Source organism: Xenopus laevis, chromosome 6L, assembly GCF_017654675.1.
Source record: "Xenopus laevis strain J_2021 chromosome 6L, Xenopus_laevis_v10.1, whole genome shotgun sequence".
Taxonomy (NCBI): Eukaryota; Metazoa; Chordata; class Amphibia; order Anura; family Pipidae; genus Xenopus; species Xenopus laevis.
In genome coordinates, this window is record NC_054381.1 from 163,531,050 (window position 1) to 163,787,975 (window position 256,926).

At 42.1% G+C, this 256,926-nt stretch overlaps 9 protein-coding genes and 1 long non-coding RNA gene across 16 annotated transcripts in view; 4 read left to right on the plus strand and 6 right to left on the minus strand.

Moving 5' to 3' along the window:
• Nucleotides 1-1,014, minus strand: part of nrbp2.L (nuclear receptor binding protein 2 L homeolog) — a 42,952-nt gene extending 41,938 nt beyond the window's left edge. For all 3 annotated transcript variants that reach the window (XM_041565584.1, XM_018266732.2, XM_041565583.1), the window contains exon 1: nucleotides 1-1,014. This exon is cut by the window's left edge and continues 814 nt beyond it. The gene's annotated coding sequence lies outside the window, so the exon portion shown is untranslated.
• A 139-nt stretch (nucleotides 1,015-1,153) lies between these two features.
• LOC108718623 (epiplakin-like) lies at nucleotides 1,154-33,492 on the minus strand. Its single transcript, XM_041566758.1, has 3 exons — nucleotides 33,413-33,492; nucleotides 24,558-24,635; nucleotides 1,154-23,848 (listed from the first exon to the last, which is right to left on the minus strand). Exon 3 carries the CDS (start codon nucleotides 23,790-23,792, stop codon nucleotides 1,779-1,781), a length of 22,014 nt encoding a protein of 7,337 aa, XP_041422692.1. The 5' UTR covers nucleotides 23,793-23,848; nucleotides 24,558-24,635; nucleotides 33,413-33,492; the 3' UTR covers nucleotides 1,154-1,778.
• A 43,765-nt stretch (nucleotides 33,493-77,257) lies between these two features.
• Nucleotides 77,258-99,505, minus strand: dgat1.L (diacylglycerol O-acyltransferase 1 L homeolog). Its single transcript, XM_018268376.2, has 17 exons — nucleotides 98,933-99,505; nucleotides 92,174-92,261; nucleotides 89,698-89,738; nucleotides 88,902-88,987; nucleotides 88,629-88,681; nucleotides 86,436-86,541; nucleotides 85,306-85,434; nucleotides 85,107-85,181; nucleotides 84,928-85,031; nucleotides 84,668-84,706; nucleotides 84,424-84,465; nucleotides 80,724-80,768; nucleotides 80,443-80,555; nucleotides 80,236-80,301; nucleotides 80,073-80,160; nucleotides 79,510-79,572; nucleotides 77,258-78,295 (listed from the first exon to the last, which is right to left on the minus strand). Exons 1-17 carry the CDS (start codon nucleotides 99,064-99,066, stop codon nucleotides 78,149-78,151), a joined length of 1,419 nt encoding a protein of 472 aa, XP_018123865.1. The 5' UTR covers nucleotides 99,067-99,505; the 3' UTR covers nucleotides 77,258-78,148.
• A 314-nt stretch (nucleotides 99,506-99,819) lies between these two features.
• On the plus strand, nucleotides 99,820-110,049 carry tbc1d20.2.L (TBC1 domain family, member 20, gene 2 L homeolog). The gene is given in 9 exon segments (NM_001093485.1): nucleotides 99,820-99,925; nucleotides 103,021-103,209; nucleotides 103,679-103,759; nucleotides 103,974-104,160; nucleotides 104,591-104,692; nucleotides 105,103-105,244; nucleotides 105,728-105,912; nucleotides 108,605-108,847; nucleotides 109,271-110,049. Coding segments are annotated over 8 exon segments (1,167 nt in total). The 5' UTR covers nucleotides 99,820-99,879; the 3' UTR covers nucleotides 108,840-108,847; nucleotides 109,271-110,049.
• Nucleotides 110,050-113,462: 3,413 nt separating this feature from the next.
• LOC108718624 (cytochrome P450 11B, mitochondrial) lies at nucleotides 113,463-121,777 on the minus strand. Its single transcript, XM_041566759.1, has 9 exons — nucleotides 121,281-121,777; nucleotides 119,430-119,585; nucleotides 118,342-118,541; nucleotides 117,547-117,750; nucleotides 117,143-117,297; nucleotides 116,524-116,690; nucleotides 115,999-116,077; nucleotides 115,700-115,891; nucleotides 113,463-113,779 (listed from the first exon to the last, which is right to left on the minus strand). Exons 1-9 carry the CDS (start codon nucleotides 121,568-121,570, stop codon nucleotides 113,669-113,671), a joined length of 1,554 nt encoding a protein of 517 aa, XP_041422693.1. The 5' UTR covers nucleotides 121,571-121,777; the 3' UTR covers nucleotides 113,463-113,668.
• Nucleotides 121,778-139,464: 17,687 nt separating this feature from the next.
• Nucleotides 139,465-175,532, minus strand: LOC108706170 (transcriptional repressor scratch 1-like). 2 transcript variants are annotated; one of them, XM_041566761.1, is made up of 2 exons: nucleotides 174,268-175,532; nucleotides 139,465-144,079 (listed from the first exon to the last, which is right to left on the minus strand). In XM_041566761.1, exons 1-2 carry the CDS (start codon nucleotides 174,377-174,379, stop codon nucleotides 143,355-143,357), a joined length of 837 nt encoding a protein of 278 aa, XP_041422695.1. In that variant the 5' UTR covers nucleotides 174,380-175,532; the 3' UTR covers nucleotides 139,465-143,354. The 2 variants fall into 2 exon arrangements, with proteins under 2 accessions (XP_041422695.1, XP_041422694.1); XM_041566760.1 differs by lacking the exon at nucleotides 174,268-175,532 and adding an exon at nucleotides 159,706-160,767.
• On the plus strand, nucleotides 174,881-185,661 carry LOC121394772. The gene is made up of 2 exons (XR_005962015.1): nucleotides 174,881-175,009; nucleotides 185,223-185,661. It is a non-coding gene; the product is annotated as an uncharacterized LOC121394772 (long non-coding RNA).
• A 21,189-nt stretch (nucleotides 185,662-206,850) lies between these two features.
• LOC108718625 (F-box/LRR-repeat protein 6) lies at nucleotides 206,851-220,601 on the minus strand. Of its 2 annotated transcripts, XM_041566762.1 has the most exons (9): nucleotides 220,276-220,601; nucleotides 219,722-219,880; nucleotides 215,565-215,628; nucleotides 212,692-212,823; nucleotides 212,429-212,536; nucleotides 210,958-211,071; nucleotides 210,064-210,295; nucleotides 209,656-209,890; nucleotides 206,851-207,964 (listed from the first exon to the last, which is right to left on the minus strand). In XM_041566762.1, the coding sequence occupies exons 1-9, from the start codon at nucleotides 220,599-220,601 to the stop codon at nucleotides 207,805-207,807; spliced, it is 1,530 nt and encodes a 509-aa protein (XP_041422696.1). In that variant the 3' UTR covers nucleotides 206,851-207,804. The 2 variants fall into 2 exon arrangements, with proteins under 2 accessions (XP_041422696.1, XP_041422697.1); XM_041566763.1 differs by lacking the exon at nucleotides 212,429-212,536.
• Nucleotides 220,602-220,756: 155 nt separating this feature from the next.
• Nucleotides 220,757-235,208, plus strand: slc52a1.L (solute carrier family 52 (riboflavin transporter), member 1 L homeolog). 3 transcript variants are annotated; one of them, NM_001094871.1, is given in 7 exon segments: nucleotides 220,810-220,898; nucleotides 225,124-225,208; nucleotides 225,429-225,534; nucleotides 227,931-228,064; nucleotides 230,452-231,307; nucleotides 234,645-234,768; nucleotides 234,911-235,208. In NM_001094871.1, coding segments are annotated over 4 exon segments (1,317 nt in total). In that variant the 5' UTR covers nucleotides 220,810-220,898; nucleotides 225,124-225,208; nucleotides 225,429-225,534; nucleotides 227,931-227,940; the 3' UTR covers nucleotides 235,124-235,208.
• An 8,736-nt stretch (nucleotides 235,209-243,944) lies between these two features.
• LOC108718626 (solute carrier family 52, riboflavin transporter, member 3-B) lies at nucleotides 243,945-254,884 on the plus strand. The gene is made up of 4 exons (XM_041566764.1): nucleotides 243,945-244,027; nucleotides 245,968-247,719; nucleotides 249,705-249,828; nucleotides 253,591-254,884. Exons 2-4 carry the CDS (start codon nucleotides 246,731-246,733, stop codon nucleotides 253,801-253,803), a joined length of 1,326 nt encoding a protein of 441 aa, XP_041422698.1. The 5' UTR covers nucleotides 243,945-244,027; nucleotides 245,968-246,730; the 3' UTR covers nucleotides 253,804-254,884.
• The last annotated feature ends 2,042 nt before the right edge of the window (nucleotides 254,885-256,926 follow it).

Genomic DNA, 256,926 nt, shown 5'->3' on the forward strand with positions numbered 1-256,926 from the left:
TAACAGGATGCACCTAGAACCCATAATATGGGTGCATCTAGAACTCAACTGAAACCAGAGCACCGGTTCCCCTAAAAAACAGCTGAACCCAACATAGATACACACAGAACTCTGAGGAACCCAGAACATGGATGCACCTGCAACCCAGCAGAACCAAGCACACCTAGAAGTTTGCTGGACCGAGAAACAGTTGTACATGTAGAACTGAGCTGAACCCAGAAAGCTGGCACACCTAGAACTCTGGATTCCATTGTACACTAAATACCCAGTCAGGGGCCCCACAATGAGAAATCTTCCCTATAATGTGTGTGTGTTGGAGAAGAATGAACTGAAGGGGCCAGAACCAGTACCAGTACCTAGAGACATGTTCTAAGAACTAACCTGAACCTCATTGTAGTGTTTGGTACCACTTGTAACATGAGTGTCCCCCTTAACCCACTTCCATCTGAGACTTGGATGTTATTGACAATAGTCATTTCTGCCATTCAGTGACCTCGTGACCTGGGCTTGGTCCTTTACATTTTGCTCCATTGCTGGTGCTTTAACCCAAGTCCAAATGAAGTGGGAGAGCTTGTGTATTGGGGCTGAGCTCACAGAAACAAGATGGCAGAAACCCAACCTCCATTGGTCTGTATTAACCTGGGCCTAAACTTCACGGGGCTGTAGGAAAATGGGGCAGGAAATGAAAAACTACAAATGATGTTTGTTGCTAAGATCAATAACCCTGGCAACCAAAAGATTGTGAAGCCCAATGTCATATGGAGCATCCACGGAAGTGACCCACAGAGATTTGTGGCTAGTAGGTGGCACATGCCAACACCCTGTTTGCCGTAGCCCCATGCCTTTTTATACAGTGCGGCCCAAGTGAACCCCTTTCTCCACAAACACAGCAATTTATAGAGGATACCGTACCCCAATACCGCATGATTCTGACTTGGAGCTCTCCTGTGGGGGCAATGGAATAACCTTCTCAATTTACTGCAGCCCCCGGTGGGATTTTGTTTTCATTGGGCGTCATCTGGATGTGAGATCTGAACTTCAATCAGGATCAATAATATTCAGAAGCGCTGCTCCTACAAACTGAATCCTTTTCCTATGAATTCCATGTAGAATGAAAAGTATTGCCCCGGGGGGTATTTAATGACAAAGGACATTTGCTGAGACAGCAGTTTATTTATACAAAACAAAGAAAGTAGAGTCTCTTTTACTCCCAGACAAGGAAACTCCCAGGTGTCTCTTCCTTAACATTCCTTCTCTGTACATATGTATTTATGTATAGGGGCCGCCATTTTGTTTCCATAAAATGGCTCAAGCTAAATGTAGGCTCAGAATAGGAATAACATGGCAGCTCCCACCCCACAGGTACAAATACACAGGGAAGGTATGAGATCCTTATACATTATTACATGTTCCTGCTAAGAAACAAACCACCCTTGTTAAAGGCACATTACAATCTTCTCCCAACATGCTAATTATTATTATACACCAGCGTAAACATTGTAAAGAGTAATTGAAGTCGTTAGTGGAGACGGGATCATTTTCCCAGTGCAATTGCTCCCAGAAGATCTCCCATGTGAGTAGGAATTAGTTCATGGATAGGGATTGATAGAGATATAGAGAAAGAGTCCAGTAAAGAGCAGTGTTGTCCCCGCACAGAAGATCCCACCCAATGCAGGCATCACAGAAAGATCTAGAAGGACTATCTCCTGATGGCTAAATTTGGGCAGCCTCAGTCTCATGACAGTGATGGAGACATCACCAAATGTTTTCTATGTAATTTATTTTGTGTTGACCCCCAGCATAAACAGCTCCGTGTCTGGGTCTTGGACACATCTTTGGAGGAGCTGCATGTAGGTGAGGTTCTCATGGGTATTTGGGTCAAAGAAACCTTTGGTGTCATCCGTGGGATCAGAGAGTATTTGGTTCATCTCTTCATCAAAGTAACCACGTTCGTAGGCCACTTCCACCGGCACACGGTGACTGTGAACTGGGTCGATGATGCCCCCTGTTGCAATCTGAGCTTCTAGGAGCCTGATGCCGTGGTCTTTAACAATGAGCTCTCTCTGCATTGCTTGGAAAAGAGAAATTCTTTGGCTGGTGCTGGGGTCATTGTAACCGGTTACGGCTTTCTCCGCAGACAGAAGCTTGGCGTGGAGCTCTTGTCCTATTACCCCTGAGGCAGCTGCTTCATCCACTGAAAGTTTTATGTTCTTAATGGGGTCAATGACAAAACCAGTGGCTGCTTGTGCTTCCAATAACACAAGGGCAGTCCCCGGCCTCAGGATACCCTTTAACATGGCATCATAGATGCTCATCTTCACCTTCTTTGATGGGTCAGTTTTAGAAGACACTAAAACACCAGCAATGCAGCTTGTTCCCTCTAAGTATCTCTTTACTGAATCCATCTCTGTGACTTCAGCCAATGTCTTTTTTCCCAGTGTCAGGTCTATGAGGGTGTCTTGATCAATGATTTGTGACTGGAGGAGCTCAGATGCTGAGACCTGCTTCCTGAGACCCTTAAACTTGAGGTTCCGACCCCTCTCTTCTGTCTCCTTTATAATAGTGACAATTATTTGGAAGATTTCTTCCCATGTCAACATTTTGGACTCAAACTTTTCAATAAGTTCCTTCCTCTTCTCTGGGGTGATGTATTTAGAGTGTAGAAGCTCCCAGAGTGAATGAGCTTTGCCTTCTACCTTAAATTCTCCAATAGAAACTTGAACAGTTACAGACTTTAAAAATGAAGCTGTTTGACCATATTGCTCCAACGATTGCCCTTCAGAGGTAGGAAACAACTTGTTGAGCACTGCAATGACCTCTTCAATTGTGAGCAAGTATTTCTTCAGCATGTTCTCTCTCTCTGATTTGCTGATGGCCTTTGAGTGAAGTATATCCCACAGAGAAACACTGGGACCATGGAATTCATCAGTGGAAAGGAAGGTCGATAAATGGGTCAGGGACTGAATTATTGGTCCTGATGGGCAATCATCACCTGCCTTTCCTGATTCCGTTACACCAGCTTCATCTGAACCATTTATGACAGTTTTCTCTGCTTCCACCATGATGGCTATGATTGACTGCATGAGCTGTTCAAGTGTTAGGGTTCCACTTTCATACTTATTAAGCAGTTCATTTCTTTTCTCATCTGTGATATATGAAGAGTTGAGAAGCTGCCAAAGGGAACTCTTTTGGCCTTTGAGATGGCCGGCAGTCAATTCAACCTCCACAGACTTCAGGAAAATGTGCTTCTTTTTTTCAGTGTCCTCTTTAGAGGCCTGGGTTAAGGTGGAGCTTCCTACTGTAAAGCTGCTTCTCTTCTCTTCAGTCTTCTCAACTAGTAATGCAAGCTCTTCCATAAGCTTCTGCACAGTGGTTGATCCAGCTTTGTACTTCATTAGAAGGTCTTGCCTTTCCTTTTCAGCTTCACAAAGATGGTGAGAAGTGAGAAGTTCCCAGACAGAGATATTCAGACCTTTGTACTGACCGACCCTAATGTTCATAGTCTGAGACTGCAAGGAGGTTTGTATTGTCTTGTCAACCTGGAAAAGTGGTGACTTCCCATCCTTCACCTCTAGCATACTCAGCCCAGTGTCTGGGTCTTGAATGCACCTTTGTAACAGCTGCATATAGGTGAGATTCTCATGAGTGTTTGGGTCAAAGAAACCCTTGGTATCATCAGTAGGGTCACAAAGAACCTGGTTCATTTCTTGATCAAAGTACCCGCGCTTGTAGGCAACCGACACAGGGACACGATGACTGTACACAGGGTCTATGACACCTCCCGTGGCAATCTGTGCTTCTAGAAGACGGATACCATGGTCTTTGACAATGAGATCCTTCTTCATGGCTTGGAAGAGGGAAATCTTTTCACTAGTGTAGGGATCTTTGTAGCCAGTAACCGCACGTTCTGCAGATAGGAGTTTTGCATGAAGCTCTTTTCCAACCACCCCAGAAGAAATGGCTTCATCTACTGACAGTTTTCTGTTGTTGATTGGGTCAATTATAAAGCCAGTTGCAGCTTGAGCTTCTAAAAGCACCAAGGCAGTGCCTGGTCTTAAAACATGTTTCCGCATAGCTTGGTAAATACTCATTTTCTCCATCTTAGAAGGATGTTTTTTTGAAGGGACAAACACTCCAGCTATGCAGCTTGTTCCTTCCAAATATCTTTTCACAGAGTCCATTTGAGTTATCTCCTCCAGGGTCTTGCTTCCTTTGGAGAGATCGTCAAGGGTCTTTTGGTCAATAATTTCAGAGTTCAGCAATTCTGCAGCCGTAACCTGTTGTCTGAGCCCCTTGAAAATAATCTTACTAGATCTTTCTTCAGTCTCTTCTATAATGATGGTGATGATTCTTATAATGTCCTGGATAGAGGAGGATCCGGTAAGATATGCCATTAATATTTCCTTTCTTTTCTCAGATGATATGTATTTGGAGAGAAGAAGGTTCCACAGTGACATCTTTTGACCTTTGAATTCACCAACAGAAATTTCAGTTGTTGTATTTTGTAATAACTTCTGTGTTTGCTCATCAACAGAAAAGGTTTCAGTTGAAAACTGTAACTCTCCACTTCCCTGGATGAGTTTGATGCAGCCACTCAGAACCTCTTGTATTGTGTTTTTACATCTCTGTAACAATTCTTTTCTTTTCTCATCAGGCAGTTTCTCACTTTGCAAAAAGCCCCAAATGGACACACTGTCTTGTTTCTCCCCTTCAGTTTGTTGTCGGGACACTTCATATGGAATAGCCTCCAAAGCTTTCTGAAGTTGCTCTTCCGGGGGCCACTGGCTAAGGTCATTAGATTTCTGTTTTATCTCCTTCCTCGGAACTTGAGTTGTCGTGGTGACACTTTTTAGGGTCTTTGTTTCTTTCTCTGTAACTACAGTGACAATAAACTTGATTATTTCTTCTAAAGTCAATATCCCAGCATGGAGCTTCTCTATTAGATCTTTTCTTTCACTCTCAGAAAAGTAATCTGAACTTAAAAGATCCCAGATTGTCATTGATTTTTTCTGGAAACTCCCGACAGAGATATCAATAGTTACAGATTTTAGAGTTGTTTGGATTTTTGGATCTTCCTTTGTTACGACTGCAGCTTTTGCTTGCTCTGTTTCAGAGATGATTGTGATAATTAGAGTTTCTAGATCTGTAACTGAGAAACTTCCCGATGAGTATTTTTTTAAAAGTTCCTCTCGTTTTTCCTTTGAAATATAATGAGACTGCAAGAGTTCCCAAACAGACACATTCTTGCCCTGGTATTCACCAGACTGGATATGAACAGTTTTAGACTGCAGTGTAGTTGTGTAGTCTGTTCGTACAAGAGAGGCTTTGGTGTCTTTCACATCCAACATGAACATCCCTGTGTCTGGGTCTTCAACACATCTCTGCAGAAGCTGCATGTAAGTGAGATTCTCATGAGTATTGGGATCAAAGAAACCTTTTGTGTCATCACTGGGGTCAGAAAGTATTATATTCATTTCTTCATCAAAGTAGCCTCTCTTGTAGGCCACCTCTACAGGGACTCGGTGACTGTGCACAGGGTCGATGATACCACCAGTGGCAATCTGTGCTTCTAGGAGACGGATACCATGGTCTTTCACAATCAACTCTTTCTTCATGGCTTGAAAGAGGGAGATTTTGTTTCCAGTGTAGGGGTCAGTGTAGCCTGTCACTCCTCTTTCTGCAGACAGAAGTTTATTGTAAATCTCAGGGCCAATTAGTCTAGCAGTTTGAGCTTCCTCAACAGAAAGTTTTCTATTCTGTATAGGGTCAACCACAAACCCAGTAGCTGCTTGTGCTTCAAGAAGAACCAATGCTGTCCCTGGCCTCAATATTCTTTTTAACATGGCATCATAAATGGTCATCTTCTCTCTTTGTGAGCCTTCTTTCTTAGAGGTAACAAAAACACCAGCTATGGGACTAGTCCCCTCAAGATATCGTTTCACTGAGTCCATCTGAGTCACTTGTTCCACTGTCCAAATGCCTTGAGTCAACTCATTCATGGTATTCTGGTCAATGATTTCAGATTGGAGAAGCTCGGTGGCTGCTACCTGCCTCCTGAGTCCTTTGAACTTTAACTTGTGACTTTTCTCCTCAATCTCCTCAATAATAGTGATGATGATTCTGAACATTTCTTCCAGTGTCAATGTCCCTGATTTATATTTTTCTAAAAGTTCTTTTCTCTTCTCTTCAGAGATATATTTTGAGTAAAGCAAAACCCACAAGGAAACTTGTTGTCCTTTAAATTCACCTGCACTCACATCCACAAACTTCTGCTCAAGTGTTTGTTTCACTTCCTCATCTCCCTTCACTTCTTTGTCTTCAATCAGTTTTATTAAAACTCCCTTTAATGCCTCTACTGTGGCCTGGTGCTTGTTGAGTTGATCGTTCCTTTTATCTGATGAGATATATTTTGAGTTAAGAATTTCCCAGAGAGACACTTTCTCTTTCTGAAACTCACCAGCCGGGACTCTAACTGTAATGACATCCAGAGATTTGTGGAGTTGCTTATTTGTATCTGTGGTTGAATGGAGAGAAACTGATGAGCTTTCTGTTTCCTTTGCCTCAAGTTTCTCCCTATTCTCTTCTACATCAGCAATGATTGTTGTAATGATCTTAATGATTTCTGCTAGTGTCCAAGCCCCTGAGCTGTACTTCTGTAGGATCTCTTTTTTCTTCTCTTCTGTAATATATTCAGAGTTCAGGATCTCCCAGACAGAGATCTTTTGGCCCATAAACTTGCCTTTAGAAACCTGCACAAACTCAGAGCTCAGTACAGTTTGCTGATCCAACTCTTCATGGACTGATACATTCAAATGCATAGTCTTTTTACTTTCCAACTCTTCAATTGTATTTATAATGATTATCTGCAACTCATTAATAGTGATGGCACTTGTTTTGTATTTCATTAGCAGCTCCTGTCTCTTCTCTTCTGAGAGATAATGTGAATTGATAAGTTCCCAGAGGGAAACATTCTGCCCTTGGTATTGGCCAATCTTTAGATGGACAGTGAGGGCCTTTAATCTGCTTTCAAAATTGGTCTCTGCCTTGAAGTGAGTAGACTTGGCCCTATTAACCTCTAGCAAGTAAAGTCCAGTATCTGAGTCCTTAATGCATCTCTGGAGCAGCTGCATGTAAGTTAGGTTCTCATGGGTATTTGGATCAAAGAAGCCCTTGGTGTCATCAGAAGGATCAGAGAGGATCTGGTTCATCTCTTCATCAAAGTAGCCTCGTTTGTAAGCAACATCCACTGGAACACGGTGGCTGTGCAATGGGTCAATAATACCACCTGTAGCAATTTGGGCTTCAAGCAGACGAATGCCGTGGTCTTTTACTATCAGGTCTTTCTGCATGGCCTGGAAGAGTGAGAGCTTGTCACCAGTATAAGGGTCCTTATAACCAGTTACTGCCCGTTCTGCAGAAAGGAGCTTTCCATGGAGTTCTTTGCCTATGACACCAGCAGCTACTGCTTCATCTACAGAAAGTTTTGCATCATTTATTGGATCAATGACAAATCCAGTGGCTGCCTGAGCTTCTAGAAGTACCAGAGCGGTTCCTGGTCTCAGGATGTTTTTCTGCATAGCATTATAGATGCTCATTTTGTCTTTCTGTGAGGGTTCCTTTATAGATGGCACAAGAATTCCTGAAATGCAACTTTCTCCTTCAAGGTATCTTTTCACTGTATCCATTTTAGTCACCTCTTCCACAGTTTTCCTTCCCTGAGCTAGTTCTCGTAGAGTGTCTTGGTCAATGATCTCTGAGGTGAGCAGTTCAATGGCAGTCACTTGCCTTCTCAGTCCTTTGAACTTCAACTTGTTACTCTTCTGTTCAATTTCTTCAATAATTGTGATGATTGCTTGGATAAGTTGATGCACACTAACAGTCCCCTGATTAAACTGCTCAAGTAGTTCTTTCTTTTTGTCTTCAGATAAGTATTTAGATGTGAGTATGTGCCACAGAGAATTCTTCTGGCCCTTAAATTCTCCTATAGAGATTTCCATTGTCTCCATCTGTAGAACATTGAGTGCTTCCTCAGTCATGTTGTATTCTGCATGTAAAGGTGATTTGCTGCTCTTCTGTTCCACTAGTTGAACAACAATTGCTATCAAGTCTTGAACAGTCAACTCATAATTACCAATCAGTTGCTTTCTCATCTCTTCACTTATATATCTTGAGTGAAGTAAATCCCAGACAGAAACATCGTGACCTTGAAATTCACCGGTCCTGACATGAACATTGATATTTTGAAGTGATTTCTGGATTTCATCAGCATGAACTGCAGGATCTGATTTTAGACCTTGTTCAACTGACACCTGTGGATGTTGTTGCACCATAATACTTATGTTTTGCTCAGTTTCTTGGATGATATTGATTATAATTGTAAGAGTTGCTTGGAGAGTCAAAGTCCTTGATTTCACTTTGCTTAATAACTCCCTCCTCTTTTCATCTGAGATATAATGAGAATTAAGAAGTTCCCAAAGTGAAACACTCTGTCCTTTGAAATCCCCCACTGACATGGATACCTTTTCTGATTGGAATAATATCTTAATTTGATCATCTTCATTATTACTGTCAGTTGAGTCTTTTGATGACACACTTGCCTCTGTCTCATTAATGATGGTAATAATAATAGTTATGAGTTCGTCAGTGGACAAGCTTCCAGATCTGTACTTCTTTAAGAGATCCTCTCTTTTCTCAGCTGAAATATATTTAGAACTGAGAAGTTCCCAAACAGACACATTCTTGCCCTGGTATTCACCAGACTGGATATGAACAGTTTTAGACTGCAGTGTAGTTGTGTAGTCTGTTCGTACAAGAGAGGCTTTGGTGTCTTTCACATCCAACATGAACATCCCTGTGTCTGGGTCTTCAACACATCTCTGGAGAAGCTGCATGTAAGTGAGATTCTCATGAGTATTGGGATCAAAGAAACCTTTTGTGTCATCACTGGGGTCAGAAAGTATTATATTCATTTCTTCATCAAAGTAGCCTCTCTTGTAGGCCACCTCTACAGGGACTCGGTGACTGTGCACAGGGTCGATGATACCACCAGTGGCAATCTGTGCTTCTAGGAGACGGATACCATGGTCTTTCACAATCAACTCTTTCTTCATGGCTTGAAAGAGGGAGATTTTGTTTCCAGTGTAGGGATCAGTGTAGCCTGTCACTCCTCTTTCTGCAGACAGAAGTTTATTGTAAATCTCAGGGCCAATAAGTCTAGCAGTTTGAGCTTCCTCAACAGAAAGTTTTCTATTCTGTATAGGGTCAACCACAAACCCAGTAGCTGCTTGTGCTTCAAGAAGAACCAATGCTGTCCCTGGCCTCAATATTCTTTTTAACATGGCATCATAAATGGTCATCTTCTCTCTTTGTGAGCCTTCTTTCTTAGAGGTAACAAAAACACCAGCTATGGGACTAGTCCCCTCAAGATATCGTTTCACTGAGTCCATCTGAGTCACTTGTTCCACTGTCCAAATGCCTTGAGTCAACTCATTCATGGTATTCTGGTCAATGATTTCAGATTGGAGAAGCTCGGTGGCTGCTACCTGCCTCCTGAGTCCTTTGAACTTTAACTTGTGACTTTTCTCCTCAATCTCCTCAATAATAGTGATGATGATTCTGAACATTTCTTCCAGTGTCAATGTCCCTGATTTATATTTTTCTAAAAGTTCTTTTCTCTTCTCTTCAGAGATATATTTTGAGTAAAGCAAAACCCACAAGGAAACTTGTTGTCCTTTAAATTCACCTGCACTCACATCCACAAACTTCTGCTCAAGTGTTTGTTTCACTTCCTCATCTCCCTTCACTTCTTTGTCTTCAATCAGTTTTATTAAAACTCCCTTTAATGCCTCTACTGTGGCCTGGTGCTTGTTGAGTTGATCGTTCCTTTTATCTGATGAGATATATTTTGAGTTAAGAATTTCCCAGAGAGACACTTTCTCTTTCTGAAACTCACCAGCCGGGACTCTAACTGTAATGACATCCAGAGATTTGTGGAGTTGCTTATTTGTATCTGTGGTTGAATGGAGAGAAACTGATGAGCTTTCTGTTTCCTTTGCCTCAAGTTTCTCCCTATTCTCTTCTACATCAGCAATGATTGTTGTAATGATCTTAATGATTTCTGCTAGTGTCCAAGCCCCTGAGCTGTACTTCTGTAGGATCTCTTTTTTCTTCTCTTCTGTAATATATTCAGAGTTCAGGATCTCCCAGACAGAGATCTTTTGGCCCATAAACTTGCCTTTAGAAACCTGCACAAACTCAGAGCTCAGTACAGTTTGCTGATCCAACTCTTCATGGACTGATACATTCAAATGCATAGTCTTTTTACTTTCCAACTCTTCAATTGTATTTATAATGATTATCTGCAACTCATTAATAGTGATGGCACTTGTTTTGTATTTCATTAGCAGCTCCTGTCTCTTCTCTTCTGAGAGATAATGTGAATTGATAAGTTCCCAGAGGGAAACATTCTGCCCTTGGTATTGGCCAATCTTTAGATGGACAGTGAGGGCCTTTAATCTGCTTTCAAAATTGGTCTCTGCCTTGAAGTGAGTAGACTTGGCCCTATTAACCTCTAGCAAGTAAAGTCCAGTATCTGAGTCCTTAATGCATCTCTGGAGCAGCTGCATGTAAGTTAGGTTCTCATGGGTATTTGGATCAAAGAAGCCCTTGGTGTCATCAGAAGGATCAGAGAGGATCTGGTTCATCTCTTCATCAAAGTAGCCTCTTTTGTAAGCAACATCCACTGGAACACGGTGGCTGTGCAATGGGTCAATAATACCACCTGTAGCAATTTGGGCTTCAAGCAGACGAATGCCGTGGTCTTTTACTATCAGGTCTTTCTGCATGGCCTGGAAGAGTGAGAGCTTGTCACCAGTATAAGGGTCCTTATAACCAGTTACTGCCCGTTCTGCAGAAAGGAGCTTTCCATGGAGTTCTTTGCCTATGACACCAGCAGCTACTGCTTCATCTACAGAAAGTTTTGCATCATTTATTGGATCAATGACAAATCCAGTGGCTGCCTGAGCTTCTAGAAGTACCAGAGCGGTTCCTGGTCTCAGGATGTTTTTCTGCATAGCATTATAGATGCTCATTTTGTCTTTCTGTGAGGGTTCCTTTATGGATGGCACAAGAATTCCTGCAATGCAACTTTCTCCTTCAAGGTATCTTTTCACGGTATCCATTTTAGTCACCTCTTCCACAGTTTTCCTTCCCTGAGCTAGTTCTCGTAGAGTGTCTTGGTCAATGATCTCTGAGGTGAGCAGTTCAATGGCCGTCACTTGCCTTCTCAGTCCTTTGAACTTCAACTTGTTACTCTTCTGTTCAATTTCTTCAATAATTGTGATGATTGTTTGGATTAGTTGATGCACACTAACAGTCCCCTGATTAAACTGCTCAAGTAGTTCTTTCTTTTTGTCTTCAAATAAGTATTTAGATGTGACTATTTGCCACAGAGAATGCTTCTGGCCCTTAAATTCTCCTATAGAGATTTCCATTGTCTCCATCTGTAGAACATTGAGTGCTTCCTCAGTCATGTTGTATTCTGCATGTAAAGGTGATTTGCTGCTCTTCTGTTCCACTAGTTGAACAACAATTGCTATCAAGTCTTGAACAGTCAACTCATAATTACCAATCAGTTGCTTTCTCATCTCTTCACTTATATATCTTGAGTGAAGTAAATCCCAGACAGAAACATCTTGACCTTGAAATTCACCGGTCCTGACATGAACATTGATATTTTGAAGTGATTTCTGGATTTCATCAGCATGAACTGCAGGATCCGATTTTAGACCTTGTTCAACTGACACCTGTGGATGTTGTTGCACCATAATACTTATGTTTTGCTCAGTTTCTTGGATGATATTGATTATAATTGTAAGAGTTTCTTGGAGAGTCAAAGTCCTTGATTTCACTTTGCTTAATAACTCCCTCCTCTTTTCATCTGAGATATAATGAGAATTAAGAAGTTCCCAAAGTGAAACACTCTGTCCTTTGAAATCCCCCACTGACATGGATACTTTTTCTGATTGGAATAATATCATAATTTGATCATCTTCATTATTACTGTCAGTTGAGTCTTTTGATGACACACTTGCCTCTGTCTCATTAATGATGGTAATAATAATAGTTATGAGTTCGTCAGTGGACAAGCTTCCAGATCTGTACTTCTTTAAGAGATCCTCTCTTTTCTCAGCTGAAATATATTTAGAACTGAGAAGTTCCCAAACAGACACATTCTTGCCCTGGTATTCACCAGACTGGATATGAACAGTTTTAGACTGCAGTGTAGTTGTGTAGTCTGTTTGTACAAGAGAGGCTTTGGTGTCTTTCACATCCAACATGAACATCCCTGTGTCTGGGTCTTCAACACATCTCTGGAGAAGCTGCATGTAAGTGAGATTCTCATGAGTATTGGGATCAAAGAAACCTTTTGTGTCATCACTGGGGTCAGAAAGTATTATATTCATTTCTTCATCAAAGTAGCCTCGCTTGTAGGCCACCTCTACAGGGACTCGGTGACTGTGCACAGGGTCGATGATACCACCAGTGGCAATCTGTGCTTCTAGGAGACGGATACCATGGTCTTTAACAATCAGCTCTTTCTTCATGGCTTGAAAGAGGGAGATTTTGTTTCCAGTGTAGGGGTCAGTGTAGCCGGTCACTCCTCTTTCTGCAGACAGAAGTTTATTGTAAATCTCAGGGCCAATAAGTCTAGCAGTTTGAGCTTCCTCAACAGAAAGTTTTCTATTCTGTATAGGGTCAACTACAAACCCAGTAGCTGCTTGTGCTTCAAGAAGAACCAATGCTGTCCCTGGCCTCAATATTCTTCTTAACATGGCATCATAAATGGTCATCTTCTCTCTTTGTGAGCCTTCTTTCTTAGAGGTAACAAAAACACCAGCTATGGGACTAGTCCCCTCAAGATATCGTTTCACTGAGTCCATCTGAGTCACTTGTTCCACTGTCCAAATGCCTTGAGTCAACTCATTCATGGTATTATGGTCAATGATTTCAGATTGGAGAAGCTCGGTAGCTGTCACCTGCCTCCTGAGTCCTTTGAACTTTAACTTGTGACTTTGCTCCTCAATCTCCTCAATAATAGTGATGATGATTCTGAACATTTCTTCCAGTGTCAATGTCCCTGATTTATATTTTTTTAAAAGTTCTTTTCTCTTCTCTTCAGAGATATATTTTGAATAAAGCAAAACCCACAAGGAAACATGTTGTCCTTTAAATTCACCTACACTCACATCCACAAACTTCTGCTCAAGTGTTTGTTTCACTTCCTCATCTCCCTTCACTTCTTTGTCTTCAATCAGTTTTATTAAAACTCCCTTTAATGTGTCTACTGTGGCCTGGTGCTTGTTGAGTTGATCGTTCCTTTTATCTGATGAGATGTATTTTGAGTGAAGAATTTCCCAGAGAGACACTTTCTCTTTCTGAAACTCACCAGCTGGAACATTGACTCTTATGGATTTTAGGGCTTTGTGGAGTTTCTCATTTCCAGGTATAATATCAAGAGATGCTTCTAGCTTCTGTATATTCTCTTCTACATCAGCAATGATTGTTGTAATGATCTTAATGATTTCTGCTAGTGTCCAAGCCCCTGAGCTGTACTTCTGTAGGATCTCTTTCTTCTTCTCTTCTGTAATATATTCAGAGTTCAGGATCTCCCAGACAGAGATCTTTTGGCCCATAAACTTGCCTTTAGTAACCTGCACAAACTCAGAGCTCAGTACAGTTTGCTGATCCAACTCTTCATGGACTGATCCATTCAAATGCATAGTCTTTTTACTTTCCAACTCTTCAATTGTATTTATAATGATTATCTGCAACTCATTAATAGTGATGACACCTGTTTTGTATTTCATTAGCAGCTCCTGTCTCTTCTCTTCTGAGAGATAATGTGAATTGATAAGTTCCCAGAGGGATACATTCTGCCCTTGGTATTGGCCAATCTTTAGATGGACAGTGAGGGACTTTAATCTTCTTTCAAAATTGGTCTCTGCCTTGAAGTGAGTAGACTTGGCCCTATTAACCTCTAGTAAGTAAAGTCCAGTATCTGAGTCCTTAATGCATCTCTGGAGCAGCTGCATGTAAGTTAGGTTCTCATGGGTATTTGGATCAAAGAAGCCCTTGGTGTCATCAGAAGGATCAGAGAGGATCTGGTTCATCTCTTCATTAAAGTAGCCTCTTTTGTAAGCAACATCCACTGGAACACGGTGGCTGTGCAATGGGTCAATGATACCACCTGTAGCAATTTGGGCTTCAAGCAGACGAATGCCGTGGTCTTTTACTATCAGGTCTTTCTGCATGGCCTGGAAGAGTGAGAGCTTGTCACCAGTATAAGGGTCCTTATAACCAGTTACTGCCCGTTCTGCAGAAAGGAGCTTTCGATGGAGTTCTTTGCCTATGACACCAGCAGCTACTGCTTCATCTACAGAAAGTTTTGCATTATTTATTGGGTCAATGACAAATCCAGTGGCTGCCTGAGCTTCTAGAAGTACCAGAGCGGTTCCTGGTCTCAGGATGTTTTTCTGCATAGCATTATAGATGCTCATTTTGTCTTTCTGTGAGGGTTCCTGTATAGATGGCACAAGAATTCCTGAAATGCAACTCTCTCCTTCAAGGTATCTTTTCACTGTATCCATTCCAGTCACCTCTTCCACCGTTTTCCTTCCCTGAGCTAGTTCTCGTAGGGTGTCTTGGTCAATGATCTCTGAGGTGAGCAGTTCAGTGGCAGTCACTTGCCTTCTCAGTCCTTTGAACTTTAACTTTTTAGTCTTTTCTTCAGTTTCCTCTATTATTTTAGTGATTATTTGGATCAGTTCATGGATGTTCAATGTTCCTAGATTAAACTGTTCAAGCAGTTCTTTCTTTTTATCTTTAGAAAAGTATTTTGAGTTCAGAAGTTCCCATGCAGAATATTTCTGACCTTTAAATTCACCAACTGTCATTTCAGTCTTCACGGTCTGTAACACGTTGAACACTTCATCGCGCAACTCATATCTGCCACTCTTGGATTCTGTGTCTTTAACCGTCTGAGTGACCGTCTTTATGATTTCCTCAATGGTCAGTCTGTAATCCCCTATTAATTCTTGTCTTGTTTCTTCTGTTAGGTATTTGCACTGAAGGAGATCCCAGATGGAAATTTCCTGACCTTGAAACTGCCCCTTTGTCACATGAATGCTGATATTCTTTAGAGCCTCCTGGATGTCGTTGTCTTGGAGACACTGGTTAAATGGGTCAATCTGCTGCACTTGCTTAACATTTTTCATTTCTGTTTTGGTGATGATAGTGATGACAATGGCTATAATTTCTTCTGTGGTTATGCTTCCCAATTTCATTTTTTCCATTAGTTCTTTTCTTTCATCCTCAGAGATATAGTGAGAGTTGAGAATCTCCCACAAGGATACACTTTTCCCCTTGAAATCCCCCATTGTCACATCAACCTTTTCAGACAGGAACAATGTTTGGATTTGTTCATCTTGTTGGACAGCATCGGTGGTATTTGTTGGTTGGACTGTTGCTTCTCTCTCATAAATGATACTGATAAGGATTGTTATCAGTTCCTCAATGGACAAGGTGCCTGATGTATATTTCTTTAGAAGTTCATCTCTTTTCTCTGTGGAAATGTACTGTGAATATATGAGATCCCAGGCAGAGACTTTCCTGCCTTGGAACAGTCCAGTTGTCATCTCAACAGTCTTCTGCTGCAGCACGCTTTGTTTGTTAACAAGAGAGAACTTGCTGTCAGATATCTCTAGCATATACAGCTTTGTTTCTGGATCCTGAACACACCGTTTGATCAACTGCATATAAGTTAGATTCTCATGGGTATTGGGGTCAAAGAATCCTTTGGTGTCATCAGTTGGGTCAGAGAGGATCTGGTTCATTTCTTCATCAAAGTATCCACGTTGGTAGGCCACTTCTACAGGAACACGATGACTGTGCACTGGGTCAATAATGCCCCCTGTGGCTATTTGGGCTTCTAGGAGACGGATCCCATGTTCTTTCACAATTAAGTCCGTTTTCATTGCTTGGAAGAGGGAAATTTTGTTGCCAGTGTAAGGATCAGTGTAGCCAGTCACTGCTTTTTCTGCACAAAGGAGCTTCTTGTAAATCTCATAGCCAATCAGTCCAGCCTCAAAAGCTTCTTCTACAGCGAGTTTCTTATTTTGTATGGAGTCAATTATAAATCCAGTGGCTGCTTGAGCCTCAAGCAGAACAAGTGCAGTTCCTGGTCTCAGAATGCGTTTTAACATGGCATTGTAAATGTTCATCTTCACCTTTTTGGCCGGGTTCTCTATGGATGGGACAAGCAATCCAGCAATGCAACTGGTTCCTTCAAGGTATTTCTTGACAGATTCATTTTGAGCTACATCTATTATAGTGTGTGGTTCCTGCTTGAGCCCCTCTAGTGTTTCTTTATTGATAATCCCGGCACTGTACAATTCAGAGGCCGTCACCTGCTTTCTCAATCCTTGGAACCAAATATCACTTTGAGTGGTTTCCTTCTCCTCAATGATGGACACTATAGTTGCTATCATGGATTTAAGAGTTGCCATAGTCTCTGTTTTATATTTCTTTATGAGTTCTTTTCTTTTCTCTTCAGAGACGTAGATGGAGCATAAGATATCCCACAGAGAAATATCTTGGCCCTGGAAATTTCCAGCATGCATTTTTAATGTGGTAGATGTCAGGATGTTTTTGGTTGGGTTATCAATGTAGAAGTATTCATCCCTTTTTTTCGCTAGTTGAAGTAAATAAAGTCCAGTTTTGGCGTCTTTTGTGCACCTTTCCATCAAGTTTCTATAACTCATTCTTTCATGGGTGTTTGGATCAGTAAATCCTTTCTTTCTGTCTGATAAAAAGATATAAGTATCTTCATCCATAAACCCTTTCTTATATGCCACACCTAGAGGAACTCTGTGGCTTGAAAGTGGATCGATTACACCTCCGGTGGACAACTGGGCCTCCAGCAGATAAAGTCCATAGTCTCTATTAATTAAACCCTTCATAATGGCTTGTAAAAGTGACAGTTTATTGGCAGAGACAGGATCTGGGAATCCAGTAACTGCCTGTTCTGCAAGTTCAATCTCATTCTGAACATCGGTACCAATAAGACCAGCAGCCAATGCTTCAGAAGCAAAAAGTCTTTGATTCTTTACTGGATCTATAAGGAACCCAGTGGCTGCTTGGGCTTCAAGAAGTGTTAAGCCAATATCTTTAGGTAGGATTCCTCTCCTGATGGCTTCATACACACTGACTGTTTCATTGTCTGGTACTAAAAAGGCACCAGCTATGCAGCTTGTCCCCTCCAGATATGTTTTTATGGAGTCCAACTGAGCAATGTCCTGCACTGTTTTTTTGCCAGCCCTCAGGTCATCTAGGGTCTTTTTGTCAATTATCTCTGCATTAAATAGTTCTGTGGCAGATACTTCACCCCTTATCCCCTTGAACATTAATATGTTACTTTTGCTCTCATAGTCCATAATGAGCTTGTTTAGAGAGGATATGAGATGTTCCTCTGTCATTACTCCCTCTGTATACAGCCTTACAAGTTCTCTCCTCTTGAGCTCTGTGATGTACTGAGAAGAAAGAATTTCCCAGATGGATACTGTTTGGTTTGTGAAATTTCCATGATGCATCAGCACATGTTTTGACCGTAACTCTTCCTTAACCGTATCAGTGATGTAAAAGTAATTCTCTCCCTTCTTCACAACTTGTAGGAGATACAGTCCGGTCTCAGGGTCTTGGATGCATCTTTCTACCAGTTGTAGGTAAGTTAAGTTCTCATGGGTGTTTGGGTCAAAGAATCCTTTGGTGTCATCAGAGGGGTCAGAGAGAATTGTATTCATTTCTTCATTAAAATAGCCACGCTTATAAGCCGTATCTACTGGAATTCGGTGACTGTGCACTGGGTCAATGATACCTCCTGTAGCAATCTGGGCCTCTAGAAGGCGGATTCCATGACTTTCCACAATCAGTTTCTTGTTCATAGCTTGGAACAGGGAAATCTTTTCTTCATTGTGTGGATCTCTGTAACCAGTCACCGCTTGCTCGGCTGAGAGCAACTTCTTGAAGATCACCTGTCCTATAAGTCCACAGCCTAATGCTTCATCAACAGACAACTTCACATTTTTCACAGGGTCGACAATAAATCCAGTGGCTGCTTGGGCTTCTAAAAGCACTAGGGCTGTTCCGGGTCTGAGAATTCCTTTGAGCATGGCCTCATAGATGCTCATCTTCTTGTTGGTGGCCTGTATAAGTACCCCTGCGATGCAGTTTGTTCCTTCCAGGTAGCGCTTGACATTGTCCATCTCTGTGACTTCAGTGATTGTTTTCTTCCCGAGATTAAGGTCATCAAGTGTCTGTTTGTCTATCACATTGGAGAGGAACAGGTCACTTGCTGAAACTTGCCTTCGGAGACCTTTGAATTGTATCTTTTTGCTTCCTTTCTCTGTCTCTTCGATGATGGTTGTGACTGTTTTTATGAGCAACTGGAGAGTCTCAGCAGTGCTTTTATTGTAGTAGGTTAGCAACTCCTTTGCTTTGCTTATGTGGATGTATTCAGAATTAAGAAGTTCCCAAACAGAGACAGTTTGACCTTTAAATCTTCCTGCCTGGACAGTGACTGTAACAGATTTCAGCACACTTATAATGTTTCCATCAGCATAAAGGGCAGGACTTTCTGAGAGTGGTAATAATAGGAGACTTGTCTCTGGGTCTTTATAGCATTTCTCTTTTAGCTCCATGTACGACAGGTTCTCTTTGGTGTTTGGGTCAAAGAAAGCTTTTAGACTGATTGTTGATTTGGCCATGTCAATTTCATCATCCTGAAAACCAAGTTTGTGAGCCATTTGTAATGGGAAATAATGGCAGTGGTTTGGGTCAACAATTCCTCCAGCTGCAAGCTGGGCCTGGAGAAGTGGAACTCCTTCATTATGTGGAAGTAGATTTTTGCCAATGGCTTGCAACAGTGAAATCTTGTTTCCTGTATAGGGGTCGAGGAACCCGGTCACAGCACTCTCAGCTGTCAGCAACTTCTCATGAACTTCTGGTCCCACAACACCAGCCTTAACAGCACTATCCACTAAGTACTTCTGATTGTTTACTGGATCGATTAAAAACCCTGTGGCAGCCTGAGCTTCTAAGAACAGTAACCCATTGGCAGGCATGATGAGGTTTCTTTTAATTGCCTGATAAAAACTCATTTTCTCATTGGTTGACTGTAGGAAGACCCCAGAGATGCAGCCAGTTCCTTCCAGGTATTTTTTTACACTCTCCACCTTAGACACTTCCTCAATTGTCTTCAACCCTTGCAAAAGTTCATTCAACTCTGTCTGACTTAGAATGCCCAGATCCAGCAGATGTATTGCTGGGACTTTCCCCCGAAGGCCTTCAAAGCTGATATGAGTGGTCATTTTGATTTCATTATCTTTGACAAATTGCAGAATCTCAATAGTGACCTCTTGCAATGTTGCTTTCTTCAGTTTGTATCTCTCCAGGATCTGAGATCTCTGTTCCTCAGTAAAGTATCCATGATGTATCAGGGACCACAATGTTGTGTTCCTTTCTTCGATCCTTGTGTTTTTGAATGTCTCCTTTACTTCCTCATCAGAGTAAATATTATCTGTGGGAACCTCAGCAAAGCCCTCGAGCAGTGGAAACAAACAGAGACCTGTGGATTTATCCTGCTCTGAGCTACTGACCAGTTCTGAGTAAGTCACCATTTGTTTGGTGGTAGGATCATAGTAGGATTTTATGGCATCTGTAGACAAGCTTTTATGCAATTCATCATTAAATAAACCATGTTTATTGGCTACAGAAAGTGGGAGATGTAAGGCAGTCTCTGGATCAATAATGCCTCCTGTGGCCAGCTGGGCATCTAAAAGCTGGGTGGCACGCTTCTCATCCACAAGTCCTTTTCTCATAGCCTGGTAGAGGGATATTTTTCTCCCTGTAAATGGATCTTTGTAGCCCGTTACAGCTTCTTCAGCTGTCAAAAGTTTATCATAAAGCTGTGGATCAATCACTCCGGCTTTAAGAGCTTCATCAACAGTCAGTTTCTGGTTGCTTGATGGATCAATTATATGGCCAGTAGCAGCCTGGGCTTCAAGTATTGGGAGAATTGTACTGGGGAGCAAAATTCTTTTCTTTGTTGCCTCCAGGAAGCTGATTCTTTGGTTAGATGGTTTAAGGATAACCCCACCCAGTATATCAGAACCATGCAGATGTCTTTGGGCCTTTTCTGATTTCAGTACATCTTCTGCCTTAATGTTTCCATCCAGGACCTGCTGAAACAGCTGTTTGTCAATGATCTCATACTCCAGAAGATGGTGAATATGGATTTGCCCCCTAAGAGCAGGGAATCGGATGTCGGCCCACTTGTTCATTTCCTCTTGAATTAGAATGGTTATCTCCTCAAGTGTCTTCTTCCGCAGTCTGTACTGTTCTATGATGTATCTCCTTTTCCACTCACTGAAGTACTCAGAGTTTATTAGAACCCAAGCAGAGACTGTTTGTCCCCTAAATCTTCCATATCTTACATAAATGTCCAGATTTCTGAGTGAGTCCTTAATGTAGTCATTGATACTAAACAAGTTCTTCTTACTGTGCAGAGGGAGGAGGCAGAGGTTGGTGAGCGGCTCAGTAATGCACTTCTCTTTCAGTTGTAAATAGGTGAGATTTTCATTAGTGTTTGGGTCAAAGAATCCTTTGGTGTCATCGCTCGGATCTGAGAGGATTAGGTTCATTTTTTTGTCAAAGTAACCCCGCTTATAAGCAACCTCCACTGGAATCCTATGGCTATTTATTGGATCAATGATGCCTCCACTAGCTATCTGGGCTTCTAGAAGACGTATTCCATGATCCTTCACGATCAGTTCTTTGTTCATAGCCTGGAAGAGGGAGATTGTCTCCCCAGTGTAAGGATCTTTGTAACCAGTCACAGATTTCTCTGCCGAAAGCAGCTTCTCATAAAATTCTGGCCCAATAACATTTGCTTTAAGGGCCTCATCAACAGAATACTTCTTGTTCTCCACAGGGTCTATGATGAATCCAGTTGCAGCCTGGGCTTCCAGGAGGATCAGTGATGTTCCTGGTCTGAGCAGGGCTTTTCTCTTTGCTTGATAGACACTCATTTTCTCTTGAGTCTCAGTAAGAATCAGTCCACCAATGCACCCAGTACCCTGAAGGTATTTCTTTACTGTGTCCATGTTTACTACGTCCTTTACTGAGGCTTCGCCCTGCTCCAGCTTCTCATACAAAGTCTTGTCTATGATATCAGAATTCAGGAGCTGTCCGGGGGTCACGCGCTCCCTAAGCCCTTCAAAGGAGACTTTGGTGCTTGATACTATGTGCTGAATGCTTGTATTGATCTGGCTGGATAACTCATCCAGTGTTACAGTCTGGCATTTAAACCGATTAACTAGTGAAATTCTTTCCTCAGTGGTGAAATAGTCTGAGAATAAGAGTTCCCAAATGGAGATGTTTTGAGCTTTGTATCTCCCAGAAGTCACAGGCATTTTAGCTGCTTTTAGGGTCATTTTTGTTTGGTAGTCTGTTAGAGTATTTGGAAGTTTGCATGCTTGAAGAGTCTTATCAAAGATTGGAAGAAGATATAGGCCTGTAACGAGATCAACAAGACACCCGTGCAACATCTCTCCATAACTCAGATTTATTTCTGAGTTTGGATCAAAAAATCCCTTGGATTCATCCTTCATGGCAGATATTCTCTTGTTCATTTCATCATCAAAAAAGCCTCGCTTGTAAGCTATCTCATTTGGGACACGGTGTTTGTGTAGTGGGTCGATGATGCCACCAGTGGCCACCTGCACTTCCAGGAGCTGAATACCGTGATGTCTCTCTACAAACCCACTTTTCATAGCTTGGAAGAGGGAGATTGTCTGTCCATTATAAGGATCTTTGTACCCTGCTGTAGCTTTCTCAGCAGAAAGGAGTTTTTCATAAAGTTCTGGCCCAACCAAGCCATTTTTCACAGCTTCATCAACAGAAAATTTTAGGTTCTTGACAGGGTCCATCAAAAATCCAGTGGCTGCCTGGGCTTCCAGAAGAGCAATGGAAGTTCCTGACAAGAGATAATGTTCTTTCATTGCTTGATATATACTCTTTGTCTCACTGGAAGATACTATGGCCACACCTGCGATGCATCCAGTGCCTTCAAGATATTGTCTCACCATCTCCAGATCAGCAACTTCTTTAGCAGATGTTGTTCCCTGCTGTAGGTCTTCAAGCGTTTCTCTATCAATTATCAGAGAGTCCAACAGTTCATCAACAGTAACTTTGCCTCTTATCCCTTGGAAGGTGAGTTTTAAAGGGAGAAAGAAGAGTTTCGTTTCTGGATCCACAGTGCATCTTCCCTTTAGCTCTGCATAAGTTACAATATCATTGGTGTTCGGATCCAAGAAACCTTTGGGGCCATTAAGAGGATCTGATAAGAGATGTGTGAACTCCTCATCAAGCAATCCTCGCTGGTAAGCAACTTCCACGGGAACATAGAAGCTGTTAATTGGATCAATGATACCCCCTGTGGCTATCTGGACTTGCAGCAGATTCATGCCTTGGTTCTTGTCAATAAGTTCTTTCTTGATGGCTTGGAACAGAGAGATCCTGCTGTTGGTGTATGGGTCATTGAATCCAGTCACAGATCTTTCAGCAGAGAGTAGTTTCTCTATCAGTTCAAGTCCAATTAGCTCCTCCTTGATGGCTTCTGTAACAGTGAAGGTTCTGTTGCTCACTGGATCTATTATAAAGCCTGAAGCAGCTTGTGCTTCCAGCAGAGCAGTTGCCACATCTGGTGGGAGAATGTTCTTCTTCATGGCTTGGTAGATGCTGATTTTCTCTTTGGTGCTCTCTACATAAATTCCACCAATGCTCCCCAATCCTCCCAAGCACTGCTTGACTTCATGGTGCTCCCCAACATTTTCTAAACGTTCTTTGCCTTGCCTTATATCATCATATGAAGCCTGGCTGATAATATTGGCCTTCAGCAGTTGTTCTGCAGTCACAGGCTTCCTTAGCCCTTGAAGGGTTTCCTGCAGTGGAAGAAGGAGTAACCCTGTCTCAGTATCGGTGGTGCATTTGGCCAAAAGCTGCTCATAAGTTACAGTTTCTTGTGTATTGGAGTCTAGATAGCATTTGACCGAGTCGCTGCTTTTAGAGAACATTCTAGACATTTCTTCATCAAGGAGATTTCGTTTAACGGCCTCTTCCAAAGGCACTCGCTGACCATTTGTAGGATCCATGATACCACCAGTGGCCAGTTGAGCCCCCAGCAGTTGTACCACATTCAGTTGACTGACTTTGCCTTTCTTGAATGCTTGAAACAGCGACAACATTTCATCTTTGTCCTTGTAACCTGTCACTGCCTTGGTTGCAAAAAGCAGTTTTTCTTGGAATTCCCGGGGAACTATCCCCTGATCAACGGCATCCTCCACTGTCAGTTTTTGGTTGCTCTTTACATCAATGATATCACCAGTGGCGGCCTGGGCTTCCAGCATTGGCAATGCCACTTCCTTGGCCACCAGTTTTTCCTGCAGGGCTTGGTAGATACTGATCTTCTCCTTGCTTTTCTCCCCAAAGAACCCGGCAATGATTGGTGAGACCTTGGTGGGCTCAGCAGCCAGTAACTCCTGTTGATTCTTGGCCCAGTGAGAACTTTGGGAGGTCTCTTGGCTTTGGACAACTCTTGTTTGCACGGTGCTCGTTGAGTGTACGGCTGTGCGAGTGACTACAGAGCGTGTCACAGTGCGACTGATTTTGTTCTCCATGTTGTAATATTTGACTTTATCTTCTCCCGTCTTCAAGTCCCAAAACACAGAACGTTCTGCAAATAAAAGATGAACGAGGGTTATATTCGGCCAGACCAATATGTGAGGATCATCATCTCCGTGCTATGTGTGAGATTAAGTAACTGTTACTAGGTGTAGCATTGATAATACAGAAGCCACCCCTGGTTATCTCATAGCGAGGCCAAGGAAAGCTTAATTTTCAGCCAACCATCCAAGAGAAGCTGCAACCCAGTGCAATACACCCAGTGCTTGTGGAAAGAGAGGAGCCTGCTTGCTATATTGAATCCATACCCTCGGTATATCCATATATGAATAGAAATATACACAAAAAGACTATTATATGTGTACAGTAAGTGCAGCCATCATACTGTACTTCTGATGATAATCAATAGAAGCCACTCCTGTACTATACGCAGGCAGGGGTATTACAGATAATGCTCACAGTACCCACGCCTCTCTCTATTACTGGATCACACAAATGACACATTGGGGTATATTTATCAAAGAGTCCACTAGAGTAAAATTCCACCACTCTCCATTCATTTCTATGGGATTTTTAAAAGAGTATTTATCAATGGGTAAAAGTGAAAGTTCATCCTTTGATAAATACGCCTTTCAAAATGAATGGAGAGTGGCGGAATTTCACTCTAGAGGACTCTGGGCCATCTCCAACTTCACTCTTTGATAAATATACCCCTGGAATTGTAGTCTAGGAACATATAACTGAACCCTGCAGTCACTTACTCTTTGGCTCCTGCTGCTGTTCCTCTATATCTGCCCTGTAGGTGGCGCTGAAGATCCACAGCTCTGTAATCTCTGTACCTGCAATGAGAACAAAGTGTATCTGTGTTAAAATAGTTAAATGTAAAAAAAAAAACACAATGAAGTTGCCCTTTAAATAAATTGCTGATGGCAGTTGATATCTGACTGGCAGGGAAATGCTGGGAATTGGCAGATATTTCTAGGGCCACGGGTGCAGCTCTGTATTTTCGTTGGCATTGATGCCCTGAGGTTTAGAGTTAATACCCCGCCTGTCCTGTTCTAAACCGGTCCTACTGGAATCCAACAAAGGGCCGGTCGGTCTCACGACTAATGAAGCCTAATTATCAGCAAACGATTATGTAATAATTTCCTTCTGCCCATATAACTGCCAGGCACAATCATCAGCCTAAACCCAAGTACAAATGGTGGTCTCGTGCCAGGCAGGGTGCCCCATGGGCTGTGCCAGTCACACATTCCTACAGCATAATCCACTCTGGCACCCCCAGGCACCCCCTGGCACCCCCAGGAATGGGAGAAATGTTCATTCTACACTGGGACCCCAATTCCCCTGCACTTTGTAAGTCTGGCATCACCAGAGACCCAGTTATCATGACTAGTGGCACAACGTGAAGTCTCCTGGGCACAGGGGCAGCCACAATTTACTTGGCACCATAATGTGAATTTAATGAAGGAAAGGACAAGATCATCCCCTGCCGCTCCTTCCTTACTTCTCTCTGACTTTATCAACAAATCCAACAATGCTGGAGCTGCCCTGCTGATGTGCCTGGCCTATACCTGCCCCCGGGTCCCACCAGTACCCCCTATTATTCCCTATACTGATCCCCCGGTTACCTATAGAAACTCACACCAAACGTGGAAATTGTGCAAATCATTGTGCAAGGAAAGGGTGCTCTCAGGGGGAGATCTCCTGGGATACAAAGGGTGCATCCTCTGTGCCCCACTCTGCCCCTGCCCTGTACCCCACTCTTTTCCTCCTCTGTACCCCACTCTACTCTTCTTCTGTACCCCACTCTGCCAGTGTGCCAATGCTATGGGTGTCAGAGCTCTGGGTGCCAGAGCTATAGGTGCCAGTACTATGGGTGCCAGTGCTATGTGTGCCAGAGCTATAGGTGCCAGTAATATGGGTGCCAGTACTATGGGTGCCAGTGCTATGTGTGCCAGAGCTATAGGTGCCAGTACTATGGGTGCCAGTACTATGGGTGCCAGTGCTGTGTGTGCCAGAGCTATAGGTGCCAGTACTATGGGTGCCAGTGCTATGTGTGCCAGAGCTATAGGTGCCAGTATTATGGGTGCCAGTGCTCTGTGGATGGGACTTGGCAGGGGGGTACATTTGTAACTGGAGGTAGGGTTTCTACATTCCAAGTATTTTACCAGTCTGGCCAGTAAAAATGATTCTAGATCACAATGTTATTAATTGCGATATTCAGACATTCCAGAAAAGGCATCACCCCTAATTGGAGGGAGGAGCTTAGAATGTGCCGATGCCTCTGACTGGTTGGATTTTCCCTCCCTCAGCGCCCAAACCCCCCGTTGTGCCCTCAGCGTGTCCCTCTTCTCTGATGAAATTTCAAGTGTAAATGAGAATTTAGCAACTCCCCGCAGCCCTGCCAGATGGAACAAACAGTGTTGGCTCCCAGGAATCCAGCACCTTACTGACAGTGCCCTCCCCTCACAACCAGCACCCCCGACTGGGATACAGGAATGGGGGCTCCCTGTCTGTGCCTGTCCCTTTAACTGAAGAACCAGGAAATGCCCAATGCTCTGAGCGGCAGCAGGGGGGGGGCGGCACACACATTGGCACTGCCAGGACCTGAGGAATTAAATGGTGCTACTGTTCTAATGGTCGGTCAATAATGACCATAATCCCTGCCAGGCACCAACAGGTTAAAGGAGCATGTGTTAACCCTTCATCCCCGTGCTGGGCAGCAGCGGAACATTCCATTCCTCTGTACTTTGCCAAACAGCTGGGGAAGTGTCTCAGGGTGGCATGGGAGTGGGTACGGCTGCCACATTCTGCCCCATCAGCACAAATACTTGGGAGTAACCCCACTTATAAACTTATATCACAATTAGTAGAGAGGGACCCCCAAACCGTCATACCTGCCAGTCACCATTATACTGCCTTTGGACCCTGAGAGCTGCTGGGCCCCCCGCGTATAATATCAGTGTCCCTGGAAGATTCTTGCAATTTCAGCTGACAAATTACAAAATAATTACTTTCAGTGACCCCAGATCCCTGTCCCAAAACCACAGTCTGCTTCTTAGAACCACTGAATAAAGATGAAACACACATAACAGTATATTTCCTGGTACTCATGTGACTGTCTCTACTTCCTTTCTACTTCCTGCTGTTTCCATCTTGCCCTATTGTCTCCATCTTGCCCTACTGTCTCCATCTTGCCCTACTGTCTCCACCTTGCCCTACTGTCTCCATCTTGTCCTACTGTCTCCATCTTGTCCTACTGTCTCCATCTTGCTCTACTGTCTCCATCTTGTCCTACTGTCTCCATCTTGTCCTACTGTCTCCATCTTGTCCTACTGTCTCCATCTTGCTCTACTGTCTCCATCTTGTCCTACTGTCTCCATCTTGTCCTACTGTCTCCATCTTGCTCTACTGTCTCCATCTTGTCCTACTGTCTCCATCTTGTCCTACTGTCTCCATCTTGTCCTACTGTCTCCATCTTGTCCTACTGTCTCCATCTTGTCCTACTGTCTCCACCTTGTCCTACTGTCTCCACCTTGCCCTACTGTCTCCATCTTGCCCTACTGTCTCCATCTTGTATTTATATTAAGGCTTGGGGCGGCAGGTTTTGGTTAAAAAACAACCAAAGTCCATCAAGTTCAACCCCAACAAATACACCCAGTACTCACACTGACCCCTCCCTACTGTCACATAAATTCTATATACCCATATCTATACTAACTATAGAGTTTAGTATCACAATAGCCTTTGTATTATGTCTGTCCAAGAAATCATCCAAGTCCCTCTTATAGTCATTAACTGAATCATCACCCGGCAGTGCATTCCCCAACCTCACTGTCCTCACTGTGATGAACCCCCTACTCTGTTCCTTTAAATGAAACTTCTTTTCCTCTAGTTCAGTAATGCCCATACTTTACTAACGTGGGATCTTCTTTTAGTGATGTTGTCCCATTATGATCCACATCCATAATAGCATTGCTACCATTTTGTATTGCTTAAATATTATATTGATTTATGGGTAAAGTTATATTGCTATATTTAAGAATGTTATTGTTTATTATTATTATTATTATACTGTATTATTATTCTGTATTATTATTATTATTATTATTATTATTATTATTATTATTATTATTATAATAGCAAAGCAAAGTCTAAGTAAATCACATCCACTGCCATCCCAGAATCAAGGTCTCTGCTCACCTTCTCATAAAAAGAAATTAAGTTAGTCTGGCAAGACTTAAACTCATAATATTGTGATTTTCAATGTAGTCAAGTATCTCATCCCTTATTACCCCTTCCAAAACCTTTCCTACCACTGATGCCCCTATCCCCCCCCCCCCCCGTTGGAATGCCACAAATCCTTTCCTTAATGACAAACTTTATTTACATGCTAAGCCCAGATACATGCCCCTATTCTTATTGCCCAATGGGGTTAACTTCCTAGGGGTCTCCTATTGAACAAATCTTTTCAAATATTTTGGTGATCCCTCACTCACTGTATTTAGGGAATCTCCAACAGAGTAGCAGCCCCGTCAAGCCACAAATCTTCCAAATCAGCTTCAAATAAACTCTGGGGAACCACAGCAGTTCAATGTGTCTTTATTTTCCACACAACATGTTTCGGATATAGATATCCTTCCTCAAGCACCTGATGAAGGATATCTATATCCAAAACATGTTGTGTGGAAAATAAAGCCACATTGAACTGCTTTGGTTCCCCAGAGTTTATTTGAAGCTGTCTCCTTTTGAACCACTGAAGGAACTAAATGTGAATCAATGGTTTTGCCCCTCCGCACCAAGGCCAGGGAATTCAACTTGACCACGTAGGCATATGCCCAAGGCAGTATGTGCCAATACTTATGCCAAACTGCTGCCACCTGTTTTCTTTATCGCCATATTGGTTTACAAAGACCACCCTTGGGGGCATCATCCTTGTTTTCTTGTTTAATGACAGGCACCCCTCTACTGCCTAAATCCTTTAGAAGGCTTCTTGTCTGTTGAATATGGCTACTTCTCACTTCTGGGGCGCTGGCTGATAGGAATGTGATGGGCAGAGACATGACAGGAGCAGAGCAGTCACTTTCCCTTTTGCCCACTGGTGGCCACATTGGACCCATGGTTAAAAACACGTCCTCTTATGTGAGGCCCAGTGGATAATTTTGGGAAATGCTGGGGCGGTCAGTAGTGCCGGATGAGGAAGAGAGGGTTTGGGTCACACCTGATGTGTCCAGTCTGTACTTCCCAATGCCTCATTCCGGTGGTTGGATGTTACATGGACAACATGGAGAGCCATATTTATAGAAATGCTGGAAATTAATAATTTTTTTTCACAGTATTTATTTTCCTTGCAGTTGTGTGGAAGAGCGACAGGAATCAGCGTCACCCTGTCTTTGAGATAAGGGGGAGTCTAGTGGATTAAATAACTGAGTTCCCTTCAGCCACAGGGAATCTATAAAGATGACAGTTGGTATATAAAGATGACAGTTGGTATAGAAAGATTGTAGTTGGTATATAAAGATGGAAGTTGGTATATAACAATGACAGTTGGTATAAAAAGATGACAGCTGGTATATAAAGATGACAGTTGGTATATAAAGATGACAGTTTGTATATAAAGATGACAGTTGGGATAGAACGATTGTAGTTGGTATATAAAGATGGAAGTTGGTATATAACAATGACAGTTGGTATAGAAAGATGACAGTTGGTATATAAAGATGACAGTTGGTATATAAAGATGACAGTTGGTATAGAAAGATTGTAGTTGGTATATAAAGATGGAAGTTGGTATATAACAATGACAGTTGGTATAGAAAGATGACAGCTGGTATATAAAGATGACAGTTGGTATATAAAGATGACAGTTGGTATATAAAGATGACAGTTGGGATAGAACGATTGTAGTTGGTATATAAAGATGGAAGTTGGTATATAACAATGACAGTTGGCATAGAAAGATGACAGTTGGTATATAAAGATGACAGTTGGTATATAAAGATGACAGTTGGTATAGAAAGATTGTAGTTGGTATATAAAGATTACAGTTGGTATATAACAATGACAGTTGGTATATAAAGATGACAGCTGGTATATAAAGATGACAGTAAGTATATAAAGATTACAGTTGGTATATAAAGATGACAGTTGGTATAGAAAGATTGTAGTTGGTATATAACAATGAGAGTTGGTATATAAAGATGACAGTTGGTATATAAAGATGACAGTAGGTATATAAAGATGACAGTTGGTATAGAAAGATTGTAGTTGGTATATAAAGATGGAAGTTGGTATATAACAATGACAGTTGGTATAGAAAGATGACAGCTGGTATATAAAGATGACAGTTGGTATATAAAGATGACAGTTGGGATAGAAAGATTTTAGTTGGTATATAAAGATGGAAGTTGGTATATAACAATGACAGTTGGTATAGAAAGATGACTGTTGGTATATAAAGATGGCAGTAGGTTAGGGGCAGTTTGATTACAGAGTCATTGCAGAAGCCAATTTATATTACCTTTCTTATTTACTGTACACCTGGGTGGGACCCTGAGCATTTGGAATAAGGTTCTGTGACATTTCCCCTCAAGGACTTTACTAAGCAGATAATGTTACACTTACTTTTGGTTCTGTTAGTCACTAAAGGGCCCATCCGGGCTCCAATGTTTCATGCCATTTATGTTAATATATGTTATTTTCATATTCTGTGTATCTAGCTTTCCTTTGTATGTACAGCCCCATATATATATATATTTATATTTACAGTAGAACCTTCATTTTATGTGTTTCAGGGGACCATGGAAACAAAGATAAAGTAAGGGAATAGGTGTAGTTCCCCTTTAAATTAACTGTTAGCATAATGTAGAGAGGGATATTCTGAGACAATTTTTGAATTGGTTTTGATTTTTTATTATTTGTGTTTTTTGACTTATTTAGCTTTTTATTCAGCAGCTCTCCAGTTTGTAATTTCAGCCATCTGGTTGCTAGGGTCCAAATTCCCCTAGCAACCATGCATTGATTTGAATAAGAGATGGGAATATGAATAGGAGAGGCCTGAATAGAAAGAGGAGGAATAAAAAGTAACAGTAAAAATTCATTTGTAGCCTTACAGAGTATTTGTTTTTAGATTGGGTCAGTGACCCCCATTTGAAAGCTGGAAAGAGTCAGAAGAAGAAGGCAAATCATTACCAAACTATTAAAAATAAATAATAAAGACCAATTAAAAAGTTGCTTAGAATTAGCCATTCTGAAAGTTAACTGTTTAAGAACAGTAAAATGTGACCAATTGAAAGGAAACAGGCAGAGGAGTCAGTTTTCAAACTCACATTGTGCTGCAGAAAAGAATAAATGGGCAGCAGTCCATCCCCTCTGAAGCCACTCCCAGTACTGATCACTAGTTCTAATGCAGATCCACTAGTTGTGCAGTCACTAGTTCCCCAGCACTATTCACTATTCACTATTATCTGCTGAACTCAGGGGGATTTGTAGGTAGAAATAAAGTGATTTTCTAGGGACAAGCAAGAAATAATGAGAGAAATCAAGTGTAAAACCAAGAGTAGAGCCAATGGGAAAATGCAGAAAACCTCCCAATGCAGAGACATTAATCCAGCTTTTGACTATTTATATATGTATTCCTTTATACTCACAGTCCCCTATATAAATATACACACACATATATATAAATATACACACACATATATATAAATATACACACACATATATATAAATATACACACACATATAATACACACACATATATATATACACACACATATAATATACACACATATAAATATATACACAATGTTACAGGTATGTGGTGTGAGTGTAGAACTGATACAGCCCCAGTCACTAACTGCCCCCCCACACACATAGACACGTGGTCAACTGAAACTGAGGGGTGTGGGGGGGACAGCAGTGAGAACATCAACCCCCCCGCCTGACACACCCCTCACATTATCATTCATACGCCCTGAGTACATAAACTGAACAGCAGCAATAAAATAAACACTGATATTATACATGTGACTAACTGATATATTCTGTGTATTTACATCATGTGCTGGAACCTACATATATATATATGTATGTATAACCAACATCCTTATCCTTTACAGTAGGGGGTACATTATCCCTTATAACACATGAGTGATACTCAGAGTTCCCTGTATAACTCAGCCTGCAGCCTTGTGTCTTTATATGGTCACAGAACAACCCCTCAGTGACTTCTAATATCCTTATCATTTACAGTAGGGGGTACATTATCCCTTATAATACATGAGTGATACTCAGAGTTCCCTGTATAACTCAGCCTGCAGCCTTGTGTCTTTATATGGTCACAGAACAACCCCTCAGTGACTTCTAATATCCTTATCATTTACAGTAGGGGGTACATTATCCCTTATAATACATGAGTGATACTCAGAGTTCCCTGTATAACTCAGCCTGCAGCCTTGTGCCTTTATATGGTCACAGAACAACCCCTCAGTGACTTCTAATATCCTTATCATTTACAGTAGGGGGTAGATGATTAGCACCTCTATATTGTACAGCACCTCTTCCTCTTGCCATTTATCCTGTTACTGATATTTTCCAGAGCCCCATAAATGTGAGTGGTCTCTCCCGAGTCACATCTGTTGGTATATGTGGGAGTGGGTGAAAGTGGGGAGGGGGGGGAGTGTTGATCTCAATGTGTCTATAGTGGGTGCGGATCAGACTCACCTCAGGGCGGGGGGGGTGAGATTCCTGTGATACAAGTAATTGTGGGTGTCACACAAATAACAGGGCTGGTCGACGTCACATTAGGGGGGGCAGCTGAGGAATATTTGGGAGGAGAGGAATGTGGGGGGGGGGACTGTGCAGTTTATCACATTGGGGGGACAATTGGGATTTATTATGAGGCCCCAGTGTTACAGTGACAGACACAATGTATGAACCCCCACTTGTGTACAGGAGCCCCCCCTGTGCTGGTGAATGTGAGGGGGGGGAGCAGCAGAGAAAATACAACTGTCGCTCAGTGTGAGTGTGAGTGTAGGAATGTGGGAAGGGGACAGTAAGTGAGTGTGGGGGTGGAATGTGGGGGCACAGTAAATAAATGAGGAATATCAGTAGGACACAGTGAGGGTTAAATACAGAGTCACCCCCAGAACTCACATCTGATCATATAAATTCCAACAATTGCCCCAAACTGTGTAATGAGGTGAGACTGGGGGAAAGGGGCAATTAGTGGGGTGAGTGTGAGCGTAGGATAGTGAGTGTGAGTGTAGGATAGTGAGTGTGAGTGTAGGATAGTGAGTGTGAGTGTAGGATAGTGAGTGTGAGTGTAGGATAGTGAGTGTAGGATAGTGAGTGTGAGTGGAGGTGCTGGGGGACAGTAAGTGAGTGCAGGAGATATAATATGGACAGTGAGACAGACAATAAAAGGGCAATAAAAATAATAATAATAAAGTAATAATAAGAGGAATAATAACAATAATAAAGTAACAATAATAATAATAAAGTAATAATAAGAGGAATAATAACAATAATAAAGTAACAATATTAATAATAAAGTAATAATAAGAGGAATAATAATAAAGTAATAACAAGAGTATAAGTGCCACACACTGACCTGTTACAGAGGAGACTCCGGAGTTTGTTCTTCTCCCCGTGTCCCGAGCTCAGTGACACTCCCTCCTCTCAGCGCACCCGCCTGCAATATATAAGCTCCGCCCAATCCCTCCCAGGTGAGACACGCCCCGCCCCACTGACCCACATGTGCCTGTGACTGGTGGGCTTAGTGTGAGGGGAGGAGTCTGACTGCCCCTGGCTCTCCTGTTGTGTCTCGTGTTGTGTCTCAGGTACAAGACTAACACTTGAGCAAATATAAAGGTGCCCGGGAGTTGTAAGATATCAGTATATACCAGTGTATATCAGTGTATATCAGTGTATATCAGTGTATATCAGTGTATATCAGTATATATCAGTGTATATCAGTATATATCAGTGTATATCAGTGTATATCAGTGTATATCAGTATATATCAGTGTATATCAGTGTATATCAGTGTATATCAGTATATATCAGTGTATATCAGTATATATCAGTGTATATCAGTGTATATCAGTGTATATCAGTGTATATCAGTATATATCAGTATATATCAGTGTATATCAGTGTATATCAGTGTATATCAGTATATATCAGTGTATATCAGTATATATCAGTGTATATCAGTATATATCAGTGTATATCAGTGTATATCAGTGTATATCAGTGTATATCAGTATATATCAGTGTATATCAGTATATATCAGTGTATATCAGTATATATCAGTGTATATCAGTATATATCAGTGTATATCAGTGTATATCAGTGTATATCAGTGTATATCAGTATATATCAGTATATATCAGTGTATATCAGTGTATATCAGTGTATATCAGTATATATCAGTGTATATCAGTATATATCAGTGTATATCAGTATATATCAGTGTATATCAGTGTATATCAGTGTATATCAGTGTATATCAGTATATATCAGTGTATATCAGTATATATCAGTGTATATCAGTATATATCAGTGTATATCAGTATATATCAGTGTATATCAGTGTATATCAGTGTATATCAGTGTATATCAGTATATATCAGTATATATCAGTGTATATCAGTGTATATCAGTGTATATCAGTATATATCAGTGTATATCAGTATATATCAGTGTATATCAGTATATATCAGTGTATATCAGTGTATATCAGTGTATATCAGTGTATATCAGTATATATCAGTGTATATCAGTATATATCAGTGTATATCAGTGTATATCAGTGTATATCAGTGTATATCAGTGTATATCAGTGTATATCAGTGTATATCAGTGTATATCAGTGTATATCAGTATATGTCAGTGTATATCAGTGTATATCAGTGTATATCAGTGTATATCAGTGTATATCAGTGTATATCAGTGTATATCAGTATATATCAGTATATATCAGTGTATATCAGTATATATCAGTGTATATCAGTATATATCAGTGTATATCAGTATATATCAGTGTATATCAGTATATATCAGTGTATATCAGTGTATATCAGTGTATATCAGTGTATATCAGTATATATCAGTGTATATCAGTGTATATCAGTGTATATCAGTATATATCAGTGTATATCAGTATATATCAGTGTATATCAGTGTATATCAGTATATATCAGTGTATATCAGTGTATATCAGTGTATATCAGTATATATCAGTGTATATCAGTATATATCAGTGTATATCAGTGTATATCAGTGTATATCAGTGTATATCAGTATATATCAGTGTATATCAGTATATATCAGTGTATATCAGTATATATCAGTGTATATCAGTATATATCAGTGTATATCAGTGTATATCAGTGTATATCAGTGTATATCAGTATATATCAGTATATATCAGTGTATATCAGTGTATATCAGTGTATATCAGTATATATCAGTGTATATCAGTATATATCAGTGTATATCAGTATATATCAGTGTATATCAGTGTATATCAGTGTATATCAGTGTATATCAGTATATATCAGTGTATATCAGTATATATCAGTGTATATCAGTATATATCAGTGTATATCAGTATATATCAGTGTATATCAGTGTATATCAGTGTATATCAGTGTATATCAGTATATATCAGTATATATCAGTGTATATCAGTGTATATCAGTGTATATCAGTATATATCAGTGTATATCAGTATATATCAGTGTATATCAGTATATATCAGTGTATATCAGTGTATATCAGTGTATATCAGTTTATATCAGTATATATCAGTATATATCAGTGTATATCAGTGTATATCAGTGTATATCAGTATATATCAGTATATGTCCGTGTATATCAGTGTATATCAGTATATATCAGTGTATATCAGTATATATCAGTGTATATCAGTGTATATCAGTATATATCAGTGTATATCAGTGTATATCAGTGTATATCAGTGTATATCAGTGTATATCAGTATATGTCAGTGTATATCAGTGTATATCAGTGTATACCAGTGTATATCAGTATATATCAGTATATATCAGTGTATATCAGTGTATATCAGTATATATAAGTGTATATCAGTGTATATCAGTGTATATCAGTGTATATCAGTGTATATCAGTGTATATCAGTATATATCAGTATATATCAGTGTATATCAGTGTATATCAGTGTATATCAGTATATATCAGTATATGTCCATGTATATCAGTGTATATCAGTATATATCAGTGTATATCAGTATATATCAGTGTATATCAGTGTATATCAGTATATATCAGTGTATATCAGTGTATATCAGTGTATATCAGTGTATATCAGTGTATATCAGTATATGTCAGTGTATATCAGTGTATATCAGTGTATACCAGTGTATATCAGTATATATCAGTATATATCAGTGTATATCAGTGTATATCAGTATATATAAGTGTATATCAGTGTATATCAGTGTATATCAGTGTATATCAGTGTATATCAGTGTATATCAGTATATATCAGTATATATCAGTGTATATCAGTGTATATCAGTGTATATCAGTATATATCAGTATATGTCCATGTATATCAGTGTATATCAGTATATATCAGTGTATATCAGTATATATCAGTGTATATCAGTGTATATCAGTATATATCAGTGTATATCAGTGTATATCAGTGTATATCAGTGTATATCAGTGTATATCAGTATATGTCAGTGTATATCAGTGTATATCAGTGTATACCAGTGTATATCAGTATATATCAGTATATATCAGTGTATATCAGTGTATATCAGTATATATAAGTGTATATCAGTGTATATCAGTGTATATCAGTGTATATCAGTGTATATCAGTGTATATCAGTGTATATCAGTATATATCAGTGTATATCAGTGTATATCAGTGTATATCAGTGTATATCAGTGTATATCAGTGTATATCAGTATATATCAGTATATGTCCGTGTATATCAGTGTATATCAGTATATATCAGTGTATATCAGTATATATCAGTATATATCAGTGTATATCAGTATATATCAGTGTATATCAGTATATATCAGTGTATATCAGTATATATCAGTATATATCAGTGTATATCAGTATATATCAGTGTATATCAGTGTATATCAGTGTATATATCAGTGTATATCAGTGTATATCAGTGTATATCAGTATATATAAGTGTATATCAGTGTATATCAGTGTATATCAGTGTATATCAGTGTATATCAGTGTATATCAGTATATATCAGTGTATATCAGTGTATATCAGTGTATATCAGTATATATCAGTATATGTCCGTGTATATCAGTGTATATCAGTATATATCAGTGTATATCAGTATATATCAGTTATGTATATCAGTATATATCAGTGTATATCAGTATATATCAGTGTATATCAGTATATATCAGTATATATCAGTGTATATCAGTATATATCAGTGTATATCAGTGTATATCAGTATATATCAGTGTATATCAGTGTATATCAGTGTATATCAGTGTATATCAGTATATGTCAGTGTATATCAGTGTATATCAGTATATGTCAGTGTATATCAGTGTATATCAGTATATATCAGTGTATATCAGTATATATCAGTGTATATCAGTGTATATCAGTATATATCAGTATATATCAGTGTATATCAGTATATATCAGTGTATATCAGTGTATATCAGTGTATATCTCAGTGTATATCAGTGTATATCAGTGTATATCAGTGTATATCAGTGTATATCAGTGTATATCAGTGTATATCAGTGTATATCAGTGTATATCAGTATATGTCAGTGTATATCAGTGTATATCAGTATATGTCAGTATATATCAGTGTATATCTCAGTGTATATCAGTATATATCAGTATATATCAGTGTATATCAGTATATATCAGTGTATATCAGTATATATCAGTGTATATCAGTGTATATCAGTGTATATCAGTGTATATCAGTATATATCAGTGTATATCAGTATATGTCAGTGTATATCAGTATATATCAGTGTATATCAGTGTATATCAGTGTATATCAGTGTATATCAGTATATATCAGTGTATATCAGTGTATATCAGTGTATATCAGTGTATATCAGTGTATATCAGTGTATATCAGTGTATATCAGTATATATCAGTGTATATCAGTGTATATCAGTGTATATCAGTGTATATCAGTGTATATCAGTGTATATCAGTGTATAACAGTGTATATCAGTGGGTGAATGTGCCATAGTCAGTGGGGTGACTATAGACCAGGGATCCCCAATCTTTTGAACCCGTGAGCAACATTCAGAAGTAAAAGGAGTTGGGGATCAACACAAGCATGAAAAATGTTCTTGGGGTGCCAAATAAGGGCTGTGATTGGGTTCCCCTCGGAAGAGTTTTTTGTGGTGGGGGGGCAGTGCCACTGGCCATTTTCTTTCATTCTACCCAATGTGCCATTAAACATGTAGCCCAGGGACATAAAGACCTGTGAATATTAATGGGGGTGTAGATGGAGTAAAGAACATAAGAGCCCCCTTTCCTGCCCCCCAATATCCAAGCTGAGTGTCAGAGAGCACAGGGGGTAAGGGCAGGACTGGTCTGTGTCCACTGACTCCATGTTCTGCACCTCCAGATTATTTATTGTATGGGTGACAGAGTGCACCCCCCGGCACAACTGCAAATATGGGTGTAAATATGGGTGTAAATATGGGTGTAAATATGGGTGTAAATATGGGTGTAAATATGGGTGCTCTGCAGTTATTTGCATTGGATGCAGCGTAGCGCCTGTCAGGGATCTGTAAGGGCCCCAATATCCCGACCAATCACAGACAATAAATAACTCGACCATCGACTCCTCTTCTTTCTCTGGGGGTTTGCGGGGAAATTTCCTTTTCACTACTTTTACTAAAAAAACAGAAAAGAACCTCAAAAAAGTTCCCTATATTCCCTGTATGAACCCCAACACCCGCCCCCCACACACACACAGCAGGGCCCATAATGTCATTGTGTCACACAACAGGGCTAATTATGTCAAAAAAGGAACCCCCCCCTTCATTGCATTGTGATGTATGTAACTCCATATGTTCTATGTATGTAATTCATGTCATTTAGTTGTATAATCACATTTACTTTACAGTGCTACGCAATATGTTGGCGCTATATAAATACATGTTAATAATAATAAAATTGCAGCTGAACAATCCCCCGCCAGGTGCACTCACCCCCCCCCCTTGTAACTACACATAGATCATGGCCACACCCACATACCTGTCAACAGCGCAGGAGCACAATGAAATCTGTGTCAGACAATAACAGGTTAATCCCCTGGGGCTGTTGTGACTTTTACATTAGTGGCAGAACCTGCCAGATTGGGGGGGGGGGGGGTTTACTAATAACTCATTGTTTGCATTCCTAACCCCTTAGTTACATTCCATCCAGTGTTACAAATGGGAGAAGCAAATACAAGGGTCCTAGTGATGTGTAGGACAGCTCTCTTGCCTCTACTGTCCCAATCTTGTCCTACTGTCTCCATCTTGTCCTACTGTCTCCATCTTGTCCTACTGTCTCCATCTTGTCCTACTGTCTCCATCTTGTCCTACTGTCTCCATCTTGCCCTACTGTCTCCATCTTGTCCTACTGTCTCCATCTTGTCCTACTGTCTCCATCTTGTCCTACTGTCTCCATCTTGCCCTACTGTCTCCATCTTGTCCTACTGTCTCCATCTTGTCCTACTGTCCCAATCTTGTCCTACTGTCTCCTTCTTGTCCTACTGTCCCAATCGTGTCCTACAGTCTCCATCTTGCCCTACTGTCTCCATATTGTCCTACTGTCTCCATCTTGTCCTACTGTCTCCATCTTGTCCTACTGTCTCCATCTTGTCCTACTGTCCCAATCTTGTCCTACAGTCTACATCTTGCCCTACTGTCTCCATCTTGTCCTACTGTCTCCATCTTGCCCTACTGTCTCCATCTTGTCCTACTGTCTCCATCTTGTCCTTCTGTCCCAATCTTGTCCTACTGTCTCCATCTTGTCCTACTGTCTCCATCTTGCCCTACTGTCTCCATCTTGTCCTACTGTCTCCATCTTGTCCTACTGTCCCAATCTTGTCCTACTGTCTCCTTCTTGTCCTACTGTCCCAATCGTGTCCTACAGTCTCCATCTTGCCCTACTGTCTCCATATTGTCCTACTGTCTCCATCTTGTCCTACTGTCTCCATCTTGTCCTACTGTCTCCATCTTGTCCTACTGTCCCAATCTTGTCCTACAGTCTACATCTTGCCCTACTGTCTCCATCTTGTCCTACTGTCTCCATCTTGCCCTACTGTCTCCATCTTGTCCTACTGTCTCCATCTTGTCCTACTGTCCCAATCTTGTCCTACTGTCTCCATCTTGTCCTACTGTCTCCATCTTGTCCTACTGTCTCCATCTTGTCCTACTGTCCCAATCTTGTCCTACAGTCTACATCTTGCCCTACTGTCTCCATCTTGTCCTACTGTCTCCATCTTGCCCTACTGTCTCCATATTGTCCTACTGTCTCCATCTTGTCCTACTGTCTCCATCTTGTCCTACTGTCCCAATCTTGTCCTACAGTCTACATCTTGCCCTACTGTCTCCATCTTGTCCTAATGTCTCCATCTTGCCCTACTGTCTCCATCTTGCCCTACTGTCTCCATCTTGTCATACTGTCTCCATCTTGTTCTACTGTCTCCATCTTGTTCTACTGTCTCCATCTTATCCTACTGTCTCCATCTTGTCCTACTGTCTCCATCTTGTTCTACTGTCTCCATCTTGTTCTACTGTCTCCATCTTGTCCCACTGTCTCCATCTTGTCCTGCTGCCTCCATCTTGTTCTACTGTCTCCATCTTGTTCTACTGTCTCCATCTTGTCCTACTGTCTCCATCTTGTTCTACTGTCTCCATCTTGTTCTACTGTCTCCATCTTGTCCCACTGTCTCCATCTTGTCCCGCTGCCTCCATCTTGATCTACTGTCTCCATCTTGTTCTACTGTCTCCATCTTGTCCCACTGTCTCCATCTTGTCCCGCTGCCTCCATCTTGTTCTACTGTCTCCATCTTGTTCTACTGTCTCCATCTTGTCCTACTGTCTCCATTTTGTCCTACTGTCTCCATCTTCTCCTACTCTCTCCATCTTGTCCTACTGTCTCCATCTTGTCCTACTGTCTCCATCTTGTCCTACTGTCTCCATCTTGCCCTACTGTCTCCATCTTGTCCTACTGTCTCCATCTTGTCCTACTGTCCCAATCTTGTCCTACTGTCTCCTTCTTGTCCTACTGTCCCAATCGTGTCCTACAGTCTCCATCTTGCCCTACTGTCTCCATATTGTCCTACTGTCTCCATCTTGTCCTACTGTCTCCATCTTGTCCTACGGTCTCCATCTTGTCCTACTGTCCCAATCTTGTCCTACAGTCTACATCTTGCCCTACTGTCTCCATCTTGTCCTACTGTCTCCATCTTGCCCTACTGTCTCCATCTTGTCCTACTGTCTCCATCTTGTCCTACTGTCCCAATCTCGTCCTACTATCTCCATCTTGTCCTACTGTCTCCATCTTGTCCTACTATCTCCATCTTGTCCTACTGTCCCAATCTTGTCCTACAGTCTACATCTTGCCCTACTGTCTCCATCTTGTCCTACTGTCTCCATCTTGCCCTACTGTCTCCATATTGTCCTACTGTCTCCATCTTGTCCTACTGTCTCCATCTTGTCCTACTGTCCCAATCTTGTCCTACAGTCTACATCTTGCCCTACTGTCTCCATCTTGTCCTAATGTCTCCATCTTGCCCTACTGTCTCCATATTGTCCCGCTGCCTCCATCTTGTTCTACTGTCTCCATCTTGTTCTACTGTCTCCATCTTGTCCCACTGTCTCCATCTTGTCCCGCTGCCTCCATCTTGTTCTACTGTCTCCATCTTGTTCTACTGTCTCCATCTTGTCCTACTGTCTCCATTTTGTCCTACTGTCTCCATCTTCTCCTACTCTCTCCATCTTGTCCTACTGTCTCCATCTTGCCCTACTGTCTCCATCTTTCCCTACAGTCTCCGTCTTGCCCTACTCTCTCCGTCTTGTCCTACTGTCTCCATCTTGCCCTACTCTCTCCGTCTTGTCCTACTGTCTCCATCTTGTCCTACTGTCTCCATCTTGTCTTACTGTCTCCATCTTCTCCTACTGTCTGAGAGTGAGTCAGGAAACAGGACACATGAATGAGGTATATAGATAGAGGTAGGTGAGCTCCTATTATAGTTCCACTCTAGGAGTGTGAGTCAGGGAGGGGGACCCCATGAATTATTATTGTTATTATTATTATTATTATTATTAACATGTATTTATATATATACGTTATCGAGATAGAGGTGGGGGTTATGGTACAGACAGACAAGGAATACAAAGTGGGGTAGAAAGAGCAATTGTGACCCCAACATAGGAGGATAGATTGGGGGTGTCTCTCCCTGCTTGTTAGTGTAGGGATCATAGTGGAAAGGGAATGAGATTTCCCTGGAGGCTCCACTGGTGATTCAGATCCACTAAAAGGTGTCACAGAGATGTAGTGGGATCCTGCCAAGTCTGTCTCTGGGGGTGTCAGGGGGTGATACTCTGTGTAACTTAATGTGCCTCGACCCCTTTATCTCAGAGCAGCAGGTACTGCGAGTACTTTTGTGACTGTTAATAAATTGATGTTTTTTTAAGAACTCCTGGTGTCCAGAAATCCTGTTTTGAGCAGCTGAGAGTTACAGTTCTGCAACAGAATTCCCCTCCTGCTGTATTGCAAGGGCCCAGCTGAGGGGCTGATGTACCAGATTGTGGAAAAATAAGGGTTAATTACCCCAAATCAATAATAAAAAAAACATTAACCTTGAAAGGGATGAGTGAGAGGGAGAGGAACGGGGGGTGGGGAATTAAAGGGACATACTGGGACTGGTTTCTCTGGTTGGACTGGATTTGGCCTATCAGGTTGGGTGGACAATGGGGATCCACAACTGTATTTTTGTTTTGAGTGTTTATTACACACAATGGCCCCCAGTGTCATGGAATTGTATTGGACAACTTGGATATGAGACTCCTCAGCGGTGACATCAGGAATTCTGGGGCCTCATTCTGGAACATTAGCAGGACCCTCACCCAGGGGGGGTTCGATTATTGGCTCAATGGTCACCTGGGATCCCTTGGTAATGGCTGCTGCCAATGGGGCCCCCAATGTAGACCTATACCCTGTCCATCATCCACCCAAACCCCACCCACTCATATAAAGCCCCACCCCTTTAATTTCTGCCCATTTACACTTTTCCATCTCCTCCTTTGTCATGGGACCCTGATTGCTGGACCCCTGTACCCCCAATGGCACTCCTTATACTTTGTACGTCTGCACTCCCTGTATCTGGGGGGGGGCAGTCCCAATACAAACATTACTGACAAGAGAATAACACAGGCTTGGGGCCATTAACCAGAATGAATTAATTACAGCCTATAATTACCCCCCAGAAGCAATGCGGGGAATGGACTATCCTTTATCTACAGTATCGGGTGGAGCCCGGCAGTTGCAGGGAGTTGTCCGGTCACATGACCCCTCTGTGCTTTCATTTTAGGGAGTTTTCATGAGGGGGGGCATTTGGTTTGGGAGAATAAATGAGAATAAAATATTGAGGTGAGAGGGGTTGAAATCTGATAAAATGTGAAGTCCCTGGGGTAAAAGTGCAGATAATAGAGGGAGCAGTGGAGAAACATTCCAGGACCCCAATGAAAAACAATGTTCCCAACCCCCTCACTTCATGCTCCACATTATCCACCCAAATCCTTGTTCTTCACTTGTTTCACTTTTTATTTCAAATACTGTTCATCCTTATATTTTCTATATAATTCTTTTCAAAATACTATCAGACAATTGATTTACCCTACAAGAATGTAATAAAATGAAATTCTAAATGATTTCTCTTATTATTTCCATCCACATTTATCTAAAGATCCACCAAACAGAGTAACGGAGGCTAAAATGGGCCAATGGTCTTACTTTGACATTAGCCCAGTTTTAATCAACTTCCAAAACACTCAATTCTTATATTCCTTGGACATTTCCCTCTCCTTTAGCCTCTAGAGCTGACGTTCTATTATTAATAGAGGAGAGATGGAAAACATTCCTGAATGAACATTTGGAAAACTCCTCGGGATTATGGGACACCTGGAAAAGGATAATAAAACGGAATATCAGAGATGAGACAATGGCTAAACATGATGGACTCTTATTTTAGTACTAAGGGGCGTAGTGTTTATGAACCTCTAAATATATGTATGTTTTTTGCTGTATTGTTCTAAAACTATAAAAATTCGAGATTAAATAAGTGTAAAAACCACAAAAACTCAAGTTCAAAAATTCACCAGATAAAAGCCGTTGAGGTCCTATAGAAGTCCAAGGAGCTGCCCTGATCCTATTCAACTATTTTTAATCATTTCTGACTTTTAGAAGTTTTATGAGTTTTTTTCTTCACTATTAATTGGGATAAACATTTTTTTTTAGTTTTTTTTGTATTTTTTTTCCGCATTTCCAGTTTTTCTTTATATTTAGATCCTTTAATAACTTTCATGGCATTTGTGATGTCAGGCCTGTAAGAGTTAATAAAGCCGGTCAAGGTATCGTGAAATAAAGTGGACCAGAAAGAGATAAATACCAGGCCTCTGTTCACTAAGGTCTGGAATCAGCCGTCTAGAAAGGGGTCACAACGTGTGGGGTCCTGCTCTAAGCCCTGGCTCATAACTGATAAAGAGCCATTCCATGTGGGTGGAGGTGAAAGACCATGGAGGGGGAACTAAGGGCGTTATTTACTTAACCCTGGTTTTTTGAGGCAAAAACTCACATTTTTAGAGATAAAAAAACACACATTTTTCTAGATTTATTATACCCCGAAGATGCTAAAAGTCAGAATCTGAAAATCCATCATCCCCTTTCACAATATGAAGAAATCGTGATCTATACTGGGTTTCATCAGATAACCCGAAAAATATGGGATTTTCAGGCGATAACTTGAATAAATCAAGCGATTTCTGCATCAAATCCAGAAAATTCCTGCGATTCAAGTTTTTACTCAATTTTATCGAGTCTTTTCCTGACCCGACTTTTTTGAGTTATTTTATAGATAAATAAGATAAAACAGTGGATGGGAGCTTAGTGAAACCTGATATAATAAAAAGAAGAGATAAATTTCGGTTTTAGTAAATAACCCCCTTAGAGTCACATTAAGGCTCCTCACAGGTGATGTTACACAATATAAAGTAACTCACATACATTTATTATCCCAGAATTCAGACCTGTTGTAACACTATAAAAAAAACTTTAATACAATATCAGCTTTCAAATGAGTCCAAACATGACCAGGTTTAGCTCTCGCTTTATAAAATGTGAATATCTGGGCAGGTCCCACGTATTGATGTTTAGTATCTAATGAATCAGTGGGAGGAGCTATAGCCAATCATTATGATATCATTTCTCCACTATGTTCCTATAAGGAGTTATGGTCATTATATTCTTGGTCCAGTTCTTACTCACAAGGTCAGAAAAACTCAATCTGTGTCCTGCTAGGCCACACCCCTTACATTCCAGTGGGAGGGGGGAGTGTCCAATTACCTGATACCCTGAAATCACTGATAAAATGTCAGCTCTTCTGACTAAAAATTGGATTTACTTGGGAGGACCCATTTCCATGGGGGTTTATCCTGTTGGTTTCCCCTTGCTTCTAGGACCAGGATATTCTATATTTGGCACTAAGTATAGGGTTTCCGTGTTTCTTTTTTCTTTTATTTTACAAGCTGTTTGTATTTTTGAATGTGTGTCTTTTTGTTACATCTTTGTGTTAATTTTCACTGTTTTTGCATAGCTTTTATAATATTAAATATAACATTTTATAAGATGGTCAACATTTAGAAACTAAGAAAATAGTCTGTTTTCCAATCTAACCAAGGTATGGCATAACCCAAAAAATCATATGTCTTTGCCGGACAAAACAACTGATTCCAAGAAAAAAATGTAAATCTTTAAAAATTATTATCAAACTTTACATCCACCAATGGAACAAAATCCAAAGGTGAGAGATTTTTTTTCGTTAACAAAATATCTTTAGCACATATGTCCTTAGATGACCTCGCTACCCCCCATCACACGCACAAATGTACAACAAGTGACTAACAAGATAAATATTTACAAAGCTGGAGGCCCAGATGGATTCACAGGTAAACTCTAGTAGATCTATTTAATACAATTCTTTAGAGTATAGGAATGCTAACGAATATAATTTACCATGTACAAAAAGAACAAGATCCCATGCACCTTTACTGCTCAGCTAGAGGACAGGTATTGGATAGCGTAGAAATTTCAAAACTCTTTTATTTTCAAAGAGGTACAAGACAAGGGTGTCCCCATTCACCCCTTTTATTTAATCTTTTTCTTAAATACTTGCTTCGATATTTGAAAAATATTTCATTTCAAGACATTCAAATCCATAGGTCAGAAGTAAAATGTTCTGTGTTCACAGATGATATACTTCTCAAGTATATCAAAATCAAAGATCCAAAACAATCAGTACCACATATAGATGTAATATGCGAAAAAAATCTTAGAATCAGATTATGTAAAATTGAGGTTTACTGTATTTATTCCCCATTTCTCTTGGGTTCCTATGGGGACCCTGGAAAACCCAAAAGACATACACATGTTAGAGTGAATGTGATCGGGACCTTAAACTGCAAGCTCCTTGGACTGATGGGAATAAAGCTATATTAATAAAGGATAAGATGCTGCCACTTGATTCTTCATGTTCTGGTACAAGTTGGGTGTGGGTTTATGTTGGTGGAGCTCAGTGTGCCGTGGGCACGGCCGGCTCTCTTCACCCTTCATATAATTCAGTAATTATTATTGTTACTAACTGTACCCACTCCCAGTCCTGCACTTCTGCCAGGAACAGTCTCTCAAGTACCCACAAATATTCAGCATCAGAAGCAGCTACTGGAGGAGGGGCATGATGAGAAACCAACTTTAACCTGCTTCTGTCTGAAATGAGAGATAAATTGCCCCTGGGGATAAATGCACCAAATACGCCTCCTCCTTCTGTGGGGTTACAGGGGATCTGTTCTAATCTTTATTGGGTAACAGGAGCTCATGGGGAATATTATTGAGTTTCAGGTCCAATTCCATCTTATTGTTCCCTGAAAAATCAGCAGCCAAAACCTGCTACCAGGGTGCCCCACAAATAAATACCCTGAGAATAATTACCCAGTAAAGCAATGATCTAATAAGGGATATCACTATTAGTGCCCAGGATTGAATCTGCCTATAGACTGAGTGGGGAGGACAGGCAATTGAGTGCTATGGGGGTACAGATATTATTATTATTATTATTATTATTACCCAACCAGAGAGGCATACGAGTCTGATTTACCTCCCAGAACTGTGTAAGAGTACAAAGGAAGTCATTAAGGCATTGTCACAGTATAAAGGCAATTTCATGTACTTCACATACAATATGAGGGTAAGGACACACCCTGTTGACCCTCTGTATATTTCATGTACTTGTGATCCTCACTGTCACTCACGCTGCTTTATGGTTATGTCAGTGCAGGATTCCACACCTTCCCACTGGGGCTACTGCAACTCCCTGTGTCTGGTTTGTCTCTGCCTCTCTTGTCTCTCCCAACAGCCGTATCATTAACCTACTGATAACCCTGTCCAGTCACTGTCATCTCCAGCCATAGCCCCCACTTGTCTCATCAGCTTTGCCTCCATCCCCCTTACCAAATCCCAGCTTTACCCTCCCCATACAACTGCACCCACCCCTGGTATGTGTCACCTCCTTGTCAGCCCTGGCTCATTAGCAGCTGCTCTCACCCCTGTGCATGGGAATTCCTTTCCCCAAATGCCTGTGCAATGCTATCAGCCTTGTCTTCTCTGTCTCTATCTTGCCCTACTGTCTCCCTCTTGCTGTACAGTCTCCATCTTCTCCTACTGTCTCCATCTTGTTCTACTGTCTCCATCTTGCGTTACATATGATGAGCTTCCTACACTGCTGCTCTGACTTTGTGAGAGGCCCATGGAGGGGTCGTTTTTCTGACCCTCTTTTAGACAGCTCTGCCTTTTCGTTATGAGCAGATTTACTTAGAGCTTTGGGGTTTGATTTATCAGATAACAGTGGATCTTCAGCCTATTGTTTTCCAGTTACTGCTGACTTTATGCTGGTGGCAGTTCTAGTTCAGCAAGATCACTGCATTAGAAGAACCAAAATACACAAGAGCCGCCTGTTTCTCCAGGTTCAGATGAGCAGGTTTCTCTGGGCAGTTTCTCAGCAATTAGAATAATGAATGTGAGAATGTACAGGACTCCCACCCTGAGGGGATTCACAATCCCTTTATTGTGACCTCTGATCCCCCCCAGCTTTGTATTTCCCGCACCTCATTAGCCTGATAAGAGTCTCCATAAAAGCGTCTCTCTCAGAATATAATAACAACCCCACCCCCTCCTTTCACCGGAATTTCTGAACCAGCAAAAGATTTTTGTGAAAGTAAAAAGCAGCGAAACCAACTGGGAGGGGATTAAAGTGTCACCCTGAACTTTCCCTTATTTCCCTATTTCACTTTTATTAAAGCCACTCCTATAAATGTCCCGTTTCAAGGAAATCACAGGGTAGGTATTTCCACAGCCCTGATAAACTCTCCTCTTATCTCATATATGAATCCTATTAATGATCTATAATCTACAGTGTTATACAGATAGCTAGAATCTCAGCTGCCATAAAGCAGGACAGGACTGCTGCTTACAATGGGGATCAGATAGGATCTGTGCAGCCACTGGGACAGAATGTTCTGTTATACAGATAGCTAGAATCTCAGCTGCCATAAAGCAGGACAGGACTGCTGCTTACAATGGGGATCAGATAGGATCTGTGCAGCCACTGGGACAGAATGTTCTGTTATATAGATAGCTAGAATCTCAGCCATAAAGCAAGACAGGACTGCTGCTTACAATGGGGATCAGATAGGATCTGTGCAGCCACTGGGACAGAATGCTCTGTTATACAGATAGCTAGAATCTCAGCTGCCATATAGCAGGACAGGACTGCTGCTTACAATGGGGATCAGATAGGATCTGTGCAGCCACTGGGACAGAATGTTCTGTTATACAGATAGCTAGAATCTCAGCTGCCATAAAGCAGGACAGGACTGCTGCTTACAATGGGGATCAGATAGGATCTGTGCAGCCACTGGGACAGAATGTTCTGTTATACAGATAGCTAGAATCTCAGCTGCCATAAAGCAGGACAGGACTGCTGCTTACAATGGGGATCAGATTGGATCTGTGCAGCCACTGGGACAGAATGTTCTGTTATACAGATAGCTAGAATCTCAGCTGCCATAAAGCAGGACAGGACTGCTGCTTACAATGGGGATCAGATAGGATCTGTGCAGCCACTGGGACAGAATGTTCTGTTATACAGATAGCTAGAATCTCAGCTGCCATAAAGCAGGACAGGACTGCTGCTTACAATGGGGATCAGATTGGATCTGTGCAGCCACTGGGACAGAATGTTCTGTTATACAGATAGCTAGAATCTCAGCTGCCATAAAGCAGGACAGGACTGCTGCTTACAATGGGGATCAGATAGGATCTGTGCAGTCACTGGGACAGAATGTTCTGTTATACAGATAGCTAGAATCTCAGCTGCCATAAAGCAGGACAGGACTGCTGCTTACAATGGGGATCAGATAGGATCTGTGCAGCCACTGGGACAGAATGTTCTGTTATACAGATAGAATCTCAGCTGCCATAAAGCAGGACAGGACTGTTGCTTACAATGGGGATCAGATAGGATCTGTGCAGCCACCCGGACAGAATGCTCTGTTAAAGAAGTTTTCGTACAGCACCAATCAATTTAAAATGCCTTTATTGGTACATTTTATGGCAAACAGCCTGGTCTGCGACGTTTCAGGCCTTTTATCAAGCCATTTTGGATCAATGGTGGAGGATGGACCACTGATGGTACGTGCACCTTATATCGCTTTTATATTAAGGAATCCAGCTGACTCAAGCATATAAGTATTGCAGAATGCTCTGTTATACAGATAAAATCTCAGCCATTGTGTCTGGATATAAGGGCTGTATGGCAGGAATGGGAGAGGAGGGAATAGGGGGCTGGACATGTTTCCATGGAAACGTCAGTATCAAGTATCAGAAGTACAAGCCAATGGGCCTGACCCTGCAGAGAAAACATTAGACAAGTTGACTCCTGCTCTGCCGCTGCTTCTGGGGTGTCACTCGGCAAGTTCAGAATCTCTGAGAGAAAAATTATATCTTTTATTTTGTGAGATGCACAGACGCCCCCAGGTGTAACCCCCCCCAGGTGTATCCCCCCCAGGTGTATCCCCCCCCAGGTGTATCCCCCCCAGGTGTATCCCCCCCAGGTGTATCCCCCCCCAGGTGTATCCCCCCCAGGTGTATCCCCCCCAGGTGTATCCCCCCCCAGGTGTATCCCCCCCAGGTGTATCCCCCCCCAGGTGAATTTGTGCAGGTGCAGGAGATATAGAGGGAGCTGCTCTTCTCTGGCTCGGGGGGGGGGGTAATTCTGCTATTGGTCAGTCCACTTCTAAATGAGGCCAATTTGCTTAATAACCCCCAAGCCCCACCCTCTGTGGTACTGAATGACCCCCCCATGTGTTGTTGCCCCAGTAAAGGAAGGAGGGGCTATTGTCTTACCTCTAGTTGCACCGGGGGGGGGGGTATTTATTTCCAGAGTCAGTGAAGGCTCTTGGGCCCTGGGCTTATAGTGGCCCCATGGGCAGATAATGTTCAGAGGAAATGGGAAACTGAATGGAGGAAATAATATATTTCACTATTTGCAGTGAGAGTGTGTCGAGCTGAACTACAACTCCCTGCGTTGCACTGAAGCCTTTTCCTGTCCCAGACATTCTGGTTCTGTCCATAAGGAATCCCTGACCTGCTACAGGTGAGACCATGAATATCTGAGCAGTGACCTGCGGGGAATCCCATGATGCTCAGCCAAATGTGCATGCGCCAGTGCAGTCCCTGCTTTAATGCAGCTGAGAGATGCACAGGCTCCGGCAATGAACAGGTGTGTGGGGCATTTGCAGCACCCAGGAGGCAATTTCATGCAGGAGGCTTGGGGCAGATTTATCAAGGGTCGAAGTGAATTTGAGGGAATTTTTAAAGTAAAAAAATTCTAAATTCAATGTCATTCTTTATACTTCGAATGGGATACTATGACTTCAAATTTACTTCGACTTCGATTCGAAGTAAAAATCGTTCGACTATTCAACTATTCGATAATCGAAGTATTGTCTCTTTAAAGAAACTTCGACTTGAATACTTCGCCATATTAAACCTGCCGAAGTGCTATGTTAGCCTATGGGGACCTTCTACAGCATTTTTCTACGTTTTTGAAGTCGAAGTAAAAATCATTCGAACGTACAATAAAATCGTTCGATTTGAAGGATTTAATTGTTTGTTTTTATTTTAATTGCAGAATAGTCAAATTCGATGAAAAAAACTTTGAATTAGATATTCGAATTCGAAGTATTTTAATTAGATGGTCGAATTTCGAAGTATTTTTAACTTCGAAATTCGACCCTTGATAAATCTGCCCCTTACTGTAATTGCCCCTATGATGGAACCTACGGAGCTAACGTAATAGGGTCTGAGAGTGGGAGGAGTCTTACAGCTATAAAGTGATAGGGTCTGACTGTTGGAGGAGTCTCACAGCCTTTAAGTGATAGGGTCTCAGAGGGGGAGGAGTCCCGTAAATCAGTAGGGCCTCAGAGTAGCTGCAGACCCAGTATTATAAAGTAAAAGGCCTAGAGAGAAATAATACAAATCTTTATATATCTAGGCTGATAATCTGTTTTGTAGTTGCCAGGCATGGCTGTCCCTAGCAACCAGATGGAACACTAATATTCAGGGCTGAAAAGATGAACATTAAACTTCGACAGAATTGCAACATTGACAGAAAGCATATAAACAAGAGCAGTGTATTTAACCCTTTAACCCTTTAGTGCCGCACCATCTCAGCCAATAAACACAGAATCCTTGGCTCATACGGGACATTGATGGGCAGATTGTCTGCTCTGTGGCAATAAAAGGGTTAATGAAGGGTCCAGAGACGCAGCGACGCGTTTATACATTTCTGACCCCCCTTATATTCCCCTCAATATAACAGAGTGACACCCCAGGGGAAGCGACGCCGTATTGCCCCCCCCCATCAGAATATAATGTATTTATATATATATGTGCCCCCCACTCTATACTCACATCATTATCTCTGGGAACAGAGGCCCCACATCTCATATAACCCCCCCCCCCCGGGTTTCACTCCCTTTTCTGCAGAAATGATTCAGCCCCAGGCCCAGTGATTAAATGACATGACCCCCCCTCTTTCCTCAATGGGAAGATCCAGCATTTCTGATGTGTAGGGGGGCCATTGTTCCTGTGAATCACACGAGCGCCTGGGGGGGAATCTCTGCACAAATTCTTCCCCCCCAAAGCAACTTTATTTATTTACTGGATTTAATCATAAAAACCTCAAGTTGGAACCTGAACTTCCCATTGGTTAATGAGTGGCGTGAGTGGTGCCCCCGGGTCTGGGGTGTGAACACTTAGGGGCCCATTCACTAAGCTCGAGTGAAGGAATAGAGGAAAATAGAGGGGAAAAAATTAGATTTTCGAATGTTTTTTTTGGCTACTTCAACCATCAAATTGGCTATTTCGACCTTCAACTACGACCTTCAACTTCAAATTGAACGATTCAAACTAAAAATTATTCGACAATTTGATAGTCGAAGTACTGTCTCTTTAAACATTTCTTCGACCCCCTAGTTCGCCACCTAAAACCTACCGAGGCCAATGTTAGTCTATAGGGAAGGTCCCCATAGGCTTCCTAACAATTTCCTGTCGAAGGAAAATCCTTTGATCGATGGATTAAAATCCTTTGAATCGTTCGATTGTGCAAAATCCTTCGACTTCGATATTCAAAGTCGAAGGATTTTAATTCGGCAGTCGAATATCGAGGGTTAATTAACCCTCGATATTTGACCCTAAGTAAATGTGCCTCCTTAGTGAGGGAGTCCCTTTACCCCTCAGCACATTCCCCCCCGGGGGCAACAAGTCTCCTGACAACTAAACTCCTGTCTATAAACTCACTCAGCTCCCAAACTGCACTTGTTCTGTCTGTTTCTTCTGCAACATTTCATTACCTGCGTCTCACAATATCCCTTATGTAACTGCCAACAACTATCAATGTATAAGGGGATATGATCACTATATATAAATATATAAGGGGGATATGATTACTATAGGGGATATGAATCACTAGTATAAAAAAAGGGGGATATGATCACTATATATAAATATATAAGGGGATATGATCACTATTATAAATATATAAGGGGATATGATCACTATATATAAAATATATAAGGGGGATATGAATCACTAATATATTAAATATATAAGGGGGATTATGATTACTATAATCTAAATATTATAAGGGGGATATGATTCACTATATATAAATAATATAAGGGGATATGAATCACTATAATAATATATAGGGGGGATATGATCACTATATATCTAAATATATAAGGGGGAATATGATTACTATATATAAATATTAAGGGGATATGATCACTATATTAAATATATTAGAGGGGGAATATGATCAGTAATATATAAATATATATAGGGGGTATATGATTACTAATTAAATATATAAGGTGGGATATGATACTATATATAAATTATATAAGGGGATATGATATCGATCACTATACTATAAATATATAAGGGGGATATGATCACATATTATAAATATATAAGGGGGATATGATTATACATATATAAAATATATAAGGGAATTATGATTACTATATATAAAATATATTAAGGGGGATATGATCACTATATATAAATATATAAGATCGGCACAGCAATATCGAATTACTATATATAGAATATATAAGGGGGACTATGATTACATATATATACAATATATAAGGGGGATATGATCACTATCATATATAAATATTATAAGGGATAATGATTCACTATATATAAATATATTAAGGGGATATGATCACTATATATACAATAATATAAGGGGGAATGATTACTACTATATAAAATATATAAGGGGGATATGATCAACTATAATAAAATATAAGGGGATATGAATCACTTATATATAAATAAGTAATAACGGGATTATGCATCATATATATACAATAGTATAAGGGGGATATGATCACTCATTATATAAATATATAAGGGGTATGATCCACTATATATAAATATATAAGGAGATATGAATACTATACTATAAAGTATATAGGGGATATGATCACTATAATATAAATATAATAAGGATATGATCACCACACACCTTCACATATAACAAAACTATCATAACCACACTGGGCATAATGCATCACACATCCATATAAATAAATATATAAGGGGGTATGATCACCTACCATATATAACAACTGATATAAGGGGATATCGATTCAACTATAAATATAAAACTAGTATAACGTCATAAGGGACTTAATGATCGAACCACCGCACAGATACGCAGCACACTCGACCATCACACACACAACTAGTATAAGAGGCGATTATACCATACTAATCAACATATGATACAACTATATGAAGGCGAGCTATAACTAAACCCGTGAATCTACTAAATACGTCACCCTACCATATACAATATCTCATAGGGCGATATGATACACTAGTATATACTAAACAAACTCTAATAAAAGGGCGATATGATCACTATAATAAAAATTATATAAGGAGGACATGACCCAACCTACAAATAAGAATAAAGTAGTATAAGCGAGCGCGGAATGGATCACTATATATAAAATATATAAGGGAGACTATGATCTACCTATACTATAAACTATATATAACAGGGCGACGGCGTAGAATCGACTATATATTACAAACCTACATCTCATCTCAAAGGAGGCACTAAGCTTCCGTCACTCCACACACACATACAGCTCATATATATAATAAGGGCTACGCACTCATGATACACCTACTCATATAATATCAAACGCAAGCGGAGAACCGTCATCCAATGCATTTAACTATATATACAAACTACACGCAATCAGAACTATACAATAGGAGAGATACTATGACCACACTAGTACTATAAATACTATAATGGACTAATGCATCACTACTATATAAATCTATCGATTAAGGGCACGGATGATGATCCACCTATATAGTACAATATTATAAGGGGAATAAATGCATCACTACTATATAAATATATAAAGGGATAATGAAATCACATATATCGCAAATATATAGAGGGGAGATGATCACTATATAAAATAAATATATTAAGGGATATTTGATCACAATATATAACTAATCATATAAGCGTCGCATATGAATCCACTATATATAAAACATATAATGGGTGATTATGCATCACTATATATAAAATATAAGGGATAGATCACTATATAAAATATATAAAGGGGATATGTCACTATATATAAATATAATTGGGGATAAGATCAATGATCCACTAGTATAATTAAATAATCATAAGGGGGATATATCACTAGTATACTACAATATAGTAAGGGACTATGATCACTATATATTTAAACTATATAAGCGGATATGATCACTATATATAATATATAAAGGGGATAATGATCACTATACCTAGAAATCATCATAAGGGGCATATTGCATCACGTATATCATCAAATAACTCATATAAGGGGGCTATGATCCACAATAATATACTAAATATGTGATAACCCGGGGATCATGATCACATATATTAAATATATACAAGGGGATATGATCACGTATTATATAAATATATAAGGGGGATATGATTGACATAATATCATAATATATGAAGGGGCGATAATGATCACTATATCTACTAAATAAAATAATAAGCTGGATCAAATGCGATGATCACCCCACAACCCACTATACTATAAAACTATATCCAAGAGGGATGATTGATCACTAATATAACATATATAAGGGGGATATATCAACTATATATAAACTATATAAGGGACAGGACTGATGCAGTCACATATCATAAAATATATAAACGGGGATATCACCACTATATAAAATATATAAGTGGGGATATGCATTCACTATATAATAAATATGATAACGGGGGATATGATTAACCATATATAAACCTATATAAGGGCTAATATTCATTACTAGTATATCAAATATATAAGAGGAGATATGATCAACTAATAAAATAATATAATGCGGATATGATCACCTATATACTAAATTAACTCAATAATGCGACGGGGACTCAGATCCACTATTACTAATAAGAAATAATAAGGGCGGCGATCATGCAATCTACTATTATATATATAACCTCATAAGGGGATATGATCACCTATTATTATAACACTAATATAAGGCGGGGATATGATCACTATATACTAAATATATACGAAGGGGCAGTAAATGATCACTAGCTAGATATAAATTATATACAACGGGCGGATAGTGGATCACATATCTCTTAGACTAGTAATATATAAGCGCTGGGGACTATCATCACTGTATAACTAAAATGATCAAGGGATATTGATCAGCTATCTAGAATGAAATTATACTGAAGAGGAGTTATAGACACAATATAATATAAATACACTAAGTGAATATTGATCACTATATATAAATATATAAGGGATCGATGATCACTATATATAAATATATAAGGTGGCTATGATTCACTATAACTAAACTAATATAAAGGGGATATGATCACTATATCAGTAAATATATTAAGGGGATATGATCCACTATATAGAAATATATAAGGGATATGATGCACATCATTATAAAATATATAAAGGGGAATATATCACTATATATAAATATTAATAAGGGATGATCACTATAGATCAAACTATATAAGGATATGATCACTATATATAAATATATAAGGGGGATTGCAATCACTTATATATAAATATATAAGGGGGAATATTACATATATAACAATATATAAGGGGGATGATGAACTACACTAATCATAACCATATATAAGGATATTACTCACTAACTATATAAAATATTACAATAAGGGGATATGCATCATATATATAAATATATAAGGGGATCATGAATCACCGTATATATAAATAATATAAGGAGAATATGAAATTACTATATAAAATATATTAAGGGGATATGATCACTATATATAAATATATAAGGGGCGAATGATCACTACTATATAAATATATAAGGGGATATGATTTACTATAATAAACCTATATAAGGGGGATATGATTACTATATATAAATATATAAGGGGAATATGATCACTATATATAAATAATATAATGGCGATATGATCACTATATTATAAATATATAAGGGGGATATGATCACCGATATATAAATATATAAGGGGAATATGATTACTATATATAAAACTGATATAAGGGGATGATGCATCACTATATATAAATATATAAGGGGATATGATCCTATATATAAAAATATAAGGGATATTGATCACTATATATAAATATATAAGGGGATATATCACTATTAATATAAAGTATATAAGGGGATATGACTCACTATAATATCAAATACTATTAAGAGGGGATATGATCACTATAATAAATATATAAGGGGATATGATCACTATTAATAAATATAATAAAGGGGATATTATCACTAGTTATATAAATATATAAGGGATATGATCCACTATATAATAAATATATACAGGGTATTGATCACTATATATTAAATATATAAGGGATATGATCTACGATATTATAAATAGTATAAGGGGATATGATCACTATATATAAATAATATAAGGGGGATAGATTACTATATATATAAATAGATAAGGGGATATGATCACTATATAATAAATATATAAGGGATATGATCACGTATATATAAATATATAAGGGGGATATGATCAACTATATATTAAATATATAAGGGGGGATATGATACAATAAATAAATATATAAAGGTGTATGATCACGTATATATAAATTATATAAGGCGGATATGATCACTATATATAAATTACGTATCAAGGGAGATTATGAGTTACTATAATATAAATATATAAGGGGATATGATTACTATATATACTAAATATATAAGGGGGATATGCATTACTATATATAAATAATAAGGGGGAATATGATTCACAATATATAATATATAAGGGATATGATCACTAATATATAAATATATAAGGGGATATGATCACTATTATATTAAAATATATAAGGGATATGATTACTAATCACAATTCAACATAAAATAATATCAAGGGGATATGATCACTATATATAAATATATAAAGGCGGATATGATCACTATATATAAATATATAAGGGATATGATCACTATATATAAATATATAAGGGGATATCATCACTATATATAAATTATATAAGCCGGGATATGATCACTATATATGAAATATATAAGGATATTTGATCTCGTATATCATAAATATATAAGGGGATATGGATCACTAGATATAAATATATTAAGGGGATATGATCATTATATATAACATATATTAAGGGATTATGATCCACTATATTTACTAAATTATATGAGGGATTAATTGATCACTATATATAAATACTATAAGGGATATGATTACTATATACTAAATATATAAGCGGGATTATGATCACTATATATAAATATATAAGGATCATGCCATCACTATACTATAAAATATATAAGGGGGTATGTCACTTATATTATAGAATATATAAGGGATTATGATCATAGTATATAAGTGAATATGATCACTATATATAAATATATAACGGGATGAACACATATATATAAATATATAAGGATATTGCATCACTATATATAAAATATATAAGGGGGATATGATCACTATATATAAATATATAGGGGAAATGAAGGAGTGAATGAACAAAACTCTACACCAAGAAGAGGTGATAGAAGCATTTGGGTCAGGGCCGGATTTACATAGTGGGAGCCCCTAGTTCCACTGCCATTCGTCGTCCCTTATTTGTGCAAATTGTCACTATCTGGACTGGAGCAATGGGGATTGGCGCATGACAATGTAACACATGATGGGATCTCTAGCTCCTCCCCAGTGAACTAATGGGGGTGTGGTTGGGCAGCATGCCACCCCCCTAAAATCTTGCAGCCCTAAGCCATAAATCCGGCCTGATTTGGGTGCTGCAGAGGGTGGGGGTGAGGGTGCTGTACAAGGGATCACATAAAACAGTCCGTATGGGACGAGGCAGGAGAGGAGGAATGTGATTGGTGCAGGGAATAAGGTTCATGAGGAGTTTGGGGCAATTCAGTGCAGGGAGTTGTTGGAACAGGCAGATGTGATGTAATAGCGACTCACTGTAGAAATAATAATTAATAGGAAATGACACTGGAGCTGGAATTAATCACCCCAGGCACCCACACATGCACCCCATTCACTGTAACCCTCTATCTGCACATGATCTGTATGGGAGGGGGTCTGGGTGTCACTGTACAAAGAGCTCAGTGTCAGACGTTGGGCTGCACCGCTCACAATACCTGTTCATTATTTTAAAGGGGAAGTTCTCCTTCAATTTATCTGTCAAACATTGGCTGTTTGGCACAGAACACTGGGTATTACTCATTACTACCCATTGATATAAACTGGTTGAGTGAGACATAAAGTTGGACCATAACACAGAATTCTTTATGTCTGACTTTTTAAAGGGGAACTCTGCCCAATCTAAGCAGGTTTCCAGTGTAAATCAGATTATTACAGAGTTTTCTAAAAGTGCTACTGAAACCAGAAAGCTATTGTCTGCACTGCTGGTTGTGCCTATTGAAACAATGTAGTAGAAAGCAACTGATTAATAGACTCAGAGCAGAACAGACTACATTGTTTCAATAGTCACAACCAGCAGTGCAATATATGGTACAGTCACCAGGATGGCACCAGTTGGTGGTATTTTATATATATATATATAGTACAGTCACCAGGATGGAACCCATTGGGCTGCTGTTAAGAGACCAAACATTACAAAGCCCTAGGACCCAGTGTTGGGGTGAGGGGGTGCAGGAGCCCCACATTTACAGAGCAATTTTAAGGTTCTGGCAGCCCAGGCCCAGACTGTGGGTTGAGGCAGAGGGACTGAGAATGTCGGCGAATATTTTGGATCCCAGTCCAGACCTGCACCACAGCACCTTCCCATGATCCCTTGCAGCAATGAGATGCAGGGAGTTAAATCTCTCATTGGGATCTAAATGATAAATAGCAGAAACCCCGGGGTTTGGGGCCCAATGTCAGTCCCACGCTCCTCTCTGCACCTGCTCCTCTCGGCCGAGTCTTTCCCTCGTGGGGATCACCTGGAGCTGCAGCATCTCTCTGTCCCATTCATTCCTGGAACCCTGTGCCCATATATGTATCATCCTTCAGCCTGAAGTTAACCCTTACTGTGCTGCCCATGCAATTCATCTGACGCTCCCTTCTGCTTCTGACATACCAGCAAGGGTTAAACATGCAGCTCATTATCCCTGGAATTCCAAGACATTCCAACCCCGACACAGAGCCGAGCATATCTGTCAATGAAAGGGTTAAATTAGGGTAGATATTGGGGGGCCGCACATGCAGTGTTTCTCTAGCAGCACCCCAAAATCATTATCCTCTGCACTTGCTTATCTGCCTAAGGTTCAACTGATTTGGATGGGACAGGAGGGCACTGAGGGGCACAGAAGGACAGTGAGGGGCACAGGAGGGCAATGAGGGGCACAGGAGGGCAATGAGGGGCACAGAAGGACAGTGGGGCAACGAGAGAGGCGGCATGCGTGAGAGGCACAGAAGGCACAGTTGGAGGGGCACAGGAGGGGCAGTGAAGGGGAACAGAGAGGGCAGTGAGGCGGCACAGGAGGCAGTGAGAGGCACAGGAGACCACGGGTAGTAAAGGGGCCAACGTCCCCATAATAGGACATTGTGTGTTCTCTATAACACTGGTCACACCACTAGTCTCTAGGAAACAGAGACTTGATTGGCACTGGAAATGGGCCCACAACATTGTTACCATTATATTCCATCCATTGAATTTACCGCGCCAGAGGATTTTCAAATGCCAGGCATAACCCCATGTACTCATACTCATCACTATGACATCATTCTTACATCATCACAGTGATGGTCTTGTTGCAAGCTTGAACCCTAAAACTCATTCCATGCACAAAAACACATGCCAGAACACCAAACAGTGTAACATACTGCCATACAGTGCTCTCATACACAGTGCTCTCATACACAGTGCTCTCATACACAGGGGTCTCATACACCGGGGTCTCATACACAGGGGTCTCATACACAGTGCTCTCATACACAGTGCTCTCATACACAGGGGTCTCATACACCGGGGTCTCATACACAGGGGTCTCATACACAGGGGTCTCATACACTGGCACAGGGGTCTCATACACTCACAAAGGGGTCTCATACACTGACTGGCACAGGGGTCTCTCATACACTGGCACAGGGGTCTCATACACCGGCACAAAGGTTCTCTCACCACCTAAAATACGGCACAGTGGTCTCTCACTACACCCGGCACAAAGGGGCTTCTCATTACACCGGCACCAGGGCCTCATACACCGGCACCAGGCGGTCTTCTGGTTCTTATACACCGGCACAGGAGTCTTTTTATACACCGGCGCCAAGGCGGTCTCATCACCGGACAGGGTCTCTACACTACACCGCAACAGTTTGGTCCTCCCTCACCTACACCGGCCACAGCGCGTCTCTCATTACACCGGCACAGGGGTCTCTCATACACCGGCACAGGGGTCTCTGGTTCTTATACACCGGCACAGGGGTCTCTTATACACCGGCACAGGGGTCTCATACACCGGCCACAGGGTCTCAACCACCGGCACACGGGGCGGTCTCTCATAAAACCGGCACAGGAGGTCTCTGGTTCTTATCACACCGGCCACAGGGGTCTTTTCTTATACCACCAACAGGCGGTCTCATACACCGCACAGGGGTCCTCACATACACCGGCACACGGAGTCTCTCATACACGGCAACAGTGGGTCTGCTGCGCTTTCTTATACACTGGCACAGGGGTCTCATACACTGGCACTGTTGGGTTAATGTTGCCTTGCTATAAGTTGATGTTTGGGGTGATTCTCCTTTTGACACACAAGACACATTACTGGGAAGGGTGGGTGAGTGTATGTGGGGCTCACAGTGCTGCACCCCACAACCTTGTACTGCACCCAATATGCCCCTGGGGTGACAGTTGCAGCTAAAAGGGCATTTGCTCGCGGGGCAATAGTATGAAGCTTACTGGGCTGCTGGCACAAGGCAGTGTATCCGTATGGCAGCGTGGGGTGCTGTGACCCCATTACAAAATGATCCCAAGGCCCCTGGAACAAATACCTTCTCCAGCTGTTGTTGAACTACAACTCCCAGCAACTCCTGACAGACCTGACACCATCTTGTGTTATTATACCTGTAATACAGCAGCCCCAAAAAAGAAGCAATAAATCTATTGGGACCATTGGAATGTTGTAGTTCCATGTGCGTCACACACAGCAGCTTCTTGGGCCCCCGGGCAGGGTGGGTGTTTATATAAGGCTCTTGTAATCAGGAAATAATTCCTACTGAACCACTGGAAGGCCTGAGATTATTCAGTAATACTGACTGCCATCTACACTTCATACAGGGTACTGCAAGTCAAATGGTAAGTGACGGCTAGACTGATATATAATGATATACACTGATATACACTGATATATACTGATATACACTGATATACACTGATATACACTGATATACACTGATATACACTGATATACACTGATATACACTGATATACACTGATATACACTTGATATACACTGCAATATACTATGAATAATACAAACTGCAATATACACTGATGTATAACATCTGCATATATAAACTGGATATACACACCGAAATCACTATCAACTGAATATACTAGATATACACTGAGACTATACTGATATTACACTGATATACACTGAAAGACAATACACCTGCATATGACACTGATATACACTGATACTACACTGATATACACTGATATACCACCTTGAAATACACTTGATAAATATACTGATATACCACGACCTATTACACTTGATATACCACTGATATTACACTGATATACACTATATTACACTTGAATTAACCACTGCATATACACTGCAACATACACTGAGCATATACACTGATATACACTGATATACACTGACATACTACACTGATATACACTGCATATAAACTGAGATTACACAAGATTGATACTACAACTTGAATATACACTGATTATAACAGCTGATATACAACTGAAATATACACTGAGATATACACTGATATACACTGATATAAAACTGATATACACTGAATGACTACTGATATACACTGCATATACACTGATAATACACTGATACTACACTGATAATACACTGATATCACACTGCAGCACAGTCAATACTGATTATCACAGCTGATATACACTGATATACACTGAATACACTGATATACACTGATATAAACTGATATACACTGATATCACACGGATATACCACTGGCATATACAGCTGATATACACTGATGATACCAACTGAGATACACTGAGTATACACTGATATACACGCGATATACACCTAATATACACTGATATACACTTTGATATACACCTGATATACACTGACATACACTGAACACGATACCACTGAAATATACATAAAGAGACTATACAACCTGAACACCATATACACTGATACACAACATCATTATACACTTGATATACACTGAATACCACTGAAGATATACACTGATATACACTTGAATATACATGATATTACAACTGACTATACACTGATATACACTGATTACACTGATATTTTAGCCACTGGATATACATGATATACACTGAATATACACTGACTATTACACCTGATATACACATATAAACTGGAATACACATGATATACACGAATATACACTGATATACACTGATATACACTGATCATGATATAATGAACATAACAAACTGAATATACACTGAATATACCACTGATATACACTGATATAAACTCCGATATACACGGAATGATAATACACTGCATTATACATGACAGTATACACTGATATACACCGTGATATACACTGAATATACACTGATATACACTGATATATACACTGATATACACTGATTATACACTTGAATATACACTGATATAAAACTGAGATTACACTGATATACCACTGATATAAACTGAGATATACACGGAATATACACGGATATACACGGATATACCATGATATTACACTGATATACACTGATATACACTGATATTACAACTGATATACACTGATATTACACTGATAATACACGGATACACTGTATACACTGATCTATACACTGATATACATCATATACACTGATATATACTGTGATATACACGGATATAACAACTGATATACACTGATATATACTGATATACACTTATATACACCTGATATACAGCTGATATTAACACTGACTATACACTGAATATACCCTTGATATAAACTGATATACACGGATATATACACGGATATACACGGAAAATATACACGGATATACACGGATATACCACTGATATACACTGATATACACGGATATAACTGATTATACACTGATATACACTGACACTGATAACTACTGATATACATGATAATGTACACTGATATACACTGATAATACACTGATATCAAACTGATATACACTATATACACTGAAATATACACTGAATATACACTGATCATACACTGATATATACTGATATACACTGATATACACTGATATACACTGATATACACTGACTATACACTGATATACCACTGAACTATGAACAAATATACACTGGATATACACTGATATACACTGATATACACTGATATACACTGACTGATATACACGGATATACACGATATACATGATATACCACTGAATATACACTGATATACACTGATATACACTGATATACACTGACATACACTGATATAACCACTGATATACACTGATATACACTGATATACACTGATACTAAACTGATATACACTGATATAACACTGATATAAACTGATATACACACGGATATACACGGATCATACACGGATATACACTGAAATATACACTGATATACACTGATATACACTGATATACACTGAATACACTGATATACACAATACACGGATATGATATCACTGATTATACACTGATATACACTGATATATACCACTGATATACACTGATATAAACTGATATACACTGATATACACTGATATACACTGATAAATATACTATACACTGATATACACTGATATATACACTGATATATACACTGATATACACTGATATACACTGATATACACTATATACACTGAGATATTACACTGACTATACACTGATATACACTGATATACACTGATATACACTGATATACACTGAGATATACACTGATATACACTGATATACACTGATATACACTGATATACACTGATATACACTGATATACACTGATATACACTGATATACACTGATATATACTGATATACACTGATATACACTGATATACACTGATATACACTGATATAAACTGATATACACTGTACACTGATATACACTTGATATACACGATATACACTGATATACACATGATATACCACTGATATACTGTATACACTGAGATATACACTGAATACATGATATACACTGATATAAACTGATATACACTGATATACACGAAATATACACTGATAGTACTACTGACATACCACTGATATACACTGATTATATATCTAATTACACTGGGTATACCACCTGATTATAGCACCTGATATACATGATATACACTGAATATACACTGATATACCACTGATATACCACTGAATATACCACTGATATAAACTGATATACACTGATATACCACTGATATACACTGATATGACACGGAATATACACTGATATACGACTTGATATACACTGATATACACTGATATACACTGATATACACCTGACCATATACTGACCATACCACTGAATACCACTGAATATACCACTGGATATGATACTGACCATACACTGATATACACTGATATACACTGATATACACTGATATACACTGATATACACTTTAACTGGCATTTGAGGAATGGAGATATGTGCTTGAGGGTGCTAAACATCCAGTCATCGTATATACGGATCATCGAAATCTTGAATATTTACGTTCTGCTAAACGTCTCAGACCAAGACAAGCTCGTTGGGCAATGTTTTTTATGAGATTCTGTTTTCACATTACTTATCGTCCAGGCAGTAAAAATGTTAAAGCTGATGCCATTTCTCGCATGTTTTCCACAGATCCAACTCCAAACTCCTCTTCTGAAACAATTTTGAAATCAAGTAATTTTTTTCTCCTTCAAGAATCTTTAATGGATCGTTTAAAGAAAGCATCATCTTCTCTACCTGATGATATCTCCGGTCGATATTTCTTGTCTCGTAGGTCTGATCTATTATTTTTTGGAGCAAAGATTTTTGTACCAAGTGATGTTCGACTCGATGTTCTCAAGACTGTTCATGATACAAAACTTGCTGGTCATCCAGGTATAAAAAAGACTATTATTTCAGCTAAGAGATTCTTTTGGTGGCCAACTCTAGCCAACGATTGCACGGCCTTTGTATCATCATGGGAAACGTGATAGATTCAAGAATCCACATTCCAAGCCAGTGGGTTTACTCCAACCTCTTCCTATTCCCAATGGGTCCTTGGGGATCGGTTTCAGTGGACTTTATTTCTGAGTTACCACCTTCACAAGGACAAACTAGGATTTTTGTTTGTGTCGACAGATTAACCAAGATGGCACAATTTCCATCATTACCTAAATTACCTTCGGCTGCAGTCACTGCTGAAACATTTATTAGAGAAGTGATTCGTCTACATGGGGTTCCTGATGAGATTGTGTCTGATCGTGGTGTTCAGTTCACTTCCCAATTTGGGAGAGCATTGTGTAAGGCACTTCAGATTAAAGTTTCTTTATCCTCTGCTTTTCATCCACAGTCTATTGGACAAACAGAAAGGACAAATCAGACCCTTGAGCAGTATCTACGATGTTTTTCATCCTTTGCTCAGGATGATTGGGTAAACGTTATTACCTCTGGCAGAGTTTGCCTATAATAATGCTCATCATTCTTCTATACAACAGTCACCATTTTTTGCCAATTTTGGTCTTGATCCTGCTATTTTTCCAGTTTCCGTACCTGAAGTACCTGTTCCTGCAGTCCAGGATCGTCTTGCTTTATTGTCTTCAAATTTTAAAACTCTACAAGAGACAATGGCCAAGGCCAATGATTAGAAAGACTATGCGGATCGTAGACGTTCTTTAGGGCCAAAGTTCAAAGTTGGAGATAAGGTATGGTTATCTTCTGTCAATCTGAGACTAACTTGTCCTAGTAAGAAGTTGGGTCAGAAATACCTGGGACCTTTTTCCATTGTTAAACAGATTCATTCTGTTACATTTCAACTTGAACTACCGTGCTCATGGAAGATACCTCCTGTTTTTCATATGGCTCTTCTTCAACCTGTGATTCCTAACATCTTTTAAGAACATATTATCCCTCCTCCTCCTGCGGTTCTAGTTGATGGTCAGGAGGAGTTTGAAGTTGAGAAGATTTTGGATTCGAGATTCCAAGGCAAACAAATTCAGTATCTTGTCAAATGGAAGGGGTATGGTGTTGAAGAGAACTCTTGGGAACCTGCATCTAATCTTCATACTCCCAGTCTTCTTCAGAGGTTTCATCGGGCTCATCCAGAAAAGCCAGGTTTGTCTCACGTCCTGAGGCCGCTCCTTGGGGGGAGGCACTGTAAGGCCACTCACCGTTGTGCAGAGGGGATGTCCGGTTCTGTTCGTCCCTGCAGGCAAGTAGTTGGTCACAGTCACCAGAGAAGACACGCCCCTGCGTTCGTGCGCGAGTGTGCGTCTTGATGTGCGTGTGTCTTGTCACGTGCTTACGTTCGTGCGCGATGTGCGTTGCCCTGCGTTTCTGAGCATGTGAGTTAACGCTGGGCCTATATCAACTCAGTTGACATACAAACAAATTGCTGGGTTATCTTAGTTCATTTCCAAGAGACTCCAGCATTGTTGTACTTGATCTCCTGTTGTTGACCCGGCTATTCCTGACTCACATGAACTCTGCCTGCATCTGACCTTGGCCTGATATTGACTACGAATCTAATCTGTCTGCCTCTGACCTCGGCCTGACTTCACTACAAACCTGATCTGCCTGACCCTGACCCGGATCTGCTTGACCTCGTCCATCTTACTTCGTCCGGACTCTCCGGCCTCTTTTCACATCGCATTCTGCCTGTCTCACCTTCAGATTAGTCTGTCGCTGGCGGAAGCTGCTTGTGAGTCCTCCTCTACAATCTGTATCAGACTGGAGAAGGAATTGCAGAGAGGAGTAAAATGAATCCAAAATCTTTTGTTAAATAGATAAATAGTAAATAAAAAAGCAACAATGGACAGGACCCTCATTATCAGACGGGAGTTGTTGGTTGATGAGAGCAGGGAAAAAGCAGGAATCTTGTCTACACAATTGAGAAAGCACTAAATGAAATATTCCTTTGTAATCATCCCAATTCCAGTAAAATAACTACTTACTGTATACTTGGGTCACTCAGGAGGAGATTCAAAAGAACCTGAACAGGTAAAGGGAAACAAACAGGACCAGACTGTTTTCATCCAATGGTACTAATGTTAAAATGATACGGTCATGGGAAAACAGGTTTTTTTTAAAAACATCAGGTACTAGTGCTGCTCCAGCAGAATTCTGCACCAAAATCCCTTACTGCTGTACTGCAATTTCAAGTGATATCACCCCCAACCTCCCCCCCCCCAGCAGCCCATCAGTAGAACAATGGGAAGGTAACCAAATAACAGCTGCCTGGTAGATCTAAGAACAACACTCAATAGTAAAATCCAGGTCCCACTGAGACACATTCAGTTACATTGAGTAGGAGAAACAACAGGCTGCCAGAAAGCAGTTCCATCCTAAAGTGCTGGCTCTTTCTGAAATCACATGACCAGGCAAAATGACCTGAGATGCACCTACACACCAATATTACAACTAAATACACTTGTTGGGTTAAGAAGGAAGATTTTTACTTAAAATCCGAACTATCAGTGCAGACCACTATGGGGTTAAGTATCCACCTTCGGAGGCAGGACAGAACAAACAAGATTCTAGGCTCCACCTCCCCTCAGTTTGCTTTAACAGCTCAGTTAGGAGGAATCGAGTAGAAGAGTAGAGCTGATAGAGTAGAATAGTAGAGCAGATAGAGTAGACCAGATAAAATAGAAGAGTAGAGCAGATAGAGTAGAATAGTAGAGCAGATAGAGTAGACCAGATAGAGTAGAAGAGTAGAGCAGATAGAATAGAAGAGTAGACCAGATAGAGTAGAAGAGTAGAGCAGATAGAGTAGAAGAGTAGAGCAGAAGCAACAATACATACTCAACAATGTACCAGAACTATAATCAACTTAACTGGACTAAAAAGGGTGGGGCTAACTGCACTGACAGTTTGGGCAATCTAGAATGTATCAATCTATTTTCCGGTAAATAAAATCCTCATTTCTCAAGACCTCACTACACTGGACTCCGTATACCACATTGCTTTGTTTTTCTTTAGGTGTTGGATCCTTTGGGTGTACCAGTTTTTGTCTCAGTGTGTTGCTAAGTTGGAAAAACACAGAGACTTGGTGTTTGTTGAAAATCCTCCTGAGTTTCTCCTACACTCCAGCTACATATGGGATGACTATGTTTCACCTACTATGTGTCTCCGTGCAGTTATTTCTATTGGTGTTCCTGTTGGGCTCGGTTGCTGCTGTTTTGACAAAGGCCCAGTCTGGGGAGCCACACGCTTTCAAAGCTCCTCTGAGATGTTTTTGCTCTTTGTCTTTGGACTCTGTATCAGTTGCCACACATTCCACCCTGTGGTGCAGAGTTCTAATGACACCCAGTTTGTGTTCCAGCGGATGGTGGGAATCAAACAACAGATATTGATCCGTATGAGTGGGTTTCCTGTATACTTCCGTCTTCAAGTTACCCCCCTTTTGGATACATATCAAACAGTCCAAAAAGGCAAGTTTGTTCTCATGGACATCTTCCCTTGTGAACTTGATGTTATTGTCCACTGAGTTAATGTGTTCTGTAAAGGCCGCCACTTCATTGGATCTGATTTTAACCCAAGTGTCATCCACATACCTGAACCAGTGAGTCGGTGTAGTTCCCTGGAATGTAAGTAAGGCCCCTCCTTTCCACCTCCTCCATGTACAAGTTTGCTACAATGGGAGAGACTGGAGAACCCATTGCACAGCCATGTTTCTGTCTATAAAAAAGGTCCTTATACTTGAAGTATGTGGTGTTAAGGCACAAATCTAGCAACAAACAAACTTGGTAAGGATTGAGCTTCATTCTGCTGCTGAGGGTGTTATCTTGTTGCAGTTGGTTTCTTATAGTCTCAATTGCCTCTGTAGTAGGTATACATGTGAACAACGAAGTGACAACATATGACACCATTGTTTCTTCTGCCCATGCGATAGTAGGAGCACTTACAGGTACACAGCCAGGCTTCTGCGTGCTGCAACGTCCAAACCGCTATCCCAAACGGCAATCCAAGGCAGAATCTATGTAGAGGAATGGAGCACCGCAGAGCCAGAATAATAGATTCAAAATGTATTATAAATCCATTAAAAATGACAGTAGCATATCTCCTATAGGGGCTGCCCGCTTAACGCGTTTCGTGGCTCTCTGCCAATTCATCAGAAGCTCATCGTTTCTTCTGCCTCTAGTGTAACACCGTGAATCTTGGTTAAAAACTCTTTGCCATTCTGGATATGATGCACTGTATTGGCTACCAACGGGGCTAAGATGTTAGCCAAGAATTTCGCAAAGTTGTAGGTCACTGAATTTATGCTGCTGACAATGGGTCTTAGTGGGGCTCCTTCTTTGTGTATCTTGGGGAGTCTGTATAAACGTGGTGTGGCTTCTCTGGGGCACAGGCGGCGAATAAAACTCAATCGATGGCTTTCTCCTTTTCAAGATGTATTGCTATCACTGAGTAGTGTGGTTATCTTGGAGTGATAGTCAGTTGTGTTGAGAACAACTGTGTATCGTCCTTTATCTGCTGGTAGGATAGTGATGTTCAGGTCCTTACTCAGAGATTGAGAGCTCTCCTCTCTTGTGTAGTAAGGTTAGAGGGAGGTGTTCTGCCACTTGACAAGGCAGCTGACACTTTTATTCGGAGATGTTCCGCTTTTTCCTTTTTTATGTGATTATTATTGATGGCAAACTCTGTGGCTGTGATGAGTTCAACTACTGGGATATGTTGTGGTGTCACCGCATAGTTCAACCCCTTGGCTCACACGTCCTTTTCTGGCTGAGTAGTAGCCTATCTGATAGGTTCCTAACCCACGTTCATTGGTGTTCTTTGGTGTCTCATCTTTCTGCCTTCAGGTTAGCTCTTCTGTCCTTTTCCAACTGCTGCTTTGTGACAGTAACGTGATGAATTTGCTTATTTGTCTCTCCTTACCCTTTATGTGTTGGGCCATCTGTGCCTGTTCAACAAAAACAACCCCCCTTCCCATAGTTACATCAGGTAGTTCTTTTGCCAGACTCTTTTTCAGATGTTCAATTTCCTGCTTAAGGGCCTCAATGATAAAACTGATCTCTCTGACCCATTCATTTAGTAGATGTTTTTGGGCTTTTTGTAAAATCTCGTTGGCGCTGTGACCTTTTATGGTGGAATCCAGGCGTAGGCTACAAGGGGTGATTCCCTGATGTCGGCTTCTGAGATTAAATCATAAATGGTTTCGACAGTCTGCCAGTTTTCTTGCTGTTCTTTCATATTCCCGAACCAGTTTTTTGTGGTTGGTTTTCTTACCTTCATCAGAATGACAATGGCTCTTTTGAAGAACCCCATAGAGCACCACAGTTCAGATTCAATAGCCAGGTCATCAAATTTAGACGTGGCAAGTTGTCATGTATTTTTGGTTTCTGTGTTAGCAAGTCTGGTCATAGAGGTAGTTGCCATGGTGGAGCTGCCAACATAGTTACAAGTTCTGAGTACCATGCTCTCCTTGGCCAATCCGGGGCAATTAGAATAGTTATTGTCCCCTCCTGCTGAATCTTCCACAGAAGTGCGAGCGAAGAAAAAGCGTAGACCTTGTTGAAGGCCTACAGTATGACTAAGGCATCTATATATGCTGCCCCAGGTCCTGTGATCTGGCTCAGTATGTAGGAACCGTGAAATTGGGTTTGGATGCCAACATGTCTATGTCTGGCCTCCCCCATCTGGCTACAAACACCTTGAATATTTCATGATGAAGTGCCCACTCTCCCTGGTCTCTTTGTTTCCGGCTGAGGTAATCTGCCTCCCAGTTTAGTACTTCTGGTATAAAGACTGCAGAGATGGCCGGGACGTGTAACTCTGCCCAGTATCTGAGGTACCTCCCGCATTGCTCTGGTGCTGAGTGTACCTCCTTGTTTGTGTAGATAGGCCACTGCTGTGGTGTTGTCGGACTGAATTCAGAGGAGTTGATTCATCAATTCCTGTGACCAATGTAGCATGGCATTGTGTATTGCCCTGATCTCCACTACATTTATGGGAAGAAATGACTCCTCCGGTGACCAGATCCCTTGGTACATACGGGTGGCAGTGTCGCCCCTCACCCTGCCAGGCTGGCATCTGTGGTAACTACTGACCATTGGGGTAAGACCATGAACCGTAGGTACTTTTGGGACTCTCTCCTGATGGGCACATGTAAGTGAGCACCTGAAGGTCCAACTTTGTTATGTAACATTGTTTTGTCATAGACATTAACACTGAATGAATTGATTCCATGCGGAATCTTTGTTTGGACACAAAAGGATTTAGGGGCTTCACATCGGGCACTGGTCTGAAGGTGACTTTCTTCTTTGCTACGAGGAAGACGTTTGAGTAGAATCCCTTGTAGTGTTCCTAAATGGGAACTGGTGTGATGACGTTGTTGATGTACAAGTTGTCAACAATGGCTACGAGGGCATTTGAATGTGTGATGTGGTAGGTTGTTGAACGAGATTCTGTACCCTTCGTTGATGATGGAGAGTACCAAGTTGTCTTGTATGTGGGTCTGTCAAATTTGGATGAATTCTTGAAGACAACCGCCTAACCCTCTTGAATGTGGTCTGTGAGAGTCATGCCAATGTGGTCTTTTGGGGACCTGGTTTCCTGGTGTGTCTAGATTGATTGGACCCGGTCAATCTGCCCTTCTTGGTGTCCCCACTAGATTGTAAAGGTCAAAAGGAGGTCTAGGGACTCAAAGGGTTAATGTGCCCCTATGGCTTTAAATCCCTATATTTCCTGATCTCCCTAGTTGCTGGGCAGATGCCCATGTAGCTAGTTGTAATTTACATATCCCAGATATTGGCATAGAGGTGTTGGCACCACTTCCTGTCACACTTTGGTATAGTGAGTGAGAAGGGGTGGAGCTTCTGGTTGCTGATCCAGCTGGGTCTTTCCAGGGAGTCTGGGTACAAGAAGGCCCAGTAAAGCCATGTGCCTAGAGGGAGCTGAACCTCTAGAGAGATAAGTCAGGGAGCAGGGACCCCGTGAATGAAGCCAGTGAGTGTCAGGAATATAATGTTATAGAATTATAGAAGAGACAGTGAGGGAAGAGAGAAATAACAAGGAGGTGTAACAGGGAGAAGCTTCCCAGGCTGTAACATTTGCTACAGTGAAGGGACACTGGGTCAGATCCAGACCATGTATAAGATATTTCTGCCTGGAGGTGCTGCACTGCCTTCACTACATCCTCAGGGAATGTACCTGCCTCTGATATACTGTCTGACACGTGTGCCTATATATTCTGTATCTGATATACTGTCTGACACGTCTGATACTATATATTCTGTATCTGATATACTGTCTGACACGTCTGATACTATATATTCTGTATCTGATATACTGTCTGACACGTGTGCCTATATATTCTGTATCTGATATACTGTCTGACACGTCTGATACTATATATTCTGTATCTGATATACTGTCTGACATGTGTGCCTATATATTCTGTATCTGATATACTGTCTGACACGTCTGATACTATATATTCTGTATCTGATTTACTGTCTGACACGTGTGCCTATATATTCTGCAAATGCCTCTGTACTGATGTAAGTACCTGTGGGTCATCTGTCTCTGACTAATAAAGTTATTTTGTTCTGTTTCCTTTGCAAGAACCTCCTGGCACCCAATTATTTATTGGTTAAAGCACAGCCCTGCCTTAAGTGTTAGAGTCCAGTGTAACCCATGCTCTAGTTTACTAGCTGCTGATTAACCCGGCTGGTGGAAATATCCCAAAAAATGTGTTACAGAGGAGTTCCGGAAGGAATGAAAGGTGCGCCCTTGGGAACTCCATTGTCTATTGTATGGTCTATTTGAGGCTTCTGACCTGGCGTTTTGCCTGATGGTAAGAAAGGTCCATTCTAGGGAAATTCAATTTTATTATTTGCAGTGTAATTTAGAAATAAAAACTACACCATTAAAATCATGCCAGAATCCCTTTAACTGCTAATGTGGTGCTGCTATTCAGAAATATATCCTGCTCTCAGCCTGAAGACTATAGGCTGGTAAGTCTGACATCAGAGGTAGGAAAGCTTTTGGAAGGAGTAATAAGGGATAAGATACTGGAATACATTGCAAATCACAATACTATTGGGGGCAGATTTACTAATTAGCATAAATTTGCCAGCGTCCACTTCGTACCCAGCACAACACTTCGCCAGGTGAAAATTCGCTCAGACAACGCTAATTCAATTAAATGTGGCGTTTCATTGTGGGCACCAAACGCTGGCGACTTTTCGCTAGTGTTAGTTCGGCAATGCGAGCATTTGATAGTGAAGGTGCGCTAGCGCTCATTTCTGCCTAGTGAAACTTCGCTAAGGATCTTGAGCTCAGGTCAATTTGCATACGGTGGGAAATTTAAAGTTGTATGGACGTCTTTATGTTAAATGTGCATATACTTACAAATTACACTTTCTAAAGTGTCCAGGGAACCTTAATAAAGACAATAGAGTTGTTATAATGCCCTACACATGAGCCCACTGTATAGTTTATGTTCCATACGTTAGAAAACGTATGAAGAAAACTGGTTGCCAAAAAGTTTTTTAAGGCCTTTTGCAGCCACTCACAGAATATGATGTATGAGGAACAAGTCTGCCAAAGACAAGTCTGCCAAAAGCGGTAACGTTCAGTAAAATTTCGCATTTTAGTGAATTTATGGAGTAACGTCCATTCGCCAGAGCAAATTGTGGACTGGCGATAGAGTGCGAATGACAGCGAGCGCCCGTCTCTTTCACTAGCGAATTGTCACCTGCACTCATTAGTAAATTGGCAATGTCCCTGCAGGCTCTTGCGCTAGCAATTTAACGCCACTTCGCCCTTTAGTAAATCTGTCCCTCGGGGTCTAGTAATAAAATTCACTATTTCGCCAGGTGCAGTAACCCATAGCAACCAAACAGCAGGAAGCATTTCTGGTCACCTGTATAAAAGCAACAACTTATAGGTTGCTACAAATTACTGCATCTGGGAAAACTCAGCACCTTTGATTATATATGGGGTAAGAGTCTGAGCCAACATGTTCTGTGTAACAGATGTCACCAAACTAATTTAATTGCCTTTTATGAGGAGGTGAGCAGAGACCTTGATTCTGGGATGGCAGTGGATGTGATTTACTTAGACTTTGCTAAAGCATTTGATACAGTGCCACACAGAAGGTTACTGGTTAAATGAAGGAATGTTGGCCTGGAACATAGTATTTGTACCTGGATAGAGAACTGGCTAAAAGATAGACTACAAAGAGTGGTGGTAAATGGAACATTTTCTAATTGGACCAGTGTTGTTAGTGGAGTACCACAGGGCTCTGTACTAGGTCCCTTGCTTTTCAACTTGTTTATTAATGACCTGGAGGTGGCCATTGAAAGTACTGTTTCTATTTGTGCAGATGAGACTAAATTGTGCAGAACTATAGGTTCCATGCAGGATGCTGCCACTTTGCACAGTGATTTGTCTAAACTGGAAAACTGGGCAGCAAACTGGAAAATGAGGTTCAATGTTGATAAATGCAGGTTATGCACTTTGGCAGAAATAATATAAATGCAAGTTCTACACTAAATGGCAGTGTGTTGGGAGTTTCCTTAAATGAGAAGGATCTTGGGGTCTTTGTAGATAACACGTTGTCTAATTCTGGGCAGTGTCATTCTGTGGCTACTAAAGCAAATAAAGTTCTTGTATAAAAAAGGGCATTAACTCAAGGGATGAAACATAATTGTGTCTCTTTATAGGTCCCTGGTGAGGCCTCATCTGGAGTATGGGGGCAGTTTTGGACTCCAGTCCTTAAAAGGGATATAAATGGAACAGAGTAGGGGGTTACAGAGAAACAGAGTAGGGGGTTCATCACAGTGAGGTTGGGGAATGCACTGCCGGGGGATGATGGGGGATTCTATTAATGCCTACAAGAGGCGCTTGGATGATCCATTACACATTCCTATAAGCCCAAGTGTGTCTCTACTCTCTGTACATTCATCCTGAATACCATTTTGGTTTCTACACCATAGAGAAGACAGACCCAGGGGCCAGTAATATGGAGGTCAGACTGAGGCCTATTTTCATTGATGGTACTTGATGTTTAAGCAAAGTTTATTGAACCAGGTTTCTTCTGGTCCCTTTGGATGAGCAGCAGCTGGGCAGGTATCACTTTTTCAACCTCAGTAACTATTAGGGCACACTCTTCTGTACTCCACTTACTACATAGAGAGAAGAGCCGCTGTATAGTTCAGGGCTACCAGACATTCCAGACTTCTTGTGAAACATCAGACAATTTGCCCACAACACAGACCCTCTATGGGCTTGATAAATAGGCAAGTGAATAAAGGTCATGCAAAGCCCATTGGTTTGTGATTGGCATCAGGTCTCCTATGTGTTGTGCCCCTATGCTGCTTGTAAAGAACCAGTAGGTGAAGCTCTGCCATCACTAAGCCTGGCACTGCCCCTGTAGACAAGGAACTGCACTTCATTAACTAAAGTGTTTTGTTCAAGTTCAGCCTTGGGGTGCCCTGGGTACAGTTCTTATCTCCCGGGGTTTCAGGAACCAGCCCTATATTGTGGGCTACATGTCTGTGTAAATTACTAGTGCAAGCTAGTAATGAACTCTGGGGCATTCCTCAGCAGTTACAACCAGCAGTGACACCACACTGGAAAAGAAAAAGCTTTAATTGCTCAGCTTTACCCAATCCAAACGTCTGAGGCTTCATATCAATCTCTTGAAGCCACAGAACACAATTGAGGGACATACACAGTCCATGCACTCAACACATAGATTAGAACATACCTACAGCATCACGTGTGATTGGCGTGCCGGAGAAGCACAGTGCAGTGTGGGGGGCGGAGTCATCATGGGGTGGAGTCAACACTGGCCTCTTGAACAACTGCCCCACAAGTACAGGACCTGGGATAGGATAGGGGGCTCTAGAGCCTCAGAGGAGAAGCACAGGCCATTGTCTGTAGGCAGAGGGGGTACTAGAATCTCAAAAAGGAGGGTCAGGGCATTCAATGGATAGGGGCCACTACTGCCTCATGGGCTCAGACAGGAGTTGTTTGGGATAGGGGCAAGGATTGCACTGGTGTTGGGGGAGAAGGGCAGGTTGGATCAGTAGACAGAAGCATGGAGTAACTCTAGAGTGAGAAGGCTCTGGGTTGGACGGAGAGGAGACTGTAGAGGGACTTGTAACTGATAGAGAATTGGTTACGGTCTGAGTCTGGTCTGTACCCCAAGTCTCCAGCCCAGTAATTATGGGTAGCGGATTAAGGCCAGACTGTTGTGCAATAGAAAGTGAGGTGATCTGGTCTTGATACACGAGGAAACTCTTCTCATTCTACTAGACAATGGGGAACCCCATTAAGAGCTAACAAGTCATACAAATTAATGTCCATCACAATAACACCATACCCCTCCACCAATAGTGCAGCTCCTCAGCAACATGATTGCATTGATTGGTTGATTGAAAGGATTCAGCAACAGGAAACAGATCATGGCGCAATCTTCCAACTGCTGTGAGACCTGTCCCTTGATTGGCTCAGGAGGCATCAGAGGACCTTCTCATGGTTCAGGATATAGTAGTCATGGACGTACATAAGAACAGCGATCGGCTGCCCAATTATCAGGGAAATCCACACCGCCGCATTGCCGTAATTACCTCGGAGGAACCGCCCCACAAACCAGGCCAAAGGGATCTGCACAGGGTACAAACGGGTTAGTTTGTCAGTCACTCAGGGGAAAAGCCAAACTACAGAGGGAATTATTGGAAAGGAAATGGACAGACAGGACTTCCCTTGGGTTCACCCTAGTCCTCATTTGGGTAGGACAGACTGACCAATAAAACAAGACCTATAAAAGGGCGGGTCGAGGACTCCTCTTTTTTTTTTATAGCAGAGTTGGCCAATGGGGAAACACACAGAGAACCGGACATTTATATAAAGGGACCCTCTCTTTACCAAAAACAACATAGAACCTTAGGGGATTCAATTCCTTCGCCAACTTGCTACAGCGACATATGGACAACCCATGGGCACCAATTGATGCACTCCTTCCCTGTCCCACCAGAGATGTACGTCTGACCAAATGCCCCCGGGCCCTCACAGCCAGGTCAACTAGTTCAACTGATCCGTTAGTGGAGCAGATCAGGTGAGGGAGGCGGGACATGTCATGAGGGAGGCGGGACATCCATTAGAGGAAGTGGGGAATCTGGTAAAGGAGGCAGGAGATGTGGGGGAGCAGGATCACAGTGGTGGGAGGTTGACCAACACACTATGAATCAGTGGAAATGGAGCTGGACCAGAGGCAAATCCCTTGTTACAGGTCAGAGTAGCAACTGACTGAAAGAACTGCCAGGCACCTCCATTGCTGCCTTGGGTGAAAGTAACTATTTGGGAAATATATGATCCACCATAAATTCTAGCACCCCCCCCCCATCCTATGCCTGACTAATAATCTGTACTGAATTATGGGCAACCGCAGCACCAGGGCCCCGAGAAAATACAATTTTATGTACAGGAGAGTCAACCCCAAAGGGAGGGACCTGCCTCTGTTATTATTTGTCAGTCTGTCTGTCCAACCCAGGAGTGATGTGTATGAACTGAGGGATGGAAAAGACACCTGGGAGGCACCAAATTCTGGATTCGTTTTGGGATTCAGTTGAATCCAAGACTCAGCAGAACCCATGTGCCCGAGAGAACTGAATCCAAACCCGTATTTGCATGTGCCTGTGACTTATTTACATATATTTATATTTACATATACAAATGAGGGTTCGGTGGAGGGTTCGGGATTCAGCCAATTCCAAAATAAACATTCAGTGCGTCCATTATGGGCAGGTCATTAAAGAAGGGGAGACAGGGGCCCAACAGAGAAGAAAATGGGGAAAATGGGCAGATGATCAAATACAAACCTGAGACATCATTCCCATAAAGGCCCAGAGCCTGAACATCTTCAGGGGTACACTCACCAGATACTGGGGGGCAAGCAATGAAAACAAAAGATTAGCCTTATGGCATTGCTGGCCAATTATATATATATATATATACTTATATTTGATAAATCCATAGAATCCATTTACTCTCTTCCTTATCAGCCGGTCTATACAGGGTCACTACACCGACTCCCCCAATCCCACCACTTCTGGAAAGGTTCTTGTTTTTTTTTCCCCAATAAATTTGTGAAAATGAGAGAAGAATGAATTAGTATCTTTTCCCCCTCCCATAGGAAACAATGGGGCTTTGTCCGAGCAGCAACATCATCAGTATTTTGTCCAAAATAAAAGTTCTCCTCCCCACACTGCTCAGATCTGTTCTTCTTCGCTCCATCATGGACTCATTGGCTCAGTTCACGTTCCAGCCTGTCCTACCAGCGCCCAATAGCTCTCACCATACAGGTAGGTAGATCTATAGATCTTGTCCCTATACACATACGCTCAATACAGGGGCCACTATTTACTTGCGACTCAGCACTGACCTCATGGAAAAAAGCCGATGCCATGAACACCGCCGCCTGTGCCGCCCATTTGGACACGCCTCTTCTTAACATTGGCTTGTAAAAGTGCCTGGAAAAGAAACAGTAAGTGGCCCCTCCAATACCCATCATGCCCACTGCTCATCCCCCTTGCCCATTAAAGTACCTGAGACACCATCTGTGCACGGGGATGTTCCAGTTCTGCCAGAAATACGTGACGGTTTCAGAGTTCCTGTAGAATAAGGAATAAGAATATAGAGAAATCTATATTATATAGTGTATATCACTGCACTCGCCCACAGCTGGGGGTTCTCTGCGGGAAGAGGCGGCTGCCAAGGGAACTCACCAGTGCCCAGATAGAAAGTCCACTTACCACCAGTCCTGATAGAACTCACGGTCTCCGAATCGCATGATTTCAGCCACAAAGTTCATGGAGGAATGGAAGAACCAGTAAAAGAAGATCAGCCAGATAAGGTGATTGGGAACCTATGGGACAAAAAAGTCAAGTTTGGGGGATCCAAAAGGTCTCTCCCCCTATTTGTGGGGGAGAAAACCGGGTGGGAAGGTTATAGCTAATTCTATGGGAGGGGGGGGGGAAGACAAAAAGAATGGGAGAAGGAATGGGACCCAGAGTTACAGAAGCACAAGACTTACTGCTAATTTAAGGAGACGCTCAATGATCCGGGAATAGTCCATGTCCTGGGGGAGAGAAGAACAAGTTGAACTCATGGTATTTGTGCTGAACCCACCAGGTACATGGCAAATATATGTCTGAGTTTATTCCATTATTCCTTCCTGTGTTGGAGGTGTTTCCCCCCAAACTGTCCATGTCCAGCTTATAGGTACTGGGATGTTCCTTCATGATGAAAATGATAAGTAGCAGACTTCTCTTCTCCCACACCAGCAATATGGGAGAAGCAAAGGTAGCCAGACGGCATTTAGTAGTTCTGCCTGCAAATGATGTCAGGGTTGGGCACTAAAATATGTGGGTTACAGCCAGGCAGTCTCTGGGATCTTCAATGTTTATTAAAAAAAAAATTTGGAATTCTTGGTAGCCGCCTTTGTAAGCCAGAAAGTTAACAGCCCCTGTCGTAAATGCAGAACAGGACTTGATTCCTTCTGCCAATCACAAAGTCAGCTTCCAGAATGGACCAATTACACGGCATCCCAGGCGAGTCATCATAGGGACCAGTCCTGAATCATGATTAGAGCCAATCACAGCTAATACTGCTGGGCCAATGGCGTGCCACTTGGTGAGCATGCCCAGTTTAGTTAAAGTAGAGGTTACAGACAGTGCAGACAGGGGACCCGGGGCCAACTATGTGTATTGTATTGCTTGTTTGCCCTCACAGTGGGGGTCAGTTACCCTGGAATGTAGATTGGCTACACTTGGAGGCTACCAGTGGAAATGCCATTTGGTGCAACAGTACTGGGAGACATCTGAGCAAGTCGACAGCTTATTGGCCCATGTGTGGGGCCATCCAAAAAAACGGCCAGATCTCGATCGGGCAGGTTAAAAAATCCCGTCAGATCGTGGCCGCATCTATGCGCATATGCGGTCCTGCACTCCGACCGCCGTATCGGATCCATTATAATCCCATCGTTGGGCCCTAAGGACACTTCAATGTGGGCATATCAGGGAGAGATCCATGAAACGAGCAGATCTCTACGTCTATGGCCACCTTAAGAGCTGACATTTTCCCCTGCAGATTAAAAGCAGTTAATCAGAACAGTAACAGGGAGATGCCACTCAGATTCCACTCAGCCACAGAGAGACATGCACCAGAGAGGAGCGCAAGTACAGAGAGACATGCACCAGAGAGGAGCGCAAGTACAGAGAGACATGCACCAGAGAGGAGCGCAAGTACAGAGAGACATGCACCAGAGAGGAGCGCAAGTACAGAGAGACATGCACCAGAGAGGAGCGCAAGTACAGAGAGACATGCACCAGAGAGGAGCGCAAGTACAGAGAGACATGCACCAGAGAGGAGCGCAAGTACAGAGAGACATGCACCAGAGAGGAGCGCAAGTACAGAGAGACATGCACCAGAGAGGAGCGCAAGTACAGAGAGACATGCACCAGAGAGGAGCGCAAGTACAGAGAGACATGCACCAGAGAGGAGCGCAAGTACAGAGAGACATGCACCAGAGAGGAGCGCAAGTACAGAGAGACATGCACCAGAGAGGAGCGCAAGTACAGAGAGACATGCACCAGAGAGGAGCGCAAGTACAGAGAGACATGCACCAGAGAGGAGCGCAAGTACAGAGAGACATGCACCAGAGAGGAGCGCAAGTACAGAGAGACATGCACCAGAGAGGAGCGCAAGTACAGAGAGACATGCACCAGAGAGGAGCGCAAGTACAGAGAGACATGCACCAGAGAGGAGCGCAAGTACAGAGAGACATGCACCAGAGAGGAGCGCAAGTACAGAGAGACATGCACCAGAGAGGAGCGCAAGTACAGAGAGACATGCACCAGAGAGGAGCGCAAGTACAGAGAGACATGCACCAGAGAGGAGCGCAAGTACAGAGAGACATGCACCAGAGAGGAGCGCAAGTACAGAGAGACATGCACCAGAGAGGAGCGCAAGTACAGAGAGACATGCACCAGAGAGGCGCACATGTACTCTGAGAACTTACCAGGCAAAAAGCACAAAGGACTGAAACCCAGTCCCAACTGGAGAATGAAGCACAGAGAGGGAAGTGTTGACTGGAGAACAGACACACAGACACACGGCACAGATGGCAGGAGACAAAGACACGGCACAGATGACGGCACAGATGAGCGAGGCCCAACACCACATTAGCAGAGAGAAAACTGGCATTTAGTTGGGATGAGGGAGTCTGAACACTAGGCTACAGTTGCTGTACGGTGAGAAGGGATATAGTGGCACTTGCCTGGAAATCTTTTTCTCGTAGACACAAACTGTCAGTGCAGATGTTAGGGGGGGGTGTCTATAAAATAAACCTTTGGCTAGTTTAGAAGTGTAAACCTGTAACTTGTAAAACTCAATGAAAGTATTTGGGGGACAACCATGTAGCCTCCCCGCAGATCTGACAGCCCTTGTGGGTCTTGGCTTTTGTTCACTTACCCTTTGTACTCAAGAGTTACAGTAGAACCCCAATGTTATATTTCCCATGGGACAAAACAGAGTCAATTCTGGGAAAATGTTCGATCCGGGAAAGAAAAAAAAGCAGCTTTCCTGAATGGGCACGAAATGCATCTCACCTTCACCTGTATGTCCTAATAAATGGTTTGAACTTTTAATTACATTTTTTGGTCATTTCTCTTGAAGAAAAACTCGCAACTTCTGATTTTTGACAGTTCACTTTCCCTTTGCTCAGAAACTGAGATCAGCAAGGAAACACCCAACTGGTTAAAGGAACAGCAACATCAAAAAATGAAACTGTTTTAAAGTAATAAAAATATATTGCAGTGTTGTCCTGCACTGGTTAAACTGTTGTGTGTTTGTAGCCATGTGCTTGAATGGCTGCCCCCATGGCTACACAGCAGCTTGTTTATATAAACTATAGTAGTACTTATCTGTTATCTACTGTGTATCCTGTGCTTGAATGGCTGCCCCCGTGGCTACACAGCAGCTTGTTTATATAAACTATAGTAGTACTTATCTGTTATCTACTGTGTATCCTGTTCTTGAATGGCTGCCCCCATGGCTACACAGCAGCTTGTTTATATAAACTATAGTAGTACTTATCTGTTATCTACTGTGTATCCTGTGCTTGAATGGCTGCCCCCATGGCTACACAGCAGCTTGTTTATATAAACTATAGTAGTACTTATCTGTTATCTACTGTGTATCCTGTGCTTGAATGGCTGCCTCTATGTCTACACAGCAGCTTGTTTATATAAACTATAGTAGTACTTATCTGTTATCTACTGTGTATCCTGTGCTTGAATGGCTGCCCCCATGGCTACACAGCAGCTTGTTTATATAAACTATAGTAGTACTTATCTGTTATCTACTGTGTATCCTGTGCTTGAATGGCTGCCCCCATGGCTACACAGCAGCTTGTTTATATAAACTATAGTAGTACTTATCTGTTATCTACTGTGTATCCTGTGCTTGAATGGCTGCCCCCATGGCTACACAGCAGCTTGTTTATATAAACTATAGTAGTACTTATCTGTTATCTACTGTGTATCCTGTGCTTGAATGGCTGCCCCCATGGCTACACCTGAGGTTGTTTTTATGAACTATAGTAGTGTTTCTGAAGCAAACAGATCAGTTTTATCAGTACATCATATTTTCATTACTTTAAACACTTTCATTTCTTGGTTTTACTGTTCCTTTAATATAGAGGTTTGTGGTTACTAACTGGCATCAACACCTACCCGGAATGGTTTCATGGAGTTCTGTATGGTCGGTACCATCCACTGTAAAACAAGGAGAAAACAAGGATAATAATGAGTCCATGCACTGACAGGCTTAATCACCAGGAGACTTTAGAGCGGCCATATTGGATGGCAGTATGAGTGTTGGGGCCAATGCTTGGGTTTATTAAGGGACATTATGGTGGCCATGAGTAATGCCTATTGGCTGACATATGTTGCATTGAGCCAATGACAGAAGACTTACCTGCTGTATGAGGCCAACCAGCAGCTGCATAATAAATAGCTGTGAAGAGAGCAGAGTGTTAGCTGCATGCGGGGGCAATATGGCTACTGAGTTGGGCTAAATGGAAGTGTAAATGTTGGTAATGGGGTCGGGGCACATACAGGACATTAAGGAGACACTGGCAGCAGTGGGGGCACAAAGTGAACTGGGGGGTAGTAATGTTCCACATACCCCGCCCACCTTTCCAAAGCCCCTCCCTCCCCACTGCACTTCCCGCTCACCATCTCCAGAAGGCGGCGCAGAAGGAACCTCTTGCGAATCCGGGGGGAGCGCGGGAAGTTCAGCTCATAGCAGAGGGTGGGGGCAAAGATGAAATAATAAATATCTGCAGGAGGGAAATGCAAAATTAGTCACCTGTGTATAAATGGAAAAGAGGGGGGCCCTCCAGCTCTGCTCTTACCTCTGTGCATCAGGTTCCCGGGGTACATCACCTCCTTTACCGTTACCTCCCCATTGGCTTTAGGAATCAGTGGAACTGTAACACACAGACAGAAAAGTGTGATAGTGCTCTGACTGTACACATTGGGGGGGGACAGCACTTGAGGGGAGCACTGGGAGACAAGACTAGGGGGGAAGAGTAAGGAGAACCAATAACTCACCAGATTGAGAGCGCCCCAGTGCCCGGGTCTGGGCCAGTCTCCTCTCCCTGCACCAGCGATTCACATCCATATAGGAGAAGAGTTTGAGGAAGAGCATGGTATAAACACCAAGGGCAAACACTGCCCCCACTGAAACACAAACACCCATGTCAGATACACCAAGCAGCCAAATCAATGAGAGATCCTAATTGGCCAACACTGATATGCCCCTCCCACTAGAGGGTGACACATACAGAGGGCTGCCTTTGCCCTTATACCTATATAATGATATTTATACTGTATATCCTATGGCAATTATTTACACTATTCTCTCCATTTAGCTTTGGAATTCCAGGGAGGTAAGTGCAACTGCTTGTGTCTGACTCCTCCCCCTGTAAACTGACCAATCACTATTTCCTGCTCCCTATGGGGCATTCGCTGGATACGCTCAGGGCCGCCATCAGAATTCACGGGGCCCCGTACGGTAACATTTCCTGGGCCCCCATCCACAACAGATCCTGCCCCCAAGCCCCACCCCCAAAAAAAACATTTGTGGTCAGGGCCCCCCTACAAGTCAAAAAAAAATCATTGGTAGTCAGGGCCCCCCTATAAATTTAAAAAATATATATATATTGGTAGAAGGGCCACCCATAAAAGTTTTAAAAAAATCATTAGTGGTCAGGGCCCCCCTTATAAGTTAAAAAAAAAAAATTCATTGGTGGTCAGGGGTTCAATAAACTACAAAAAAACATTAAGTCCCCCCCTGCTCTCAGTGAGCTGCAGAATCGGGTAGGGTGGGCGGAGCTATAGTGCTTAGTAGTCCCGGTAGATCTACACAGGGATTGGATAGGCTTATCCAATCACCATGCGGCTCTAGGGAAACTACCAATAGTTTAGAAGCTGGGGAGGGGAAAGATGTGTAGAAGAAGCCCCCGCCCTCCCCACATGATTCTGCAGCTTCCTGAGAGCAGTGGGGGCCTGGCTACAGTGTGAGTACAGCAACCGGGCCCCCCTAAGACCCAAAAATTTCTCAATACACAGCCATCCTTCCTATCAGCTGGAAGATGGGGATAAAGGGAAGGCAGAGAAAAAGAGGGGTGTCCCTTTACTCCTCCCTTCCTGCAGCACATTCCTTTGCCATTGGCTGTTACCTGGAGTGATGGAGACGACTGTGAGAACCACCAGCACCGGGAGGCAGAGGATGGTGAAGAGGAGGAGGGTGTAGAGCAACCGCCCAAATCGCTCAGAGAGCTTGGCCTGCAGGGAAAGCAGAGACTCGGATTACCCAGAATGCTCAGCAAAGCCCCAACCCCACTGCCTGCTCACGGATACCCAAAGACAGAGCTCTGAGCTGAACTGGCCAGTAATAAAGGGCAAGTAACACCAAACAAAATGGCACTGTTCCCTTGCTCTGGAAACCAGTCATGTGCTGATTTGGTTTACTAATGGCACCAACATCATATTTATGGGTCAGTATCTCCTAGACTCCAAAAAACAAGTGGATAAATAGTATATTAGTAAGTATAATGTATATAGAATACAGCATGATAGAGACCTCTAGTGACCAAACTGAGGTAACACACGACAAAAAAAGAATTTTACTCTATATTCACCCTGATAAAAAGTAATTTATTATATTAAATTGAAATACATAGCATTTCCCCACATGGAGCCTAACGCGTTTCATGCTTACCCAGTCAAAGGCAATCTTAAAGACCAGAACACATCTCTCCAACTATATATATATATTACCAAATAAACCCTCCCAAAAGGTCATAGTTTCATCTGCCCCTCGTTAGGGTGTTTCAGACCAACCCACTTGAATATAAAACCATTAATTTGTTAATTAAGTTACAAATAATCCATATATAGGGGTAAAGTTAAACGATACAGTATAAACATCACTCTCTTATAATAAATACAAATTACTTTAGACAAAACAAGTCACCTCAAATATAAAATTCAATCCCAAGGGTAAATGTGTCTCTAAATAGAATATCCAATAAACTTCTCTTTTATGTAATAAAGACTAATCTCCTCCGCTAATGCCTATTTGTATCTCTTCTATTACCTGTTCTGAAAAATCTTTCAAATTTCTATCATTATATTCCGTAAAGTGTCTAGTAACATTGGTTTTGTTACAATATTTACTATTACTAATTTGGTTAATATGTTCCCTAATTGCCGCAATGCAGACCGCATCGTACAGCCTATATATTGCTTATTACACTTTTTGCAAGTTATTAAATAGATCACTCCTGTACTGCTACAATATTATACATTTTTCCTGTAACTGTAGATGTTAATTCTTGTGAAACTTGCAGATATTTACAGGTAATGCAGCGATTACTGCCATATAAAATAACAGCCTTTTAGATTCAGAAAATGGCCCTTTTTAGTTGTTCTACGTGTGTATAAACTGGGTGATCTCCCAAAGTGTATGCTCGCCCCTTGGTTTAGAAAGCTGAAATACTCTTTATCTGTATACATTGGAAGGAATCTTTTTATAACCTGAACTATTTTTTTGTCTGTTGTAATAAGACACCTGTAATAAAAGACCCCTTATTGGCAAATTGTCTCTTTTGTTCTTTAATTCATCTCTATCTGTATTCACTTGTACAATTATAACCTCCCTCCCTAAAACTATGTATCATATCTCCTGCTAGGTTATAAATCAGTGGAGCAGATCCTTCTCAATGATACAAAGTGTCCCACTGGTATCCCCCCACCAGATTCTTAGGGTGACATGAGCAGTAGAGTCTCCCCACTACATTGCTTGCGATAGATCGTGGAATGGATTCCTTTTTCTTTCGACAGTTTCACATCTAAAAATTCTACTTTAGTCTGGGAAAACTTCTGTCAATTTCAAATTTAGATAATTGTTATTATTAATGGTTTTAACAAATTCACTATATTGTTTTTCACTGCCCTCCCACATCATCAATGTAGTGGATATATAATATACCTGGTATGGAACGAGCCGCTTTAAAACAATTACTTTAAATCAGCATAAATATAGAATAAAATTCTTTTTTTGTCAGTATCTCCTAGACCCAAAGTCTACTAATGGCAATGACATGTTTATGGATCAGCCCCCAGTAGGGACAAAGTGTACCTGAGCTAGCTGCTACGAGTTTGATGCAGAGTAGATTGCTAGCTCATAGGACACACCCAGCTGTTCAGCCCATATAATGGAAACTTAGAGAGCACTGTTACGGGGAGATTTCAACCCAAAAACAATGAAATGGTGTGGCATGGACATAAAACGTAGCTCCTTGTGGGTTGTACGGACACTGTAGAAGTGGTGTGAATGAGTGTGAGTGTGAGTGTGAGTGTGCACTTACCGATGCCAGACGCCGCTCCATATGCAGAGCACAAACAATGAATACGTTTGAAGCTGAAAGAGAAACCAATTTAAATTCAGTTTTGGGAATTCTCTCTTTTTTTTTATTAGGGGGCGGTAGGTGCCTGTTGTACTGGGGGGAGAGGTAGGTGCGCAGTGGCAGTATATTAAAGGGGGGAGGGCAAGCACTGGGGGGCTCAGAATAGTGAGTAATAAACAGGGCATTAATTCTAAGACTGATATGAGGCTTTGTAAGTCCCACAGAAAGACATACCCAGTAGAAGGCAGAGTGCCGGCCAGCTATAGGGGTCCTGAACAAAGAGCGACACCACCTGGATAGGATCCACCAAAATCCCGTACCTGGGGGAGGAAAAAACAGGCATCAGTCACAACCACCCCACATGTGGGTATAATCAGCTCAGCAACTGCACCTCAAAACCAAACAATCCCACTAGCCATTCAGTGGCCTCTGACCCAATACCCATATAATCCCACTAGCCATTCAGTGGCCTCTGACCCAATACCCATATAATCCCACTAGCCATTCAGTGGCCTCTGACCCAATACCCATATAATCCCACTAGCCATTCAGTGGCCTCTGACCCAATACCCATATAATCCCACTAGCCATTCAGTGGCCTCTGAACCAATACCCATATAATCCCACTAGCCATTCAGTGGCTCTGACCCAATACCCATATAATCCCACTAGCCATTCAGTGGCCTCTGACCCAATACCCATATAATCCCACTAGCCATTCAGTGGCCTCTGACCCAATACCCATATAATCCCACTAGCCATTCAGTGGCCTCTGAACCAATACCCATATAATCCCACTAGCCATTCAGTGGCCTCTGACCCAATACCCATATAATCCCACTAGCCATTCAGTGGCCTCTGACCCAATACCCATATAATCCTACTAGCCATTCAGTGGCCCCTGACCCCAACCCAATACAATCCCACTAGCCATTTAGTGGCCCTCTGCCCCCAAACCCATACAATCCCACTAGCCATTTAGTGGCCCTCTGTCCCCAAACCCATACAATCCCACTAGCCAAAAACTCACTTTAGCAGGTTCTCCAGGAACAGACGTGCGTTGCTCAGAACCTGCAAATAGAATCAGAATGAATAATGATACATTTACCTTCTCACCCCTCCTAATAAATTTGTCACCCCATCAAGTGGGACGTACCATCTATATATGACATACACCCCCACATCTAGTGGGACGGACCATCTATATATGACATACACCCCCACATCTAGTGGGACAGACCATCTATATATGACATACACCCCCCCATCTAGTGGAATGGACCATCAATATATGACATACACCCCCATCTATATAAGGCATACATCCCAATCAATCCCATCTTGGATCCTTCCATGTGCCAATGTTGTGCCTAGGTGCAATGTGATTGGCTCAGAGCTGCTGTGTCAAATAGTGGCCAATGAGAGGTGTATGTGTAGAGGGCTGGTGTGTGTCAGTCTCACGTGTGTTTGGCCAATGAGAGAGGAATGGCACAATGTGTCAGAGGGAGGGGCAATCTCTCCCAGATAGTGTGACCTTTGGCAGTAGATAAGGAGTCAATGACACACGGGGGTATTCAGGGTGAGGGTAGGGCCACACAAATGGCACAATATGACACAGGGAATACTTCCCCTTATTGAATATGTTGCACTACCATTAGTCACTCTCTTGCTACAGACTAATGGGTCACATGTAGGACCCAATGGCACCTGGAATAGTCTTTATATCCCTCAGTTGACTCTAGGGCAGCACAGAAGTGGATACTGCCCCTATACACAGGCAGCTGGATAATATGGGGGTCTGCATTAGTGATGTACACACCCCCCCCACCCGCGCCTGACTTCCTTTTATAGACCCACCCCCACTGATGACATCACAAAAGGGGCAGGGCATGCAGGTGCACATCTATAAAAGTTCAACCTGGAAGTTGGAAGGCAGCATTTGTACAGTCGTGGGCGGGAAGAGCAGTCAGAAGAGCTCAACCTGCCCGTGACCAGGAAAGGGGGTGTGAGGACGGCCCGAACCCGCCCGTCCCGCAGTTATTAGGCCGACCTGCACCTCACTAGTCTGAATACCTACCCCAGTGCTTATCCACAACTGCACCACTGGGAGGCGCTGTCACACACAGTCTACATACAGTCTGTACTCCTGAGCTCAACACTCTCACCCAACAGCAAACTGCTCTTCTGCCCTAGGGACATACAGTTAGGCCCATAGATATTCAGACAGACAACTTGGTTTTCTAATGTTGGTTCTGTACATGACCACAATGAAGTGTAAATGAAACAACTCAGATGCAGTTGAACTGCAGACTTTCAGCTTTAATTCAGTGGGTTGAACAAAAAGATTGTATAAAAATGTGACAAAGTAAAGCTTTTTTTAACACAATCACTTCATTTCAGGGGCTCAAAAGTAATTGGGGCAATTGAGTCAAAGGCTATTTCATGGGCAGGTGGGGCAATTCCTTGGTTATATCATTATCAATGAAGCAGATAAATCCCTGGAGTTGATTTGAGGGGGGGGGGTGTATGTGGAACAGACAACATGGGGACAAAGGAGCTCTCCATGCAGCAAAGGCTTTTCTACCAACTATTAGACATGAACATTTGATATTTGCACTTTTTTCATTTGTACAATTGCTTTTGAGCCCCTGAAATGAAGTGATTGTGTTAAAAAAAAAAAGCTTTAGTTTGTCACATTTTTATACAATCTTTTTGTTCAACCCACTGAATTAAAGCTGAAAGTCTGCAGTTCAACTGCATCTGAGTTGTTTCATTTAAACTTCATTGTGGTCATGTACAGAAGCAAAATTAGAAAAAAGTTGTTTGTTCAAATATTTATGGGCCTAACTGTGTACAACATGTTGTGGGAAGGCAGATGGATAGTTGGCTGGGTTGTGGGGAAGGCAGCTCCACAAGGGCATGTATCCAAGCTCAGTAGCCATGTAACTAGGCATTAGTAATGTGCATAGACCCTAACCTGCCCCAGCAAGTCACCTGTATTTATAGACGAGCACCCGCAAACCATCAGTCTTTGACATCATGATGGGCAGGCTGAAGCAGATGGGGGCCTATAAAAAAAAGATTGCTGGAGGGGGAAAGGGTTGGCCGGCACCCACTCATCACTACTTGCCATACCACTTTGTAAGGAAGCCAGCATCCCCCTATGGGGTAGTAGCCCACTGGGAACAATGGGACACACACACGGGGGTGGTACACGGAGCTCCTTGTAATAACACATGGTCCACCCTTCTCTTTGAGCTAAAGTCTTCATGGAATATATTACCCCAACTCCCAAAATCTGATTCCTTCCCATGCCCCAGTCACAGTATCCCCCAAACCAATGGCAGCCCAGTTATGTCCCCAGCCACATGGCTACCAGTTCCAGGGCAGAGATTCTTATTCCCAGTCACCCACCTGTCAGTTCCTTCCCCCCACACATTTAGTATTTACCCCTCCCTTATACCCACCTAGAGGTGAGGGCACAAGTACTGGTGGGCTCTACTTACCAGCATCACCACGCACCAGTTCAGGACCCCCCGGTAGTTACTGTACCCGCTGGCAGAACTTAGAAGAGACTCCTGGACCCGGTGACACCTGGAATAGGAAAAGAACATGAGTAAAAGAGGGAGTGGCAGGGGGCACGTCCTTCAGGTGCAACAATAATCTGCCCCATAGGGCCGTCACCAAGAACATTAGCCAATCAATTCATTCGACACCCAGGCACTTGGGCAAATTTGTACCATACAGACTAGTGCATGGGGCAAATGGAACTCAGAAGAGCCTGAATTTATCTACTAACTGACCCGTTAGTGGGTCTTCCTGCACTTACAGGGTTAATAGGGAGTGTCACTGCCATAAACAATCCACTAGTCTACAGCCAACGTCTGATGGATTGTGAGTTACATATTTAACAGCCCATTTGTGGCTCAGCCAATCACTATCCCTGCTGCCAACGACTCAAACTAGCAGGAGACACTGTGTAAAAAAAACAAGAATGTGCCGGTGCATTAAACTCTTAGATATAGAAGTTTAAAAAGTTGTTTCTGGTAACTTTATTGTAAATTCTGCAAAATCCCAACTAGTCCCGCCCATCTGTTCCACTGCTGATTCCTTTACCAGCCTGTGCAGGGGGGCGGCGGCATACAGCACTGTAGGACAGGAACCAATCAGCAGCTAGCAGGACCTGATACCTGAAGCCTGTCTGTGCTTGTGTGACTGCAGGGCTGTGATTGGCTGGCAGGGACCATTAGGACACTCCCACCCCTCATGTGAAACAGGGACCAGTGAACATCTATAGGGAGCTCCAATAAGGTAACAAGATAATATTAATTAACCAGCACCATATAATATACTTTATTTCCTACAGAATCATTTAACCTACACGTCTCCTTTAATTAGTACTTACTTAATTAGTGACTTCATTGTCCCTGAGTCTACATTGGGGACTTAACAGCAGTTAGGTCTTGCTTTGTGCACTGTACATATGTACTCGACACACCTGTTGCACTGGCTCCTCCCTCTGGCACCTGTTTGTTTTCTGTTGCACAATTCCATTTACTAGCCCAATAACATGGCAGCCTACTGAAGCACACGCTCACTACTGAGCCTGTCCCTTTAATTCACTTACAGCTACAACATCCCCAGCCTAAAGGTGCAACAATGTTCCAGACTGCCCCACAAACTGCTACAAGTAACCCCATATTTTCCTATTAACCCCTGCAGTACATAATGGTGCAACAATGTTCCAGACTGCCCCAGAGACTGCTACAAGTAAGTCCACCTTTTCCTATTAACCCCTGCAGTACATAAAGGTGCAACAATGTTCCAGACTGCCCCACAAACTGCTACAAGTAACCCCAGCTCTTCCTATTAACCCCTGCAGTACATAAAGGTGCAACAATGTTCCAGACTGCCCCAGAGACTGCTACAAGTAAGTCCACCTTTTCCTATTAACCCCTGCAGTACATAAAGGTGCAACAATGTTCCAGACTGCCCCAGAGACTGCTACAAGTAAGTCCACCTTTTCCTATTAACCCCTGCAGTACATAAAGGTGCAACAATGTTCCAGACTGTCCCAGAGACTGCTACAAGTAAGTCCACCTTTTCCTATTAACCCCTGCAGTACATAAAGGTGCAACAATGTTCCAGACTGCCCCACAAACTGTTACAACCCCAGCTCTTCCTATTAACCCCTGCAGTACATAAAGGTGCAACAATGTTCCAGACTGCCCCACAAACTGTTACAAGTAACCCCAGCTCTTCCTATTAACCCCTGCAGTACATAAAGGTGCAACAATGTTCCAGACTGCCCCACAAACTGCTACAAGTAACCCCATATTTTCCTATTAACCCCTGCAGTACGTAAAGGTGCAACAATGTTCCAGACTGCCCCACAAACTGCTACAAGTAACCCCATATTTTCCTATTAACCCCTGCAGTACATAAAGGTGCAACAATGTTCCAGACTGCCCCACAAACTGCTACAAGTAACCCCATATTTTCCTATTAACCCCTGCAGTACATAAAGGTGCAACAATGTTCCAGACTGCCCCACAAACTGCTACAAGTAACCCCATATTTTCCTATTAACCCCTGCAGTACATAAAGGTGCAACAATGTTCCAGACTGCCCCACAAACTGCTACAAGTAACCCCATATTTTCCTATTAACCCCTGCAGTACATAAAGGTGCAACAATGTTTCAGACTGCCCCACAAACTGCTACAAGTAAGTCCACCTTTTCCTATTAACCCCTGCAGTACATAAAGGTGCAACAATGTTCCAGACTGCCCCACAAACTGCTACAAGTAACCCCAGCTCTTCCTATTAACCCCTGCAGTACATAAAGGTGCAACAATGTTCCAGACTGCCCCACAAACTGCTACAAGTAACCCCAGCTCTTCCTATTAACCCCTGCAGTACATAAAGGTGCAACAATGTTCCAGACTGCCCCACAAACTGCTACAACCCCAGCTCTTCCCATTAACCCCTGCAGTACATAAAGGTGCAACAATGTTCCAGACTGCCCCACAAACTGTTACAAGTAACCCCAGCTCTTCCTATTAACCCCTGCAGTACGTAAAGGTGCAACAATGTTCCAGACTGCCCCACAAACTGCTACAAGTAACCCCATATTTTCCTATTAACCCCTGCAGTACATAAAGGTGCAACAATGTTCCAGACTGCCCCAGAGACTGCTACAAGTAAGTCCACCTTTTCCTATTAACCCCTGCAGTACATAAAGGTGCAACAATGTTCCAGACTGCCCCACAAACTGCTACAAGTAACCCCAGCTCTTCCTATTAACCCCTGCAGTACATAAAGGTGCAACAATGTTCCAGACTGCCCCAGAGACTGCTACAAGTAAGTCCACCTTTTCCTATTAACCCCTGCAGTACATAAAGGTGCAACAATGTTCCAGACTGCCCCACAAACTGTTACAACCCCAGCTCTTCCTATTAACCCCTGCAGTACATAAAGGTGCAACAATGTTCCAGACTGCCCCACAAACTGCTACAAGTAACCCCATATTTTCCTATTAACCCCTGCAGTACGTAAAGGTGCAACAATGTTCCAGACTGCCCCACAAACTGCTACAAGTAACCCCATATTTTCCTATTAACCCCTGCAGTACATAAAGGTGCAACAATGTTCCAGACTGCCCCACAAACTGCTACAAGTAACCCCATATTTTCCTATTAACCCCTGCAGTACATAAAGGTGCAACAATGTTCCAGACTGCCCCACAAACTGCTACAAGTAACCCCATATTTTCCTATTAACCCCTGCAGTACATAAAGGTGCAACAATGTTCCAGACTGCCCCACAAACTGCTACAAGTAACCCCATATTTTCCTATTAACCCCTGCAGTACATAAAGGTGCAACAATGTTCCAGACTGCCCCACAAACTGCTAGAAGAAACCCCATATTTTCCTATTAACCCCTGCAGTACATAAAGGTGCAACAATGTTCCAGACTGCCCCACAAACTGCTACAAGTAACCCCATATGTTCCTATTAACCCCTGCAGTACATAAAGGTGCAAAAATGTTCCAGACTGCCCCACAAACTGCTACAAGTAACCCCATATTTTCCTATTAACCCCTGCAGTACATAAAGGTGCAACAATGTTCCAGACTGCCCCACAAACTGCTACAAGTAACCCCAGCTCTTCCTATTAACCCCTGCAGTACATAAATGTGCAACAATGTTCCAGACTGCCCCACAAACTGCTACAACCCCAGCTCTTCCCATTAACCCCTGCAGTACATAAAGGTGCAACAATGTTCCAGACTGCCCCACAAACTGTTACAAGTAACCCCAGCTCTTCCTATTAACCCCTGCAGTATATAAAGGTGCAACAATGTTCCAGACTGCCCCACAAACTGTTACAAGTAACCCCAGCTCTTCCTATTAACCCCTGCAGTATATAAAGGTGCAACAATGTTCCAGACTGCCCCACAAACTGCTACAAGTAACCCCATATTTTCCTATTTACCCCTGCAGTACATAAAGGTGCAACAATGTTCCAGACTGCCCCACAAACTGCTACAAGTAACCCCATATTTTCCTATTAACCCCTGCAGTACATAAAGGTGCAACAATGTTCCAGACTGCCCCACAAACTGCTACAAGTAACCCCATATTTTCCTATTAACCCCTGCAGTACATAATGGTGCAACAATGTTCCAGACTGCCCCAGAGACTGCTACAAGTAAGTCCACCTTTTCCTATTAACCCCTGCAGTACATAAAGGTGCAACAATGTTCCAGACTGCCCCACAAACTGCTACAAGTAACCCCAGCTCTTCCTATTAACCCCTGCAGTACATAAAGGTGCAACAATGTTCCAGACTGCCCCAGAGACTGCTACAAGTAAGTCCACCTTTTCCTATTAACCCCTGCAGTACATAAAGGTGCAACAATGTTCCAGACTGCCCCACAAACTGTTACAACCCCAGCTCTTCCTATTAACCCCTGCAGTACATAAAGGTGCAACAATGTTCCAGACTGCCCCACAAACTGCTACAAGTAACCCCATATTTTCCTATTAACCCCTGCAGTACGTAAAGGTGCAACAATGTTCCAGACTGCCCCACAAACTGCTACAAGTAACCCCATATTTTCCTATTAACCCCTGCAGTACATAAAGGTGCAACAATGTTCCAGACTGCCCCACAAACTGCTACAAGTAACCCCATATTTTCCTATTAACCCCTGCAGTACATAAAGGTGCAACAATGTTTCAGACTGCCCCACAAACTGCTACAAGTAAGTCCACCTTTTCCTATTAACCCCTGCAGTACATAAAGGTGCAACAATGTTCCAGACTGCCCCACAAACTGCTACAAGTAACCCCAGCTCTTCCTATTAACCCCTGCAGTACATAAAGGTGCAACAATGTTCCAGACTGCCCCACAAACTGCTACAAGTAACCCCAGCTCTTCCTATTAACCCCTGCAGTACATAAAGGTGCAACAATGTTCCAGACTGCCCCACAAACTGCTACAAGTAACCCCATATTTTCCTATTAACCCCTGCAGTACATAAAGGTGCAACAATGTTTCAGACTGCCCCACAAACTGCTACAAGTAAGTCCACCTTTTCCTATTAACCCCTGCAGTACATAAAGGTGCAACAATGTTCCAGACTGCCCCACAAACTGCTACAAGTAACCCCAGCTCTTCCTATTAACCCCTGCAGTACATAAATGTGCAACAATGTTCCAGACTGCCCCACAAACTGCTACAACCCCAGCTCTTCCTATTAACCCCTGCAGTACATAAAGGTGCAACAATGTTCCAGACTGCCCCACAAACTGTTACAAGTAACCCCAGCTCTTCCTATTAACCCCTGCAGTATATAAAGGTGCAACAATGTTCCAGACTGCCCCACAAACTGTTACAAGTAACCCCAGCTCTTCCTATTAACCCCTGCAGTATATAAAGGTGCAACAATGTTCCAGACTGCCCCACAAACTGCTACAAGTAACCCCATATTTTCCTATTTACCCCTGCAGTACATAAAGGTGCAACAATGTTCCAGACTGCCCCACAAACTGCTACAAGTAACCCCATATTTTCCTATTAACCCCTGCAGTACATAAAGGTGCAACAATGTTCCAGACTGCCCCACAAACTGCTACAAGTAACCCCATATTTTCCTATTAACCCCTGCAGTACATAAAGGTGCAACAATGTTCCAGACTGCCCCACAAACTGTTACAAGTAACCCCATATTTTCCTATTAACCCCTGCAGTACATAAAGGTGCAACAATGTTCCAGACTGCCCCACAAAGTGCTACAAGTAACCCCAGCTCTTCCTATTAACCCCTGCAGTACGTAAAGGTGCAACAATGTTCCAGACTGCCCCACAAACTGCTACAAGTAACTACATATTTTCCTATTAACCCCTGCAGTACATAAAGGTGCAACAATGTTCCAGACTGCCCCACAAAGTGCTACAAGTAACCCCAGCTCTTCCTATTAACCCCTGCAGTACATAAAGGTGCAACAATGTTCCAGACTGCCCCACAAACTGCTACAAGTAACCCCAGCTCTTCCTATTAACCCCTGCAGTACATAAAGGTGCAACAATGTTCCAGACTGCCCCACAAACTGCTACAACCCCAGCTCTTCCCATTAACCCCTGCAGTACATAAAGGTGCAACAATGTTCCAGACTGCCCCACAAACTGCTACAAGTAACCCCATATTTTCCTATTAACCCCTGCAGTACATAAAGGTGCAACAATGTTCCAGACTGCCCCACAAAGTGCTACAAGTAACCCCAGCTCTTCCTATTAACCCCTGCAGTACGTAAAGGTGCAACAATGTTCCAGACTGCCCCACAAAGTGCTACAAGTAACCCCAGGCTGGGCTGTTCCTACACATTGAGCAGAGAGGAAGTAGCACTTCCTATTAACCCCTGCAGTACATAAAGTCCCATGAGGAAGTGTCAGAAGAAGAAAGTGAAGAGTGTTGATACAGCAGTAAGTTTGTATTCCTATATTCCCAGTGATATGGAGAAGAAGCCGCTCAGTAAGGTTACAATGGGCAGTGAGAAGCTGTAGGAAGAGATGGGACGTTACTGACTGCGCTGGAGGGCGGATCACTGCCAGTACTACTTCCATTAAAATTGGGGGATTAGAGGAGACTCCAGAGAACGAGCTGAACTCCCCCTGGGACAGTGTTACGGGGTGTCCCTGGGCAGAGGCGCAGGAATTAGAGGAGGGGTCGGAGAGGGGTCGGAGGAGGGTGGGGTTACCTGAGATCAGCCAGTCCCCGGGGGACCTTGTCGGTGTCCCCGGCATGTGGGGATTTGTCGGGGGGACAGTGACTGACACTCAGGACACGAGTCGCTTTCTTCCGTCTCACTGGGACTGGACTCGGGTCGGTCATGTCCGACAATGGACGGAAAGAGCCGAACAAGCTCGGGCCCCTCAGTAGAACACTCGGCTCCTCCCCTCGGTGTCACACGCTGAGCTTTGAGCCCGGGACCAGATGCCGCTTTTGTGCCAACGAGAGTCTCAGTCGCCCATGTCCACTCACAGCCGCCACGCCCCCTGCAGGGTCTTCCTGTGTCTGTGCCACTCCCTCGTCAGGGCGCCAGGCTGTACCGCACGGAACACTCGTGGCAAGTGATTGCGAAAGGCCAGTGCGGGCGGGTCGGTGTCACAGGAGAAGTTCCCTCAGGTTTCTCTGGGATATCTCCGCTTTACTTCTGCCAACCCCGCCCCTTGGCACACTATTGTCTCTCGGGGACCAATGAGCGCACGCACAGCGGAGACACACAACCACCTTGCGCCAATCACCACTCACTGCAACTTTTATCTCCCGCCCCCGTAACCTCGAAGGACGAGAAGTGTATCCAAGTTGGGGCGGAGCACAACTAGAATTTCCCCTCCCACGTTCCGCCCACAAACACATGCCCTGCGTTTTCCCGCCCACGCTCCAGTACTGCTGCGCCCAATCAGGTCTCTGGGAGCAGAGAGGGAAGCGCAAGTGACGCTGGGTAGTGTAGTCCTGCTTGAGAGCTACGTTTCCTACGGAAAGTCTCGCGGATCACGCGATTGGTCCACGGCGACATCTGAATGCGCACTGTTGATTGGTTGGAGAACGAGTTTGCGGCGTTGATTGGCTGAGCCGGAGATAGCGGGCCGGAAGGAGTTGGCGCTGTCTGAGTGAGGGGAGACCCGGCTGGAGCTGAGCGGAATGAGTGGCCCCGGGGGGAGGCGGCGGAGACTGGGGCTCAGGGGAGGTGAGAGACGGGACGTACCATTCTCTGCTCGTGTCTGAGACCTTTGTCATTGTCGCTCATTAGCTCTGCGCCGACTGCTGCCCCTCCCCCTCACATAGGACATCGCTGTGTGGCCTTAAATTAACTCTCACACTACTGGCTCTCATTCCTTTTATTATTTCTGCCTTTTCACTTATTTAGCTTTTTATTCAGCAGCTCTCCACTTTGTGATTTCAGCCATCTGGTTGCTAGGCTCCACATTCCCCTAGCAACCATGCACTGATTTGCAATTGGTTTTCATGCTTTATTATTTATTATTTTTGATTTATTTAGCTTTTTATTCTGCAGCTCTGTTAGTCAGCCATGTGGTTGCTAGGGCCCACATTCCTCTAGCAACCATGCCCTGATGTGAATAAGAGTTGCACTGGGAGCATGAAGTCAATGAAGAAGCAATGCATTATATGCACAATATTTCTGAGTTGCTGAGGCAGTTGCTGCAGGTTCCTGTAGGGATGTAGGAAGAAGCTGATTGGTGTATGAGGAGTCTGTGCAGAGGGACAGCCAATCAGAGCTGCAGGGGCAGAGATCACGTGCAGCAATACAGCAGCTCTATACACACAGTAACATGTCATGTTGGAGGAACAATGATATAGAGGTAGAAGTGCGGGGCCACAGCTTGAGTTTCTACATTTCTATATTGATGTATAGAAGCAGAGCAATCCATTCAGTAAACTACACTTACAATAAGGAGTAAGAGCTTCATGCCATAGAGACAAGTGGGTGGAGGTCCCTGCCCTGCAGAGCTTACAATCTGCTAGGTGGGAGGGTAACAGATACAAATATGAAGTGCTGCACTTTATACAGTGGCTGACACTACATTATAAGTGACTGAACCTCCACCCCTGCTTCTATTTTTGAAAGTGAATCCCACCCACATACATCGGGGTGACCCCCATTCCTCAGGTTCAGGGATAATGATCAGCTCTTTGCTCTCACACACACTGGGCTAATGAGAGGGGCAACCCCATTCCTTGCAGTGCAGTTTAGTGGCCACTAGGTGGCACAGTGCTGTCGTTCTGCAGGAAGGTTCCTGTTGTCTCACTGAACCGCAGAGGTGCCGACGGCTGGAGCAAGTGGATCTGTTTGGACTGTCACTGCTGTGGAGTTTGTGTCCTCACCTACCTGTCCTACACCTGTCTTTTACCTATTCTTTACCTGTCCTCTACCCCTCCTACACCTGTCCTCTACTCTGTTGTATCAGTATAGTGTATGAGAAATATAGAGTCCACAATTTACCACAGCCAGGTAAAAGATGCAACCAAGGTTCCCAGAGATGAAACGATTTATTCAGACTATCCAGCCCAGAGACAGCAAATGATACAGAGATCTTTCAAAATGTGCCCACAGGTCATACTTCCTTCCTTCTCTCTCTCCCTCTTCTTCCCTTCCTCTTCTCCTCTGCTTCCTACTCTCCCCTGCTCTCCTTCCCTTTCTCTTCAGCCCTCCTTCCCCTTTCTTCTTCTTTCTTCAGCCAAAAACCAACTCCATTGTTCTACTGTTTCTATGCCATTGACCCAATGGGGAATGGTTCTGATTGGCTGATGACAAGTTAAACAGGAAAATCAGCTAATTTCTTTAGATGTCCCTTTTACCAATAACAACTGTACAAACAGTTCCTCTTTGAAATGTAAAAGACCCTCTTCAGATGGTCTCTTGGAATGTGTCCCACCTATTTCTTATCTTGCATTTTATTACAAGACAATGAGCTCCTTTGAAGGAGTCATAAAAACTCAGGATACCTTCTACCTAAGGATTAATTACAATCGGTCTATATATATTACTACATACCCGTCCTCTACCTGTTCTCTACCCATTATTTACCCGTCTTCTACCCGGCCTACACCTGTCCTCCGCCCGTTCTCTACCTGTCCTCTACCCATTATTTACCTGTCCTCTGCCCGGCCTACACCTGTCCTCCGCCCGTTCTCTACCTGTCCTCTACCTGTCCTCTACCCATTATTTACCTGTCCTCTACCCTGCCTACACCTGTCCTCTACCCTGCCTACACCTGTCCTCTACCTGTTCTCTACCTGTCCTCTACCCATTATTTACCTGTCCTCTACCCTGCCTACACCTGTCCTCTAACCGTCCTCTACCTGTTCTCTACCTGTCCTCTACCCATTATTTACCTGTCCTACACCAGTCCTCTACCTGTCCTACACCTGACTGCTGTCTCCTGACCTCGCTGCTCTGATGACATCAATAGAGGTGAAAACGTGAATATCTTGTGCCGGTAACTGGGTTCCATTATATTTCATCAGCCAAATGCATGATCCAAAATGAAAGCAAAGCTGTGGTTGGTTGCTATGGTTTGTTGCTATGGTCAGTTGTACTGGTGCAATTTAGTGGAGAGTGGCACAGTGGGGGAAGGAGGGTGGCACGTGCTATAGAGTCCTGTGCGGAACCAACTTGTTAAGCCCGACCCGCAACCCGGACCCGCAACCTGCATACTTACCCACTTGGACCTGCTACCCGACCCAACCCACAAGTACCTTATCCTCAACCCTCTGACCATCAAGAAACAGAAAGTGCTGTCATTGTAACCCAGAAGTGACATCATTAGAAGTAGGTGTGATCAGAAAAAAGGAGTAAAACTTGCTATTGAGAGACCCGCAAAACCCGGAGAACCACCGACCCGCATCTATACCCGATCCCGAAACTCCTACCTGCAAAGCACAGGGTACCAGGTCACTGCAGGACTCTAATGATGACAGGTCTAATCTCAGCAGGAATGTTGCACACATTTAGTAGTTAATAGTAGTGGTTCCCTGGAAGCTTCGTCCCTGGCCTCCTATTTGTATTAATACTGTATGTACAAATCTGGGAATCACACACACTATGAGCAGGATAACTGCAAATTACGCTTTTATTGTGCGTCCACACGACATGTTTCTGGCACCAAGGTTCTTGTGCAAGTGGGATTTAATCTAAGGTCTAATCTCAGGACAACAGGACAATGGCAGCAGGCAAGACAGGGGCAGATATTGAGCTTTATTAACATGGCGCTGGTACATATGGAATGTGCTCATCTGTCTCTTCCCTCTGTGTCTCTGCAGGAGAGTCATTGTCGTGGCGCAAGCAGAAATCACTGCACATACACAAAGCCCTGACCTCTGATCCTGTGGATATTGATGTGCTGAGGGGGGCAGCGCAGACTGACGGGGGGCTCTTAAGCCAGGAGATCCGCAGAAAGGTCTGGCCCAAACTGCTCAGTCTCAATGTCTTCCATCTCCCTCCAAAACCAGGTAATGTTCCAACTACTCCATAAAGTCCATTAGCTGTACACACCCAGGGGAGTCTCCCATTACACCTCTCTCATTCCAGGTGGTACAGACAGAAGGGAATTATGGAATATGGAGTCTCTCTCATTACAGGGTGGCACAGACAGAAGGGAATTATGGGATATGGAGTCTCTCATTACAGGGTGGTACAGACAGAAGGGAATTATGGGATATGTAGTCTCATTACAGGGTGGTACAGACAGAAGGGAATTATGGGATATGTAGTCTCATTACAGGGTGGTACAGACAGAAGGGAATTATGGGATATGTAGTCTCATTACAGGGTGGTACAGACAGAAGGGAATTATGGGATATGTAGTCTCTCTCATTACAGGGTGGCACAGACAGAAGGGAATTATTGGTTGTGGGGAGCAAAGCTGCTTTTCTCCCCAGCTGTTGGGGTACACTTTTTCTGATTTGTCTGTGTGTTCAGGCCGCTGGGTGCGCTGCAATCACCGAGATTATAACCAGGTTCAGATGGATGTGAGACGCTCGCTGAAACGCTTCCCTGCAGGTAATTTATGGCTGATTTTTATCTCTGGGGGTCAGTACCCTAAATGTGACCTTGGTTTTCCCCTTCCCTTATAGGTTCCACACCAGGATCCTTCCACAGTGATCCCTGTGCCATTCCCTTCCCACTGATCATAATACCCTTCCCCTCCTAGATTGTTAGCTCTTTGGCATAGGAAGGACATGTGACTGTGCAACAAGAGTTCTTTGTTTTGCAGGGATGAGTGATGCAGAGCGCTCGGTGTTGCTGGAGCAGCTCACTGATATGATTCTGTATGTGCTGCAGTCTCATCCTGACTTGCACTATTACCAGGGTTTCCATGATATCGCCGTCACCCTGCTGCTGACAGTTGGACTTCGACTAGGCACAGGCATGCTCTCTACACTCTCCACTCACCACCTGAGGTACTGAGCTCCCACCCTCCGTATACACCTGTACAGCCATTGGCTAGCCTTGTGTCTTCTTCCCTGGGTCATTACACTGTGTTTTACTATAGCGTAGGACTGGCCAGATATGGGATGAGTGTGACGTAGTTGTTCAGCTTAAATATATTGCAATATATGGACAAACAATCCCTGTTTTGTTTAAAGGGTAAGGCATATATAAGTAGCAGTAGCACAAAATGTCTCTGTCTTAAATATATTGATAATGGATGCCGGTGGTATGGGCAGCCATAGCGTGAGAGTCATTCGAGCTGGTGATTGGTTGGAGAGAACACTGTAAGCACCTCCTGTTGCGCAGCTCCTCCATGTTTAGTCTACAGCTCGTGTTGTTGGGGAACAGGTTGTATCATTGAGCAACATAGCTGACTCTCTTTTCTGCTTGGCTTTGCAGGGATTTCATGGACCCCACCATGGACAGGACCAAACACATTCTGAATTATCTCATGCCGCTGATACAGAGTGAGAATAGTGAGCTACACAAATTCCTTTTAAGGTGAATGAATGGGGTTGGGGTATCTGTGCCGCCAGTTGGGGGGCTGCTTATAACCCTACACTATGGTGCATATTTATTAACATTAGAGATAAGCATCACCAGTGGTGTTGCCCATAGCAACCAATTGCATCTTTCCTTTCGTTTCTAACTTGTGACTAATTGCTGATTGGTTGCTATGGGCAACACCACCGGTGATGTTTATCTCCAATATATATTTCTCTTTCAGAAGGACCAGCACTACATACTTCATGAATTCTACTGTTTTATTTAAATAATTTAGTATAGAAATGTCCGTCTAGACAGCTCAGTATGACAGTATAACTTATTGGGTGCTGTATTTCAGTGCCCTTCTCTCCCCTTTTATTCACCCAGCACAGACCACACTGATATTTTGCGCCCATCTTCCCCAGGTCAGAGGTTGGTTGTATCTTCGCTCTCAGTTGGCTTATCACTTGGTACAGCCACGTCCTCACTGATTACCAGCACGTCCTGCGTCTCTATGACTTCTTCCTGGCAACGCACCCCCTCATGCCTGTCTACTGCGCTGCCCAGGTAGGGCCACTATTTCTATATTTATACCATGGAGAAACCAGAAATATGATGGAAACATTGTTTAGTGATGTTATTACCCAGTATCTTTGCTGATGTGTGTTGGTCACAGAACAACCCCTCAGTGACTTCTAATATCCTTATCATTTACAGTAGGGGGTACATTATCCCTTATAATACATGAGTGATACTCAGAGTTCCCTGTATAACTCAGCCTGCAGCCTTGTGCCTTTATATGGTCACAGAACAACCCCTCAGTGACTTCTAATATCCTTATCATTTACAGTAGGGGTACATTATCCCTTATAATACATGAGTGATACTCAGAGTTCCCTGTATAACTCAGCCTGCAGCCTTGTGCCTTTATATGGTCACAGAACAACCCCTCAGTGACTTCTAATATCCTTATCATTTACAGTAGGGGGTACATTATCCCTTATAATACATGAGTGATACATTGTGTATGATGTGTTGTGTCCCTTCCAGATGGTGTTAATGAGGGAGCAGGAGGTGCTGGCGTGTGACTGTGACATGGCTAGTGTACACCAGCTCCTCTCCAAAATCCCCACAAACTTCTCCTATGAATCTCTGGTCTCCCACAGCCTCCGCCTCTTCCAAAGGCACCCGCCATCCCAGCTCATGAAACAGGCTTCTCAGCACAAGCACAAAAGGTAAGTACCTGGGGGTGGGGCTGCTGCAACAGTAACATAGGTAGCTGTCATGCTTGTTACTGAAGCAGGAAAGGGGCGTGGCTGTTGGTTGTTGCCCCCCCTATGGTCTGTCTGAACTGTGATGATTGGCATTGGCCATTGTTTTGCACTCTCTTACTTACCCCTCTGTCTCTCCTCCCACCCCTGCTCACTCTCTTACTTACCCCTCTGTCTCTCCTCCCACCCCTGCTCACTCTCTTACTTACCCCCTGTCTCTCCTCCCACCCCTGCTCACTCTCTTACTTACCCCTCTGTCTCTCCTCCCACCCCTGCTCACTCTCTTACTTACCCCCTGTCTCTCCTCCCACCCCTGGTCACTCTCTTACTTACCCCTGTCTCTCCTCCCACCCCTGCTCACTCTCTTACTTACCCCCTGTCTCTCCTCCCACCCCTGCTCACTCTCTTACTTACCCCTCTGTCTCTCCTCCCACCCCTGGTCACTCTCTTACTTACCCCTGTCTCTCCTCCCACCCCTGCTCACTCTCTTACTTACCCCCTGTCTCTCCTCCCACCCCTGCTCACTCTCTTACTTACCCCTGTCTCTCCTCCCACCCCTGCTCACTCTCTTACTTACCCCTGTCTCTCCTCCCACCCCTGCTCACTCTCTTACTTACCCCTCTGTCTCTCCTCCCACCCCTGCTCACTCTCTTACTTACCCCTCTGTCTCTCCTCCCACCCCTGCTCACTCTCTTACTTACCCCTCTGTCTCTCCTCCCACCCCTGCTCACTCTCTTACTTACCCCCTGTCTCTCCTCCCACCCCTGGTCACTCACTTACCCCTGTCTCTCCTCCCACCCCTGCTCACTCTCTTACTTACCCCTCTGTCTCTCCTCCCACCCCTGCTCACTCTCTTACTTACCCCTCTGTCTCTCCTCCCACCCCTGCTCACTCTCTTACTTACCCCTCTGTCTCTCCTCCCACCCCTGCTCACTCTCTTACTTACCCCCTGTCTCTCCTCCCACCCCTGCTCACTCTCTTACTTACCCCTGTCTCTCCTCCCACCCCTGCTCACTCTCTTACTTACCCCTCTGTCTCTCCTCCCACCCCTGCTCACACTCTTACTTACCCCTCTGTCTCTCCTCCCACCCCTGCTCACACTCTTACTTACCCCTCTGTCTCTCCTCCCACCCCTGCTCACTCTCTTACTTACCCCTCTGTCTCTCCTCCCACCCCTGCTCACTCTCTTACTTACCCCTCTGTCTCTCCTCCCACCCCTGCTCACTCTCTTACTACCCCCTGTCTCTCCTCCCACCCCTGCTCACTCTCTTACTTACCCCTCTGTCTCTCCTCCCACCCCTGCTCACACTCTTACTTACCCCTCTGTCTCTCCTCCCACCCCTGCTCACTCTCTTACTTACCCCTGTCTCTCCTCCCACCCCTGCTCACTCTCTTACTTACCCCTCTGTCTCTCCTCCCACCCCTGCTCACTCTCTTACTTACCCCTCTGTCTCTCCTCCCACCCCTGCTCACTCTCTTAATTACCCCTCTGTCTCTCCTCCCACCCCTGCTCACTCTCTTACTTACCCCCTGTCTCTCCTCCCACCCCTGGTCACTCACTTACCCCTGTCTCTCCTCCCACCCCTGCTCACTCTCTTACTTACCCCTCTGTCTCTCCTCCCACCCCTGCTCACTCTCTTACTTACCCCTCTGTCTCTCCTCCCACCCCTGCTCACTCTCTTACTTACCCCTCTGTCTCTCCTCCCACCCCTGCTCACTCTCTTACTTACCCCCTGTCTCTCCTCCCACCCCTGCTCACTCTCTTACTTACCCCTGTCTCTCCTCCCACCCCTGCTCACTCTCTTACTTACCCCTCTGTCTCTCCTCCCACCCCTGCTCACACTCTTACTTACCCCTCTGTCTCTCCTCCCACCCCTGCTCACTCTCTTACTTACCCCTGTCTCTCCTCCCACCCCTGCTCACTCTCTTACTTACCCCTCTGTCTCTCCTCCCACCCCTGCTCACTCTCTTACTTACCCCTCTGTCTCTCCTCCCACCCCTGCTCACTCTCTTACTTACCCCTCTGTCTCTCCTCCCACCCCTGCTCACACTCTTACTTACCCCTCTGTCTCTCCTCCCACCCCTGCTCACTCTCTTACTTACCCCTGTCTCGCCTCCCACCCCTGCTCACTCTCTTACTTACCCCTCTGTCTCTCCTCCCACCCCTGCTCACTCTCTTACTTACCCCTCTGTCTCTCCTCCCACCCCTGCTCACTCTCTTACTTACCCCTCTGTCTCTCCTCCCACCCCTGCTCACACTCTTACTTACCCCCTGTCTCTCCTCTCACCCCTGCTCACTCTCTTACTTACCCCTCTGTCTCTCCTCCCACCCCTGCTCACTCTCTTACTTACCCCTCTGTCTCTCCTCCCACCCCTGCTCACACTCTTACTTACCCCCTGTCTCTCCTCCCACCCCTGCTCACTCTCTTACTTACCCCCTGTCTCTCCTCTCACCCCTGCTCACTCTCTTAATTACCCCTCTGTCTCTCCTCCCACCCCTGCTCACTCTCTTACTTGCCCCTCTCTCTGATCCCTTCCATCTCTCTCCCCATCTGCTCTTTCCACACTCCCCGTCCCTCCATCCCCATTATTAATTTTCTTACCTCCCAACATCCCTTTTCATGCGTTTCTTTTCCTTTTCTTGTTTTCCCCTCAGTTTTTCCGTTGCATCATTTCATTCTCTCCAGATCTCCAGCTCCACTCAGCGGCCAGACTTCATTCTCCAGAGACAGTTGCAGTCGGAACCTCCTCGTTCTCTACCCCCTCGTGCACAGAACCCCCTAGTGAAACTTGCTGTGTGGGGGCTTTCTGCCTCAATTGGGGCTGCGGCATTTGCTGTGGCTCAGAGCGCCCTTGAACTGGGCCCCGAATTTCTAATGGGACTTTTCTGAGAATCCAGGTGAGTAAAATATGTTGTGTGAGTAACAGGTATATACTCTCTCTCTTGTATTCTCTCCTTCACTTCCCTGAGACCCCAGTGCTTAACCCCATAATTGCAGATAATTGAGTGCTTAATCACATTACATTCTCTTATTTCATGTACTGAATATCTAGGTGAATAACAGTCGCTGGGACGGCTTGATGTTACTCTTCCCTATTATATACTCCCGCTGCTCAACACATACTGAACTGCCATGTTGTTTCTGACAGATTGCTGATTGAAGTTGCTGCTTGGGGATTTTAAAGCTTCCAATGTTTTCTTGTGTAATTAGTATTAATTGTGCAAATAATGTGTCCCTGTGCCCAGCGTTAGTTTCGCTCTGACTGGGCAGTACCACTTGGTAGTACCACGGGCATCAACTCGTGTCCCTTTTTCTTCCAGATTGGGAGGATGAGCAGAAAGTGGAATTTTCATACCACCTCGTTCCCATGATTCCCTAAAGCATTGCTTCCTGTTGTGCCCACCCTAAGCCATGCCCTAGGTGTCCCATCAGAATACATGTTGTGCCCGCTATCCTGAAGGCACAATGCTGGTACCACTCCATACTGGGAACCTCCTGCTGGTACCACTCCATATTGGGAACCTCCTGCTGGTACCACTCCATTTTGGGAACCTCCTGCTGGTACCACTCCATATTGGGAACCTCCTGCTGGTACCACTCCATATTGGGAACCTCCTGCTGGTACCACTCCATATTGGGAACCTCCTGCTGGTACCACTCCATATTGGGACTTCCAGCTGGAAGCACTGGAGTTACCTCAATCACTGCAATCCGTCAGACCATTGCACTCCTGTTCCCAGCATGCCTTGTGCAACTGCCACACAACTCTTTCATATTGGACTTGTGACACACACACAGTGGCAATTGGTGCCAGGGCTACAGAAAGGGGTCCCACTGCTGCCGCTCCCAAACATAATAGGAATCAGTGTAGTGGGGGGGTTTGTTCTTCAGTCATCACTGTGCCCCCAAAATATCCTCACTGGTGCCAAATACACAGGGAACACTATGGGGCACTCACGAGTCACGTGGCATCTCCTGCATGGTTAGAGCTGCTTGTTTTTAAGGGATATGCCACCCCCCCCCCTTGTTCTCGGGGACAATACTGGGGGGCACTTTTCTATGTATTTCTGGTATATTTAATAAAAGAAAAATCAGTGAATGTGCAGGTAATGGTGTATTTGTCTCGTATGTGCCCCAGTAATCTGCCCCAATAGTCCTCACAGGCTCCTAAATGCGTCAGTGTTGCCCCACCATGTGCCCAGCACTTTCAGCTTTGATCCCTGGGTGCAGTCACTATAGCAACAAGCAGGGTCCTGAGCCTCGGGACATAGACCCAAATCTATTTGAAGCTGTCACATTCAGGCCCCCGAAACCAGTGTTACATGTGATTGAGTGGGGGTCTCAGTCCTGAGCAGTTCTGTTGTGTGAAGCAGATGCTGGTGTTTAATTAGTATATTAATGAATTATGTTCAAGGCACAGCAGCTGCCATTTACTAATGAGATGAGTGATTAACCCCCATGTGATATAGACTGACAGTTGGGAAGCTTTGGGCACAATAAAGATATAAAAGCACAAAAAAAAGCTGCTCATGTATTATAAGGGATAATGTACCCCCTACTGTAAATGATAAGGATATTAGAAGTCACTGAGCGGTCTGTGACCATATAAAGGCACAAGACTGCAGGCTGAGTTATACAGGGAACTCTGAGTATCACTCATGTATTATAAGGGATAATGTACCCCCTACTGTAAATGATAAGGATATTAGAAGTCACTGAGGGGTTGTTCTGTGACCATATAAAGGCACAAGGCTGCAGGCTGAGTTATACAGGGAACTCTGAGTATCACTCATGTATTATAAGGGATAATGTACCCCCTACTGTAAATGATAAGGATATTAGAAGTCACTGAGGGGTTGTTCTGTGACCATATAAAGGCACAAGGCTGCAGGCTGAGTTATACAGGGAACGCTGAGTATCACTCATGTATTATAAGGGATAATGTACCCCCTACTGTAAATGATAAGGATATTAGAAGTCACTGAGGGGTTGTTCTGTGACCATATAAAGGCACAAGGCTGCAGGCTGAGTTATACAGGGAACTCTGAGTATCACTCATGTATTATAAGGGATAATGTACCCCCTACTGTAAATGATAAGGATATTAGAAGTCACTGAGGGGTTGTTCTGTGACCATATAAAGGCACAAGGCTACAGGCTGAGTTATACAGGGAACTCTGAGTATCACTCATGTATTATAAGGGATAATGTACCCCCCACTGTAAATGATAAGGATATTAGAAGTCACTGAGGGGTTGTTCTGTGACCATATAAAGACACAAGGCTGCAGGCTGAGTTATACAGGGAACTCTGAGTATCACTCATGTATTATAAGGGATACTGTACCCCCTACTGTAAATGATAAGGATATTAGAAGTCACTGAGGGGTTGTTCTGTGACCATATAAAGGCACAAGGCTGCAGGCTGAGTTATACAGGGAACTCTGAGTATCACTCATGTATTATAAGGGATAATGTACCCCCTACTGTAATGATAAGGATATTAGAAGTCACTGAGGGGTTGTTCTGTAACCATATAAAGGCAGAAGTTATACAGGTTAAAGACATGTGACTGGGGGTGGTGGTTCCTGTGGGCTGATGCTGGTACACCAGGAGTTAAGTCTCAGCATTATTATATATGTAAGAATACAGCACACGTATGACCGGCTCATGTTGCCCCATTTACCCTTCAGTGAGAGGTGTAGATCCCCATATAAAGGAATGTTGGGAATATTAAATGGCATCTCCTAATAATTTGTAGCTATTGGAGAAGAGAAAGACTCAAGTAGTAGGGCAGCCTTTTATTGGTCAGATTTATTCATATGTCTGCACACATTTGTTATTCATGAACTGAAAGAGAAATAGAATAAAGTTGCTTATAAAGAGCACGGCCGGTTACCTGCCTCATTGGCACAAAACACTGGCTGAGAGAATGTATGGCAGTCACTGTGCCTCATTGCCTTAGTTATTGTGTGTTCCCTATGGGGCAATGCAGGAGTAGAACTGTGGGTAACCATTGCTTGACATGCTGTGCCCTGACACATACTTATTCTTCTTTCTGCTGCTTCCATGAACATAATGCTGACCTCTCCTTCATGTCTACACATCAGCTCTTGCTCTAGGTTCTTTTTAGATGATCGCACTTGGCATATATCTTGTTTCAGGATTGTTGTTGGAAGTTGTCTTGTTACAGGAATGTTCTTGGTACATTGTCTTCTTGTTAGACGGTTGTTGTTGGTAAATGAAGTCTTGTTAGAGGAATGTTCTTGGCATACATCTTGTTAGAGGGTTCTTCTTAAGGTATCTTCTTGTTAGGGGACTGTTCTTGGCATATGTCTTATAAGAGGGTTGTTGTTTGTAGACGAATCCTTGTTAGACTAATGTTCTTGCCTTACATCTTCTTGTTACAGGGTTGTTGTTGGTAGATGAATTCTTGTTAGAGGAATATTCTTGGCACGTCTTGTTAAAGGTTTGTTGTTGGGAGATATCTTGTTAGTGGATTGTTCTTGACATGTTTTCCTGTTGGAGGGTTATTGTTGGTTGATTAATTATTGTTAGAGGAATGTTCTTGGCATACATCTTCTTGTTAGAGGAATGTTCTTGGCATATGTCTTATTAGAGGTTTGTTGTTGGTAGAGGAATTCTTGTTAAAGGAATGTTCTTGGCATATGTCTTCTTGTTAGAGGGTTGTTGTCGGTAGAGGAATTCTTGTTAGGGTTGTTCTTGGCATATGTCTTCTTGTTAGAGGGTTTTTCTTGAGGTATCTTCTTGTTAGAGGAATGTTCTTGGCATATTTCTTTTTTTAGAGGAATGTTGTTGACATAAGTCTACTTGTTGGTATATCAATTCTTGTTGGAGGAATGTTCTTGGCATATGTCTTATTAGAGGTTTGTTGTTGGTAGAGGAATTCTTGTTAGAGGAATGTTCTTGGCATATGTCTTCTTGTTAGAGGGTTGTTGTCGGTAGAGGAATTCTTGTTAGGGTTGTTCTTGGCATATGTCTTCTTGTTAGAGGGTTGTTCTAGAGGAATGTTCTTGGCATATTTCTTTTTTTAGAGGAATGTTGTTGACATAAGTCTTCTTGTTGGTATATTAATTCTTGTTAGAGGAATGTTCTTGGCATATGTGTTCTTGTTAGAGGGTTGTTGTTGGTAGAGGAATTCTTGTTAGGGTTGTTCTTGGGTTATGTGTTCTTGTTAGAGGGTTTTTGGTAGATGAATTCTTGTTAGGGTTGTTCTTGGCATATGTCTTCTTGTTAGAGGGTTTTTCTTGAGGTATCTTCTTGTTAGAGGAATGTTCTTGGCATATTTCTTTTTTTAGAGGAATGTTGTTGACATAAGTCTACTTGTTGGTATATTAATTCTTGTTAGAGGAATGTTCTTGGCATACATCTTCTTAGAGGGTTGTTCTTGAGGTATCTTCTCATTAGAGGATTGTTCTCGCACATGACTTATTGTTTGATGATTGTTGTTGGGAGATGAATTCTTGTATGAAGATTGTTCTTGGCACATTTCTTCTTGTTAGAGAGTTGTTATTGGGAGATTCATTTATCTTAGTGGGATCTTTTCGGGAGATGAATTCTTGCAGGCGATTGTTCTTGGGAGGTACTTTGGAAGATTTGTTAGTGGATGGTTGTTCTCAGGGGATCAACTCCATTTAGCTGGTTTATTCTTTGCTGTAGGTTGATTTCTCTCTAACTTGGGGAAACTTGCGTTCGAGTTCATACAGGTCGGAACGTGAGAAGTGGAGGTTTTTCCGGCATTAAAATAAATCGAAAAACAGTCTTAATGTCGTCTTTACTAACAGTATTGATCTGGAAGTTCTTGATCATCTAGAAGGGTTAAAAGTGAGATATGATTACTGCTGCTACTAAAGAGGTTTTGGAGTCTTTGACTGTTCTTTAGTTTCCCCAATATAATCTCTTTTTACTTCTCCCCAGTACCTTATTAGTCACATAGTCACATTCTTTGCATTCCCTTTTCTGATTTTAGATTTTAAGCTCTAATGAACAGGGTCCTGTTTACCCCCTTGTATGTAAACTGTATGGTCAAATTGGGTTGATAAGATACCTCAATCCATCAAGTGCAACTGCTCCAAATGAATCCCAGTGCACAACACACATATATATATACAGTATATATACACACAATCATACAGACCTATCTATATACTCTCACACATACAGTTGTGCATGAAAGTTTGTGAACTCTTTAAAATGTTCTATATTTTATATGAATGTGACCTTTATATGAATTATTATATTTGGTCATGTGTTTATTTATTATCCACTAACATATGAGTGCAGCAATATCTGCAACTAATCGTTTGCGCCTGTAACTGTTGCACATCAGTCCTGCACATTGTCTCAGAGGAATTTGAGCCCATGTCTCCCTAAAGAACAGATTCAGCTCTTGGATGTTGGTGGGTTTCCTCACGTGAATTGCTCACTTTAGGTCTTTCCACAATATATCAATTGGATTAAGGTCAGGACTTTCACTTGTCCATTCCAGAACATTTACTTTATTCTTCTTCGACCATTCTTTGGTAGAAGGACTTGTGTGTTTAGGATCGTTGTCTCACTACATGACCCACTGTCTATTGAGATTCACTTCATGGACAGATGTCTTGACATTTTCCTTTAAAATTCTCTGGTATAGTTCACAATTCATTGCTCCACGATTGATGGCAAGCAGTCCAGGCCCAGATGCAGCAAAACAGGCCCAAACCAGAACACCCCACCACCCTGTTTTTTAGATGTGATATGATTCTTATGCTGGAATGCAGTGGGGTTTTTCTCCAGATGTAACGCTACTCATTTATTTCATCTGTCCACAATGCATCCTTCTGGTTTGTCCATATGATCTTTAGAAAACTGTAGACTGCAATATTTTTGGGGGGAGAGCAATGGTATTCTCTTTACTATCCTGGCATACACACCATTGCTGTTCGGTGTTCTCCTGATGGTGGACTCATGAACATCATCAGTTGCTTAGAAGTTACCCTAGGTTCCTCTGTAAGACACAGCCTTGCAGTTGAAGTTTTCTTTGATGATCGACCACTTCTGGGTAGTAGTCTTGAATTTCCTCCATTTGTCTGACTGTTAATTGGTGGAATCCAAACTCTTTAGAGATCGTCTTGTAACCTTCTCCAGCTTTATGGTCATCAGCAACTCTTTTTCTGAGCTCCTCAGACTCATCCTTTGTTCCAGCCATGGTGCGCATCCACAAATGTGTTGTAGGTGTCAGGCTTTGCTGGATCCCCATTCTTTAAATAAAATATGGTCTCTCACCTGATTGTCATCCCATTGACTGAAACACCAGACCTTGATTTCACTGTCAAATTATTTGATAACCCTAAGGATTCACTTCCTTTTGCCACATGCAGATATGTTATTGGATCATTTTTTCCAATATATATATGAACAAATATAATAATTCTTGTTTAATTAGTTTAACTGAGGTTTCTTCATCTACTTTTAGGACTTGTTTGAATCAGATTATGTTTTAGGTCACATTGGTCTGGTGCGGGTCGAGGTTTTCTCAACTCATACATAACTAGTTCACAAACTTTCACCCAAGACTGTACACACATACCTATACAGTCCTATCTATACACTCACAAATATAACTATATGTACTGATATCACTACTAGCTGAAGATCACAATAGCTGTGAACCTTATTCTTGTCCTTTACTGTACAGCGCTACAGAATATGTTAAGGCTATAGATACATGTTGCTAATAAGACTCACATGCATGAGGAAAAGCATCATCTCTGTCTCAGCGATCCTGCGGCCAATGCATTGTCGAGAACCAAATCCAAATGCCAGCGCCTTGAAATTTGTTTCATCTCTGCGCATCCAGCGAGCAGGGTCGTAATGCAGGGGATTGGGAAAGAGCTGTGAGCTGCGCCCCAATGGGTAGAGACCCACTTGCACTAGAGTCTGTGGATGGAAACAACCTTAGCTTAAAATTCAATAGCCCCTTTTCCTTAATATCCTATCAATATTCCAAAATAAATCTGTTGACTGTAGGCAATGTGGGCACTTACCCCTGCTGGGATGTGGTAATTGTGCAGAACAATGTCCTTTATAGGGTAACGCTGTACTGTGATCCCTACGGGGTAGAGCCTACGGAAGGGAAATACAATGTTTATACTGGACAAGTGTCTGCTTCTCGCCATTCAGGGAATACTTGACCGGGATTCAAGAGCTCCTCATAGGGAATACTAGAGAGGTTTGTACTGTTCAAATAGAAGGAAATGAGTAGGTACAGACAATATAAGTGAGGACTGAATGAAAAGAGTGGAGTGATCTCAAGGAACAAGATCATTAGAGTCAATTCACTGTTCAAGAAGGAAGAGACAGACTCCACATTGGAACAGCTTGTTCTTATGTCTCCTGGACATAGAAAATTCAAAAAGAAGGGGCAGAAGACGTATCAGTACGCCCTTTAGGGGTTTCAGAAAAGGGTGAAAGTTGAATAACGGATGGGGTACTTTCATTTATGTCTGTTTTATGGAAATGGGGCCAGGGGTCTTAGTTATGGTTCACTTGGAAGGCCTTGGGGTACTAACCTTAGGGTTTCTTTGATGGCACCTTTCAGAAGAGGCATTGAATTGAGTAACTGGTTCATATCTTTTGGATTCTGGCTTTCTGCTCTCTTTATCTCTGCTCTGAGTTCCTGTTGTACCGACGGATTCCGGGCCAGTTCAAAGAGAGTGAAGAGGAGCGGCATGGCTGTCTATAAACAGAGACTTAGGGTTAGGGGTATGGAAGGGACATGGGGGGATATTCCTAAATTCTAGAATGCACACTTACCAGGCTGAAGACTGCTGCTATTCAGCCCCTCCCCTATTTATCTTACAGTCTCTCATTCAAACTACTACATGGTTGCTAGGGAAAGTAACTAGATATCTTCTGCAAAAACCAAACTGGAAAGCTGCTAAACCAAAAACGAAATAACTGAAAACCCCACAACAAATAAATCAAGACCAGTGGCAAATCAAGTGCCATCAAACACCAGATGTTGCTCAAACATCAGATAGGGCCACAAATTCTGGGCTGAACGGGGATCAGGGCTGTGAATGGGCCATTGCAAGACATTGACTTTTGGGTCCAGGTGAAAATTCCTGGCACTATTTGCAGATATATCCCTATAGCATTGGGGTAGGTAACCCCTTGAGCCCATCTTACCGTGTCCACCCCTCCAGCCATCAGTTCTGTCACGTTTGCCTTGATGGAATCCAGAGGAAGCTCTCCCTGCAGTAACAGTTCAGCCATGATGCCTGAGTAGCCCCTCTCTTGCCCGAGGCAGAACTCTTGGTAGATATTCTGGATACATCTGTCCGCTGTAGAGAAAGAAGTAGGATCCAGAGTACAAAACATGATAAGGACTCCAGGAGTTGCCCCCAAAACCGTCAGTTAAACAGCAGCTGAAGGACAGTAGTTTGGACATCTCTGATTTTTGTAATTACAACCATTGTTAGGGGCCCTTTCTCTCAAAGTTCTGCATTCTGCATGTCAATGATTCTGAGCTCCCATGGATCTGGGAGAAGCCAACTAAAGCCATAAATAACCCTGAAAGTTCTCCATCTCACCTTGCTGGAATATAATGTCCCAAGCCTCCATGTGCTGAGTCCAGAGGGAACTGTCCATCAGGCGCAGGAGCTGGTGTGGCAGGTACAGCAGAGGTAGCGTGGTTTTTATCATTGTCTCAACAGCTCGGATGAAACGAAGAGAATCCTCATTGGGGTGTTCCTCCAGGAGCCCAAGGCGTTGCCCATACAGAACATAACCGCTGGCTGTGGGAACACAGGGCAAATGCTTATGTGGGGGGGATTGGGCTGTATTGTCTGGTTTGTTTCACTCACTGAAAGGTCCTACAGGCAGAAGGGACCCATTTCACACAGAGCCTGTGCTCCATCACAGTGTTACAAGGAACATGGGAACCCTCACCCTACCGGGCATGCTTTTTGCCACTCCCAGAGTTTTGGAGGTCCTTCACTCAATATATAGGGTATCATTAACAGAGTAGCAGCCCATCCAGCCACAAAACTTTTAAACCAGCTTACATAAACTCTGGGTCTCCAGAGTTTATGCACCTGACATGATAGAGTGTGATCAAGTACCAATAGATCTAAAGGGTAATCAAATAATTGTACCATAGGATATGGGTTTGCAAATACTGATGCAACAATTGCCGGTGGTAGGACTACTGGGTGGAAGTGGCATGGACACTGTCTATTTTCTAGCTGGAAAGGACTTGAGGGACCTTAGGGATCATGATAGAACAATAAGAAACAGAATGGGCAGATTATTGCAGAGGACTGAGAATTCTTTGGGTATTTGGGTGTCAGGAGAAGAAACAAATTACAGTAAAAAAAAACTCCAACCTTCCATTGTAAATCGGAATAGATCAGCATAAAGGTCCACTGTCAGTGTCCCCCGGGTGTTTTTGTTGATTCGTCTCATCAAAAAGGACACAAAGTCATTGGCCACCTCATCCAGAAAGGGAAGGAACTTCTTCACCCCAGCCAAGCTCAGCACCTCCTTGTTTAGGATTAAGCGATCTGAGCGCCACTCCTCTCCATTACTGAGTTACAGCAAAGAGGAAGAGGAGTAAGGAAAAGATGGTGAAGAACGTGTGGTGTATATAGGCTCATAAACAAAAAGAAGGGATTGATGGAACAGTGGAGATGAGACCAAAGCTGAAAGACTGAGAGAAAAATTTTATGTGCATACAGATTCCCCTCTGAAGCCCCCTGTGAAGTTACTGTTGGGCTTGTGGAGGATGTGGTGAGTTATAGAATATAGAGGTTGCACACAAAGAGGAGGGAAGTGATGGGACAATGGAGAGGAGAACATAGCTGAAAGATTGTCAGAAGATTAGTTTACTGGTGGATGATGTGGGAAAAGTATAGAAAATAGAGGCTGACCCACAAAGAACAGGCAAGTGGTGGAACAATGGAAATGAGACCATAGCTGAAAGGCTGGCAAAGTAATAAGTTATTGTTGGGTGGGTGGAGGATGAGGTGAAGGGTAGAATATTGAGGCTGGTACACCAAGAGAAAGGAAGTGATGGAACAATGGAGATGAGACTGTAGCTGGAAGCATCAGAAAATGAATGTACTGTTGGGAGGGTAGAGGATATGGGGAAGGTGTAGAATAAAGAGACTGCACACAAAGAGGAGGAAAGAGATGGAGCAATGAAGAGCAGCCCATATATGAAAGCTTGTCAGAAGATGGAGTTACTGTTGGGTGAGAGGAGTGAAGAAGGTGTAGAATAAAGAGGGACGTGATGGAACAATGGAGATGAGACTGTAGCTAAAAGAATCAGAAAATGAATATACAGTTGGGTGAGTGGAGGATGTGGTATAGACTATAAGGTATAAAATATAGTGGCTGCACACAAAGAGGAGGCAAGTGATGGAACAATGGAGAAGAGGCCAATGTTAACTACATGGCTTGAAGCTTCACTCACAGCAGGAAGACCCCACACTTGTGGTTGCGCAAGTCCCTGTGAGCTGCCCACACCCCGATCCCCATCCTGCGTGGAAATATGCCCTCTGATTGGAAGAGCCGTGCTACATCATGAGGATGGATGATATTCACACTGCTGTGAGTTCCAAGGTTCTCCCTGCCAAGAGACACAACATAAAAATGCAAAATGTGTAAGATGATGCTTCTAGCACATCACTAATCCAGAGTCACTAGCACAGACTTACTATTCCAGTAACTAGTGTACAATCACTAACTCAGAACTCAGAGTCACTAACACAATCACTAACCCTGAGTCACGAGCTCAGGCTCAATATTCCAGTCAATAGTGGACAATCACTAATTTAGAACCCAGTCTCTAGCACACAATCACTAACCCAGAGTCACTAGTACAGGCTCACTATTCCAGTCACTAGCAGACAATCACTAACTCAGAACCCAGTCTCTAGCACACAATCACTAATCCAGAGTCACTAGCACAAAATTACTAACCCTGAGTAACTAGCACAGACTCACTATTCCAGTCACTAGCACACAATCACTAACCAAGTCACTACCACACAATCACTTACCCAGAGTCACTTGCACACAATCACTAACCCAGAGTCACTAGCACAAAATAACTAACCCTGAGTAACTAGCACAGACTTACTATTCCAGTCACTAGCACACAATCACTAACCCAGAGTCACTAGCACAGACTCACTATTCCAGTCACTAGCCCACAATCACTAACCCAGAGTCACTAGCACAGACTCACTATTCCAGTCACTAGCCCACAATCACTAACCCAGAGTCACTAGCACAGACTCACTATTCCAGTCACTAGCACACAATCACTAACTCAGGACCCAGAGTCACTTGCACACAATCACTCATCCAGAGTCACTAGGGCACAATCACCCTGAGTCTCTAGCACAGACTCACTATTCCAGTCACTAGCACACAATCACTAACTCAGAACCCAGAGTCACTAGCACATAATCACTAACCCAGAGTCACTAGCACACAATAATTAACCCAGAGTCACTAGCACACAATCACTAACACAAACTCACTAGCACACAATCATTAACCCTGAGTTACTAGCACACAATCACTATTGCAGAGTCAATAGCAAATAATTGTTAACCAGAATAACTATAGTGTGAATTTCAATCCGCATGCACTCACCCTCTTACATCCATGGGTCCTAATCCACCAGTGCTACAACATATAAGGCGTCCCCGGATCCAGACGTATTGTACATAACTACAGTGATTAGGAATATGGAGCACACAGGTGGTTTGGAAAAATCACGCCTTCTTTATTGAAAAAGTAATGGTAAAATCATCCGTGCAGTACCAGAATAACTAGCACAAAATCACTCACCCATAGTCACTAGCACACAATCACTAATCCAGAGTCACTTGCACATAATTGCTAACCAGAATCACTAGCGCACAATCACTAACCCAGAGTCACTAGTACACAATCACTAACCCAAACAGACTAGATGATTGGGGGTAAATACTAATTTGGTAAATGCTGTTCTGTATGTGGCACCAGGCTGCAGTATAGGGCTTGTTCAATAAGGTTTGTATTGAAGAGGTAGGTACCAGAGTGTAAGTGCAACGTTAGAAGGTGTTCACTTAAAGATGAGGCTCAAGCATTGAACGTGACCCTCCATGACTATATGTATGTGCTGAAAGGGTAGGTTCAAGGTAGTTTGTACATGGAAATATTTAGGTGTCCACTTGTAGATGGGCTCAGGCTCTGAAGTGGCCTTCATTGATGAGGTGCCTGTTTTTCAGTGTTGGTTTTCAAAGAGTAAGTACTAGATTGAGGTGCTTACCTGTATATGGGTCCAAGGTTCTGGAAGTGATCCTCCATGACAAGATGCAAGTGTTGGAAGCTGTTGTTCTTCCAGTAACGGGCTAAGTTGGTCCAGGGGTTCCGCCCAGTGCAGGGAATATCTTTGAAGGGAAGGGTCTGGGCTTTGGCAGGGGCCAGGCTTTGGGAATCATGAGCAAGTTGAACTGTGGAGAACCTTGTGGCCTCAGTCCTGAGACATCTGACTGATTCCCAAGAGCCAAGTCCCACCACACAGGAGCGTAAGTGCCCAATAGCCCTGATCTCCAGCATGGCTGCAACGTGTGGTCCCTCAGCCCTGCCCTATGCTCTGCTCCTCTCCCTTGTCTCCTTTTTTATCTTCACTCTGTATCCATCTGCCTATCCCTTCTCCCCATCCCTCGGATGTGCTGCCTGGGTGTCCTGGTGTCCCGCTCTCTGATGTGTCTAATGCCTTTATCTCCTACTGAGATCTTTCCATGAGCAAATCCCCCCTCTCACCCTGAATCGCTTGTCTGACCTTGAGGCTCACACTATCTCATCACTAAATCTTTCATGATACAATTCCACAGGATCACTCAGCCAGGCACTGTATCCACTACCTACTACTTTCTCCTTGGGGCTTCTACAGGGTGGGATAGAAATGTCCCCAGTAACAAAGGTGTTTTATCACCTGATTACGAAGGGACCTGCCAACCTGAGTGTTTCTTTATCCCAATGACTGAGAACTGGGAATAAAATTCTTTACCAAGAACCCTATACTTATAACTATCTGCCATTCAGCTGATCATACAGAGAACCCACTGGATGTCCAAGGATTATTCTTCTTCTCTTTTGAATAAAAGTTCACTTATACGTCATAGTGTGGCTTCTTCTAAATGTCTTTCCCTATAGACTATACAAACCTAGAAACAACTTGATGTTAAAATATTCAGCTCTTCTAGGTACTTTTTGTTGTGATGTTGCTCTGATCAAACAACGGATTTTTATTCCAGCTCGTTCAAGAACCTACTAGGAATAACTCTCTTTTGTACTTGTAATAACTAACAATACTGAACTCATCTCTAACATTTGTGTGGGTGAGGGGCATTTAGGGAATAGTGATCATAACATGGTCTCCTTTGAGATTCTGTTGCAGAAGCAATTCTATAAGGGACCAACTAAACACTAAGGGGCATATTTATCAAGGGTCCAATTTCGAATTGAAAAAACTTAAGAAAATTAAGAAAATGAAAATTAAGTCAAAGTTTTTTTTTGGTCAAATAGGTCAGTTTTCGATCAAATTCGGCCGAATTCGAATGGAAGTTTTTCCTCCAAAAAAACTTTGATTTTTTAAAGTCCGCCAATTGAAGGTTCTAGAGTTCTAGGAGGTCCCCCATAGGCTACAACAGCAATTCAGCAGGTTTTAGATGGCGAATGGTCGAAGTTGAATTTTCAAAGAGACAGTACATGATAAATTTTGATATTTTAATTTTTTTAAAATTCAAAATGAATTTGAACTACTCCCTAGTTGAAGTAGACATAAAATAGCTCGAAATTCAAATTTTTTTCATTCACCTCGACCTTTGATAAATCTGCCCCTAAATTTTATCTGTGTAAACTGATAAATGAGCTGGAGAGAGTGCAGAGACTTAGTGCAACTCAACTGGTTAGAGGGAGGGAAGAGTTAAAAAGAATGGAAGTGATAGAAAAATGAATCTTTCTCCAATATAATAATGAGGCTGATGTAGGAGAGAGAACGTTTATTGGTAAAACTCTGCTGAAGGATTTTCTGGGCATCTCAGCCGATGATTCTTGTTCTGGCTTTAGAGACAACGTCAACTTCTGGAAGAGCCTCTGTGACTGATGAGGAAGATTTGCTGCAAGAATGTAGAACAATTGTGATAGATCTCAGCATTTGCCCCATCAGATAAAGGTGTTTGTTTTTATTCTGGCCAGTCCAGACCCTGCTATAAGTGTGGGTCCAATAGGAACCTGGTCTATAGATGTGACAGCTCACAGTGTAACACTATGGGACACACCAAGAAGGACTGTTCATCACTTGTTCTTCAGGTAAAAGATGGGGCTCACAAGGTGGCAATGTGGGCAAATCTGAGGTGACTGATGACTCTAATGACCAATGGGAAGAGGGTAAGATTCATTGCAAGGAGGGAGCTGATACAGAGAATGTCTCAAAAAGAGTCTTTTTTGCTTCATACAAGAGACACGACTAAAAGAGAGTGGACTTTGGGGCCTTCCTATTGGTCCTTTGGATTAGGGGAATATGAGGGACAGGATTCTTGTGTAAAACAAATGATTTTTCAGTTGATAAAATAATTAAGATTCACCCTGGTTATTGTCTCCTATTAGATCTGACCTAGAAAAGTACCAGCTATTGTATCACTTAATGTTTATAGGCTGAGGAAAATCGCCCATAGGAAAGATCAAACCCTATTGTTTTACATGTAAGTTTTTGGCTATAGGAGGAGATTGTGTCAGCAGTACGGACAGGACCAGGGATCGTCTCTCACTATCACTATATGATGAACCACTTGGAATTGTCTTGGTAGGGGGATCCCTATGTTAGAGGGATCTGTATGGTAGGGGGGATCCTTATGGTTGGGGATCAGTATGGTAGGGGGATCCTTATGGAAGGGGGATCCATATTGTAGAGGGATCCGTATGGAAGGGGGATTCTTATGGTTGGTGGATCCGTATGGTAGAGGGATCCTTATGGTAGGGGATTCTTATGGTTGGGGGATCCATATGGTTGGTGGATCCGTATGGTAAAGGGATCCTTATGGTTGGGGGATTTGAATTTGTATGAAGAGAAAGTGAATCAGGAATGAACATTTTTATGATGATCGTGGGGCCTGTCTTGCCTCTGTGATAAAATCTTGTGGGAAAATGGAAAAACTGATATTAAGATTTATCAAAGGTCGAGGTGAATTTTCGAATGAAAAAAATTCTAATTTTGAGCTATTTTTTGTGTACTTTGACTAAGGAATAGTCCAAATTCGATTTGAATTTGAAAAAAAATGCGAATATCAAAATTTATCATGTACTGTCTCTTTAAAATTTTGACTTCGACCATTCGCCATCTAAAACCTGCCGAGTTGCTGTTTAGCCTGTGTGGGACCTCCTAGAACCTATTTGGAGTCAATTGGTGGACTTTGTAAAATCTATTTTTCTTTTTCTGGGAAAAATTTCAAATCGAATTCAATTGAATTCGCTATTCTTTCGATTCGTATGATTTTGGCCGAATAAGGACCTATTTGATCAAAAACAGACCTATTCAGCCTAAAAAAACCTTTGACTTAATTTCGGTTGGTCTTTTTGAATTTGAATTTCGAAGTTTTATCTATTCGAAATTCGACCCTTGATAAATATGCCCCTAAATGTAGAGCCAAGAGAATGAGCAGTGCTGAGTATGTGAGAATACAGAAGTATTTGGGACATGGCTTTAACCCTCTATTGGATCAGGAGACTGAAATGCCATTGTCTCTATCTAGTTTATTAAAGGTCACGTTGTGTTTGGTTTTTTACAAACAAATTGAGTTTTTCAAAGGTACTTTTACTAAAAAATATAGAATTTTTTGAGATTTTTTTTATGCCCTGAAACTGATAAAAGCCCAAATCCAAAAATCCTGCAGCTAAAACCTGTCTAATTCATGTAGAATCAGTGGCAGAGGAGCCTTCAACCCTCTGAAGATCTTTTTAGCCTTCATGATTTATGGGTCTTTTACTTTGATTTGCACTCGAAAACTTGATAAATTCAAGGTATTTAAGGTTTTTCCCCCTGATTGCATTCAATAGAGTTCTTTACATTTGGATTTTGTCATAAATAAGCAGACATTCAAGTTTTGAGTTTATTCGATGTAGAAAAACCTCCCAAACCTCCCAAACTTGACCTTTAATAAATAACCCCTATAATGAGACTTTGAGTGTCATTTACTTACAATCAAATTTGGACTTTTTCTCCATGAATCTCTAAAAATTGTGGTTGTGCTTTTTTCATTTATAAAAAAAAGTTTGAAAAATTCGAGATTTATGAAGTGTAAAAACCACGAAAACCACTAATAAAAAACCACACCAAGTGGTGGTAGACAGGGAGATCAGTTGCCTAACAAAGTCGCCCAAAGTCGCCTCACAAAGAAAATTCGGAAGAGTTCGGGATTCTCAAGTGCCGTCCCGTCAGCAATTCATATTGTTTCTGGCAGGAAGGCATTTCAGGGACACTAGTCGCTCACAGTAGAGAAGATTTTTTTTCTGGGCACCACCTAAAAGCTGTTGAGGTCCTATAGAAGTCAGTGGGAGCTGCGCTGTTCCTATTGGACCATTTAAATCAATTCCAACTTCGGGAGGTTTTCTGATTTTTTTTTATTCTGCTAGGAATTGTCTGAAAAACTTTAGGTTTAGTGGTTTTAGTGGGGGTTTTTTTGTGTTGTTTTTTTAGCACACCCTTCAGTGTAATTTTGTGTTTGTACTTTTTTATTCTGATCTTTTCATTAATGTCATGACATTCGTGGTTTAAGAGTTTGTGCGTTTAGTCGTGGTTTCAAAAACCTCTAAATCCCACCTTTGATAAATTGGCCTCTTTATTAAAGGTCAAATTTGTGAGTTTTTTTCTACCTCGAATAAACTGGAATGTTTGCTTTTTTATGAATAAATCTGAATATAAAAAAACTTGATTGAATGCAATTGGGGGAAAAAACTTGAATACCTTGAATTTATCGAGTTTTTCGAGCACAAACCAGTCTGAACAAACCCGAAAATCCTGAAGACAAAAAACATCTTCCAGTAACTAAAGGGACTTCTGCCACTGACTTCTACATGACCTCGACAGGTTTTAGCTGGAGTATTTTAGGGTTCACAATTTTAGCAGCTTCAAAGCATGATGGGTTTTTTCCAGAAAATTGTATGATTTGACTTGAAAACTCAATTTTTTTAAATTTCCCTGCGAAAGTTCAGAGAGAAAAAATGATCTTCTGGTTTATCACATGAAAACTTATGGACAAGATTCAGTTCCGTTTTTTTCCCATAGACTTTTAGGGGCATATTTATCAAGGGTTGAATTTAGAGTTTATGGGAGTCTATAAAAACTGAGCAAAAATTGAGCAATGAAAATTTATTAAAATTTATTAACTTTTTTTTAAATACAAGTGAATAGCATCGCCCTGCAAACTTGAATCAAATTCGAATTAGATTCGAGTTTTTTTACCAAAAATATATATATATTTTTAAAACAAAGTGATTTTGAAAAGTCCACCAAACGACTCCAAATTGATTGTAGGAGGTCCCCTCATATGCTAAAACACCAATTTGGCAGATTTTAGATGACAAATAGTTGAATTTGAATCCTTAAAGGGACAGTACATGATAAATTTTGATTTTTTTTTTTTAAACTCAAATCAACTGTGGACTATTCCTTAGTTGAATTACACTAAAATAAACTTGAAATTCGAATTTAAAAATTCTAATTTTCAATTTGACCCTTGATAAATTTGCCTCTGAAGCTGGCCGTAGACGTGCAGATTTGCCTTCATATCGGATGAATGATCATTTGGTGCCATCTCCGACCTGCCACTAACCATGTAAATGAAATAAAGTAGTAAAAGAACAGATGTTCTGCCCCTGAAAGTAATCGTACAAAAGAAAGATCCGACAAAAGCTGGTGACAGTCTCCCACTGATATCGTCACATCGGCAATACATGGGATGGGAAGTTTACAGATTCCCAGTATGAGTTAATGTTACTTGTTGGTCAGGGAATCTGGATCTAAGCACTTTTGCAATGTACATTCATTATTTATATTGTTTCTATTCCAAGATATTAAGGGATAAATCTACTGTTAATATGAATGAATTTTGTTACAACAGCGCCACCTGCTGGTCAGTTTTACACCAGTCTGACCAACAAGTAGTCAAGAAAGAGGCTGAAACTGAGCAGCAGGTGGCGCTGTTGTAACAATATCAATTCATATTAACAGCACATGTATCCCTTAATATCTTGGAATCAAAACAAAATAAATAATGAATGTATAATGCAAAAGTGCTTAGAATAGACCCCTCATTTATTTTATGTAGGGACCCTGAGTTTTAGGAATAGTAACTCAGGCAATTCCCCCTTTGTATTTGGACATCTAAGGGGCCGATTCACTAACTTCGAGTGAAGGATTCGAAGGTAAAAAACTTCAAATTTCGAAGTTTTTTTTAGGCTACTTCGACCATCAAATGGGCTACTTCGACCTTCGACTACGACTTCAAATCGAACTATTCGAAATAAAAATCGTTTGACTATTCGACCATTCGATAGTCGAAGTACTGTCTCTTTAAAAAAAACTTCAACCCCCTAGTTTGCCATCTAAAAGCTACCGAAGTCAATGTTAGTCTATGGGGAAGGTCCCTATAGGCTTGGCTAACTTTTTTTGATCGAAGGATAATTCCTTCGTCGTTGAATTAAAATCCTTCGAATCGTTCGATTCGAAGGATTTTATCGTTCGATCAAAGGAATTATCCTTCGATCGTTCGATCGAACTATCTGCGCTAAATCCTTCGACTTCGATATTTGAAGTCGAAGGATTTTAATTCCTAGTCGAATATCGAGGGTTAATTAACCCTCGATATTCGACCCATAGTGAATCAGCCCCCTAAGTGTTCAGTAACCCGGGCAGCTATGTCTCTATACTGGGCCCACTGGGATTTACTCCAGGCAGGGGTTGCCCACTAGGTGGCAGTGTGTAATGTTATAAAGGGGTTTAGCCCCATGTACTAAAGGTCTTTCCTGGGACCTCCCTATAGAATTATATAGCGCTAGGGAGATTTGTTATAGTTGTAGGAGCAAGAGGGAGACTCAGGGAAGATAGTGAGAAGATTTCAGTCCAAGCAGGAGGAATAGTGGGGTCAGGACCCGGTGGTGAGTCCATCACTAGTGCAGGGGATTGAGTGGGTGAGTTGAGGAGCAGTGAGGGAGACAAGATACAAGACCCCAGGCTCAGTCTATGTACAAAGCTCCACTTTATGGGATGATTTGCCCCAGGAGCAGCGTAATCTTATTCTTGTCTATTTCACTTCTGAAAGTGGATTCTACTATTATCTCTCTGCTTGTCATCAACGTGTCTGTAACTACTTCATTGCAACTGTTCACTGTAAATAAACCAGTTCTTTTGCTGCAATAAACCATCTCTGTCACTGGATCCTTTGTTGCACAGAACGATACAAGGTACTGGGAGTTGCAGGGAGTTGCACCATTACACACGGGTTATTTGCACATTAGCAGCAGCAGTAGAAACATACACACAATGAAAGTGCACTCAAGTCTCTGCTACATTTACATTCACTTATTTTTATTGTTTACTTATCCTTTATAGTCATTAACTGAATCATCACCCGGCAGTGCATTCCCCAACCTCACTGTCCTCACTGTGATGAACCCCCTACTCTGTTCCTTTAAATGAAACTTCTTTTCCTCTAGTCTGAAGGGGAGGCCTCTGGTACGTGATTCTCTTTATGGGTAAAAAGGTCCCCTGCTATTTGTCTATAATGTCCTCTAATGTACTTGTAAAGTCTAATCATGTCCCCTCACAAGCGCCTTTTTTCCCCCAGAGAAAACAACCCCAACCTTGTCAGTCTCCCCTCATAATTTAACTCTTCCCTCCCTCTAACCAGTTTAGTTGCACTTAGTCTCTGCACTCTCTCCAGCTCATTTATATCCCTCTTAAGGACTGGAGTCCAAAACTGCCCCCATACTCCAGATGAGGCCTCACCAGGGACCTATAAAGAGACAAACTGATGACACTTTAGTCCTTGTCAGGGAGGTGATAGAAGATTCCAGGAATAACAGAGAAGATCTTGATGTTGTTGGCTTAGAGGAAAGTAAAGCTTTGGATAGAGTTCATTGTGTCTTTCTGTCTCACACATTGAGGAAGAATTTCATATCTGATGTTCAGGACGACCACTTCCAGTTCTTCCATGTTCTCACTTACTTATCCTGTGAGATCCACGACATTAAGCCTTTCTTGCTCCTTTGTTTTTATATATCAGCTTTGTGTTTCCTTTGCCCTAATACATCACTATATATAAATATATAAGGGGATATGATCACTATATATAAATATATAAGGGGATATGATCACTATATATAAATATATAAGGGGATATGATCACTATATATAAATATATAAGGGGATATGATCACTATATATAAATATATAAGGGGGATATGATCACTATATATAAATATATAAGGGGGATATGATCACTATATATAAATATATAAGGGGATATGATCACTATATATAAATATATAAGGGGATATGATCACTATATATAAATATATAAGGGGATATGATCACTATATATAAATATATAAGGGGGATATGATCACTATATATAAATATATAAGGGGATATGATCACTATATATAAATATACAAGGGGATATGATCACTATATATAAATATATAAGGGGATATGATCACTATATATAAATATATAAGGGGATATGATCACTATATATAAATATATAAGGGGATATGATCACTATATATAAATATATAAGGGGATATGATCACTATATATAAATATATAAGGGGATATGATCACTATATATAAATATATAAGGGGGATATGATCACTATATATAAATATATAAGGAGATATGATCACTATATATAAATATATAAGGGGGATATGATCACTATATATATAAATATATAATGGGGATATGATCACTATATATAAATATATAAGGGGATATGATCACTATATATATAAATATATTAGGGGATATGATCACTATATATAAATATATAAGGGGATATGATCACTATATATAAATATATAAGGGGGATATGATCACTATATATAAATATATAAGGGGATATGATCACTAGATATAAATATATAAGGGGATATGATCACTATATATAAATATATAAGGGGGATATGATCACTATATATAAATATATAAGGGGGATATGATCACTATATATAAATATATAAGGGGGATAGTAATGAAATAGAGAAAGTACAGAGAAGAGCAACTAAGTTGATAAAGGGAATGGAAGGGATCAGTTATGGGGAAAGATCTTTTATTTAGGGGGGGTTCATTTCCTGGCAGATGTATTAGAAGTCAAATAAATGATTCCAGTAGAAAATGTAACAAAATAACTGACTATAAGGTTGTTATTTACTAAGCTCTGAATACCCTAAATTGATTAAACCCGAGGGCTAAAAAGCCAGAATATAAAAACACGTCATCTCAAACCTGTCGAGGTTGCATAAAAGTCAATGGGAACAGTCCCATTGATTTTGTGGTTGTGTCGGGGGTTTTCGGGAAAAATTCACGAAAAAATCATGAAAATCTGAGCTTTTCCCGCAAAGCAAGTTTTTGGGAAAATGTATTAATAAATATATTAATGTATTAATAAATAGGCGTTAGATGGGAGTTTGTAGCAGCCGATATTGAGATAAATTTCGGACCTTGATAAATAACCCCCTATATAATATATGGGAAAGTCTTGGGGTCTCTAGTTCACAGACAATGGCGGTGCCTCGTTATGTTTGAAGTCTCTTCCTCTTTGGGAATTTCTATTTCAGTATCAGTCGGATTTATTCTTAGCTGGGACCTTGTTCTTGGGAGTGTGAGTGTCGCCCTGAGATGGATGGGAGGTCAGTGTGTGGGGAACTAAATATAAATCACTTCTTCTCTCCGTCACACAAGATCCTTATCTGAATGTCCTTCTTTGAGAAATGTCATTGAACAGTCTGTGCCGAATCTGTGATGGGGGAGTGGGGGGGGGGGCAGTCGCGGAGTTAAGGATGGGGGGGGGGAGAATGCTTCATATGTGAGAATAGGGAAGGAGCCCCAGGGGGACATAGAATTAGAGAAAACAAGAGACCAGACTTTCTGGGGGTCACATCTACACTAAGCGGCAGATTTATTAAGCTCAAGTGAATGGTTGGAATTTCAAAAAGTTTTCGAAGAAATTTCGAAGAAAATTTTTGGGTTCTTCGACCATTCGACTTCGATTCGACCATTCGATAATCGACTACTGTCTCTTTAAAAAAACATTGACTTCTTCGCCAAATTAAAGCTACCGAAGTGTTGGCCTATGGGGACCTTCCAGAGTACTTTTCTAAGGTTTTTTTTTGGTCAAATAGAAATCCATCGATCGATCGCTAAAAATCGTTCTAATTGTTTGATTCGAACAATTTCTATTTGATCGTTCGAACGATCGAATACGCTAAAAATCTCTTGACTTCGATATTCGAAGTCGAGGGATTTCAATTCGACCCTTGATAAATACCCCCCTAAGTCTTCACACCTCAAAGTAAAATAGTTCGTTTCGATTTTACATTGATCGTTCGATAGCCAAATTCGGTGAAAAATACTTTGACTTCGATATTCGAAGTCAAAGTATTTCAATTCGATGGTTGAATTTCAAAGTATTTTTTACTTCGGAATTCGACCCTTGATAAATCTGCCCCTAAATATCAGCTTAGTCTTTTCTGTACTTTCTCTATTTCAATACTGCCACCTTATATATTTATATATAGTGATCATATCCCCTTATATATTTATATATAGTGATCATATCCCCTTATATATTTAGATATAGTGATCATATCCGCCTTATATATTTATATATAGTGATCATATCCCCCTTTTATATGTATTTATAGTGATCATACCCCCTTATATATTTATATATAGTGATCATATCCCCCTTATATATTTATATATAGTGATCATATCCCCTTCTATATTTATATATAATGATCATATCCCCTTATATATTTATATATAGTGATCATATTCCCTTATATATTTATATATAGTGATCATATATGCCTTATATATTTATATATAGTGATCATATCCCCCCTTATATATTTATATATAGTGATCATATCCCCCTTATAAATTTATATATAGTGATCATATCCCCCTTTTATATTTAGATATAGTGATCGTATCCCCCCTTATATATTTATATATAGTGATAATATCCCCTTATATATTTATATATAGTGATCATATCCCCTAATATATTTATATATAGTGATCATATCCCCTTATCTATTTTTATATAGTGATCATACCCCCTTATATATTTATATATAGTGATCATATCCCCTTATATATTTATATATAGTGATCATGTCCCCCTTATATATTTATATATAGTGATCATATCCCCTTATATATTTATATATAGTGATCATATCCCCTTATATATTTATATATAGTGATCATATCCCCCTTATATATTTATATATAGTGATCATATCCCCTTATATATTTATATATAGTGATCATATCTCCTTATATATTTATATATAGTGATCATATCCCCCTTATATATTTATATATAGTGATCATATCCCCTTATATATTTATATATAGTGATCATATCCCCCTTATATATTTATATATAGTGATCATATCCCTTATATATTTATATATAGTGATCATATCCCCTTATATATTTATATATAGTGATCATATCCCCCTTATATATTTATTTATAGTGATCATATCTCCTTATATATTTATATATAGTAATCATATCCCCTTATATACTTATATATAGTGATCATATCCCCTTATATATTTATATATAGTGATCATATCCCCTTATATATTTATATATAGTGATCATATCCCCTTATATATTTATATATAGTGATCATATCCCCCTTATATATTTATATATAGTGATCATATCCCCCTTATATATCTATATATAGTGATCATATCCCTCTTATATATTTATATATAGTGATTATACCCCCTTATATATTTTTATATAGTGATCATATCCCCTTATATATTTATATATAGTGATCATATCCCCTTTATATATTTATATATAGTGATCATATCCCCTTATATATTTATATATAGTGATCATATCCCCCTTATCTATTTATATATAGTGATCATACCCCCCTTATATATTTAAACATAGTGATCATATCCCCTTATATATTTATATATAGTGATGATATCCCCCTTATATATTTATATATAGTGCTCATATCCCCTTATATATTTATATATAGTGATCATATCCCCTTATATATTTATATATAGTGATGATATCCCCCTTATATATTTATATATAGTGATCTTATCCCCTTATATATTTATATATAGTGATCATATCCCCTTATATATTTATATATAGTGATCATATCCCCTTATATATTTATATATAGTGATCATATCCCCTTATATATTTATATATAGTGATCATATCTCCTTATATATTTATATATAGTGATCATATCCCCTTATATATTTATATATAGTGATCATATCCCCTTATATATTTATATATAGTGATCATATCCCCTTATATATTGATATATAGTGATCATATCCCAATATATATTGATATATAGTGATCATATCCCCCTTAACTGTCTCTTCTCCAGTGTAACCAATCTCAACTTGTCTTTCCCCATAACTGATCCCTTTCATTCCCTTTATCAGTTTAGTTGCTCTTCTCTGTACTTTCTCTATTTCATTACTGTCCCATTGAGCACTGGAGCCCACAAGTGTACAGTATATTTCAGAGGGACATTTCCAGTGTTGTGTAAAGGGGAAGACTGACCCACTTTTGGATCTATGCTCTTGTTAATACAAGACTATTGCCTATTGTGTTATTGGGGGGGTGCAGGAAATAGTCAATGTAGCTGGTGTATCTCATGAGTGTGAGTATATACTGTATATACATATATACATATGAGACCATTAAAGACACTCTTTATATTTCTGACATATACTATGGGCTTGTGGTTCTGTTCATGGGACAGTGCTGTGGATAAAGGTGGGTACATGAGGGGGTGCAGGTAACCCCAATACACACAATCACTGATCTCTAGAAGAATATTTAGGGCAAATACTTGGGCACAAGGGGACTTGGTACAATTCAATGGGGAATTTGTTTTCTCCTCCTTTTTCTCTCCCATGGCCGGAGGGAGCGGCTCCAGGGGACACATTCTCTAGGCTAAAGAGCTGACTCTTCACTTAAGATAAAATTTGCCTCTTACAGTTCCTGTGGGGGGCTTTGTCATTGTGCTTTACTGCACCCGGAACTTTATTTCAAGTTAAAATCAGTGTCGCCCCTTGGCTCTCATTGTATTGCCAGTCATTGGAGGAGAATAATGAGGGAGGTTTAGATTCCCCAAGAGATATACTGCCCCCCCTGGACTCCCCAGGAATAAGATACACTGCCCCCCTTGACTCCCCAGGAATAAGATGCACTGCCCCTCCCTTGACTCCCCAGGAATAAGATACACTGCCCCTCCCTGGACTCCCCAGGAATAAGATACACTGCCCCCCCCCTGGACTCCCCAGGAATAAGATACACTGCCCCCCCTGGACTCCCCAGGAATAAGATACACTGCCCCCCTGGACTCCCCAGGAATAAGATACACTGCCCCCCTGGACTCCCCAGGATTAAGATACACTGCCCCCCTGGACTCCCCAGGAATAAGATACACTGCCCCCCCTTGACTCCCCAGGAATAAGATACACTGCCCCCCCTGGACTCCCCAGGAATAAGATACACTGCCCCCCCTGGACTCCCCAGGAATAAGATACACTGCCCCCCTTGACTCCCCAGGAATAAGATACACTGCCCCCCCTGGACTCCCCAGGAATAAGATACACTGCCCCCCCTGGACTCCCCAGGAATAAGATACACTGCCCCCCCTGGACTCCCCAGGAATAAGATACACTGCCCCCCCTGGACTCCCCAGGAATAAGATACACTGCCCCCCCTTGACTCCCCAGGAATAAGATACACTGCCCCCCCTGGACTCCCCAGGAATAAGATACACTGCCCCCCCTGGACTCCCCAGGAATAAGACACAGGGGCCCTTTTGCTTGAATTGTTTATTGGGAGGTGCAGTAAAGGCATATTATAAGTACATTGTGCTTTCCATTCTAACAGCGCCCCCCTCAGTATGCGCAAAATATAATCCCAACTATGTGCCCCCCCTGAGGGGAAAGGGGCTTTGGGAACTCATTAACTCCCTCAACAAATGTCCCCCCAGCCTCGTATCGAAGCAGCTGCAAAAAAATGGCTGCCAAATCTCCTATTTACACCGAGGCGGCGGGCGATGAGCCCAGTACAAAAATCCACAAGTTCCAACTTTTTGTCTTAAATAAATGCAACAAGTGCAGAAATACCTGAAGGTTTTGTGGCTCTTTCCTTGTCTGAGCAGCATCACTAGAGTGCTAGCCTTTGGGCTCAGAGACAGGGATGTCACTAGATGGAGAGGGGCTCAGTGTTTTCCCCATTCAGGCCGGGGGCAAGTGTGCAATTTGCTATCTATAGTCCCAGGCCTTGTTATTAGAGGGAGGCCCTTCCTTTTGCCCTGCAGCTGTTGTGTTCTGCAGAGAGGGGTGCTGGGAGTTGTAGTTTAACAACTATTGGAAGACAGACGTTCGGACATCCCTGAAGTGTTACACCAATACCATTTCTGCAGTGTTTTATACTTTCCAGGGGCAGATGGGGTGATATTGGGGTTACTATTAATATTAGCCAGAGAGGGATGATGATATAAGAGAGAGGGATGATGGCATAAGAGAGAGGGATGATGACATAAGAGAGAGGGATGATGACATAAGAGAGATGGATGATGGCATAAGAGAGAGGGATGATGACATAAGAGAGAGTGATGATGACATAAGAGAGAGTGATGATCACATAAGAGAGAGGGATGAGGACATAAGAGAGAGGAATGATGACATAAGAGAGAGGGATGATGACATAAGAGAGAGAGATGATGACATAAGAGAGAGGGATGATGACATAAGAGAGAGGGATGATGACATAAGAGAGAGTGATGAAGACATAAGAGAGAGTGATGAAGACATAAGAGAGAGAGATGATGACACAAGAGATAGGGATGATGACATAAGAGAGAGGGATGATGACATAAGAAAGAGGGATAATGGCATAAGAGAGAGTTATGATGACATTAGAGAGAGGGATGATGACATAAGAGAGCAGGATGATGACATAAGAGAGAGGGATGATGGCATAAGAGAGAGGGATGATGACATAAGAGAGAGGGATGATGACATTAGAGAGAGGGATGATGACATGAGAGAGCAGGATGATGACATAAGAGAGAGGGATGATGTCATAAAAGAGAGGTATGATGACAAAAAGAGAGGGATGATGACATTAGAGAGAGGGATGATGTCATAAAAGAGAGGGATGATGACATGAGAGAGCGGGATGATGACATAAGAGAGAGGGATGATGTCATAAAAGAGAGGGATGATGTCATAAAAGAGAGGGATGATGACATAAGAGAGAGTGATGATAACATAAGGGAGAGGGATGATGACATGAGAGAGTGACGATGACATAAGAGAGAGGGACGATAACATAAGAGAGAGGGACGATGACATAAGAGAGAGGGAAGATAACATAAGAGAGAGGGATGATTACATAAGAGTGAGGGATGATGACATAAGAGAGAGGGACGATGACATGAGAGAGGGACGATGACATAAGAGAGAGGAACGATGGCATAAGAGAGAGGGACGATGGCATAAGAGAGAGTGATGATGACATAAGAGAGAGTGACAATGACATAAGAGAGAGGAATGATGGCATAAGAGAGAGGGATGATGACATAAGAGAGAGTGACAATGACATAAGAGAGAGGGATGATGGCATAAGAGAGAGGGATGATGGCATAAGAGAGAGGGATGATGACATAAGAGAGAGGGATGATGACATAAGAGAGAGTTATGATGACATAAGAGAGAGGGATGATGGCATAAGAGAGAGGGATGATGACATTAGAGAGCAGGATGATGACATAAAAGAGAGGGATGATGGCATAAGAGAGACAGATGATTACATAAGAGAGAGGGATGATGGTGTAACAGGGGCAGGGCAATGACATCATAGGGGGCTTCGTTGAATAATGTGTTTCCTGTTTGTTTAGGGGTAGTCAGCCCAACACAGTCACCCCAATAATGTTGCTCTTGTGAAATGGGGTACAGAGGAATATTTCTGGGTAAGTGCACGGGGCCACACCCAGCCTGAATAGGAAAGAGAGGGGGATTTGGGGGTGTATTGGGGCAGTGAGGTGCTCGGGCAAGGAAAGGCGCCACAGAGTAATACTCAGTAGTACTATTGTGCTGCTTTCACATTATGAAGAGTAAATAAGAGGGTTATCACTAGATATGAGAGCAATCCAAGTGCTTCCAGAAATGTCCAATTTCTCCGCATGGCTTTTCTGACGCCCCAATGAGTCTCGGAACGTGTTTCACACGAGGAATTGTCCGATTTCCATAAAAAATAAAAACTCCTCTTTGTGAATCACCGGCGTCTTCTCCTCTCAAACGTCCGCAAAGAATTTCAAAGCTTTTTTTTTCTTTTTTTCTTTTTCTTTTCATCCAAAAAAAGTCATTTTCTGGCAAATTCTTATCTAACGTGAGCCAAGCGGCTGCAGGCAATGCATAACATGAACGATACATGGAAATATCAAAAGAACCCCCTCCCTCTGCCGGAAGGGCTGCCCACTCATTGGAGTGTTGGCAGACTAAGGGTTAAAGCTGCAGTGCATGTAATACATTGGGGAAACGCTGCTCCCATTGCTTCCAGGAACCCAGACACAAATGTGACCCTTCTCTCTCTCCGTAGATCCATGTGCTGCTGCTGCTGCTGCACTTCCTCTCCTGCAGGGGGCAGCTCTGAGCTCACACATTCCCTTTCATTGGCTGCTACTGAATATTGACTTTAAAGGGGAAGTTCACCTTCGAACGCTTTTTTTTTTTTTTCAGTTCAGTTGTTTTCAGATTATTCCCCAGAAATAAAGACCTTTTCCAGTTGCTTTATATTTTTTATTTCTTATCATTTTTCCAAAATCTAAGTGTAAAGTTGAATGTTTGTGTCTCTGGTGTTTGAGTCTGACAGCTCAGTAATTCAGGTGCAGCTTCTGTTACAATTTTACTACATGTAGTTGATACAATTAGTTGATCCAATCAGTTGATATAATCAGACTGATTATATCAACTAATTGGAACAACTAATTGGATCAAATAAATGTATCAACTGATTAAATCAGTTGATACATTTAGTTGATACAATTAGTTGATACAATTAGTTGATACAATTAGTTGATCAGTAGGATCTATGGGGAATATACATGCAACTATTGTATAAAGTCTAACAGCTGCCTTTAAAGGGATACTGTCAGGGGAAAACATGTTATTTCCAAAACACATCAGTTAATAGTGCTGCTCCAGCAGAATTCTGCACTGAAATCCATTTCTCAAAAGAGCAAACAGATTTTTTTATATTCAATTTTGAAATCTGACATGGGGCTAGACATATTGTCAATTTCCCAGCTGCCCTCAGTCATGTGACTTGTGCCTGCACTTTAGGATGGAATTACTTTCTGGCAGGCTCTTATTTCTCCTACTTAATGTAACTGAATGTGGCTTTTACTATTAAGTGCTGTTCTTAGATCTTCCAGGCAGCTGTTACCTTGTGTTAGGAATCTAACTATCTCTTTACCAGTGGCGTAACTAGTTGTTACTGGGCCCCATAGCAAGTTCAATTTAGGGCCCCAAAATATTTATAAGTTGGCCTATTTTACCAAGATATACTAAAATTGCTAATTAATTAGGGTCTCACTGGGCCCCCTACACTCCTGGGTCCCCCTGCAACCGCAGGGTCTGCTTCTTCTATAGTTACGCCCCTGCTCTTTACCTTCCCATTGTTCTGTTGTTTGGCTGCAGGGGAGGGAAAGGGAGAAGGTGATATCAGTCCAACTTGCAGTACAGCAGTAAAGAGTGATTGAAGTTTATCAGAGCACAAGTCACATGACTGGGGGCAGCTGAGAAATTGACAATATGTCTAGCCCCATGTCAGATATCAAAATTGAATATAACAAAATCTGTTTGCTCTGTTAAAAAATGGGGTTCAGTGCAGAATTCTGCTGGAGAAGCACTATTAACTGATGTGTTTGAAAAAAAACATGTTTTCTCATGACAGGATCCCTTTAAGGACACTCAGGGATTCTGCTCAGCAGGGACAACGATAAGAAATGGATCAACTAAACTAGAACAGTTTACAGGGTCGGCGACCCCCCACTCCCAGAGCTGTTTTAGAAGGTAAAAAAATGTTACTTTACACTTCAATATTAGAAAAACAATCACAAATAGAAAATTGAAAGTAATTGCAGAAAGTCTCTGTTTCTGTTGAACTATATGAAAACAACTGAACTGAAAAAAAGTGTTTGATGGTGAAAAACCCCTTTAATATCCCAGGCCTTGACCCTAATATGCTGTTACCCTCCCTGCTGGAGACGGGGGGGGGGGCAAACACAATGGTTTTGGGCTGAAGTGAATGTTCTGTTTGGGAGATTAGAAATACAATACTGAGTTTTGAACGGGGTCCCAATATATTGGGGTACAACTCTGATACCTGGGATAGACACATGTGCAAAACATTCCCCAAGTCTCTGTGCAGGGGGGGTTAATCTTTTCATTTGGGCAATGCCCTTGGCACAAGTACGAGAGGTGGGTGGGTCTGGGGGTCTGGAAGCAAAGGGGGCGCTAGTAATGCAGACCCCACCGGCACATGCACTGCTGCCCCCCTATTCCCCAAAGCAAATAATCCCTGATATTAGAATAATTGAGGCAGTACCTGATCACTCAGAATCACCGCATACCCTACAAACTGCATGCATTAGTATTATTATCATTATTATTATTATCATTATTATTATATGAGTATTAGTATTATTATTATTGCTTCTTCTTCCACTCGGGAATATATTGCAACTAAGCACTAACATTTGGCAAAAACCCCAAACCCCTACAAAATTGGCATAGATTCCAGAATATGGCATGCAAAACCCCCCCAAAGTAACGGCGCAGAGTGGGCCAAGCCCCCAGCCCATGCGCCATCCCTAAGCTTATTATTGGTTACCCCTTTATTATTTCTCATCACCGTATTCCCTTTTCACTTAAATCTTGTGTTTCTCTCCAAATAAAAAGTGGCTGATGCTTTGGCATAGTCATGGAATGGGGGCCCTGCGTTTCGTAGCGGTCGCTCTGCCCGGGCTGCGCAGTGACAATATCGAGGTTGAACCTTATTGCTAAAAGCCGTCAATAAATCGCATCCCAGATCCTTATGGAAAGGGCGATAGGGGTGAAGCGACGCAGGGCGAGGAGCCAAGAGATGCGCTGATTGGATTTGCTGGTGCATCTCGGGCGCATCCTGCGCAATATTAAGTGCAATTGAAAATCAGCGAGACGCAACATGCAACGAGTCTCATTCATATGAAACAGGGGCGTCAACTCTATTGCACGTGGGGCACTGCCCAAATACTGACTTTTCTACATAAATATTCAAGTCAGACATTTGCCCCAGGCAATAGAATTGAGCCCCCCTGATGTGGAAGATTAAGAGACATTTCATGAAACAGGGTCAGGAATTAACCCCTTTGCTGCCATGGCGGGGGGGGGGGGTCTTAGGTGCCCTGGAAGGGAAACCTTTGAGTTCAATAGAGGGAAAAATAGGCAGTTGGTGAGATGTAGAGTTGGCAGCAAGGGGGCAAGTGCCCTTTAGTTTCATTTAATATACACGGAAGTGGATCATTGATCTTATGGCTCCCCCATGTTACAGCTTATTTATCTGCCCCTCCCCCCCTTAATTCATAGGGGACCCCTTGTCAGGTCTGTTCATCAAGGCCAGTGGTTCCATGTTCTGCAATTTCCCATAATGCTCAGTTACTCTGCTCCTTCCTCTCCAAATCCTTCTGCTGCTTTCTAAGCCTCTGGGGGTTCATCACTAAACCCTCTTATTATTGGGGACAGGGGGGGCACATGGGATGAATGGGATGAATAGAAGATACATAAAGGCCAAAGCAAATCTCATGCAGGATCACATGCGACATTCCATGCGCCCACTTGTCTCTCACACACTGAGCCCCCAATGTCTCAGCAGTCAGGATGGAAATGATGATTTAGGAACAGATAATAAAAGAGCTGGATCATTATTATTAATATCATTATTATTATTATTATTATTATTATTGTCACTGAGAATTCTCTGTGTATAGACCAGGAGGTGGCGCTGTTGTGTTGCAGCCCTATAGGACCAAATAGCAGTTGTTTGTACTGGTGACAGTTGGTAATGAAATAAATATTCTTTCACTAATTCTGTCTATTGACTATAGGACAAAGCTGCCCAACCTTTTCCCTGTACTGAGCCAATACCATTATTTAACTCATTTGAGTATGTAGGACGAGTATTTACACTGCAATTCATTTATATTGAGGATGTGGTTCACACACAGTTTTACTTTAACTTTATTGGATGACCGCTATCAGCACATGATATCCAGTGGGATGAGCTGAAACACTTATCAGTGAGCTACAGTTCAACATAACCTTTTTGGCCGGATTTGAGTAAAACTATCAGATGGATACGGTGGGGGCATAAGATGAAAAGTCTCCTCCTCTTGGTGGCTCTGAGGTTGCCATATCCATGATTTATACTCGGGCAGTGACTATAGTGATCTAACCTCAAACTGAACCCCAGCCTATATTTAATACTCGGGCAGTCACTATAGTGATCTAACCTCAAACTGAGCCCAAGCCTATATTTAATACTCGGGCAGTGACTATAGTGATCTAACCTCAAACTGAGCCCCAGCCTATATTTAATACTCGGGCAGTGACTATAGTGCTCTAAGCCTAAACTGAGCCCCAGCCTATATTTAATACTCGGGCAGTGACTATAGTGATCTAATCTTAAACTGAGCCCCAGCCTATATTTAATACTCGGGCAGTGACTATAGTGATCTAACCTCAAACTGAGCCCCAGCCTATATTTAATACTCAGGCAGTGACTATAGTGCTCTAACCTTAAACTGAACCCCAGCCTATATTTAATACTCGGGCAGTGAGGATAGTGATCTAACCTCAAACTGAGCCCCAGCCTATATTTAATACTCAGGCAGTGAGGATAGTGATCACTACTGATCACCAGCTAAAGGTCTACTGGTACATCCCTTTCTACCTTTTGGACACCCCTAATCTAGAAAGATAATTGGCTGTAGCTGGGGGACGGGTGGGGTTTGTTTATACAGAGGATTTTCAGATTGCTTTGGCTCTTTGGGATCAGAAAATAGTAAATGGCTTTCGTTTCAGATGTAGACATTAAATATTAATTAGATATCACATTTAAAATGACTGTGGGACGGAAAATAAATGTTCTCACTTTATGTATAGCGTTGATGAACAGACATGTATCAGCCCCTTTATTGAACTGTATCCCCCTGATTCCCCATGCATCTGTCTCTAACATTGTGCTGATCCTACTACCTACCTACCTACCTACCTTCACAATCTCCCAGTTCCTCCATGTACTGGGGGAGACACAGAGACCTGGGCCCTTCAAACTCCCACCACTAGTATTGGAACTCTACATTAAAAGTGACCAACTGCAGGCCTTTCTGTATTCCACAGCAACTAAAAAGCTGGAGAAATCCCTAAGTACCCCTAGAAAACAGGCTGCCCTTGCACCCCAGCCATGTGCTCCTATATAAATAGAGGCAATATTCTCTGCATGACAGTTTTGACGTTAATACAAACATATTGGTTTAAAATATTCGGCTATTTGTCTTAACATAAACATTAACGCCAAAAGCGTCAGGGGTGAGAATGTGAGCAGAACCCCATCCTGTCTCCCCCAAACCAAGTCATTTAGTATCAATGAGGAAGAACATGAACAAGTACCCGACTTCCAATTCAAAACCTAAATTAACGAGAAGAGAGAATCCCAACATCACCCACCAGCTTCCAACTTCAGCCTCTCATTAAAGGTTCCAGGCCCACAGGGGATGAAAATAACAGCACCAGATTTAGCAGGTTGGTGATCATGAAGAACTTAAGAGGTGAGTTTCTTTCCCTCTGGGGTGCTGTGATTCCAGAACTTTCTAAAGAGCTGTCGTTGGGCGTTGGGTTATTGGGTGTTGGGTTGTTGGGTGTTTGGCTATTGGACGTTGGGTTGTTGGCCGTTGGGTTGTTGGGTGAAGTGCAGCTCAGTCCTCCAGGGGGCTCATTGGAGGCTCAGCTCCCTTGAAGCAGGCCGACTCGTAGTGCTTATTTAGGTAGGACTTGAGTGCGAAGGTCTTGCTGCATCGTTTGCACTTGTAGTGTTTAAAGGCCGAGTGGGTCTGCATGTGGGCACGGAGGTTGGAGCGGTCAGCAAAGGCTTTCCCACAGTGGGCACAAGCAAATGGCTTCTCCCCTGTGTGGGACCTCATGTGACCCTGAAGGAGCCACGGCCGGCTGAAGGCCTTTCCGCAGGTCTCACACTTGTGCTTGAGGTCGTGGGTGAGAAGGTGCATGGCCATGGCCGGCATGGACACATATACCTTGCCACACGTGGGGCACTTCTTGGCCAGTTTGCTGTCCAGGCTGCGGTGAGTCTGCTTGTGCCGACTCAGGTTGGAAGACGTGGCGTAGCTCTTGCCGCACTCGCTACAGCTGTGCCTCTGAATGGAGCGCCCCCCACTCAGCACCTTACGCCGAGATCTCCCATCTGTGATAAAGAAGGCATCCACCGAGTAGCCCTCACTCACTGCTGTGTCTCCATTGATGTAGCCATCCGTGATTTCAGAACGTGGACTGTCGGGGGGCTCCGAGTCCGCTGCTCCATATTCACTGTGTACCGTACTGTAGAGGGTGTCAGGGGAAGGGACTTTGATGACTCCATCACTGTCTCCATCATAAACAGAAGGTGCGATGTACTCACTGATGTATCCTGAAACACACAACACATGGAAATTTGACATTGGGCTTTACCATTAATATCCAAAATCTACAGTGATGACACCTTCTGTGCTACACAACTGTCATCCTCTCACTGCCAGCCTTTAGGTATTGTCCTGTATTAAATGGGGTATATATTCAAGGGAGGAGAGAGTCACTGAAGATATGATCACTATATATAAATATATAAGGGGATATGATCACTATATATAAATATATAAGAGAATATGATCACTATATATATAAATATATAAGCGGATATGATCACTATATATAAATATATTAGGGGATATGATCACTATATATAAATATATAAGGGGATATGATCACTATATATAAATATATAAGGGGATATGATCACTATATATAAATATATAAGGGGATATGATCACTATATATAAATATATAAGGGGGATATGATCACTATATATAAATATATAAGGGGATATGATCACTATATATAAATATATAAGGGGATATGATCACTATATATAAATATATAAGGGGATATGATCACTATATATAAATATATAAGGGGGATATGATCACTATATATAAATATATTAGGGGGATATGATCACTATATATAAATATATAAGGGGATATGATCACTATATATAAATATATAAGGGGATATGATCACTATATATAAATATATTAGGGGGATATGATCACTATATATAAATATATAAGGGGGATATGATAACTATATATAAATATATAAGGGGATATGATCACTATATATAAATATATTAGGGGGATATGATCACTATATATAAATATATAAGGGGGATATGATCACTATATATAAATATATAAGGGGGATATGATCACTATATATAAATCTATAAGGGGATATGATCACTATATATAAATCTATAAGGGGATATGATCACTATATATAAATCTATAAGGGGATATGATCACTATATATAAATCTATAAGGAGATATGATCACTATATATAAATATATAAGGGGATATGATCACTATATATAAATATATAAGGGGATATGATCACTATATATAAATATATAAGGGGATATGATCACTATATATAAATATATAAGGGGATATGATCACTATATATAAATATATAAGGGGATATGATCACTATATATAAATATATAAGGGGGATATGATCACTATATATAAATCTATAAGGGGATATGATCACTATATATAAATCTATAAGGGGATATGATCACTATATATAAATCTATAAGGGATATGATCACTATATATAAATCTATAAGGGGATATGTCACTATATATAAATATATAAGGGATATGATCACTATATATAAATATATAAGGGGATATGATCACTATATATAAATATATAAGGGGATATGATCACTATATATAAATATATAAGGGGATATGATCACTATATATAAATATATAAGGGGATATGATCACTATATATAAATCTATAAGGGGATATGATCACTATATATAAATATATAAGGAGATATGATCACTATATATAAATATATAATGGGATATGATCACTATATATAAATATATAAGGGGATATGATCCCTATATATAAATATATAAGGGGATATGATCACTATATATAAATATATAAGGGGGATATGATCACTATATATAAATATATAAGGGGGATATGATCACTATATATAAATATATAAGGGGATATGATCACTATATATAAATATATAAGGGGATATGATCATTATATATAAATATATAAGGGGGATATGATCACTATATATAAATATATAAGGGGGATATGATCACTATATATAAATATATTAGGGGGATATGATCACTATATATAAATATATAGGGGATATGATCACTATATATAAATATATAAGGGGATATGATCACTATATATAAATATATTAGGGGATATGATCACTATATATAAATATATAAGGGGATATGATCACTATATATAAATATATAAGGGGGATATGATCACTATATATAAATATATAAGGGGGATATGATCACTATATATAAATATATAAGGGGGATATGATCACTATATATAAATATATAAGGGGATATGATCACTATATATAAATATATAAGGGGATATGATCACTATATATAAATCTATAAGGGGATATGATCACTATATATAAATCTATAAGGGGATATGATCACTATATATAAATATATAAGGGGATATGATCACTATATATAAATATATAAGGGGATATGATCACTATAATAAATATATAAGGGGATATGATCACTATATATAAATATATAAGGGGATATGATCACATATATATAAATTATAAGGGATATGATCACTATATATAAATATATAAGGGATTAGATTCACTATATATAAATATATAAGGGATATGATCACTATATATAAATATAAGGGGGATATGATCACTATATATAAATATATAAGGGATATGATCACTATATATAAATATATAAGGGATATGATACTATATATAAATATATAAGGGGATATGATCATATATATAAATATATAAGGGGATATGATCACTATATATAATATTAAGGGATATGATCACTATATATAAATATAAAGGGGATATGATCACTATATATAAATTATAAGGGGATATGATCACTATATATAAATTATAAGGGGATATGATCACTATATATAATATATAAGGGGATATGATCACTATATATAAATATATAGGGGATATGTCACTATATATAAATATATAAGGGATATGATCACTATATATAAATATATAAGGGGATATGATCACTATATATAAATATAAAGGGGATATGATCACTATATATAAATATATAAGGGATATGATCATATATATAAATATATAAGGGGATATATCACTATATATAAATATATAAGGGGATATGATCACTATATTAATATATAAGGGGATATGATCATATATATAAATATATAGGGATATGATCATATATATAAATATATAAGGGGATATGATCACTATATATAAATATATAAGGGGATATGATCACTATATATAAATATATAGGGGGATATGATCACTATATATAAATATATAAGGGGATATGATACTATATATAAATATATAAGGGGATATGATCACTATATATAAATATATTAGGGGGATATGATCACTATATATAAATATATAGGGGATATGATCACTATATATAAATATATAAGGGGATATGATCACTATATATAAATTATAAGGGGATATGATCACTATATATAATCTATAGGGATATGATCACTATATAAAATCATAAGGGGATATGATCACTATATATAATTATAAGGGGATATGATCACTATATATAAATATATAAGGGATATGATCACTATATATAAATATATAAGGGGATATGATCACTATATATAAATATATAAGGGATATGATCACTATATATAATATATAAGGGGATATGATCACTATATATAAATATATAAGGGAATGATCACTATATATAAATTATAAGGGGATATGATCACTATATATAAATCTATAAGGGGATATGATCACTATATATAAATATAAAGGGATATGATCACTATATATAAATTATAAGGGATATGATCACTATATATAAATATAAGGGGATATGATCACTATATATAAATTATAAGGGATATGATCACTATATATAAATATATAAGGGATATGATCACTATATATAAATATATAAGGGGATATGATCACTATATATAAATATATAAGGGATATGATCACTATATATAAATATATAAGGGGATATGATCACTATATATAAATTATAAGGGGATATGATCACTATATATAAATATATAAGGGATATGATCACTATATATAAATATATAAGGGGATATGATCACTATATATAAATATATAAGGGGATATGATCACTATATATAAATATATAAGGGGATATGATCACTATATTATAAATATATAAGGGGATATGATCACTATATATAAATATATAAGGGGATATGATCACTATATATAATATATAAGGGGATATGATCATATATATAAATATATAAGGGGATATGATCACTATATATAAATATATAAGGGGATATGATCACTATATATAAATATATAAGGGGGATATGATCACTATAATAAATATATTAGGGGATATGATCACTATATATAAATATATAGGGGATATGATCATATATATAAATATATAGGGGATATGATCACTATATATAAATATATAAGGGGATATGATCACTATATAAAATATATAAGGGGATATGATCACTATATATAAATATATAAGGGGAATGATCACTATATATAAATATATAAGGGGATATGATACTATATATAATATATAAGGGATATGATCACTATATATAAATATATAAGGGATATGATCACTATATATAAATATATAGGGGATATGATCACTATATATAAATATATAAGGGGATATGATCACTATATATAATTATAAGGGATATGATCACTATATATAAATTATAAGGGGATATGATCACTATATATAAATATATAAGGGGATATGATCACTATATATAAATATTAAGGGATTGATATATATATAATATATAAGGGGATATGATCACTATATATAAATTATAAGGGATATATCATATATATAAATATATAAGGGATATGATCCTATATATAAATATATAAGGGATATGATCACTATATATAAATATATAAGGGGATATGATCACTATATATAATATATAAGGGGATATGATCACTATATATAAAATATAAGGGATTGATCCTATATATAAATTTAGGGATATGATCACATATATAAATATATAAGGGGATATACACATATATAAATATATAAGGGGATATGATCATATATAAAATATAAGGGATAGATACTAATAATATAAGGGATATGACACTATTATAAATATAAGGGATATGACATATATATAAATATAAAGGATATGATACTATATATAATATTGGATTGATCACTATAATAAAATATAAGGGGATAGATCATAATATAAAATAAAGGGATAATCACTATATATAAATATATAAGGGGATATGATCACTATAATAAATTATTGGGGATATGATCACTATATATAAATATATAAGGGATAGATCACTATATATAAATATATAAGGGGATATGATCACTATATATAATATATAAGGGGGATATGATCACTATATATAAATATATAAGGGATATGATCACTATATATAAATATATAAGGGGATATGATCACTATATATAAATATATAAGGGGGATAGATCACTATATATAAATATATAAGGGGATATGATCACTATATATAAATATATAAGGGGATATGATCACTATATATAAATATATAAGGGGATATGATCACTATTATAAATATTAGGGGATATGATCACTATATTAAATATATAAGGGGATATGATCACTATATATAAATCTATAAGGGATATGATCACTATATATAAATATATAAGGGGATATGATCACTATATATAAATTATAAGGGGATATGATCACTATATATAAATAATAAGGGGATATGATCACTATATATAAATATATAAGGGATATGATCACTATATATAAATATATAAGGGATATGATCACTATATATAAATATATAAGGGGATATATCACTATATATAAATATATAAGGGGATATGATCACTATATATAAATCTATAAGGGGATATGATCACTATATATAAAACTATAAGGGGATATGATCACTATATATAATCTATAAGGGGATATGATCACTATATATAAATATATAAGGGATATGATCACTATATTAAATATATAAGGGGATATGATCACTATATATATATATAAGGGGATATGATCACTATATATAAATATATAAGGGGATATGATCACTATATATAATATATAAGGGGATATGATCACTATATATAAATATATAAGGGGATATGATCACTATATATAAATATATAAGGGATATGATCACTAATATAAAATATTAAGGGATATGATCCTATATATAAATATATAAGGGATATGATCACTATATATAATATATAAGGGGATATGATCACTATATATAAATATATAAGGGGATATGATCACTATATATAATATATAAGGGGATATGATCATATATAATAAATATATAAGGGGATATGATCACTATATATAAATAATTTTAAGGGGATATGATCACTATATATAAATATATAGGGGATATGATCACTATATATAAATATATAAGGGGATATGATCACTATATATAAATATTAGGGGGATATGATCACTATATATAAATATATAAGGGGATATGATCATATATATAAATATATAAGGGGATATTTATCACTATATATAAATATATTAGGGGATATGATCACTATATATAAATATATAAGGGGGATATGATCACTATATATAAATATATAAGGGGATATGATCACTATATATAATATATAAGGGGATATGATCACTATATATAAATATATAAGGGGATATGATCACTATATATAAATATTATAAGGGGATATGATCACTATATATAAATATATAAGGGGATATGATCACTATATATAAATCTATAAGGGGATATGATCACTATATATAAATCTATAAGGGGATATGATCACTATATATAAATCTATAAGGGGATATGATCACTATATATAAAATATATAAGGGGATATGATCACTATATATAAATATATAAGGGGATATGATCACTATATATAAATATATAAGGGGATATGATCACTATATTAAATATATAAGGGATATGATCACTATATAAATATATAAGGGATATGATCCCCTATATATAAATATATAAGGGGATATGATCACTATATATAAATATATAAGGGGGATATGATCACTATATATAAATATATAAGGGGATATGATCACTATATATAAATATATAAGGGGATATGATCCTATATATAAATATATAAGGGATATGATCACTATATATAAATATATAAGGGGATATGATCACTATATATAAATATATAAGGGGATATGATCACTATATATAAATATATAAGGGGGATATGATCACTATATATAATATAAGGGGATATGATCACTATTATAAATATATAAGGGGATATGATCACTATATATAAATATATAAGGGGATATGATCACTATATATAAATATATAAGGGGAATATGATCACTATATATAAATATATAAGGGGATATGATCACTATATAAATATATAAGGGGATATGATCACTATATATAAATATATAAGGGGGATATGATCACTATATATAAATATATAGGGGGATATGATCACTATATATAAATATATAGGGGATATGATCACTATATATAAATATATAGGGGATATGATCACTATATATAAATATATAAGGGGGATTATGATCACTATATATAAATATCATAAGGGGATATGATCACTATATATAAATATATAAGGGGATATGATCAACTATATATAAATATATAAGGGGGATATGATCACTACTATATAAATATATAAGGGGATATGATCACTATATATAAATATATAAGGGGATATTGATCACTATATATAAATATATAAGGGGATATGATCACTATTATATAAATATATAGGGGATATGATCCACTATATATAATATATAAGGGGATATGATCACTATATATAAATCTATAAGGGGATATGATCACTATATATAAATATATAAGGGGATATGATCACTATATAAATATATAAGGGGATATGATCACTATATATAAATATATAAGGGGATATGATCACTATATATAATATATAAGGGGATATGATCACTTATATATAAATATATAAGGGGATATGATCACTATATATAAATATATAAGGGGATATGATCACTATATATAAATATATAAGGGGATATGATCACTATATATAAATATATAAGGGATATGATCACTATATATAAATATATAAGGGGATATGATCACTATATATAAATATATAAGGGGATATGATCACTATATATAAATATATAAGGGGATATGATCACTATATATAAATATATAAGGGGATATGATCACTATATATAAATTATAAGGGATATGATCCACTATATATAAATTATAAGGGGATATGATCACTATATATAAATATATAAGGGATATGATCACTATATATAAATATATAGGGGATATGATCACTATATATAAATATATAAGGGGATATGATCACTATATATAAATATATAAGGAGGATATGATCACTTATATATAAATATATAAGGGGATATGATCACTATATATAAATATATAAGGGGATATGATCACTATATATAAATAATATAAGGGGATATGATCACTATATATAAATATATAAGGGGATATGATCACTATATATAAATATATAAGGGGATATGATCACTATATATAAATATATAAGGGGATATGATCACTATATATAAATATATATGGGGATATGATCACTATATATAAATATATAAGGGGGATATGATCAACTATATATAAATATATAAGGGGATATGATCACTATATATAAATATATAATGGGGATATGATCACTATATATAAATATATAAGGGGATATGATCACTATATATAAATATATAAGGGGATATGATCACTATATATAAATATATAAGGGGATATGATCACTATATATAAATATATAAGGGATATGATCACTATATATAAATCTATAAGGGGATATGATCACTATATATAAATCTATAAGGGGATATGATCACTATAATATAAATATATAAGGGGATATGATCACTATATATAAATATATAAGGGATATGATCACTATATATAAATATATAAGGGGATATGATCACTATATATAAATATATAAGGGGATATGATCACTATATATAAATATATAAGGGGATATGATCCTATATATAAATATATAAGGGATATGATCACTATATATAAATATATAAGGGGATATGATCACTATATAATAAATATATAAGGGGGATATGATCACTATATATAAATATATAAGGGGGATATGATCCCTATATATAAATATATAAGGGGATATGATCACTATATATAAATATATAAGGGGGATATGATCACTATATATAAATATATAAGGGGGATATGATCACTATATATAAATATATAAGGGGGATATGATCACTATATATAAGGGGGATATGATCACTATGTATAAATATATAAGGGGATATGATCACTATATATAAATATATAAGGGATATGATCACTATATATAAATATATAAGGGGATATGATCACTATATATAAATATATAAGGGGATACGATCACTATATATAAATATACAAGGGGGATACAATCACTATATATAAATATATAAGGGGGATATGATCACTATAAATAAAATATATTAGGGGATATGATCACTATATATAAATATATAAGGGGATATGATCACTATATATAAAATATATTAGGGGATATGATCACTATATATAAATATATAAGGGGATATGATCACTATATATAAATATATAAGGGGATATGATCACTATATATAAATATATAAGGGGATATGATCAATATATATAAATATATAAGGGGGATATGATCACTACATATAAATATATAAGGGGATATGATCACTATATATAAATATATAAGGGGATATGATCACTATATATAAATATATAAGGGGGATATGATCACTATTTATAAATATATAAGGGATATGATCACTATATATACATATATAAGGGCATATGATCACTATATATAAATCTATAAGGGATATGATCACTATATATTTAAATATATAAGGGGATATGATCACTATATATAAATATATAAGGGGATATGATCACTATATATAAAATATAAGGGGATATTTATCATATATATAAATATATATAAGGGGATATGATCACTTATATATAAATATATAAGGGGATATGATCACTATATATTAAATATATAAGGGATATGAATCACTATATATAAATCTATAAGGGGATATGATCACTATATATAAATCTATAAGGGATATGATCACTATATATAAATCTATAAGGGGATATGATCACTATATATAAATTATAAGGGGATATGATCACATATATAAATATATAAGGGGATATGATCACTATATATAAATATATAGGAGGATATGATCACTATATATAAATATATAAGGAGGATATGATCACTATATATAAATATATAAGGGGATATGATCACTTATATAAATATATAAGGGATATGATCACTATATATAAATATATAAGGAGATATGATCACTATATATAAATATATAAGGGGATATGATCACTATATATAAATATATAAGGGGATATGATCACTATATATAAATATATAAGGGGATATGATCACTATATTATAAATATATATGGGGATATGATCACTATATATAAATATATAAGGGGATATGATCACTATATATAAATATATAAGGGTGATATGATCACTATATATAAATATATAATGGGGATATGATCACTATATATATAAATATATATGGGGATATGATCACTATATATAAATATATAAGGGGGATATGATCACTATATATAAATATATAAGGTGATATGATCACTATATATAAATATATAATGGGATATGATCACTATATATAAATATATAAGGGGATATGATCACTATATATAAAATATATAAGGGTCAGAATGAATAGAGAAAGTACAGAAAAGAGCGACTAAGACGATAAAGGAAATGGAAGGAATCAGTTCAATGTCCAGGTGAGTTCCTGCAAAGCTCAGTGATAAAGTGTCCCTGGAATTTGTTTTCAAATTTTGCCAACTACGATTTATTAGAAGCCCACAGGGACTGTTTGGAGAACCTCTCTGCAGAGACAACAGACAATTGAATTAATTTATAACACAAGGAATCCCAGACATGTGACCTCAGCACTGCAGAGACATTATGGGATGAGAGTTGCTGGCGTTACTCAGGGTGAAAAGTAAAACGTTTGGCTATTTTGTCCCTATGGATTAATGTTCAGACTCTCTCTGCCAAGTCTCTTATTTACTGCAGAGTCTCTGTGTCATGTTCTGAGAGAAGCTCCGGTTACTGTGATTCAGTTACAGAGTGAAAAATCCTTTCTTCTAATCTCAAGGGGATCCCTCTTGTCTAATTATATATTTTATATTTATATATGTAATAGTGATCACATCCCCTTATTTATTTATATATAGTGATCATATCCCCTTATATATTTATATATAGTGATCATATCCCCCTTATATATTTATATATAGTGATCATATCCCCTTATATATTTATATATAGTGATCATATCCCCCTTATATATTTCTATATAGTGATCATATCCCCCTTATATATTTCTATATAGTGATCATATCTCTTTTATATATTTATATATAGTGATCATATCCCCTTATATATTTATATATAGTGATCATATCCCCTTATATATTTATATACAGTGATCATATCCCCCTTATATATTTATATATAGTGATCATATCCTCCTTATATATTTATCTATAGTGATCATATCCCCTTATCTATTTATATATAGTGATCATATCCCCCTTATATATTTATATATAGTGATCATATCCCCCTTATATATTTATATATAGTGATCATATCCCCTTATCTATTTTTATATAGTGATCATACCCCCTTATATATTTATATATAGTGATCATATCCCCTTATATATTTATATATAGTGATCATGTCCCCCTTATATATTTATATATAGTGATCATATCCCCCTTAACTGTCTCTTCTCCAGTGTAACAATCCCAGCTTGTATTTCCCCATAACTGATCCCTTCCATTCCCTTTATCACCTTAGTTGCTCTTCTCTGTACTTTCTCCAAACTATAGGCTCCTGCACCCCCAAACCTTGGGATAATGATCTGTATCTCACACATATATTGATATTGTACATCAGTCAGGAACCCCACTGTCCCTCTATACTCCTGCACCCCCAAACCTTGGGATAATGATCTGTATCTCACACATATAACTAACAATACTGAACTCATCTCTAACATTTGTGTGGGTGAGCATTTAGGGAATAGTGATCATAACATGGTCTCCTTTGAGATTCTGTTGCAGAAGCAATTCTATAAGGGAGTAACTAAAACACTAAATTTCAGACGTGCAAACTTTGACAGTATAAGGGCATCTCTGCAACATATTAAGTGGGAAATGCTTTTCACAGGGTTAAACACAGAACAAAAATGGGAAGTCTTTAAAATGCTGCTTAATAAATATACTTGTCAGTATATTCCACTTGTAAGCAAGGAACGTCGTTGCAAAGCAAAACCTTTTTGGTTCAATAGAAGCGTTGGTGTTGAGGTGGGTAAGAAAAGACGTGCTTTTAAGGCTTTCAAGTTAGCTGGTACAGCCGAAACATTTATAAGGTACAAGGAGGCCAATAAATCATGCAAAGAAGCTATAAGGCAAGCTAAAATTGCTATAGAAAAGGATATTGCAGCAAGCAGTAAAAAAAATCCCAAATTATTTTTTAAATATGTCAATAGTAAAAAAATGAAGCAGGAAGGGGTGGGACCCTTACTATCAGAGGGGGATCAGCTGGTTGATGAAAACAAAATAAAAGCGCAGATTCTGAACTCGTATTTTTCATCTGTTTACACAAATGAAGAACCAGTAAGTGAAGGTTTCCTTCTTAACACTCCCAATTCTAGTAATACAACTAATGATGCATGGTTCACACAAGAAGAAATTCAAAAGAGACTTGAACAGGTTAAGATTAACAAAGGTCCAGGGCCAGATGGTATTCATCCCAGGGTAATTAGCGAGCTTAGCTCTGTGATTGCCAAACCTCTTTACTTAATTTTTCAGGATTCATTGAGATCTGGTATTGTGCCAAGAGACTGGCGAATTGCTAATGTGGTGCCTCTATTCAAAAAAGGATCCCGTTCTCAGCCTCAAAACTATAGGCCAGTTAGTCTGACGTCAGTATTAGGAAAGCTTTTCGAAGGGTTAATAAAGGATAAGATACTGGACTTCATAGCAAATCATAATACTATGAGTTTGTGCCAGCATGGTTTTATGCGTAATAGATCTTGCCAGACTAACTTAATTTCTTTTTACGAGAATGTAAGTAGAGACCTCGATTCTGGGATGGCAGTGGATGTGATTTACTTAGACTTTGCTAAAGCATTTGATACAGTGCCACACAAAAGGTTACTGGTTAAATTAAGGAATGTTGGCCTGGAACATAGTATTTGTACCTGGATAGCGAACTGGCTAAAAGATAGACTACAAAGAGTGGTGGTAAATGGAACATTTTCTAATTGGACCAGTGTTGTTAGTGGAGTACCACAGGGCTCTGTACTAGGTCCCTTGCTTTTCAACTTGTTTATTAATGACCTGGAGGTGGGCATTGAAAGTACTGTTTCTATTTTTGCAGATGATACTAAATTGTGCAGAACTATAGGTTCCATGCAGGATGCTGCCACTTTGCAAAGTGATCTGTCTAAACTGGAAAACTGGGCAGCAAACTGGAAAATGAGGTTCAATGTTGATAAATGCAGGTTATGCACTTTGGCAAAAATAATATAAATGCAAGTTCTACACTAAATGGCAATGTGTTGGGAGTTTCCTTAAATGAAAAGGATCTAGGGGTCTTTGTAGATAACAAGTTGTCTAATTCTGGGCAGTGTCATTCTGTGGCTACTAAAGCAAATAAAGTTCTGTCTTGCATAAAAAAGGGCATTAACTCAAGGGATGAAAACATAATTATGCCTCTTTATAGGTCCCTGGTAAGGCCTCATCTGGAGTATGCAGTTCAGTTTTGGACTCCAGTCCTTAAGAGGGATATAAATGAGCTGGAGAGAGTGCAGAGACGTGCAACTAAATTGGTTAGAGGGACGGAAGACTTAAATTATGAGGGTAGACTGTCAAGGTTGGGGTTGTTTTCTCTGGAAAAAAGGCGCTTGCGAGGGGACATGATTACACTTTACAAGTACATTAGAGGACATTATAGACAAATGGCAGGGGACCTTTTTACCCATAAAGTGGATCACCGTACCAGAGGCCACCCCTTTAGACTAGAAGAAAAGAACTTTCATTTGAAGCAACGTAGAGGGTTCTTCACAGTCAGGACAGTGAGGTTGTGGAATACACTGCCGGGTGATGTTGTGATGGCTGATTCAGTTAATGCCTTTAAGAATGGCTTGGATGATTTTTTGGACAGACATAATATTAAAGGCTATTGTGATACTAAACTCTATAGTTAATATAGGTATGGGTATATAGAATTTTAATTAAAAGTAGGGAGGGGTGTGTGTATGGATGCTGGGTTTTCATTTGGAGGGGTTGAACTTGATGGACTTTGTCTTTTTTCAACCCAATTTAACTATGTAACTATGTAACTATGTAACATATATTGATATTGTACATCAGTCAGGAACCCCACTGTCCCTCTATACTCCTGCACCCCCAAACCTTGGGATAATGATCTGTATCTCACACATATATTGATATTGTACATCAGTCAGGAACCCCATTGACCCCTTTATACTCCTGCACCCCCAAACCTTGGGATAATGATCTGTATCTCACACATATATTGATATTGTACATCAGTCAGGAACCCCATTGACCCCTTTATACTCCTGCACCCCCAAACCTTGGGATAATGATCTGTATCTCACACATATATTGATATTGTACATCAGTCAGGAACCCCACTGTCCCTCTATACTCCTGCACCCCCAAACCTTGGGATAATGATCTGTATCTCACACATATATTGATATTGTACATCAGTCAGGAACCCCACTGTCCCTCTATACTCCTGCACCCCCAAACCTTGGGATAATGATCTGTATCTCACACATATATTGATATTGTACATCAGTCAGGAACCCCATTGACCCCTTTATACTCCTGCACCCCCAAACCTTGGGATAATGATCTGTATCTCACACATATATTGATATTGTACATCAGTCAGGAACCCCATTGACCCCTTTATACTCCTGCACCCCCAAACCTTGGGATAATGATCTGTATCTCACACATATATTGATATTGTACATCAGTCAGAACCCCACTGTCCCCTCTATACTCCTGCACCCCCAAACCTTGGGATAATGATCTGTATCTCACACATATATTGATATTGTACATCAGTCAGGAACCCCATTGACCCCTTTATACTCCTGCACCCCCAAACCTTGGGATAATGATCTGTATCTCACACATATATTGATATTGTACATCAGTCAGGAACCCCATTGACCCCTTTATACTCCTGCACCCCCAAACCTTGGGATAATGATCTGTATCTCACACATATATTGATATTGTACATCAGTCAGAACCCCACTGTCCCTCTATACTCCTTCACCCCAAACCTTGGGATAATGATCTGTATCTCACACATATATTGATATTGTACATCAGTCAGGAACCCCACAGTCAATACAATACAGCCCAGTTGTATCCGTGGAACAGTTACAGTACAGCCCAGTCATATCCCAGGCAGAGGTACATGTGACGTCCCAGAGCACGGGACTGGTTTGTGGGCACATAAGAATCACACAGGCAGAGAACAGTACTAGGAAAGTAACAAACAATCCCTTTATGTATCTGGTAGGGAAGAACTGCTGAACAGGAGCACAAGTCAGTGTATATTTGTGGCCTAGTCCCTTCAGTCTCAGATTCTCATATACAGTAAGATTCACCTCCAGTCTCAGGCAGTCCAGCAAGAGGGAAAGTGTGAGTATTGCAGCTGCACTTGTGTATAACAGGCTTATACATTAACAGTCCAGTAACATAACATGGGCTGCAGCTCTGACGAATCACAGTCCAAATGGAGGGGAGGCCGCAGCTTATCCCACTCTGTTGTGCAGCCACCAGCCCACACTGCAGCAAGTCTTTCCTGTTACTCCTTCCCAGCATGCACTTCCACTTCCTCCTGACCTCTCTGAGCCAACAGCTTCCTGACCATGTGACCTCCCAGCCCCACCCCTTCAGGCCTGCAGCTTCCAGCATTATCAGAGCTCTTGTCACATACAGTATATTCCAGTTGTATCCCACAAACAGTTAAAGTACAGCCCAGTGGTTTTCCAGGAACATTTAAAGTAGAGCCCAGTCGTATCCCTGGCAGAGGTACAGTACAGCCCAATTGTATCCCAGGAACAGTTACAGTGTGTGTGTGTGTGTGTGTGTGTGTGTGTGTAGGTGTGTGTAGGTGTGTGTAGGTAGGTGTGTGTGTAGTTTTCAGCACATCCCTATTATCGATTGTGTAGTAGTCTCACCTCCTTATGGTCACACTCCAGGGCATTCAATAGTAAAGTATGAAGGAAACCACACACTGCAGAACTTTGTGTAGGTGTATAGGTGTGTGTATGTGTATATAGGGATGTGTAGGTGTGTGTAGGTGAGAGAGAGAGGGATGTTGGGGCCCCAGAATCACAATGAAAGACCAGACCCAGTAAATAAGGAAACTCTTCTATTTCAGTTGGGGGGGGATGGAAATTGAGGAACAATCTGACCCCTCCCCCTCCTCTCCACATTGTGCAGCTGTAGCTCCTCCCCCAGCACTCAGGGGGTTAATTGTTTCTCTACAAAAACTGAAACTGCACAATCAGCGGATTTCCCAAAATATCCTCCCACCGGGGGTTTCTCTTTCCCAAACAATGAGATTCCACAGCTCCCCCTCCAGGTCACAATTAACTCATTAGTGACACTGGGGGCAACAAGGGGCAAAACACTGAATCACATTATCCCTCCCCTGAGCTCCTGTCTGTGTGTCCTGCTGCAGAGCTGTGTCTATGTGTCCTGCTGCAGAGCTCTGTGTGTGTGTGTTCTGCTGCAGAGCTGTGTCTATGTGTCCTGCTGCAGAGCTCTGTGTGTGTGTGTTCTGCTGCAAAGCTGTGTCTGTGTGTCCTGCTGCAGAGCTGTGTATATGTGTTCTGCTGCAAAGCTGTGTCTATGTGTCCTGCTGCAGAGCTGTGTGTCTGTGTGTCCTGCTGCAGAGCTGTGTGTGTGTTCTGCTACAGAGCTGTGTGTGTGTGTCCTGCTGCAGAGCTGTGTGTTCTGCTGCAGAGCTCTGTGTGTGTGTGTGTGTCCTGCTGCAGAGCTGTGTGTGTGTCCTGCTGCAGAGCTCTGTGTGTGTGTTCTGCTGCAGAGCTCTGTGTGTGTCCTGCTGCAGAGCTGTGTGTTCTGCTGCAGAGCTCTGTGTGTGTGTGTGTTCTGCTGCAGAGCTCTGTGTGTGTGTGTGTGTTCTGCTGCAGAGCTGTGTGTGTGTCCTGCTGCAGAGCTCTGTGTGTGTCCTGCTGCAGAGCTGTGTGTGTGTTCCGCTGCATATCTGTGTGTGTGTTCCGCTGCATATCTGTGTGTGTTCCGCTGCATAGCTGTGTGTGTGTGTTCTGCTGCAGAGCTGTGTGTGTGTCCTGCTGCAGAGCTGTGTTTGTGTCCTGCCGCAGAAATGTGTGTGTGTCCTGCTGCAGAGCTGTCTGTGTGTTTTGGGAGTTTGGGGAGGGGCTATGACATCATTGGGTAAAGAGAAACATTTTTGGACAGAACAACCCCCAACATGTTTTTCACCTGTCAGAAAAATTCAAATGTAAAAAGATCTGGGGAGCATGAGAAGCCTGAGTGTCGGTGGGGTGCCAAATAGAGGCTGTGATTGGCTAATGGTAGCCCTTGTGTGACTGGCAGTTATAGGAGGATTTTATGCACCAGAACATGCCTGGAATTCAATAATAATAATATAATTATTATTATTAATAATAATAATAATAATAAGTGTAGGGACCCATAAGTGTAATGGCCTGTTGCTGGGTTAAACCGCATGTAACAACTTATACATTATTTGCATACCCCTTGCTATTGGTTCTAGGTTGTGACCACTTCCTGCAGTGATGTAACAAAGTGCTTTGCAGGGTGAGGCACTTCCTGTTTGGCTGCAGTAGCTCCTGTAATAGTTCTCTATAGAGAGAGAGACAGTTACACTTAGTGAGAAAGAGCAGCTCAAGCTCCAACTAAGAGGATAGAAGGGAGTCGCTCTCCCCCAGGCTTTGCTTTGTCTGTAGTGAAGTGACGAGGGAATTAGACTAAGGTGTAACCCTGTTCCACGTCTGCTGTGGGGTCCAAGCCACACGAGGTACTGAAATCCTGGAAGGTGATCTATCAACTCCTTTGGGCTATGGCTAATGTGGTGTCTCTATATGTGTCTGTATGTATCTTTGTGTGTCTGTGTGTTTCTATATGTGTCTATATGTGTCTGTATGTGTCTATATGTGTCTGTATGTGTCTATGAGTGTCTGTATGTGTCTATATGTGTCTGTGTGTGTCTGTGGGTGTCTGTGTGTGTCTGTGTGTGTCTGTGTCTTTATGTGTCTGTATATGTCTATATGCATACGGCCCTTCCTGTCAGTGCAGGACGACTGGGGGTTAAGTTCTCCTCTCTGGAGGCAGGACAAACAATTAATGAAATCTTAGACTCCTCCTCTTCCTGTCTCCTTCTATCCTCAGTTTTTTGTTTGTCCTGCTCGGAGGTGGACACATCATTCTTCCTCTCCACATTATTTTTATTTAATTTTTATTGTTTATTTTTACGTTTCCTTGTGTGCTCTTCACTGTAATTAAGCCCCCATCATGTTTGTGTGCTTTTCAGTGCAATGAGCCCTTACTGGCATTCTACTCAGGTGAGCCCTTTTCTTACTATACGTAGTGTGCTCCTTATATTGCTTATTGTATTGAGCCCTTTATTCTGTGTGCTCCGCTCCTCTTTGAGCAGCGTTTAATGGTGATTGTGAGCCCTTTTCTACCCTTCGGGGTTTTAAATAGTGCGCTCCATACCCCCATGTATTAGTTCCATAACTACTCAGGGCACATTCAGGATGACCGAAGGTTTTTACCTTACATTCTGCTGCCATTTAGACCCTGCGGCCCAGTCACAGCTCTGGCAAAGCCGCATTCTGACCGCGGACTCCAATACTCCACCGTTTCCGGCTCCCTACGTCACTTCCGCCTGCTTCTCTGAGCGCGCCAAGTATTTCCGCGCAGAGCGGTGACGACACAGGGATCGAGACGGACTGGTGACTTCCAATTATTACTGGGTCTTTCTCTACATAAACTTTAAGAGGCAATCTGATTAGCCTGCAGCATCATGGCACATTCTAAAGAGCTTTTCAATTTAATTGAGGATTTCTCTAAACCTCAGAAAAAGCCTATCAAACCAACTAAGAAAAGGGGAAAGAAGAAGGAAGCACTCAATGCCTCTCCCTCTCCCCCTATTTTACATACGATGGCCAAACCTACCCTATCGGCAGATTCTGACAATGGATTCGACCAACCAATGCCTATATCCACAATTGCCACAGTGCAAGCTATTCAGGACCCTCCTAGACCACCACAGATTTCACCAGGCCCTTCCAGCCCTGCTCATACTTCTCACTCTCAGTCTATACCACAAGATTTTTCTCCAGCTTCCACTGCTACAAATCAACAATTTTCACAATTCTTTGGATGGTTACAATCTCACATTCATTCATCAGTCCAACAAGCAGTTGCTACCCAAGCCCAAATTCCTGCTCGGTCTAAACCTAAGCCTAAATTGCCTCGGCCTACCCATTCTGATTCGTCAGAATCAATTTCCAATTCAGGTTTCGACTCTGAATCTAATAATAGTTGCTTATCTGACTCAGAATCTTCAGCTTCTGATGAGGCAGTTACTTCAAGACAACCTGAACATATCAAGTTACTTCTTAAATACCTTTGTGATACACTGGAAATTAAAGAAACTCCTTTACCTGTATCTAAGATAGACAAAGTTTTGGGCAACACCCACAAAAAATCTAGAGCATTCCCCACTAGCAAATCTGTATCACAGATTATCTCTGATGAATGGTCTAAACCAGACAGATGTAACACTGTTCCACAGAAATTTTATCCAAAATATCCGGTTACGGATGAGCACAAGCATTTCGCAGACAAGTCGCCTAAGGTCAACTCTGCCATAATTCGCTTATCAAGGAACACTACACTACCAGCAGAAGATGTAGGCTATTTCCGTGACCCCATGGACAAAAAAATGGAGTCGGCTCTCAAGAGGGATTTTATTCATTCAACAGCAGCTTTACGCTCCACATCAGCTTCTATTAGCGTAGCAGCCAAATTTTGGTGCCAGCAGCTTAAGAAATCTCCTCTTTTCAGTCAGACACAGTTGCTACGATAGACAAACTATCTATGGCTCTATCGTTCCTCAGTGAGGCCTCACTGGATGTGACTAACTTAGCCACTAGAGCAGTGGTCCCCAACCTTTTTAATGCGTGAGCCACATTCAAATATAAAAAGATTTGGGGAGCAACACAAACATGAAAAAGTCCCTTGCGCTGCCAAATAAGTGCTGTGATTGGCCATTTGGTAGCCCTTATGTGGACAGGCGGCCTACAGGAGACTCTACTTGGCACTATACGAAGCTATTAAGCATTTAAAACTTGCTTCCAAGCCTGGAATTCAAATAAAAGCACCTGCTTTGATGCCACTGAGAGCAACATCCAAAGGGTTGGAGAGCAACATGTTGCTCGCAAGCTACTGGTTGGGGATCACTGCACTAGAGCATCAGCAGCAGCCATAACGGCAAGACGTGCACTTTGGCTAAGACAATGGTCGGGAGATACTGCTTCTAAGCACAGATTAGTGTCACTTAAATTTGAAGGAACCCAGTTGTTTGGCTCAGAGCTTAAACAAATCATAGCGGAAGTAACAGGTGGAAAGGGTGCATTCCTCCCACAGGGTAAAAGACCCCACAAACGTAACTACCATCATAGATCTTGGGGATCCTACTCGCGTCAATCTAACAGAGCTTGACCAACCTCTAACAACAGGCAGGCGGATTACAAGAAATTCAAACCATGGCAATCCCAACAAAAGAATACTAGGAAAGGGGGTCCTTCCAAAAGTCAGGACTCCTGACTCAGTCGGAAACGATACTTTAAAGGTGGGAGGCAGACTCCAACAGTTTGCAACAGTATGGCAAACCTCCATTTCGGACACTTGGGTACTCAATATAATGACATCAGGCCTCAGAATATTTTTCACACGTTTCCCAGCAACCTTCAGGTTTGTAACTTCAAAAACACATTCAGACCCTGCCAAAGCGGAAGCCACCAATTCTATTCTAAAAGATCTCCAAGAAAAGGAAGTCATTTCTTTAGTTCCTCACAATGAACATTTCCAAGGTTTTTATTCGAATCTTTTTTTGGTCCCAAAAAGAGATGGAGGTTTCCGCCCAGTTTTAAACCTACATCTGCTCAACAAGGCAGTCAAATACCAGAGGTTCAATATGGAGACGATTCGTTCCATAACAGCAGCCATTCCACCAGGTGCATTCATGACAAAAGTAGATCTGAAGGAGCCTATCTTCACATCCCAATACATCCAGATCACTACAAATACCTCCGATTTTTTCTCAACCATCAACATTTTCAATTCCAAGCAATGCCCTTCGGTTTGACCTCGGCTCCGAGGGTTTTTACGAAAATTCTGGGAGCACTGGTGGCAATGATTCGCACATTGGGAGTGCACATTTATCCATACCTGGACGATACCCTCATTTTTGCAGAATCAAGCCCAAAAGCTCATCTGGCAACACAATTATGTATTCATCACCTTACTCGTCAAGGCTGGATAATAAACTTTCGAAAGAGTATTCTAACTCCAACTCAAAATCTTCCATTTCTCGGCATGGTAGTCAACTCTGCCCTTCAAAGTCTTTTCCTCCCACCGGCCAAAGTCCTACATATCCAGTCAATCATCCGATCCTTGCCATCCAAGACAACAACAGCATATTCTGTTCTTCAACTTTTAGGTCTAATGGCTTCGACCATAGACGCAGTGCCATTTGCAAAATTCCACATAAGACCTTTAAAAGGAGAGTTCCTCAGACAGTGGAACAAAGATCACCGAAATCTCTCACAGACGATAGATCTATCCGTGGAGGTTCAGGCCAGCCTCCGTTGGTGGGCCAGAAAAGACATCCTAACCAAAGGCAAACCATGGCATCTCCCAGCTCCAGTGGTAATATCCATGGATGCCTCTCCTAGGCTGGGGAGCATCAAGGCAACACAGATCTTTTTTTTTTTTTTTGTAAGTCTTTATTTTTTTAAATTTTCAAGGTTATATGGGGATACAGAAGAAAAAAAAGGGGGGTTGAAGGGTACAGTATTGTAATAGAGACACAAATCACATTTAGCATACAGTATAGAGCATTTATCATCAGTCTATTCCTTCAATGTATACCCTTTTGTCTGTAGTCTTTTGTGTTAGGACGACTTTTTTGTTTCCCTTCTAAATATCCTTCTGTGTTTCTATACTGATGCCATCTGAGGTGGGGGTGGCGGGGGAGTTGGTGGGGTGGGAAAAACTAGGGGGGGTTGGAAGCTAATCTAAATCCACTCTTCATTGGTCCTTCTTGTTGACTAATTCCTGATATCGCGTCTTCACCTATTTAGTTTACCTAAGATTATTTTAGTCATTTAGTTGCTGTCTGCATATATGTATTTCCCTACTATGTATTTTGTAGGTCTTTCCATTCACTCCATATTTTTCCAAATTGTTTCATGGCACCGTTTTTTAATGCTAAAAGCTCTTCCATTGTCTTCGTCTCCTCCAGTTCTCTGACCCAATCTAGTTTATTGGGGGGTTCTTCCATGTTCCATCGTTTTGGTATCGCCATTCTCGCAGCTTGTAGTATATGAATGATCAGTTTGTCTTTTATTACGGCTTGTGTAGTTTTGTTGACATTAAAAATCACTGTTTCTAAACTGTTTGTGTATGTCCTAGGTCTCATTTCCTCTATTGCTCTAAACCCTCTTCCCAATATTTTGCAAGTTTCTCACAAGTGTACCAGATGTGACTGAAAGATCCTTCTTCTTTCTTACATCTCCAGCAAACTTTGGAGACTTGATTATAAATGTAGTTCTATACCATCTACTTAAGAGTTTGAAATTAGCTTCCTGTACTCTTATGGATCTCGATCCTTGGTGCGCTGAAGACATTATATCTTCCCATGTTTCGTCTGTGAAGCAAATATTCGTTTCTTTTTCCCACTGTTGTTTGCATCTTGATTCTCCTGTTTTAGCTTCCACGTTCAATTTTTTGTAAAATTTCTCGATAGGATGACTCATTCGTGGTTGTTGAAGCAGTATTTCCCACTCTGTTAGTGGTCTAGTCAACTTATCTATCCCTACAGCTTTTAGATTTTTAGTTTTTAACTTGTATATAGTACCAAAAGTTTCTTGGGTGATTACCCCATCTTATATGGATTTTAGAGAAAGGGATCATTTTTTCTTTTTTGATGAAATGTTTTAGTTTGGTGGGTACCCCTTTAGTACTTGCCCATCTGTCGAATTGGCCTCCTTCCCAGCTAGGTTGGAATTCTGGGTTTCGAGCTAACTCTAATTCTGAGAAGGGTAGGGAGCAATGTCCTAGAGTTTTTGAGCTTGATTCCATAACGTTAACGTTGCCCCTATCGTGGGGTGTGTTTTTATTTGTAGTGGTAACTTGTTGAAGTGGATATTTGTGATGTTCCTCAAGTGAATTCTTGATTTGAATTGCTCTATTTCCTTCCACATCTTGAAGATACCCGGGTGTTGGCAACACAGATCTTGTCAGGGCCTTTGGAATCAACAGGAGTGAAAACTCCACATAAATATTTTGGAAATCAGAGCAATCTTCAATGCCCTAATTCACTGGTCGCCACTTCTCAAAGCATCGCATGTTCGAATTCAATCCGACAACAGCACGGCGGTGGCGTACCTAAACAAACAAGGGGGTACCAGAAGTACAACAGCAATGCGAGAAATATCCAAAATCATCAATTGGTCGGAGTACCATGCCAGGACTCTCACTGCCATTTACATTCCAGGACTACAAAATTGGCAGGCGGATTACCTCAGTCGCAACACATTGGATCCGGGCGAATGGCAACTCAAGACGTCAGTGTTCCAATTAATCACCACCAGGTGGGGAACTCCATGTGTGGACATCATGGCCTCCAGACACAACTGTCAGGTACCCAGATTTTTCTCAAGGATCAGGGACCCAATGGCGGAGGATGTAGACGCATTAGCTATTCCTTAGAACTTCCAGTTGGGTTATGCCTTCCCGCCATTGCCGATAATTCAAAGAACACTATTGAAGATCCGTCAGGAAAGGATAACAACTATCCTTGTGGCTCCACAATGGCCAGCGCGCAGCTGGTTTGCTGACATGATAGCAATGCTAGCGGATCAACCCTTTCGACTACCTCTCATTCCAGACCTGTTAACGCACGGCCCAGCCTGGTATCCGAACGTACACAAGCTCAATTTAACGGCTTTTCTCTTGAAGCCAGCCTCTGAAAAAAGAAGGGATTTCCTCAGTCAGTAATTGATACCTTCCTGTCAGCTAGAAGACCTTCAACCGCACAAGCTTAACATAGAATCTGGCGCATTTTCATTTCTTGGTGCGACTCACAGGATTTTCATTGGCAAAATTGTAAGTCCTCTCAGATTCTGCAATTTCTACAGAATGGGTTTGACATGCAGTTAGGCATTACATCTCTCTTCATGTACAAGCTTCGGCTCTAGCAGCATTGTTCCAGTGGGCACTCTTACCGGAATTCAAGTTATTTTTTCAAGGTTTGTCCCGTCTAAAACCACCTTCTAAAGGTCCTATGCCTATGTGCAACCTGAGTGTAGTCTTAGAGGCACTTAAACATCTCCATTCGAACCAGTGGAATCAGTGGACATTAAGTTCCTAACTCTCAAGACAGTTTTCCTTTTGGCCATAGTTTCAGCACGAAGAGTGTCAGAATTAGCGGCCTTATCTTGCAATCCACCATGGCTCAAGTTCCATCCAGACAAAGCAGTACTCCGTACTAATCCCCAATTTTTACCTAAGATGGTATCACCCTTTCATTTGAACCAAGACATTGTCATTCCAGCTTTTAGATCTCAGGATCTTGTTCAAGATGCAGACAGTTCTATTTCCTTAGACCCTGTCAGAGCTTTGAAGGTTTATGTTGGGAGAACTCAGGATCTTAGACAGGGGAATACATCTGGTTCTCCTGCTTCAAAAAGAACTTTGGCTAGATGGATAGTGGAAATGATTTCTGATGCTTATTCTCAGTCAGGCAGGCCCCCTCCTATACAGTTCAGGGCCCATTCCACTAGAAAGATCAGCACGTCAGTGGCCACAATAACGCTTCATTAGAGTCAATTTGCCAGGCCGCCACTTGGTCTTCTCCTAACACTTTTTCTAAGTTCTACAAGTTTGATTTGTATAATTCCGATCAGTCGGACTTTGGAAGGAAGGTGCTACAAGCAGCGGTAGCAAGTAGTTAGCTTCCTTTAGTTCCAAATTTACAGTTTTTGTATGTTTACAAGTTCAAAAAAAATGTTATGCCCTACCCTGTTTTGACGGCTTTGGGACATCCCCAGTCGTCCTGCACTGACAGGTAGGGCCGTATGCATAAAAGGAGATTTACTTACCTGGTAAAGCTCTTTTGCATAGGCCCGTACTGTCAGTGCAGCATCCCGCCCTTTTTTTGGTGTGGGTGCCGGTTGCTGCCGATCCTTAGCTAGATAGGGAGTTAGTTCCATGTTTCGGTGTGTCTCCATTCACAGACTTTACAACAAACTGAGGATAGAAGGAGACACAGGAAGAGGAGGAGTCTAAGATTTTATTAATTGTTTGTCCTGCCTCCAGAGAGGAGAACTAAACCCCCAGTCGTTCTGCACTGACAGTACGGGCCTATGCAAAAGAGCTTTACCAGGTAAGTAAATCTCCTTATGTGTCTGTGTGTGTCTATATGTGTCTCTATGTGTCTATATGTGTCTATATGTGTCTGTATGTGTCTGTGTGTGTCTATATGTGTCTGTATGTGTCTGTGTCTGTATGTGTCTGTATGTGTCAGTATGTGTCTGTGTGTGTCTTCGTGTGTCTGTGTGTGTCTATATGTGTCTGTATGTGTCTGTGTGTATCTGTATGTGTCTGTATGTGTCTATATGTATCTGTATGTGTCTGTATGTGTCTGTGGGTGTCGGTATGTGTCTATATGTGTCTGTATGTGTCTGTGTGTGTCTATATGTGTCTGTATGTGTGTCTGTGTGTGTCTGTGTGTGTCTATATGTGTCTGTATGTGTCTGTATGTGTCTATATGTGTCTATGTGTGTCTGTATGTGTCTGTGTGTGTCTATATGTGTCTGTATGTGTCTGCGTGTGTCTGCATGTGTCTATATGTGTCTGTATATGCCTATATGTGTCTGTGTGTGTCTATATGTGTCTGTGTGTGTCTGTGTGTGTCTGTGTGTGTCTGTATGTGTCTGTATGTGTCTGTGGGTGTCTGTATGTGTCTGTATGTGTCTATAGGTGTCTATGGGTGTCTATAGGTGTCTGTATGTGTCTATAGGTGTCTATATGTGTCTATATGTGTCTGTATGTGTCTTTATGTGTGTGTGTGTGTGTGTGTGTGTATGTGTCTGTGTGTTTGTCTATATGTGTCTATATGTGTCTGTAAGTGTCTGTGTGTGTCTGCATGTCTCTGTATGTGTCTGTATGTGTCTATATGTGTCTATATGTGTCTCTGCTACACCTGGGAATGTACTGTGAGTTGTACTGTGGCTACTTCATGTGTGACTATCACAATCCCTGTGGCACTTTGCTTTACATAAAACCTGTTCTACTGTTTTGCAAATAACCCCTGGCATCCAACTCTATTTTTGTGTATTTGTGGCTGTAGTGAGTTGTAGTTCAACAACATCAGCACATGTGTTTCCATTTTTGCAAAAGCCCATCCTGGTGAAAGAGGGTCATGTGTAGCCCATGATCTGTCACACTTATTGGTATTTGTCAAATAGCTGCTACATAATAATAATGATAATACTAATGATAATAATACCAATGATAATAATAATAATAAGAAGAAGAAGAATACTAATAATAATACTAATAATAATAGTAATAATACCAATGATAATAATAATACTAGTGATAATAATAATAATAATAATAATAATAATATAATGAGAAATAATAATAATAATTTAAATAATAATGATAATGTTAAAATAATAATAGTACTAATAATAATGATAATATACTAATAATAATACTAGTGATAATAACAATAATAATGACAATGTAGATAATAATGATAATGTAAATAATGATAATAATACTAATAATAGTGATACTAATAATACTAGTGATAATAACAACAATAATAATAATGATAATAATAATAAGCTTGTGCTTTGGGGTGAGTGGAAGCAAGAGGCACTGGTTGAGGGGTCACTGCCCAAGAATAATGAAACTGGGGTTCATGAGCAGAGGGGGCAGCTGAGCAATACAGAGCCTGTAGTACTGCATTAAATATAACATTACCCATAAGCCTCTACTTTATGTGGAGGGGGGTACTCAATACTGCCGGGCCATTAATGCTTTTCATGATACTGTACATGGGGTAATTAGAGGTAACACTACCCAACCAGCACTGTACACTGGGTAATTAGAGGTAACACTACCCAACCAGCACTGTACACTGGGTAATTAGAGGTAACACTACCCAACCTGCACTGTACATGGGGTAATTAGAGGTAACACTCTCCAACCATCACTGTACATGGGGTAATTAGAGGTAACACTACCCAACCTGCACTGTACATGGGGTAATTAGAGGTAACACTACCCAACCTGCACTGTACATGGGGCAATTAGAGGTAACACTACCCAACCTGCACTGTACATGGGGCAATTAGAGGTGTAACACTACCCAACCAGCACTGTACATGGGGCAATTAGAGGTAACACTACCCAACCTGCACTGTACATGGGGCAATTAGAGGTGTAACACTACCCAACCTGCACTGTACATGGGGTAATTAGAGGTAACACTACCCAACCTGCACTGTACATGGGGCAATTAGAGGTGTAACACTACCCAACCAGCACTGTACATGGGGTAATTAGAGGTAACACTACCCAACCTGCACTGTACATGGGGTAATTAGAGGTAACACTACCCAACCTGCACTGTACATGGGGCAATTAGAGGTAACACTACCCAACCATCACTGTACATGGGGTAATTAGAGGTAACACTACCCAACCTGCACTGTATATGGGGTAATTAGAGGTGTAACACTACCCAATCTGCACTGCACATGGGACAATTAGAGGTAACTCTACCCAACCAGCACTGTACATGGGGTAATTAGAGGTAACACTACTCAACCTGCACTGTACATGGGGTAATTAGAGGTAACACTACCCAACCTGCACTGTACATGGGGTAATTAGAGGTAACACTACCAAACCTGCACTGTATATGGGGTAATTAGAGGTGTAACACTACCCAACCTGCACTGTACATGGGGTAATTAGAGGTGTAACACTACCCAACCAGCACTGTACATGGGGTAATTAGAGGTAAAACTACCCAACCAGCACTGTACATGGGGTAATTAGAGGTAACACTACCCAACCAGCACTGTACATGGGACAATTAGAGGTAACACTACCCAACCTGCACTGTACATGGGGTAATTAGAGGTAACACTACTCAACCAGCACTGTATATGGGGTAATTAGAGGTAACACTACCCAACCTGCACTGTACATGGGACAATTAGAGGTAACACTACTACTTTAAGTGCAGTCTGTGATCAGTTTTTGATGGGCAGCTTTTTGGAGCTGGGCACCTGTGAGGAACTGTTGGTCCATTGTGGGAGGCAAAGAGGTGGGTTTTCTTACACAAGTCCATAAGTGAGATGGGCAGAACTATAAGAAGGTGCCAGTCTGTGTGGAGTGATGGGGTGCAGAGCTGGGTGCCTGTATATAGCAGTGCCCTGTATAATGCCAGTCTGTATGGGAGGGGGCTGCAGGACTGGGTGCTGGGGGGAATTGCTGAGTGGGTGAGGGGTGGGTGGTTATTAGATCACAAGATGAATCAGTAGCCCAGAGGGATCCACATTACCTGCAACTCACGTCACTGATTCTCCATCTACCCCCCCCAACCCCATAATTGTCACACTGGGGGCGTCAGTGATTTATAGCTCTGATATCTCTGTGTAACTAATACTCACACTTGCACACACACCCTTATATACACACACACACATACACTTACATACACACATACACACACACACACGCTTATATACACACACACACTTATATATATATATATATATACACACACACACACACACACTTATATGTATATAATCACACACACTTATATATATATATATATATATACACACACACACACACACACACTTATATGTATATAATCACACACACTTATATATATATATATATAATCACACACACGTATATATACATACACATACACACACACTTATATATACACACACACTTATATATATATATATATAATCACACACACTTATATACACACACACATGTATGTCTATTAAAATTGATGGGCCTCCTTATTGTATTGTGTTTTCATACCTGAAGAACAATATTTGCCTCTACAAAATAAATGGGCCTCCTTAGTATATTGTGCTGCCCTACCTTAAGGGCAACATGTTGCTTTTTAAGAGGAGATGGGCCTTCTTCTACTGATGGGCCTATTATATTCTCCTGCATTATTGGAAGACCACCATGTATCTGTACAAGAGAATAGACAGGTCTCCTTATTATATTGTGCTGCCATAGTTGAAGGCACCATTTAGCTCTACAATAATATATGGGCCTTCGTCTTATATTGTGCTGTTGAACTGGAAGTGTACAAGGTACCTCTACATAAGGTGATGAACCTACTTATCATATTATGCTGCCCTACTGGAAAGTCACTATGTACCTCTACAAGAATAGATGGGTCTCTTTATTATGTAGTGCTTCCATACTAGAAAGGCACCATGTGTCCATATGAAAGGAGATACACCTCCTTATTATAAAAGTATTATTGGTAGGGCACCATGCACCAACTACAGTAGATTGGTTACCTTATATTGCTTTTCCTTACTAGAAAGGATCCATGTATCTCCATAAAAGGAGATGGGCCTCTATATATAATTTCATGCTGCCCTACTGGAAGGTTATTAACCTTCTTAATATATTGTACTTCCTACTAGAAAGGCACCATGTTGGCCTCCGTTTTATATTGTGCTGCACAACTCTTTGGGCACCATGTATCTCTAGAAGAACAGATGGGCCTCCACATGAGGTCTTTGAAAGACTAACAGACAATATAACATGACGCATACATGAAGCCCCCATACCTTTGTCAGAGAGGTGTGTGCTGAAGTCCGTCCGGTGTCTGCCATATACACTCTCACTGTCAGCTGAGCAGAAGCCATCCTTCACCTTTTTGACCAGAAAGGACCTTGGCATTGTTTCTCTTCCCCTCCAGAGGCAAGAGGTGGGAGCAGGGTAAGGGGTCAGGAATGAGGGGGAGATGAGAGAGGGAAATGATTATGGGAGTAACCACAACAAAAACAAGAGCGGAGGAGAGAGGTGCAGGTGGGGCATAAATGTGAGCCTCCCCTCCGCTCTAGCTAAAAAACAGGGACAAAATGTCCTGCTGTCAGGGTCAGAGAGAATGAGCCTGTGGAGGGACAGGTGTGTGGCCCCAACCCTCAGAATCAGGGTTGCCTCTGCTGGGTACCATGGGTCTGGATAATGCAGCACTGGGCAATAAGCAGATCTTCCCTGCAGCTTCCAGCCTTTCAGCACTGGCAGGGCCTTGGTTCCTTTCTGCAGCTTTCAGCACTGCTCAGGGATTCTGATTGTCAATGCAGCATCCAGCACTGGCCACGGACTTGGGTCCTCACTGCAAATTTCTGCTTTTCAGCACTGGCCAAGGTCTCGAGTCCTCACTGAAGCTTTAAGGACTGACCAGCGACTTAGGTCCTCACTGCAGCTTTCAGGACTGGCCAGGATCTAAAGTCTTCACTGAAGCTTTAAGGACTGACCAGCGAATTAGGTCTTCACTGAAGCTTTAAGAACTGTCCAGGGAGCCAGGTAATCACTGAAGCTTTCAGCACTGGCCTGGATCTCAGGTCCTCTCTGCAGATTCCTGCCTTTCAGCACTGGACAGCTCCCAAAAGCTTCAGCCTCTGCATTCTTATCTCTTGCACCTCCTCTTATGCCTCGTTGTCTCTTCTTATCATCAATCCAGTTTTATTCCATTTTCCTTCCAAACCTCTGTATCCCCCCCTTCCCTTTCTGTTTTCTCTCGGAGCCCCTCCTTCTGCTCCCCCCCCCGTCACTCTCTCATTCTGCTGCTCTGTGTTCCTCCCTCTCTGCCCTTAGTTCTCTCTGCTTCAGTATTGTGGCCATGTGAAGGTTCCAGCTCAAGCTGTGGGATTTATAACTCTGTGATCAGGTGCTGAGACAGGATGGCTGGTGTAATACTTCCTTGGTCCCCAGGGCCCCCCTGAGCTGCTGCTGTTCAGCTCTTCTTCCTTATCTCAGCAGACGGATTTTCTCTGAAAAACAGAAGGGGAAAAGCAGCCGGAGGGAGGAAACACTGACCCAATGTAGGGAGGGCTCTTTCCCCCACAGCCTCTTCCTTTGTCTGGTGTTTCTGTGAATCATTTCATTCCTTTCCTCATTTCCATCTGAATTTCTGCTGCACATCTCTCTACAACTCTATACCCAACAGTCTTTCCCCTTCTGAATGTATTATGTCTCCTCTGCTTCTCTTCCCCTTCCTAATTGATTGTGCTTCCTCTGCTTCTCTTCCTTTTCTTAAGTGACTGTGCCTCCTCTGTTTCTCTACCATTCCTATTTGACTGTGCCTCCTCTGCTTCTCTTCCCTTCCTAATTCACTGTGCCTCCTCTGCTTCTCTTCCTAATTGACTGTGCTTCCTCTGCTTCTCTTCCTCTTCCTAATTGACTGTGCCTCCTCTGCTTCTCTTCCTTTTCTTAAGTGACTGTGCCTCCTCTGTTTCTCTACCATTCCTATTTGACTGTGCCTCCTCTGCTTCTCTTCCCTTCCTAATTCACTCTGCCTCCTCTGCTTCTCTTCCTAATTGACTGTGCTTCCTCTGCTTCTCTTCCTCTTCCTAATTGACTGTGCCTCCTCTGCTTCTCTTCCTTTTCTCAAGTGACTGTGCCTCCTCTGCTTCTCTTCCCCTTCATAATTGACTGTGCTTCCTCTGCTTCTCTTCCTCTTCTTAATTGACTGTGCCGCCTCTGCTTCTCTTCCTCTTCTTAATTGACTGTGCCTCCTTTGCTTCTCTTCTTTTTCTTAAGTGACAGTGCCTCTTCTTCTTTTCTTCCTAATTGATTGTGCTTCCTCTGCTTCTCTTCCTTTTCTCAAGTGACTGTGCCTCCTCTGCTTCATTTCCCTTCGTAATTGACTGTGCCTCCTCTGCTTCTCTTCCCCTTCATAATTGACTGTGCTTCCTCTGCTTCTCTTCCTCTTCTTAATTGACTGCGCCTCCTTTGCTTCTCTTCTTTTTCTTAAGTGACAGTGCCTCTTCTTCTTTTCTTCCTAATTGATTGTGCTTCCTCTGCTTCTCTTCCTTTTCTTAAGTGACTGTGCCTCCTCTGTTTCTCTACCATTCCTATTTGACTGTGCTTCCTCTGCTTCCCTTCCTAATTCACTGTGCCTCCTCTGCTTCTCTTCCTAATTGACTGTGCTTCCTCTGCTTCTCTTCCTCTTCCTAATTGACTGTGCCTCCTCTGCTTCTCTTCCTTTTCTCAAGTGACTGTGCCTCCTCTGCTTCATTTCCCTTCCTAATTGACTGTGCCTCCTCTGCTTCTCTTCCCCTACATAATTGACTGTGCCGCCTCTGCTTCTCTTCCTCTTCTTAATTGACTGTGCCTCCTTTGCTTCTCTTCTTTTTCTTAAGTGACAGTGCCTCTTCTTCTTTTCTTCCTAATTGATTGTGCTTCCTCTGCTTCTCTTCCTTTTCTCAAGTGACTGTGCCTCCTCTGCTTCATTTCCCTTCGTAATTGACTGTGCCTCCTCTGCTTCTCTTCCCCTTCATAATTGACTGTGCTTCCTCTGCTTCTCTTCCTCTTCTTAATTGACTGCGCCTCCTTTGCTTCTCTTCTTTTTCTTAAGTGACAATGCCTCTTCTTCTTTTCTTCCTAATTGATTGTGCTTCCTCTGCTTCTCTTCCTTTTCTTAAGTGACTGTGCCTCCTCTGTTTCTCTACCATTCCTATTTGACTGTGCTTCCTCTGCTTCTCTTCCCTTCCTAATTCACTGTGCCTCCTCTGCTTCTCTTCCTAATTGACTGTGCTTCCTCTGCTTCTCTTCCTCTTCCTAATTGACTGTGCCTCCTCTGCTTCTCTTCCTTTTCTCAAGTGACTGTGCCTCCTCTGCTTCATTTCCCTTCCTAATTGACTGTGCCTCCTCTGCTTCTCTTCCCCTTCATAATTGACTGTGCCTCCTCTGCTTCTCTTCCCCTTCCTAATTGACTGTGCCTCCTCTGCTTCTCTTCCCCTTCCTAATTGACTTTGCTTCCTCTGCTTCTCTTCCTCTTCTTAATTGAATGTGCCTCCTTTGCTTCTCTTCCTTTTCTTAAGTGACGGTGCCTCCTCTGCTTCTCTTCCTAATTGAATGTCCTTCCTCTGCTTCTCTTGCTCTTCCTAATTGACTGTGCCTCCTCTGTTTCTCTATCATTCCTACTTGACTGTCCCTCCTCTGCCTCTTCCTAACTGACATTGCTTCCTCTGCTTCTCTTCCTCTTCCTAATTGACTGTGCCCCCTCTACCATTCCTATTTGACTGTGCCTCCTCTGCTTCTCTTCCCTTCCTAATTCACTCTGCCTCCTCTGCTTCTCTTCCTAATTGACTGTGCTTCCTCTGCTTCTCTTCCTCTTCCTAATTGACTGTGCCTCCTCTGCTTCTCTTCCTTTTCTCAAGTGACTGTGCCTCCTCTGCTTCTCTTCCCCTTCATAATTGACTGTGCTTCCTCTGCTTCTCTTCCTCTTCTTAATTGACTGTGCCGCCTCTGCTTCTCTTCCTCTTCTTAATTGACTGTGCCTCCTTTGCTTCTCTTCTTTTTCTTAAGTGACAGTGCCTCTTCTTCTTTTCTTCCTAATTGATTGTGCTTCCTCTGCTTCTCTTCCTTTTCTCAAGTGACTGTGCCTCCTCTGCTTCATTTCCCTTCGTAATTGACTGTGCCTCCTCTGCTTCTCTTCCCCTTCATAATTGACTGTGCTTCCTCTGCTTCTCTTCCTCTTCTTAATTGACTGCGCCTCCTTTGCTTCTCTTCTTTTTCTTAAGTGACAATGCCTCTTCTTCTTTTCTTCCTAATTGATTGTGCTTCCTCTGCTTCTCTTCCTTTTCTTAAGTGACTGTGCCTCCTCTGTTTCTCTACCATTCCTATTTGACTGTGCTTCCTCTGCTTCTCTTCCCTTCCTAATTCACTGTGCCTCCTCTGCTTCTCTTCCTAATTGACTGTGCTTCCTCTGCTTCTCTTCCTCTTCCTAATTGACTGTGCCTCCTCTGCTTCTCTTCCTTTTCTCAAGTGACTGTGCCTCCTCTGCTTCATTTCCCTTCCTAATTGACTGTGCCTCCTCTGCTTCTCTTCCTAATTGACTGTGCTTCCTCTGCTTCTCTTCCTCTTCCTAATTGACTGTGCCTCCTCTGCTTCTCTTCCTTTTCTCAAGTGACTGTGCCTCCTCTGCTTCATTTCCCTTCCTAATTGACTGTGCCTCCTCTGCTTCTCTTCCCCTACATAAGTGACTGTGCCACCTCTGCTTCTCTTCCTCTTCCTAATTGACTGTGCCTCCTCTGCTTCTCTTCCTTTTCTCAAGTGACTGTGCCTCCTCTGCTTCATTTCCCTTCCTAATTGACTGTGCCTCCTCTGCTTCTCTTCCCCTACATAATTGACTGTGCCGCCTCTGCTTCTCTTCCTCTTCTTAATTGACTGTGCCGCCTCTGCTTCTCTTCCTCTTCTTAATTGACTGTGCCTCCTTTGCTTCTCTTCTTTTTCTTAAGTGACAGTGCCTCTTCTTCTTTTCTTCCTAATTGATTGTGCTTCCTCTGCTTCTCTTCCTTTTCTCAAGTGACTGTGCCTCCTCTGCTTCATTTCTCTTCGTAATTGACTGTGCCTCCTCTGCTTCTCTTCCCCTTCATAATTGACTGTGCTTCCTCTGCTTCTCTTCCTCTTCTTAATTGACTGCGCCTCCTTTGCTTCTCTTCTTTTTCTTAAGTGACAGTGCCTCTTCTTCTTTTCTTCCTAATTGATTGTGCTTCCTCTGCTTCTCTTCCTTTTCTTAAGTGACTGTGCCTCCTCTGTTTCTCTACCATTCCTATTTGACTGTGCTTCCTCTGCTTCTCTTCCCTTCCTAATTCACTGTGCCTCCTCTGCTTCTCTTCCTAATTGACTGTGCTTCCTCTGCTTCTCTTCCTCTTCCTAATTGACTGTGCCTCCTCTGCTTCTCTTCCTTTTCTCAAGTGACTGTGCCTCCTCTGCTTCATTTCCCTTCCTAATTGACTGTGCCTCCTCTGCTTCTCTTCCCCTTCCTAATTGACTTTGCTTCCTCTGCTTCTCTTCCTCTTCTTAATTGAATGTGCCTCCTTTGCTTCTCTTCCTTTTCTTAAGTGACGGTGCCTCCTCTGCTTCTCTTCCTAATTGAATGTCCTTCCTCTGCTTCTCTTGCTCTTCCTAATTGACTGTGCCTCCTCTGTTTCTCTATCATTCCTACTTGACTGTCCCTCCTCTGCCTCTTCCTAACTGACATTGCTTCCTCTGCTTCTCTTCCTCTTCCTAATTGACTGTGCCCCCTCTACCATTCCTATTTGACTGTGCCTCCTCTGCTTCTCTTCCCCTTCCTAATTGACTTTGCTTCCTCTGCTTCTCTTCCTCTTCTTAATTGAATGTGCCTCCTTTGCTTCTCTTCCTTTTCTTAAGTGACGGTGCCTCCTCTGCTTCTCTTCCTAATTGAATGTCCTTCCTCTGCTTCTCTTGCTCTTCCTAATTGACTGCGCCTCCTCTGTTTCTCTTCCTCTTCCTAATTGACTGTGCCTCCTCTGTTTCTCTTCCTCTTCCTAATTGACTGTGCCTCCTCTGTTTCTCTATCATTCCTACTTGACTGTCCCTCCTCTGCCTCTTCCTAACTGACATTGCTTCCTCTGCTTCTCTTCCTCTTCCTAATTGACTGTGCCCCCTCTACCATTCCTATTTGACTGTGCCTCCTCTGCTTCTCTACCTTTTCCTAAGTGACTGTGCCTCCTCTGCTTCTCTTCCCCATCCTAATTGACTGTGCTTACTCTGCTTCTGTTCTCTTCCTAATTGACTGTGTCTCTTCTGCTTCTCTTCCTTTACTTAAGTGTCTGTGCCTCCTTTGCTTCTCTTCCCCTTCATAATTGACTGTGCCTCCTCTGCTTCTCTTCCTAATTGAATGTCCCTCCTCTGCTTCTCTTGCTCTTCCTAATTGATTGGGCCTCCTCTACTTCTCTTCCCCTTCCTAATTGACTGTGTTTCCTCTGCTTCTCTTCCTTTTCTTAAGTGACTGTACCTCCTGAGCTTCTCTTCCTCTTCCTAATTGACTGTTCCTCCTCTGCTTTTCTCCTTTTCACAATTGTCTGTCTCTCCACTACCTCTTCCTAATTGACTGTTCCTCATCTCCTTATTTTCCATTTCCCAATTTGCATCCACCTTCCCAATTTACTGCGCCTCCTCTTCTCCTTTACGACCCCACATCTCTCACATCCATCACAGTTCCATCTTGGTGCCTTTATCTTTCCCTTCTCATTTCCTGCTAAATTTTTATATTATTCAGTCTATTTGTGCTGCCAGACTTCAGGATTATGGGAAGTGGAAGTCATTCCTTGCTAGTGGAATGTTAGCTACAATGGTTAAAACTTGCTTCCCACCATTAACCCCTGCATGGTTGGGATCAGGGATGTGCAATGTGTGCTCCTCCAATCATTTATGAACTTTGACTCTAAGCATAAATAGGAAGGTGCTGGTAGTTGTAGTTTAACAAGAGTTGGAGGCCTCTAAGATGGACATTCCTGATTGTCTCCCATCTGAGGCTGTGAGAGAAGACTGAGCGGTGGGTTCCAGAGAGGCCCCCAGTTGCCGCATTTCTCATACCAGTATCTCTCCCCAGTTGCCGCATTTCTCATACCAGTATCTCTCCCCAGTTGCCGCATTTCTCATACCAGTATCTCTCCCCAGTTGCCGCATTTCTCATACCAGTATCTCTCCCCAGTTGCCGCATTTCTCATACCAGTATCTCTCCCCAGTTGCTGTTTTTTTCGGAGTCTCTCCCACGTGTGACAAAAGACAAGAGATTAAAGGCAATTCTGCCTGAAACCAGAGCTGCGCGTAGATAAATTTGCTGCTGCTATTGCAGCTCCCAGTCGCCCCTAGGGAACATATGTCCCTAATTAAGTGCTAGCCTTGGGGCTACAAGCCTCCTTAATATTCAGCAGAACACATGCTCGGGTGAGAAGGTCAAAGGCACTGTTATTTCCATCGCATTTCTCTCTGCAGCCACTGCAGCAAAGGGACGACTTGTTCTCACATGCGCTTGTATTGCAGATGTGCCCTTACCCAGTCGCAAATTCCAAACGTACCAATAACACATCAGCACAATCAGTGCAATCAGCACAATCAGTGCAATCACCACAATCAGTGCAATCAGCACAATTAATGCAATCAGTGCAATGAATGCAATCAGCACAATTAATGCATCCAGCGCAATCAGTGCAATTCAACATGGATTTCCCTGCAATGCCGTGTTTTTCCTGGAACTCCAGTATCACATGCAGTAAAATGGGTGCAATACTTGTATGTGGTGCCCAGTGAATGGCAGGAATAAAGTGCAGGGCCACATTATACTCCCAGCTCTGTGCCCTGTGCCTACAATCTGGATCTGGTGCTGCACATTAGTTCCCATTGATGTTACGCACTTCCCACCAATAGTCACACTTCCATGGGACCCCCAGCAGCTCTCACACATATTAGAAAAGCAAAGAAAAACCTGCCCATTATGTGTCAGGTAAATACACACACACACACACATACACACACACATACACACATACACACACACAAATATATACACACACACACACACAAATATATACACACACACACACAAATATATACAAATATATACACACACATACAAATATATACACATACACACACACACACAAATATATACACACATACACACATATACATACAAATATATACACACACACACAAATATATACACACATACAAATATATACACACATACACACACACACACACAAATATATACACACATACACCGGACACAAATATATACACACATACAAATATATATACACACACATATACACACACACACATACAAATATATACACACACATACACACACACACACACACACACACACAAATATATACACACATACAAATATATACACACGCAAATAAATACACAAATATATATACACACACACATACAAATATATATACACACACACATATACACACACACATACAAATATATACACACATACACACACACACACACACACACATACAAATATATACACACACACACACAAATATATACACACATACACCGGACACAAATATATACACACATACACACAAATATATACACACACAAATAAATACACAAATATATACACACATACATATACACACACACATACAAATATATACATACACACACACACACACATTGACTTTTGCTTTTGTTTTTCCAGTCCCCCATTCCTTATTCTACTGCCTCTCTTACTGCCTATTTTCTGCCCCTTTTACAACTTCTCTTCTCCTAGTCTGTCCCCTTTTCCCCCTTACAACAACGCCAACCCCTTCTTCTCTTCACTTTTCTCTCCTGTACCCAATGTCAGCCCTCCTCAACCCCATTGCCTGAGTATTTACCTACATTAGCACTATGGTACTGCCCCTAGCTCAAGGTTCTGGCTCTAGCCTCCTTCTTTATTCTCCCTTGTCCTGTCTGAACCTTTCTCTGCCTTGTCCTGCTTTACCCTGAACCTTGCCTTGTTTACCTTACCTTGCCTGTTCCTACTCCTGTTCCAGTCCTGCTTGACCTTGATCTACCTTGACTTCTTTGCTATTCTGGAACTTGTCTGCCTCGCCTGGTCCTTATCTAGTCCTCCTGTTATCCAGTCCAGTCCTGATCTGACTCTACACCCGCACCATCTTGTCGTTATTCAATCTGTTCCTGTCTACGTCTGCTCCATCCTGCTCCTAAATTGGTCGATTTTCAAGTATAAGGCAGATGTAGTAGAATCACTCACCCAAGTAAAGACGAGGCCCCGGTGCTCCAGCCCCAGGCCCTCAGCTCGGGGGAGCGGACAATCCGTATACAAAACGCATAAGTGTTGGTGCCGGGCACACTGGCAAACTCACGTATTGATCAGACTAGAAAAATAGTAAATTAAAAATTGAAGCTTTATTATATAGTCATCTCTCGCCTGACGTGTTTCGTGTCACTAGGACACTTAATCATAGGCCATCCTGCTCCTACCCAGTCCACTCCTGTTCTGACTCTTCGCCCTCATCATCCTATCCAGTCTGACTCCTCCCCCTCATCATCCTATCCAGTCTGACTCCTCCCCCTCATAATCCGGTCCAGTTCTGATTCTACATCCTCGTCATCCTTTTCCTGCCCCTCCTCCATCCGTGTTCCGTGGACACAGCCAGTTCTTGCCTAAAGGACTCATCTTCCTGCCTCCACAGTGCCCCCTACCTTCCTTTATTGTGTGTCTCATTATCGTGTGCCTCGTCATCGTGTGTCTCATCATAGAGTGCCTCATCATGGTGTGTCTCGTCAAAGAGTGCCTGGTCATTGTGTGCCTCATCACTGTGTGTCTCGTCATCGTGCGTCTCGTCATAGAGTGTCTCATTATCGTGCATCTCATCATCGTGTGTCTCATCATCGTGTGTCTCATCATCGTGTGTCTCATCATCGTGTGTCTCATCATCGTGTGCCTCATCATCGTGCGTCTCATCATCGTGCGTCTCATCATCGTGTGTCTCATCATCGTGTGTCTCATCATCGTGTGCCTCATCATCGTGCATCTCATCATCGTGCGTCTCATCATCGTGTGTCTGATCATCGTGTGTACATACAACGATTAAATTTACTATGGAAGCAAATACTACTGAGATACATTTTTTAGATGTAAATGTTTGCCATAAGGAGGATAAATTTACAACTACTGTTTACACCAAACCGACTGATCGTAACAACTTATTGAGGCCTACATCTTACCATCCACCAGGCCTCATTAAGGGATTGCCCCAGAGCCAATTTTTGCGGGTAAAGCGTATTACTTCTGATGACTGTTTATATGAGATTGAGTCCAATAAAATGCTAGCTAAATTTGTCGAAAGGGGCTATGAGAAAACTAGCTTAGAAGCCTTTAGGGAGGAAGTAAAGACCATACCCAGGAAACAATTACTTGTGAAAAAAACAGCAATTCCCAATAAAGTACAGCGAATACCATATGTATCTACTTATGATAGCAATTCGAAATTCTACCAAAAGGTAATTATGAAATATTGGGGAATTTTAAGCAGTGATCCTAAATTTGGCTACTTATTCCAACAGCCACCCTTGTTTTCCTACAGACGTGGGAGGAACATCGGGGATTTAATAAAAACCAAAACATCCCAAATAAATAGGAATCCTATTGAAAAATTGCATTTAAATGGAACTTTCTCCTGCAGAAATTGCGGACACTGTAACAGCATCATCCCTGGGAATCAGGTGACACACCCTCAAAAAGGCACAAAATATGATATTAAAGGCTGCTTCTCATGTGATACCAGTGATGTAGTGTATTGCATAAAGTGCCCATGCGGCCTTGCATATGTGGGGCAAACAGCCAGACCAATAAAGATTAGGTTAAATGAACATAAATGTACGATACGCAATTACAAACCACAAACCCCATTGACTTTAGGTAGCAAACAGAATGAAAAGGACACATCAAAAACAAAAAGGGAAACATTATTGGCAAAACATTTTTTCACACAGGGTCATCGTGTGGCACAATTGGGATGGCAGATTTTAGAAAGAGTATTTGTTAATCAAGAGCAAAATAAAAAACGTAAGTTACTCCAAAGGGAGTGCTACTGGATCTGGTTGCTCCAGACCAGAAGTCCGAAGGGTCTCAATGAGGACTACAACTTATCTTGTTTTATTTAACCATTGGTCATTGGGTTAAGAAACTTGTTACAAATTATTCCATTTTTTCCTGTCTCCACAGATAAGATAAATCTATTTGCACACTTCAGGGACAGGTAAAGCTTCCTTTCCAATTAGGGTTAGTAGAATTTTTTAGATTTGTTACATTTTATTGAAGAGGCCCAGGCCTAAAATTGTAATCTTTTTATCTTTTTTAGATACACTGTTTCTTAACACTTGGATGGATTATATTCACTTTACTCAGCGTGTCTACAGCTTGCTTATGGATGTTACTTATACACTTTGTATGTTTGTTAATAATTTTAATATTTTTAGCACTATATATTTGTTAACGCAAGCTGGAAGGTGTGATTTTCAATTTTATATGCTAATTTATGGTAATGCGTCACCCTTTAAATTGTCTGCACATGATCACTGTAGTATGCTTGATAAAGGGGCTCGCCCTGAAACGTTGCACGTCCACACTTAATAAACACAAGGGGTAACCCTGCATAAAGTTCCTTGTGTGCCAGTGTGTTTACCATTTGATGTCATATTGGAGGTCGCCGGACTCCTAGCACTGAGCACCAGGAGTTCTCGTTATCCAATCTCCAGGAGTGTGCTCTGCTTCACTCTTTGTCGCTTGATCATCGTGTGTCTCATCATCGTGTGTCTCATCATCGTGTGTCTCATCATCGTGTGTCTCATCATCGTGTGTCTCATCATCGTGCGTCTCATCATCGTGCGTCTCATCATCGTGTGTCTCATAATCGTGTGTCTCATCATCGTGTGGGGGAGGGTCTTTTAGGTGAGGATTCTTGATTCCTGAACTTAGTGGCACTTTATAAAAGACCCAAATGGACCTTCCCTTATGGGGGTGATATCACGTTGCACCAAGATGGACCTTTATTACTTGTATTATTTTCTATTCATAGTTTTTCTACCTTTCGTTTCTTAACTCTGATTTCAGGAAAAACCACTAATATTTCAACTATTTTTAACTGAATCTGTTTGTGCTGAACAGTGAGAGCGACATCCATCAGTGCCAGTCCTACTCTAATCGACTGTCACACACAAAGGGACAGACACTACCGACCCAGTGACTTTATTATAAGGGACAAGATGACTGGGATGAGCCCCTACCAGATGCCGTGGAAACCATAATCATATGGGCCAATAGAGAGGTGGCGCTGAGGCGGCAGATAGGGAAGTGACACTCAGTGGGGCAGTTGGAGGAGGGAAACATTGTAACTCACAACTATATTTATATATAGTGATCATATCCCCTTATATATTTATATATAGTGATCATATCCCCTTATATATTTATATATAGTGATCATATCCCCTTATATATTTATATATAGTGATCATATCCCCTTATATATTTATATATAGTGATCATATCTCCCTTATATATTTATATATAGTGATCATATCCCCTTATATATTTATATATAGTGATCATATCCCCTTATATATTTATATATAGTGATCATATCCCCCTTATATATTTATATATAGTGATCATATCCCCTTATATATTTATATATAGTGATCATATCCCCTTATATATTTATATATAGTGATCATATCCCCTTATATATTTATATATAGTGATCATATCCCCTTATATATTTATATATAGTGATCATATCCCCTTATATATTTATATATAGTGATCATATCCCCTTATATATTTATATATAGTGATCATATCCCCCTTATATATTTATATATAGTGATCATATCCCCTTATATATTTATATATAGTGATCATATCCCCTTATATATTTATATATAGTGATCATATCCCCTTATATATTTATATATAGTGATCATATCCCCTTATATATTTATATATAGTGATCATATCCCCTTATTATTTATATATAGTGATCATATCCCCTTATATATTTATATATAGTGATCATATCCCCCTTATATATTTATATATAGTGATCATATCCCCTTATATATTTATATATAGTGATCATATTCCTTATATATTTATATATAGTGATCATATCCCCTTATATATTTATATATAGTGATCATATCCCCTTATATATTTATATATAGTGATCATATCCCCTTATATATTTATATATAGTGATCATATCCCCCTTATATATTTATATATAGTGATCATATCCCCTTATATATTTATATATAGTGATCATATTCCCTTATATATTTATATATAGTGATCATATCCCCTTATATATTTATATATAGTGATCATATCCCCCTTATATATTTATATATAGTGATCATATCCTCTTATATATTTATATATAGTGATCATATCCCCTTATATATTTATATATAGTGATCATATCCCCTTATATATTTATATATAGTGATCATATCCCCTTATATATTTATATATAGTGATCATATCCCCTTATATATTTATAAATAGTGCTATTACAGTTATCGAATATTCTTTGCTGACATGGTATAATCTTATAATATGGGATAGGACATGATCCCGCGACCCCCTTCTGTGGCCCCCCACATGCTGTGTCTATTTACTATATGTAAAATATAAAAGGTATCACTACAGCGATAACTGGCCACTGCATTGTTTAATCCTCAAATTCAGACTCTAACCTCCTGTATTGTTCACACCTGAGACCCCTCTATTGTTTCTATCCTAAAGCCCCTGTACTGTTCTACCTGAGACCCCTCTATTGTTTATATCCTAAAGCCCCTGTACTGTTCTACCTGAGACCCCTCTATTGTTTATACCCTAAAGCCCCTGTACTGTTCTACCTGAGACCCCTCTATTGTTTATATCCTAAAGCCCCTTTACTGTTCTACCTGAGACCCCTCTATTGTTTCTATCCTAAAGCCCCTGTACTGTTCTACCTGAGACCCCTCTATTGTTTATATCCTAAAGCCCCTGTATTGTTCTACCTGAGACCCCTCTATTGTTTCTATCCTAAAGCCCCTGTACTGTTCTACCTGAGACCCCTCTATTGTTTCTATCCTAAAGCCCCTGTACTGTTCTACCTGAGACCCCTCTATTGTTTATATCCTAAAGCCCCTGTACTGTTCTACCTGAGACCCCTCTATTGTTTCTATCCTAAAGCCCCTGTACTGTTCTACCTGAGACCCCTCTATTGTTTATATCCTAAAGCCCCCTGTACTGTTCTACCTGAGACCCCTCTATTGTTTCTATCCTAAAGCCCTGTACTGTTCTACCTGAGACCCCTCTATTGTTTATATCCTAAAGCCCCTGTACTGTTCTACCTGAGACCCTTCTATTGTTTATATCCTAAAGCCCCTGTACTGTTCTACCTGAGACCCCTCTATTGTTTCTATCCTAAAGCCCCTGTACTGTTCTACCTGAGACCCCTCTATTGTTTATATCCTAAAGCCCTGTACTGTTCTACCTGAGACCCCTCTATTGTTTATATCCTAAAGCCCCTGTACTGTTCTACTGAGACCCCTTCTATTGTTTATATCCTAAGCCCCTGTACTGTTCTACCTGAGACCCCTCTATTGTTTCTATCCTAAAGCCCCTGTACTGTTCTACCTGAGACCCCTCTATTGTTTCTATCCTAAAGCCCCTGTACTGTTCTACCTGAGACCCCTCTATTGTTTTCTATCCTAAAGCCCCTGTACTGTTCTACCTGAGACCCCTCTATTGTTTATATCCTAAAGCCCCTGTACTGTTCTACCTGAGACCCCTCTATTGTTTATATCCTAAAGCCCCTGTACTGTTCTACCTGAGACCCTTCTATTGTTTATATCCTAAAGCCCCTGTACTGTTCTACCTGAGACCCCTCTATTGTTTCTATCCTAAAGCCCCTGTACTGTTCTACCTGAGACCCCTCTATTGTTTCTATCCTAAAGCCCCCTGTACTGTTCTACCTGAGACCCCTCTATTGTTTATATCCTAAAGCCCCTGTACTGTTCTAACCTGAGACCCTCTATTGTTTCTATCCTAAAGCCCCTGTACTGTTCTACCTAGACCCCTCTATGTTTCTATCCTAAAGCCCCTGTACTGTTCTACCTGAGACCCTCTATTGTTTCTATCCTAAAGCCCCTGTACTGTTCTACCTGAGACCCCTCTATTGTTTATATCCTAAGCCCCTGTACTGTTCTACCTGAGACCCCTCTATTGTTTATATCCTAAAGCCCCTGTACTGTTCTACCTGAGACCCCTCTATTGTTTATATCCTAAAGCCCCTGTACTGTTCTACCTGAGACCCCTCTATTGTTTATATCTAAAGCCCCTGTACTGTTCTACCTGAGACCCCTCTATTGTTTATATCCTAAAGCCCCTTTACTGTTCTACCTGAGACCCCTCTATTGTTTTATACCCTAAAGCCCCTGTACTGTTCTACCTGAGACCCCTCTATTGTTTATATCCTAAAGCCCCTGTACTGTTCTACCTGAGACCCCTCTATTGTTTATATCCTAAAGCCCCTTTACTGTTCTACCTGAGACCCCTCTATTGTTTCTATCCTAAAGCCCCTGTACTGTTCTACCTGAGACCCCTCTATTGTTTATATCCTAAAGCCCCTGTATTGTTCTACCTGAGACCCCTCTATTGTTTATATCCTAAAGCCCCTGTACTGTTCTACCTGAGACCCCTCTATTGTTTCTATCCTAAAGCCCCTGTACTGTTCTACCTGAGACCCCTCTATTGTTTATATCCTAAAGCCCCTGTACTGTTCTACCTGAGACCCCTCTATTGTTTATATCCTAAAGCCCCTGTACTGTTCTACCTGAGACCCCTCTATTGTTTCTATCCTAAAGCCCCTGTACTGTTCTACCTGAGACCCCTCTATTGTTTCTATCCTAAAGCCCCTGTACTGTTCTACCTGAGACCCCTCTATTGTTTATATCCTAAAGCCCCTGTACTGTTCTACCTGAGACCCCTCTATTGTTTCTATCCTAAAGCCCCTGTACTGTTCTACCTGAGACCCCTCTATTGTTTATATCCTAAAGCCCCTGTACTGTTCTACCTGAGACCCTTCTATTGTTTATATCCTAAAGCCCCTGTACTGTTCTACCTGAGACCCCTCTATTGTTTCTATCCTAAAGCCCCTGTACTGTTCTACCTGAGACCCCTCTATTGTTTCTATCCTAAAGCCCCTGTACTGTTCTACCTGAGACCCCTCTATTGTTTATATCCTAAAGCCCCTGTACTGTTCTACCTGAGAACCCTCTATTGTTTATATCCTAAAGCCCCTGTACTGTTCTACCTGAGACCCTTCTATTGTTTATATCCTAAAGCCCCTGTACTGTTCTACCTGAGACCCCTCTATTGTTTATATCCTAAAGCCCCTGTACTGTTCTACCTGAGACCCCTCTATTGTTTATACCCTAAAGCCCCTGTACTGTTCTACCTGAGACCCCTCTATTGTTATATCATAAAGCCCCTTTACTGTTCTACCTGAGACCCCTCTATTGTTTCTATCCTAAAGCCCCTGTACTGTTCTACCTGAGACCCCTCTATTGTTTATATCCTAAAGCCCCTGTATTGTTCTACCTGAGACCCCTCTATTGTTTATATCCTAAAGCCCCTGTACTGTTCTACCTGAGACCCCTCTATTGTTTCTATCCTAAAGCCCCTGTACTGTTCTACCTGAGACCCCTCTATTGTTTATATCCTAAAGCCCCTGTACTGTTCTACCTGAGACCCCTCTATTGTTTATATCCTAAAGCCCCTGTACTGTTCTACCTGAGACCCCTCTATTGTTTCTATCCTAAAGCCCCTGTACTGTTCTACCTGAGACCCCTCTATTGTTTCTATCCTAAAGCCCCTGTACTGTTCTACCTGAGACCCCTCTATTGTTTATATCCTAAAGCCCCTGTACTGTTCTACCTGAGACCCCTCTATTGTTTCTATCCTAAAGCCCCTGTACTGTTCTACCTGAGACCCCTCTATTGTTTATATCCTAAAGCCCCTGTACTGTTCTACCTGAGACCCTTCTATTGTTTATATCCTAAAGCCCCTGTACTGTTCTACCTGAGACCCCTCTATTGTTTATATCCTAAAGCCCCTGTACTGTTCTACCTGAGACCCCTCTATTGTTTATACCCTAAAGCCCCTGTACTGTTCTACCTGAGACCCCTCTATTGTTTATATCCTAAAGCCCCTTTACTGTTCTACCTGAGACCCCTCTATTGTTTCTATCCTAAAGCCCCTGTACTGTTCTACCTGAGACCCCTCTATTGTTTATATCCTAAAGCCCCTGTATTGTTCTACCTGAGACCCCTCTATTGTTTATATCCTAAAGCCCCTGTACTGTTCTACCTGAGACCCCTCTATTGTTTATATCCTAAAGCCCCTGTACTGTTCTACCTGAGACCCCTCTATTGTTTATACCCTAAAGCCCCTGTACTGTTCTACCTGAGACCCCTCTATTGTTTCTATCCTAAAGCCCCTGTACTGTTCTACCTGAGACCCCTCTATTGTTTCTATCCTAAAGCCCCTGTACTGTTCTACCTGAGACCCCTCTATTGTTTCTATCCTAAAGCCCCTTTACTGTTCTACCTGAGACCCCTCTATTGTTTCTATCCTAAAGCCCCTGTACTGTTCTACCTGAGACCCCTCTATTGTTTCTATCCTAAAGCCCCTGTACTGTTCTACCTGAGACCCCTCTATTGTTTATATCCTAAAGCCCCTGTACTGTTCTACCTGAGACCCCTCTATTGTTTATATCCTAAAGCCCCTGTACTGTTCTACCTGAGACCCCTCTATTGTTTCTATCCTAAAGCCCCTGTACTGTTCTACCTGAGACCCCTCTATTGTTTATATCCTAAAGCCCCTGTACTGATCTACCTGAGACCCCTCTATTGTTTCTATCCTAAATCCCCTGTACTGTTCCACCTGAGACCCCTCTATTGTTTCTATCCTAAAGCCCCTGTACTGATCTACCTGAGACCCCTCTATTATTTATATCCTAAAGCCCCTGTACTGTTCTACCTGAGACCCCTCTATTGTTTATATCCTAAAGCCCCTGTACTGTTCTACCTGAGACCCCTCTATTGTTTATATCCTAAAGCCCCTGTACTGTTCTACCTGAGACCCCTCTATTGTTTCTATCCTAAAGCCCCTGTACTGTTCTACCTGAGACCCCTCTATTGTTTATATCCTAAAGCCCCTGTACTGTTCTACCTGAGACCCCTCTATTGTTTATATCCTAAAGCCCCTGTACTGTTCTACCTGAGACCCTTCTATTGTTTCTATCCTAAAGCCCCTGTACTGTTCTACCTGAGACCCCTCTATTGTTTATATCCTAAAGCCCCTGTACTGTTCTACCTGAGACCCCTCTATTGTTTATATCCTAAAGCCCCTGTACTGATCTACCTGAGACCCAGACTCAAACTGCCACATTGTTCTCCTGTTCACACTTTATACAAAATGCTAATGGGGCCCCAGCACTGTGTGACTGTATGTAGTACATATTAGACTGAGAGCTTTCCCTGTCTCCTGCTCTCTTCTGTCTTCCCTCCCTGTGTGTCTCATACTTTGCTTGCCCAGTGCTCCCTGTGGGATGTAAGTCTGTTAGGGGTTTGTTCTTGGGGTTTGTTAGCATTTGGAAATTGTAGTTAAGGGCCCCTAAGGTGTTTAATCATGTGTTGGGGGGTTGTTGTATTATCCACAGGGGAGGATAAGACATGGATTTAAGGGGATATTTTAACAAGACTTCAATGTCTCACATATGAGAGATGAGGGATTTCCCTGCAGTGAGCACCAACCATTTGGTTTTTTGTTGTGTTACCATAGTTACCATGTGGATATGATCTTAAACGTTCTTGTGGTAATATGGGTGTGGTTTGCAGTGGGTGTGGTTTAAAAAGGGGGAGTGGCCAACACTGACTTCCATTATCGGCCCTCCACCACATAGGCCAGTAAAATGTTGGCCCTCGGTACCACAGGAGTTGGACAGCACTGTGCTACCATATTGGTTATGCTGTACTGCACATAGGAATTGCTCAGCCATAGCCTCTTCTTCTTTTCCCATTCTCACAGAATAATCATAGACTGCGTCCTGGACTTTCCTAGGGATTCTGCTACTTTATATATATTTCTGTTATTATTTAGGGTAATGGAGTGTGGGACAGTGTCAGTACATGGGACATGTATGTTATTTATATGTGTGTGTGTGAGTGTGTGTGCCCATGAGATATTAGTGAATGACAGCTGGCATGTGTGCGGGTGCCAAGGCTGTAGGCATGGGACTGCTCATGTGACTGCTCATGGAACTGCTCATGGGACTGCTCATGGAACTGCTCATGGGACTGCTCATGGGACTGCTCATGTGACTGCTCATGTGACTGCTCATGTGACTGCTCATGGAACTGCTCATGGGACTGCTCATGGGACTGCTCATGGGACTGCTCATGGAACTGCTCATGGGACTGCTCATGTGACTGCTCATGTGACTGCTCATGTGACTGCTCATGGAACTGCTCATGGGACTGCTCATGGGACTGCTCATGGAACTGCTCATGGAACTGCTCATGTGACTGCTCATGTGACTGCTCATGGAACTGCTCATGGTGACTGCTCATGGAACTGCTCATGGAACTGCTCATGTGACTGCTCATGTGACTGCTCATGGAACTGCTCATGGTGACTGCTCATGGAACTGCTCATGTGACTGCTCATGGAACTGCTCATGGGACTGCTCATGTGACTGCTCATGTGACTGCTTGTGATAGCAGCAAAGTCTCTGGGTGATTTATTTGTGACTGGGGGAGCAGGTAGGCCTCTCGGATATGACGGCACTTACAGGCCACAGCTGGTTGCCCCCCACATGCTCCTTCCACTCTAATGAGCCCCTTATAAGATCAGGTGCCCCCTTTGTATAGATTTATTAACCCAGAAGCAACACTTTAGCCCAGTACATTAATCACTGGGAACGACCAGCTAATAGTCCAGCCAGAAGAAAAAGGGGAGCATTGGAAAAAGAAAGCAAAAGAGATGGGGGAAGAATAGGGGAAAGTGGGGGTTAAAGAGTGTGGGGAGTAGGTGAAGGAAGTGGAATAGGGGGGTTTGTGAGAGATCAGTGAGTGGGGGGTTATAAGAGAGAAATAAAGGAATATATGGGTAAATGTAAGTATATTCAGATAAATGTGTTATGATTAGTAGTATTATTAATAGTATTATAATTAGTATTATTAAGTGATCCCACTCTCATCTTTTTGGGGCGCCACTTCCAACACCTGAATTTTGCCACTGACTCAGAAGATTTTCAGACTGTGGCCACTCTTACAGCTTTGAGGCTACACCCATCAAATTTGAATCACGTAGTCATGGGGTCACCCCCCAAATGAACCAGTATTTGTTGGGTGTCCAAGAGTGGGCAGAGCTTTTATTGGTTTAGTTTAAATGTAAACTGCTGCCATTCTCACAAATGTAATGCCAGTGTCCCCAAACTTTTCACAGTTGGTCACTGGAAGACTAAGATTCAAGGTAAGAAACAGTGGGTGGAGCCACAACAGCCAATCAAATTTCACCCATTAAATTTCATTGCTTTAAATTTAAAATGCTGCCATTCTTATACATTCTTACTTTAATTTACTTTACTTTTGACAATTGGTCCCTGGGAAACTTCAGTTCAAGGTTAGAAAAAGTGGCCAGAGCCAACCAACCATCAATCACATGTCACTTTGATTTTCAGTGGGGCAATTTAAATTGCTGCCATTCTGACACTATTAACATTTGTACAGTGGTTTTGCTTTTGATTATGGTCCAAGGTGGGAAAATCTGTGTGGAGCCAACAACAGCCAATCAGATTTCATTCAGTGACTTTACATATTTTTCAAACCAAAATGATGTTTGTTCTCAAGCTCTAGCTTTCTAGTTTCCTTCTGGCAGTTCCTTGGTATCACACAGATACAGTGAGAGGTGGGGAACAACATCCCATCATGGGGGAAAATTACATTGTATCCATACATGTGCCACACGTGTGTCATATACATCTACTTCAAAGGACCCCCTGCTCCTCTACCTTCCACATTTTTCTACCCACCATGCTCTATACCCCACCCTGTTCCTATAGCCTCCATGCTCCTATACCCATACTATGAGAGGACTTTAGCCTACCTTCAGGGGCTGCCCCTTTTAGGGTTTCACAAAGCTTTTTTTAAAATAATTTGCCCAGCACAGATGTCAGACTTACTGGCCTATAATTGCCAGGCTGAGATAGTAATCCCTTTTAAAATATTGGAATGACATCAGCTTTTCTCTAATCCAAAGGTACCATACCAGATGAAAGCAAATCTAAGAAAATCAGAGATAGGGGCTGGTCTAAAACTGAACTAAGCTCTCTTAGAACCCGGGGGTGTATGCCATCAGGCCCTGGAGCCTTGTTTACATTAATTTGTATTAAAGCTTTATGAATCATATCCTGAGTCAGCCACTGACTAGATTGAGCTGAGCCATTAGTGCAACTATGAAGTTAGTCTTAGCCTCTGCCACAATTAACTCCTCATTTCCTTGCTTTGCCTTCCGGATTGCTGATTTACAACATTTATTACAGTGTTTATATTCATTAAATGCAGCTTCTGTCCCTACAGATTTGTACTTATTAAATGCCTTTCTCTTCTTTCCCATTAACTTCTTTACTTCTGTATTAAGCCACAAAGGATGATTCTTAAAGCTTCTACGTTTAGTCCTTAAGGGAATAAATTGAGAACAGTAATGATTTAATATCAGTTTAAAGGACAACCATTTCTGTTCTGTGTTTTTAGCAGAAAACCTAATGCCCCAATCAATACTCTGTAGGGCAGCCCTCAAGGCACTAAAATTAGCTTTTCCAAAATTCATGGTTGTTGTTGCCCCAGTATATATTTGTTTTTTGCACCAGACATTAAATGATATAACATTATGGTCACTATTACCCAGGGGTTCAATGACTTGCACATTTGCTATAAGTTCTGGCTCATTAGAGATCACTAGATCCACAATAGCATTTTTTCTGGTTGGCTCCTCAACAACCTGTGCCATAAAATTGTCATGTAACAGTTTATAAACTTGTTCCCATTAACTGATCTGGCAGTACCGTTGCTCCAGTCAATATCTGGCTAATTAACCCATTATCATTACTTTACCCAAACTAGCAGCCTTTTCTATTTGCATCAGGAGCTTCGCCTCCTCCTTGTCACTTACATTAGGGGGTCTATAGTGACTCCTACAATTAATTTGCTGGTTTCATTACAATTGGTGAAGAACTCCCCCCATAAGACTTCTGCCCCCTCATTTTCTAACATAACCTCCTCCTTTATATTAGATTTAAATCCTGCCTAACATACATACCCCTCCTCCTTTTCTATTGCCTCTGTCCCTGGGAAAAAGTATAGCCACTTACATAGTTACATAGTTATATAGTTACATCGTTACATAGTTATATAGTTACATAGTTAAATTGGGTTGAAAAAAGACAAAGTCCATCAAGTCCAACCCCTCCAAATGAAAACCCAGCCCCATACACACACCCCTCCCTACTGTCACATAAATGATATATCCCCATATCTATACTAACTATAGAGTTTAGTATCACAATAGCCTTTGTATTATGTCTGTCCAAGAAATCATCCAAGTCCCTCTTATAGTCATTAACTGAATCATCACCCGGCAGTGCATTCCCCAACCTCACTGTCCTCACTGTGATGAACCCCCTACTCTGTTCCTTTAAATGAAACTTCTTTTCCTCTAGTCTGAAGGGGAGGCCTCTGGTACGTGATTCTCTTTATGGGTAAAAAGGTCCCCTGCTATTTGTCTATAATGTCCTCTAATGTACTTGTAAAGTCTAATCATGTCCCCTCACAAGCGCCTTTTTTCCCCCAGAGAAAACAACCCCAACCTTGTCAGTCTCCCCTCATAATTTAACTCTTCCCTCCCTCTAACCAGTTTAGTTGCACTTAGTCTCTGCACTCTCTCCAGCTCATTTATATCCCTCTTAAGGACTGGAGTCCAAAACTGCCCCCATACTCCAGATGAGGCCTCACCAGGGACCTATAAAGAGACACAATTATGTTTCATCCCTTGAGTTAATGCCCTTTTTTATACAAGAACTTTATTTGCTTTAGTAGCCACAGAATGACACTGCCCAGAATTAGACAACGTGTTATCTACAAAGACCCCAAGATCCTTCTCATTTAAGGAAACTCCCAACACATTGCCATTTAGTGTAGAACTTGCATTTATATTATTTTTGCCAAAGTGCATAACCTGCATTTATCAACATTGAACCTCATTTTCCAGTTTGCTGCCCAGTTTTCCAGTTTAGACAAATCACTGTGCAAAGTGGCAGCCTCCTGCATGGAACCTATAGTTCTGCACAATTTAGTCTCATCTGCACAAATAGAAACAGTACTTTCAATGGCCACCTCCAGGTCATTAATAAACAAGTTGAAAAGCAAGGGACCTAGTACAGAGCCCTGCGGTACTCCACTAACAACACTGGTCCAATTAGAAAATGTTCCATTTACCACCACTCTTTGTAGTCTATCTTTTAGCCAGTTCTCTATCCAGGTACAAATACTATGTTCCAGGCCAACATTCCTTCATTTAACCAGTAACCTTTTGTGTGACACTGTATCAAATGCTTTAGCAAAGTCTAAGTAAATCACATCCACTGTCATCTCAGAATCGAGGTCTCTGCTCACCTTCTCATAAAAAGAAATTAAGTTAGTCTGGCAAGATCTATTACACATAAAACCATGCTGGCACAAACTCATAGTATTATGATTTGCTATGAAGTCCAGTATCTTATCCTTTATTAACCCTTTGAAAAGCTTTCCTACCACTGACGTCAGATTAACTGGCCTATAGTTTTGAGGCTGAGAACGGGATCCTTTTTTGAATAGAGGCACCACATAAGCAATTCGCCAGTCTCTCGGCACTATGCCAGATCTCAATGAATCCTGAAAAATTAAGTAAAGAGGTTTGGCAATCACAGAGCTAAGCTCGCTAATTACCCTGGGATGAATACCATCTGGCCCTGGACCTTTGTTAATCTTAACATGTTCTAGTCTCTTTTGAATTTCCTCATGTGTGAACCATGCATCATACCGATAAGTACTAAGACAGTTGGGTCATGCCCAGCCCCACCCAATAATTTGTCTATTCGATCAACCACATGCCGAACCCTGGCACCAGGTAGACAGCAAACTGTTCAGTTATAGTGATCCGGACAACAGATTACCCTATACACTTTCCTAATAATTGAATCCCCTACAACGACAATCTGCTTAGGCCTGACTCTACTCTCCTCCCCACCACTACTAGAGAGGCTGCTCTCCTCCCCACCACTACTAGAGTAACTGTATCCCGGGTGTTAGAGAGATCAGCCCTATCTAGAATTACCAATCCAGAGTTCACACACCCATCTTTTTCACACAATCTGGCAAATCTGTTGGGATATATATGTCAGGAGCGCTTAGCGCCGCGTCTTCTCCTGGCTGCAGCGCAAGATCCAAGATGGCGGCACCCATACAGCACACGCGGGTGCTGCAACGCCGGCGCGGTGATGACGTCACTGTTTAATGCCGAAATTAGAGTTAAAAGAGCATCCTGGACGCTAAAACCCTGCCCAATTATAGGTCTTCAATACTGCAAGTAACTGGGTGTATTATTGACTGTTTGATTCCTGGTTTTGATCCCTGTTTTGATCCTGACTCTGATATTTATCCGCCTGCCTCTTTGAACCTTTGCCTGAACTTAAACTATGATTGTGCCTCATCCTTATTTGTACTTCATACCTGGACTTAACCCCTGGCTTCCTCCTTGGTCCGGACTACTCCCTCTGGGAGCCGCTAGGCCCCCATACAATATAAACCCCAGATCAGCCTCCATTTTCCATTTGCCCACCTTAGATTTTCTAACTGTCATCCAGCTGACTGCCTCATCATCCTGCTGCTGTTCTGTTCCCCCCACCACAGAGGTAAGTGTTGTGGATCTCTTGATCCAAATCTACATACATATGACTGTGCACTGAGTCAGACCTTCAATCTTACTAGCACTCAGTATCCCAGTTACACATCATCACAACAGGAATGAAACAATTTGGTGTTAGAACAAACTTTTGACCTAGTTTGAACCTCCTTTAGTTTAAAATTTGTGTGTTTGTAACTCCACTTACAGATCCCCCACTTAAAGAGCAGACACTTAAAGGAGAATCCAACCTGTTCTGAAAAAAACCCGTACCCACCATCCCAGGTAGACCCCCCTCCCTCCAGGCTAACTACCCCCCCCCCAGGGAGATGCCCCATACTCCATACTTACCCCTTGCCACAGATTCTTCCAGCAAAGTTCCAGGGGAGGGAGGGGGTTTTACCTGGGGTGGGGGGTACAGGTTTTTTTTTAGAACAGGTTGATTTCTCCTTTAAGAGCAGCTAAACACTAAAGCAAGTTCCACTGGAGTCCCCGGAGTTCTATTTATACAGTCTATAATTATAACAAATAAAATCACAGTATTTAAATATAAAACCTTACTAAAAAAATAACAGTTAATATCAAATACTTATCCTTTTCCAGTTGCTTTTCCCAGTCGTCAGCCTGTTAGTAAGTTAGTAAGTCTCTAATGTCACTTCCATGAACCCCAGGAGTTGAAGGCAGTCCCCTGCTATTACCTTGGTTTTTTTGAGGAAGAAGCATCTTGTCCTGCTGATTATGGTCTTAAATAGGGTCTGTCTGTTGTTTGGAGTTGAACATTAGGCCTAAGAAGCTAATCCGCTGGAAGGGGAGTCGTGAAGTTTTGTGATGGTTTATGAACCACTGTGTAGTGTGAAGACTTGTAGGGTTATTTCTGTGTCTTTGGCTGTCTGCATTTGCTAAGGTACTTTAAGCAGGAGGTCCTCGAGATACAGCAGCACATGGATTCCCATTGTTTGTAAGTGTGCTGCCATTGGTGCTTGAATTTTTGTGAACACTCTCAGAGCCATGCAGAGTCCAAAGGGAAGAGCTACAAATTGGTTGATTCAATGGTTGTTGCTTGGTCATCAATTGCAAATTGTAGGAATGGTTGTGAGTTTGGCATCAGAGCATCAGAACATGCAGGATTACATCTTGAAGATCAATTGATCTCATGAAGGATCCTGGTTCCATGAAGGCTGTCGCTGACCTGAATACTCCATATTGAACCTCTAGTTGTGGATAAACATGTTTAGCTGTTTTAGTTTTAACACTGGTCAGAATGTGACTTTCTTTTTTGCCACCAGGAACAGGTTGGAGTAGAACCCTTTGAATTTGTGGCAGTGGGGGACAGTTGTATTGACTCCTTCCTAACACAAAGATTGTAGGGCGTGTTTCTTTTATGGGGGTACCATTGATTAAACCAATCATCGTTGTGAAGTGTATACAGTATGTAGCATTGGTGAATAATTTGAAGAACCCAATTGTCCATAATGTGGGCTTCCCAGTAGGAGAGAAATCTGGACTGCTCTCACTGTTATCTATTGCACTTTGTAGTTTGGTCTGTCGGGTGTTGTAAAAAGTGGATGAGAAAAAGGAGTGAAGTGCGGTTAGGTGTGGGACCTGTTCATCTGGTGGTAAACCTGTTCTATTGGTCCACATGACCTTTTGTACCTGGTGGAAGGAAGATGCTCTTTCTGCCCGTGACATCTGTGATCTGCTTGAGATATGGACCAAACAAGGGTTCTCCTGTGTAGCTGGATCTTCTGACCAGTGGTGTAGAGCTTGTCTAACTGCTACCAAATTGGCTGCAGATGTTTGGGCTAGGCTAATGCTGAGTCTGCTAGAAGGAGAGAGCAGTGTTTAATCTATTGTCTCCCGTTAATTCTTTTGCTGACGTAGGCGGGTTATGGGCAATTTCCTTGTTGAGTGAGCTTGCCCTGCCACTAATGCCGCTGGTTGTACGGTTGCTGTTGGTTGTGTATCTGCTCTCTTTAGTGATGACTCCAACCGTTTATCCATGGGGTCCCTGAAGACAGTCTTGCTACAGCAGGATCTATTTTAGGTAGTTTATCCCATACTTTCCCCTGTTCCTCTGGGACTGGGCAAGTGTCAAGGCAAACCGACGATCCGGTTGCACCATTGTGTATGAGTGGTTGAGCCTCCCTTGGAGGTGGTGGACACCTAGTGCCTTGTCTGCATTAAAGACTGTGACGGCCTCATCTTTTATCTCCATCTCTGGTAACATCTGGTTTGGTAAATGTAGCTTGTTCTGTATCAGAATCACTATATGAGTGGGAATTGGCCTCCTCAGATGTGTATAATTCCGAATCTGGAAATTAAATGTTATCAATAAGGGGATTTTCTTAGCAGTAAATGCTTTTCTCCTTGGCCCATACTGTCTGGGGTTTAACCTTTAAACCTCTGGAGGCAGGACAAAAGAATTCCGATTTGTAGCTCCTCCCTCCTTGGTAATATATCGAATGTCCATCTCTCTCTCGAAGTTTCTCTTCCAAAAGACAATACTTGGGAACATTCCAAATCTTTAAGGTTGTGGACAAACAGGAACATAAAACCGCAGAAACTGTGCTGCAAGGTTTTTTTATTCACAACATGTTTCGAGCTAGTGGCTCTTTTTCAAGTTTTTTTTTTTTTTGAAAAAGAGCCACGAGCTCGAAACATGTTGTGAATAAAAAAACCTTGCAGCACAGTTTCTGCGGTTTTATGTTCCTGTTTGTCCACAACCTTAAAGATTTGGCATTTGCATTGCTTCTTATTTGGGACAGAAGCTGTGGCGCAGGAGCTTTATCGTGACACTGGTACAAACTTTTTCTTCTTTCTACTTGGGAACATTGGAGCATAACAAGAACGGTAGAGCAGTCTAACATAACTTTTTGTTTTTAAACGAATGATACCGGAAAACGGTTTAAAATAAACCCCAGACGTCTGCACTGACAGGACCGGCCGCCCCAGGAAATTCGATTCAGGGCTTTTCTCAATGTCAGATAAGTCAGGGGAAGACTCCGGTGCTTTGCACTTAGTGCTGTGAGAATTCCTGCTGGTCTAGTGGTGCAGCCGGGGTGCTCTCACCCACGCTCAGTATTGGGGTCACTTTTATTTCACTTCTTCATTAATGACTTAGGGGAGGGGATTGTAAGTAATGTATTAGTGTTTGTAGATCAGACAAAACTATCAGCCCAATTAATTCCATCCAGGATGTGGCACTTGCAACAGGATCTTGACTAACTGGCAATCTGGGCAGCTAAGTGGCAAATGAGATTCAATGTTGATAAATGTAAAGTCCTGCACCTGGGATGTAACAATATCCACTTATACCCTTAATGGGACTGCACTAGGCAAATCCATAATGGAGACGGAGCTTGGAGTCCTTGTAGATAATAAACTTGTCTGTAGCAAGCAATGCCAGTCAGCAGCATCAAGGGCAAATAAGGTCTTGACTTGTATTAAATGGGGCAGAGAGTCACGAGAGGAGGGGGTCCCACTGTATAGAGCACTGGTAAGGCCCCATCTAGAATATGCCCTACAGTTTTGGTCTCCATCACTCAAACAGGACATTATTGTATTAGAGAGGGGACAGAGAAGGGCAACTAATCAGGGGTACAGGCTGATACATTAGATAGGTACAAGGAAGGGTCGGATGCTTTATTCACCAGTAGCTCCTCCCAGCAGACAGGAGGGAGCCAATGAGATTAGAGGAGGGAAAGGGGTGTTACAGGGAGAGCTGGGAAGTGAGTCAGGGGTACAGGCTGATACATTAGATAGGTATAAGGAAGGGTTGGATGCTTTATTCACCAGTAGCTCCTCCCAGCAGACAGGAGGGAGCCAATGAGATTAGAGGAGGGAAAGGGGTGTTACAGGGAGAGCTGGGAAGTGAATCAGTGGTACAGGCTGATACATTAGATAGGTACAAGGAAGGGTCGGATGCTTTATTCACCAGTAGCTCCTCCCAGCAGACAGGAGGGAGCCAATGAGATTAGAGGAGGGAAAGGGGTGTTACAGGGAGAGCTGGGAAGTGAATCAGGGGTACAGGCTGATACATTAGATAGGTACAAGGAAGGGTCGGATGCTTTATTCACCAGTAGCTCCTCCCAGCAGACAGGAGGAAGCCAATGAGATTAGAGGAGGGAAAGGGGTGTTACAGGGAGAGCTGGGAAGTGAATCAGGGGTACAGGCTGATACATTAGATAGGTACAAGGAAGGGTTGGATGCTTTATTCACCAGTAGCTCCTCCCAGCAGACAGGAGGGAGCCAATGAGATTAGAGGAGGGAAAGGGGTGTTACAGGGAGAGCTGGGAAGTGAATCAGGGGTACAGGCTGATACATTAGATAGGTATAAGAAGGGGTTGGATGGTGTTTAGCAAGTGAGGGAATACAGGGATATGGGAGATAGCTCATAGTACAAGTTGATCCAGGGACTGGTCCCATTTTGGAGTCAGGAAGGAATTTTCCCCCTCTGAGGCAAATTGGAGAGACTTCAGATGTTTTTTTTCCTTTCTCTGGATCAACTGGCAGATAGGTAGTTAATAAAAAGAAGAAAAAAAGGTTGAACTCGATGGACATGTCTTTTTTCAACCTTACTTACTATGTTACTATGTTACCACTTCTGGGCTTTTAACTCGAGTGCTGGATCTGATGTCATTGAGTCGGCACAAAGATATATAAAGGGCCCACAGCCAATTGTTCCTTGCCCAATGTAGGTCCTCGACTACACTCTTGTCTCCTGATTTAGTATTGCTCTGCCTGGTTGGTATAGATTCGGCTTGTCCCTTAAAGATGCTCCTTGTTCCTCATACCTCTAGTTCACGTTTGGTTCCCTTGTCTGCCCAGAATTCCCTCCTTGGTTCTTTCACTGTAAGACATTGCAGCATTCAAGTAGCAGAACCGAAAGGTGGCTTGTAGAAGCATGAGCCAAGGCCAGGACCTTCGGGTTTGTTCTGGGTTTGGGATACCTTATGTAGCATTACATTGGGCTTCTACCCCACTCCTTCACCGCAGCTTGTGGAATTTAGCCTATCCCCTAATGATCCAGCCGTCTCTCTCTCTCGGCCTTCTTTAAGGATATGGCCATCATTTGTATGTATGCATAGAGACACCTATGACTAAGTGCCGGAGGGTACGAAACGCGTAAGGTGGGCCATGTGAGGTTAGTATGTATCAAATGTTTTAATGTGAATATAAATAAATTATTTATTTTTACTACAAATAAGCCTTGGGACTTTTGATATCATTTTTTGCGTAACGGCTGCCTTTGGAACTGGGGCATGTCCCTCTGGTTTGGCCAAAGATTCACAGAAATCAGCTGTATGGACTCCCGACTAGAAAATGATTGAAGGTGTGGAAGAGCTGACGATCCAAAGCATAGCACATGATGTATAAAACATTTGGGAGGCAGTGTGATGGCTTGGGTGTGATTGGCTGCCAGTGGCAAATACAGTCAAAATGATTGGGAAGATGGAAGTGGATCGATCCGTGGCGCTCACTGGAATAACCCCGGGCTGGTGCCGTTTTCTGCTGATAGGAGCACCGGCCCGAGTTTCAGGCAATTCAATACAATCACCATCTTTTAAATGGCCTTTGAAGAGCGTGGACACCTTCTGGAGGTTGCTAAGCATGTGGTTACTGTCTTTACTGATCATAAAAATCCAATGTATAGCATTACATGTATAATCTGTTGACTTTCTCTCTGGGTCACCAAACTGCCTACAATCTTGAAAATGCCTATGATCAGTGATACCTATCCCAGCCGCCTTTACTACCTTATTTATCTGTTTATTTATGTATTTATTTATTTCCTAAACCCCCCCTCTTTTTTTTTTTTCTCTCTTTCTCTCTCTTTTTCCCCTTTTCTCTATTGTTTCTTTTACTCTCCATTTTACTCCATGTTATCTTATTGCTCTCCTATTCATGATTGAATCTACATGTGATATTTTTTTATATTGAATCTGCTATACGTTTAAATCCCAGACAGGCAGGTGGGCATTGTTTTTTACCCTCTAGTGGCCAATATTGAGAGAGGATGTTGGTAATTCTAATGATTATTGCTGGTTTGTCAATACTCTCAGGGGCTTCTAGAGTCACTTCCTATTCCTGAAAGACCCTTGGACTCATATCACCATGGATTTCATTGTGGAACAGTATTGGATCATTTTAGTAAAATGTCTCATTTCATTCACCTTCCCGCCCTCCCTCTCTTGCCGAACTTTTCCTATCCAATATATTTACGCTTCATGGGGTCCCATTGAACATTGTTTCTGACAGGAGGGTTCAGTTTTGGTGGCCCTTTTGCTCTCTTATGGGTACGGATTTGTCTTTCTGCTCGGCGTACCATCCGCAGACCAACGGGCAGACAGAAGAAATTATGTGTTATGTCTCCAATAATCAGTCACTTTGGGCAGATTTTCTTCCGTGGGCTGAGTTTGCATTCAATAATGCCACTAATTCATCCACTGGAGAATCTCCGTTTTTCACTGTTTTTGCCCATCATCCAAGAGCCTTTTCATTCTCTGGTCCTTCCTCAGATGTTCCTGCTGCCAACTCATGGGTTCATCACATTTCAATGATTTGACAAGTGGTCCAAGACTCTTTATGTTCAGCAGTAACTGCCCAAATGAGAGTATCTGATAGGCGGTGTAACTCCCTAGGTTGGTGATAAGGTCTGATTGTCCTCTAAGAACATTTCTTTAAAAGTCCCCTCTGCCAAGTTATGTCCTGATGGTTCCTCTGTCCGCCGATGCGCAATACACGTGTGCTCACACTTCTTCCGGTTTTTGACGAAAGTGCTGCATGTGATGTATCGAGTTCGAAGCAAAATTCAAATATTTAAAGGGCCCACGACCAACTGTTCCTTGCCAGAGGTAGGTCTATTTTCTATAGTTCCTAGGTGCAATTTCTAGTCTGCCTTGTCTATTCCTGACCATCCCCAATTTTCAGCTTGTCCTGACTTCTGCCCATTCTCTCGGATTCTGCTTTTGTACTGCGACACTGTTGGTTTGACCTGGCCGGTAACCTTTACTACGCTTTTGTCTCCTGATTCAGTACTTCTCTGCCTTATTGGTCTCAAATCAGCCTGTCCTCAAGAATGCTCCTTGTTCCTCGTACCTTAATGTTTGGTGGTTCCCTTGTCTGCCCAGAACTCTTTCCTTGGTCCTCTCACAGAAGCAGAGGGCTCCTCCTGAAGACAAAGCTGGCTGGGAAATCTCCTATCTGGGTTGGGATTTGTGTTGTGGACATTGTCTCTGCTGCCTGTCCCCATCTAGAATCAAGTCCATATGATTTGTCTGTGGTACAAGCTCCACTCTGTCACCCAGGTTGTTGTGTCTTTTAGAAGCTCAGCGTGGCCACACTTAGCGCTGTGTAAGTTGATGTAGGTACCTCAGCATAGCTGTGCTATAATATTCATCCTACTCCCATTGGGCGTATAGAAAGCTCCACATACCTGGCCCCTCATCCTATAACTGTCTGACAGGAGGACAGAGTTAGTGCCATTCCACTTACTGCAATGTGCCAGCAAGGAGGGAGTAGCACATAGTGTTGGGAGACAGCTCCACTTGCCTCCATGTGTGATAAGGAATATCATAGAGTGGCAGGAAACAAATAAAATAGAGAATAAAGAGGGATTTCTGTCCTTCACCTCCATGGCAGGACAAAACTGGGAAACAAAGGTGGAGCTTATATATCACGAAGGAGGGGCCAAGAGACCAATTCTTCTGTCCCCGCCTCTAGAGGTGAACCTGGACATAACCCACACGTCTGCACTGACTGGAGGCGACTAGAGACGTTACCGACACAAAGAAATCAATAATTAGCACAATTAGTAACTTTATTGTTTTCAATTTAAAATTTGGAAATGTTTATTTTCCGAGAGGAAATCAGAAGATTTGTTCCCTAGTTTGTCAATGAGGCCCTTGGGCTGAGGGTGGGTTGATTTCATTTCCTCCCGTCAGCTGAAGCCCCCCGAGATTTCAGACAATGAGGGGAAATGGAAACAGAGATCAGGGCGGGGGTGGGGCAGACAGTGGAATTTGGGAAGGGGCAGGTATGTAGAAGAGGGGTGGGGAGAGAACAGAGATAGAGGGGAAGTTCCGGGCGGCACAGAGAGGGACTGGGACTTATGGAAGGAGTGGGGAGAGAGAAAGGGACAGTTCAGAGTTTGCCCCGTGGTTACTGCCAGATGGAGACCCCAGAGAGAGAGGAACATTAGGTTTTCTACAGTTAAAAAAAAAAAAAAAAAGTCCCAAATAACGGAAAGAAATTAGGAAAAGCCTTGATTGTGGGGGGACTATGAATAACAACTAAACCAAGAGTGTTTGGAAGGTGAGGTACCCCTTTAATCTAATCAGCGGGTGCCATGAAAACCGCACTTTCCCTTAGCAATATATTAACTCCTCCCACTGTGGCCCTACAGAACAAAAAGGGGGGTAAACAACGGCAGTGGTTACTTGTTAAGACTCCTCTTTCTAACACTGCTTGGTCCCAAGAGAGAATATGGCTCGATTGTGGGGCACCCAACCCCCCATGATCCGATTCCCAAGCTGTTGGTGTAGATCCATCTCTTCCGCTTCTCCTCCAAGAGCAAAACTGGACCAACCAGTACCTGGACCAGCAACATGTAAAGAGGATCTTAATAAGCCAGACCAACTGCAACATCAGCTCCAGGTGCCAAAGTGAACTCATTTAACGCCAAAATGGGTCACAATAACCTTCTGGTAATCCAAGAATCTACCCACATTGCACAGAGTTACCCCTTCCAGGAGCATTACTCTGTGTCTAATTCCTTCCGTAACTCCTCAGTAAGTGCAGCGAGACACTGGCGGATATCTTGCTCCCCTCGGTACACGCGTTTCATGCCCCTCGGGAGGTACCGGCACGACGACAAGTCCAGGTGCATGAGGGACGGGCAACTAGAGAGCAACTCCCTGTAAGGGGGAAATTCAGCTCATCAAGGGGGCAAATACATATTGCACAAATATGGCTTCTCTACAATTTATAGTCTGGCCTTCAGGCTGGGCCCCCTTAGCTCATAACAAGGTTACAGATATATAGAAACATTGGGGTGTCACCCTGCTATAGTTCCAGGGGTACCCAGGGTACAAATAAACACTCACCCCAAATCTCCCCCTAACTGACCTTCAGACTGGGCCCCCTTAGCTCATAACAAGGTTACAGATATATAGAAACATTGGGGTGTCACCCTGCTATAGTTCCAGGGGTACCCAGGGTACAAATAAGCACTCACCCCAAATCTCCCCCTAACTGACCTTCAGACTGGGCCCCCTTAGCTCATAACAAGGTTACAGATATATAGAAGCATTGGGGTGTCACCCTGCTATAGTTCCAGGGGTACCCAGGGTACAAATAAGCACTCACCCCAAATCTCCCCCTAACTGACCTTCAGACTGGGCCCCCTTAGCTCATAACAAGGTTACAGATATATAGAAACATTGGGGTGTCACCCTGCTATAGTTCCAGGGGTACCCAGGGTACAAATAAACACTCACCCCAAATCTCCCCCTAACTGACCTTCAGACTGGGCCCCCTTAGCTCATAACAAGGTTACAGATATATAGAAACATTGGGGTAACAGTCATCCTGCTATAGTTCCAGGGGTACCCAGGGTACAAATAAACACTCACCCCAAATCTCCCCCTAACTGACCTTCAGACTGGGCCCCCTTAGCTCATAACAAGGTTACAGATATATAGAAACATTGGGGTGTCACCCTGCTATAGTTCCAGGGGTACCCAGGGTACAAATAAACACTCACCCCAAATCTCCCCCTAACTGACCTTCAGACTGGGTCCCCTTAGCTCATAACAAAGTTACAGATATATAGAAACATTGGGGTAACAGTCACCCTGCTATAGTTCCAGGGGTACCCAGGGTACAAATAAACACACACCCCAAATCTCCCCCTAACTGACCTTCAGACTGGGCCCCCTTAGCTCATAACAAGGTTACAGATATATAGAAACATTGGGGTAACAGTCACCCTGCTATAGTTCCAGGGGTACCCAGGGCACAAATAAACACTCACCCCAAATCTCCCCCTAACTGACCTTCAGACTGGGCCCCCTTAGCTCATAACAAGGTTACAGATATATAGAAACATTGGGGTGTCACCCTGCTATAGTTCCTGGGGTACCCAGGGCACAAATAAACACTCACCCCAAATCTCCCCCTAACTGACCTTCAGACTGGGCCCCCTTAGCTCATAACAAGGTTACAGATATATAGAAACATTGGGGTAACAGTCACCCTGCTATAGTTCCAGGGGTACCCAGGGTACAAATAAACACACACCCCAAATCTCCCCCTAACTGACCTTCAGACTGGGCCCCCTTAGCTCATAACAAGGTTACAGATATATAGAAACATTGGGGTAACAGTCACCCTGCTATAGTTCCAGGGGTACCCAGGGTACAAATAAACACTCACCCCAAATCTCCCCCTAACTGACCTTCAGACTGGGCCCCCTTAGCTCATAACAAGGTTACACATATTCAGAATGTAAATAGGATCTATAGGAGGAGAGAGCACCCAGTAATATTAGTGAAATTCACTGTGCAGCCCTGTGCCCCCATGTTTCCTATTGGCAGAGAGGAGTCACCTGACAGCTGGAGACATGACCTTTGTCCCGGCCAAGTTTAGGGAATGGAGGTGGCTCCCCCTGGTGGAGAGAATGTTCAGTGCCTGTGCCAGATCCTCCTCGCTGTAACTGTGAGCGGTGATGTCGAGTTCCTGGAGGCTGTGCTGCCAGCGTTGGGCAATGAGAGAGCAGCCAGTGCGGGGCAGTGCCAGGTTCTTTGTGCTGCAGTAGATGCCCAGGTAGAGTCGCTCCAGGTCTGCAAGAGACACACTCAGGGTGTGATACTGGCAATGACTATATACACAGCTATAGACTATATACACTGTATATAACAGCCCAGGATGTGGGTGGGAGCTGCCATATTGCAAGCAGTTGGACATACATAATTGAATAGCTCTTTACATTACCCTCACATGCCAGAATTCTTACCCACACAGGGCAGCTGACAGATACCACCCGGGGTGACCCGGTAACAGCCCCTCAGATCCAGGATTTTCAGGTGGGCGGAGTCACGCAGGAGTCGCTGACACACGGAGTCGCTGACAAAAGAATAGGATGAAGTGGCGAGGCAGAGCTCCTGAAGGTGCACAAAGCCAAGCGCCTCCGACACACAGCGCCCCCCAGATTTTGGGGACCACACGAGATTGAGGAGTCGAAGCACCTAAGGAATGACAGGTAAGGGGTGAGGAAGAGATCGGACTCTTGGGGGCAATAAAATAAACAACAATCTTCATATTAAATTGCCTGCGCTGCTGAACACACAAAGCAAGTCCCCGCCTTCCCCAAGACTCCTCCCTCCTCTGGCCTTTAGGGTGAAGGATGTGAGCTCACAGGGTCACTCCGACCTGTAACTCCAAAAAGCACATATAACACTGGGGTCTATTTGTCAAGACTCGCCCTTTTCTTGCCTGCCAATCAGGAGACTCTCCAGCCTGTGGCCTACTCTATAGGGGCCTATAGGTCTATCCAGTCAGCTAAATTCCTATATACAAAAGCAGCTGCCGGGCTGTTTAATGATGAGCTCTGGTGCAGACTGCACCGCTCTCTATGCAGCCATGAAACTAATCACTATCCAGCCATGCAGCATGGACAGTTTAATGGACAGACGTGTCAGGTTACCATGGAAACATGCAAGTTACAGGGCTGAACTCCATATTCACATGATTTCTGGTGGTCCCAGACTTTCACATAATGTAAAGAATAAAGCTGCACTGCTTCCATCTCTGTTAACCCCCACTTGGCTCTGCAGGAACTACTGGAGATCTGTACCCCAAAGAGAAATACGTATGTGCAAGCCTGTTGGGGCTCAAGGGGTGGGGTTACCTCAAGTTTTGGACAGCCAGTTTGTAGGGTCTCGATACAAATCTGTAAGTGGCTCTCGCCCTGTTTTATCTCTGTGCTCAACTCTAGCACTCTCAGCTCCGGGCACGAACCACTCTGATTGGTGAGAAGGAGAAACAATGTAAGTACAACCTGTAAGCTCTGCGGTACAGGAGATGAACCCAGCACGAAATGGGCCATAACACCCGGGAGAACATTCAGTGGTTCTAGCAGTGGGGCAAATGTCCTATGGTCACAGAACAACCCCTCAGTGACTTCTAATATCCTTATCATTTACAGTAGGGGGTACATTATCCCTTATAATACATGAGTGATACTCAGAGTTCCCTGTATAACTCAGCCTGCAGCCTTGTGCCTTTATATGGTCACAACCCCTCAGTGACTTCTAATATCCTTATCATTTACAGTAGGGGGTACATTATCCCTTATAATACATGAGTGATACTCAGAGTTCCCTGTATAACTCAGCCTGCAGCCTTGTGCCTTTATATGGTCACAGAACAACCCCTCAGTGACTTCTAATATCCTTATCATTTACAGTAGGGGGTACATTATCCCTTATAATACATGAGTGATACTCAGAGTTCCCTGTATAACTCAGCCTGCAGCCTTGTGTCTTTATATGGTCACAGAACAACCCCTCAGTGACTTCTAATATCCTTATCATTTACAGTAGGGGGTACATTATTCCTTATAATACATGAGTGATACTCAGAGTTCCCTGTATAACTCAGCCTGCAGCCTTGTGCCTTTATATGGTCACAGAACAACCCCTCAGTGACTTCTAATATCCTTATCATTTACAGTAGGGGGTACATTATCCCTTATAATACATGAGTGATACTCAGAGTTCCCTGTATAACTCAGCCTGCAGCCTTGTGCCTTTATATGGTCACAGAACAACCCCTCAGTGACTTCTAATATCCTTATCATTTACAGTAGGGGGTACATTATCCCTTATAATACATGAGTGATACTCAGAGTTCCCTGTATAACTCAGCCTGCAGCCTTGTGCCTTTATATGGTCACAGAACAACCCCTCAGTGACTTCTAATATCCTTATCATTTACAGTAGGGGGTACATTATCCCTTATAATACATGAGTGATACTCAGAGTTCCCTGTATAACTCAGCCTGCAGCCTTGTGCCTTTATATGGTCACAGAACAACCCCTCAGTGACTTCTAATATCCTTATCATTTACAGTAGGGGGTACATTATCCCTTATAATACATGAGTGATACTCAGAGTTCCCTGTATAACTCAGCCTGCAGCCTTGTGCCTTTATATGGTCACAGAACAACCCCTCAGTGACTTCTAATATCCTTATCATTTACAGTAGGGGGTACATTATCTCTTATAATCCCTCAGTGATGGAGCAGACAGAGAAGAGGGGAGAGAAGGAAGTAGAAGAATGTAGAAGTAAATGGAGAGTGCAGAGTCCATAGTCTCACAGTCAGGCTACTCATGATGGCAGTCAGTCGGTTGCTATAGGTGAGAAAGAGTCTCTGCAGGCGGGGGCCACACACATCCAGGACACCAAGCACAGCTGGAGATTCTACCTGAGAGCAGAGACACAGGGAGTCAGATTTACGTGGCACTTGTGGGGTAAAAGACAGGGGCAGTCGTGGGCATTAGAGTCGTGACTCCCTCACACCCAGATCACATTCCCGGGGGTTTCCCAACACAAGAAGTTACTTCCCAACAGGGGGCTCACCTGTGAGTTCTGCAGGTTCAGGCTGAGCAGCTCAGGGCAGTTTTGGGCAGCAGTGAAAAGGGAATCGGCACTGACCCCAGTACAGTGAGAGAGGGTGAGAGACGAGAGGCGGGGGCAGGAGGCAGCGAGGGTCTGTAATGAACAAGGAAAGAGGGTAACTGGATACTGCACCCCAATCCTTCTCTGGCTACCCCCATACTAACCCTTAAGCTGGTCACACGCACAAACATATAATCACACGAATCCAACTTTTGTACAATTTTCCGACTTTTAGGATCGTCACAACATTTTTGTACCATGGAGATCGGTCGTTTAGTCGATGTTAATGATAATATCTCTGACCTTCTCACTGACTGTCACTTCTCTCTGTCAGACTTTCTTAGCTTTACTGTCATGGCCACAACATCGTGTGATTGGTTCTCTTACGATTTTATTTCATGTTAATGGTCAGTGACAGGTCTGAAGATATTAAATCTAAATCTGCACATCTATAGTCATCTCCACCCTCTTCTCTATTCATCCCTGAGCATTCTGCCCCCCCATATCAATTACTGGCACACGTCTGCCCCCCATATTAATTACTGACACATGTCTGCCCCCCATATTAATTACTGCCACATGTCTGCCCCCCATATTAATTACTGGCACATGTCTGCCCCCCATATTAATTACTGACACCCGTCTGCCCCCCATATTAATTACTGGCACATGTCTGCCCCCCATATTAATTACTGACACACGTCTGCCCCCCATATTAATTACTGACACACATCTGCCCCCCATATTAATTACTGGCACATGTCTGCCCCCCATATTAATTACTGACACACGTCTGCCCCCCATATTAATTACTGACACACGTCTGCCCCCCATATTAATTACTGACACACATCTGCCCCCCCATATTAATTACTGGCACACATCTGCCCCCCATATTAATTACTGGCACACGTCTGCCCCCCATATTAATTACTGACACACGTCTGCCCCCCATATTAATTACTGACACACATCTGCCCCCCATATTAATTACTGGCACACGTCTGCCCCCCATATTAATTACTGACACACGTCTGCCCCCCATATTAATTACTGACACACATCTGCCCCCCATATTAATTACTGGCACACGTCTGCCCCCCATATTAATTACTGACACCCGTCTGCCCCCCATATTAATTATTGGCACACGTCTTCCCCCCATATTAATTACTGCCACACGTCTGCCCCCCATATTAATTACTGACACCCGTCTGCCCCCATATTAATTACTGGCACATGTCTGCCCCCCATATTAATTACTGACACACGTCTGCCCCCCATATTAATTACTGACACACATCTGCCCCCCATATTAATTACTGGCACATGTCTGCCCCCCATATTAATTACTGACACACGTCTGCCCCCCATATTAATTACTGACACACGTCTGCCCCCCATATTAATTACTGACACACATCTGCCCCCCATATTAATTACTGGCACACATCTGCCCCCCCATATTAATTACTGGCACACGTCTGCCCCCCATATTAATTACTGACACACGTCTGCCCCCCATATTAATTACTGACACACATCTGCCCCCCATATTAATTACTGGCACACGTCTGCCCCCCATATTAATTACTGACACACATCTGCCCCCCATATTAATTACTGGCACACGTCTGCCCCCCATATTAATTACTGACACCCGTCTGCCCCCCATATTAATTATTGGCACACGTCTTCCCCCCATATTAATTACTGCCACACGTCTGCCCCCCATATTAATTACTGCCACACGTCTGCCCCCCATATTAATTACTGCCACACGTCTGCCCCCCATATTAATTACTGGCACGCGTCTGCCCCCCATATTAATTACTGGCACACGTCTGCCCCCCATATTAATTACTGGCACACGTCTGCCCCCCATATTAACTACTGGCACACGTCTGCCCCCATATTAATTACTGGCACACGTCTGCCCCCCATATTAATTACTGGCACACGTCTGCCCCCCATATTAACTACTGGCACACGTCTGCCCCCATATTAATTACTGCCACAAGTCTGCCCCCCATATCAATTACTGCCACACGTCTGCCCCCCATATTAATTACTTGGCACACGTCTGCCCCCCATATTAATTACTTGGCACACGTCTGACCCTCATATTAACTACTGGCACACGTCTGCCCCCCATATTAATTATTTGGCACACGTCTGCCCCCCATATTAATTACTTGGCACACGTCTGCCCCCCATATTAATTACTTGGCACACGTCTGCCCCCCATATTAATTACTGGCACACGGTCTGCCCCCCATATTAATTACTGCCACACGTCTGCCCCCATATTAATTACTGGCACACGTCTGCCCCCCATATTAATTACTTGGCACACGTCTGCCCCCCATATTAATTATTTGGCACACGTCTGCCCCCCATATTAATTACTTGGCACACGTCTGCCCCCCATATTAATTACTTGGCACACGTCTGCCCCCCATATTAATTACTTGGCACACGTCTGCCCCCCATATTAATTACTTGGCACACGTCTGCCCCCCATATTAATTACTGCCACACGTCTGCCCCCATATTAATTACTTGGCACACGTCTGCCCCCCATATTAATTACTTGGGACACGTCTGCCCCCATATTAATTACTTGGGACACGTCTGCCCCCCATACTAATTAATGACTTAAGCTACAAGCTTGTACATTTCTGCCCTCCATACTAACTAATGTCTTCTCCAGTTCAACCCCATTACTAATTACTTGCATAACCCTCCATCCATACTAAAGAATAACACTCTTCTATCCCAATGGTAAATATATTCTATCCCATATCTGTGTTCCCTCAGCAATTGAACGTTACCTTCACCACAAATGGGACCTGTGTCTTCCAGTGATGCAGCGAGAACTCTGACATGAGAGACAGCCTGGGAATATAGAACAGGACAGGCTGAGACAAACTGACACCCTCACTTTCTGTTCTTTCTGGTTCTTACTCTTGAAACAATGCAGTGACACCCCAATAATGTCAGTTACACAGAACTATAAACCCAGTGAGAATGAGGAATGAATGGATATTGGGAAGTTGTATCAGGAGTCAGAAGCAGCAGTGCAGAGAAAGGGACAGACACAATGACAGTTACACAGAACTATAAACCCAGTGAGAATGAGGAATGAATGGATATTGGGAAGTTGTATCAGGAGTCAGAAGCAGCAGTGCAGAGAAGAGAGGGACAGACACAATGACAGTTACACAGAACTATAAACCCAGTGAGAATGAGGAATGAATGGATATTGGGAAGTTGTATCAGGAGTCAGAGGCAGCAGTGCAGAGAAAGGGACAGACACAATGACAGTTACACAGAACTATAACCCAGTGAGAATGAGGAATGAATGGATATTGGGAAGTTGTATCAGGAGTCAGAAGCAGCAGTGCAGAGAAAGGGACAGACACAATGACAGTACACAGAACTATAAAACCCAGTGAGAATGAGGAATGAATGGATATTGGGAAGTTGTATCAGGAGTCAGAAGCAGCAGTGCAGAGAAGAGAGGGACAGACACAATGACAGTTACACAGAACTATAAACCCAGTGAGAATGAGGAATGAATGGATATTGGGAAGTTGTATCAGGAGTCAGAAGCAGCAGTGCAGAGAAAGGGACAGACACAAATGACAGTTACACAGAACTATAAACCCAGTGAGAATGAGGAATGAATGGATATTGGGAAAGTTGTATCAGGAGTCAGAAGCAGCAGTGCAGAGAAGAGAAAGGGACAGACACAATGACAGTTTACACAGAACTATAAACCCAGTGAGAATGGAGGAATGAATGGATATTGGGAAGTTGTATCAGGAGTCAGAGCAGCAGTGCAGAGAAAGGGACAGACACAATGACAGTTACACAGAACTATAAAACCCAGTGAGAATGAGGAATGAATGGATATTGGGAAGTTGTATCAGGAGTCAGAAGGCAGCAGTGCAGAGAAGAGAAAGGGACAGACACAATGACAGTTACACAGAACTATAACCCAGTGAGAATGAGGAATGAAATGGATATTGGGAAGTTGTATCAGGAAGTCAGAAGCAGCAGTGCAGAGAAGAGAAAGGACAGACACAATGACAGTTACACAGAACTATAAACCCAGTGAGAATGAGGAATGAATGGATATTGGGAAGTTGTATCAGGAGTCAGAAGCAGCAGTGCAGAGAAGAGAAAGGGACAGACACAATGACAGTTACACAGAACTATAAACCCAGTGAGAATGAGGAATGAATGGATATTGGGAAGTTGTATCAGGAGTCAGAGGCAGCAGTGCAGAGAAAGGACAGACACAATGACAGTTACACAGAACTATAAACCCAGTGGAGAATGAGGAATGAATGGATATTGGGAAGTTGTATCAGGAGTCAGAAGCAGCAGTGCAGAGAAGAGAAAGGGACAGACACAATGACAGTTACACAGAACTATAAACCCAGTGAGAATGAGGAATGAATGGATATTGGGAAGTTGTATCAGGAGTCAGAAGCAGCAGTGCAGAGAAGAGAAAGGGACAGACACAATTGACAGTTACACAGAACTATAAACCCAGTGAGAATGAGGAATGAATGGACTATTGGGAAGTTGTATCAGGAAGTCAGAGGCAGCAGTGCAGAGAAAGGGACAGACCAATGACAGTTACACAGAACTATAAACCCAGTGAGAATGAGGAATGAATGGATATTGGGAAGTTGTATCAGGAGTCAGAAGCAGCAGTGCAGAGAAGAGAAAGGGACAGACACAATGACAGTTACACAGAACTATAAACCCAGTGAGAATGAGGAATGAATGGATATTGGGAAGTTGTATCAGGAGTCAGAAGCAGGCAGTGCAGAGAAGAGAAAGGGACAGACCAATGACAGTTACACAGAACTAATAAACCCAGTGAGAATGAGGAATGAATGGATATTGGGAAACGTTGTATCCAGGAGTCCAGAAGCCAGCCAGGCTGCAGGAGAAAGGGGACACGACCACCAATGACAGTTACATAGAAACTATAAAACCAGTGAGAATGAGGAATGAAATGGATATTGGGAAGTTGGTAATCAGGAAGTCAGTAAGCAGCAGTGCCAGAGAAGAGAAAGGGACAGACACAATGACAGTTACACAGAACTACTAAACCAATGAAGAATGCAGGAATGTGAATGGATATTGGGAAGTTGTATCAGGAGTCCAGAAAGCAGGCAGTGCAGAGAAAATGGGACGACACAATGAAGTTTACACCAGAACTATAAAACCCAAGTGGAAATGGAGGAATGAATGGATATTGCGGAAGTGGTATCAGGAGGTCAAGGAAGGCAGCAGTGCAGAGAAAGGGAAACAGACACATGACAGTTACACAGAACTAATACACCCAGTGAGGATGAGGAAATGAAATTGGAATATTGGGAAGTTTGTAATCAGGAGGTCAGAAGCAGCCAGTGGCAGAGAAAAGGACAGACACACATGACAGTTATCACAGAACCTATAAGAACCCAGTGAGAATGAGGGAAATGAATGGATATTGGGAAGTTGTAATGCAAGGAGTCAGAAAGCTAGCATTGCAGAGAAAAGAGAAAGGGACAAACACAATGACAGTTTACAACAAACTATGAATACCCGAGTAGAGAATGTGAAGGAGATGCACAATGGATTATGTGGAAAGCTTAACTCTGCAAATCAGAAGTCAGATGCAGCAGTTGCAGAGAAAGGGACAGACAGCAATGACAGTACACAGAACTATAAACCCAGTAAAGAATGAGGAATGAGATGGATATTGGGGAAGTTTTAATCACGGCGAGTTCAGAGGCACCAGTTGCAGGGAAGGGACAGAACACAATCAAACCCATGAGAATGAGGAATGAAGTGGATAATTGGGTATTATGTATACAGGCAGTCAGAAGCATAGCTAGTGCAGCAGACGAGAAAGGGACAACACAAATGACAGTACACAGAACTATGAAACCCAGGTGAGATATATGAGGTGCATAGGATGATGAGATATTGGTAAGTGTTATTCTAGGGAGTCAGAAGCCAGCAGTGCAGAGAAGAGGAAAGGACTAGACACAATGCAGGTTACACAGAACTATAAACCATGAAATGAGGAATCGAAGGATATTGGGAAGTTGTATCAGGAGTCAGACGGCCAGGCAGTCCGCAGAGGAAAGACAAGATCACAATGACCAGTACACACGAACTTATAAATCCCCAGTGAGAATGAGATAATGAAGGATATGGGAAAGTCTTGTATCAGGAGTCAGAAACGGCCAAGCCCCAGTGCTATGAGGATAGCGGACAACACGAATAAACCGCAGTGAGCAAATGAGTATGAAATGGATATTGGGAAGTTTAATCAGGAGTCTTTTATAACTTACACAGAAGCCAGCAGTGCCACGAGAAGAAAGGACAACACAAGACAGTTACACACGAACTATAAACCCAGTGAGAATGAGGAAGGAAATGGATTATTTGGAAGTTGCTATCAGGGGATCCAGAAGCAAGCAGTGCACAGAGAAGAAAAAGCGGACCAAGACACAAATGACAAGGTTGACAACAGAACAATATAAAACCCAGCTGAGAATGAGGAATGAATGATATCTAGGAAGTTGTATCAGGAGTCAGATGAGCGGCAGTGCACCAGAGAAGCAGTTAAAGAGTATACCCATTTTACAGCATAGGAATATACAGAGTACACACATACGAATTCATACCCATCTACTATGCTACACACCCAAAAGTTTTGACATTTTCAGGGGCGTGGTGGGGATCTCACTTTCTTTTTACGTCAGACTATGCCAGGTTGCACTGCGTGGACCAGTCAAGAAGACACAAGCAAGTCTTAGCGTGTAGTAGAGAGTATTCAGGAGAGCGCGTTATCGGCATAGTTAATATGGAGAGAGTATTTACCGTCTTTAAACACTTCTGCATGTGGCTGATGTGCAAGGTGTGGCCCCTGGGAGCCCAGGTTGGGAAGAGGAGGATTGTGGGAAGAAGAACTGACCTTTCCTTTATGAGCCATTCCAGCGTCTCTCGGATTTTGCTTTGAGTCTTCGGGGGCTGTTTCTTGCCTGGATCCCCCCAGCAGAAGCCAATGGACACGCGGAGCCACAGGTGGGGGCTGGAAGCAACTTGATTCCAACGGCGACACACGCGGGATAACCTGGGGCACAGGGGACGGGGTGAGCGGCCAAAACACTTCTACTCACTGCCTCTATAGAATGGGGCAACAACATCACCTGTGTGTCCTGCACCCCCCCAGACTCACCTGCAGAGTTGGCACCGCCCCCAGACTCATCTGCAGTGTTGGCCCCGCCCCAGACTCACCTGCAATGTTGCCCGGCCCCCAGGATTCAACTGGCTAGACTCACTGCAATTTGGCAGCCGCCCCCAGACCTCATTCTGCAGCGTTGGCCCGCCTCTGGCCGAGACTCACTTGGCCAGTGTTGCCCCGGCCCCAGACTCACTTTGCAGTGTTGGCCCCGCCCCAGACTCACTTGCATGTGTTGGCCCCGCCCCCAGACTCACTTGCAGTGTTGGCCCCGCCCCCAGACTCACCTGCACAGTGTTGGTACCGCCCCCTCGGACTGTACGAGCAGCAGGAAGATCCCGTGTAAGATCTCTAGAGGAATGGAGCAGCCCCAGCCCGAGTCAGTGACAGGAGGCTCCGCCCCCGGGGTCTCAGTCGCTTCTTTTCTCCTGCGAGACACAGGGACGTCCCCCTCTCCCTCCTGATTGGATATGAGCAGCAGCATGTCCCTGTCCGTGTGGTGGATGTAGAAGGAGGGGCGTGGCTGATGAGCGCGGCGCTTTCTTTTGCCCGGTTTGTTTCCGGCGCGTCTCTTTCTGCCCCTCCCGGGGGCGCTTTGTCCTTCTGATCCCATCGCCTGGGGGGTAAATGACAGAGGAAAGCGAGTCGGTAACGAGACTCTGTCCCCTCTGTGTCTGTAACTGCCCCGGGAAACTGGGAACGTACAGGAGTCAGACCAGCGGAAGTCTCCAGGTTACTTCCCCTCACTTCCGGTGTCAACAAAGACTTGCGAGTCCCAGCGTGTAGGGGTCACGTGTCAGACGCGTCACGTACTCTCCAAAGCCGGAAGTGCCTGTAGCACGTGTATTGGGAGCTCTCTCGTTACCTGCGTGGTCTCTGCTCAATCGCTGGACTCCGCCCTCTCCCCCAGGTGACCTTTAACTCTTGTTCTCCCTTTGTACCCAACTATTGCTTCTCCTTTACTCGTCCCCCCCTCTGTCTCCTACACTGACCCCTCCTGTGTCTTTAAGGGTCAGGGCACTCGGGGATATAAGTGACGGGGGGGTAGTTCTGTGTTTGTCCGGCACTTTCTATTCCCTGTACTGCTGGTTGTGATTCCTGAAACAAAGTAGCAGAAGCAGCCGAGTAACCTGCACATTGATTCAGAGATTGTTCTTTCTGGTAAATCTCTGTTGTGTAGGTCAGTGTAGGGCGTCTGGGGTTAATGTTGTCCCCTCTGGAGGACAAACACAATGTTACCTTTCAGCTCCTCCTCTTCCTGCTCTCCACTTCCTCTCATCAGTTTTATATAAAGTCTGAGAGTGGACATTTCATATCTTGTGTCTGTGGTACAATAAAGGTTGTGATGCTGCACTGACAGTTCAGGCCTAAGCAAAAGGGATTTACAGTAAGAAAAGTCCTTCATGTGGTCGTCTCTACCTGTCAGTGCTGGGCGTACGGGGATGTCCCAAAGCTACCCAAAGATAGGGAGGGGAAAAAACGACGCACATAAACTGATAATTGGTTAAACTGTAGTTGCTGCTTGTAGTATCACTGCCAAACTGAGAGTCAGCTCTGTGCTGCAAATTCAGTCTGGAAAAAGTCTACAGAGAAGTCCCAGTATAAGCCGGAAATTGTTTATTAGAAAGTGAATACGACATCTGTATAGTGGATACAATCCATACAGCAATGGGGCCTTTTGACAATCTTTCACCTGCGTTTCGCCCACTACGAAGAATAACGAGAACATCAGACTTCCTGATTGACTTGGTCTGGTGCTCAAAAAAAACTAGCCACGGAGATATGCAGGAGAGGACCGCTATATCTGACACTCTTTTAGCTGAGCACATTGCAAAAAGAAAAACCGTTTTCCATGTAACTAACTTAAGGTCCAACGATTCAAGTGCTTCCAATGGATGATGCTGAAGTCAGTGTAGAACTAGATTGAGGTCCCACGGAGGTGTAGGATCTCGTATAGGAGGGCAGAGCCTCGACTTGGCTTGGAAGGAAAGTCTGAACTCAGGGAGTGTGGCCCATTGCTGATGAAATGGAGCAGCCACTGCTGAAAGTTGAACTTTGAGTGAAGACACACTGTCATTTTTATCTGCTCCATCTTGGAGAAACTGCAGAATTTCAGGGGAGGAACATGATTTCCATTCCAGTCTCTGTGTTGTGCACCATTGAAAGAAAATGGACCAAATTCTTTAACTGTAGAAGCTCCACGGCCATGAGAGTCTCTATAATCGACTGCGGAAAACCTTTTAACAGCCAGGTCTGGGATTCAATTTCCATGCAGTGAGATGTAACTTGTGATTGTCCTGGAACCAAATGGGACCCTGGAGTAGTAGGTCTGGCCTGAGAGGTGAGTGACTTACCCACTGTCACACTTATACAATATCTGCAAACCAAGTTCTTCACAGCCAGGCTGGTGCCACCGGTATTATGGGACCATTTCTATGCGTATCTTTGCTAGCAGCCTGGGAATTCTTGGAATAGGTGGAAAGGCATATGCTAGGCACAATGACCATGGAGTAGTTAAGGCGCCTACACCCTCCGCTAGAGAATAATCGTCGTCATTACGTGTTGAATGTGGACGCCATGATGTCCACACATGGGTTGTGTCATCTGTTGACTAGTAACTGAAACACATCTTTGTGAAATGAACCAAAATAAGGAAAAAAGAAGATGCTCTCATCCGATTCAAAGGGGTGCACTCAAAGTACCTCCAATGATCTATTGGTTCAGAAAAATCAAACGTTTCTGGGGCTTCACGTTCCCTTCTTTCAGAGATAAAATACACACTGATGAAGGGAGTGTGAAGCCCCAGAAACATTTGATTTGTCCGCACCAATAAATCATTGGAGGTACTTTGATTACACCGCTTTGAATCGGATGAGAGCATCTTCTTTTTTCCTTATGTTGGTCAATTCTCACGTAGAGTCATGTGACCTGAAGGTAACACCGCCAAGGAAGAATTTACAATTTCAACAAACCGTCAGTGTATTGTATGTAATTTTCATTGAACACAACTTTGTGAATCAAACATTCCCCTGGGTCCATTGTGTTCTGTATTCCTGGAATATAGGCCGCCCATATGTGGACTTTGTGGGTTTCTGCCCAGGAAAGAGTCTTTGAGATTTGGGACATGTCTCTCTTGCTTTTTGTGCCGCCACTGCTGTTCCATTGTCTGACTGAAAACAGACTTGAGATTTTTGAAGGAGATTATGCCAAAATGTGAGCGCAATGAAAATTGCTGAATCTCTAGAATATTTATGTGCAGAGTCCGCTCTTCCGTTGACCATGTCCCCCCCACCCTGACAGACTCACATCTGTTGCCATGACCAACGGTTCTGGTGTCGGCCAGAGGTTCCCTGTGGTGACATAGTTGGGTTGTAGCTGTCGGATTTATGCTCCTATAGTCCTCCAGGGATATAAGATTCTCACTCACAATGAGTAAGTCTCTCTTGGATTTGAATAAATACTTACTCAAATCGAGCCTGGCCTGAAGTTCCCACTGGGCCTGACTTGAACCAATCAGATTCTCTCAGGAAATTAACCAGACCGCTTTAGTTGAGGTATACATTAATACAGAGTATTAAATAATTGCTCACACGCCCTGAAAGCTCATGAGGACGTTGGGGGACATTTCAGTAATATTACATGCAACCATTTAACCATTTCTTCCCTCATGGGGCTGATCCCTTGACATCCAATCATTGTCCTTGGTGTAACATAACTATACCTCTCTGTCCATTTTAATATAATCCTTCCTGACCCAAGTTTAGTCCAAATAAGTATATTTGCTGTGCTAACAGTGTCCAGAATGGTATCCGTGCAGTCGGGGGGTGTTTTTGAGGCTATAAGTGTCTTTCTCAACCTTGTACTAGGGATACTTGTGACATGAGACAACAGATGGATATTCTTCGTTCTGTGCAAACATTCTACAACCCTAACTACTAGAAATGCCTCTAACCTTGAAGTGTAGAGTCTAACACAGCTGTTCCATGTCAGTGTCCTTTTCTATAATCATTGTAGTTTATACAATACATAACCCTTATATATATATCATTTTAATCTAAAATCCTGATATCCACAGTAGCCCCCATTGAAGGCTGTGACTTGTTGTGGCAGGGTTATGATCTGGGACAGATCCTGATGGTTCTTGTTCCAGAGATTCTGGCTGAGACCAGATTTATGGGGGGGTTATTCTGAGGCCACACCCCAAAGATTCAGGGGAGATTTTAAAGGACAACATCTGAATATTTTGTGTATTGGCCCTTTAAAGGACAAACAATACCGAACAATGGAAGGGTTTTGTAGTAAGTAAATATAATGTACAACTGGCAGTTTATTGCCCTAAGACTGTTTCTATAAATTGGGGTGAGCTGTTATACAGGGGCCACACCCCATTCATGGCTCTTACAAAATAGGCCCCTGACATTTGCACAGTACACTATAATTAATAGGAAGGGGTTGTTCCCCTTTAAATGAACTGTATGATGTAGAGAGGGATATTCTGAGACAATTTGCTATTGGTTTTTTATTTTTTAGTATTTGTGTTTTTGACTTATTCAGCTTTTTATTCAGCAGCTCTTCAGTTTGTAATTTCAGCTATCTGGTTGCTAGGGTCCAAATTCCCCTAGCAACCATGCACTGATGTGAATAAGAGACTGGAATATGAATAGGAGAGGCCTGGATAGAAAGATGAGGAATAAAAAGTAACAATAACAATACATTTGTAGACTTATCGAGCATTTGTGTTTTAGATGGGGTCAGTGACCCCCATTTGGAAGTTGGAAAGCGTCAGAAGAAGACAAATAATTCAAAAACTATAATTAAGAAACATGAAGACCAATTGAAAGGTTGCTTAGAATTAGTCATTCTATAACATACTAAGATTTAAATGTGAAACCCATTCCTCTTGAAGGCATGAAGCATACAGATAGAGGTAAAGATGGCCCTGCCCAAAAGAGCTTGCAATCTAAACTCTAACATAGGGTGCATCTGATATATTGTCTTCACTTGGGGGCACCCATCTCCCTGTCCACCCAGCCTACAGTACAATCAGCCGTGTCCCTTTAATTAGCTGTGCCCTTATCTCCCCTCATTGTTTTATGGTTCCTTTATGCTCATTGGCTTGGACTTTGTCTCCCCAGATTCCTCACTGCGTATAGTGATGTCATCAACCGACTCCCGTGACACCCGCAGCCCCGCAGAGACACCCACACTCCTCTGTTAGACGTATGTATCACATCTACAGCACCCACGGGACGCCCCACCCTCTTCTTTTAGTGTCACCCTGCAGTCCCAGAATTCCCTTCTGTCTCTATCACCCTGCAGTGGGAGGGGCACATTCTATGTCCCAGAATTCCCTTCTGTCTCTATCACCCTGCAGTGGGAGGGGCACACTCCATGTCCCATAATTCTTTGTTGCTGTTACCCCCATGTTGTGCTTCTGCAGGTTCTTGGGAGGTAATTAGTGTTGCTGATCTGGATCCCACCCTGACGGACCCTCAGCCCGAGCTTTGTGCCCCCCTCCTCCCTAAACCGCATCATAAATACCACAGGTAAGAGGGTGTAACTGCGTGGGCGGGGCCTGGTGTGGGTGTAGGCAGGGCTTAGTGTATGCATGGGAGGGGCCTAGCGTAGCTGTGGGAGGGTCCTAGTGTATGCGCAGGAGGGGCCTGGTGTAGGTGTGGGCGGGGCCTAGTGTAGGTGTGGGATCCCACCCATTCCTTAGTGATCGTGTCCTTAGTTGAACTGTGGAACCAGAATAGTCTTTATTTCAGTTACAGATAAGTCTAAATAATGTGATGATAATGATTAGAATAATTTCGGGGCTCGCTAGTGGGGTAATTACTGCCGGCATGTGATCTATCCAAGTAAGAAGCCGTTACACAGGGAAGTTGTGGCCCCGTGGGCTAATGGTATTTATTATTATTAACATGTATTTATATAGCGCCAACATATTGCGTAGCACTGTAAAGTAAATGTGATTATACAACTAAATGACATGAATTCTATACATAGAACATATGGAGTTACATACATCACAATCAATACCAGTACAAAAGGTGAGGAAAGCCCTATGCAAAAGAGCTTACAGTCTAAAGGGAAGGGAGTAATACACAAGGTGTGGGAGTGGGCAAGATTGAATTAAGTGGGTGAGAAATGTGGTACTGTATGTGGTGTTGCGTTTGGTAGTTAAGCAGAGTGAGGGGAGGCTTCTCGAAAGAAGTGCGTTTTCAGAGATTTCTTGAAAGCAGAAAGGTTGGGAGAAAGTGGGACAGGCGGTGGGAGAGAGTTCCAGAGGAGGGGTGCAGCCCTTGCAAAGTCTTGAATGTGAGCATGTGAGGAGGTAATGAGAGAAGAGTTGAGGAGCAGGTCAGTAGAGGAGAGTAGTAAGCGAGTGGGTGAGTATATAGAGATGAGTTCAGAGATGTAGGGTGGGGCAGAGTTATGAAGTGCTTTGAAAGTCAAGGTCACATTTTTGGGCCCCGTCTCCTCCCGGGCTGAGGGCTGGGCTGTGTCTCCTGGTTCTGATGTTCCCTATAAAGTTTTGCACCCACATAATGTTTTTCTCTGGTGCAAATAAATGCTGCGGCTTCTTCATCAGTGCCCATGGCTCTCTGACGCCTGCTGCAGACTGCACTGGTTTCTGAGTAGTTGCGTTGTGCAGTTGAACCAATCACTGATCTCACATTGCTGTTCTGTTTGTAGGGACAAGCTGGAGACCCAATTCTTTTAAGCCAAACATCTGCATCACAGACAGAGAGCGCTCACCCCGTCACCCCAAAGGGTCTGGTGCTTATAGAGGAGGCACAGACAGACTCTGGCCCTATCCTAGTCCCACTTAGTACTGGATCAGCACCTGAAGTATTCGGGAACCATGTTTAATATTTCTCTGTTAGTCTGATTCTCTGATTACAACAGGCAGTGTATGAGGTTTAGTCTATTGTGCCTTGTTAGGGTTTAGTTCTCCTTTAAAGTGATTCTGTCATGATTTTTATGATGTAGTTTTTATTTCTAAATTCCACTATTTACACTGCAAATAATTCACTGTACAATATAAAATGTCATTCCTGAAGCAGCAAGTGTATTTAGTTGTAATATTGGTGTGTAGGTGCATCTCAGCTCATTTTGCCTGGTCATGTGATTTCAGAAAGAGCCAGCACTTTAGGATGGAACTGCTTTCTGGCAGGCTGTTGTTTCTCCTACTCAATGTAACTGAATGTGTCTCAGTGGGACATGGATTTTACTATTGAGTGTTGATCTTAGATCTACCAGGCAGCTGTTATCTTGTGTTAGGGAGCTGCTATCTGGTTACCTTCCCATTGTTCTGTTGTTAGGCTGCTGGGGGGAGGGGGTGATATCAGTCCAACTTGCAGTACAGCAGTAAAGAGTGACTGAAGTTTATCAGAGCACAAGTCACATGACTTGGGGCAGCTGGGAAATTGACAATATGTCTAGCCCCATGTCAGATTTCAAAATTGAATATAAAAAAATCAGTTTGCTCTTTTGAGAAATGGATTCCAGTGCAGAATTTAGCTGGAGCAGCACTATTAACTGATGTGTTTTGGAAATAACATGTTTTCCCACGACAGTGTCCCTTTAATGTCTCTTGCTTATTTCCAGGGTAGGCAAAGGGGCAATGTAGTTCTCTTAACCAATAGCTAATGACCTCCATTCATTGCACCATTGCTCCCATAACTGGGCCCTACACAGACTACACTTTGTAATGGGAAAGTGACTTTGCCCCTTCTCTCCTTGGCTTCCACTGACTGGCACAATACCTTCATGTACCCCAGCACCCATGGACTTTTTGCACCCCTTTACCCTGCCTTGTAATACCCCCCATTGTGCCCAGTTCCCTGCCTTGTAATACCCTGTACCCCATTCCCCGTGCAGTTTGTGGCAGGGGGAGTCCAAGTAATGAGCCTAAAGCAGACATGTTGCCTTGCAGGCCCCTCAAGATGGCGCTGAATCCCCGTGACTTGCTCATGCACCTGCTTGTGGCCCTATTTGGGATGGGCTCCTGGGTGTCCGTGAATTCCCTGTGGGTGGAGCTGCCTGTTGTGGTGAAAGAACTTCCTGAAGGTGAGTGAGACCATCCGGGACCCCATATATTGGGGACACATCACCTCTGTAATACTGAGGGACATTTCTTCTTCCCATCTGTATCCCCTGTATGAAAGGGATGTACCCCCTGTATGTACCCCCTGTATATACCCCCTGTATGATAGGATGTACCCCCTGTATATGCCCCTGTATGATAGTGATGTACCCCCTGTATATACCCCTGTATGATAGTGATGTACCCCCTGTATATACCCCCTGTATGATAGTGATGTACCCCCTGTATATACCCCTGTATGATAGGGATGTACCCCCTGTATATACCCCCTGTATGATAGGGATGTACCCCCTTTATATACCCCTGTATGATAGGGATGTACCCCCTGTATATACCCCTGTATGATAGTGATGTACCCCCTGTATATACCCCTGTATGATAGGGATGTACCCCCTGTATATACCCCTGTATGATAGGGATGTACCCCCTTTATATACCCCTGTATGATAGGGATGTACCCCCTGTATATACCCCTGTATGATAGTGATGTACCCCCTGTATATACCCCTGTATGATAGGGATGTACACCCTGTATATACCCCTGTATGATAGGGATGTACCCCCTGTATATACCCCTGTATGATAGTGATGTACCCCCTGTATATACCCCTGTATGATAGGGATGTACCCCCTGTATATACCCCTGTATGATAGTGATGTACCCTCTGTATATACCCCTGTATGATAGGGATGTACCCCCTGTATATACCCCTGTATGATAGTGATGTACCCCCTGTATATACCCCCTGTATGATAGTGATGTACCCCCTGTATATGCCCCTGTATGATAGGGATGTACCCCCTGTATATACCCCTGTATGATAGGGATGTACCCCCTGTATATACCCCTGTATGATAGTGATGTACCCCCTGTATATACCCCTGTATGATAGGGATGTACCCCCTGTATATACCCCTGTATGATAGTGATGTACCCTCTGTATATACCCCTGTATGATAGGGATGTACCCCTGTATATACCCCTGTATGATAGGGATGTACCCCCTGTATATACCCCTGTATGATAGGGATGTACCCCCTGTATATACCCCTGTATGATAGGGATGTACCCCCTGTATATACCCCTGTATGATAGGGATGTACCCCCTGTATATACCCCTGTATGATAGTGATGTACCCCCTGTATATACCCCTGTATGATAGTGATGTACCCCCTGTATATACCCCCTGTATGATAGTGATGTACCCCCTGTATGATAGGGATGTCCCCCCTGTATGATAGTGATGTGTACCCCCTGTATGATAGGGATGTACCCCCTGTATATACCCCTGTATGATAGGGATGTCCCCCCTGTATATACCCTCTGTATGATAGTGATGTGTACCCCCTGTATGATAGGGATGTACCCCCTGTATATACCCCTGTATGATAGGGATGTACCCCCTGTATATACCCCTGTATGATAGGGATGTACCCCCTGTATATACCCCTGTATGATAGGGATGTACCCCCTGTATATACCCCTGTATGATAGTGATGTACCCCCTGTATATACCCCTGTATGATAGTGATGTACCCCTGTATATGCCCCTGTATGATAGTGATGTACCCCCTGTATATACCCCTGTATGATAGGATGTACCCCCTGTATATACCCCCTGTATGTTAGGATGTACCCCCTGTATATGCCCCTGTATGATAGGGATGTACCCCCTGTATATACCCCTGTATGATAGGGATGTACCCCCTGTATATGCCCCTGTATGATAGGATGTACCCCCTGTATATACCCCCTGTATGATAGGATGTACCCCCTGTATATACCCCCTGTATGATAGTGATGTACCCCCTGTATATACCCCCTGTATGATAGTGATGTACCCCCTGTATATACCCTCTGTATGATAGTGATGTGTACCCCCTGTATGATAGGGATGTACCCCCTGTATATACCCCTGTATGATAGTGATGTACCCCCTGTATATACCCCTGTATGATAGTGATGTACCCCCTGTATATACCCCTGTATGATAGGGATGTACCCCCTGTATATGCCCCTGTATGATAGTGATGTACCCCCTGTATATACCCCCTGTATGATAGGATGTACCCCCTGTATATGCCCCTGTATGATAGTGATGTACCCCCTGTATATACCCCTGTATGATAGTGATGTACCCCCTGTATATACCCCTGTATGATAGGGATGTACCCCCTGTATATACCCCTGTATGATAGGGATGTACCCCCTGTATATACCCCTGTATGATAGTGATGTACCCCCTGTATATGCCCCTGTATGATATAACACATGTCCTTATTGCTTCTGTCTGTCCTTCTGTCGACTCCCCACTCCCATGTGACACCCACTTTTCCGTCTGTCCGTAGGTTGGAATCTCCCCGCATTCCTGACTGTAATTATCGCACTGGGTAACGTGGGGCCCCTGGCAGTCACCTTGAGCCACCGTTTCTGCCCCCCCGGGCGGGTGTCGGAGCCCTGGCTCATACGCTCTGTGCAGGGGCTCAGCCTGGTCTCTGCGGGGTTCCTGGCGGGGTTCTGGGACCGGCGGGTGCTGGTGGCGGGAGAGGAGCGCAGTGTACCCTATCTAGTTTTGGGGTACTTACTGGCTCTGGGCTGCTGTACCTCCAACGTCACCTTCCTGCCCTTCATGTACAGTTTCCCCCAGCAGTTTGTGCGCAGCTTCTTCATTGGGCAGGGTCTTAGTGCCCTCTTGCCTTGTGTCTTGGCTCTGGCGCAGGGGGTGGGGCGCTTGGAGTGCCACAATAATACGTGGGGGAATCACAGTGAACCCCACTACCTGCAGGAGAACTTCCCTGTCTCCTCATACTTCTGGGGTCTCTTCTGCTTCCTCGGGGTCTCTGCTCTGGCTTTTTTTCTGCTGCTCATCCTACGCGAGCGCAATAAGGAGGAGGAGCAAGGGGAGGGGCCATCGCAGCAGAGAGATGGGGGTTCTGAGGATTCCTACCCCCTGAAATCTCCAGAGCAGGAACAGCCCCAAGAGCCCCCTAATGGCAATAATGGGGAGCAGAGTTTTTGGACAGCACGGAATGTGTATTTACTTGTGCTCTTGGGCCTGTCTAACGCACTGACCAATGGGATCCTGCCCTCAGTACAGACCTATAGTTGCCTCCCCTATGGGCCCGACGCCTACCACCTGTCAGTCATCCTCAGCAACATCGCCAATCCTGCCGCCTGCTTCATCGCTATGTGTCTCCTGTGCAGGTAAGTCCCGCCCATTCCCCCACTCACCCTGTGTCTCCTGTGCAGGTAAGTCCTGCTAATGGGGGAGGGGAATGTGGTATATGGGGCAGTCCTTGGGGGGGGGTTGTTGCAGATTTTCTGCTGCCAGTGAGGGTTGTCATATGTATCATGGGAAGGGGTGGCATTACTAATGCACGGGGGTTATTAACATTACATATATAAGAAATACCCCGAGTGTAGGAGGGGGGAGGCTTTCTGGTGCACACGGAGGTTATCAGTACATAAGAGACACAGGGGAGAGGGGGCAGAGACTATGTCCCCCCACTGTGTGTGACTCTGCACATGACACTCAGGATTCAGGAAGTTCTTTGTTTGAAGCATCTGATCGGCCCCCGGGGCAGCGAGACTTTTTCTCATTAAATCCGTGACTTTAGGTCCATGAATTAAAGGGGAAGTGAGACTTTGCAGCACTCGCTTGGGTTAAATGGATTCAGTGTAGGGACATGCGTTTCCCCAACTGCCCCGTCATGTGTTGAATTTGCCTTGGGGGAAAGAAGGGTTAAATGGTTCAATCATACAGCCCCGCTTTAAAAGCTTACCCCCCCCACTCGTTACCCCTCCCTCCTACACAATTAATATCCCTGATTTCATTAGCCATAACATTCATAAATTGTAAGCTCTGTGGGGCAGTGACCTCATTCCTCTGATGGGTCATAATTACATAGTAAGTTAGGTTGAAAAAAGACACATGTTCATCAAGTTCAACCTCTGGATCAACTGCCAGTTGATCCAGAGGAAGGTGAAACCCCCCATTTGCAGCCTCTTCAAAATTCCTCAGAGGGGGAAAAATTCCTTCCTGATTCCAAAATGCAATGGGACCAGTCCCTGGATCAACTTGTACTATGAGCTCTCTCCCATATCCCTGTATTCCCTCACTTGCTAAACACCATCCAACCCCTTCTTATACCTATCTAATGTATCAGTCTGTACCCCTGATTCACTTCCCAGCTCTCCCTGTAACACCCCTTTCCCTCCTCTAATCTCATTGGCTCCCTACTGGTGAATAAAGCATCCAACCCTTCCTTGTACCTATCTAATGTATCAGCCTGTACCACTGATTCACTTCCCAGCTCTCCCTGTAACACCCCTTTCCCTCCTCTAATCTCATTGGCTCCCTCCTGTCTGCTGGGAGGAGCTACTGGTGAATAAAGCATCCGACCCTTCCTTGTACCTATCTAATGTATCAGCCTGTACCCCTGATTCACTTCCCAGCTCTCCCTGTAACACCCTTTTCCCTCCTCTAATCTCATTGGTTCCCTCCTGTCTGCTGGGAGGAGCTACTGGTGAATAAAGCATCCGACCCTTCCTTGTACCTATCTAATGTATCAGCCTGTACCACTGATTCACTTCCCAGCTCTCCCTGTAACACCCCTTTCCCTTCTCTAATCTCATTGGCTCCCTCCTGTCTGCTGGGAGGAGCTACTGGTGAATAAAGCATCCGACCCTTCCTTGTACCTATCTAATGTATCAGCCTGTACCCCTGATTCACTTCCCAGCGCTCCCTGTAACACCCCTTTCCCTCCTCTAATCTCATTGGCTCCCTCCTGTCTGCTGGGAGGAGCTACTGGTGAATAAAGCATCCGACCCTTCCTTGTACCTATCTAATGTATCAGCCTGTACCCCTGATTCACTTCCCAGCTCTCCCTGTAACACCCCTTTCCCTCCTCTAATCTCATTGGCTCCCTCCTGTCTGCTGGGAGGAGCTACTGGTGAATAAAGCATCCGACCCTTCCTTGTACCTATCTAATGTATCAGCCTGTACCCCTGATTCACTTCCCAGCGCTCCCTGTAACACCCCTTTCCCTCCTCTAATCTCATTGGCTCCCTCCTGTCTGCTGGGAGGAGCTACTGGTGAATAAAGCATCCGACCCTTCCTTGTACCTATCTAATGTATCAGCCTGTACCCCTGATTCACTTCCCAGCTCTCCCTGTAACACCCCTTTCCCTCCTCTAATCTCATTGGCTCCCTCCTGTCTGCTGGGAGGAGCTACTGGTTAATAAAGCATCCGACCCTTCCTTGTACCTATCTAATGTATCAGCCTGTACCACTGATTCACTTCCCGGCTCTCCCTGTAACACCCCTTTCCCTCCTCTAATCTCATTGGCTCCCTCCTGTCTGCTGGGAGGAGCTACTGGTGAATAAAGCATCCGACCCTTCCTTGTACCTATCTAATGTATCAGCCTGTACCACTGATTCACTTCCCAGCTCTCCCTGTAATAAACGCATTCTCATTTGCCACTTAGCTGCCCAGATTGCCAGTTAGTCAAGATCCTGTTGCAAGTGCCACATCCTGGATGGAATTAATTGGGCTGATAGTTTTGTCTCATCTGCAAACACTGATACATTACTTACAATCCCCTCCCCTAAGTCATTAATGAACAAGTTAAATAAAAGTGTCCCCAATACTGAGCCCTGAGGGACCCCACTAAGAACCTTACTCCAATTAAGCACCAGGCAAGCGTCAGACTGTTGGGCATGTAGGGGCCTTATGACAGATACACTATCCACCTTTCTATTAATTGAATCCCCAATAACTATAACCTGCCTTTCCTTCCTTGCACTCCCCCCACCACCCGTATTAGAGCCAGTGCCTCCCAGTGGGTGTCAGTGCTTGGGATCCCCCATGTGGCCCAGTAATGAACTAAAGGAGCGCACAGTGCCGGGTGTACCAGTAGTGCTATAGCCCCATGCAGATGTGATACTCGCTACTGATCCTCACCCATATTGCGCTATCTGTATACACAGCACTGTGCTGCTTATGGAGCAAATACATTCAAATAACACAAAGAAGGGCAATATTTACATGGAACTCTCAAGCTTGTTTGGTGCCCACTTTGCCCCCCCCAAGACTGTAACAATAATCTTAGGGCAGCAGAGGGTAACGGACGGAGCAGGAGGACAAGACCCCGGGGCACATTCTCCTGACTCAAGGGACAGGCAGCGGTTACATTCCTTAATCACATCATACATTGAGGGCAGCTGTTAGCCAATCAGGTTGTAAGGAGCCCCACGAGGGTAACCTAGGAGTGAGACGCAGGACAGAGACTTCCCATCCCACTACAGGGTGACATAGAGGGGCACTATGTGATAATGATCCTGCTTCTCCCACTACAGGGTGACATAGAGGGGCACTATGTGATAATGATCCTGCTTCTCCCACTACAGGGTGACATAGAGGGGCACTATGTGATAATGATCCTGCTTCTCCCACTACAGGGTGATATAGAAGACAAATATGGGATATGGAGCTGCCCCTCCCACTAGAGGGCAATTTGACCTTTCTCTTTGTTGTTTCAGGTCATCAGTGATTCTTGGGGTGATTATGGCAGTTGGAATGATATTCGGGGGGTACCTTATGGTCTTGGCTGCCCTCAGTCCGTGTCCCCCGCTAGTGGGGAGCTTGGCCGGGGTTGTGCTAGTGGTGAGTATTGATCCACATCATGTTGGGTCAGGCATGTGAGCTGCTATTGATTCTCTATTGGTAGCAGCCCCCACTGTACTGATCAGCTATTGGCTACTTTCCCCATGGTCCTGATGCCCATTGGTCTCATGTCTCCCCTCAGATATTGTCCTGGACGCTGTTCCTGGGCCTCTTGTCGTATCTAAAGGTGGTTATTGGGAGCCTGTTGCATGAAGCTGGGCACAGCGCCCTCCTGTGGTGTGGAGCAGTCATACAGATTGGGTCTCTGGTGGGGGCTCTGGTCATGTTCCCCATGGTCAGTATCTACCACCTCTTCCAGAGCGGCCGAGACTGTCAGGACAACTGCCCTCTTTAACTAAAGTGCACTTACATTCCCCAAATTGAATATGTCTGTGGATTTTGTAGTAAACAATGCAAATAAAAACTTTTTGGTACTTTGATCTTTGATACTTTGACCCCTAAACTATCTGACTGGGTAACTGCCCTGTAACTACTCCTGTATAACTGCCCTGGCCCGTTACAAGCTGTTTCCACCCCTATATCAATTCCTCCTCCAATTAGGGCAAGTAACAGATCTACTCAGGCCACGCCCCTTTTAGTTACAAGAGTATCAGACACTCCATCTAGGGTGCCATTCCCTTGTGTGGGGTATCCGTGTGTATTTCCAACTGTCCCTGGGAGGACAAGAACTAGGGGAGCATGGGGGGACTTTTATGAGGGATCAGATGGAAATAAAGAGAACATTACTGTGTGCAATGCCACTGGGCCCAGGGACAGCACAAACATTCTCTGTGGGGTAAATGGCATCTCCCCATCTGGCAGTTGGATGGAACAGTCTGGGTTGGGCAGTGCCATGAGAACATTACCCAACTGAATGTATAATGGTACCATTTGTTGTAGAAGGAGTGAAAGGCTGGGGCTGTTTCCATGGTTTGAGCTCCTGATCCAGTGAAACCTACAGGGTACAATGACATTCCTGACAATTCTGTGCTTCCTACTTTATGGAACGGTTTTGGGGTCCCTTTCTGGTTCCAGCACAATAATGCTCCCCCATGCACAGAACCAGGTCCGTACAGAAGGGGCTTGCTGACTTGGGAAGAACCTGACCTCTATCCAACTGTGGGATGAATTGGAACCCCAACTGTGATACTGATCCCCAACATCCGTGCCCAACTTCACTAATGCTCTTGTGGCTGGCTGGAAGCAACTCCCAGCAACAACTAGGGGCAACTTAATATTAATCCCCTTGGTTTTGGAATGAGAAGTTGGGGGACAGAAGTCTCCGTGCCTTTGGCTGTATAGTACTTTACGTCATTGCAGCTGAGGTTGCCAAAGTCAAAACAGTTACAGTTCAGTGCTCAGGTTTACTGACCTGACAAGGGGAAGATGTTTTTGGGGTGCACTTAATGGTCAGCTCCCCTGCTCTGTGACTGGAATGAACAAATCCTGTGAATAAACACTTTAATGAGGAAACTCTGCTGAACAAAAGATCCGGCACTTCATTCTGGTCCCTCTGTAAAGTGCATCACTGAGAATATTGCCCCAAAACTGTCCCCACAATGTAAGTTAGAGAGTCCATAGAAACACATTTGGGGGTATTTCCCAGCACTTTCAGTCTTTCCAAACTTGTCAATGGGAGAAGGAGGGGGCCATATGGACCCCCAGCAATGGTAAGTGGGAGGAGAAGCCCCAGGCAACTTTATTTGTTAAATCTTAGAGGTTATTGGATGAAGAACTCAACCAAATGTTTCCACTGAACCCAAACAGCCTAATCGTGTGATCATGTGACTTCTAACAAAAAAAACTAATTTCACCTAATTTAAGATGCAAATAAACTACACAGAGTTGCTGCAACTGCCAAAGAAAAAACTATATGGAATAATCAAAAAAGAAGAAATATTGAATAAATATCTGGATATTAGAGCTAATGAGACTGATTTCCTCCAATTTGAAGGGAGATAAATCAGCAAAGTTGTACAAGGAAAGTCTATTAGTCCAGCTCTTTATAGGGGGCAGCTGATGCCAGGTATCTAGGGGGCAGATTATAGTAAGGGATTAACATTCTCCAATTAACTAAAAACAAATAAATCAGTAACAAATCTCCTGAAGGCAAAAGTTCTAGTGACTTAACAATCCAGCCCTTCTTTGGGAAAACATGGAGTCAGTAACAAAGGGAGAAATAACCGCTTTCAAAATGCGACTTCAGAGGAAAGTTAATTCTGAGTTTATAAAACTCAATCAATAACAGTTTGACTCATATTTAAACACTGTCCCTCAGTTGAAAGTTATTTCTTGTAATGATGCTCTTGAGAAATTAAAAAGTTGGTGACAGATATGAGATACAGTTTTGTAACTCATTTACTATGGCTCGATTTAATAACCTTAATAACAAAACAGTGGCATGAATAAATCATTTGATTCACTTATCGGAGTGATGCTGGATTTACTACACCGTGATACTTACACAGCTGTGCACCCGGCACTCCAACAATTATTACAGAGGAGTGTGGCACTTTTATTGACTTTATACCTTAATAACAAAACAAATACATTTTTATCAAAGGTCAATTATTAAGAGTTTTTAAAATTCGAATCAACTGGAATGACCTTGAAATTCAAATAGTATATTATTTAAGAAAAAAATAGAATATCTAAAACTTGAACTAATATTAATAATTTGAAAACTTGAATCAAGTTTTTTTCTCCAAAAAACACTTGAATGTCGGGAAGGCTATTAACACCTCTGCCATTGACTTCTACATGAACGCAGCAGGTTTTAGGTGGCAAATAGTTGAAAAATCCAACTCGAAATAATAAATTAGCCCCCTAATTGTTAGTCCAAATAATCCCACTTGGAGATATGAAATCAGCATTGTTATCAATGATCCTCTGAAAGTGGTTGGAATTTTTAAGAAGTATTTTCAATCTCTCTATTATTCTTTTTCGGAGTCTGATAGGTTTATGAGGGACATGTTTTTCAAGAATCTTTTCTCAAATTTCCTCAAATCAATTGGAGTCTCTCAATAAAATACTTCTGAAAAGGTCATACATACAATAACATCTCTTAAACATGGTAAAGATAGTGGTCCAGATGGTTTGCCATCATCCTTTTATACATATTTATATTTAACAATAGTTTAATTACTGTGTAACGTTTAATGATATGTTTTGTAACAAAGGTAAATGTTTTGCATCTGGTTGTTATCCTATTTGAGACTTATTCTTAATGAAAATAGAGATTCCCCTTCTTATAGACTCATTTCTCATTTAAACCAGGATGTAAACATTTTATCAAAGTTCTTAGCATATAGACTAGCCCAATTATACCCCCTTTAGTCTCATTACAACAGAATGGTTTCATGAAAAGTAGGTCTGGGATTAAGAATATTAGAAAGCTTCTTCAAGTCATAACACAAGCAGAAAACAAAAATCTCCTTGCTCAGATATCATAATTGACAATGAAAAAGTATTTAAGAATATCTTCTGGTTTCATCTACTTGATTTTTTAAATTACTTTGGTATTCATGACCCTTTTATAATTATCTAGAATACTTATATAGTGGCGGCTGGAGAGAAATCTTTACCTTTTTGTATTTTGTAATCTACTAGACAAGGTTGTCCCCCATCCCCTGTTTGTTTAATTTATCTGTAGAACCACTCCTTATATTTTTGAATGTATTAGATATTTTTGATGGGGTACAAATAATAAATTAAAACTGTTGTTTTAGCAGATGACCTGTTATTAGTAGCTCAAAACCCCAATCATACTTTTAATGCAATTCTAGATCTTTTAGATTCATGAGAAAATATTTCTGGATATAAAATGAATAAAGACAAAACAGAAATTTAAAATCTTTCCAGTTCTATCTCAAACTCTGTATAAAAAAATTAAAAATGCCAGTTGATTTAAACAGATTGCCAGGAGATATAGTATATGATATCCTCTAATTCATTTAACATTTTTATTTAAACAATTAAATGAAATATTCTGCATCGTTTTTGAAATAACAAGTTTATGTTCACTATCCCTGTCTCAGCATCTGTTCATCTCTTTATTCTCTCTTTATGCAGCAGTTGGGTCCAAAAGTTTCTCATTTCAATATGCTGAAGCTTATTTTTCATTTTCGCGATAGTTCCCCTTTAACTCTCTGAACCTTAATAAATCTGCCCCATAATTTCAATTCTACATAAAAAATTGAGTTATATTCCTAGCTATTTCAAAGGTAACCTCCTATATATAGATTTTATCTGTTTGCTGAAATTTCTTATCAATAGCCATGGCTTTGATAATTTTCTAACCCCTTTTACCCCAATTTAAAACTTGGGGAATTTTGCCTGACCATTATCTTCCACTTTGTTAATCAAATATAAAAAATATTACATATTTGTTACTAGATGTCTCAGACCCAATAGAAGGGAGACTTTTTTCTAGGGAAAAACTAACAAGTAAATTCAACCTTATTGAGAAAGAGAGTTTTATATTTCAAAATTAAAGAATGTTTGAGGTTGCACTATACTAGTTTATATTATGAAACATGGATTAGCTCATCTACTCTACAAGATACCTGAACTTTCTTATTGTAACAAAATTCATTTTATCACAAACTTTTGGATTTTCTTTTAAAAGATAATGACCCTTTACAACATTCTACAACAACATTCTGCTGAGAAATGTTCCAATTATTTGAAATGTCATGTCACCTCCGTTCAGTTTTAATTCTTTAGAAACAATCAACAGTTTGGAGCTGAAAACTGGAGATCACAACATTTTAAAATGATTTATATGGGATATTGTTGTAATAAAAAAGTGGATGAGCACAAATCCATTTCCAAAATCCATTTCCAAAATGTAATGCAGAAAATGTTAACTTGATCTAGATTTAATAAAGGGAAACAATGAGATGTTAAATGTATTACATTAATTAATGAGTTCCATGAGTTGATTGTCTTTTTATTGGATCCAAAAAAGATGTCCCTTCCTTAAGTCAATTACATTTCAAGAAGCTCTTCATAATAATTTCAAGAATAAGAAATCTGGTACCTTTTTCTGTTTTCTCTGGTCTGTTCTTAAAAGGAATACTTTTGGGATTTAATAAGAAATGTGTATTGAACTCCACCAATTAGTTCCAGGAAATTCACTTTCATTTTATAAGTATTCAGTGTATTATTCATCCATTGCTCCGAAATGTATAGATGTTTCTACAAATTTCTATTCAATGTTATATTCAATTTGTCCTAGTTTATATTTGTTTCACTCTTGTGAAGAATTATCTTAGAAGTACTGTTAGAACTCTGGCCAATGGTCAGAACACCATTGCCAAGGAAAGTCTAGTGTATACCATTTTGCTGGCAGAAAATATACCCTGTTTGGAGCCAAACTGTACGATCCACTAGCGTGTGCATTCTCTAGTAGTGTGACATCACTACTACATTCAGCTCCACCTCAATGGCGTCACACATATGCACATAAACACAACTGTGCGCACACTTTACTGCAGTTCCCAAGAAACCTCTTCCCCTCGTCTATGTCATAGTCCTGATCTATTTACCTATATAAAGGGCATCAACACCTCTCTGCACAAATACAGTAGGTTCCTGAGTGTTTATACCTGTATGAATAGGTCAAGGTGTTTTCAATAGTTGATGCCCTTTACATATGTAAATAGATTTGATTTTATGACTAGTTGTTATTTATATTTCCTTTATTTTCTAATCTGTGTGCACTTGGTAACAATAACAATAGAGGGATTAAGAGCCTTTTGAGAATTATCCCAACATTTAATGTGCAAGATCGTTCTATGTTCATCTGTGTAATGAAATAGAGAAAGCGACTAAGCTGATAAAGGGAATGGAAGGGATCAGTTATGGGGAAAGACAAGTTGGGATTGGTTACACTGGAGAAGAGACAGTTAAAGGGATACAGTCATGGGAAAAAATGTTTTCAAAATGAATCCGTTAATAGTGCTGCTCCAGCAGAATTCTGCACTGAAATCCATTTCTCAAAAGAGCAAACAGATTTTTTTTATATTCAATTTTGAAATCTGACATGGGGCTAGACATATTGTCAATTTCCCAGCTGCCCCCAGTCATGTGACTTGTGCTCTGATAAACTTCAATCACTCTTTACTGCTGTACTGCAAGTTGGACTGATATCACCCCCTCCCTTTCCCCCCCCAGCAGCCTAACAACAGAACAATGGGAAGGTAACCAGATAGCAGCTCCCTAACACAAGATAACAGCTGCCTGGTAGATCTAAGAACAGCACTCAATAGTAAAATCCAGGTCCCACTGAGACACATTCAGTTACATTGAGTAGGAGAAACAACAGGCTGCCAGAAAGCAGTTCCATCCTAAAGTGCTGGCTCTTTCTTGAAAATCACATGACCAGGCAAAATGAGCTGAGCTGCACCTACACACCAATATTACAACTAAATACACTTGCTGCTTCAGGAATGACATTTTATATTGTACAGTGTACATTTGCAGTGTAAACAGTGTCATTTAGAAATAAAAACTACACCATAAAAATTATGGCAGAATCCTTTTAAGGCTGATGCCACACAAGGCTGCAGATAAATAAATGGAGGCCGAGAATCAGCCAAGATCCTTGTATCAGCTTCTTCCTTGTCTCCGCCCATAAGTGGTGCATTGGCCAATGTGCCGGCACACACAGCGGATTTCATCTCTGATTCAGTAGAAAGTAGAACTCAGCATTGCACTGGGGGGGGGGGGTTTCAGGCCCACTGGGGTTGCCTCATCAAGGTTAAAGAGTTAAGGGACCTGAACACGCAGACCTCAGCGAAATCAATAAGTGTTGAATTACAATATTTACCCCCACAGACTCCAGCAGGCCTTGGTATAACTACCTGAGACCAATAGGTGCTGAGGGGTGTGGCAAACTGGGGTAGTAATAGGGGTGTCACTTTTTAGCTTTAGGAAAACCAGGTGGGGGGCAGTAACATCACGGGAGCAGGGCAGTTGATGTTGGGGTGAGGCCATGACATCATTAGGTGGGACTATCACATGTTGATCAGCGATTGTCCAATCTTTGCATCAATCTAGGAGAGTCCTGTCTGGTTTTCCTAGTTTGGAATAGTGAACTAGCAGCTTTGACCCAGACAGCTCTTCTGAAAAGTGGACATGTGGCAACCCTAGGTAATAACAATGACTTGGTGCAGAGAGAGACAAGGACTTCTGTACTTCAGTGTTGAGGGTATTGAGATTCTTGGGGCGCATCATCATTTCCTGCTTGTTGGGATTCTCCAAGGAAGAATCACGTTCACTGGTACCATTGTTCCTGGCACCCTCCAGTCACACCTTAGTGGCCAGACCTTGTCATACCCTACAAGTAAAGGGCCACTAATCCAAGGACCAGGCTGAAGGAGTTCTAGAAGCTGAGAATTGGATGGGGTGAGCAGATCTTGATTAAGGATTAACCAAACTTGTTACAGATTCCCAGACACCCTTCCACTTGATCCTCATGCCTTTGGATGGAACATTAAACAGCCTCAGACAGATAAAATGGAGTATTCCGAATGAAGTCGGAATTCCCCCGCCCATGGGAAATCCCAACCTACTGGTAAAAATTTAACAGTCAGTTGGGATATGGTGTTCTGATACTAAGGGCTGGTAAGGAAAGAATTTAGGCTTTGATCCCATTCTGACAGCACCTCCCAGCTAGCAGCAATCCAGTATTACTACTTGTTAATATCTGTAGTGCCAGAACCAACCCATTTTCCATCCAGCCTGAGGAAACTTCTCCTTTCACTTGACTCCTCATATTGTCTCTTTGCCCCAGTTCTGTGCAGTGCTGGAAATGTAAAACCAATGGCTTGTTCCCACTTTCAATACAGTATTCCAAGGTTTTCATTGCTTCCACCAGAATCAAATCCCAGGGGAATTGTATAAATGTGTCCTTGTTTAAAATATGGCTTTGAAATAGTTTAGTACTTACACACCATGTTAATAAGTACAGTTCCCCACAGTATCAGTGCCAAGCACAGTGACCTAATCTAAGTACCCTTCATACCTCTCCTCTCAAACCAGCCCTATAGTACTTACCCAAGAACCCAGTGTCTAGCACAGTAACCCAACCTCCCCAAATACATCTCCTCTTACACCAGCCTTACAGTATATAGCACAGTTACCTAACTTCCCCAAGGACATCTCCTCTTACATCAACCCTACAGTACTTACTGTAGGTCTCTATGTCTAGGATCATAACCCAACATCCCCAAGTACATCTCCTCTTATACCAATCCTACAGTACTTACCATAGTGCTCTATGTCTAGGATCGTAACCCAACCTTCCCAAGTACATCTCCTCATACCAATCCTACAGTACTTACCATAGTGCTCTATGTCTAGGATCGTAACCCAACATCCCCAAGTACATCTCCTCTTAAATCAACCCTACAGTTCTTACCATAGTGCTCTATGTCTAGGATCGTAACCCAACCTTCCCAAGTACATCTCCTCTTATACCAGCCCTACAGTACTTACCCAAGATCCCAGTGTATAGCACAGTTACCCAACCTCTACAATTACATCTCCTCTTATACCAACCATACAGTACTTATCTTAGTGCTCAAGTTCTAGCATAGAAACCCAACCTTCCCAAGTACATCTCCTCTTACATTAACCCTACAGTACTTACCCTAGTGCTCAATGTGAAGCTCAGCAACCCAACCTCCCTAAACTATATCTCCATGAAAGCTAATGCTATAGTATGTACCCACAGTAGAAAGCACAGCAATCCAACTTTCACAAATACATCTCCTCTCAGGTCAATCCTACAGTATTGACCCTAGATGTCATTCCCAAGTAGAGTCACCAAACCCAAGCTTTGTCTCTGATATCTAGTTCTGGCCACTGGTGAAAGAAATCTAGTAATTCTCTGTGACTATGTTGTAAGTTGCCATCATTATTTTGTCACTGGGAATAAAAATAAGGTCAGTGTGGGTACCTACATGGTCATTTTTCGTAAGGTAGTATTGGTATGAACCAGTGTGAGTAAATACAAGACATCATGGGTAAGTATCTGTAACCCTGTGCAGGAGAGAACGCAGTGGGTAAGTGAACAGACCGAATCAACAAAGTATTTTTTTTCTCCTGTGAAAGAATGTCCCTCCCTCTCAGCTGAGCCTCATACATTAAGCCTGGAGCCCTGAGTCAATTTATTCATTCTCTGAAAGTGACAGAGTCCAGCAAAGTCTCAGCATGAACTGATCTTGCCTTCCAAATTGACTGAGCTTCAGAGGTAAGTAGGGCAAGGAGAAAGCCCCATTTGGGGCAGCAGTAGGACAATGCAGTATACAGGTAGGTTGGGGGGAGATGTACAATAGGGAGCAGTAGCACATTGCAGTATGGAGGCAGAATGGGAATGATGTACTTCAGGGGAGCAGTAAGACATTGTGGTATGGAGGTAGGATGGGGGAAATGTATTTAGGGGAGCAGTAGGACATTGTGGTATGGGGGTAGGATGGGGGAGATGTATTTAGGGGAGCAGTAGGACATTCTGGAATGGAGGTAGGATGGGGGAGATGTATTTTGGTGGAGCAGTAAGACATTGTGGTATGGTGGTAGGGTGGAGGAGATGTTTTTAGGGGAGCAGTAGGACATTTCGATATGGAGGTAGGATGGAGGAGATGTACTTTAGGGGAACAGTAATACATTGCGTTATGGAGGTACGATGGGGGAGATGTATTTAGGGGAGCAGTAGGACATTGCAGTATGGAGGTAGGATGGAGGAGATGTACTTTAGGGGAGCAGTATAACATTGTGGTGTGGAGGTAGGATGGGGGAGATGTACTTGAGGGGAGCAGTAGGACAATGCAGTATACAGGTAGGTTGGGGAGATGTACAATAGGGGAGCAGTAGGACATTGCAGTATGGAGGTAGGATGGGGGAGATGTACTTTAGGAGAGCAGTAATACATTGAAGTATACAGGTAGGTTGGGGGGAGATGTACAATGGGGAGCAGTAGGACACTGCAGAACGCAGGTAGGATGGGAATATGTACTTAAGGGGAGCAGTAGGACATTGTGGTATAGAGGTAGGATGGGGGAGATGTACTTGAGGGTAGCAGTAGGACAATGCAGTTTACAGGTAGGTTAGGGGGAGATGTACAATAGGGGAGCAGTAATACATTGTGGTATGGAGGTAGGATGGGGGAGATGTATTTAGGGGAGCAGTAGCACATTGTGGTATGGTGGTAGGATGGAGGAGATGTTTTTAGGGGAGCAGTTAAACATTGTGGTGTGAAGGTAGGATGGGGGAGATGTACTTTAGGGGAGCAGTAATACATTGCTGGATGAAGGTAGGACGGGGGGATGTACTTTAGGGGAGCAGTAATACATTGCTGGATGAAGGTAGGACGGGGGGATGTACTTTAGGGGAGCAGTAGGACATTGCAGTATGGAGGTAGGATGGGGGAGATGTACTTTAGGGGAGAAGTCGTAAAATGTATTATCGAGATAGGTGTAGTTTAGGGGAACAATATTAAAAGCCGTATGGAGTTACAATAGGGGTAGGTGTAATTTAGGGGAGCAGTAAGACAATGCAGTTACAATTCCGCTCTCTCATTCAGTGACTGACTCATTTACTTACATGGTGTCTCATTCATTACCTTAATTCACTCACCCAGAGGCACTCAGTCAGGGTTTTCTCAGTCACTTACCTGCTCGTTTTTTCCTGACACTGGAGGCATTGCATGAATGTCCGGCTTTAGAGTGTAAAGTGCCAGGGATCATCAAGGGCTGATTTACAAAGTGCAACTGCAGTTGGTTGGGGTCAAGCAGAGAGGACACAATGCACTGGCCTCATTCATTAAAGGTACTTGTGTCCAAGGCTTCCCCCTGCACTTTCACATTTGGCCCCTTAAAGTCTGTTCAGACCAATCTCACATAGTGAACCTATTGAAACTGGGGGATCAGCTCAGGTGGGGTACCTCCTCTGTTCTCACAGGTGCTTTTATCAATTGATAGAGAATCGGATGCAGACATCATTTTGTCTGAATTTTGGGTAAAAAAACATGGCACCTGAACCCAAATTGCACTTTGCACATGTAAATGAGTTCTATAATGCCAATAAAATCTACCCAGGGTCCACTGCCTCCTACTGGCCAAAATCAATCAGGACCCCCAAGATCTCATGGGACTCATCTCCATGTCACTGACCAATACCGTCTCTCTTTTCCAGGTTCGTCTTTCTTTGCTAATGGAGAATTGTGGTGCCAACCCCAGTTGATGTTGGCCATTTGCTCAGTAAGGGCCCACTGGATAATCAGCCTTTTCTCAGACCCATTTAGGCCCAAACATTGCACTGTTACTCAGAACCACTGACTGCATCTCAGTAGATAAATATGTTCAACCACTAGATAGAGAAGCTTCAGATATATCATACCAACTGACCAAAGATTTGATCCTTCTACTGTCCCAACCCTCACACCTACCAAATGAGCATAGGACATCTAATCCAACTACAGTCCCTTACAACTACAAACTCAGCATAGGACTTCTGATCCAACTACTGTCCCTACATCTACCAACTGAGCAGAGGACATCTGATCCAACTACTACCCCTCACAACTACCAACTGAGCATAGGGCATCTGATCCAACTATTGTCCCTTACATCTACCAACTAAGCATAGGACTTACCAACTGAGCAGAGGACATCTGATCCTGCTCAGTTACATCTAAGGCAAATGTTTTCTAATTCATCTATGGTTCATCAGATCTGAACAGTTAAAGTTATTTGACTCTACAACTCTTCCTCTAATCTGGAGGAGATTAGACCTGCAAGACTAACAGCAATAAACCAACCACAGAGTTGTGCCACCCTGGTGACTATTCCTGCAGAGCTTAAAGCCCAGGCTGTGGTTTCTGGATCCTTATACTTAGTTAAATATACACAGAACATATTTACCACCGTTCCAGATCTGTTGTAAATCTGACTGAGACATGGCTTTGGTTGTGCATCTCCTGTGCTGCCTGTTGGGACTTGGCTCTTGGGTAGCTATCAATGGAGTCTGGGTGGAACTGCCCCTGATTGTACCACATGCTCCAGAGGGCTGGGAACTACCCTCCTACCTCACCCTCCTAATCCAGTTTGCCAACATTGGCCCACTAGCAGTTACTCTTACTCACAAATTCCGACCTGGGCGTCTGAAGGAGGCGCCAGTGATACATCTGCTGCTTGTGGTTGGGGCAGTGGCCTGCTTGTTGTTGACCTTCCTCTGGCATGAGACAACCTGGGTGGGTGGGTCCAGGAGAAGCACGGCCCTGTTGGCTCTGATTTTCTGCCTGGCACTGGTAGACTGCACCTCATCTGTCACCTTCTTGCCATACATGAGTCGGCTCAGACCTGACTATATCACTACCTACTTTATTGGAGAAGGTCTAAGTGGGCTAATGCCAGCTTTGATTGCTCTGGGCCAGGGAGTTGGTGTGGTACATTGTGTATCTGAAAATGGAACAGAGGCAAACGGAACTCGGGTGAATGTGACACTCACTGCACAATACCAGAAGGCCCACTTTCCTGTGTGGGGTTTCTTCTTGTTCCTGACTGGTATGATGATCACCTCTCTGCTCGCCTTCATCACCCTAAACCGAATGCCCATGGAAAGGGGCCAGATACAAGACAGGGAAAATATGGAGGAAGCAGTGGTAGAGTCAAGGGGTGTGGAACAGAGCCCAATGATGGGGGAGCAGGTGGCTAGAGGTGAAGAAAGAACTGGAAATCTAAAAGGCAAAAGGAGGTACACCTGGTTCCAGGGTCTATTCATCTTCCTAGTCCTGGGCTGGGTGAATGCCCTCACCAACGCAGTCCTGCCAGCAGTGCAGACCTACTCCTGCATGCCCTATGGAGGGCAGATCTACCACCTGGCTGCATCACTCGCTGCAATGGCAAATCCACTGGCATGTGGTATTGCAATGTACCTGCCCGACAGGTAAGTCACTCCCTGAATCAATTGTACTGGCAGATATATTAGATAGGTACAAGGAAGGGTCAGATGCTTTATTCACCAGTAGCTCCTCCCAGCAGACAGGAGGGAGCCAATGAGATTAGAGGAGGGAAAGGGGTGTTACAGGGAGAGCTGGGAAGTGAATCAGGGGTACAGGCTGATACATTAGATGGGTACAAGGAAGGGTCGGATGCTTTATTAACCAGTAGCTCCTCCCAGCAGACAGGAGGGAGCCAATGAGATTAGAGGAGGGAAAGGGGTGTTACAGGGAGAGCTGGGAAGTGAATCAGTGGTACAGGCTGATACATTAGATAGGTACAAGGAAGGGTCGGATGCTTTATTCACCAGTAGCTCCTCCCAGCAGACAGGAGGGAGCCAATGAGATTAGAGGAGGGAAAGGGGTGTTACAGGGAGAGGTGGGAAGTGAATCAGGGGTACAGGCTGATACATTAGATAGGTACAAGGAAGGGTCGGATGCTTTATTCACCAGTAGCTCCTCCCAGCAGACAGGAGGGAGCCAATGAGATTAGAGAAGGGAAAGGTGTGTTACAGGGAGAGCTGGGAAGTGAATCAGGGGTACAGGCTGATACATTAGATAGGTACAAGGAAGGGTCGGATGCTTTATTTATTCACCAGTAGCTCCTCCCAGCAGACAGGAGGGAATCAATGAGATTAGAGGTGGGAAAGGGGTGTTACAGGGAGAGCTGGGAAGTGAATCAGGGGTACAGGCTGATACATTAGATAGGTACAAGGAAGGGTCGGATGCTTTATTCACCAGTAGCTCCTCCCAGCAGACAGGAGGGAGCCAATGAGATTAGAGGAGGGAAAGGGGTGTTACAGGAAGAGCTGGGAAGTGAATCAGGGGTACAGGCTGATACATTAGATAGGTACAAGGAAGGGTCAGATGCTTTATTCACCAGTAGCTCCTCCCAGCAGACAGGAGGGAGCCAATGAGATTAGAGGAGGGAAAGGGGTGTTACAGGGAGAGCCGGGAAGTGAATCAGTGGTACAGGCTGATACATTAGATAGGTACAAGGAAGGGTCGGATGCTTTATTAACCAGTAGCTCCTCCCAGCAGACAGGAGGGAGCCAATGAGATTAGAGGAGGGAAAGGGGTGTTACAGGGAGAGCTGGGAAGTGAATCAGTGGTACATACTGATACATTAGATAGGTACAAGGAAGGGTCGGATGCTTTATTCACCAGTAGCTCCTCCCAGCAGACAGGAGGGAGCCAATGAGATTAGAGGAGGGAAAGGGGTGTTACAGGGAGAGCTCAGAAGGGAATCAGGGGTACAGGCTGATACATTAGATAGGTACAAGGAAGGGTTGGATGCTTTATTCACCAGTAGCTCCTCCCAGCAGACAGGAGGGAGCCAATGAGATTAGAGGAGGGAAAGGGGTGTTACAGGGAGAGCTGGGAAGTGAATCAGGGGTACAGGCTGATACATTAGATAGGTACAAGGAAGGGTCGGATGCTTTATTCACCAGTAGCTCCTCCCAGCAGACAGGAGGGAGCCAATGAGATTAGAGGAGGGAAAGGGGTGTTACAGGGAGAGCTGGGAAGTGAATCAGGGGTACAGGCAGATACATTAGATAGGTACAAGGAAGGGTCGGATGGTGTTTAGCAAATGAGGGAATACAGAAAGCAATGAGCACATTATTTCACCAGCTATCTACAATTTTTTTTTCGCAAAACTGTTGCAAAAATTTGCTGCGACAAAAAAGTCACCAAGACAAGATTGTCGCTGAGACAAAAAAATGGTCATTGATTTTAATGTATTTGGATCTTGGTCTGGATCAGTTGCAGTTGGTCAGGTTTGATCCAGACATTAATGGTTAAACTTGATGGAGGTGTATTTGATAGAAGCAGAGTATTAGCAGCAACACAAGGAGTATTTATGAGTAACAAGCAAGGGGGGATCTAGAGAGTTCAGTTAATGATTCTCCTCTGTGTTATTTAACCCCTTCAGATCACTTGTATCAATGGGTATCCTGACAGTAACGGGCACGGGCATTGGTGGCTACATCATGGGCATTGCCATACTGAGCCCGTGCCCCCCTCTGCTTTACTCCAGCGCTGGGGGCTCCATCATTGTAAGTATAGGAAGTATTGATGTCTCATACATTGTATTGTGAATATTCTCTTTATTTCCTCATAGAAAAGAACATTCCTTGTTTTCTTCTCTCCTGAGCAAATTCTCTCTATGTATTTACTGTATGTGTCAAAAGCAAAGCCCCTGAGTGTTCCCCTTTTATTTGCTCCAATCAGGAGTGAGATTCTCTGCTTTATCACTCAGTCCAACACAATTTCATAACAAATATCAGTGAATCAAATATCCTCGAGCAGTTCTACCTGTGTCACCGACCCCTCCTGCCCCCCAACTGGTCACCGACCCCTCCTGCCCCCAACTGGTCACCGACCCCTCCTGCCCCCCAACTGGTCACCGACCCCTCCTGCCCCCCCAACTGGCCAAACGAGAAAGGTTGGGAGACCAATCTGGGCAGGAGAAGAGACACAAGGGAACAAGTTTATCTGCCTCCATCTCTCCACTGTCCTCTACTTCCTATTTCCTAGGAAATTCTTCCTGTTTATTGGAATCTTCCACTTCTTGCCCCTCATGTAGAACAGGTGAGAGTAAATGTTACTCAATGGATCAATGGAATGTCAGCGGGTGATTGTTGTTCCACATAAGCAGCATTCCTATTCCCCGGCTGCCCTTGTCACAGACTAATCCCAAGAGCTCACTCCAGGAATCTAATCCTTAATCCACAAAGGAATTTTCTCTCTTCCGTTATTGTTAGAATCAAACTTTGCTCTCGTCAGTCTCATTCCCCCCCTGTAAGTGCCGCCCCAGAACCCCCCCGAATACTGTGCCAGCCTTACCCAGCAAGGGAATAAATCAGTAACATCAAGCGCTGCCATTAACAAGGGGAATAAACCATTAACATCTTGCAACCGGATTGGGAATCAGCAAAACGAATGGCAAAACAAAACCGAGTGGTCTGATTCCCAGCAGCTATGGCACCCCTATAACCTTGCTTCCCAGCAGATATGGCACCCCTATAACCTTGCTTCTCAGCAGATATGGCACCCCTATAACTCTGCTTCTCAGCAGCTATGGCACCCCTATAACCTTGCTTCTCAGCAGCTATGGCACCCCTATAACCTTGCTTCCCAGCAGATATGGCACCCCTATAACCTTGCTTCTCAGCAGATGCTGCCCATATAACCTTGCTTCCCAGCAGATATGGCACCCCTATAACCTTGCTTCCCAGCAGATATGGCACCCCTATAACTCTGCTTCTCAGCAGCTATGGCACCCCTATAACCTTGCTTCTCAGCAGATATGGCACCCCTATAACCTTGCTTCTCAGCAGCTATGGCACCCCTATAACCTTGCTTCTCAGCAGATGCTGCCCATACAACCTTGCTTCCCAGCAGATATGGCACCCCTATAACTCTGCTTCTCAGCAGCTATGGCACCCCTATAACTCTGCTTCTCAGCAGACATTGCACCCCTATAACCTTGCTTCTCAGCAGATATGGCACCCCTATAACTTTGCTTCTCAGCAGATATGGCACCTCTATAACCTTGCTTCTCAGCAGACATTGCACCCCTATAACCTTGCTTCTCAGCAGATATGGCACCCCTATAACCTTGCTTCTCAGCAGACATTGCACCCCTATAACCTTGCTTCTCAGCAGCTATGGCACCCCTATAACCTTGCTTCTCAGCAGATGCTGCCCATATAACCTTGCTTCCCAGCAGATATGGCACCCCTATAACCTTGCTTCCCAGCAGATATGGCACCCCTATAACTCTGCTTCTCAGCAGCTATGGCACCCCTATAACCTTGCCATAAAATCACAGGATCCTTCACAGATAATTACCCTCTCTCACTGAGTAATTTCTCCCTCTCAGGTGGTCAGCACTAACTCTCAGGATTTCCTACGGGGGTCTTGTATCTTGGTACCCGATGTGGTCCTCACCTCACCCTTTGCTGGGGTCTTGGGTCTTGGCACCCTATCTGGTCCTCAACTCAGCCTTATAGTTTTCCCTGAGCTAGTGGCCCAAATGCCACGGGGTACTAACCCCACTAATCCTCCTCGTTGGAGCCATGGCTGCTCACTATCTACCCTGACTTTCCTGGAGTGATTATTACAGAATCAACTGCTATCTCTATTTCAGTCTTGATCTTTTAGAACCAGAGCCCTGGCCCTACAGTACATCCCTGGGAGGCACTGTCCCATAGGAAAAGACCCCAAGCACACGGTGCTAACCCCCTTTATATTATCAAACAGTGACACCTAGTGGACAATCTCTGTGAACTAATGTGGACCCAGCAAGGGACATAGCTGCCTGAGTTAACCAAACGACCCTTAGGTGTCCTATTACAAGGGGAGACTGCCTGAGTTAAAAGTACCCAAACCTCAGGGTCTCTACACATGGAACCCCTATAACTTTGTTTCTCAGCAGAGAGAGAGAGACAGAGAGAGAGAGAGAGAGAGAGAGAGACAGTGAGACAGTGAGAGAGAGAGAGAGAGAGAGAGAGAGACAGAGAGAGAGACAAACGGCCAAATAACACAAAAAATAAACAAAGTCAAAGAGCAATACGTCTGTGACTGGAGGAAGGAAATATCAAATTGCCAGAAACTTTCTATCTACCAATCACTGGGGAGAGAGTACAGAATGGCCCCATATCTGGAAAGGCTACAGAACCCCAAAGACAGACAGATCCTGAGTATGTACAGACTGAGTGGCCACAACTTGGAGATAGAACAGGGATGGCACAGACAGACCTACAGACCCAGAGACAACAGACTGTGCCAGCGATGTGACCAGGAGGCCATGGAGGATGAGGCCCACTTCTTGCTACAGTGCCCCAAATACTCAGCACTGAGGGACCCCCACTTCCAGAGATTCCCCCGTCACATCCCAGACTTCAAATCCATAAAAGAAGAGAGGAAACTCCACTTCCTACTGGGAGAAGAGGCACGGACAGTAACAATAGCTGCACAATATATAAGAGACTGTCATAGACTGAGAGAGACCCCACTTTCCCCTATTCCCATAAACTACCCCCCCTAACCCCACCCATTTCACCCCTCTACCTGCTTTGGCAATGCTTAATGTATCTGGTCCTGCCAATAAAGCTCATTTGATTTGATTTGATTTGAGAGAGAGAGAGAGAGAGAGAAAGACGTGAGAGAGAGACAGAGAGACAGAGAGACAGAGAGAAAGACGTGAGAGAGAGACAGAGAGTGAGAGAGAGAGTGAGAGACAGAGAGAAAGACGTGAGAGAGTGAGAGACAGAGAGATAGAGAGAGAGAGAGAGAGAGAGAGAGAGAGAGAGAGAGAGAGAGATCACTGTGTGAATAGTGAGGATGTGAGAGGGTCATTGTGAGAGTGTTCAGTTTATTTGTTTGTAACTGAGGAGAGACACCGAGGTTGGGTCCTTCTCTGCTCTAGTGCTGAGCCCAGTCCTTCCCCATGTGGAAATAATAAAGTTTTCCTGGTTCTCCATTGACGTGTGCGATGTCTGAGTTACACAGTAAAGGCCCATAGCCGTGCCCAGGCTGAGACTGTTATATTTCCCAGGTACCCCCATTACATGATGGGGCCACACGAGCAGGAAAGTCCACTTTGCTTATGAAATGCTTCTCAGACCATCAGCTGACATGGCTCTACCTTTAATCTCAATGGAATGGGGAGATAGGGGTCATGGGGGGCAGAATAATGGGTATTACATTGAGAAGCTGCTGAATAACTGGGGGTATCAGTCAGGTAATTATTAGTGGGGGGTATTGTATGTTTCCCACTAAAAGTTGTTTCACCTTTTTTTTTAACCATCTAGGTGCTGTGCTGGGTGCTGTTTGTGGGGATCCTCTCTTATGTCAAGGTGATTATTGGGGTGATCCTGAGAGATGAAGGACACCGGGCCCTCGTATGGTGCGGAGCAGTCGTCCAACTTGGCTCAATGGTGGGAGCGCTCACCATGTTCCCCCTAGTAAATGTCTATAAGCTTTTCCATTCTGGGGACCCCTGTTCTAACAGTTGCCCCATGTAGTACTGCCAAACCCAGATGTGTGTTCCCCAAATCTCACACCTGTATGCGCCAGGGTTTGGGGGACAACAGAAAGAGACTTGGGGGTAGAGTAACTAGTAGGGATGAATGGGAGAGACCAGTGGTATATTGTATAAGGAAAGGACTGGGGGGCACAAGGGGCTGTTATAAAATACCCCTTTATAAGTCCCCCAGGAACCTCCTCAAGGTTATATAATAGATGGACCCACATGGGGAGGGTTTGACTCTATGTCTGGAGGAGGAGTCACAGGGAAGAGTAACATGGAGCAACACATGGAGCTGCTCAGCTGATAATGTTCCATTATTGTTGTCGGCATATGGTCACATTATATTAAATGGCATGATATATATATATATATATATATACTGTATATAGAAAGCAATAGGGGGACTTACTGGGTCATTTTATAAAAGGGGAGAAGTAGATATAGGGAATGGCTCAGGGCCAAGGGCAAAACATGGACCAAATGACTTATAGAGAGGGACTCCATATGGAACAATAGGAGGAGTTATACTGGGGTTATACAGGGGTTAAACAGCCAGCAGGAGGGGTTACATGAGGGATTGGGAGGGGCTATAGAGGCGCTACACATGGAGAAATGGGAGGAGTTATACAGCCAGCAGGACGGGTTACATGAGGGTTTGGGAGGGGCTATAGAGGCGCTACACATGGAGAAATGGGAGGAGTTATACAGCCAGCAGGAGGGGTTACATGAGAGGTTGGGAGGGGCTATAGAGGCGCTACACATGGAGAAATGGGAGGAGTTATACAGAGGACTGAGTGGAGCAGGGCTGGAAAGTAGTTTTGAGTGAAACCATTTAGGAAGGGGGGGCACTTCCAAAGAACATTTATTGTCGAAACCAATGGATTATCAATCACACACAACATCACACAATGACAACTACTTTTCCCATGGCTTCAAAATCTGCTCCCCATTAGTAAAAGTGTAGTGTGACCTGCAGACTTGTGATTGGCACAGGCACCAGTGTGATATAATAAACAGAACGGGGGGCAATACTGCTTGGCCTGGCTCTGGAGTGGGGGTAATAGGGGAAAGGGTGGGTATAAAGTAGTGGGGGGGGGGGTATAGGAAAGGGGAACACAAAGAAGGAATTGATATGTAGGTCACACTAATGGCCAACAGTGTATTTACTGTAACATCCAATAAACAATCTCATTGGTCCGTCTGTGTGTGATTGTCTGTTACTGGATGATTTGCAGATATTAGGGGACTCCATGGGCCCAGCCCCTGCACTGGGGGGCACCTCTCTGTACTGAACACTGAACCCATTAGCTGCACATTCCCCAGGAGACGTTGGCGCTGGGTAAAGTAATGATAATGGGGGAATTAGCCAGATATTGACTGGAGCAACGATACTGCCAGATCAGTTAATGGGAACAAGTTTATAAACTGTTACATGACAATTTTATGGCACAGGTTGTTGAGGAGCCAACCAGAAAAAATGCTATTGTGGATCTAGTGATCTCTAATGAGCCAGAACTTATAGCAAATGTGCAAGTCATTGAACCCCTGGGTAATAGTGACCATAATGTTATATCATTTAATGTCTGGTGCAAAAAACAAATATATACTGGGGCAACAAGGAATTTTGTAAAATCAGCTTTTAGCACCATAAATTGATTCTGTCATGATTGTTATGGTAGAGTTTTTATAAGTAAATGACAGTGTGTACATTGCAAGTAATTCATTGTACCATTTAAATTGTATCCTTGAACCAATTGATGTATTTTCTTTCCTTGTTATATTGGTGAGACGGCACCCTCTCAGGTCATTGCGTCTCATCTTGTACTTTTAGAAAGAGCCAGCATTGCACAATGGAACTGCTTTCAGATAAACTATTGTTTCTCCTACTCAATGTAAGTGGAGGAGTCTCAGTGGGACATGGATTGTTACTACTGATTGCTGTTCTTATATCTACCACTAGGTGGGGAGCATTTTTAGCAATACAGCTGTCAGGGAGTTGCTATTTGGTTACCTCCCCATTGTTCTGCTGCTGGGCAGCTGGGGGAAAGGGAGGGGGTGATTTCACTTTAACTTGCAGTACAGCAGTAAAGAGAGACTGAAGTCTTTTCAAAAATGGATTTCATTGCAGAATTCAACTTGAGCAGCTCTATTAACTCCCATAAGAGAATTCCTTAAAGGGCAGTACAACATAAGTTCTATAGTATATAGGGATGCACCGAATCCAGGATTCGGATTCGGCTGGATCCTTGTGCCTGGCCGAACCGAATCTTAATTTGCATATGTAAATTAAGGGCGAGTAGGGAAATCACGTCACTTCTTGTCACAAAAGAAGATTTTTTTCCACTTTTACCTTTTCTGCCCCTAATTTGCATATCAAAATTAGGATTCGGTTCAGGATTCGGCTGAATCTTTCACCAAGGATTGCCGAATCCAAAATAGTGTATACAGTGCATCTCTAATAGTATATAATAGTATATTATTCAGAGTTTATCTGTTATCTACTGTGTATCCTGTGCTTGAATGGCTGCCCCCATGGCTACACAACAGCTTGTTTATATAAACTATAGTAGTACTTATCTGTTATCTACTGTGTATCCTGTGCTTGAATGGCTGCCCCCATGGCTACACAACAGCTTGTTTATATAAACTATAGTAGTACTTATCTGTTATCTACTGTGTATCCTGTGCTTGAATGACTGCCCACATGGCTACACAGCAGCTTGTTTATATAAACTATAGTAGTACTTATCTGTTATCTACTGTGTATCCTGTGCTTGAATGGCTGCCCCCATGGCTACACAGCAGCTTGTTTATATAAACTATAGTAGTACTTATCTGTTATCTACTGTGTATCCTGTGCTTGAATGGCTGCCCCCATGGCTACACAGCAGCTTGTTTATATAAACTATAGTAGTGTTTCTGAAGCAAACACATCAGTTGTACCAGTGCAGGGCAACAGTACATTATATTGTCTTTCCTTTAAAACACTTTCATTTTTTGGTTTCATTGTTCCTTTAAAATTGGTTGTGGCAACATGGATGTGGTTTAAAAAGTGAGTGGTCAACACTGGTTTCCATTATCAGCCCTCCACCATGGAGACCAGAAAAATGCCAGCCAG

Bases quoted from the DNA above. Each gene is read 5' to 3' on its own strand.
- dgat1.L (XM_018268376.2), bottom strand. From the start codon at position 99,066: ATGACCGACCCGAGTCCAGTCCCAGTGAGACGGAAGAAAGCGACTCGT. The intron at 92,262-98,932 runs GTAACCCCACCC...TTCCTATTCCAG, and splicing joins CGGGGACTGGCTGATCTCAG to GTGTCACCGGGTCCAGGAGT. The intron at 88,682-88,901 runs GTATGTCTTTCT...TTTCTCTTTCAG, and splicing joins GGCACTCTGCCTTCTACTGG to CTTCAAACGTATTCATTGTT.
- slc52a1.L (XM_018266635.2), top strand. From the start codon at position 227,941: ATGGCGCTGAATCCCCGTGACTTGCTCATGCACCTGCTTGTGGCCCTA. The intron at 231,308-234,644 runs GTAAGTCCCGCC...TTGTTGTTTCAG, and splicing joins GCTATGTGTCTCCTGTGCAG to GTCATCAGTGATTCTTGGGG. The intron at 234,769-234,910 runs GTGAGTATTGAT...GTCTCCCCTCAG, and splicing joins TGGCCGGGGTTGTGCTAGTG to ATATTGTCCTGGACGCTGTT.
- LOC108718625 (XM_041566762.1), bottom strand. From the start codon at position 220,601: ATGGGATCAGAAGGACAAAGCGCCCCCGGGAGGGGCAGAAAGAGACGC. The intron at 219,881-220,275 runs GTGAGTCTGGGG...CCTGTGCCCCAG, and splicing joins GCGGTACCAACACTGTGCAG to GTTATCCCGCGTGTGTCGCC. The intron at 211,072-212,428 runs GTGAGACTATGG...CTCACCAATCAG, and splicing joins CCATCATGAGTAGCCTGACT to AGTGGTTCGTGCCCGGAGCT.
- LOC108718624 (XM_041566759.1), bottom strand. From the start codon at position 121,570: ATGCTGGAGATCAGGGCTATTGGGCACTTACGCTCCTGTGTGGTGGGA. The intron at 118,542-119,429 runs GTGAGTGAAGCT...GCTGTAACTCAG, and splicing joins AAGTGTGGGGTCTTCCTGCT to TAATGGAGAGGAGTGGCGCT. The intron at 113,780-115,699 runs GTGAGTCTTATT...TAACCCTTCTAG, and splicing joins TGATGCTTTTCCTCATGCAT to ATGATCAAGAACTTCCAGAT.
- LOC108706170 (XM_041566760.1), bottom strand. From the start codon at position 160,015: ATGCTGGAAGCTGCAGGCCTGAAGGGGTGGGGCTGGGAGGTCACATGG. The intron at 144,080-159,705 runs GTGAATCTTACT...TGTGTGTTTCAG, and splicing joins TGGACTGCCTGAGACTGGAG to GATACATCAGTGAGTACATC.
- LOC108718626 (XM_041566764.1), top strand. From the start codon at position 246,731: ATGGCTTTGGTTGTGCATCTCCTGTGCTGCCTGTTGGGACTTGGCTCT. The intron at 247,720-249,704 runs GTAAGTCACTCC...TAACCCCTTCAG, and splicing joins GCAATGTACCTGCCCGACAG to ATCACTTGTATCAATGGGTA. The intron at 249,829-253,590 runs GTAAGTATAGGA...TTAACCATCTAG, and splicing joins GCGCTGGGGGCTCCATCATT to GTGCTGTGCTGGGTGCTGTT.
- LOC108718623 (XM_041566758.1), bottom strand. From the start codon at position 23,792: ATGGAGAACAAAATCAGTCGCACTGTGACACGCTCTGTAGTCACTCGC.